The sequence below is a fragment of the Macrotis lagotis genome, chromosome 8 (assembly GCF_037893015.1).
Source record: "Macrotis lagotis isolate mMagLag1 chromosome 8, bilby.v1.9.chrom.fasta, whole genome shotgun sequence".
In the NCBI taxonomy this organism is placed as follows: domain Eukaryota; kingdom Metazoa; phylum Chordata; class Mammalia; order Peramelemorphia; family Peramelidae; genus Macrotis; species Macrotis lagotis.
The window spans coordinates 38439794-38728151 of NC_133665.1; the positions used below are offsets into that span (position 1 = coordinate 38439794).

The 288358-nt window shown below is 35.4% G+C and overlaps 2 protein-coding genes and 1 long non-coding RNA gene across 3 annotated transcripts in view; 2 read left to right on the forward strand and 1 right to left on the reverse strand.

Moving 5' to 3' along the window:
- Positions 1-21270: 21270 nt before the first annotated feature.
- LOC141496428 (guanine nucleotide-binding protein G(q) subunit alpha-like) lies at positions 21271-213595 on the forward strand. The gene is made up of 6 exons (XM_074198972.1): positions 21271-21357; positions 91235-91419; positions 115295-115423; positions 121374-121503; positions 197415-197568; positions 209980-213595. The coding sequence occupies exons 1-6, from the start codon at positions 21271-21273 to the stop codon at positions 210168-210170; spliced, it is 876 nt and encodes a 291-aa protein (XP_074055073.1). The 3' UTR covers positions 210171-213595.
- Positions 94346-108355, reverse strand: LOC141495409 (uncharacterized). Its single transcript, XR_012470768.1, has 3 exons — positions 108075-108355; positions 107843-107930; positions 94346-94607 (listed from the first exon to the last, which is right to left on the reverse strand). It is a non-coding gene; the product is annotated as an uncharacterized LOC141495409 (long non-coding RNA).
- Positions 213596-258027: 44432 nt separating the features above from the next.
- The window catches only part of LOC141495412 (guanine nucleotide-binding protein subunit alpha-14), a 408685-nt gene continuing 378354 nt past the window's right edge, over positions 258028-288358 (forward strand). Inside the window, exon 1 of the mRNA XM_074196702.1 lies at positions 258028-259355. Coding sequence (XP_074052803.1) covers positions 259232-259355 — 124 coding nt within the window. The 5' untranslated portion in view covers positions 258028-259231. The remainder of the gene's footprint in view (positions 259356-288358) is intronic.

The window sequence follows — 288358 nt, forward strand, 5'->3', positions numbered from 1 at the left end:
ACTTTGGGGATTGCTGGCATCTAAAGTGACATACCTGGGCAACTTAGAGGCTTCAACAGAGGTATAATGCCAATCTTGGCATGGATGGTTGCCACTCTTTTTTTCATAAACCAATGAAATTGGTCAAATATCCAAATATCTCTCAGGTATAGTTTACCTTTTAACCAATATATTGTGTTCATTGGTTGTAAGAGTGATATGGTTTTATACTTCAGTTACTTGCTATTATTCCTCTAGGATATTTCCTCATTTTATAAAACAGCTTGATATTGTTGTTTGTGATTTTGCCTTTGATGAGTGGGAGTATTTTTTTGTTGAATTGTTTGGAACGTTTCATTCTTTATTATTTCAGAATGAATTGATAAGAACCAAGAAGGTCTTAAAAAAACAATATTTTTTATTCAGACACATATCATTTTTGAGATGTATAACCAAATGTTTTTGAATAAATACCAAGGACAGTCAAGCATGATGTTTGTATGTGATAAATTAACATTGGAAGAGCCATTGTAAAGTCAACAAAAGGAATTTATAGCAATTTCAACTGAGATTAGTTCATTCATTCTATTAATAGTTTATTCTCAGATTTATACTATGCATAAAGAAGTGTAGCTCCTACTTTTAAGGAGTTTATGATGAAGTGGAAGACAAAAAACACACATCTTAAATTCTTGATCCCCAAAATCAGTAGGGAAAAATTTAAAATTATGCAAATTGATTATGTAGCTACCATGAACCAGATTAGAAGAGGAATGAAAACCATGACTAGGGGAAAGATAGGGGGTCCAGTAAGAGAAAATTCCTAAAGAATATAAGTTCAAGATTATATTTTGAAGACAAAATATAACCCTTCTTATAGGGAAAGGAGAAGGCATCTATGATAAAATGGGAGGAGCAAAGATACAGAAACAGGATTAGAAACATTCCATTCAAGGAAGAGCAGATTGGCTTGACTGGAGCAGAAAGTTTGGGTGGAAAAAGAAAAAAAAATGAGATTGCTGAGACCAAATAAGCCTCCCATAAGTTCATGACCAAGCTATTCAAAATATCATGAACATGAAGTAGCCCCCCTTTTTTTTCCTCTTAGTGAGATGGAGTCAAAATTCTTCCCCATATCTTAGAAGCTTCTTGTCCCTTTCTTGGATTCCTTTCCACTAACTCAATCATTGAGAAATCAAAATAAGTTGTTTAGATAGTCTGGATATGTTAGGTGGACCTTATATGACAGAGGTTATCCTGAAGCCACCAAGATAGTATTTATGCTCACTGTCTACCATCTGACCAAGAGGCATGATTGACTTAAAGTATGTTTCTTGAAATTTCCTTGGCTTGCTGATGAACTGATAATTCGACATACTTTAAGATTACTTAAGTAGTAGTCTACAGATAAAAAGGTCCCTCTCCTGTTCCTAATTACTGAACTAGTCCAATCACTCTCATTTTATTTTTGTTATTAGGTACTTTCTCCTAAATACAAATCATCTTTAAGGCTGTAAATATTAGTATTTCTATTTTAGAGCCAAGTCATAGCTTTTACAAAACAATTTATGACGGACTAAAAGCAAATATTGCTTGGAGTCAAAAAATTCAGAAGATAAGGGTTCAGGTCCTGGTTATAGTGTTTATTGTGTGACTTTGACTAAGTAGTTCTTAGTTCTGGGTCTCAGTTTCCTTATCTGCAAAGTCAGAGCAGGGTGAAAATCTTGGTTATTATTCAGTACTGTCTTTGAATTATTAATTAATTTAATTAACTTAATTTAATTAATCTTTGAATTAATTAGTTGTTTTATTTTTTGCTTTTACCTATACTTCCAATTTCATGAGTGGAGGGGATTCTTAAGTTGCCTGAGATTCCTCTTCTTCCATGAATATATAATGCATGTATACAAATATGTTTAAATACTACATTACATACATATAGTATTTATATAATGAATAAATGTTAAAAAAACTTAATGTATTTAGTATTTAAGCATTTTTCTTATGAAATCACTTTTCACTTTATTCTTTTTATTATTATCTGCACAAATACAATCTTAGTTCTAAATTATTTTTCCAGGGCCATAGAGTTAGATCATTTAGATGAAAGAGTCAGAAAAATGGTGACTCCCTTCCTTCCCTTTTCTTTGCAAGGGCTGTTGCATAGAGCTCACACCCATGCCCCTACAAATGAGGAAAGACCAATTGATCAGAATTCAAGGATAGTTGGAGGAGAAGCTCACATCTTCTATTTGAAACTCAAGTGTTACCTACTCTGTTCCACTAGTAGTTGGATATTCCTAGCACATCAGCTTCCTTTGACAGTCTAATTCCTGCCAAATGCAGCTCTAGGTCACATGCCTCAGAATAAAAATCATTTCCCTTTATTTCCTTCACTACTGCTGCAGCCTCAGTTTTTGGATTATGCTTTCAAGTTGTGTCTTTTAGGTAGATATCTTGTTAATTTTTGTCTAGACATCAGGACAGAGCCATCTAAACCACTTTAAAGAAAACTAAGGAATATCATCTGTCCAAAGCCCGGAAGATTGTCCTCTTTTCTAAAATAACTATCAAAGTAGGAATAAAATCATACTCTTGGTAAAGGTGACAGCTCTGAAATTAAGGCAATTTCATTTTGTTACTGTGGCTACAACAGATTTCCTTTTGCACAAACTTATGGTACTGTGTATAATGTAGAAAATTCTACCATCCCATCTACCTTTGTGCTTTTGTCCTTAGGATCTGGTTTTGTTCTTAATTTCATTGCCTCCAAACTGGCCCCCCCCCAAAAATAGAACTATTATTTTATTATTTATTGGTCCATTTTCCATAATAACCAAGGAGTAGGATATTGGAATACAGCCATGTTCATTTCCATGCTCCATCACCAGAGAGAGAGAGAGAGAGAGAGAGAGAGAGAGAGAGAGAGAGAGAGGAGGTATTGTTGGGTTTCCTAGGCAGTTCAACTCAAAATCTCAACTCAAAAATGTTCTATCCTTAAAAAAGATCTTTTGGGGAGTAGGGGAATGATGGAGGGGGTTGGGGTATTGGGAAGTGTGAAGTAAGAAAGAAGATAGGATTTTAATTCATTTGGATTCAGGGCTCCCTGGAGTTTGACTTAGAGAAGCAGCACTGTATCTATCCTTAGGGTCTAGAGAGATTGAGAATCTCCCAGTTCTTGGTAGTTGTTGCTTGTTGCATTTATTTCCCAAATCTTAGTCCCTGAAATGAGAGCTTTTGCCTGGGGCTGACACTTTGGCTCTCTCACAGCTATTTTTTCTCAGAGTCACAACATTTTTGTCACATCTCCTTGTTTATTAGAAGGGCTGACTGATGAATTGTTTCTAAATCCCACCAATTATAAGGTAATTTCTTATCACCTCTCCCCTTGGTGATAATCAATTCTTCAGGCTTCTTTAATGTACTCTGGAGGCACTTCTGGGCACTAAATAAATTACTGAGCTCTTCATTATACATTGAAGAAAAATGTAAATTCACACACAAACTAACCAATCTGGGACTGTCAAATTCAGTTGGCTTGACTTTTTGAAATCCAGCTTCAAATTGGAGCCCTCTGTATAGAAAATAGATAATAATGTTTGTCCTTCCTTTTCTAAGAAGACATCAGGAAGGTGATGCTATAACAAGCACATGAATTGGATATTTTTTGGGGGGGTGGGGGCTGTGCTAAGTCACCAGTTGCACTTTTCTCCTTCAGAGCAGGATGATTGGAGATGGCCCTGGATGTGAGACAATCAGGGTTAAGTGACTTAGTAAGTGTCAAAGGCTGGATTCAGACTCTAGTCCTCCTGATTTCAAGGTCAGTGCTCTATCCACTGTGCCATCTAGATGAACCCAAGCAATCCATTCAGAATGACTGACAAGGTGAGGACAGAAAAAGTGTTGATCTTCAACTGATTTGCTCATAAACTGTTGGTACTCATTCTTTCTCAAGTGATGGTTTATATAAGTCTCTGGGTACATGTTATATCTCTAGAAGAAACTATAAGCTTCTCAAGGGCCAATACTATTTTTTATTTTATTTTTGTCTTCCTAATGACTAACGCAATCATTTGACCATAATAATGTAGTATGCTGCTATGGAGAGAGTGCTAGATTTGAAGTCAAGAAGACCTGGTTTCAAATTATGACTTTTTAAAAATACATTTTCTGTGTGAACTTGGGGAAATGCTCTTTGTGTCTCGGTTGCTCATCTTTAAAAATAGTGTGACCTCTGAGGCCTTTTCAGCTCTAAAGCAATGATATTCTGAATTTTTAAAAAATTAAATTATTTATTTATTTATTTTTGTTTTATTATCATCAAGCATCTATTAAGCATTTGCTATATGTCTGTATATGTCTATATATGTCTATATGTCTATATGCTATATGATCAAGCTCTGGTCCTGGAGTAAGGAGAACCTGTGTTCAAATTTGACCTCAGACCTTTAGTAACTGTGTAAACCCTGAGCAAATAGCTTAACGCTATTTGCCTCAATTTCAATATCTATAAAATGAGCTGAAATTAAAAAAAAAATGACAAATCACTTCAGCATCTTTGTCAAGAAAACCACAAATAGGGTCACAGAGATTTATACATGACTGAAACAACAGCATATGGTAGTTAACTATGTTCAGCATCTGTAATAACAAGAATGAAAAATAAAACAGGCCTTACCCTCAAGAGGCTCAATCTTAATAAGGAAGACAACAAATAACTAAGTACAAGATATAATATCAAGTAAGAGATTTGGAATTTCCTTTTGCATAAATTGTATTTTGGGTTGAGTCTCTAAATAAACTGGTCAAGTCTCAATCATTACCTGGGTCTGGGCTGGGTGGTGGGGAGGGAGGGAGTGGGGAGACAATGGGGGAGAGGAGTAGGTCATTTATCCTTTTATATACTTAATTTTTTCCCTATGGGAAGTTACTTTGTATAACTCAGTGACAAAAAAATATTTACTTAGGAGTGAACTTTCCACTTTGTTTCCAGTAAGCTAAACTTTCTTTCACAGACATCTTAGGGAAAATAACTCATAAAAGGCTCTCAATAATGACTGAATATGGAATCCTCAAGATGTCAACTGTATGTTTCAATCTAAACTGTATTAAACAAATTGACCTTAAACAAGAGTGATCAGAATGTTGTCAAAGAAGGGGAAAACATTTTTTTGAATCTCTATCAAAGTTACAATCCTTTATTGTAGTGTATAAAAGTAATAATTCACTGAAGACACTCCTGTTGTTCATAGCAATGAACAAATGTGACTCCTCACATGATTTGGGTTTATAACAAGTTTGTTAAACTGCTTTTGTTTCTTTTAAAGAAAAATTTGATGCATCATCTCCAAAGGTGCAGTCTACAAAGAGGCCAAGGATTTTCACATTTTTCTGTTCAAAAATGCATTGAACACTCTATCAGATACTGGCTCTCAAATACTATTTAAATTCCTAGTAACATAAAAGGGGAAGGAGACTTTACTCTCCATTTTAAAATTAAATTATATCTTTAAAATCAGAGAATCAGAAGCTTAAAAGAGATCACACCAATCCCTTTCCTTTCTCTATACTGAACCTTAAATATTTAAAATTTGTAATCATCTATCTTTTTCAGAAGACTTTCTAGACCAGAAAGTTGGCCAATTACTTTTGGTAATTCTTCTGCTAATGACTAGGATATTCTGACTTGCGTTGATTAATTAGTCGGTCAATGTATCAATAAATAACAATATAAATACAATGAATTGAAGACAATATAAGCAACTAAAAAAGCTAGTATTTCTTTTCTTCTAGTATCAGCATTAAAAGAAGGTTAGTGCCTAAGGATAGGGAGTTAGAAGTACTGTTTTACTTTGGTCATACATATCTGGATTTTTATGATTTTTAGTTCTAGATACCAATTTTTGACTGCCATGAATAGCTAAAATATTATTGTATATAGACTTTTCTCCTTATCTCTTTGAGGTATAGGGTTCATAGCCATATACTTATGTCAAAAGATATATAAGCACTTTGTTAACTTTCTGGATATAGTTCAAAATTGCTTTGCAGAATGGCCAGACCTATTCATAGCTCTTCCAACAGTGTCTGTTTTCCCATAATCCCTCTAATATTTGTCATCTTCCTTTTTTATCTTTGACAGTCTAATAGATGTGAGGTGGGACTTCAGAGTTATTTGCATTTCTCTCTTTCAACTGTTTCTCTATTGAAGAATGACTGCTTTAGTTTTATAATTTAAACAATTTCTTCATATCTCTAGAATTAAAACTTTACTAGGAAAACTTTTTTTTTTTGGCAAGGCAATGAGGTTAAGTGGCCTGTCCAAGGCCACACAGCTAGGTAATAAGTGTCTGAGCTCGGATTTGAGCTCAGGTACAACTGACTCCAGGGCTGGTGCTCTATCCACTGTGCCACCTAGCCGCCCCCAAGAAAACTTATTGCAAAGATTTATTTTCCTAGTTAACCTTTTCCCTTTTTAACTTTAATCACATTAGATTTGTTTGTGCAAGAACTTCTAAATCTTAAATCCCCACATCAGTTCACTTTATCTTGAGTGATTCTTTCTAACATGTTTTTTGGGTCATAGATTCTTCCCCCTTGCATAGCTCCAAAAGTTAATTTCTTCTTAGCTACCCTTTCAAGTACTTTAATGGCTGTCATTTGAAAAAGAGATCCTCAAACTTGTCATGTTTGACCTAAAAAGACATAATGAGGAGCGATCAGAGGCAGATTTAGACATAATTAGAATGAATGTTCTAATAGAGCTATCCAAAATGGTCATGAGCTATTTCAAAAGGCTCTCTCTCTCTCTCTCTCTCTCTCTCTCTCTCTCTCTCTCTCTCTCTCTCTCTCTCTCTCTCTCTCTCTCCTGTCTTCCATTTTTTCTCTGCTTCTCCCACTCTCCCCTTCTGCCCTTCTCCCCTTTCCCTTTCTCTCCTTTGTCTCCAGGTTGTTAAGCAAAGGCTGGAGATAGTCACTTGTTGGGTATGTTGTGGAGGAAAAAATTATGGACTAAGCTAGATTATAAAAATTTAAAGGCAGAAATTAAAAAAACAAAATAAAAAAATCCCTGTTCGCAAGAAATGCACAGTCTATTGGAAAGGGAGAGGAAGAGAGATAAATAGATAAACAAACAGTTCTGTCCAAGCAAGACATATATTGGAGATGTGATATATTAAATATAGTGTATATATATATATATATATTATCATGATTAAATTGGAGATAATCAAAAGAAGAAAGACATTTGCATCAAGGGAGAAACTCAAAAGGTGTCTTCTAGAAGGAAGGTGAAGATTTTGCTGAGATTTGAAGGAGCTAAGACCAGGAGATGGAAATGGAGATGGGGAAAAGACAGAATTCCAGGCATGGGAGAAGGGCAGTGAGAATGCATGGGAGTTGGGAAATGAGATGTCCTTGTTTGAGGAAAAAGCAAGGAGGCCTGTTTCACTGGATCTTAGATTAGGAAGGAATGAGTAAGAAGTAAGTAGACTGGAAAGAGGAGGAAGTTTCCAGGTGATAAAAGGCTTTGAATACCAAATAGAATTTTATATTTAAATAGCAGCCATACAACAGTTAAAGAACATGCAGTTGCCTCTATTGTCAATGCATTGTCAATACATTCTTTGATAGGACTGTGTAGTGCATTTAAAAAAAAATTAAAGTTCATGATACATATCAATGGCTTACTATAATGACAACTAAATTAAATTATGGAGATCCAATGTGAAGTGTGCATTTCAAGTCAGAAAATATGGAACTAGTGTTGACGCTTGATTGATAAATATAATATAAAAAGGTCAAGATGAGGAAGAAGAGCTAGTTATATAAGGTAAATATCCTGTATAAATTTCTTTTTCTGCAGTTAGATACATTCTTCCTTTCCTCGGTTGAAATGGGTAACTACTGATCATGAACACCAGTAATAGAGTCTCATATTCAACTGAAGTCTGGTTTCATTATTTAAAAGTCTGTAATGAGATCGTGATATTCTTAGATTAAAACCATGAAATGTTCTGAGCTGCAAAAAAATGATTACCTCTCTGCCTTGAATCACTTTCTCTCCTTTGCCATATAGTGACCACCTCACCCCCAAATAAATCTTGAGGAAGAAAACTGTTATAGCTCTGTATACTTAACGTATTCAGCCTTAGTAGAGGTGAATATAATCCTCTAATTTGAAAGTTAAATTGAAGTGAAGCAGTTCCCCTCCAAATGTAATAATAATAACAGCTGGCATTTACATACTGTTTAAAGGTTTGCAAAGTTCTTTACATTATCTCATTTGAGCCTTACCACAATCCTGTAGAAACTATGCAAGTTACCACATTACAGATTTTATTATTCCCGTTTTGCAGAGGAAGAAACTGTAGGTATCATGGGTTCCATATCTGTTTAAGTGTTTGGGATGGGTTTTGGACCTGGAGCTTCCTGATTACAGATTTAATCCTCTGACCACCATGCCAAGCTGCCTATATCATGCACAGAATTGGTTAGAAATTGAATTAATTATGCGTTGTCAGTAGTCTAGTTGAATGTAAATTTTAAGTACCCTTTGAAAATAGTTTCTTTTCAAAGATTCTTTGCTAGGTCACATTGCTTAGGATATTGGTACAAGGATTTCCATTACTGAGACAATGAAGAATAGTGTTTAAGGCACTAAATTGACATCTTTAACAATAACCATGACAAAGCAAGAATAAGAATAGCCCACTCTAGGAAATGGAGTATGAGAGACAAACTGAATTTTGGAAGATTGAAGACTCTTTCAATAGTCAGCAAAGGATTTTTTTCTAGAGACTTTAGATCTGGCAGAATTTTAGGGATTTTAATCACTATTTTAAAATATTACTGAGGAAGTTTACTACTAATAATTTATTTTTAGATCATGCTAAATATCCTTGAGAGGGGGGATTAAAAATGGTCAATCAGAAACCTTCAAGTCAATAAATTATTTGGCTGGTGTATATAGGATAAGATTAGACAAAAGAATTTCTTCTAAATATTCTATTTAATTTCTAATAGCTTTTTTTTTAAAAAATCTATTTAAATTTATTTTCTACACCATTTTGCTATGCTAGATAAAGCAGTGGAGTTTGATTCTTAAGGACCTGGGTTCACAATGTGTCTCAAATACTTATTAGTTGTATGACACTGAGCTTGGCAAGTCAAATCTACCTCTCACTCAGTTTCCTCATCTACTGAATATGTAAAATCATTCTGTATATGCTTCTATTTGTTAATTCTTTTTTCTGGATATTGAAAGCATCTTCCTTTATAGGTCCTTTTTGATTGTTTATAAAGTCAAAATGATTTAGTGACTCAAAGTTGTTCAATAACAATATTACTGTTACTGTTCTATTGTGGTGAACATAAAAGTTATATATAATTGTATATATACATATATAAATAGGTTATTAGTTTCATGTTCAATCATACTTTTTATACTATGTTATGGAAATGTTTCTTTTACTTAATAAAATAAATTAGAAACAGAAAAAGTCATTGCCTATTCAAGGAATTCTATGGATGTTATGCCTATGTGAGACTTACTCATAAATGACTAGCAGAATAATTGAAAGGGCTGGGTTGACTTCTCTGCTGTCAGCTTCATGTTTGTGGGCTATCATTCATGTTGGGAAACATATCAACTGATGACTGCAAAGGTGGTTCATTGTCTCTCTGTCTCTGTCACACACACCTGTATATTTTCATGTATATAAATGCATACCTATGTAATTTCTTTTTAATGGAATGAAAACAACATTGGGATGAGGACAATCAGCAAACAATAGATGAGCTCTTTATATATTTCATGTTTTAGTTATATAATCAACAAACTAACTGCTTCTTGTGTGGCATTTTAAAAAACTTCATCCTTTAGCATCTGGCTTGGACCCAATAGTCCTATTCATTATATCAAATGATACACACTAAATTATCAGTAAGTTAATGTAAGACACCACATGATTCCTGCCCCTATGGAACTCATGACAATATGCATGGCAATATAAACATACAAGATATGTGTATTATGTGTATATGTGCAGATGTATACAAATTGAAGATAATATGAGAGGGGGAAGTTCTAGAACTGAAGAGGGAAGGAGATGAAAGGTGCAAAAGGTACAATTTGAGCTTAGTCTTGCAGGGATCCTGGGAAGCCAGGAAGTGAAGGAGAGGAGGGAGAACATTCCAGGCATGGGAAACAGTCATTGCATAAGTGGGAAGTAGAGGTTAGAATGACTGAACCAAAATATGTGGGGGAAGTAGAGAATGAGAGGTTGCAAAGAGTCAGGTTGTGAAAGGTTTTAAATGTAAAACAGAATTTACATTTGATCTTGTAGGTAAGAGGTAGACACTGGAGTTTATTGAATTTAACAAAATAGATTGGTTATATAGGGTATAGGCAAGTTAGGAGCTGCAGATGAATACAAAGTTACAAGCCTGGGTTTTCTGGGAGACTGTGGTGCCTTCAACAAGTTGGAAAGATCGGAAATATGATGAAATCTATTTTGGAAATACTGAATTTGAGATGACTGTGCAATCCAATAGATATTATATGACAGAGTTGGATATAAAGACCTGACAATCATCTTTGTGGAAAGGATAATAGAACCTATGGCTTTTGATGAGCTCACCAACTGAGATAGTATATAGAGAGAAGACAGCATAGAAATGAATTTTGGGTGATAAACATAGTGGGAATGACATTTTAAGATCTAGCAAAGGAAACTGGGGAGCAGTCAGACAGGTAGGAGGAGAACCAAGAGAAAACAATGTACAAAAACCTAGAAAGGAAAGTATACCCAAGACAAGGTGTTCAACAGAGCAAAGACAAATGTTGGGGAGGGAAAGCCATTAGATATAGTAATTAAAAGAGCATTGATGTCTGGAGAGAGCATTTCACTTGAATTGTGAGGTCAAAAGCTAGATGGTAGAGGGTTTAGATTCCAGAATGGATTAAGTGGAGGTATTATTGTAAATGTCTTTCTCAAGAAGTTTAGCTGAGAAAGAGTAGAGATATATAGATATGTTAGTAGAAAGAAGGAATGGAGCCAGTAGATGTGGAGAATATTGAATATTGGAGTATGGGGATGATAACAGGGACAGTCTATTAGAGAAGACAGGATGGAACAGGATCAAAGGTGCATGTAGAGGGTTGGTCTTGAAAAGCATAAGTGCCACATCTTCATTGTAAGTCAGAGTTGAAGGACGAGATAATAAGGGAAATTGCCTGAATTATGTGAGATTATGATTAAGAAAGGAGAAGAAAAAGGTCTCAGCAAATGGCTTCTTTACTTTTTCTTTGCTTTTTTTTTAATGAAAATGAGGTCCTTGGCTGATAAAGTATAAGGACGGGGTCATGGGAAGCTTGAAAAGAGATGAAAAGTTTTGAAATAGCCATTGGAGTGACTGGATAATCATTAATTAGGGAGATGTAGAAGTGTTGCTTTATAGCAGTGAGGTCTTTGTTGAAATTATGCAACATAAACTTGAAGGGGTCCCAGCGAGCATGGAATTGTGATTTTCTCTAGTTCTATTCAGTAGCATATGAATAAGAACTAGGGAGACATATGGAAGGAGTCAGAGTTTGACAACAGGACAAAGATAAGAATATAAATGATAATTTAAAGTTGAATTGATTCACCAAGAAGTGGAGATGAGGAAGGAAGAATAGTGTCACCATCACCTGTCTAGGAGTAATGATGACACTATTAGAGATAGAGCAATTAGAATTCACAGTGAGGACAAAGAATTGTTTGGAAGGGGTCAATAGGTAGAGGGAGAGAAGAAAATATAAAAGATGCTGAAAGTCAACTCTACCCCCAACCTTTCTGTTAGTTTTCTAATCAGGACTTCTTACACTTGTGCCAAATTAATTTGTTGGAGGAAGGGTTCTGACACCCAGAGGATGGTCTGTCTAAAGTTCTTTTGAATTTAGAGGAGTGCCCCATATCTAAGAGAGTACTGTTTTTGCATCTTTGGCATAGTTGATGATCACCACTATTCCAATTCCAAGAAGGCCTGTGGGGGCAAGCAAAAGGTATTCATGGGGCTTCTGGTAAATGGCCCCAGGAAAGGAGTAATACAGTAATAGGACTGTGATGGTGGTAATGACCCATGCCAAGAAATTTAACAGTGAATCTACTTTATCTTGAAATTTTCTCTGAGATGCACATTTATTTATTTATCCATCCATATACTTTTTTGTAAATGATTTTATTTCCCCTCCAATTATGTGTAAAAACAATTTTAACTTTCATTTTTTTTTTAAATTGAGTTCCAGTTTTTCTTTTTCCCTTCCTCACCTCCTCCCTTCCTGAGTTGGTAAGCATTTTTATGTAGACTATACATGTTCAAACATGCAAAAATTTTTACCATATTAGTCATATTGTGAAAGAAGATATAGACCTAAAGGAAAAGAAAACATGAAAAAATTAAGTGGAAAAAATAGCATGCTTCAATCTGCTTTCAAACTCCATCAGTTTTTTGTTCTGGAGGTGGATAGCATTTTTCATTATGAGTCTTTAATCAAAATTGCTTTGAATTATTGTACTGCTGAGAATAGCTAAGTCATTCTCAGTTGATCATCCTTCAGTATTACTGCTCCTGTGAACAGTGTGCTTCTGGTTCTGTTAACTTCACTTTGCATTTGTTCATTTCAGTTTTCCTGAATTTTTCTGAAATCAGCCTGCTTATCATTTCTTATAACACATTAGTATTCCATTACAATCATGAAACACAACTTGTTCAGCTAATTCTCAATTGATGGACATCCCCTCAAATCCCAATTCTTTTCCACTACAGAAAGAAATACTATAAATATTTTGTCCATATAGATCTTTCCCCCTCAACTCCTTCCTTTTTATCTCTTTGGGATGTAAACCTAGTACTGGTATTGCTAGGGAAAAGGGTATGCATGATTTTATAACCCTTTGGGCATAATTTCAAATTGCTCTCTAGAGCGGTTGGATTGATTCATAACTCCAATAGTGCATTAGTGTTCATGTATTAAATACAAGCAAAAAAACAACCCTTGGTTTCATGGAAGAAGACAGTATATAAAAGGGAGTTGAAAAGTGTTATCAAGGTGGGGGAACAGGGAGGAGAGAAGATATCTCCAAGGGGGGAGGGGTGGTGAGGTCCAGAGAGGAAGAAACACAGCCAAGATGGGAAGGAAGCATGACCAGCCTAGCCTAAAGGAAGTTCTTGGGTGTGAAGGCAAAGAATCTTTTTCCTTTTTTTTTTTTTTTTGCAAGGCAATGGGGGTTAAGTGGCTTGCCTAAGGCCACACAACTAGGTAATTATTAAGTGTCTGAGGCTGGATTTGAACTCAGGTACTACTGATTCCAGGGCCAGTGCTCTGTCCACAATGCAACCCAGCTGCCCTTAAGGCAAAGAATCTTGATAGTACAGTCTAGAGAGAGAGAGAGGCATACATGCTTGGCTCGGTATTTCAAATTTTCAAAATTATGCAATTGACTATTCCAACAGTTTTAGTAATGGAAAAGATGCTTAGGGTTGCCATGACCATGGAGCATCTAGTTATCAAGCTCCTAAAAAAGGAAAAGATGACTTTAAAAAATGCAAAAAAATAGTATGAGAAAAGCTGAGAATTCAATAAGAGGTCCACTGAGACCTTTTGATTGAATTCAACCTTATTCTTAAAAAGTTCAGCTATGTGGAGTGGAGAAACTCCAACCAGTCTTTGTATTTTCAGGATTCTTTATTCAGCACTGAATTTAACTTGGTTCACTCAAGCAGTAAATTGAGATAGTTACTACTGTTTTGGGTATCTAAAGCTATACAACAGTTTTGAGGTTAGGAAGAAGAGGAGGAGAACTAGCAGTAGCAGTTTAAGATTTGTTGTTCAATTATTTCAGTCATGTCCTATTCTGTGTCACCATTTTGGCTTTTTTGGCAAAGTCACTGTAGTGATTTGCTATTTCCTTCTCCAGTTCCAGCTACAAATGAGGAAACTAAAGCAAGGATACACCACTGGTAAATAGGTCTTAGGCCAGTTTTGGACATGGAAAAATAAGACTTATGGATTCCAGACCCAGTGCTTTATCCACTGAACTGCCTATCTGCTCCAGGTTAAGATTTAGGAAGACTTAATAGTGTTTCTGAAAGAACCTTTCTTAGGAATGAAGAGGGAAGAAGAGATGACAAAATCAGACTTTAGTATTTTGTGGAATACATGGTTATATTTCTATGTCTATTATCTCTGATGGTTTAGAGCCTAACCTCTTTATGCCTCTTCACCTTGTATGACTTTTCTATGATTCCCCATAATCTTCCATAGATGATATAATGAGTATACTGGAAGTCTTCTTCTTGTTCTTTTAATATTTATTCCATTTTTTAAAAGTTTATTTTTTATTTATTATCTGTATTATGTCAATCATTATGCTTCTGCACTCAGGACGTCTGTGTGTGTCTGTGTGTGTGTGTGTGTGTGTGTGTGTGTGTGTGTGTGAGAGAGAGAGAGAGAGAGAGAGAGAGAGAGAGAGAGAGAGAGAATTCTCTGACCTTGAATAACTTATATTTTCTTGGTTGAATTATCTTTAGGACAGCAATGTAGGACAGGCTGTTTGTCTCTTCTCTCATTCTTATTGCATACATCATTTCCAAGTCATATATGTACTTGCTAATGTTTTTTTTTCACTCCTTCAGTGAAGTTGGGTTGGTTGTATGCTTTCAACCTTGTATAAGATCACCATAAAGTCCTCTATTGTACTTTCAGTTATTACTTTGAATCTTAGAAGTTGATGGTATTCCATAGTTTGTAATCATACAGAACTACCAAGAGAATATTGGTGTTAAAGAAATGAACTGTTCTTGCTGCAAACAGTTTGGGACCTTCAAAAGTGCTACATAACTTCTAAATACAATCCAGCCCAATCTTCTCCAACCTTTCAGTTCTGAATCTAGTCCATTGTCTAACTTTGGCAGCTGTCTAATATGTTTATTAATTTTAACTGGCTGTTAGTAGGACCATTTGAAATTTTTATTCTTGTTTTTTTACTATGAAAGATTAGATAAATCTCTTTTCCACTATTTTGTCTTTTACTAAGATTATAGCCGAGGTTCTGGAATTGATATTTTGGAATGTACAAGATCACAAAAATAAAGAATAAATTGTCTTTTGTCAAAGAATTCTTATTTTATAGTCAACCAATAAATATTAATTTATTTAGCAATTACTATATGAAAAACATGGTGCTAAATTTGGTGAATGAGACAAAGTAAGAGATAAGTTAGACCTGCTGTTGAGGATTCTAATGTAGTTAGGGAAAAATGCATAATCACAAAAAATACAATAATTGATAAAAATTGGATAGTAATAAAATACCAAAGAATGTGACTATTTAACACACTGGAGACCACAGAAGGATTGACTTAGTATAGCAAGGCTTATTGAAGGAAAGGGGGAAGCTTCCATGGAACCCTGAACAATAGGACTCATAAGTAGCTATCTATCCTAGAAAATGATTTTAGGGAATAATAACCCAATATGACTAGAAAAAGTGATTTGTGTTAGGATATAATAGGACATTTACACAGCATATCCCAGAACAGCAGAGACAATTGTAAGAGTTGTTACTATCATGCATTAAGATTTACAAAGTACTTAAATATATATAAAATTTCTTTTGTTCCTTTAAGTCAGGGAAAGAGATACTCCAATCCATGGCCATAGTGTTCTGGCACTGCCAGGACGACCCCAGCAGGACTTGAAATTCAATAAATCTAGAGGCTTTATAGGGGTGAATTAATTAAATATCTGACCAAATATAACCCTTGAATGATGTTAGAAATATCCAAATGGCCCTTGGCAGAAAAAAGGTTCCCTTCTCTTATAAGTGATACAAATATAATTATCCCCACTTCTCAGAGGGGTAAATTTTCCCATGTCAAAAAATTAGCATATATCAGTGGCAGGATTCAACACCAGGTGTCTATACAAAGCCTAGCGCACATTTTACTGTGCCATACTGTCTTTTTTTAAATAAGTATTTTGAATTGTTTTTTTTTCCATTACCAAAGAAAATGGCTAGAAACTTAAATGAGAGAAGTAACATTAAATGTTCTCCACAAATTGTTTATCTGTCCTCTCTCCTCAAAAACTGATTTTCTGTTTCTCAGCTAAAATCAGAGTGACTAATTTCATTTTTAACAAATCCAATATTACAATAAAATATTAATAAATGTTGGCAAATCAAGGCAAGATGGAGATGATTGCAAATAAAGACATAGACATATGATCTGAGCCAGATAATACAATTTGTTTCCTTCAACATCTAGCAATTATGGTTTTTTTAGTATTATTTGAGTAAGGTCATTTTGGAGGATATTAATGAGCAAGTTACTTCTCTATTAAAACTAAATTTCTACTAATCATTTTGTGTAACATAGGAGTAAGTAGGTCTTGGTTGTGATATAGAAAGGTCTGTTTATTTGCCAATCTTGTGCATGTGTTGTGCTTAAATTGAATGATATTATTGCATAAAAACTGGCACCTACACTGATCATCAGTTGATCAAGCAGATAAATTGACTGTGGATTATTTTAAAATTCTTCTTTTGTACTTTGTGTTCATTACAGCTATCTTAGTGCTATGTCTATGCATGAAATTATTTGAATTATGTGATCAAAAAATTATAGAATTTAGACCTAGAGATCTTATTAGGTAAGAGCTAAGCCTCTTTATTCTGTACTTCCTAGGGCCATGCTTCCACACAAAGATCATCTTGTCCATTGTCCCCTCTGGTTCTGAGAAGTGTAATCCAATCTACACCTTCATTGCCTCTGAAGAGGAAGTGTCAGTTCACTGGTCTATGATTCCACTTAACCTCCCAGTGATTTTCCAGACCAAACTTCCTTCCCTGGCTTCTAGTTCTGCATATTTGTCTTCCTTATTAGATTGTATTTATTAGATTTTAAGCACTTAGTAGATGCTTAATAATACCATTATTAAAATTTAAATTATGCTTTTAAAAGGTAAGGTTGTCTCAGATGCTTTTATTTTCAGTTGATTTAATAGAAAAGGGGTGTTCAGAGTAGTATGCTCAGTTGATAACCATTTTAACAATGAAGGGAAGCAAAGAAAAGCAGAACACTGCCACAATAAATATTACAAGATTAAACTTCTTGGAGGCTGAAGTTTATTTTATTTTGCTATTAAAGTATTTTGTCACATCAAGTATAATAAATTTATAGTATTAAAAAATTCAAGGAAGCATGAGGTTGTCATATTGGCCATCTTTGAATGAGAAGAGATCAGGAGAAAATGATTTGACAAGTTGGGTTCAAACACCATTTCTCCAGGAGCTACCCTCCTTTAGTTTAAGAAAGTAACTATGATTGTATCCAACTTTGACTGATAGAAAAACTCTAAACATTAAAAGTAAAGTTGTTTTAATAACAGCATGCAAGCATCAATACCAGCATTTCTGGGTTCCCACCATTTAATGGTATAGATGTTCAGGCATAACTTGGGGGGATGGGGGTGTGCAACAAATAGAGTGCTGGGTCTGATCTCAGACTTACTATTTGTGTGACCCTGGGAAAAATCACTAACCTGTTTGCCTCAGTTCTCTCATCTTGTAATTGAGCTGGAGAAGGAAATGACCAAACACTCCAGCAATTTTCCCGAGAACAACCCTAAGAGGATCATAAGGAGTCAGACACAACTGAAACACCTGAACTTGCATTTATTTATGTTCATGTTAGAATATAAAATGCTTCAATTAATCAATCAACATGCATTGATCATACACAAGTCTAATATTCCCAGGCACCAGGATATATATGCAATAAATCCAGCAACTTCTACTTTCAAGCAGATTGTCCCATTTACTTTTTTTTTGCTATCTTTTTTTGGGGTTTTTTTTTTTCAAGGCAGTGGGGTTAAGTGGCTTGCCCAAGGCCACACAGCTAGGTATTTTGCCTTCTATCTTCAACATTTAGAGCAGGGGTGGGGAACTTTTTTTTCTGCCAATAGCCATTTGGATATTTATAACATCATTTTCCTACCATATGGAATTATCAACTTAAAAATTAGCATTTTAAACATTTATTAATTCACCCCCCCCCAAAAAAAATCCTAGGTTTATTGAATTTCACATCCTCCCTGTGATTGCTATGGCACCAATCCAGATGAATTCCCAAGGACTAAACTTTTCCCCACACCTGATCTAGACCAAGGTTTTTCATAGAGTATATTTTTTTTTCATAGAGTATATTTTTAACAAATATTTGAACTGAAATGAACAAGCTATATGTATGATCCTCAGGATGCCATTTTTACTTACATAAAATATGGTTAATAATAATAATAATAGAATTTATATAATCCCTTGAAGGTTTGCAAAGCACTTTACATGTATCTTATTTTATAAAAAATAATGATCAAGAGATTAATAAAAAAATTTAATTATTCTTTCCATGGTCTTCCTAATTCAAAGAATGGATTAAATCATTATTCTTCAGAGAACAATACAATAATGACAAAGCATTAGTACATCTTCCTCTTAAGAATTCAGTGTGGTTCAACATTATTTCCTTTACAGTGTAGAAAGTGACTTTTTTTTTTGCCAAGTCATATAGCAGAATGCTGAAGTTGATAGGAACGAAACCCTTTTAACGTCCAGTTGTTTCCATTCGTGTTACTATCATGCCTCACCCATCAATGTGTATTAAATCATTTATATCACTCTCAAGTCAATTTTCTATGTTACTGTGATATGGTATTTAAAACTTGCCTTGCCTTTAAAAAAATATTGTTATACAAATCTGTCTTATTCTATAAACCAAGCCAAAGCTGAACATGTCCTGTATTGAACTCTTTTTCTTGAACTTTGAAATCTTGTCATAATACAAAGTTTTGTAAAGTCCCAATGTTTTGTTGCTATGATACAAAGAATCAACCATAGCTTCCCTTATAAAAGAAAAGATGTTGAATGCTAAGCCAAAATAGGTGATAGTGAAAGATGGAGCATGGGAAGGACATAAATAAAATATTCTAAATATGTAGCTATTTTTTATTAAACAAATTTTATATAATCTTATTCCTTTAATTGTGGCCTAACTGGGGAAAAGCTTATTTATTTTTCATTTTAAAAATTCTACTGACTGTTCAGTAGACTACTGACTGTTCAAAGCAAGAAAAAAAATAGTTGTAGGTACAGAAGCTGCTACTTGAATCGATGGAATTATTTGGCAAGGACCATTAAGTATGTGTTTTCTAGAATCTTAGTTCAGAAAAGCACCTCGAGGATCATCAAGTCCAATCAACCCACATTGCAGATGATGAAACTAAGATTCATAGGGGTTCAACTCTACATTTAAAATTTGTGTGAATGGGGACATGTGGTGGAGTTGATGGCTACTGAGGTCCTTTTAGCTCTCAAATTCTTTGGTACTGTAAAATAGTAGGAGCAATCTGTGGACTAATACATAAATTATTTTAAAATGACCTTTTAAAATATAGTTTTGGGGGGTTGCCATCATTTTTATTAGCCTTTGGATGATTGGCACAAAGGATTTCTGGGTTCACTACAAACAACTGAGTTACTTTCCCTTTGATTGCTAATTAAAATATCAAAATAATGTGACAGCTTATCCCAAAACAGCTAAATAACATTTGATAAGGAAGTAGAACAGTTAATGATGTTGGAGGATTTGAATTCAGTGGAAGGAACAGACTCTAGGCTTTAAAAAAATCATCCTAAGGAATACAGCACTTGATAAAGAATTGCTGTAAGCTTTCCTTTATCTGAAATTATGTTAACACTTATGCTACCATTATGCTTATTCAAACCTTAGGGGACCCTTTGATAGACTTATAGAATCAGAGAATGGAAGATCTATAGCAAATCTTAGAGTTCAATCCTTCAATCCAGTTTAGTGCTCCTTGTTTTTCTGGAGTCTTCTAAGACCTGTTAAGAATGGGACTGTTCACATGCACACTCAATAGGGTATAGACATCTAGAAGAAAAAGGAGAAAAGGGGGACAAGGGGAGGGAGGGGGATATGGGTGATAGAGGAAAGGGTAGATCATGGGAGGGAATAGTCAGATATAACATTTTCTTTTTTACATTTTGCAGGTGGTGGGATTGGGTGGCCTGTCTGAGACCACAGGGCTGGGTGATTGCTGCATCTCTGGGGTGGGATGTAGGCTTGGGACCTGTTGGCCCCAGGGCTGGTGCTCTGTCTGCTGTACAACTTGGCTGCCCCACAGCACAGTTTTGAAGAGAGACAGACAGACAGAGAGAGAGAGAGAGAGAGAGAGAGAGAGAGAGAGAGAGAGAGAGAGAGAGAGAGAATATAATAGATGGTAGTGGGGAGGAATGGATGGAGGAAATTACAATCAGCAACAGCAAATGTGGAAAAATATGGAAGTAATTTCTATGATGGGCGTATGATAAAGAATGTGATCCACCTGAGTCAGAGCTGATGGTATCAGAACATAGACTGAAACACATTTTTGTTTCTCTTTCTTTCACATTATTTCTCATGAGGTTTTATATTTTTGTGGGAGAGGGGGTATTATGTTTACTCTTAAACAATAATATTTTAGTAATGTGTAAATAAATTAAAGAAAACTTTAAAAATTGAAAACAAAAAGAATGGGACTTTTCCTATGTAAATCTGTGAAGTGAGCTATATTTTTCTAGGTTGGAGTCAGGAGGAAACACATCACCACTAAGCAGGGAAATTTCTAATTTCTAATTAGAGTAAGTGGCTGCCTAGAGTTTGATTTGGGCACTAGATTCCACCCACCTGCAAAAAAATTACACTATTAGTGAAAAATATTGAATTCTAAAATATACTTCTAGGGAAATAAGGCAGAGCTTCTGAACAAAAGTTGTTGAATTCCATCACAGATTTGTCCTTGTAGTAGGAAAAATTCTACTTTATAAGGGTGGCAAACATAGGATACATAAGACGTCTCGGGTTGGGAAGAGTGAAAATACAGTCATACCAGAATTTTTTCCTTCTTCCTTCCCTGTCTGATCTCCCCCTCCCCCTTAACTAATAGCTTTCTTAACAGGTAAGGACATAATAGAAATGGTCATCGCAGGGAAGTCCTTGCTGGGGTGCCCATACAAAACAGCAATATCTTTTCCTATTCCCCTCAAAGCTTATTTGGTTTAGCTTTGTCCACTGGTCAGAAAAGTATTGAATAGAATTGTGACCAGTCTTACTTACAAGTAATACTTGTCACTCATGTCTCATTTTCTTCTGTTCACAAATAATTGTGATGTAGTTCAACTCTCCGACATGGTTCTACTGTGTTTTACTAGTTATGGTATCAACAACCTGCTGGCCATTATGTTAGACATGCTACCAACAAAATCCTTGCTTTGGGTAAGGATATTGTATCTAGGACTCTGTTAAAATGCATCAATACATAAACTGTAAGGAATGGTCATTACCAAACACTGTCTTTCTCTGTCTCTTTCCCTCTCATTCCCTCTCTCTATATATAGATATATACATACATATGAATATATAATACATATGTATATTAATATTCATATATTAACTGAAGATAAGCTCAGAAGAAAGTCACTGACATTGGGGGGGAAGACTGGAAAGGTTTCTTACAGAAAGAGGCATTTTAACTGAGATTTGAAGGAAGTCAAGATAGTCAGGAGGTAGAAATGAGAATGGAGAGCATTTCAGGCAAGGCAAGGACAGGAAGTGAAATTCCTAGAGTTGGGAAATGGTATTTTTTGTGTGGGTCCCAAATCATTGAAATAATCAGTCAGTCAACATTTATTATGTTCCAGACATTGTGCTAAGGACAGAATCACAGAATACTAGAAGGGGAAGCATTCCAGGCATGGGTGACAGGAAAATGCTTAGAACTTTGAGAAGGAACCAAGAGTTACTGGTCACAGAGTATATGGAAGTGAATAAGGAAAAGAAAACTAGAAGGGACCAGATTATAAATGACTTAAAAAGAGTCATTGATCACAGAGGATATGGAAAATAAGAAAAATAGAAGGGACCAGATTATAATAGACTTAAAAAGCCAGTCAAAGTATTTTATATTTTATCTGAGAAAATAGTTTCAGTGGAGTATTGGGAGCTAAATTAAGTCTTAGGTTTCATGGAATGGTAGGAATAAGGTACAACTGGGGAGAAGTTAGGCAGCAAAAAGCAATAGAGAGAGGACAAAGTGACTAGACTTAACCCAATTTGAAGAAGCAGTGGCTTTTATTTTTGTGTCTCACCCACTGATGTAGTAGTATCACCTACATTGTCTGGTACAGTCCTTCTAGAGTAAGATCTGTCATGGATCCCTTTGGAAGTCTGGTGAACTCCTCGTGCCCCTTCTAAGAATATTTTTTCTTGCCTATATTAACAACTGAAAAACCCCACTAAATTTCAGTTAGAGATGAATGAAAATCAAGTTGTCCTTCCTTCTCCCCTCCCTCAATTTCAAGTTCAAGAACTCCCTGAAATCTATCCATGGACCCCATAGTCTCTAAAAATAGAGGAAAACTGCAATGCCACTGTTCTAGCAATTGTGGTGTTTTGATTCTGAGTCAGCAGGAGTTTCAAGTAAAGTAACGCACTACAGTTAGATCCTTAGATTGTATCCAGTTTTTATAGGTGAAGAGATATGAGTGTATGTGGTGGATTTCCTTAGAAAATAAACTGAAGACTCAGAGTTGCTCTGCTTCTGGAGGAAAATAGAGATTTCACTAGAAAGAGCTGCCATCCTGCTTCTGGAGCTTTTCCTGTGATGCATGAGCTCTTTGTAAATCAAGGGCTAAAACAGAGTTGACAAGCTCCGTTTAAAGGGGTTAAACATAACTTTGGGGAGTTTGTTTGGAAGTAAAAAGAGCATAGTGCTATGTAAAATTTGTGCATCATTATAAATGTAGAAAAAATATTTTGTTGCACTTTCAGCATTATATTCCTATAAAAATTTTTCAGCATTAGGAGGGAAAATGAAATAACTATTTTAAAAATGTCTCAAGGTCTTTCTTTTTCATTTCTGTGCATTAGGATTCAGCTAAAGCATTCTTTCCTCTAGATTTCCATCTCCGTCTACCCATTTGGAATAGAAGTCCAGGTGTACCAAATATGATAGCTCTCTGGGACCTGCACCTTATAAACAAACACTTAGATAAGAAATGTAACATAGTCACAAATAATATTTCAGAGAAATGTACACCAGGTCCAGTTGTGTCTCCCAGCAGAATTGCACAATTTAGAATTCCATCATCAACAAAGATTAATCTAGTATAACCATTCAGCCATAGGTAAGCATTCATCAACAAGAATCTTAATGTAAAGAGAACAAACAACAAAAAGATAGAATTCAGGGAACTCCCTGTACTTTGATAAAGTACAAGTTTTTCTCATGAACAGTTTCAGTATATCTGATGATTTCCCCCTTGAAGTACCTTCAACACACAAAGGTTCATTAAAATCAATTCAGCATCATCATTCTCCACCCCAGGAAGCTCCACAAAGAGGATGAGGTTTTGGGAAGCCTGTTTCAGATTCCAGGCTTGGGGTGAACCAATTTATCTTTCAACATTTCAATGATTCTCTTCCTGAGACAGGGAGTTTCTTTTGTCAGGATGTCTAGCTGCCTTTTTTTCATGTTAATAGTCTGATTGAAAATGAAACAGATAGACTAGATTACAGCGATTACTGGATGATGTCAGCACCTCTGATTTTTACAAATGATTTCAACCTCCCTCAATATAATTTCCTTTTCCCATCCCCTCAAAAAAAATTTTTAAAAAAGAATTTGATTAAACATTTTTTGACTCCTATTTCTCTTCATTAACCCTGGAGAGGCAGAGGTACTATGATTTCAAGGTAGATAGGTAGATAGGAAAGCAGAGAGCCTAGATAATCTGCAGACTGGATAATAAAACTTTTAATAATGTATAGACTGGAATTTGTTAAAGATAATACAAAACTGTGCAACAGCCAAAAGTTAAATACCTGGAAAAGAAACAAAGGATTGGATAATCTTCAATTTGCATAACTGGCATTTGAATAATTTATAGGACAGAGTTAATAGAGGGTCACCTGTAATTATGTAACTGATAGAGAAAGTAGCTAGGTAATTTTTAAACTACAGAATCATCAGATGCTGAATTAGTTGATTTATTGTTAATTACTCTGCTACCAGATAGGCAATCAAGTATTTATTGGCACCTAAATCAAAATCCCTTCGAAAATAACATCTAAATAATAAATAACTTCCCCTCCAAACTGATTTTATTTGTCAAATTGAAAGACTTTGTGAGTTCATACTTCTTTGAATATTGTGAATGGGGGTGTCATGCAGTAAGAAGACAAAAATAGGATCAATGTCTACAAAATGTTTCACACCTGAAGAAAACAATTTAGTAAGTTTTAGATCTGTCACCTACAATCCATTCAATACTATTTATACTCAATCAATTCTAAATTATCTGTGGATGGTTACCAAGTTTTTGATTTACCTCTGGTCTCAAAAATCTTATTTATAGGTTTTCTCCTCTTTAGTTCCTTACTTATCTTATGAGAATGTCCCTGGATTACCCCAATTTTTACACAGACATCCAAACTAGGAAAAAATTTGAAACTGAAATTCTTAACTATTTCCTCAGTTCCAAGGAAAGTGATGATAGGAGGTAGTTTTAGGTCTTCTCAACATAGATCTGAAATCTATTTATTCTTAATAGGAGGTACTTTGCAGGGAGTCATGACAGGACAGGGAGTGGTGGTCACAGGACAGAGAATTTGGATACTTTCCCAGTTCCTTCAGCAATGTTTCCACCTTGTATCATTATTTAAAAAATAAAGAGAAAAAATAAATTTCCAATTTTATATCTAAGTTCAGGCAGGCCCTACTTTTCACTACTTTGCATCTTGCTACCCTGCTCATTTGAATGCTGACCTACATTTCATTACTTTACTTCCTGATTCTAACCTTCCCCCTCCTTCCCATTCAATGTTGTTTTTGTATTTTGTTTTTAACCCAATAAAGACATGAACAGTCAGGATTTTACATTACCACTGACTGCCTTAAGACAGGCAAGTAACTCTTGGATTTATTGGGTCTAAAAGTGGGGACTATCGAAGTCATAGTAGATGCTAAGGAGAGATGGAAGTGATTTTCAGATTATCTACATCTTTTCCCCCTTCCATTAGTTTGAATAGAGTAAACAACACATCAATTAAATGATATATAATGGGCAACTATGTTGGTACAGTGGCTAGAGCTCCAGTCTTGGAATCAGGAGAACCTGGAGTCAAATCTGGCTTCAGACACTTACCAGCTTTATGACCCTGGGGAACTCACTTAAACCTCATTGTCTTACATTCATCTCCAATCATCCTGATTCATCACCTCCCTGATGCCATGATTTTCTTCAAAAACAAAGGACACAGAACAAAGGGCAGCAATGTCAAAAGTAAATTAAAAATCTTCTTTTATCGTAAATAAAAGTTTTAAATGTGTATTCCCTTACTGAAGCAAGTAAAGACAAGTTCATTTGGTAGCCATTTTATTCCACTTTTGCCATGGGTGAATTCATGCATCCTTCATTAGGAAATGAAAAATCAGCTGCCACCTTTGCCCTTTATTCAATATGATGGGGATTAATACCTTGCTGTGGGTCTGAGCTGTTTGTTTTTTCATGCTTGGTTTAGGATTGGTTATTGTTATTGTTCCTATGGTTGCAATTTCAACATTTTTCTCCAAAGTCATATCTCATTTCAATGCACAGACAAAAATATTCTTCATTAAACATAGGAAGCTATATTGATATGAAAGCATGACAGAGTAATTATGAAATCTGAGACTTAGAGAATTGCAAGGAATCTCAGAGACTCTCTAGTCCCACTCATACTTGAAAAAAAAAGACCCCTCTTACAACATTATTACAAGAGGTTATCTATCCTTTGCTTACAGAATAGTAAAGAGTGATTAAAAACTTAATGTGGTGCTTTCCATAGTTGCTAAGTTCCATTTCCTGGAGGAGAACGATCATTTTATAGATCATATTTAATTGGTTTTAACCATGTAAGTCATTTTTGAAACACCATCTCTATATTTTTGTCTTTCTTTACAATCTTCTCAGACAATTCTTTTTTATTCTTTTTTTTTGCCTTTGATCTCAAATCTCATACTTTTAGTTTAAATTTTCTCTTACTTCTCTTCTAAATCCCACCTTGTATATTCAATCACCTTTTTATCTTTTGTCATAACCTTAAAATAAGAACTGACCCTTCTCACAACTAGGTTCATTCAACCAAAGTTTAAGGTCTAGTATCTTCCAGGTATTGTTCTAGGTTCCCAGTAGCAGATATTGTCCTGGGGTAGAAGGAATAGTTAACACCTTCTATGTAGTGTCAATGATTTTATTCCATAGACCAGAATAATAACATACTAGGTTAGAAGGGCTTTTCTGTCTATGAATTGCTCATTTTCCATTTGGGTAAAAGATTGTAAATCTCTATACTCCATGAAATTGCACATCTTTTCAGTAAAGAAATCAGTACCCTAGGTTAAAAGGAACATCAGATTAATGATAATAGCCCACAGTCATATAATTCTTAGCAGTTTATGAAGTTCGTATCTCAGACCTGTGAGACCAGTAGTGCAAGTATTATTATCCCTTCATTTTAGATGAGAAAAGCAAGATTCAAACTGATTGAGTGACTCATCCAAAGCCACAGAATCAGGACAGAACCTAAACCTGAAGTCATACTTTCTGAGTCCATGTCAATCTCCATTGTACCATGTCGATTCTCTAAGAAAGTCTTGTATTACTCATTAAAAATTAAGTACAGTCATTTAGGCCAAGCAATCTTATTCCTCACAAAGTGACATAATTTATTTGCACTTTTCTCTCTTTTTAATTTTTCTTGCTCGCTTTGTGGTAAATATTGGATTAGAATTCATATTATATTTCCTAGGAAGCCAGAATGTATCTCATCATCTTAGAGGACATTTTGTTTTTTGTCGTTGATAATTAGACCTTTGAAGAATATCTTAAGGCCCTGTAAAAATGCACATTTATGGGATTAGAGTGGGGGGGGGCTTAAATATTCCTCACCTCCTTAAGTTACAGAAGTCATGCAGAAAATTATACATGAATGAATAGACTAGCCCAGGGCAAGGGCATTTTAGCATTTGTTTCTGTCTTTAAAATGAAAGAATAAGTTTGAACTAGCCAAATCTGCAGCAATTAAAGATGGATAAATTTCCAAGCACATATAAAAACTGACATAAATCCCTTTTTTTTTGAAGTTTGAGGTTTTAGGTTCTAACTGATGAATTTTTGCTGTCAACTTTTATTTTTAATATTTCCTGTCTAGGAGATTATAGAACACTTGGACCCCCCTGCCTAAGTGACTTTAAAAATCCATTTAAATATTCTTTATCATCATTGGAAACTTTCCTAGAAACCGGACATGATAGGTACAGGTAATTATTCCTTTCTAGTAAGATAGTGTTTTGGATTTTTAAATGGGAATTTTGCAAAGAGTGAAAATTTATTGGACTTTGATATTCTGCATTCTTACATGTTTATTTCTGTTTCTTTGTTATCATGAATATTAAAATATTTAAGACAATCAGTTTTTCTTGGTTTATTTTTTTTGTTTGTTAGGTTTTTGCAAGGCAGCCAGGTAATTATTGAGTGTCTGAGGTCGGATTTGAACTCAGGTACTCCTGACTCCAGGGCCAGTGCTCTATCCACTGCTCCACCTAGCTGCTCTGACAATTAGTTTTTCTGTTCCTCAATTGTGGCCAGTACAGAGACCATTACAATTACCATTGTCAGAGAAGAGCTCAGACAGATTGTTCTCCAGACTAGATGACAGTCCTTCACCTCTACCTCCTAGGACCTCAAACTTCCTTCAAGTCTCAATTCAGATGCCTCTTTCTACAGGAAGTCTATCCTGGTCCTTACAATTTTCATTAATCTCTTCATTCTCAAATTATATAGAACTATCTCTTTGAAAGAATAGAATGAAACTTCTTGAAGGTAGACACTCTTTCTATTCTTTCTTTTTTTTGTCTTTGTACCTTGAAAAGGTAGGCACTTAATAAGTATTATTTTACATATAAAGATATTGAGGTTCACAAGAATAATCATAGTTAATACTTCTTTAATGCTTAACATACATTACTTCATCTGATCCTCCAAAAGCACCATGATGCAAATATTATTGATTTTATTGTCCCAGAGATCCAAACAAGACTGACTATAGTAAGTGTTGGAAGACTATATGTCTCCTGACTCCAAATACAGAATTTACTACTATCTGGTGCTTTCTGAAATCCATCAATCAACAAGAATTTATTCTTTTTCTATCCTGTTCCAGTCATTGTTGTAAGTACTAGGGATTACAAAACCATATATGGAATAGTTCGTGTTCTCCAGGAGTTAATATTCTTTAAGAGGGGAAGAGACTATATATATGAGTATATGAAATGAATACAAGGTATTTGAAATGAATACAAGGTGTATGAAATGAATACAAGGTAACAGCTGGGGGGCATTGGAGAAAGTCCACATTTCATTTTTTTAAACTTTTAAGGAAACTAGAGAATCTAAACGACATTTAAAGAGGAAATTTATTCCGAATAATTCATGAGAAAAATGGACACACATAACACTTTGTCTTTTCAAAATCAAGAGAATGGAAGATTGAGTATTATTCTGGGGGGAGAAACAGTAAGAAGGTAAGTTTGGTAGAACTGTATGAAGGGAAGTAATAATAAAGTTGAAATAGCAGAATGGAGTTAGATTATAAAGTTCTTTAAATGCTAAACAAAAGACTTGTATCTTACCTAGAGGAAATAGAGAACTATTGGAATATGTTAAATGGGATTTAATTTTTACTTTACATTATCTCTTTAGCATCTGTAATTGAGGATGTATGGAGAAGAGAGAAACTAGAGACTTGGTGGTAAATAAAGTGCTCATTGCAAAATATCCAGGCAAAAGGTGATGTTGATCTTATTTAGTGTAGTGACTTTGCAAATGAAGAGGAAAGGGAAAGATAAACAAGGTTTGGGAAGTAGAATATAAAAAAGAATTTAGGATATGTCAGGAAGGAGAATAAGGAGATAAAGATTCCTGAGGTTTCAAACCAGGGAGATTAGAAGAAAAGCAACACCTTTGATAGAAATTGGTTAGTTAAGTGGGAAGATAATATTTCCTGTCCAGTTTCTGAGTTTTGAAGTATGGAATTATTGTGGAAATGCTTATGCCTATAGGACCTCCAACTTGAAAAGTTGAATAGACATGTGCTATTGTGGAACTGAAGTCCAGGAGGGAAAACAGGGCTAGATTTGTAATGTGACCCATGTAGAGAAAATAGTCAAATATATGGGAGGGTCACAGAAAGGGTATATAGAAAGAAAAGAAAGGGAGACCCCAGGCAGAGTCTCTGAAAGAGCCTAGAAGTACATCCACCATTTGGGGCCAAGAAAAGAATAATGATCAGCAAAATAAACTTAGGAGGGCAGGATCAAAACAAGCAGATTGTAGAGAGTATACAGTCAGTAAATACAATCAACAATGTTAAATGGCACAGAGATAGGTCATGAAGGATAAAGATTTAATAAAAGGCTTTGGGGTTTGGCACAACCAAGTAAAAATAAGTGAAGGAAAGAGGTCAGTAAGGATGAGCTGGGATGTCTATTGGCACACAGTTAATAGAAGCAAGATTCAGACTCAGGTTACCTGATTCCAAATTCAATGTTCTTTTCTCACAGAATTCATATTAAGATTCATAAATTCATCTATAGTTAAAACGTTCATAATTATTGATTGGTCATATTTTTGTATTTTTTTCAGTTTCATGCAAAGATAGTTTTCAGCATTCATCTTTTTGTGAGTTTTTGAGTTCTATATTTTTCTGCCTTCCTCCCTTCCCTCACCCCTCCCTATGGCATATATTTTATACAATATGTTATCAATAGGTTATGGTATATTTCCATATTAATCATATTATGAAAAAAGAATCAGAACTAAAGGGAAAAACCATGAGAAAAAAAGTTTTTAAAAATGAAAATAGAATGCTTTGGTCTGCATTCCAATTCCATAGTTTTTTCCTATATGTGGATGGTATTTTCTATCACAAGTCTTTTAGAATTGTCCTTGATCACTGAACTGCTGGGAGGAGCTAAGTCCATCATCTTAATCATCTTACAGTGTTGTTGCTATTATGTACAGTGTTCTCCTGGATCTGCTCACTTCACTTGGCATCAATTCATACAAGTTTTTTCAAGCTTTTCTTACGTCTTTTCAGTGGGCATATTATTGGACAAAGAACTGTGTGCCCAACTGAGGAAGATACAATATTTAGATGAGACATATTCCCTACTTTCACAAAGCTGATTTATAGTCTAGGATTTATAGTCTAACATACATAAGTTACTATAAGAAATTCTTATACATGTTAAATGTGTCTAAGAGAATCAGAGTGTGATGTGAGTTCTTATGAGAAAAACCTCATAAATTATCTTTTGCTTGTTCAGTCATTTCAGTCATATCTGACTTTTCAGAACATCTTTTAGAATTTTTTTGGTAAAGATACTGGAGTAGTTTGTCATTTCCTTCTCCAGCTCATTTGACAGATGAGAGACTGAGGCAAATAAGGTTATGTATCTTAACTCAGCTAGTTATACAGCTAGAAAATGCCTGAAGTAAAATTTGAACCCAAGTCTTTCTGACTCCATGACTGGCATTCTGTCCACTCTGCCACCTAACTGCCCTACCTTTTGCTTATTGATCATCAGACTTTCTCAGTTCTCTATTGAAAGCACTTGATCTGTATCTGAAAGCACTTGATCTGTATTTTGCATATCTGTATACCCACTGTAGAGAGGAAATAATTTGTAGTCTATTTCCCCCAAATAAAAACACATAATTTGAAAATTCTTTAGCAGTTTTGGTGAATTGCAAGAGAAAACTGTAATGATAGCCAAAAAAGCTAAGCAATATTAGTTCACAAGTTATCTTAATATCAGATCTCTGATTTCATCTGTAGATATCAGTACAGTCCCAGCTAAAATCCCATTTCAGGAAGCCTTTCTCAATCCCCTTTATCCTAGTTCCTTCCCTCTGAAATCTTCTCCATTTATCTGGTATATAATCTGTTTAAGTATAGTTATTTGTATGCTGTCTTCCTCCATCCACCTGTGAGTTCCTTGGAGCAGTATCTTTTTGCCTTACTTTGAATTCCCGATACTTGTCTGGCACATAGTAGGTACTTAATAAATGACTGGTATTTTTAATTTTATTTTACTCTAGAAGGCAGAACTAGGAGAGATGAACCAACATCGAGAAGAAGAAAATTTGTTTGATTACTTTTTTTGAAAATCTTTTTCTTTAAAAATCTATTTAAACTGATGGGTTTTGTATTAGAGAGTTTCAAAAGGAGCAAAATAATCACTTATCTAGGGATGCAGTAGAAAGCAAGTCCTGTATGAGTATAGATAGGAGTAAATTGTCCCTGGGGTCCTTTCCAACTCTGATATTCTTTGATTCTGTCTTTGTCTCCAACTTTTTAAATGAAAATACAATCTATTATGCAGCTAGTATGAGAATTAATAACGAAATTTACACAGAACACTTTTAAGCTCTTCAAACAAAGATATATAATTATTTTTTTTAAAAAGCACGAGTTATAGTGTGATAGTTGCCTTGTTAGTCATCAATAATCAAAGCCCCAGTGTGCAAAAACATTGTATTACAGGCATTTTCAAAATAAATGGTCACCTGCTCTCAAGAAGTTTGCAATTAAGTTGGGGGAGACAGTACATACACTTGAAATTACTGGAGTACTTTCAGAATATCAAATCAGAAAATACAAATTGTTACAGCACAAATTGACTCAGTTAAGAGGGAATGACATTTAAAAGAGAATGACAAGGGTCAATGAACAAAAAAGATAGTGTGGGGTCCTGATTCTTGCCCTAAGGGAAGAGGAAATCAAGCTTGTACTTTTTTTTTTAAATCTTGGCTAGGAATAAAGCAGTGCTTTAAATGTCCTTTCTGATCTTGTTTGTGTAGAGCATTAAGTCCAATAATGGAGCATCTCATAAGGGGAAGGGCAGAGCTGGGTTATATATCGCTATGGAGATTCTGCCTCAATATCCTTTCGCTGGTCTTCCTTCCCTCATCATATCACTACTGCTGGAGTCCATGTTTCTTTGGGCAGAAGATGAAAGCAGAGCAGGGACTTTCCTATGCTGCTATAGTAGTCAAGTGAAATTGTGGGAATAACTAAATTAATGAATAGTTGAAAGAATTTAGAGCAATGTTTTGTATCTGCAGCTTATCAGGAAGCTAGATGTGCACTTAGCCTTACTATGGGGAGTAGAATCAGGTACATTTTTACTTACAATATTTTTTTGCTGCTAATTATCATGATTATTACTTAATCCATTTCCATTGTTTAATAAGACATGATTTCTCAAGAAAAAAATCCCCGCTCAACCCTTTTTCCCCCATTCATTCCCAATATGAGTGATAAAGGGCTGAGTCAGATTCTCAGAGACTCAGTTTCTCTATAAATGAAAGCAACAATATTTCTTACCTCACAGGATTGTTTGAGGAAAACTATTTGCAAATCTTAAAACCTGACAGAAATGTGTCAGAACAATTACTAGAAGTGATACTTCCATAGAAGATCTACTCAGCACCCTGGCAACACAGGAATTTTACTACTCTTTCTGGGTGAAAGTAAAATGATTTTTGCTACCTATTTAGCAACAACAACAACAACAATAATAATAAAATAATAAATGTTAATAAATTTATTGTTGTTCAGTCATTTCGGTCGGGTCCAACTTTATAAGATCCTATTTGGGTTTGTTTGGTTTTTGGTTTTTTTTTTTTTAACAAAGATACTGGAGATGTTTGCCATTTCTTTCTCTAGCTCATTATACAGAAGAGGAAACTGAGGAAAACAGGGTTAAGTGACTTGCCTAGGGTCACACAGCTATAATAAGTGTGAAGGGCCAGATTTGAACTCAGGAAGATGATTCCTTATTCCAAGTCCCATACTCTATCACCTGTGCCACCTAATTGCCCAATATTAATAAATAGCAAACATTTCTGTAACCTTATTGGCTATATTAAGTATTATATTAAGTACTTCATAATTATTATTTCATTTGATCTTCACAGTACCCTGGGAGGTAGATGTTATTAATTAACCCTTCTCCCACCCTATTACAGATGAGTAAACTAAGCTATACAAAGGATCACACAGAATTTCAATCAGTTCCTCCCCCTTGAACCTCTTTTTTTGGAAAAGCATCAGTTTTTGACTGTCTGCCTCCTGGTCATCTACATTGCAGATCATCTTCAGTAAAATCTTGCTTTTTGTATCTTATTGGCATTGGCATCTACCCTGTTTATTTAAGCACTTAGTTGATGAAAAACAGAACCTTCTTTATTCTAGCCCAGAGCTAGAAGAGAGTCTTTTGAGCCAAAATAATTACCGCTCTGGAAATACCAGCTTGACTTTAGGCTGGAACTTTGTTTCAGGCTGAGAAATGATAGATTAGGGAGTCATGAGGTTCTTATAGTAAGCTGGATGGGTATGTGAGCATGAGGTGGAGACTCTGGAAACATAAATGGAATAAGCTTCTCTCTACCTGTTCATCATTCCATTCCATAGTGTTTGGAGGTAGATAGAAAAATCTTAGCCACCTCACAGTTCCATGAAGAAAAATGCCTTGTAAGCCTTAAGCTACAGGATGAACCTTGTTTTTAATGGGACAATCTTGAGTCAAGTATCTCATAGTTTTTGATAAAAAACGTCAGAACCCCACAATTTCAAAAAAATGACCACAGGTACTAAACAGTGAAGACCATACAAGTACTCATCATGGGAAGGATTAGAGTCTTGTACTAGTTTCCTTACCCACACTCATATACCCAAATAACACTGTCAAAAGCATCTTCTTTGACAAGAAACTCTGTGTGTGTGTGTGTGTGTGTGTGTGTGTGTGTGTGTGTGTGTGTGTGTGTATCATTCCTCTAAACCAAAGTGTGTAAGGTATTCTGTCCTGAAGTAGGGTGATGATGATGTAAAAGAAGATGCTCATGCCTCAAAATCTGGAAATCTAGGTTGGTTAATATATATCTTGTCAAAGATTATGTAAGCTAGGCAACCTGTTTGTATTTTTTTACTTCCTTAATTATAGCAGAGGATGATTACTCCTGAGGTCTACATAGAAAGGAGAACAATGCCTCATTGTGGAAATGGTTGGATTTAACAAAAGTCAGGCAAAAATATTTTTGATACATACTTTTCTTCCTATTAAATGCATGTACATTTATTTTTTTGACAACCCTGTGATTTCATCCATATAGGGTATTTTTGATAAGGTAACGTCCTTTGCCCATTCAGATCTGTAATTCCTCTGCAATTTGTAATCTTAGAGTGAAGTTAAGTGACTTACTCAGGTAATATACTTACCAGTGGGACTTGAACCCAGGGCTTCTTGACTCCCAGGTTAGCTCTCTATACACAATGTGATATTTATGTGAAAATGTAAAGTTTATATCCTAGGATATATAGTATACTTTGTGATATGCACTAAAAGTGTAAGAAAAAATAAAACATTGACTTTGGAGTCAGCAAGATCTGGTTTCAAAATCTCTCTTTGATCCATAACAGTCCATGGGCAAGTCACCCAATTCATCCATTCAACTAACCAAGACTTTAAGTTATAGGTAACCTCCATGTATATCACATTGGATGGAATAGGGGAGTTTTACATCAGGTATTTCTACACTGATGTGCAGATGAACTGGTCCAGATCCACTTCTCACCGTTACCAAATGTGTGAATATATACTGTATCCAGATAACATTGAATTTACTCTGGATCTTATCCTAATAACATACTGTGTACCCTGTAATCATACTAATATTGATCTAATTGCATTGCATAAGGAAACAGTCATGGACAACCTGCCTATATGTGTAAACTTCCTGACAGCTGGTAGAGATCCCAGAAGAGTCAGAAGCTTTTGTGTATGATAGATGGTGTTGATACCTCAAAATTTATTATTTTAAAAAATATATTGAGGGGAATAAAGAGAGTTTGAAACTCTTTATCTGTAGACATGAATTAGTTAGATTTTTTCCTTGGCCTTAGGGAAAATTTTTTATTTTTAAACATTTTTCAAAGTCTTGGGTTGTTGGTATTGTAATTAAATTCTATTCAATTCAGCATTCTCTACAGTGGGGTATTATTCTATTTTCTTTGAGGGCCTTAGGAGTAATCACTCCCTGCTTTGATTAAGCAAGCAATGTCCTTTGCTGGCTTATAGACTAGGGAGAGAACAGGATGACTCATATGTTCTCCTTCACACTGTGTTGAGTAATATACTCTTTAAGCTTGTGCCTAATAACACATACTGGAGGTTGTGGAGATTGCCAGAGTAGTTCCACTTCTTCAATGGGGCAACTATCCAACTTACTATAGGACTTTCTTAATATTGTACTTTGGAGGAACTCTGGGAAATCTTTGACACATTTTCCCTGTTGTACCCAGAACTGCCTTTCAAGGATGTTCTCCATAACCATACATTGTATATTGAAATTCTTATTTTTTTTTTAGTTGCAGTCTATTTATTTTCAAGTGAAAGATCTTCCATCATGAGAAAGATCATCCATTTCCAATTCTTTTCCAACATAGTCTAAAGAGAGGCCAACAGTTATTTCCACCGTGTCTTATGATATGTGATGTTTTGGCTTTGGCTGAGATGCCAATGCCACAGCCCTCAGATGGGCAAACACTGGACTCCCCAGATAGACTGTTCCTTGTTCCCACAACACTAATTAATTGTCATCTCAGAGGGCAATGAGACCAATTGTTCCGGTATTACCCCAGCCAAGCTAAGTCTGGAAGAGGTAAGAAAGCTGCCAGACTTTCTATACTTTGGCTTAGAATCTGAATCCCAGCAGTCAGCTGAGGAGTTGAGCCAACTTTAGGTTTTAAGTACTGCCTCAAAGATGCCAGCTATGGGAGGCTTGTTAATAGAGTTGCCCTGTTAGACTCTAGCAAAATGTCTTGATGATAATGATGGTCCTTTGGATAGAGAAGCATATAAAGAGAGGATTGGCTAAGGAAGTAGGAATTATCCTTTAAAAGAAGGTCATTTAGTACTTTAATTCTTAGCATATCACAATAATTACATTCTCCTAGTCCTTTCTCAATCTACATTTAATTCTCTAATTCGGAGGGAAAGAGGTAGAATGTGGTGAATTCTGTGTGATAATGCTTTTAGAGGATAGGTACCATAAAATCTGGGAGTGTGATTTATATTGCATTTATCTTCCAAAATGGTTTCACATGTAATCTCATTAAACTTTGGTGACTTAATCTTTCCAAGGCTCAGTTTCTTCATTTGAAAAAAAAAATGGAACAGAGGACCTTCAAGGTTCTTCTAGATGTAAATCTATGAGGCATGCCAATATCATCTCCACTAGCTCAGATAGAGAAACAAAAGGAGATGGAGCTTACATGATTTATAGATCATACAGCCTGTAGCAAAGCTGGCCCTGAAGCTGATAGCTTTTGCTTTTTTTTTAAATATACAGTAGAGAACAGAGGAAGTCCAGAAAGAAATACAGAGAAGTTTTGAAAGGGCAGCACTGAACATTTCATATGGAATTTTTACAAATATATGTTTTGTACAATATATATTACATCATTATTATAATTATTTTATTATTATATTAACCATATGTATGTGTATATCTATGCATGCATTCACAGATACATCTAAAGGTTATAGTTCAGATTCTCTCACATGTAATCTTTTCCTATTCTACTTTACATATGGAAATTCTCATTTTATTTGGTATTTTAAGTTCTGAATTAGAAAAAAGATATGAATGTCTTCTGACTAATAATTCCCTGTGTTATTCATCTAGCCCCATTGTCTAACTTGGACATGGATTTCTATGTAGGACCACAGAGTCTTTTGCTCTGATACAATGGATTAGATTCACAGATATTTGTGATCAGTGGCCTCCAACTCTTAAAGCAAAAGACTAGTATCCCTGAATTTTCTTTTCCTCTTTCTTTTTCTTTTCTTTTTAAATGTTTTTAACTATATTTCAATCTCATTGATTTTCTTTATGATACTTTGTATTTATTTTATGCATTTCAAAACCTTCTGAATTTTACCTGACTGTTTATAGGGTTCATGATACACAAAGGCATAAAAACCCCTGGTTCTGAATCAATCTCTCAACTCATCTACTCTTAAGCAAAACAACAACAAAAAAAAAGTAGGAAAGGGGTAGATGTGGGAGCGTATTGAGTGAAACATTAGTTTAAATATTCACCTTAAACAATAGTTAATAGCTTCAAAGTTTCTCTAGCTTTTTTTCTCTTCTTAAAACTTTAACTACCCACCCTTCCTTTTTGATATCCTATTCTAGCAAATCATAAGCCAACACTCTGCCCACAGGACAAAGTCTTTAAAGAAGTCATTTCCTCTTCCATCTCCTCCTGCTTATTCCCATCGTGTTTTTCGTGGCACAAGCAACAGGAAAGTCCATTGAATAAGCAGCACAGAAAAGGCATTTCGTTGTTTATATTATTACTGAGTGTTCACTTGCTAATAATTAGTGCTTCCGCTTTTTTTGCAGTTTATTTGCCAAAATATATGCAAGCTTTACTTGAACAAATAAGGGATGGAAGTAGGCAAAACTGGCCATACTGCCTTCTGGGCCAGGCAAACCCCCAGAGGTCAATATGGCCTGGGTTTTAGAATTTTGTCTTCAGAGCAAGATAATCCTAGTTAGGAAAAACTAAAACACCAAGATCCCTCCATTTGGACACACTTAGGTAGCATCTCAAGTGTTCCTTTAGCACTGAGAAAAGGATTCTATTATATAAGAGTAGTTTGGTCAATTGGAGGGACAATAACAGCTCAAGAGAAAAGCAAATTCGTTGGTTGAATTGAACAAGACATTTACTTTATCTCACCCCTCATTTTGGAATACTTATTTTTCAGTGTGGGGCAGTGAAGAGAGCACTGACTCTGATGTAAGGAGTTCTAGGTTCAAATTCTACTTGAAATAATAAATGTGTGAATTTTGTTAAATTAGTTCCTAGTAAGTTGAATAAATACATGTTGCCTGACTCACTGACAAACTGAATTTATTACCTCCATGGGCTTTGATATTCTCACCTGTAAAATGAGAGAGTTGGACTAGAGGCTCTTGAAAGTCTCTTCTAGCTATAAATCTGTGATGCTGGGGTAATGGAGACCCCAAGGAAGAACTATCAGGCATTTATTCTTTCAGCTAGCCCCACCTCTGCTGAGTGCTCCATTTCTGATTTTTTGCCTTGCCTCTGATTTCTTCTTATTTTACAGGAGGAGATTTTGATCTTCAGAATGCCTTTGACCCTCCCTCTTCCCGCCTACTTAAAGACCTTGTCACTCCCATTTCCTCCCTCTCTGTCAACATTAATCCCCCTCAAATGCTTCTTTTTCCTCTCTTCCCTTGCAATTTTTTTTTTTCAAGTTCTCCTAAACCAGAGATCATGCCCTGGAAAATGCAACCTTTTCAGCTCTAGAACTCCCACCTCAAGGACCTCACCTCTCTCCTGATTTATAAATGTCTTATTTAGTCTATTATATCTAGGCAGCAGCTAGCCCCTTTTCTTTTTACTTCCATCAGGTACATTTTAGTCCCTTCTGTAATGCTCTAACTTCTTCGTTTCCCCCTTCCAGTCCTGGAGCAATAATCAATATGGTCACTGGAGAAAGTGTGTCCACCTACTTAGCTATGATTCTACTCAGCATCTTGTTCTGCTCAGCATTCCAAACCAGATTTCCCTCTCTGATCTTTTCTCTGCCATATGTGTTATCTCCTCCTATTCAAATAAAAACCACTTGAAGTTATGAAATGACTCTGCTTTTACAATTGTATCCCAGAATTTAATATGGTGTTTGGCACATAGTCCTTAATAAAACTTTTTTCCCATTTGTTCAGATTTCAACCACTCACCTTGTCATTTTTTAGTGCTTTCCAGGGTCACCAAAAAGAAAAAAAAGGATAGAGAAAGAACTGGAGGACATGTTTTATGAAAAGTGATTGAAGTTACTTACAGTTGTTTAGCCTGAATATGCAATTTTATGGATTTTGATGGGAGATTATTCCATTTCTTTCCCCTCCTTATATAAAAGGGGAAAATAGAGTTTTTATTTGATCCCAAAGAGCAGAAATTAGGAACAATGTGTAAAAAGCTCCAGAGGGGTACATTTCAGCTAAAATAAGGAGAAAATTCCTAGTAATTATAACTGTTTCAGAAGGGAATAGGCTATGCTGGAGATAAAGGGTTTCTCAGTACTGAAGGTCTTCAAGAGGAAGCTGTTTCTACACTTATGAAAGGGATTGTAGGTACTTGTTAGAATAAATGATCTCCATGATCTCTTCCAATTCCAAGCATGCAGTTGCATGATTTTTTGCTTTCATCATTTCCAAATTTCTTATTTTTCCCCAGACATGATAGCTATGGGGTTTCAGGAGAAATGCCAATGAAATACTCCACTCAAGTAACTATTATTATTATGTGATTTGTACATTCTTCAATGATGGCTATACTAAGGGGAGAGTAATAGGTTTCTCCATGTTGATTCCTTTTTCCCTCTTCTCCTTATCCCTTTTATACTACTATGCCTGGAAAGTAGAGTTGTGCCCCAAAATGGGGTTACACAAAGATTTCCATTGCTATTGGGCTATGTCTCAAAATTCTAATTGTGCTAAAGTCTCATTGAAAGACTTCAAGATTATATCCTAATGGTGTCTCACAGAGATCTTCTTTATCTTGCATTATATACTTTCAATCTGTGCCAGGAAAACTAAAGTGAATATCACTGTGGCTTACAAATTATTGTTCCATTCAGTTTTGAGCCCTATAATAATGTGGTGAGGTTGAAATTATTTCACTTATAATGGATTTTTAGATTCATGTGAGGACGTGAACCTGACTTAAATGGAACTGCTTATTAAATGTCCCCAAATGAACTTAATGTATTTTCCGGTTTTTCCAGCATGCATTACTACTTTGACCTATTTCCTTTACTCAGGCTAGTTGGATAACATATATATGTATGTATATGTGTATATATATATATGTGTTTGTGTGTGTGTGTGTGTGTGTGTGTGTGTGTGTGTATGAAATTTCCATTGTCAACCTGGAACTTATAATTAAATAGCAAATTGAAGATTATGCCATGAAACATTTTTAAGGTTAGAAAAAAAATAACCTAGTCCCAAATTGGTACTGTGTCATCCAAGTCATCTTTAGGTCCAACAATTCCTTCTGACAGTTCATCCTTATTAATCATCATCATCCCTAATTCCACCAAAAGAACTAAAGCAAATGCAACTCTTCTTTTTCATTTTTAATGGAGAAAAAATAAAGGAAACTAAGAACTCTGGGAAAAAAATAAAAATAAATTGCCCCCCTCAAATCAGTGTGATCTTTATATTCTATATCTCTGTAACTTCCTGCAATAGAACCTTCTTTTGTAGCAGAGTACTCTACAATTAAGAAAAACATACCAACACATTGGCAGTCCCTCACAATCTATACCAACACTACTACATTTCTGCTGAGAAAAGAGAAGTATAGTAATGATGAAGAGGGGTTCATCATCAGTCACTAAGACAGAGTTGGCTCTGGTGACTCCTGGTACTGCATTCTTTTGACCTATGGGAGTAGGTGGAATGGGGAAGAAAGACAGAAAAACAAGAGCCTCTAATGCTCCTTTCACTGCTTTATAATTTGATCTAATCCTTCTTAGAGGAGTAATGTTTTTTAGAGGCATTAGACTTAAAAGCTTATTAACCAAAAAAAACTTTTTTAGATTGGTGAGTTCACTGATACTTGATGCTACTCTACTGCTGATTCTGACAAGTATCCTAGGAGCTCTAAAAATTTCTGTTCCCTTTACATTTGTTGCCTGACATTTTTCAGTCATAACTGATTCTTCATGACCTCATTTGGAATTTTCTTGGCAAATGTACTGTAAGGGTTTCCCTTTCTTTCTCCAGCTCATTTTATAAATGAGGAAACAGAGGTAGACAGGGTTATTATCTGAGGTTGGATTTGAAATCAGCTTTTCCAAACTCCAGGCCCAGTGTTCTATCCCTTATGCTATCTCACTACCTTCATTTGCATTAGCTATATCAAAAAATCAAGACCAGCCTAGGAATTTGGTGTATTTCTGAACACTGAAGCAAAGAGGTATCTACCAGATTGGCAATAAATGTTACCACGATTCTTATAAGGATTGATTTCATTTTCCTGGAAGCACTTGGCCCATTCAGAGTCACTGAAGCATCCTTGACAAAATGGTACCCACACTTAAGTCCATCTGAATGTCAGAGCCAGTTAAGGCCCCTTCATGAAATTTGGGATAGACCAACTGTTAGCTGTCATAAGAGTTCCTTGGCATCAGTTTTCATCTACAGATTCCTAAATCAGATTTCAGGTTAAACTAACATAAGGCTGCTTAGTCTTGCAGCATTTATCCTCTTCCCCAAATATCAGTTCCATTCAATGGCATGGTTAAATTTCTGTTGATGTCAACTGCCCTACTTTCTTAGCCAAGGAATATTGGTTGTAGAATCTGTTACTGACTAGCTCAGACTGGAAACAGGGACTTCACATAATGAATTGAATTCTTCCTTTTCTCACTTCCATGAGAGCAAAGATGTCAGGGTAAATTACTTATATTACCATAAGACTTGGAAGATTTACAGTGCTTAGGTAAAGAGTTGAAGGACAGTGTGAATGCTTCCTTGTCAAGCTTATTGGGGCTTAGATGGAGACGAAAGCTAAATTTTGAGAAATTTCTTTCCATGAAACAATATAATTATTTCTAAATACTTTTACTGTGTGGGAAACACAGTTGTGGAGTTCAAGACTGATGTAAATTTTGTTAGGACAGTACTTCCCTTGGGGTACTCTGATTTTCTAAGAGTAGATTCCCTGATCAACCAGTCATGAGATTATCCTTAGGCTATACCATTCCAGATGGGCAGAGAAGCCATTCTCCTTCTTAACAATTCTTCCAATATTCTATAAAACTTCTTGGAAAATACATCTAAAGGTCTGGTTTGGGCAGTAGAGGGCACTCCCAAGCTTAAAACACCAAATGGAATAACTTAAATTACCAAGAAACCACAGAGATGAATTTCTCAGGGAAAAAACTGGGAGTACAGGGCATGGGAAGGGGGAACTCATTCTAAAGTGTATTTACAATGCAGTTCCTTCTTATGCTGTTATGTACCTCAACTTTTTTCCCCTTCAAAGTGAACTTTCAAAATGTTCCCTGATCTTTAAAGTTTTAACACAGAGTTCAAAGTGTGGTCCTACAATCCATGTACACAAGTAGTAAATAAGTCATTGACCCCTTCCTATCATATAATCACTGAAATAGAAAGGGGTTTCATTTCTAACATTCTTGATTTGACCATTTAACTGCATGTGTGGTTTAACTGCTTGCTATATGGATAGTACTACCCATCCTTGGAGTTGAAAACTAAATGAAAGGTGGGGATACCTTAGTCTTCATTTCAATAAAAATTACAGAGAGGTAACCAAGTTGGAGGTAAGAGGAAAATGAGCATTAGAATAAAACATAATGTTAACTCAGAGAAAGATTCCCCAGAAGGAACATTTGTTCAAAATTGCAGTGATTTTGCCCAATTTATTGTGAGAAAATTGCAGAAAGATGATTGTTCAGTTGCCAATCATTCCTCTGTGGCCATGCTGTTTTAAATAGATGCTGAAAGCCTTTTTTTCCCCTACCATTTGCCCTTGCTAGAAATGTCAATGCAAAAATTGACTTCAGGAGGAAGCTCTGGATAATGTTGTGTTGGGTTTTTTTTTTTACTTAAATGCTTCCTGGGTATATTTTTAATGCTGGTCTCTCACCACAAACCTGTTAAGAAAAGATTTTCTAATATATGTTGTGTGTAAAGAAATTTTTATAGGTCAATAAATTATCCCATGGGGGTTTTGGGGGGGAGGGGGTTAAGAAATATTGAACGTCCCCCCCCCACTTCATTCTCTTGTGCTTAGATTGGCATACTTTAAGTTTGTATGAAAAAAATATTGGTGTAGTTGTGAGTATAAAGTAGGACCAAAAACCTTGAATACATAGATCAGAGTCTGTCATTCTAAAGTATTTAGGCCAGCACGCCACACTAGATCCCTAGCTCTGCTTAGGCTATCAGCAGTCATGGAGGGTTCGAAGGATCACACATCCAGAGTTACAATGAGTCTCAAAGGCCATCAAAACGAACTCTCCCTCCTTTTACAGATGAGGAAACTGAGACTGGGGAGACGAGGGGGGAGTGGGAGTTAAATGATTTTCCAAGGATCATACTTAGCTAAGCCTTATCCAAGGTATGATTTGAATTTAGGTCTTCCTGACTCCAAGCTAACACTACCAGACTCAACAATGACTATATATTGTCATCTCCATGAATATCTCCAACCATTTTACTACTTTTCCACACTGAGCCCTGTTCTACCTTCAGTTCAGAGAGGCACAAAAGAAGAGAGAATGTACTAATTGCTATTAGGGGATGATGTCCTAGAAATCCCTGGACCTCACTTCCTATTACCCCTATCAAGCAACAATACATGCCACTGCCTGGTAGAATCTGTGAATAAGAGGTATGATTAAAATGGATACATTTATTCTTTTGAAAAAGAGGATGGACTCCTAGGATTAAGTAGGACCTGTAGTATACTGATGGAGTCCTAAATGAACTCTGGGGCTTTCAGGTATTTCAGAATTATTATCTAGAATTGCAATAACCTATAATTCAATAAATGCTTATTAAATGCCCATTACATTGAAAATAGAAAGAGGAAATGTGACATTTTCAAAAATGGAAAACCAGTAACACTTTCTAGCCAGCTGCAGAAAAGAATGTCTAGGTTCTTGGTATTGGGGGTGGGTAACAAACTGTAGTTAAACTGCTGCTTCATTTGGAAAGATTTCAGTCTTTGGCTACTTACAAAGGAAAGAAAACAATGGCCTACTCAGCAACTCATAAGAGAAAGAAAGGAAGGGAGGAAGAAAAGAAGGAAGGAAGAGAAAATAGTGAATAAAACATCTAATCACTAGTTTTAGAAACAAGAATACAGAGGAATTAAAGAAGACATTTTTATTACTGTTCTCATTTGAGAGCATAGCTCTGGACCTTACCTGATATATCCTGGGGGCCCGTGCAAATCAACACCAGTTTTATTCTTCCCTTTTAATTACCATATGAGCTTTTGATTTTTCTCTTATCACATATCTTATTGTTCAGTCATTTCAGTTGTATCTTAACTTTGTATGTTTCATGTTTCTTAACTTATCTTTCTTAGCAAAGATATTAGTTGGATTTGCCATTTTCTTCTCCATCTCCTTTTACAGATGAGGAAACTGAGACAAATAGGGTTAAGTGACTTGCCCAGGGTCACAAGTGTCTGAGGCCAGATTTGAACTCAGGAAGATGAGTCTTCCTAACCTTAGACCTATATCTATGCACCACCTAGCCACATATCTAGGTTTCCATTAATTCATAGAAGTAAGCTGAGCAGTATTCTTTTAGATTTGTTTGTGCTTGAAAGATTATGCTCTTTTTAGTTTGAGATTCAAGATAGCCAAACATCTACTGATTAGCATTTCTTTGAATATATAGATCATCTGGCAATTCCTGGCTCTTCTAGAAGGAATTTGAAAGTCATATTTCCTGAGAAATCGGATATGACCTTGGCTGAAAATATTATGTGTGCCTCTTAAGTCTAAGGGTTCAAAGTTAAATTTGGGTTTTATAATTTAAAAATTCCTCCAAAATACCCAAACCAAGGTGATAGTTCCAAGTGATTTTCCCAGTACTTAGTTGAAGCTCAAGAAGAATCAAACTACAGTGATGGCACCTAGAAAATAAACTAACCAAGCAATTCAGAAGAGTCACAATGTTCATAGTAGAATGTCTGAATAGGAGAAAAGTAGTCTAGCAACAGGTGAAAGATGGAAATTTGGATAGATGGTCTTGCTGGAAGTTTTAGGGTTTCCATCATTGGGTCTGGGATTCAGATGCAATATTCTACTCCTTGTGAAGTCTGGGGAAATAATGTAGCTGCCCCCTTGTGCCCTTAGGTCAACCCCCCAATGCAAAAAGTTTTATATCATGAGTATGACTGGGATTGAGAAGAATGAAATACTGATGTAATTTTATTATTAATTAAATATCTATAAAACAAATAGACTTTAGAATTCTAAGCCCCAACAGATGGTTAAATAAAATATTCAACAAAATAAGATTCCGGCATACCAAAACAATTTGGAAAATTGCTTGGAGTTTTGGTCTTTCCTGTAGTCATTAATTTATCAAAATTTAATGAAAATAGATTTCCTTACATTCTGCCAGACTTTTTAGGGTGTGCAGAGCAGGTATGTGTGCAGGAAGAAGGGCAGGGAGCTGTAGAGGATAATGTTCAGTTTTCTGATTTCCTATGACTTTGTTAAAAAAAGTAATCTCTAAGTCATAGGATCAGTTCTTAGATTTGGAAGGTGATTCTGAGATCATCATCTTAACCCTCTAATCTAACAGAGGTAAATGAGTTTTACCAGAAGCAGAGATATTTCTTTCTCTTTATATTTCACATATGCTATTCAGAAACCTCTGGGCTTCCCAGAATTTCTAGATAAAGAATTCCAGGCATCTCAGAAACCATTTTCCAATACTGACAGTTCCTCTTAAAAATTGTGACACAGCATGTTTCCAGGGCTCAGATTTTTATGTAAAAAAATAGAATCATAATAAATATACAATATTAAGGATGATATTTCCTTTTCTAAGGATTTTGCAGGTTGCAGAGCATATACATATCTACCATGTAGGTAGGAAATTGCCTTGGTAAACACTTAAAAGGGGGGAAAAGCTAAGTTTTGCAGTTATATTTGTCCCTCTATTTTCCTATATTTGGCAAAATAGTTTGTAGTTTCAATATGTCTATGCAAATAGTTTATTTCATTGAATAGAATGGAACAAAGACTTTCAGATTGAAATTGAGCCATGATCTGTAGGGATATGTGAGAGAGAGAGAGAGAGAGAGAGAGAGAGAGAGAGAGAGGCAAGATGAGATTCCTTGATGTTACAGAAGTTACATCTGACCTCCCCATTTTAATCCTTTATATTCAGTTATGTCTTCCTGGCTACATTAGTGGTCATCATTTGTTGAATTTGAACCTCTTATTATTTTCTTTAAAGTAAAACCATAGATAGCTACATTTCCTCATTTAGTAAATTTTTATTCCATATATTTGAATAATCAGATTATATTACTAATTATTCAAATTATTATGCAATATTTTGTTGAAATTTACTGGAAATCATCAAGATCAGGCTTTTTTTAGTCTCTTATCAAGCCTTCAGTATCATCAATTCTTATTCTTCCCTTTCTTTTTTTTTAATGTTATCCCTTCTATTTGTTAACAGTTTGCCTTCAGGAATTATCATTCTTGTCAATCTAGTTAAGTTTGGCAGGACTCATCACCATGAGATGTACTTCTAAGTGGTCTGTTTCTTTTTTAGTCACCATGAAATGAATAAAAATAGGAAAGGACCCTCTTTGATGCTGGGATGTCAGAAAAGGGAGTCAAGGCTGCTATAGATTTTTAGAGAATAAGGTTACTCTTTCTTTTTCCTTTGGTTGTATGTGGAAACCTATTGCAATTTCATTCAACTTGGGAAAAAAAATGCTTTATATCAGAGACTCTTAATTTGCATCAGATCTTTAAAAATATGTATATTTTGATTACAGTATCAACATCATTGGTTTACTGTATAATCCCATGTATTTTTATGCATTTAGTCACATAATTCTGAGAATTATATCATGTAATATGTGTTATGTGTACATACATATGTATATGTAAAATAAAAAAGTAATATGGTAGAAGCAATAACTGGGGAACTTAGGAACCTATGGAAAGAGATGGTACCAGAGATGAGCCTTGAAAAATGAGCTTAAGAGTTAGCAACAGATAGTGACAAGGAGGGAAGCATTTCAGGCATTGAGGACAGCCTGTGTAAGACATCCTGGAGGAAGATAGAATGCTATATCCCAGAATAGAAAGTAGGCCAGTTTTACTGGAACAAAGAGTGCATGAGGGAAAGTAATGGTACCTGAGCTGACCCCTGAAAGAAAGATAAGGATTCAGAGAGGTGACAATTAGAAGGGAATTCATTCCAAGGATAGGGGATATCATGAATAGATACCCAGGGGAAGGAGATAGAATGTCAAGTTTGGGAAATTGTCAGTCCAGTTTTAGTGGAACAGAGTACATAAATGGAACTGATGAAACAAGTCTAGAACGGAGTGATCTTTTGTCCTCCCATCATCCTAGTTTTCCTCCTTGGGAAATGCTTAAACATTTCATTCAATTGAAATCTGATCAAAGCAGCATATAATGGGAAATATCACAACCCTTGCCTTGGACAATATGTCCCTCTACTCAGTTTTGAACTTTTTTTTTTGCTTACCATGTAATTGCTGACATTTATAAAACATTTCCAAGTTTACAGACTGTGTTTGTGTGTGTGTGTGTGTGTGTGTGTGTGTGTGTGTGTATTTCTGTTATCTGATGGCACACGGTGGGCCTGTATTGAGCTTCTTATCTTCTAGCATCCTTTCATTATTTTCACATACACTTTTCCTTATCCATATTTCTTCATTTATTTGTGATTTTTTTTCAACTCCAATGAAGAACTTTATTTATGCCTATAAAATTTCATCTTACATATTAGTTCGTTTGTAGTACCTCATTCTGCCTAGTTGAAAACTGTTTAGGTGCTAACTCATTTAGGTAGCTATCTTTCCCACTTTTGTGTCATTTAAGTTATCCATGTCTTTTTACAAGCCACATATAAATGTTAAACAATCACAGAACCAAGGACAAGTCAAGTCTAGAAGCAATCATTAGTAGTGCTTAGAAATACTAGGTGCCAGGAACTGGTAATATAAATAAATACAATTTAAAAAGAAAGACAGTCTTTGACCTCAAGGAGCTTGTATTCTAACAAAAAAAGACACTGAGAAGCAAGGGAACATATGGCAGTAAAATTCAGAGTATTAGGAGTGGAGTTGCAAAAGGAGTGAAAGAGGACTGAATCAGACACTTCCTCAAAAAGGGAAATTACAGTAGGAACTCACCAATGATTTCATAAGGAGGAAGGGAGAAGGGTAAGGACTTTGGCGTCTTTCAGAATTAGAAGGCTAAAGGGATAGGGGGACAGCTCCTAAGGAACCCTGCACCAGAGACCTCCCTCCATAATGATCCATCTGGATGTGTCTATTCAACAGTTTTCAAATCCATCAATTACCCAACACCTGTCCATCTTTTTTCCACAAAAGATAGTATTAGAAAACACTGTCAAATGCTTTTATAAAATCTAGGAATGTTATAAATATAGCATTCAATGGGAAGACTCTCATAGGGGATAAAAGCAAAAAGAAAGTACTGAAAAATGTGTTTCAGGATCAGGGACTAAAGGAAACCCAACTTTTGTGGATACCAAGAAATCTCATAAACATACACCATTTTTCTTCAAAAGAAATCAAATATTTTGTATATATAATATATAAATATTATTTTATTTTAAACACACAAACTAATTTTACAGAAAGATGAGAGATGGATACTGGTGTTCACAATCAGGGACTGTTTTCAGGCAGATAATTACCAGCAAAGGCCTAAATCAGTAACAAGTTAGAAGAAAGGATAAAACTGAGAAAAACACATTATATGTGGTTATAGTGATATTAACTAGTCTAAGATTTTTAACTTGGAAAAATGATGGAAAGTGGAAGAAAAAAGGCATTGATTCTCCTACTGATTTTTTTTTCAAAGCAATGGGGTTAAGTGGCTTGCCCAAGGCCACACAGCTAGGTAATTATTAAGTGTCTGAGATCAGATTTGAACTACTGACTCCAGGTCAGTGGTCTATCCACTGCGCCACCAAGCTGCCCCTCTACTACTGAGTTTTTTAGAGAAATTTATCTGATGTTATAGTGAGAAGGCCAAAAAAGACCTTGAAACTGTTTCAATCAACAAACATTGATCTCCATGCCAACTATAAAGATAAAACAATAAAGAGTTCCACCAATTTGTGTATGTCTGTGTATATGTGTGTATATATATATGTGTGTGTGTGTGTGTGTGTGTGTGTGTGTATATATATGTATATGTATATGTGTATATACATACACACACACACACACACATATATATAATGTTTGGAAAATATTAAAAGGAGGATGGACAACTGTAAAATAATATTTCTTCACAAAATATTATTATGCAGGAAGCAAAGGTAGAAGATTCATTCCATTAAATGACAGATAAATAAAATATTATTATATAAGAAATTTAAAATAAAGGAAATAGGTGCATTCTGTAATGTATACCATGACACATTATTCTGTAAGCAAAAGGGATAAATGGTTTATATATTTTATCATTTTGCCTGATATAGTAGTCAGTACTCAGATAATTACACTCTCCCTCCTTAAAGATAAACTATATTTTCAAGATAACACTTGGTTGTGTGAATTTATTAATTACTTTTACATTTTAAAAATTAATAATTTATATTTTTCTCTTCCTCCCACCTACTCCCATAAAAAACTTGTAAAATTATGCATAGTCAAGCAAAATAAAATTTCACATTTTTTTATGTCCATACTATTTACTCTTAAACAGAACTTGTTTATTTCCATCTTTCTTGTCAAGGAGACAGGGAGGAAGGATGGGAGAGACAAAGACAGAGACACACAGAGAGAGACAGAGACAGAATCAGAGAAAAAGAGAGCTCCTCAAACTCAGAAAGAACTTGAGTAGAGAGGGGGAAGAGGAAAAGTAGAGGAAAGAGAATAAGAACCTGAATTTAAAGGTGTTTGGGAAGCCAACAAATCATTAAAATGTTTGACAATCCTTTCTAGCCATCAGAATGCAGCTAAATTACAAGTATTAGAACTGGCTCTTTGCTTCAGTCTACATGAACCAAAATAGCTATTGCATTAATAATGAGTCCAAATTTGCCCTCTGAGGTGCAATTCTTGTTCATATAAGCAGTATTTGTAAAATTACATCAGATCTGGCCTAGAATATCTTCATAGAAAGTCTTCAGTTAAAACACACACATATATACATACCTACATACACAGCAGCTAGGTAGCACAGTAGAGTATTGAAGTCAGGAAGACCTGAGTTCAAATTCAGCCTCAAAAGATTACTAGCTGTGTGACCTTGAACAAATCATTTAACCTTTTCCTGCCTTAGTTTCCTCTTCTGTAAAGAGAGATTAATAATTGTACATACCTCCCAGAATTATTGTAGTATAAAATGAGGTAATATTTTTATATTTATATAGATATATAAAAGGCATTTTAAAGGTTGCTATTATCATACATATACATATAAACTATTATTATGAAAATTATTATATGTGCTAAATACATGTTACCATAGAGTTTTGAAGAAATAGTTTCTAATTTTTTAGAATCTTTACCAAAATCCTAAGCTACAAAGTTATAATTTTACTTAAAGGATCTTACTATCTGAGAATTTCAGGCTTTAGCTAAGTGAATTAAAAGGCAAACTGCCTCATCTACCAACAGTTAATATCATGTGCCCCAATTAACCTAATAGCCACAGATTTGTTTTAATGGATTTAACTTTAGAGAAAAGGCAAACTATTAAAAAATGTGATTGTCTCTTTATAAAAGCTCTTCTGCTGAATATCTTAAAGACTTTGGAAAACACATCTACCTGTTCCCACCATTTCAACAACTACAAATGCGCAATGGTCATATCATCACTATTGTTCTAATATTATTTATTATTTTGTTTTGAGAAGTTTGGCGTGTTCTTTCCAATAGTACCACTATTGAATTAATGTCTGGGTTCCCAGTTCCAAATATACTTTGACAGACTAATCAATGTTTTTTTTTTTTAATTAAGAACAAAACATACTGCATCACCCTGCCTAGGCTTTTAATTTGATTTAATGGAAAGGATTTAGGGGCGGCTAGGTGGCATAGTGGATAAAGCACTGGCCCTGGAGTCAGGAGTACCTGGGTTCAAATCCAGTCTCAGAGACTTAATTACCTAGCTGTGTGGCCTTGGGCAAGCTACTTAGCCCCATTTGCCTTGAAAAAAACCTAAAAAAAGAAAGGATTTAGCTATTGAGTCAAATTCTCCTACATGTATAATCATGAGAATATAATCTTGATAGAAGTAACCATGTGATTAATGTGAAGCAGTTAGATTATACCTTTTTTGAGAAACCTCATCTGATTTGCTAGACTTACTGGCTAAAGAAGTCTCTTCTTAAAGGGAGTCATCATAAAGTTGAATTGTACTCTAAGAAAATACAGAACTCTCTATATTTTCCAATATGAACCACTAAAAATGGAATTTAGACTTATTTTCAGATTGGAAAGGTATTATCCTTTATCAAGTTCCCTAGTGTGCTATAATTAATGTAAACTGATAGGACCTTGACTTTCAAATCATTTTCCCTCTCTCTCTTTTTCTTTTACATATCTAAGATATACACCTAAATATGGTTAAAGGGAACCCAAGAGGGAAACCTAAGTTCTTCCTTACTTCATTCAAATGCCAAGAGGATATTAAAGAAGTCTAAATATACAGTCTTTGTCTTCAAGGAATCCAGTCTTACTGACGAAACAAAACATAGATTTTAATTAGACAACACTGTAAGATAGATTTAATTAAATGCTAAATTGAGGGGTTTAGACAATAAATGCTGTTTGAGGTTTGGAGAAGGATCAGATCTGTGTGGGTTCTCCCAGTTCAAATCACCTTAGTTTTATTCTCTGTAACAAATTTTATAAATCTTTGTGTCCAGATTTTATAAATCTTTGTGATAGATATCTTCCTAATCAGTAAGAAGTCTGGATATATGATAAAGAATTTCAGGAAAGGACAGCTAGATGGCTCAGTTCAAATTTGGCCTCAAGCACTTACAAGTTACCTGACCTCAGTTGTCATCTGTAAAATGAATTAGAAAAGGAAATGGTATCTTTACCAAGAAAACATCAAAGGGAGTCTTAGAAAGTGGAACACAAATGACACAACTCAGCAACAATAACCATTCAGAAAGATGGACATAGAACAACTCCACTTTTAGGGGAAACAAAGTTTTCTCACTGAACAAACCTGATTCTCAAAGTAAGCCATAAATACCTGTTACCTGAATGACTAATTGAACATCCCATAAATTCTAGTAAGAAATATAGGTAGAAATTAGTGAGAAATATAGGTTTAGTTGACATTAAGCAAATGTAAGATCTGAGTTTAAACTTGCATTCTACCCCTTACTTTCTATGTGACCATAAACAAGACTGGGCTCTCATGCCTTCATTTGTAAAATTAGGGAGTTGAATTAGGTTCCCTTTAAGATTCCTACCACCTCTATAACTGATGTCCTATGACTTTTTTTGCAAGGCAATGGGGTTAAGTGACTTGCCCAAGGTCACACAGCTAGGTAAATATTAAGTGTCTGAAGCTGGATTTGAATTCAGGTCCTCCTGATGCCAAAGCTGGTGCTCTATCCACTGTGCCACCTCCTATGGCTTTCTTATATTTGATGCAAGTAAATAGTGCCAAGATAATTTTTTCATGAGCTTCTAGTCTACTTTGGAAAAATACATGGGTGATATCTTTGTTTACATTATTGTTTTTCCTCCCTTTTCAAACACCTTGTTGCCACAGATTTCTACTCCAAGCATCTGTAGTAAATCAGCTACCAGCTGTACCACATCAATTTATTCCCACCTCAAACTGCACCAACTTATAATAGTATCATTTGATCTTGCTATAGTTTCAGTGTATGAAATGTGTTACTCTGGGAAACATCATGGTTTATAAATCTAGTGGTTGTGTGAATGACTGGCAAGAATTTTGCTGTTGGAGATCTGGAATCATTGGGGGAAAAGTGCTATAATTTAAGAGTTTGATTCAAATTTGTTTTGTTCTCATGTTAAACTATTATGTTATAATCAAACATTTAAGTCATTTTAAGAAGGAAGAATAATTTTAGATTTAATTTGTCAAATTGCTATAATACAAAGAAAAGATAAATAATTGCTGGTGTCAAGATGCTTACCTTCTATTAGAATGGGAAGAGGACAACTTATATACCTGTATTAGTAAATGTTAAGATATATATAAAGTAATGGGGGAAGGGAAGAAAGGGAGGGGATGACACAGGGTTAGTATGAGGGACTATTAATAATGAAAGAGGAGTTCCAGAGGTAAAAAGAAATAGTAGGCTACAGTAGGATAGCAACACTGGAGATATTGATAGTGATTTAGAGCATATGGGGGCCACTGAGTGTCAGTTGGGTTAAATAGCTTCACCTTAGCAACCTGGTAGAGACAATGGGGTAGTAGATTATCATACTCTTTGTAGCAGCAAATGTGCTGCAGATTTCATTATAAATTCTTGAAAAAGATAAGCAGTACTTGAGGTGATTATCAAATTGATCTGGAGCTCCCTTTATTACCTTTATTATATTCCTCATCCCCAGTTATATATTTGTCATCTAATAAAATTAAAATGGAGTGCTTTGCAATAAATTGAGCCAAACCCCCAATTGTGATTGAATACTGCATAGAGCACATGAATGGAAATGAGACATTTCTTTTGACAAACCATTGAGTTCAATTTCATTTTTCTATGACCCATCTAGGAAAACTGAAAAAAGCAACAAACGCGCTCCAACTGTTGTAGGAGTTGAGGGATTCATTTAAATTTCTTAAAAGGATGTCTTTGACCTAAATGTGTTATATCCTCAAAATTACCCAGAAATGAGGCACCTCAGGTCATGGTACCATGTGACACTGAGCCAACTGGGGATTATAGTCACTAGCTAATGAATTTAGGTGACACAAGCTTAGGAGGGCAATCACAAAGAATTAGTTTAAGTCATGTGAGGCACTCTTAGGGGGAACTAAAGTTAGGCAAATCAAATTGTAAAATAAAAAAATTCTCTAAAGTGTGATTGTGTATATTTCATGACATTTTTCCATTCATTTCCATACATATCTTTTCTGGAACGAAGAATACATAGAAAGGGTAGGAACAATATTTCAGTAGTAATTTTACTTGTTACAAAAAAAAGGGTTTCCTCATATGAAATAGACATTTATTCCAGACCTAATAATGCTGAGATCTTTATGCTTAGTGTTTCCAGTCGTTGAGAAGAAAAGGAAGGAAAATAGAATGGACTAGGTAATGTGCTGATTCTTTACAAATATTACTTCATGATAGATGCTATTATCTTTATTTTACACCTGTGGAAACTTAGGCAAACAAAAATTAAGTGACTTTTCCAGGGTCACACAATGAATAAGTGTCTCAGGAAAAATTTTACTTACTAGCTTCCTCAAATCATGGGATTGATTGAATTCTAACAGAGGAAAGCAACACCTTAAACATATTGAAAGTGGATGTCTTCTTGGAACAGTCACTAGTAGTTTTCTATCATACTATATTTAACTGAATTTAAAATGTGATGTGAAATAATAATTTTCTCATTTCTCAGTGGCTGATCATTATATCAGAATTAATTTTCAAACACACAAAAGGGGAGGATTTTATGTTGCCTCAGTGGACATGAAGCTGTGAACTATATATAACTAATATGGGGCAGTTTTCTCATTAGGCAAATGATAGAAGTGGTTTTCCTTCAGCATTTATGATTAATTGCAAATATACTGTGTATTTGCAGAGGAGGGGGAGGAGGACTGAGGATGGGGAAAGCAGAACATTGTTGTCCTCAAATAATTTTTACTGAAGATTGTTCATTGTTTCATCAACTTTCTCTGCATTCATCTTGCTTTGCAACCTCATAGTTTTCTTCAGCTTTTTTACCTCATCTCCTATACACAGTCATTTCCCAACTCTTTTCCATTCTACTTTCTCAGCATTTCTTGCCTAAATCTACTATTTTTTCTTCTCATGAGGCTACTACCTTAGTTCAGACCCTCTTTCCTCTCACCCAGACCCCCTTCAATAACTTTCTAATTTATGTCCCAGGCTCCATATTCTAGGACCTCTAATCCACCCAGATATGCCAAACATCTGCCAAAGTGCTAATCTTAAAGTACAGCTATGACCATGACATTGCCCTGAATTGCCTCTAAGATAATTATTAACTCTACTGCTTGGCATTTAAAGCACTTCATGGTCAGACTCCAACCCATCTTTCTAACTTTTTGAGTATTTACTTTAGGTTCTTTTATACTTTAGCCCAACTGGCTTCCTTGTTCACCTATGTAACATTATATCTCCAATCTCTGTTCACAGAAAAGTACACTCTCTCCTCATCTTTGCTTCTTAGAATACCTTCCTTCAAAGATTTCTTCAATTGTCAATTCTTCTAATCACAACAGGAAAAAGCTTGCATATTTTATATTTGTGTTTTTTGTGTGTATATATTTTTTTTCTGCCTAGAGAATGTACATTTCTTGAGGACAGGGGCTTTTTTATCTTTATTTCCAGGGTTTAGCACAGTGACTTGTATGCAAATAGGAACTTAATATGTACTTAGTGGTTATTTGATGGATTGATTACTAGAACACAAAAAGGAATACAAAAATCTTCAATCCAGAAGGATTATCTAATCTATTTAGATGAGAGCACAATGGAGCAGGTTTTGAAACCAGAAACACTTGTACTTGAGTACAGGGTGGACCCTCTGCTCTAGGCAACTCCCTAAGACAATTGGCATCCTTGGAAAGAAAAGTCTGATCTACATCAGGAGAGTTTGTTTCCTTTATCCCAGTGAGTTATCTCTGCCAGTGAAATCACAAATCCACCTAGACCTGAGTTATCCAACTTTCTGTGACCCTCAGCAAAATCCCTCAGGGCAGCATAAACCAACTCAAAATGTTATTGGAAACTGTTTAATAAAATAAATAAAAATTGATCACAGATAATGTTAATTTCTGTTTTTCTAAATCATTATGTGACCTGTAGGGATCTGTTTCTATTAGTATTTGATACCACCGCTTTAGGCTAACATTTCACAGGTGAGGTTCAGGGAGACTCAGGGAGGCTGTGATTTGCCTTGCCTATAAGAAATGCCTACTAAACATTTCTGCAATTTAATTGACTCAAATTGACCCAGGTCTCACAGGTAATGGTAAGACTAGAACCAGAACCTAATTTTTCTAACTACTGGAAAAAAGAGCTATTATAGTATTTACTGCTAGAAAAGTTAAACCTTTAGGATTTAAACCCAACATATAATTATTTAGCAAAACTTCAAAAATTAGTCCCTGGTTCCCTTTCCAGGGAGCATTTCTATTTTTCCCCCCCTTTTCTTTTCTGTTCTGTAATTATGCTTACATAGGTCTTGAGGGTGTCTTGGTAGATTGACTCCCAGATAATTTATGCTTTTTAGAGTTATTTTGAATAGAACTTTTCTTTCTATTATTTCCTCCTGTATTTTGTTATTGCTGTATAGAAATGCTGTTGTTTTGTAGGTTTATTTTGTTATCTTCTTCTTTCTTATGTTGACTGAGCCAGTGATTGTTATTTATGGAGGGGCAGAAGGGTATACTAGTGAGAGTGCTGAACTTTGAGTCAGGAAAACTATTTGGAAGTTCACTTAGCTGTGTGATTCTATGTAAATTAGTGAAACCCTATCAGCCTCAGTTTCATCATTTGTAAAAGTCAGCTTTTAAGATGATCTTCTTTATAAGGTTCTTGTGAAGTGCAAATGATATAATACATGCAAAGCACTTACTAAACCTTAAAATAATTATAAATTATTGTAGCATAGTTGTTGTAAATGAAACAACTTTTCTCCATCTGTCCCTTGACAATTAGAATTTGCCCCTCAGAATGCAGATCATCAGTATTTTTAGATTACAGAACTTGGGATACAGAAACTCCACATACAGCTCCCCCAACAGAAAAATCTTTGTCCTAGAATGGAATTAGAATCATTGATCTAGATGCAGTCTTCTTCTACCTTTTCTGTCTCATGGGCAGTCTGATGAAGACTATTGGCTTCTTTTCAGAATCATATTTTTAAATGCATAAAATACAATAGCATAGGATTATGCAAGAAGTCATTTATATTAGATTAGTTATTAAAAGGGCAGCTAGGTGCATTGAGTGCCTTGCCTAAAGTCATGAAGACTCATCTTCCAGAGTTCAAATCTGACCTCAGATATTTACTGGCTGTGACCTTGGGAAAGTCACTTAACCCTTTTTGCCTCAGATTCCTGTTTTTTTGAAATGAAAAAAAATGGTAAATTACTGCAATATCTTTGCCAAGAAACCTCCGAATGAAGAGATAGACTGAAAAATAGCTGAATTGGTAAGTCATCTATATCTATCTATCTATCTATCTATCTATCTATCTATCTGTCTGTCTGTCTGTCTGTCTATCTATCTATTAAACAAACTCATGGACCCAGGTTAAGATCTCCTAATTTGGAGCAAAAAAGGGATCTCATTAGCCAACTATCATTTTACAGCTGAGAAAACTGAGGCTCAGGGAGGTTAAATGATTTGCCAAACATCACACAGGTAGTAAATTTCAAAGGTAGGATTTGAATCCATATCCACTGATTCTAGTGGCATCAGGGTAGCCCCCTGGATTCAGTACTGTGCCAGCGGTTAAGAGGATCTGAGTTCATAACTGGATTCAGACACTTACTAGCTATGTGACGCTGAACAATTCAATTAGCTGCTGTTTGCCTTAGTTTCCCTACATGTAAAGTGGGGATAATTGATATCAATACCCATTGCAGATTTTGGAAGGAGCAAATGAGATAATATTTGTAAAGCTTAGTACCAGTACAAATAGTAAAGTACAATTCTTAGTATGGAGTGGATGCTATATAAATGGCTTATTTCTTTCCCTTCCAGAGGGAATGTAACTTAGTCATAAACCCATTCAGAAAGGCCAAGGAACATAGATACTGTTTGTGTTTTGATGGCATAATCTTGAGTTCTCATAGTAGACTGAACTGTGCCACTGTGATGAATCCCAGGGTATGGTGAACTCTCTCAGTTAATGCAGAGCTATTTATACACCTCCAAAGGATGGGGGGTGAGGGTGGAGAACAGGAAAGGCATCATGTGTTGAGTGGGTTGGTGGGAATATCAATTTCTATGCCAAACACTGGTACTTAAATTGATGAACTTCTAGTATGCACGCACCATCAGATGAGCAGACACTATGAGAGAAAATCAACATATTTCTGATTTTTAAGGTGTCATGGCTATAAATGTTTGTGTATCTATAGATACATAGAAAAAAGTTAATAATTTTGATTTTCTCTAATATTTCTGATTAAATTTTCTTATTTTAATTTCTGAAATTTTTTCCAGTTACATTGTGAGAGAGGAGAGGTTTACAAGGCAATGGAGTTAAGTGACTTGCCTAAGGTCACACAGCTAGGTAATTATTAAGTGTCTGAGATTAGATTTGAACTCAGGTCCTCCTGATTCCAGGACTGGTGCTCTATCCACTGTACCACCTAGCTAACCCTCCAATTACATTTAAAGATAGTTTTCAATATCAATTTTTGTAAGATTTTTCTCCTTCCCTTCCCTTTCCTCCCCCATTACCTTGACAGTGAATAATCTGATACAGATTATACAAGTACAAGTATGTTAAACATAGCTGTATACTAGTCATGTTCATGTTATGGAAGAAGAATCAGAACAAAAGGGAAAAAACCACGAAAAGGGAAAAAAATACAAAAATTTAAAAAGTGGAAATATTATATTTGGTCTCCATTCAGACTCCATAGTTCTTTTTATGAATGTGGTGTTTTTTCCATCACAAGTTTTTTAGAATTGTCTTTGATCATTGTACTGCTGAAAAGAGCTAAGTCTCAGAGTTGATCATCCCACAGTGTTGATGTTAACTATGTGCAATGATCTCCTGCTTCTGATCACTTCATTCAGTATCAGTTCATGTAAGTCTGGCCAAGTTTTGAATTCTAGATGCTCTCAGTCTGACTAAAACTTAAACTGAATCCAATTTAGCAAACATTTATTAGTTGATTAGTATGTCCAAAATATTGTGCTATATACTGGGGATAAAAAGACAAAAAATTGCTCCTGCCCGCAAGGAATTTACCTTGTACTGAAAGAATGCAACATGACACAGACAAGCTATGTATTTTTATGTATCAAAAGCTAATGTGAACTTAGGACTGCTTTAAGAAGAAAGAGTCTTTTTATCCTCTGCGTTGGTTAGATTACATCTAAAATTTTGTGTTTAGTTTGTGGATGACAGTGTAAGGAAGATATTATAAGCTGAGAAAGTATTTATCTCTGTTGGTACTAGCACAGTTTTTTTTTTTTTTAAAGCAAGAATTAGCTGATTTCTGACCTGAAGTAGTTTATAATTTATTTGGGAAGGAAAGATATACACCTGTGAAAGGCAACACAATACAAGCAAAAGAATACTGGATTTGAAACCTGACTGATAATTACTACATTGGGGTAGTAATCTTTATGTTGTGTGTCTGTGTGTGTGTCTGTGTGTGTGTGTGTGTGTCTGTGTGTGTGTGCATGTGTGTGTGTACACTGAAACATTCTATGCTGCTGTACACAGATGATATTACTTTATAAGAACTGTTGCTTGACCCAAGGAATGTGGGGCTTTTGCCTATTGCATCACCACTAAGAGGTCCCTCTAAGCTTTGGGTCTATGTATGTACAACAAGTCTGGTCCCAGGGGAGACTGATTACTCCCCCAAAGGGCCAGACATGTTTTCTTTCCTCACACCCTCCTTGTTCTTCCCCCAACCTCTGGGAAATTTTAAATTTAGGTTTTGGTATATGTCTATGGTTTCCCCAAGAAGGGGAAGCAGAAAGGTACTCAGTACAGTATAGGTCAGGTATTGGAGAGCTATTTATTTCCTCTAAACAAAAAAAATGATGAATACAAAAGACAACTGCATATTGAATGAAAAATAAAAATTTAAGGAAGTAATAATAATAATAATAATAATAATAATGATACTGGAGGTACTGTCCAAGAATATTGAGACTTAAGAAGACTGCTATATAGTCATTTACTATTTCACTTTGATATTAGATTATTCAAATAATTCCATCCAAGTCATGGGGAAACAAAACCTCATTAAGTCAGATCACAAATGAACTGTTCCATAAATTTTAGCTTTCTTAAGTTAGTCAACAAGCATTTTTTTTGTTAAAAATGTATTTACTTTTTCTTTAGATATTTTTAAATTGTGAACTTGTCAAACTTTTCAATATACAAAGAAAAGGAAGGAAGATAATATATGAACATGGAATCTTTTGTTATATAGTTTTTAAAGACATAAGATATTAATAAAATTGGTTTTATCTTCCCTTCTGTATTTTGTTTTTCTTCTGTGTCAACAAGTATTTATAGAGTACCTTCTGTATGCCAGATGCTATGCTGTGGGCCAGGGATACAAAGAAATTCTTTTTGGCAAGTTAATCCAGGTGTTGAGCTTATCCTCCAGCTGGTAGTCATGCCTACAAGAAATATTTTAGAGGATGTAGAAAGGGTACTTGCTATTATGTAGCCAGAACTGACTGAGGACCCAAGATCTTCCATCCTCTTGAACTTCAAGGCCTTAGATGGACATGAACGTGACATGTCATGTCTATCTTAGGATCATTCTTTAATCACTTATGCTCAGAGGAGGAAACATAAAGTAGATGTAATCATGTCCTTGTAGGCATCATGTTACAAGGGTGAGGGAGAGGGTGAGCCTTAATGGGAATTCTTTTGAGAGAGAGCATGTTCCCATACAGAGGAGTTAAAGAAAGGGAATAAACCAAAAGCCATTTTGTTTTTTAACTGATTTTGAATCCTACCTCCCTGTCATGGGGTTGGGCTTTAGGGAAAGGAAGAAAGCACCCAGGGCTTGTTACCTCACATCAAAACACCAAGTCCTTTAATGCTGTGCCCCTCATGGAACAGAAATTGTCTTGGCAATGCAGGCACATGTACCATAGTATAGCCTCCACATGGGTTGAACACAAGGGTTCAAGCTTCCTTGTATCATTATCCTGGTTGGGGGTGGTGGAGTGGAGAGAACTAAAGACAAATGCAAGACAGTACATGACTAAGTTACAATTAGTGGGAGGCAATAGGGGCTATAAGAGACCATATAATAGGAAGAGCATTGTGAGCCAGAATGTTCAGAGTAGTTTTCAAAGAATATCTAGTACTTGAGCTGAGCCCAAGAATTCTGAAAAGTATATAGCTGTTAATCTTTTCCTCCTCGAGGCATTCTATCTAGGTGGAGCAATTCACTATCAGTGACCTCCTAAATAAAAGAGGCTAATGAAAAGTTATCCTCCTATTGAGACAATTTCTATTGCCTGGTTGCAGTGCAGATCAAAATGTTATCAGATATGATTCCTTGACTTAAAATTATTCATCTATCCTAGCTGTTCTTGTGGCAGTTCTGAGTTAGTCTTTTTGTATGAAAGAAAATAGTAATATGTTGCAATTTAGGTATGTCTGCTAGAAACAATTTGATATATTCTAAATCCAAGCCATTTCTAGGTTAGAAAGAGAAATAGGCATGGTCCACTCATAAATAGTCTTTTTTAGGGGGAGGGGGTATTTTTTGCAAGGCCATGGGATTAAGTGACTTGCCAAAGGTCACACAACTGGGCAGTTATCGATGTCAGATTTGAACTCAGGTCCTCCTGACTCCAGGACTGGTGTTCTATCCACTGAACTACCTAGCTGCCCCTCATACATAGTCTTAAGACATGGTTCCCTCCAGATGATTTGAGGTAATATTTATAGTCTCTTTGCTCAAGGGAAAGGTTTTATGTTGAAATATAGTTTTGGGCTAACCCTTCACACTAGAAAGCTAACAATTCACCACTCAATTCCTTCTTTGAGCTCTCTTTTCTTGAATTGAAAAAGATCTCCACCCCATATTAACAATCCTTTCTGAATAGGGAAGGGTGGTTCATATTGCCATAAATTCTTGTTGTTTAGATACTTCAGTCTAACCCCCTCAGGTTCCCATTTAGGGTTTTCTTGGCAAAGATGGTAGAGTGGTTTGCCATTTCCTTCTCTAGCCATAGCCTGAGGAATTGGTAAAAGAAGGGACTGCCCAATTATTTAGGAAGTAGAAAGGCAATATTCTTAACTAGACTGAACTATTTTTTATAAAGTTTAGCTTCCACCCTTAATTAACTAAAGAAAGGCCTTTTGTTTTTGACCTATTACCCACCTATAGGGGTGGGAAAGGGAAGCCTCTATAAAGGTCTTTTAGACAGGAGAAATTTTATTTATTTGAACTATAGATCAAACAATAGTTGAACTATAGAAGAGGTTTTTTTAAAATAAAATTCTATACCTGTGTTTCCTTTTTAGCAGCCCCTAGATAGGCTGCTTTTTTTCCCTTTCTTACCAACTTTGATTTTCTATCACCTTAATGCTATTAAATCCTCTATATATTTGTCAAAAGGATTCTAAAATTAAAAGAGAAGCATGTATTCAGAGAACTGTTATTTTCCCTTATATGATCTTGGATTTTTTTCTTCTTTTTTGTGAATTTTGTTTTATTTAGTGACTGGCCAACCACTTCTTTTTATGACATTTCTCTGTCCTCTACGCACTCCTTGTATTCTCCCAGCTTTAATCCTTATGTCAAAAAAAAGAATAATTTTCTCTCGTTTCAAGCAAGGGAATTCAAGCTAATAGATTAAGCCCCTAGACTAGAGAGGGGCTTTTTCAAAGACATCAAGTACAAAGAATTCTAAGATACTTAAATTATATCCAAGTAATGTCTACAAAACTTAGAAAAAGAAAGGAAGTGGTAATCTTATGCTGTCAAGTTTGCTCCTGCAAGTGCTGGAGGGCATTGAACAGGCAAAAGAGAGGTTAGTGAAAGGTTATCTGCCTCTTGCAAAACAGGTTCTATAGGCTGGTTAGGGTGAAGATCAGAATGTTATCAGACAGATGGACTATAGCTCAGCTGACAAAGGAAGTGGTAGCTATATTTAGAGATTACATGAAAATCTTTCAAATAGTTATATAGCTTCAGGACAAGTGAAAGAGGGAATGTACATTTTTCCCCCAGCTAGAAAAATATTTTCCAGAATATTATTCAAAAAGGAATTATTTCTTGAACAACAAGGCTAAATCTTACCTTTTCATTCTATGTTTTGTTAAAATTTATTGGGGGAAGGGAAGTTGATGCCTTATAAAATGGTATGGAAATTTGGTAACTGCATGGCAAATGCAGTTCCATTTGTATAGCTAAGTAAATGTTAACATGATAACCCCTTATTATAGTAATGACTGTATGCCATATTCTGGACAGTATGGGGCCATTTTCAAACCTTATGGAACAGCCCTTTCTTCCTTCTGTGCACAAATATACATATTATAATTTCCATTAGCTGTAGCTCATGTCACCAAGACACCCAGAGTTTAGATTACCCACAGATGCAGGCCAGAAATTAATAAGCATAGAATGAAATAAAAACTGCAAAGGATGTTAGATCAACTATTCTTTGAGGATGTGTTTATGAAGAAGGGGATGAGAAACTACCCTCAAAGAAGGAGAAGTATTACATCTAAAGTTTATAAAGAGGTGTAAAATATGATGCTCAAAAAAAACTAAGAATGATATATTTTAAAAACACAAAGTTACCAATATTGGCAACAGTTCATTTAATTGTTTTTTTTCAGCATCATTTGTCATCACTTTGGAAAGAATATTAAACCTTGAGTCAGGAGAGATCTGAATTCAAATTCTGATGCTGATTCAATATCTATGTGATCATCTTCAAGTCCATTGGATTTCTCTGAGTTTCAGTTTCAGCATCTATAAAATGTAGGTGAAAATATCACTTTTATCATAACACTATGTAAATGTCAATTGTCATCTAAGTTTGATTTCTTTTGAAAATCAGGCAGAATCCATGACAGATTACATAGTTTTACTGTTTGTTTGTTTATAAAACTTTCCTTGATGTAGAATGGTTAGGAGTACCTTATTCTCTCATAAATCTGCCATCATACCCATGTACTTAACACAGAAAAAATAAAGGGTACAATGAAAAAAGTACATGATTCGGGATCTGGGAACCTGTGTTTACAACCTAACTGTTCTGCTTATTAACCAAGTGACCTCAAATTATTTATACACTTCTAAATAAATAAAATATGGGGGATGGACTTAAAGGACCTCTTTGGTTTCAAATGTATAATCCTGTATTTCAGTGGTACTTTTAATAGGGTAATAGGGATGTACCCCTTTTCTTCAGCCTTATATTTAAATGATAAGAACATTTCAATTGACTCCTCTAGTCATCTTATTTTTTTAAATTTATTTAAAGTAATATGGTTAAATGATTTGCCCAAGATCACACAGCTAGGCAATTATTAAATGTCTGAGGCCATATTTGAGCTCAGCTCCCTTTGACTCCGGGACAGGTGCTCTATCTACCACACCACCAGCTGCCTCTTAGCTCTTTCAAGTTCTTTTTAGTAAGTGTATTAGGAACCTGGAGATGAAATAGCCAATTCTCAAGTGGTGATCACTGAAATTCTTTTAAAAGGCCCTATGGAATTATTCTGGGTGTGAGTAGGTGGGAAGAAGGGGTTGCTTTTTCCTCAGAGAATTTGCCTTTCTCAAAAAACTTTTGTTTGGAATCTCTGCAAGGCTTGGGTCAGATTTATCTGTTTTTTTCCAAATCATAAGCTGCAAAATTTTGTAAGTATAGCAATGCTCACAAAAATCACAATATTACCAGTATAATTATCCCTATTTTACAGATGAATAAGCTGAGGCCCAGAGAAGTTCCTTTATTTCTCCAGGCTTCTAGAAATCTAGCATGCTTTCTACTATATAATTTTGTCAACCAGATCAGTTGAATGATTTTGAAAATGAAAACAATTTAGTTTAGAATCAAAGCCTGTATGAACTAGAATCTTGAGGTCTATTGTCGCCATTTGCTTTTGAATTGATTGTAGTGGAAGCAGTAAATTCCTCATGTGGGATAAAGCCATTCAAGGATATCATCTCGTGAATCTCATTTCAAACAAAGTTTTATGAACCATCTTAAGAGTGATACGTCTTTTCATTAGGCCATTTCTGTTCTGATATAATTCAGGAATCTGTCTGCTGAGTGAAAAGCAGCCATTTGTGCTAAAATGACCCAGTAGTCTTGTCCCTAAATTTCCCTGACTTCCAAATATTTTTCCAAGAGTTGAACTCCATTTTAAAAAAAGACAATTTTTATCACATTAAGTCTAAGAAGCAGGGCATAATCATTGCCTAAACATTTGATTGGCTATCAGCAAGGGAGAAGCATTTTGTAGTAGATTAAAAACCTCTGATTCGGGAAGATCCTAGTTCAAGCTCACGCAGCTTGTGTGACCCCTCTGACAGAATTGCTGGAGCTCAGCAGATTGTTAGATTTTCATCTTAGAAATTGGCAAATGCTACAAATCAGGGCTTAATTTATTATTTCATTCATTGTCTAGAAGTTTAAGAGATGAAGATGATATTAATAATGAAAATTAAGCAAAATCATTTATTAACATACACCTGGATCCTAAGTAATTTAACTTCTCAGACTGTTGTAGAAGACAACAGTCCAATCTTGCAAATTGCAAAGAAGCTGTCACCTGCCCTGGTGGAAGGGGGAACTTCCTCTTTGGAGTTCTGTATACCAGTGAATTCACTGGTTCAATCCCTTCATATTCCTGTCATCTGGTAGATGAATAGAACATTTTGTTTAGCTCTCAAGGGCAGAGGAGAACTAATGGCATGAGCTATAGGCATGTACATTTAGCCCCAATGTGCTTTTTTTTTTTAATTTTGTAATGTGCTTTGGGGAAGGAGGGAAATTCCTTTAAGGACACAACTGAAATAAAAAAAAATATTTTTAAGACATGTAGCAAAGAAATTAAAGCTGGTTTCAAATTATTATTTTCAATTTTTAAGGAATGAACTGAAACTAATTCCTTAGAAAACAAAGTTAACACATTCAGCTTTTGTATCAAAATGAAACTTTCATGGTAGGTAGGAAATTGAAGGATTTAAAATCCTATAGGAAAATAAATATGTATTACAAACATTTAATTTTGAAATTTGATAACAAAAGCAGAAAACTTATTTCCAATACAGAAAGGATTCTTTAAATTTGGTAGTGATCTATTGAGGAATTCAAAGGGCAGGATTAAATAGATGATATTCACAACCTAAGTGAGCCAAAACTGTCCTTCCAACCTATGAAGTCTTTCTGTTGATTTAAGGCAGCCTTATTCTTTCTCTATAGTATATTTTCTATCTGTCCTCTTTTCTTCACTTTTTTTGGCATAATCCCACTTCAGGCCTGCATCAGTTTTAAATTCTTGGACAATTGCTTCCTACTTGCCTTCCTTACTTTTTTGTTTTTCCCCCTTCTCCAATCTGTTCTCTACATAACTGTGAATATAATCTTACTTAATTAAGTTGACTTTCCTGCACTAACTGGGCTATTTCTCTATTCAAAAAACTTCAGTAACTCCTTATTAACTTGAAGATGAAATATAGAGTCCTCAGTTGATATTTAAAGATCTCTGTAGTCTGGCACATTTGGACCATTTTTTACATTATTGACTTCTTAAAAAAAAAACACCTCAAGGTTTCAACTCCTATTTTCCTATCTTGGCACAGGTCATCCTAATTATTTGTCATAGATTCCTTACTTACCCAGGAGCCTAAACTTCCTTCAAGGTTCAAATATAGGTGTCATGTCCTATGGAAAGCCTCTTTTGATGTTCTTCTTTGACTTTTTTTGTTATTTCTACTGATAGCTCATCAAAGTTGTGAAATAAATCTTAACACTCTTCTATATGACAACTTTGGAAATTGTTGAAGAAAGTCATTATGCCTCTCTACATTTCCTCTTTTCTAAGTTAGGTTTACTTCCTTCAACAATAGGATTATAGATTTAGAATAACAATGGACTTTCAAAGTCTAACCCCTTTACAATTTTTGAAACTTATACAGATTACATGAGTTGTCCAATGTCCTCCAAGCAGTTGGAGGTTGAATCAGGACTTGAACCCAAGTCCTCCTAGCATTCTAAATTTAGCACTCTTTCACTACATCATGATATTTCATTCTGACTATTTCTTGTTCTGAGTTCCTGTACCATTAATATAACCTCTTATTGTTCTTTTCCATTCTACCTTGGATTGCAGTTGTTAATGTGCTTCTTAATTTTCTCTTCTCCAGTAGTCTATGAATGTCTCAGTAGAAAGAATTAAAGTCACATTCATCTTTGTCTTTTTCACAGCACCTAGCACTCTGCTTTCTACAAGTAGAAAAGGCTAAATATTAGTATTTTTCAAGGGAATTCCCTATCCTCTTTTCTCTCATCTTGGTATATACTTCTCCTATACTTGTTCTCCTCTTTAAGGAATATAATATGAAACAGAAGTATTTCTTTGTACTATCATACTTATGGATTAATGTTTGATTCCCTATTCTTAGCTGTAAAAATAGATAGGTGAAATATTTCTTTATATCTTTAGTCCTTAGCACATTTCCTGTTACATAGTATGTGCTTTAAAAATGTCTTTTGTCCTTCCATTGTTATCTCTTGAAGCATACATATACATATAAATAAATTAATTTTTACTAATGTGACTTTCAAATAATTTTAGTCAATGGCTCTTATAGGAAAAAAGGGGTTCACCAGAGTATTGAACATTATGAACATTATTTAGCATCCAGAACATTTCAACCAGGTGACATATATGTGTATGTATATGCACACATATATACATAGGTATATATGTAGGTATATGCATGCATATATGTTCACAATATATAAATAAACATATAACTATTGTTGTTTGGTTTGTGTATGTATATATATATATATATATACACACATATATAATACATATGTATATGTTAACAGTGAGGGATAAAATTGAATCAGAATACAGAAAGGTAAAAGATAACTCATGAAAGGTTCAGCCAGATGACAGTGAGAAGTCATGACTAAGCTTAGTTCCTCTTCATCACCTCAAAATAGCAATAGACATGCGATGTAAAGCAATAGGACAATAAGAAAAAAGAAAAGAAACTTTATGGGAAAATCACCTTAAAGAAAGGGGAAACAAATGATTGAAGATATAAATAAGCAGAAAAAACTCAATTTCCAGGTCAAAAGATTTTTGGATGTAAAGGAAATTTATTAGGAGAAAAAAAGAATACAATAATAATACAACCAGAAGTAAAACTATATCTTATGTGAGAATTCTTAGTTTCTAGAAAATGAAAGAAAGGAATATCTGTCTGATATAAAGAAACATTAGGTTAAATCTTAGATGAAATTCAATAGGGCTAAATGTAAAGTCTTGCTTGTGGGTACAAAAAATCAACGCTCCAAGTACTAAATGGGGGGGATATAGACAACAGCAATTCTGACAAGAATGTAGGGATTCTAATGGACTGCACACTCATTATGAATCAGCAGTGTGATATGCCAGCCAAAAAGTTCATGTAATTTTAGGTTATATTAGGAAGGGCGTGGCTCCCAGGAATAGGGAGGTGATAATCCCACTGTAATCTACCCTTGTCAGACTTTATTTGGAGTACTGTGTTCAGTTTTGGGCAGTATGTGTAGTCTAAGAAGAACAGTAATAAACTGGAGAACATCCAGAGCAGTGCATCCAGTATGATGAAAGACTTTGAATTCATGTCTTATGAAAAATGACTGAAGGAACTAGCCATGTGTAGCCTGGGAAAAAGAAGATTTAGAAGGACATGGTGCTGTATTCAAGTGTGTCAAGGGTTGCTTTAAGAGGGGCAGATTATACTATTTCTTGTTTGACCTCAGAGGAAAGAACAGGAACATTGACTAGAAGTTGAGAAGAGACCAATGTTAGAAAAAAAACTTCCTGATTATCAGAGCTGTCTAAAAGTTTTGTTGATTGCTTGGACATCTAATGTGTTTCTCATTCTTGGAGGTCTTCATGTAGAAATTGAATTATCTGTTGGGTATATGAAGGTAGAGATTCTTTTGTGAGAAGTTGAGCTAGATGGTCACTCAGGATGGAGGGTAAATGAAATTTAGCAATTATAACTTTGCTTAAAAGTCAACATGATTACCCCTTGCTATACTTGTAACCAAAAGAAGTATACCATTTGAAGATATCACAATAGTCATTGTAACTCCCCTACTCAGAACTGTGACCAGAATAAAAAGGCTACCTATATCAATCTCAAGCTATTAATACTTGCCTCACCCTATCCAAACCCCTTGCAAGTCAAGGATTCCCACTTTTTTTTTCATGGCAGACCTCTGCCTGCCACAAAAACTAGGGTAAAGAACAGGAAAATGTCAAGGTTGTCTAGCCAAACAACTCAGGGTAAATGTACCCCAATTTTAAGTCAGCAGTTTCATTCAGAGAGTGGCTTTTTGTCTCTAACTATACCTCCTAAGTCTAGGTTCTACCTCAAAACTCCAAACCACATTAATCACACAAATCACATTAATTCAGAAAGATGATGAAATCTCAGATATTTGTGTTGAACTCTTCAATCATTCCTAACTTGTATGGTATGTCTGCACTGTGATAAGTTCAATCACTCCATCTCATGCCATTTCTTCCAGTAAAGAAAGATTCTTCTAACTCTTGCCATGAACTACAAACTAGGAAGATGTCAAATAGCTTTGATAAAAGCATGACATTCCACTGCTGCAGGAAGTGTTTATTGGTTCTACTGTATTGTAAAGCAATGTGAAATTATACAACAGAAGTTCAATTATATTCCCGTCTGTTCACTTACAGATTCTGCTAATAGGTTTATGCTCTAAGAGGTCATTGACCAGAAGATAGGACCTATGGTTATAAAAATATTCATGGGGGATTATTCTTAGTGACAAAAAAAATTGGAAACCAATTGTGTCCAACATTTTGAGAACAGCTAAATAAACAGTGGCATATGAAAGCAATAGATTAGTGTTAGAAGAAGTCATAGTGACTTCTATGAATAATGAAAAGGAAGATGGGGAGATTTGTATGATGTAAAGTGAAGAAAGCAAAGCCATAAGAATATATACATTGACTATAATATGAAAATGAAAACAAGATTAATTAACAACAAATATTGTGCTTAGCGCTAGAGGGTTGACTTTGGTAATGTATTATTAAAGCTAAAGAGCATTAACTTCCTTTCTCTTAACAAATAGGGAATAAAAGGTGTACAATTGCTTTCAATCATTTCTTTGTTTTATTTTGTTTAATCGTTTTCAAAGATTGTATTTTGCCTTAAAGTTCATCTGTTTGTTAAAAAACAAAATATACCAGGAATATTTTGCCCAGTTTTGCTGACAAGTTTTCCCCCTCGCATTTATATTCTTTGCTACAAGGTCATGATTTGCTGACGAGGGGAATGGGGCGGGATATTTTAGAAAATGAATATAATGTACCCCCTTCAAAAAAATTAAGAAATTAAAAAAACTCATAATGGCAATATATAAAATTATTCAGGCTACTTGGAACCCTGTCTTTCCTAACCCCCACCCACCCAATTCTGTTAGTTTCCTTTTTTTTTGTTTTTGCAAGGCAAATGGGGTTAAGTGGCTTGCCCAAGGCCACACAGCTAGGTAACTATTAAGTGTCTGAGACTGGATTTGAACCCAGGTACTCCTCACTCCAGGGCTGGTGCTTTATCCACTGCACCACCTAGCTGCCCCAACAAATTTTTTTAACCAACCTGTTGTACAGTCAATTAGCATTCACCAAGAACCTGTTTGTTAGTTTCTAATAGGTAGGTAACCTTATGTGTTCTTTTTCTTTTCTTGAAGAGTTTATAGAAAACAACCCATCAGTTAAGATGTAATTGCATTTCAAAAGAACAAAATCATGTAGCCATGATATTACTCCATTTACAATTTCCTAATGACTTCAGTCATTGTTTGCTTTTGCAGACTGTGTGCTCTCAGAGGTAGCCCCTTACTTTTTTTTTTTTTTTTTTTAGGTTTTTGCAAGGCAGATGGGGTTAAGTGGCTTGCCCAAGGCCACACAGCTAGGTAATTATCAAGTATCTAAGACTGGATTTGAACCCAGGTACTCCTGACTCCAGGGCCTTTGCTTTATTCACTGCACCATCTAGCCACCACCTACCCACCTACTTTCAAAGCCTTCTTAAAAAGAGTACTCTTCAGATTAGATCAAGGCCAAATTCCACTGTCATTTAAAATGAAAGGGAATTAGATTTTTTAAAATGTGCTTACTCTTATTTGAAACACATCTGTTTTGCCTTATCTTATGCTATTATTAGTAGCTAAATTGAGAACAAAAATACTTATTACTTTGCTATTTGCATTATGAGCTATTTTCCCTTTATCATGGATGTAGGTGTATTTTGATTTTTAGCCTGGACCTCTGATTTAAGTGGTAGAAGGAAGTGCCAATGAGGTAACTCCTTTTGCCTTAGATGTACTGGATTGATTCTTTTACATGAACATTTTATTTATTTATTTAATTCAGTATAATTATTGTAATTTCTTGTTGCCATTACCATTTCTTATTTGACTATGGGAAGCATTGTGATACAGTGAAAAGAGGAAAATGAAGGAAATAAGCACTTAGCAATCTATTAACATATATCAAGTGCCTATTTTATGACAGACATCAAAAGTACTGGGAATACAAAAAAGAGGTAAAAGATAGTCCCTGCTTTCTAGGAGCTTATAATCTAATGGAAAGGACAACATGTAAACAAATATCCTCAAAGCAAACTGTATGCAGATAATTAGGAAATTGGGGACTGGAATTAAGAGGGGTTATAGAAAGGTTTCATGTAGACTCTGGAATTTTATTTAGGACTTAAAGGAAGCCAGGAAGGTCAGTAGGAGTGAAGTACTTCCATTCAATGCTTACTATTTGTCAGATATTCCTTCTAGAGTAAATGGACATGGATACAAATTCTACCTCAGGTTGGTCAGTAAAACTTACTGAACATAGTCTCTCAGAGGTTCCTTCTTGCTCTAAATCTATGATCCTATGTATAGTAAAGGAGCTAGTCTATCTTTATATAAAAAAATTTGGAGAAAATATCCTTTTAATTATCCAGAATATTTTCCATCAAAAAAGGGAGGATCAGCAATTTTTAAGATTGTTTTAAAGTACTGTATTACTTTTAAAAGATTTGAAAAAACTATGTTAAAGCTCTTATTTACTTGAAACTCATTGTTGATCATAATTAAAGTGAGAAAGGTAGATAGTACAGTGGATAGGGCATGGAATTTGGAGTCTGGAAGACCTGAGTTTAAATGTGGTATCAAATAGTTATTGTCTCTGTGATTCTGGACAGGTCACTTAATCTCTCTTAGCCTGTTTCCTCACTCACAATCTTAATACTTATTTCTCTAATTTGTTTAGGAATGAAATTAATTAATGCATGTAAAAGCACTTTGCAAACTTTAAAGTGCTCTAAAAAAATTAGCTATTATTATATAGCTAAATAAAATTATCCCTAGCAACAAAATTATACCTAAACTGGATTTTACAATTAAAAATGACATGTTTTGGTGGTAATAATGGTGACAGTTTCACATATGTTTCTTTGGAAGTTTGGGGGTAGTAACTAAGCCATTGGCTCAAAAATGATGAAATAGTGGTCAGTTGCTGCCACACTGAAATTCAGCCCAAATCATGAACATCCAGTTGATTAGAATCTCATCCATTTAAGGTAAGGTACTCTAGGGACACAAAGACAAAATGAAAAAAATTGGCCCTTGCTTCAAGGAGCATGAATTCCAGTGGGGGAAAGGAGGAAAGGATAGTTATAATTCATTAAACATATAAACAAATACAGTCTATCCTCAAATTTTGCTAGGGCAACATTCTCTCAAAAACACTGAGAAACAGATGGTTAGGTTCCTGTGACCACCAAAAACTCAAGTTTTATTTGAGATTGCTCAAAATATACTTCTCTGCCTATAGACTTTTATTATAAAATATTAATTTCAATAATATGTACTTTTCCTAAGATAGTAACTATCTTAGGGAGAGGTCATGTCAGAAAAAGCCCAAGGTTAAAAAAAAAGTGAAAAAGCAATCTGCCATTTCTGATCTTTCTGCTCAGTAATAACCTCAAAGTGAGTCTACAACTCCACTTAGATCTCAAAAATCACACCCAGGTTGACTCAGGGTTGACCAGGTTTCTCTGTTCTGTGCTTTGCCTTGATCCAGACGTGTTAGTTGGGAAGGCAAAGATGCTCATTAGGGAGCCCCATAAGACCTCCATCTTATTTACCCACAAACATAGTCACTTTTCATTTTTTTCAATTCCTTTTTCATTCACTTAAGAGGCTACTTTAGCACTCACTGGAGTGGATTCACAAACACTTTTATGAATACTTCCTCCTTTTTGTAGATATAAACTTGCACATGGTAGCTCTCTTTTTTTTTCTCTATTGCATAGAACTGCAAATGTGCATGGTTGCCAACATGAAAGTGAAAATGAGGTTAACTAAGTTGTGAAAGTTAAATGTGGGATTATTAAGGATTTGTTGTACATTATAATGTGAGGGAGATCAACTGAAGGATAAGGAAAAGGCATTCCAAAGAAAGCAATACATGAGGTAAGCTTTAATAGAAGCCAGGACTTCTAAGAGGAGAGTTTAAGAAGAAGTTCATTCTGGGCATGGAGGATGACAGCATGGTATAAGATACAGCCAAATCCAACATATATTTTTTTAAGCATTTTACTATGTACTAAGTATTATGCTAATCATTGGGGATACAATTAATAAAAAGAAAACTAGTCCCTATCTTCAAGGAGTTTACAATCTAATGGGGGAAGACAACACAATGACAGACTGTCAGTAAAAGCAGAGTGCATCAGGAGGTTTCCATTACAGGAACATCTTGTTCAGTGGAGTTGAACAGGAAGAGCATCAGCTGCAGAATAGACAGAATAGTTCAGTTTCTACCTCCAAAAAGGAAGGCATTAGGAAGAGTTTGGTATTCCCCCCATTCAGCCTTCCAGTCAGAAGAAGAGAGAGGCTAAGGGAGAAGGGGGGATTAATCAAGACTTGAGTAAAGCAGCTTGTTGATGAGATTACAGATAATAAACTTAATCTGTGGAGTTGAAACCAGCCAGAGCAGCAGATTTGGAATAGAGTAAGGAAGATGCCATATTTGGAAAGAAGTGGGGTGGTTTGGCTAGAATGTAAAGTATTGAAGAGAAGTTAATGCAATAAACCTGGAAACCTGTCATAAACCTTCTATCCCTAGGCTGGGATAGAAGAATTTTAGATGCCAAGCTAAAGAACTGGTATTTAACCTAGACAGAGTAGAGAGTTCCAGAAGGTTCACAAAGTTGAGAAAGGGAAGTTGACTTTTAATCAAAATCAACACAAATCAATCCAACAGAACATACTCAGTTCTTTCTTTTGAGTGTTTGATCAATGCTTTCTCTTGCTTAGAATTTTCTTCCTCATCTTCCCCATTTTATACATTCCCACATTTTAGGGGGCTTATCCATTCCATGAAGTTATCCTCAACCAACCTAGTCCACATTGGCTTTTTTCTTCTTCATATCTTCTAAAGTACTAACACTCAGGTCTCATTCTAGTATTCGATCATATGTTGCCTTGCCTTATCAATTTTTTAATGTGCATATTTTTTTCCTTTAAGGAGACTTGGAGATCCTGTTAGCAGGGAGTCTTTCTTTTATTCTTTTGTAGTAAGTATATACATATGAGGAAGATGTGGAGGGATCAGAAAAAACCTTTTCATAGTAGGAAATATTTCCACATGAGCTAAGCCTGAAAGGAAGCTAGGACTTGTTAAAGGAGTGGGTTAAACAGAAGTTCATTCTGGGCATAGGAGAATGACAGCATGGTGGGATCTTCTATCCCCAGTGCTTTAAGCAATATTAGTTTTACATATATATATATATATATATATATATATATATATATATACACTAATAAATATTTTAACTCAGAATTTTAGCACTGGAAAAGACTTCAGCTATCCTGGTCCAACTTCATTTTTTCAAAGACAAACAGCATCAGTGAGTAAAAATTATTTTCCCAGAATTATAGGTCATAGAATCTTAAAATTGGATTGTTACCTAATTGAACCCATAGGGCACACAAAAACAGTGAATGCTAAACTAGGAATCAGAAGACCTGTGTCCCCCATTACTCTACACTATCCTACATCACCATTCTAATCCCAGTTATGTCATGTACTTTTTTTTCTGTTCAACTAGGTAAAATTCAAATGAGATACTAGATTTAAAGTACTTTGCAAATCTTAAAATACTATATAAATGTCAGTTGTTACTGTTATTAGCCTGCAGTCAAGTCTCTGGTCTAGTAATGACTTTATTCTCTGAGCCTTCTGTTGTGCTCCTGCTGAGCTCAAGTGTGTTTATAGAATGTTCTTGTAAATGTTTAACCACCTGGAGGGAAGGGCAGTTATTCTGCATTATTAACACTTTCTTAAGTCTAGGCAATCAACAAAACAATAAATGATGTAATTTAGTGATGATTGATTTATAGTGATTGCCAATTTCTGAGGTACAAATATTCACACTGAAAATTTAATAATGGGCTCTCTCTCATGAACTGGTCCAAGCTGGTCTAGCACTCACTAACTCCCTCCTGTAGATTAATTGAACTAAAGCATTTCTGACAAATCTATCACTCTGATATTTTTTGACAATGTTCATTTTACCTAAATGCTTTTAATCTAGCTCACAGTAATAAGATTGATAGCATGTTCTTCCTATTCCTTCATCCCAGAGCATTCTAACAAATAATTTGTTTTTTCCATATCTGCTTTTATTATTTATATTTATATAAATTGTTTATATTTTAAGACAGGTAGATGGCACCAGTGAATAGAGTGCTAAGCATAGAGTCAGGATAACTTGAGGTCCAATCTAGCCTCATATACTAAGCAGTTATATGATCCCTGGCAACTCACTTAAGCCCTCTCAGCCTCTTTTTCCTCCATTGTAAAAAAAAGAGAATGAAAATAGCATCTACTTCCCAGGGTTGCTATGAAGATAAAACAAGATAATATTTTAAAGCACTTGGCTAACCTTATATGAATACATAATAATATTATTGTTGTTATTATAAACTATATCCCCAGTAGGAAAGATTTCTTTCCAATTCTGGGTTTGATATTTTGTCCTGTGCTACACTCATACTGTATATACATTTTAAAAAGAATTAAAAGTGTATAGTATGTCAAAACTGTTTTTTTCTCTGACAGAAAGGAACTATGCTCTAGATTTAGAAAGAGTCTGCCTTTCAAATGACACATCTGGCCTAATAGTAGCTGTGGAATTTATTTTAGAATCATTACTCTACACTATCCTACGTCACCATGTAACTTTTACCCAGTTCAAAGAGTACTCTCCTTCACTTCTCCCTATGGATAATAGGAAGTAGTTAATTCAGCCTCATGATAGAAAATGTATTATTGATTATCAATCATGTCTCAGTTCAACAATTGGGAAAAGGCACTCTGGAATAACTGTAGTCTTCAAAGGTCTTTTTCTTTCATCCGACAGTCTGGAGGCAAAAGTCCAGATTTTTGAGTTGGCCACTTTTAACATATGACAATTCCTTTGAAAACTGTAAGGTCTTGAAAAATATCTACAAAATAAATATGACTCCAGTGATTCTATTTTGTAATATACAAAACATATGATTTACCTTTATTCAATTATGTGCTTCAGAACTATAATAAAAGTAGGCTTATGAAAAGGCAGGTATGTATGTTTAATGAGACAGCTACCTCTATACTTAAACATTTTGATGGCTCCATGATTCCATTAATGTGAATACTTTTTCCAGTATTGTTCATCACAACCCATTCCATGGTCTCATGTAAATCCTTCCCATGAATTCTATCCAATATGGGAGTCTTCCTCCAAATCACTCAGGTTTACTATTGTGATATTCATACTATCTATTCTATATTTCTCTTTTTACATGATTGCCCCATCCACTGTACCATCTCATGCATCTCTTCGATAATATTTTTTATGTTACTCCTTGTGAACAAGTCATCATTGGCAATTTCTATAATCTCCTATCTACCAAGAGAAAACCACATATTATAAAAAAAGATATTTACTAGGTTACTGACTGTAACATCTAAGTAGAAGTATGATATCATGTTATATGTTTTCTATATGCTGAGTCTGGCATATATTAGACATATATGTCTTTTTAACTTTAACTCTGAAATATCAGAATATGAATTCATGTTTTATGGGACTTTTGTTATTATTATTGTTCCTTTTTTGTTTTTTGAGACTAGGTTTCTTTTTTTTTTTAAACTTCTATTTGGAGTTCCTCTTAAATAACTCAATTCTTGGTCAAAGACCCAATATCAAATTTTTGTCTCTCTCTGTCTATCTATCCATCTATCTATCTTTGGTTTTTGCAAGGTAATGGGGTTAAGTGACTTGCCGGGCACACAGCTAAGTAAGTATTGTGTCTGAGGCTGGATTTGAACTCAGGTCCTCCTGACTTCAGGGCTGGTGCTCTATCCATTGCATCACCTAGCTGCTCCAAGATTAGGTTTCCCTATCTCATGCAGGCTGGAAGTGGAATGGTCATTCATGAATCCAGGTCCCTAGCATATCAATACAGAAACATTAACCTTCTCACTTGTGCCTACTTAGATAGACTGGTAACCTTTTTTTCCCAAGGGTTCACCATATTAGTTCTGGATTTGGTATGGGTACTACTACAGCTCAGAACTCCAAAACTCTAGTGACCAGCCCTCTCATGGTAGCAGCTCTTGTTAGACATGTGTTACCCCCTAGTATATGTGATTTTTAAATAAGGGGATCAGAGTTTATATCTGGGGTTTCTTCCAACTCTAAAAATTTTAGGGTTTTAAAGTAAGAGTAGAACATTACCAAAGTTCACACTTATTACTTTACTGATTACTGATTACTATACTGATCAGACTGATTCATTTAAACTCTTATTGAAGACGTCCGTGAAGCTGGGATCATGTTACCTGCCTTATTGGATTATGTTGAAGAAAATATTTTATAAAGTTTAGGAAAATATAATACTTCAGTGGGTATGTGATCTCATCATTATAGGTACTTTTTTCCAGTGATAAAGATGGAAATCCATTCATACTCTCTCCCATCTCATGGAACTCTCTCTCACCCATGTCCTCATGTAAATTCTCCAGAATAAATCCAACAAAAGAGATGTGGGCTTTCCTCGATGTCTTTTAACACTATAAGACCAATCTAGTATATGAATTTTCAATTTGTCTCTCATTCTCTCTGCATGACTAGCCTGCCTTCTTTAATAGTTCCATAAACACTACTTAAGTAATATAGTTTATGCCTATTCTATACAGAGGTTGTAATAAAATATTTATGTATACAGTGCATTGATCTCCATTGCCATTTGTGTGTACTGATTTTTATTCTTCATTGATGATAGTATTCCATTATTTGTAACTATGTTTGGCCAAAACAGAACCATTTGCTATTTATTTTCACCCTGAGGAATCCAGACCCAAACAATGATCCTTGGGCTGGGACATGATCTTTCTGATATCATGGTCTTCTTCTAGAATAAAGGACAAACAACAGTAACAACTGTGTAGATTCACTGAAAAAGTATTAGTGTTACTAATAACCAACATTTCATAGCATTTAAAAGTTAGATTTTCTATTTTAGGGACCTTTGTTCTTTTAAGACCTTTGAAAATGCTGAACAGTTTTCCAAATACAGTGCAGTCTTCCTTCTTCCTTCTTCCTTCTTCCTTCTATATAATTTTGTACCTAATGCAATATACATTTACTCTGCCTGTCCAAGATATATGTACTAATAAACCTGCTTGATGGGCTTTCCATTTAAGGATTTATCATAGACTAAACAATAGACATTCTTATACTCTTTTTCCCTACATAGATTTGTTCAACTAAATTCTTATAAATGATTATTAATCTCACTTAATTGACTCTGAAATGTTTTGGTGCTTGATGAAGAAAGGACAATATCATTTATAAACAGGAACATCTGGAAGACCGCATCATTTATAGGGAGCACCCATTTCATTTGGATTCTGTGTTGGCTATCTTTCATGACAGTGGGAGGCAGTTTTGGAGAGTATGGCTTCCTGGTTCTACACCATGGTTTTGGGATTTTTTGTAACACTCAGATATTTGTGTACAGTTGTCTCTGTTGTTAACTTGATTGGTTCTTGTTCTTCATTATTGAATAATAAATTTATATCACTACGTTAGAGACAAGTTTCAGTATGTCTGAACCAGGGATTCAGACAATTCTGCTTTACTTATAAGAGCACAGTACTCTCTCTGATAAGAGCACACCATACTGGGCAATTCTGTGTTCATTGTTCCCATGCTGCACAATTAATTCCAAAGTTCTTAAATGTACACTTGGAAGACACCTTGTTAAGGGGAAAATATTTAATTCTACATAGGCTGTTTTTATTATAGACAAACAATAAAGTGTGCGACCTTGTGCTCTCTCCAACCTTGAATGAATTATGTAATTATAAATGCATTCTACTAGACAGCATCATTTTTTTGAAAGCCTGTCTATTCCCTTTTCAAACTGTCTTCCATGATGCCCTTGAGATATATGGATTATTCTGATAAAGGTGTTTTAGAGGTGAGAAAATAGGCATATGTTTTCATTGTTATTAATGTCCCTAACAACTGTGATTTCCCCTTCCTCCAATTGTTTGATTTTTGTTCCCCTCTTCAGTTATCTTAAGAATGATTTCTTCAATACCCTCAAAATTCTGTTGCCTCCAGGATGAATTTCTTCACTATTTACTTGATCTGGTCCAGCTGCTATTCTTTTCTTTTTCTTTAGTGCCTTTTCTATATATTCAGGCAGCACAGCAGGAACTCTGATGAATCTGAATGTAATGGTTCAGCTGTCACTGATGAAGAAAATAGTTTGTTATAGAAATGTTGACAGCTGTTTTTCACTGTTCCCTTGTTTGTTGTCTTCCAGTTTCTACTTTAAAATGCTCTTGGGATGATTTGGCATAATTGAGCATCAATCCAAGCATTCTACAAATTTGTTTTTTTTCCCTCTAACACTTCTTACTCTTTTATAAGTTGAGATTTACTGCTCATAATCTTCTGTAAGGTTTTGCAAATGAATTTATTCTAAACAGATGTTATTTCCCCTTCACTCTCCCTTCTTCTCCCCACTTGGCAAAAAGATCAAGTGTTTGCTAGTTGAGGTAGTTTCTAGGAACTTTTCTCTCTCCTTATGGCAATTATTTTATGTTGATTAAACTTAACCTAGGAAATAGTTTGTGTCAATATCCGTTCCTTTATCTGTTTCTCATTTTTATGTTAATAGCTTGTCTAAATAAGTTATGTTTTTGTTATTTTAATTGTCTATCATTCTTATCCTTATTGTCTTCTAATTTGATTTTTAATGAAATTTTTCCCTAACAAATTGATGGACAAAGGGTGTTAACTTGGAAGTAACTTCCACATCATTCCACATCAGTAATCAATCATTTTTTGTGATAATGTTTAGTGCACACTGTGTCCATTGTCTTCCTGTCTTTAAAAATAAGTATTTGTGAAATATAAGCAGGAGATTACAGAGTAGTCTATAGGCCTTTAGTCTATTGTATATTCTGATCCTAAGACGTATTTTTCCAATATGAGACAGGGAACAAAAAGGAAAAACATTTTACTCTATATAATGTTTGTGTGTGTGTGTGTGTGTGTGTGTGTGTGTGTGTATTTATTGGATTTAGTCCTATGATTTCATCGGTATAGAGAATTATAAGTAGGAAACTCCCTTTACCAATATAGATAAAGAACAAACATGTTATTTGTAGATTTATAAAATTGTCTGGGACAGTAAGAAGAAATAACCACAGGTCATGCAAATCAATATGTACGAGGGGTAGGACTTGAACTGAGGATCTTCCTGATTTTCAAGCCAACTCTAGCTACTATGCCATACTATCTTTCATTAAAATAAAATAATTTATTTTGAAGGACGCTATCATTAGGATATAATTTGCTTCAAGTGAATACATCCTTGAACAGCTCAAGAACAATTGAGAGATTTCTTTCTGTCTCTGTGATCATCTTGGGTTTCAAATCCCTATTTACCATTTTTGTTTTATCCTTTCCAGTCCAAAGGTCATTTTCTTTACAGAGAAAACACTAGCAAGTTTGGAATTGCATAACTTTGTCTTCAGTTATCAACATCAAATCCAAATGGAAAATCTTTATTTCTTATGATCAATATAACATTTAAAAAAAACCAAACCTTTGTTTTCCTTAGCCTTTCTCATCATTCTCAGTTCAATCTGAGTATTAATGACACTCTTCTTAGAGGACTGTGTCATATTAAATATTCCCTCCATGATATACTTAGTATTGCTTCCTCTTTCTCTACTCTTTTAAAAACTGAAGATAATTAGCAAATTCCCCATACACATACACACACACACACACACACACACACACACACACACACACACACACATATCCACACCATCTCTTAAGTAGCCCAGTTTTATTGTGGTCAAAATTGTTTTTCTTTATATCATAATTGGAAGGTTCCCTAACTTTCTATGACTGATTCTACTAGTATGATATTGTTCAAAGAATGATTTTCCTTGCCCATTGTAATTACAGGTAGTATCTGATACAGCAGGTAAAATCACCTTATGCTTCCATTTTCTTAACTGAAAAATGAAGTGGTTGGACTTAGATGGTCTGTAATGTCCTTTCTGCTTCTAGATTTTTGTGAAATTTCTTTACTTCTTTAAGTTCTGCAATAAATATTGATGCTTAAGTTGTAATTAATTATCTTTATGGCCATTTAGCTTATACTCATTCTAAGCAAGGTAATTAAATGTTTCACAAAATATTTCTGGATGGACATACCAACTATTTTGCCTTTCTATGAGATCTTGCAAATCATTTCTTCTATTTTTTGTTGTAATTTCATATGCTTGGATTCATCTTTGATTTTTCCCTTATTTCATTCTCCATCTCCAGTCCATTGATAAATCCTGTCCGTTTTATCAGTCACCCAAAATGCATTTATTATGTTCCTAGTGTGTCATAGAAATTTAGCCATACTAGCAGTTGGGAGCATCAGAAAAGGCTTCAGATAAAAATATTATTTGAGTGGAACCTTAAAGAAACAAGGGATTCTAAGAGAACAGAAAAAGAACAGTTTAGAATGAAGTGTGTTTTAGAGGGAGCAATGGGCAAAAAGGCTCAAAAGTAGATTGACACCAGGGTATAGTTGGTTTTAAATGCCATGTAGAGGAGTTAATAGTTAATGCTTGAACTAATAGGAAACTGCTGAAATTTATTGAGTAGTGACATTCAGATTTGTGCTTTTTAATAAAATCACTTATATTAGAATGGGGAGAAACTCCTTGGAGATGAAAATTCTGCTGCGATTTAAGTGATAAGGCTTGAAACCAGTGTAAGTGACTTTATGAGTAGAGTGAATGGAATGTGACAGAGTTACAAGAGGCATGGAGATAGAAATGACAATATTTGGCAACTGATAGGATAAATAGGATAAGAGAGAATGAGAGGCAGTTTAAACCTAAGAGGTCTAATGGGGTCACCAAAGGAGAGAATGTAAAGAGAAAAGAGACCTAGGATAGAGCTGGATATATACCCACTGCTCTCATAGCTTCCCTTTTGATTGCATTTGTAAGGCCACAGTCCTAGACATACCCCTATCACCACTTACCTAGATTATTGTAATATTCTCCTTACCTATCTCTCTGCCCCAATCTTCCTTCCTCTCCAATACATTCTTTTTTTTTTTTTGAGACTTATCAGGGTAAAATGACTTGCCCACCATCAGTAAGTGTCTAAAGCCCTCCTTACTTAGGGGTTGATGCTTTATCCACTACACCATCTAGCTGCCCCTCTAATACATTCTTCTCATAGGAAAATCTTTCCTATGGTATAGATCTGATCATTACTTTCCTGCTCAAAAATCTCTAGTTTCCATTTACTGTTCGTAGGATAAAATATAAACTCATTGGAATGACTAATCCAAATTATTCTACAATCAAGCATGACTGCATAGTGAAATCAAAAGGGCTTCACTATTAGGTTTATAGAGAAAGGTAAGAGAGGGAAGTGGGAGGTCAAAGATAGCTCCTAGTTTAGCAGTCCAGGTAATAAGGACAATAGTAGTATCACCATTAGAAAAAGAGAATTGAGAGAAGAAGGTGAACTGGGGAGGGGGGGATACCACATTAAACATAATAATTCAAACATTTTCTCTGGTATGAAGGGAGGGTCAAAAATTTTTATATGAATTTTCTAGATTGAGGGGGTACTGCACCCTTATCACCCATGATGTGGAAGGGATAGCTTTATATTGAAATGAGATGTCCAGTAAGTAGCCTAGAATTGAGGAAACCTATAAAACCTAGATATATAGATCTGAATCCAGATTATAATTGAATACATGGAAATATATTTTGAAAAACTAAACAGATTCTGCATGTAATGGAATATTACTGAACTACAAGAATAATGAATATCATTTCTGCACAGTAACTTATTTTTTATTAAAAGACTTGGCTTACTGAGTAGATGGGATATATATACATATATGTGTGTGTGTGTGTGTATATGAAATAAAATTATATGTATGTGAATATATTTATTTAATTATACATATATACAGACACATATCTATTTCTTCTATTTAAAAAAAATTTCCCCAACAATGTGCAAAACCAAGTTTCAACATTTACTTCCAAAACCTTAAGTTTCAAATTCTCTCCCTTCCTCCTACCCCATTTCCCCTATTGAGAAAGCAAGTGCAGATTAAAAATGTGTAGCCATGAAAAATGTTACTACAATAGTCATGTTGTAAAAGTAAACATAACCTTCTCCCTCACAAAGGAAAAAAAGCCTCAAGAAAAACAAGGTGAAGAGGAAAAAGTATGTTTCAGACTATTCAGACACCATCAGCTCTGTCTTTGGGCAGGATAGAATTCCTTATCATAAGTCCATCAGAAAAACTGCTTCAGTTATTTTTTTCACAATTGCTATTGCTAACTACATTTCCCTCCATCCTATTCCCCCTCACCTCCATTTATCCTATTCTCTCCTTTCATCCTGTCTCTTTTCAAATGCATATTGCATTTGACTACCTTTTCCCAGGATCTTTCCTCTCTTCTATAAACAAAATACCCTTCCCCTCCACCTATCCCCTTTCTCCTATTTTCCTCTAGGATTAAGATAGATTTCTAAACCCAGTTGAGTGTGTATGTTATTCACTCTCTGAGCCATTTCCAATGAAAGTGAGGTTCATTCACTCCCCCTTGCCTCCCCTCCCCCCTCTTTTATTCCACTGCAAAAGCTCTTTCTTGCCTCTTTTATATGAAATAACTTAACCCATTTTACCTCTCCTTTCCCTTTCTCCTGGTACATTCTTTTCTCTCCCCCATTAACTCCATTTTTAATATAGTAATCTTTCCAATTCAACTCCTTCCTGTGTCTTGTCTATATATGTTCCTTCTAATTCACCTAATAAAGAAGAAGGTTCATATGAGTTACCAGGAATATAAAGCATGGGAAACATGTTCAACATCATTAAGTTCCTCATGATTTGCCCTTCTCATTTACCTTCTCTGTGTTTCACCTGAGTCCAGTACTCGAAGATAAAACTTTGCTTAGCTCTGGTTGTTTCATCAGGAAAGACTGAAAGTCTCCTATTTCACTGAATGTCCATCTTTTTTCCCTGAAAGAAGATATTCAGTTTTGCTAGAGAATTGATTCTTAATTGTAATTCAAGCTCTTTTACCTTCCAGAATATCATAGCCCAAACCCTATAAGCATTTAGTGTAGCAGCTACTGTCTTGTGTTATCCTAACTGTTAACTCCATGATATTTGAATTATTTCTTTCTGGCTGCTTGTAATATTTTCTCCTTGACTTGGGAGTTCTGATATTTGGCTATAATATTCCTGACAGTTTTCAATTTGGGCTCTCTTTTAGGAGGTGATCAGTGGATTCTTTCCATTTCAATTTTATTCTCTACTTCAAATATGTTGGGGCTATTTACATGGATAATTTCTTGGAAAAGATTTCTAGGCTCAGATAGTCTAATAATCTTTAAATTATCTCTCTAGGATCTGTTTTTCCATGTCAGTTATTTTCCCAATGAGATATTTCACATTTTCTTCTAGTTTTTTCTTCTTTTATTTTTTTGTTTTATTTTTTCTTGATTTCTCACAAATCATCATTTCCTTCACTGCATTCTACATTTGAAGGAATTATTTTCTTCAGAGAGCTTTTGTATCTCTTTTTCCATTTGGCCAGTTCTACTTTTTAAGACATTCTTTTCCTCATTGGCCTTTTGAATTCTTTCCATTTGACCCAAAATGATTTTTTTTAGATATTTTCTTCAGTATTTTTGTTATTTCTTCACCATGCTGCTGACTTGGTTTTCTTGGTTTTCCTGCATGACTCTCATTTCTCTTCCCAATTTTTCCTCTACCTCCCTTACTTGATGTTCAAAAAAATTTTTGAGCTCTTCCATAGCCTGAGACCAATTCACATTTTTCTTGGAGTCTTTGGATGCAAAAGCTTTGATTTTGTTATGTTCTGTGTAAATATATGTATTTTGATCCTCCATAAAATATAGTCAATGATTAGATTTTTTTTCTTCTGTTGTTTGTTCATTTCCCCAGCCTGTGACTTGATTTTAACTTTTTATTAATGTGGGGATCTGCTTCCAGGGTGAAGGATGCACTGTCCCAAGCTTTTGAAGGTTTTTGAAGTTATTTTCAGGGACACCCCCCAAGGACCTGCATGGTCTCAATTCTTCCTAGGTCTTAAAAGAAACTACTGCTTTCCTGGCCCATGCTCTAGTCTGTGGTTGACCACAAGCACACTTTTCTGTCCTGAAACTGTAGGGAGGGTCTCTGCTCTGCTATAGATCATAAATTCTATTATGTTTCTCCTCTTTTTTCTGAGATGAGGCCCTAGATTGGGACACAGATCTGAATATGGGTGAAGTAATAGAATCCTGCCTCAGGGGTAGCAAAGAGACCTCTGCAATCTCCACTGAGCTCCTTACTGTCTGTGGGAGGAATGATCTAGAAGCAGCTGCTGGTGGTTCTACAGACCTGCTCCTGGGTCTGCACTGAGGCCTGCCCCTGACTGGGTTCTGCACTCACTCTGGTGTGGCAAAATTTTCCTGCTGACCTTCCAAGTTCTTCTTAGCAATCCCTGGGCTGAGAGGTCTGGAAACTGCCCTGTTCCACAGACCCAAGTACCTTGTGATCTGTTCCTGGATGACTGGAGCTGGTTTTCTCTGGTGCAGCCCAGGCTGTGCTGTGAATCCTTTCTAATCCTGATATGAGTCCCTTCCCACAGGTCTTCCAAGTTGTCTTGGGCTGGAAAATTGTTTCACTCAGTGTATTTGTGGGTTCTATCTCTCTAGAGTTTGGTGAGTCATTATTTAAAGGTATTTATTGATTTCATCTGTCTATCAAAGGGGTCTATGATACAAAAAAAGTCTAAGTATTCCTGACTTAGGAGATAATAGGAGAGAATATCCAGGAAATGGAAAGTGCTCACCAGGATCATAAGCTGCAGAGAGATCAATAAGTTTATTAAGAAGATGCTAAAAAGGTGTGTGTTATAATTTAGAAATTTAGAGATTTTTTTAACTGTTGATTAAATAACTTCACAGAGTGATGAAATAGAAAAATATTGCAAGAGGCTAAGAACTCAATGGATGGGGTAAAAATGGAGGCAGCAAGTGTAATCAGCTTTCCCCTCCTAGGAATTTGTTAGTAAAAGGGAGTATGGATATAGGATATAGAATCAGAGGATACTCCTCTGAAGGAATATCAGAGGCAGGGTGACAGCTAGGTGGCACAGTGGATAGAGCATCAGCCTTGGAGTTAGGAGGACCTGAGTTCAAATTCAATCTCAGACACTCAATAATTACCTAGCTCTGCGACCTTGGGCAAGTCACTTAACCCTCTTGACTTAAAAAAAATTTTAAAAATATATCAGAGGCAAAAATAAATTCTTTAAGGATGTGAGATATTGGAACTTCATGAAATCAGTTGGGTAAAGAGAAAATGAACCATTTTCTGGGAAAATACAAAATAGGAACCATTAGTAAAAATGTTCACCTTGGAAAGGTGACAGATAATCTCATCCTTTGATGTTTGGAGCAGAGAAAATGAGAATATTCTCAAGAGATGGCCTAAATTTTCTCAGTAAAATAGGAGGTGAAGTCTTCTGCTCTGGCAAAGGGGTTTGGGAGTGAATTGCATATTTGAGGAGGTCTGGAGCAGACTCTGCAGGGTTTTGAAAGAATGGTAATCAGGGAAAAAGATGAATTATTGTGCCCAATGAGACTCCAGTTGAGACTAAGTACCATAAATTTGTAGGACTTGACACAATTGTGTGACTTTCTTTAGCAGTGCTCAACAACTCATGAGTAGGCATGGGGAAGGCAATTGGGGAAAGTCATCTGTAGCTGGCAAGCTGAGGATTGATCTCCTAATACTACCTAACATTTATATAGTTTGAGGAATTTTATATGTATTATCTCATTTGATCCTCACAATCACAGGTAGCTTGTACTATTATTAATCCCACTTATATAGGTGAGTAGTCTGAGACTGAATGATGTTAAATGACTTGCTATACAGATAGTTAAGAGTTGGATCTAGCATTTGCACTAAGGTCTTCCTGGACAAGTCCATCTAGTTGCTCAAATGGAATGGTGATAGCTTTCAGTATAATCTTCATCCACTTTGGTCCTAAACCATGCAATGAGAGAGCTAAGAAAGTGCTGGAAGTTCAGAAAAGTACAACTCAGCCAAGATCATATTGATATAGAATTTGTCTTTGTGTGTGTGTGTGTGTGTGTGTGTGTGTGACTGGTGGGGGTGGGAGGGGCGAGAGAGAGACAGACAGGAGAGAGAGAAAGAGAGAGAGTTGGGGTGAGTGAAGGTAGAGTTGACATTCAAGCTCACATCTTCCTAACTCTAAACCTTCTAGTCTAAGTGGGATACAACCTTAGAAATTATATCTAAAGGAGGTCACAAAGCTTAAGAAGGATTGGGAAAGGTTTTTTGGAGAAGGTGATACTTTAGCTGTCTGAATGAAGATAGCAGATAGATGAGGAAGGAAAGTTTTCCAAGTGTGGTGGACAGCAAGTGAAAAGGTTTGGAGGCAGGAAATTGAAGTGTTGTCTATGAGAGACTGGAAGGATGCCGGTGTCATTGGTTTATAGAATGTGTGGGGAGGCATAAGATAGAAGAAGACTGGAAAGGTAGGAAGGGACCAGGCTATGGGAAGTTTTAAAATACAAACCTAGGATTTTATATTTGACTGGGAGGCAATAGGGAACCACTAGAGTTTATTTTAAAAGGGGTCAATAGCATGGTCAGATTTATGCTTTAGGAAGATCAGGGCAGCTACATGAAGGATGAACTAAGTGGGTGGGGAAAGGTTAGGTAGAGACACTAGCCATCAAACTATTTTGCAAAAGTGCAGATAAGAGGTGATTGAAGCTCTTCATCAGGGTGATGGCCATGACACAGGAAAGAAGAGAGAATATTTAAGAAATGGTAGAATTTAGCTACTATATGTATCAAATGTTTGATTTGTTTTAAAAAAAACAGATTTCTTTAATGCTTTCTTTTCAAAATATTGAAGCTATTAGGGTTGTATTTATATGTTTATATGGGTTTTTAAAAATATTTTTCAATGATATAAAATCTTGATTAACAAGCGTGATCGATCCAGTTAGATTTTCCCCCCCCAGGCAACTGAGAATTAACTAGAAAATATTTCTTTTTTTTTTAGCCCTTTCAAAAATATTTTAAAATGTATCTATTTAAATACTCTGTTGCTTTAATATAGTATCATGAACATAACTGAATTTTTGTTTGTTGATTAAACACTTAACTCTTTCCATTCACATCCATTGCCACTTTGTCTCAGGCCCTCATCACCTCTCACTTGGGACTATTTTAATAGTCTATTAATTGGTCTTCCACCTTAAAATCTCTTTTCAGTCTGTCCTCCAAACATATAATGAAATAACTTTCCTAAGGCACAGATCTGACAATGTCGTTCTCCTGCTTAAAAATCTTCAAGATTGGGGCAGCTAGATAGTACAGTGGATAGAGCACTGGCCCTGGAGTCAGGAGTACCTGAGTTCAAATCCCACCTCAGACCACTTAATAATTACCGAGCTGTATGGCCTTGGGCAAGCCACTTAACCCCATTTGCCTTGCCAAAAACCTAAAAAAAAAATCTTCAAGATTCAACTCAAATCCCACTTTCTGTAAAATCCCTTTCCTTACTTCACTTCTTCCCAGAGTGACCCCTCTCCCCAAGCAGGTATACTTTTGTTGTATTTTTTTGGGTGCACATTGTTTCCCCTGTTCACATATGAGCTTCTCAAGAGGCTTTACTTTGTTCTGACTTTTCTTTGTATCTCCAGCCTTTCCTTCAGTGTCTGGCACAAAAATGGTTCTTATTGAATGCTCATTAACTGTTCAACTAGTTCTAGGGCAACATACAGAGTGTCTCTAAAGTCAGAGTCATTTGAATCTAGTTAAGTAGTTAAAGTTTAAAACTGAACTATAAGAATTCCTCAGTATAGCATTTAAGGTCTTCCACAATCCATCTCTAATTGACCTTTCCATCCATATCATAAGTTAGTCCCCTTCATACTATTCAAAATGCACTAATTATTCCCTTTCCTTGGGGTGCTAGGCAGTTGCATAAACCATCCTTTTATTCCTGGAATGTATGCTTTCCTCACTTTAACCTTGACTCAATCATGAAGGCTTCCTTGATCTCCTCCACCCAGGATGTTCATGTTCTCTCCCTGCTGAAATTATTGCTGTTTTATTATTTCATATTTTTATATGATCTTAGATTTAGAGCTAGAAAGGGGTCATCTAGTTCAACCACACTCATTTGACAAATAAGGAAACCAAGTCTCAGAGAAGTTAAAGGACTTACCCAAGTTCTCCCAAGTAGTATGTGACAGAGAACCATAATTCAAAACCAATGCTTTTCCACTAAACCATGTAACTCATTTCATTCTCCCAAAAGAATTTAAACCTATTGAAGAAAAATGTTTCATTTTTTTCTTCTATTTCTAGCAAGAAGATTAATCCTTTGACATGGGAGTCTCTTAAATGTTCATTCAATTGAATTACTACTACAACTACTACTACTATTACAAGTACTGCAGAACTACTATTGCTATTACTATTACTACTACTATTACTCTTGCCATTATGAGTACAATTACTAATGTTATTGGCTAACATTTATGCAGTACTTCCTATGTGCCAGATACTATGGTAAATACTTTACAGTTTACCTCATTTAATCCTCCCATCTATCCTGTGAGAAAAGTTTCAATATTATCCCCATTTCACTGCTGAGGAAACTGAGTTGAACTGTTGAATTAAATTGATGATCTTGTAATATTTCAGCATAGATTCTCTGAATTTCATTGTTTATTACAGAATATTGCAGGTACAGGATATTTGTTTCAGTATGTACTGACCTTAGGATATAGCTAAAAGTTGTTGGAAATATTACTCTAAAAAAAGAAATCTCAATATGTGATTTAACAAGTTGATTTTTTCCCTATCTTTTGAAATTAGAACATGGCAGGAGGAAGGCAGGGAATGCTAGTTAATTTAATGTATGGTTAGTTGATCCAAGTAGAAATTTATTAACATGAATAAATAATAAAGTCTCTACTTCTCATTCTCTACTTGCTCCCCCCTCCCATTCCTTTAATAATATTAACTACACCAAGTTTGGGATACTTAGATGACAAGTAGTTAGCATTTTCATGAAGGTTTGAACATAACTTGGTCTTCAACTAGGATTACTCTCAGGGAAAAACTGGAAACTGGGTTATATTTATATTTTAAAACCTAACATTTCAAAAAGAAGATCTAAATAAAGAAATTTAAAAATTTTCTCCATTTTATGAAGGAAGATGTAGCCAATAAGTAAAATATAATTGCAAATCAAAGATGATTTTTTTTTAGTTGACTAAAAGATTGAAGTTGCTTTCTTTTTTTGGAAACAGGCCCACGCACAGTTAGTTCGAGAAGTTGATGTGGAGAAGGTGTCTGCTTTTGAGAATCCATACGTAGATGCTATAAAGAGTTTATGGAATGATCCTGGAATCCAAGAGTGTTATGATAGAAGACGAGAATATCAATTATCTGATTCAACCAAATAGTGAGTATATGCCATGAGGATATCTTGGCTATTTCTCTCTACTTCATTTAGATGTTTGCTGGGATAACATTTCCCTTTGCTGTAGCATGGAACTTCTACTGTTACACATTCCATTCAATTCAAACTTCAAAATCGAATCTGTGAACATAAAATTTTATTCAAATATAGTCTGGGCTACATTATGAAGAAGCTCATTGCAAGGAGAAATTCTTTCATCCATTTAATTTGTATTAATATAATGCCTGGCACACAGTAGGCAACTTATTGATTGATTCCAATAAAACCTGAGGAATAGAAGAATATAATGGCATCCTCCTTTCTTCCCAAATACACATTCCATTATGATGTTGAAATAGCATAATAATAATAATAATAATAATAATAATAATTTTCAGTAGAGATTTGTTGTCTTGTTCATATGCTACAAAACACCTACATGCATTCAAAAACAGCAAACCAAAAACAAACTTGATTATATAGCATCCTGAAAAATATTTCAGACTACCCTATCTCTCACTGTCACAGATAGAAACTACTGCTTTTTTTTTGATGGCAGCATCATGTTGATTGGCAGGTTTTCTTTTGCATGAGCATTGTGTGCAAGTCTAATTATACCTGTATTCCTGAATTATTTTGTGAGCTGTCAAAGAAAATAGTATGCACTGAGAATGATTTGCTTCCTAGAGAGTTCTATTTGTTACCTCTTCTGTGTCTGTTTAGCAGAAAGGGAAGTGAAGACTTGGTAATTATGTCTGGCTAATGTGCCGAATGTAAACAACAGTTCAGTCAGGCCTCAAAATGGATTCCCCCTCCCTAACCCCTAACTTAGCCAGATTTGGGTCTTTGTTAATCATGTAAAGCAATTTTTTTTGAATTTTCATTTGATTTGGGTCTATACAAACAAAGGCACAAGTGGAAAATATTCTGTGGAATCTCAAATTAGTAGTTTTGGTACAAGCTGTGCAGTGTACTCAGAAATATGTCCCTGGATACACATGGTAGAGTTCCCTACTTACATATTTGGTTCTCTTTTAATTTAATTCTTAATATCTATATAGGTCATCTGGTAATCTACAACAGTATCTTTTGACTAAAGTATTTCTTATAATGCAATGTGAAAGCTTGATTTGAAAAATCTTGGAATATGAAATGGAATACTCATAAGAGCTTATCATGTTCTGACCTAGTGTTTAGCCCACATGTCTTTTGTGATGAAAATATTTTATATCCTCCCTAGAATGCCTATGTTGCTCATTTCATTCACTTCATAGCCTTTCTCCATTTTTACCCTGATATTGTCCTCCATTTTCCTTTTCTCCTGACATCTTTGCAATAATTTCGCCTCTACCATTATTTGTTTAAACTTCCATTTCCTCATACTCTTGTTGCCTGTTCCCTTTAGCCTTTCTCTGCTTTCTCATAACTTCATCATGTTCTATTACATTCCCTAATCATGATACTGGACTCATATTCATCATGATTTCTTCTCTACCTCTCACCCCACCACTATCCTCACTTCATATAATCTTGGTCCTACTTGCTGCTCAACCTTCTAACATGACTTTCCACTTTCCACTCTGTTGTGATGGGGCCTGTTATGGGATCCTTTATTCCCTTCTCTTCTAGCCCTCATCTTTTCTCTCCTACCCATTTACCCTTCTTGCTTGTGTTTTGTTTCTTCCCTGTCTTTCTTACTCTCCACTTTGCTTGTTCATCTCTAACCTTCTTCTCCTTTGGAAGTTTTTGTTTCTGGGAATCAGATGACTACACCAAAAATGAGGTAAGTGCTCACTAGGTTTAGGGACTTCTTCCTAAGGAAACTACAGTCATACACTAGAGATTGTATGTTTTAGGGTTGGCACTTTTTAGATGGTTCTCATTGAGAACCTGGTAGCCACCACCACAGTCTACTAGTGGTGGACTCTCAATTATCTCAGGGATGCCCTGGTAGTGTGTCCAAGGAATTGATTGAAAATTATGGGCTCTTGACCCTCCCTGTAAGGAGAGGAAAGGTCTATCAGGTAATAACCTTCTGATACTGTGAAAGCCACCATCTGGAAATCATGCCAATGCAGGATAAAGGAAGATAGCTATAGCATTGCTGGGTATAGTGTGTAGAGAGCCCCAGCTATGGAATCAGGAAAGTCTTGATGCAATTCCAGTTGCTGACACACACTGGCTAGATGCCCACAAACAAATCATTTAACTTCTCAGTGACCCCGGCAATTCCTTAAGACTAAGTCTCTAAAATGATACACATGAATTCTTGCTTTGTATCAATGAAAGGATTTTTTATACCAATGGTTTCCTACATGGATTAAATGACTAGTACAAATCCCAACCTCAAAAAAAAAAAAATGCTACCTGCACTTCCTCTCCTCCCTTCTCCTAGATGTGTCCAGAATTTACCAGTGTAAGTAGTAATTTCTGATAAGGAAATCTCCATCAATAAAGATCAACTATTATGAAATTGTAGCTGCTGGTTGTTTCTTGAGTTCAATAACTGCCCTGTGATGAGTCACGACTCAGACTTGGGAATACAGGTTTTGGAAAGAAGATAGAGATTTATTAAAAGAAGTTACAACACATAAGAAAGGTGATAGAAAAGTTAAGAAGTGTTTAAAGAAAAGGCCACATGGGTTGTTGATTGTATTGGTCAAGCTAGTTGACCAGGATTTTCAAGCAGGAGTCTGGAAGTTCAGAGAGGGAGCACCTTCCTTGATCTGTTTAAATTCTCCCAGAGTCCTTGGGAGGACTGGTTACCTGGGAGTGACCCAATTCCCACATTGGAGATTTTGCTTTGTGGGGAGGGATCTCTTTTGGGTGGTGCTGGTTGTTTCCAGAGTCTGAGCTTCCTGGCCAGCCCACCAGAAGACAATGCAATTCAAATCAGGTTGAAGGTCAGGCCCTTGGGTGTGGCCTAAATTAGATAATAAAGGAAGAAGGAAGATTACCTTAACAAAGCAAACAAAAGATTTACAAAGCTTGTCTCCATCTGAGCTCATCACCCCCTATGCCCACTTTTCTGGGTATTAAAATTAGACTGCTAGGCAGTACTGTAATTAGAATACTATACCTTTAGTGAATTCTTGACTCCCTCAGAAAGATCCATTTCATATCTGGTCTTAACATTTACTAGCTTGTGTGACTCTGAGCACTTAAATCTCAGCCTGCCTCAGTTTCCTTATCTGTAATACAATAATAATAGTAATAATAATGCCTGCTAGTTCAGCTATCTCACAAGTTGTTGTGAGGACCAAATATGATAGGATTAGTAAAGCATTTTACAAACTTTAAATTGCCATGCAAATGCTAACTATATCATTATTATCTTTATCATTTTTTGAAATAATCTCAGAGCACTGACAGAGCATTGACTAGAGAGCACTAAATGACTAAATATCAGCTAGGACTTGAACCCAAGTCTTAGGCCAGCTCTGTCTTCTATACTACATTGCCTTTTCTGGACATTACAGAATTAAATTGGACATAAATTTTTCCTACTGCTGATTCCTGTCCTAGACCTTCTTCCACTATATAAATTCTAATCGTGAGATATTTTATTTCTTCCTTTTCAGTGTTTTCTCAAAAGAGAAAAGTAGAAGGCATATTGTCTTCTCTAGCATACGGCTTGAGTCTGTGGTTTCTTGGATTCTTTCTTATATAGCCATGTTCCATGTGTTTCTGAAATGCTTTCACAGCAGATGCTGGAATAGCTGGCTTGGATAATGAGAACCAGGCTACAGGTCATGTTTCTTACAGATCATTCATTGCAAATACCAAGCAAATGATCATATGAAAATGAGTTTCTTTGCATTAAAAAACTACTATTATGTTTTTTATTCCTTTTATAAAAATGCAATCTTTTTATATATTACTCCTTCCAATTTTACTTTACTTGGGGTTTCTTATATATTTCTTAAAACTAAAAAAAAAAAATTAAAATGTAGTTACTAATTGGGAACTAATTTCATGCAAAGTCCTCCTGCAGTCAGGGTCAATTTCTCTGAAGTATCATTCAGCATCCCTCAGGTTGGCAACCATGTTCAACTAAGTGTAATAGAATCAAATTAGGGTCTAGTCACTGTGACATTCGATTTCTTTATAATTTCTTTATCATCTGAATTAGCCAATAAGATGGCTGGAAAATTAAAGTAGAATGAATTGATTAGTATAAATGTTGAATAAGATAATTAAACTATCATTCTGATTTTTTTTCATCTCAAGAAAGCCAGAGTTAAACCTCTCTTAGCTGGTCATTCCTTGGATCATAAGTACCTCCAGTGAACATAAAATACTCAATTAACACAAAAGGAATATATACATAGACAATTCATTTCTAAAACTATTGACAAGCTATATGATTTCAGAATGATGTATATGACCCTCTTGAAGAATCTGTTTAACTTCCAAGGTTTGGTGGAATTTTAAAAATTAAAGTATAAATCTTTATCTGCTTAGGTCTTTATTATTACCCTGAACATGTACTTGAAAATCATTGTACCCTATTTGTCAAAGTTGTCTGTCAGAGGGCTTTTTGTGTGCATAGGGTTTAAAGAAAAATTTTAATATAGTTTATAATCAGGGGATGAGGGAGGAATCAGTAAGCTTGTAGTTAGGAATTCTAAAGCTGTATCCAAATTTGTTGAAGTCTCAGTTAATCATATTAATATTGGAGATATTAAAGTCTACAGATATTCAAGAAACTTCATTTGACTTATATTTTCAACTTTCTTTCCTGAAAAGCCTTTTCTGGGGTGATTTGTAAGAAGAAAAGTAAACTGACTTGAACTTCTTCTATTCTTGCTTTGATTTTCCACTTTCTAATAATAAAGGTGTGAAATGGTCTAAGAGTAGGTGAAAGAAAATTGACTAATTAAATAAGTGGTGCCATATAAATTGGAGAATAGTATTAACCTTTGGTTGTTCTTGGAAAATACACACACACACACACACACAGACAATTGAAATTCTGGAAAATTTCTTGGAAACTTAGAAACCCTCATTTAGTTTCTCAATATTAGCATGAAGAAAGTCTAAAGATTTTTATTAATAAGAGTTCAAAAGAGGCAGCAGTTGGTTTAAATTTTGTTGGGGTTCATCATCTGCTTTAATATTCTGAAGAATCTTTTCTAATGAGTTCACTGTCTACATCAACAGAAGTAAGTATGTGACATTAGCCAGGAGACACTCATGTCAGGCATCTTGTCGGGAACATTTGTATTTAGAAACCTCATGGTATAGACATTTTTTTCTTTTAGTTTTTTTTGGGGGGCAAGGCAATGGGGTTAAGTGGCTTGCCCAAGGCCACACAGCTGGGTAATTATTCAGTGTCTGAGGTCAGATTTGAACTCAGGTACTCCTGACTCCTAGACCAGTGCTCTATCCACTGCACAACCTAGCTATCCCCTGTAGTCATTTTTTTAATCCCCACTATATAAATAAACACTGTGTTGTTGTTTGCCTTAAGATAACAAATGATCCAGATTCTCTCTTTTTTTTGCTTAAGTACTTAGAATTCTGTATATGATAGAAGTGGCTTGCCCAAGGCCACACAGCTAGGTAATTATTCAGTGTCTGAGGTCAGATTTGAACTCAGGTACTCCTGACTCCTAGACCAGTGCTCTATCCACTGCACAACCTAACTGTCCCCTGTAGTCATTTTTTTAATCCCCACTATATAAATAAACACTGTGTTGTTGTTTGCCTTAAGATAACAAATGATCCAGATTCTCTCTTTTTTTTGCTTAAGTACTTAGAATTCTGTATATGATAGAAGAAAGTCTAGGACAGGAATCAGCAAGTTTCCTGCTGTTCCTTAGCTGCATCTCAGACCCTTGCAAATTCCATATGGTTATGAATCAGCCTATCCTAAACCTATGACAGTAGAGATTGTGGATAGTGAAATACAGTTTCAACATCAAATATAACAAGACATTGTAGCCATGATGAAATTCAAAAACAGTGATTCCAGATGTGAATATACAGTGGATAGTATAGTACACCCTAACTTAGGATCAAATCAAACCATTTGTCATATTCAGATGACATGGAGAAGATTGACTAAACATTTCTCACTTGATTTGAGCCTTATTTGATTTATTTTTACTCTTTCAAAGTTTATCAGGATGCCCTTTTAGCCAAAACACTGAAGTGCCATCATAAAACATACTGATCTCAAGGTCCATTGTATGGGATCATCTTTTGATTAAAGTAACTTTATAATGTAGTTCTTTATAAGATAAGTTAGTAGCTCAGTTAATCTGCAAGCTTTATTAATCACTTAATATGCTCCAGACATTATACTAAGCCCTAGAAATACAAAGAAATATAAAAACATTGTTCTATTCTTCAAGGACCTTACATTCTAATGGAAGAGATGACAAGGGAATTGTACATTATAAGATATATACATTTATAAGCTTCTAAAAGCACTAAGATTTTTGGGGGTACCCTGTATGTATTGTGTAAGGATAGACAGAAGACATTATCATTGCAAGAGACTAGAAAAGGCTTCCTGCAGACAGTGGGATTTGAGTTGACTCTTGGAGGAAATTAAGAGATGAGGAGCAGGAGCATTTTATTTATACTGGATAACCATAGGAAAAAAATAAAGAATCAGGAAATAAGAATTCCACAAATGAGGAAGAGTATGAAGACCTTTTCAGTGGCCTCATTTGTATATACTTTGTGTGGAATAAGGTATAATAAAATTGGAAAGGTGGAAAGGGATTAAGTTGTAAACAACTTTAAATGCCAAAAAAGAGGGTTTTATATTTCATACAGGAGGTGATAAGGAACTCATGGAGTTTATGAGGATAGCAGTCATATGATTAAACCTGAGCTTTAGGAAAATCACTCTGACCACTCAGTGGAGAATGGATTGGAGGAGGGAGAGACTTGAGGTTGGGAGACTAGTTAGATGACTATTTAAATAATCCTGCTAAGAGATGGTGAGGGTCTGTTGCTCATAGCTCTGTGAATGCATATGGACTAGCTTTTGTATAGAAAAATCAAACAGCTTTGTAATTAGAGCTATCCAAAAGTAGAATGAGGCAGTTAAGTAATAAAGTGTATAGAGTGCTGGGCCTGAAATCAGGAAAACATTTCTTCATGAGTCCAGATTGGCCTCAGATTCAAGCTATGTGACCCTGAGCAGGTCACTTCACTCTTTTTACCTCAGTTTCCTCATCTGTAAAATGAGCTAGAGAAGGAAATGGCAAACCACTCTAGCATCTTGCTAAGAAAACCCCAAATGGGGTCATGAAGAGTTGGACATGACTTGAAAAGACTGAACAACAACAGAGTGAATTAGTAATACTTATCTAAACCCAAAATAGCCAGGATTAATATATCTCTCTGTCATTGTATAAAGAAAACACTAACACTATTGCTTTTTTAATTTGGATAAAATTTTGACTATTTTTATCCATTCTTTGACTAGCCATACAAATCATTTTCTAAGAATGATTCTAGATTTGTACTTATAAATCAAAAGTTTCAAATTGTATATTTGTTTTCCATGGAGAATCCAGATGAGTAACAGATGTGGTGTACTTATGTACTTATTTTTTTAAATTTTTTTTAATTTTTGCAAGGTAGTGGGGTTAAGTGACTTGCCCAAGGTCACACAGCTAGGTAATTATTAAGTGTCTGAGTTTAGATTTGAACTCAGGTCCTCCTAACTCCAGAGCTGGTGCTCTAACCACTGCACCACCTAACTGCTCTTGATATAGTGTATTTATTCTTTCATTCTGGTCTAGTTGAAAAAAGTTTTTATCCTTAAATATGCTTTATAATCTTTTACCAGTTACTATAGGAGAACAAAATGGTAAAAATATAAAACAATTTGTTCTTATGTTGTCAGAAAAGAATAATCATAGCTAACTTTGATAGGACCAGATTGAACCTCTTACTTTACTGATGTAGGAAACGCCCCCTACCAGTGTAGGATGGCATCTTCTCAACAACTTCTACTCTTAAATTCCTAAAGTATTAACAAATTAAATGATTTGTCAGTAGTCTCATGGTCACTATTTGTCAGTGGTAGAATTTGAATGAATTGGGTCTTCCCTGTTTCCCAACCCGGCTCTCAATTCACTACCTCATGCTGCCTCTCGACAACTCACCTTGATATATAGCATTTAATGTTTACAAAACACTTCTCTTCATAACATTTGTGAAGTAGAGAATAGAGATATTTTTAAACCCACATTACAACTGATAAAAGTGAGATTGAGCATGTTGCTTATTCAAAATCACATAGCAAGTGCATAAGCTAAGAATTAAACCCAATCTCCTATCTTCAAGACCAGTGCCTCATCCACTATCCTGGCTTCCCTGGGGGAAAAAAGATAATGGGGAAACACTTGGATTTGCTTTCATTCAATTGAATTGCCATATGCTTACAACTTGGCAGTAGGCTTGTGCCTCCATTCTTGGAGCATTATACTGTAAGGAGACAGCACACTGTGGCCAGCAAATTAATGCATGATTCTAATGCAGAGGTGACAGTTGCCAGAGGTCTTCTAGGGAGAATATTCTTGGCAGATTTTTTTGGTATGTGTCTGTGTTTTTTTGAACAGTCATATCATCTCCTATTTCCAATCATGACTTTTAAAGTGGTTTCAGTATAATCAGCAAATTATTTAATGATGACAGTTATTTCTTATCAGTATAACTACTTCTTTATTTTCTGAATCTGGCACTTGCAAATACTTGTTGAAACTATTTTCTCCTGATGCTTCTCTTTGAAATATATATTTGGAGTTGGTAGAGATTGAGAATAGACAAAATAAAAGAAATTGGGGGAGATCCAGAGTACTCTCACGAGTAAATTCTGTTGTATAATTTTTATAACTCTCTAATTTTTTAAATTATAGTATTTCATTAGATATTTTTTAAAGAAAGTAGTCAATGAACTTCCCGTTTTTGCCCATTAGTCTTCCCTTTTTTTTTCCAGGAATGCTCACCCTTTGAGTCTCCTCCTATCCTGTCTTTCCTTTAAATTTATTAATGGTATAATGGGAAAAAACCCTGAAAAGGAGAAGTCAAAATACTTGGGTTTGAGTCTGAGTAAAACATAAAGCTTCTGGTGCATTTAGGTGGCACAGTGAATAGAGTAATGGCCCTGGAGTCAAGAGGACCTGAGTTCAAATTTGGCCTCAGACACTTAATAATTGCCTAGCTATGTGACCTTGGGCAAGTCACTCATATGTCACTAAAGTCATTTAAAAGTCACTGAAGTTGAATCTGACTTCTACACTTGCCACTTATTAGCCACTTGGGCAATTCACGTAAACCTGATTGCCTCACATCCAGGGCCATCTCCAGTCATCCTGATTTATAACTGGTCATTGGACCTATTGGAGGATAAAGTGAGGCTGGTGACTTAGCATAGGATCCCCCTCATTCTAATTCAGTGCATTTATTTGTCATGGCATTACCTCCATGATGTTGTGCTTACCTTCAAAAATGAAGGACAAATATTATATGGGAATACTAAGAAAGACCAAAAAAAAAATCTTACTTTCAAGGAACACATATGTGGGGAGACAATATGCAAATCAGTATATATAAACAAGGTATATACAATTAATTTTAAGATAATCAACAGAGGGAAGGCATTAGAATTTAGGGGAATCATAGTAGTCTTTTTTGTGGAAAGTGGAGTTTTAGCTGAGACTTCATGGAAACTGGGAATCTAGGAAGTTGAAATAAGGAGGTAGAGAATTCCAGGCTTGGGGAATGTATGAGGTATATTGTGTGAGAAAAAGCCTCATGTCACAGGATCACAAGTAAACATTTGGGGATGACTAGGGTGTAGCAAAAATGGAAAAGTAAGAAGAGGCCAGATTTTTGATGGACTTAGAATGTCAAATGGAGGATTTCATACTTGATCCTAAAGATGAGAGCCACTGGAGTTTAATAAGTAGAGGAGTGACATGGTCAAATTTGAGCATTAAAAATATTGATTTTGACTGTAGTGGGGAAAAACTTGAGTCAGGGAGAGCAATAAAAACACTATTAGAATAGCAGGAATGGATGATGGCCAATACCAGGTTTGTGTCAGTGTCAGCAGAGGGAAGAGAGTTCAAGAGATGTTAGGAAGGTAGGATCAATAGAACTTTGCAGTAGAAGAGATTGCATTTGGGGATGGTGAGAGAGAGTGAGGATGCCTGAGAGAGAGCATAGATGCCTGAGCAGAGAGTGATGCCTTCACTAGAAGAGGAGAGTCTATGTTAGGAAAGTTAATGAGTTTAATTTTAATATGTTAAGATTGAGATTTTTATGGAACATCCAGTCTGACATGTCTCAATAGGCAAATGGAGATACAAATCTAAAAATCAGCAGAGAGGTTAGAGCTGGATAGGAGATTTGAGAATAATTAACATAAAGATGATAATTTAATCCATAGTAATTGATCAGATCTATTATAGGAGAGAGAAGAAGCATTTACATAAAATCTACTGTCTCACACACTTTATGCTAAACAGTTTTTTTGCAAATATCTTATTTGAACTTTCCAAAGAATATGCGATATAGATGCCATTATTATCCCCACTTATATTTGGGAAACTTAGGCAAACAAGTTAAACAACTTTTTTAAGGTCACATAGGCAATATCTAAGACAAAATTTGAATTTAGGTCTTGACTCTGGGCTTAGTACTTTATCCTCTGCCTTTGGCAAGAAGGAAAAGAGAAGAGGTCCAAAGATTGAATCCTGTTAGTGGGCATGATCAAAATAAAAATCCAGGAAAGGTAATGAAGGAGTGATTAGACAGGTAGGGTAAAGGTTATCAGGTGAAACAGGGTAAAAGCAGTGTCACAAAAAAACTATAGAGAAGACAGTATCAAGAAGAAGTTGATCAGGAGTATAAAAGCCTACAGAGAAGTCAAGGATGAAGATTTTTAAAAGGTCTTTAGATTTGCCAATTAAGAGATTATTAATAATTTTGGATAAAGCAGTTCCATTTGAATGATAATTTGGAAGCCAAACTTAAATCGTGAAGAGAGTGAAAGGAAAGGAAATGGAGGCAGCTAATATAGACTTTCTCAAGGCTTCTCAAACAGTTTAACAGAAAAAAGGAAGAGAGATCTAGGATGATAGTAGAGATGGATAGAGCAAGTGTAGGTTTTTTTTTAAAGGATGGAGGGGATATGGGTATGGTCAGCCCGTAGATGAGGAAAGATTTAAGAGAAGTAAGAGTAATTATGGTAGAGGGGGAAATTTGCTGGAGAAAATGGGATAGAATGACATCCTTTTGCATGAAGAGAGATTAACCTTGATAAAGAGTAGGGTTACTTCTTCATATGAGATGATTCTGGAGCAGGAGATGATAGCAGAAAGAATCTTGATGATAAGGGATTAGATGGAAGGTAGAAGAGGGACCTCTTAGAAAATGTCCTACATTTTTTTCAGTGAAGTATAATGGAAGCTTTTTCAATGAGAGGGTGAGAAGTGAGCCATGGGAGGTGTGAGGGGGGATAATAAAAAGGTTTGGAACCTACAATATCTGACTTTTCATTGTGTGCTTGGTAGGATCTTCCACAGGGTCTGCTACATGGTGGGTCTTCAATAAATAAATATGTAGGGTCCCCCCCCCCCAACTTTTAAAATACCCAATGAAATTGTTATGACAGTGATTGAGCCTAGAGTCAGGAAGACCTGACTTTTCTAACCTCAAACACCTACTAGCTGATCCTTGGGCAAGTCATTTAACCCTGCTTACTTCAGGATTCTTCATCTGTAAAATGAGCTGGTGAAGAAAATGGCAAACTATTCCAATATCTTTGCTAAAAAAATTCTAAATGGGATCACAAAAATTTGGACATGATTGAAATGACTAAATAACAATAGTGTCTATGAATATACTGAGCACCCATAATACAGGATGTGGAGCAAAATTCAGAGAATTCTTATTTGATTACAACTCTGAGTGGTAAAATATTTGCTTATATGAGTATTCTCATTTTTATGTACTCTTTCTATTAGATGTTAAGTCTCGATCAGTAGCTATTCTCTACAATTTTATTTAGTTCCTTAAAATTGAAAAGACAAGTTCCTTAGACAACTGTTCATTTTTAAAATTTGAACTAAGTTGGCTGGCCTCTGCCCTGAACCCTTGGTCTCTATGACACAGCATCCATCTGGTTCTCTTGTCTCTCTTCCTCCTTGCTGTGTGTCTTAATTGCTGATTTCATTTCCTTTTTGAACTCCCTAACCATAGGACAGCCTTAAACTATGCTCTCTTTATAGTCACTCTATAGGGAGTGGTACTTTTGATCCATTCAATTGTCCAGCTTCGATTTACATCTCCAGTTTTGACTTTGCACTTGTTCAATATGCTTAGACTCACTCAAATATATATATTTTTTTGCCTCAAAGGCTTACATTCTACTGGAAGGAAATAAAGCATGTAAGCAAATATATAAAAAAGTAGGTAAAAAGTAATTGGATGTGATATTAACAATTGAAGATAATTTTCTAAAGGATCTCATTTAGGAGGTGATACTTGAGTTGAACTTTAAAGACCATTAGGAATTGTTTGTGGTTGTTTTGTTCATTGTTTTCTTCTGTGTCTGACCCATTGTGACCCCATTTGGTGTTTTCTTGGCAAAAACTATTGGATTGGTTTGTTATTTCCTAATCCAGTTCATTTTTCAGATGAAGAAATGAGACAGAGTTAAATGTCTTGCCAGAGTCACATAACTAGTGTCTAAGGTCACATTCGAATTCAGGAAGATAAGTCTGCCTGACTAAGCACAGCACTTTTTCCACTGAACCCCATTAGGGATTCTAAGAGAAAGAAATGAGGAAGTTCATTTCAGGCCTAGGGAAAACAACCTGTATAATTTTTCTTTTAATTTTTTTACAATAAAAATCAAAAACAAATTTTGTGGATAGGTACTCTTCTTGGAGTCAGTTTTAGAGTCACAATTTACTAAGTCACAATTAATTGAATCTTTGTCAACACACAGCTCCTAATTTATGACATTCATAAGATATAGATGTGATCATATCACTCCTTGTTCAAAAACCTCTGGTGCCTTCCTATTACATTCACTGCTTACCATTTAAAGCTCTTTGTAATCATACTCTAACCTGCCCTTCTAGCTTTTGAACCCATTACTACAGTGGCCCAGTTACTGTTACAGCACTCATACATGTTCTTTCTTCATACCTTTATACAGGATTTCCTCATTCTTAGAGTGCTTTCCCTCCTTACCTTGGCAGTCTAGAATCCTACCTTCAGGTACCACCTTCTGCCTAAGACCTTTTCTCATCCCTCAGCTATGTATACCTACTCTGCTCCCATTTATCATGTATTTATTTTGCATTTATGTGTATCTGTTATTTCCTCATATAACATTTCCTCATAATAAAAGCATATTGATTAATTAAATAACCAAATTTGATCCTCACAACAGACCTGAAAGGTAGATTCTACTATTTTCCCATTTTATATTTGAGAAAGTTGACGTAAAGGACTAGCCCAAGGTCTTAGTCATTTTTGAAATCAGGTCTTCCTGACTTAAGATTCAACGCTATTCACTGTACCTCCTAGCTACATAAGCAAAAGAATTATAGCCTATTACATCCTCTTTTTTACCTCCCACTTTTTATATTTAAAACAATATTTTTTAATAAGTGAAAAATATTTATTATGAAAGTTAAATTCTACCATCACTGGGTTATTTAGTATTAATGGAAAGAATTGAAAAATTGTTTCGGTTCCACAAAATGTATTTTCTCCTTATATGAGATAAACATATTCGTATTGATTTTCCTTTTTTTGACTAACCTGCTAGATAAAAGCAAGTACTATGTTGCCTCTCAGCAAACAGGGATCAATCACATCAAACAAGAATGAAGGATTTGGAAACCATCAACAAACAGGCTTAGATATGTAAGGCATGAGGCAGGCAGGGGACAGACCTCTTTATACATACCTCTTCCTTTTCTAGTGGCTGTTTTATTCCACTGAATGACTTGCCTACAAAATATGTAAATAGATTTTTGAAACAGTTATCTTCCCGCGTTTCCAATTGACCCCTTTTGGTCCCTCAGTCAGTTTATGTAAAGATAGTTTCTCAAAAATCACTGCATTTCTGCTCTCTCTCCTTGGCTTCCCTGCTTTTGATAATGACTCCTAAAGCCTCATAGAGTGATCTAGCTTTTTAATTCCCTTAAGGATATTCCTACCACAATGAGGCCTCCTCTTAATTTTTTTTAATGTGAAACAAACCTAGTTTCTGTAACCTTCTTTTCAGTAATGAAGGTGTGAAAAGCTTGACAGAATCCTTAACTATCTCATATCTTCATCTTTATACTATTCTAGTGATGTTAATATAAAAGTGGATGCTATATTGGAGGTAATACCCCTCCAGGAGGTCCAGGTGCTACAGAATTTCTCCATATGTTGGATTATGTTCTTTCTGTGGCCTCAGAATCTGTTCTATTTATCTTTTTTATGATGAGTAAGTTTTTTATCTAATGTTATTAAAGATTTCTTTTTCCTCATGCCACCTACAGATGCTTTTCCCTTTTTGGTTTCATGACTGAAGTTTATATGCCTAATTTCTTAAATAGATTTTTTAAAATCCCAGCTGTAATACAATGTATTTTACTTACCAATATTAGTCTTACATTTCTATTTCTTTCGCTCTTTAAAAAAATTTCTTTTAAGAAATCTAGGTTTTTTCTTGTTTATCTTTCTAACCTACCAATTCTGAATCGGATACAGCCTTTGTGGTTTAAACTGTCAAGTTCTATAATATCAGGACAAACAGACTTTAAGAAAGTCTTTGTTTCCAAAGCATTTGGAATTTTAGTAGATTCTCAATAAAGCCCCATTATTGCTTCTCTGTTTCCAGTCTTTTTCAGTCATGTTCAACTCTGCTTGACCCCATTTGAGGTTTTCTTGGCAGAAATACTGCCAAGATTCACAATCAGTCAATAAATAGTTATTAATCACTTATTTTGTAAGGACAGTTAGGTGTTCCAGTGGATAGAGCTTTAGGACTGAAGTCAGAAAGATTTGAGTTGAAGACTGGAGTGGTTTGCCTTTTCCTTCTTCAGTTCATTTTACAAATGAGGAAATTGAGACAAATCTGGTTAAGTCACTTGACCAGGGTCAATAAGTATGGTGCCCGAAGCCCAATTTGAATACAGGAAGTTGAGTATTTCTGACTGCCAACCCAGTACTCTATCCACTGCACTACTTTAGTTACCTCTGTTGCTCAGAAAAATAAAAGTAAATTTGAAAATCTATGGACTGATTATATTGGACCTCCTAAGTTTATTCCTTTTCACTGGGAAAATACTAAGGTGATATTTTCTCCTTTTAAAGATATCATTCAGAAATTGATTTGCAGATTAGAATTCTTCTGCATCATTTTCTGTAGTAACAGAGAGAATTTGACTCTGTTCCCTGAAAAATACTGGTTAATATGTTCATGTGAACTAGATTCAAAGAAAATCAGGAAACAACCTACATGAAACTTGATAACAGGACTTCTCTTTTCAGTTTACTTTTCCACCTATTAGATATCATTGTAGATGAAATGTTCTAGTTACTAAAGCCCAAGTAATACCCCCTTTTCACACCAGCTATGTACCTTTGGGGCAGAGCTAGGTGGCACCATAGTGCATAAAGTACTGGACGTGGAGTCTGGAAGAATTCCTGAATTCAAATTTGACCCTAGATAAGTACTTATTAGCTGTGTGACCCTGGGCAACTCACTTAACCTTGTTTGCCTCAGTTTTCTCATCTGTAAAATGAACATGAGAAGGAAATGAAAAAGTACTCCCATAATCTTTGCCAAGAAAACCCCAATGGGGTCACAAAAAAATCAGACACAAGAGAAAACAGAATATCAACAAAGTATAACTTTGAGCAAAGCACTTTAAAATGGCAATAATGCCTCTAGTACAGAATCATTGTGAGGATTAATTAAAATTATCTGTATCAAAGTACTTAGCACACTCAAAAGCATCATATAATGTTATTACTATTATTATGTTTTCTTTTGGAATCAGTAAAATCGTTTTCTTCAACTTTAGTGGATATGGTTTGCAATGCTGTAGATCACAATCAGTCAATAAATATTTATTAATCATTTACTTTGTAAGGACAGTTAGGTGGTCCAGTGAGTGGATAGGGCTTTGGGACTGAAGTCAGTAAGACTTGAGTCCAAATCCAAATCCAGTCACTTATTAATTCTCTGGCCTGGGCAAATCATGTAATCTCTATTTGTCTCAGTTTCCTCATATATGAAAAGGGGACAATAACACTCCTATGGATCAAGTGAAATGATAATTATTAAGTGCTAAGCACATAGTATATGCTGTATAAATATTAATAGTTTTCATCATCATCATTGTATGACAGGCATTGAAGTAAGCAAATCTATCCATACCTTCTCATCTTGAGTCAGTGTTGCTCATGTCTTCCCATAAGTCCTTTACTTTGCATCTACTTCATATGCTAGTGACCTTCCTCTGACTCTGTTGTAAGGATATTAATGGACAACACAGGGTGTCTTTTGTTTACATCTGTTACATGATGAACTTGGCCATCCGTCTCTCTGACTCTACCCTGTTATTATATAACATTTACATAATTTTTCTTGATAGTATTTTAGTACTTACTCTCACAGTCAAGGCAAAACAACAGCATGAAAGACCATTGCATAAAGACAGGTAGATAACAGGTCTACATTGCCGTTTTACACTGTTGTTTACACAGATTGTTACTTAACACTGTGAAAAGGGAGATCTATGAATTCTAATTCTAACATGCCATTCTAGAATCATAAAATCTTTAAATTGGAAAGGCCTCAGAGGTTGTCTCATCCTATCCTTTAACAATAAACAACTATCATACTTCCTTCAACTTTTTAAAAATAAAGAATTGTGACTTTTTAAAGCAGTATTGGGTGATATTTTATGCTGAAGAGATTTTTTTTTTTACTAAGTTTCAAGGCTTCTTTATTCTGACATTGATCATAAGGATAACAGTTATCTTAGTAATATAAGTCTCACATATACTAAGTTAGCCATCATTTCCTGACTTCAAGAGAGAGCTTCTGCCAGCCATTTGTTACACATACATCGCCTTGGTAATGTACCTTGTGCCTGTCACCATAGCAACCCCCTGAGAATGACCTCAGCAGCCACAGGAATCATTTTTACAAAACAAATTATAGCTATAATTAACTTTGTGAATTTACTCTATGATATAAATTTGTTCAAACCTGTGTGATTTTTTTAAAGGTTAAATGAATGGAATAATCTATGCTATCTTTCTTCCTTCTCCCCCATGACAGCCTGTCTTTATTTTGTTCATTGCTTACAAAACAATGAACAAGTACAATAAGGTTAAGAGATTGTAACTCCTGTACATTTCATCTGAATATGACAAATGAAACAGATACACTTGCTCTTTCTTGTATCTCCAGTGGAGTAGGATCTGTTGTGTACATGAGCTGCAAACAATTTATTGTTGGGAATTTGGATTTGGATTTGTCCCTAAATGAAATGAGAGCATAATTTTGCTATGAATTGTCATTAAAAGACAAGTCAGTTCTTTTTGAAAACTTGAATAAATGATGTAAGTAAAATAGAAAAAAAAGAACATGAACTATATACATTTTATCTCTCTCCTAGAGAGACAGTAATAAAGTTCATTCTACACATAGGAGTTCTCTGTTTCTCTAAAAAAAAGTACAAAGATGGAGTGAAGAAAGTTCAATGGAGAGGTTCTTGCTTATGAAGAACTGTTAATGCTTACCCTACTGTGACAAGTCAATCAGCTAACTTTTAAGTACTTGCCTCACAGGGCATTTAGGTGACACAGGAGTTAGCGTGCTTAGTTAAAAGATGCCTCAGACATTTACTAGCTTTGTGAGCCTAGGCAAGCTACTTAACCCTGTTTGTCTCAGTTTTCTCATCTTTAAAATGACATGGAGAGGAGAAATAAGAAACCGCTTAAGCATCTTTGTCAAGAAAACCCCAAATGGGTTCACAGAATCAACAACAAACAAATATACTAGAGCACTGTGTTAAGCACTAATGGACACATTGTAAAATAGGAAAATTTCAACTTGTATTAAGCTTGGGAAAGAATCAGCTCTTGGTTATCTGTTGATATTATTATTCAGTTTGTGAATTACCAAAAAACCAAATTGTAATCCTAAATAAACTATAATATCCTTGAATGAATTTTTAAAAAAGACATTAAGTGCTTACTATGTACTTTGAACTATGTTAGGTGTTGAAAATGGAAATACTAATGTGAGACTGTCCTCTCAGAAGCTAACATTTTAATGGTAGAAAGCAATATATATGGTAAAATGGTAGGCAGAACAAAACTCCTTTCTCTTTGATCACAGGAATTATGAGAGAAGCTGATCGTGGATGGATTGTCATTCCCCTTAGAGTGACAATAGTTTTTTTTTTAATATAAAGTCATAACATCCTTCAAAGAATCTCTGACTCAAATATTTAGATGATCAGCAATTTTGTCAGTAGAGGGAACTCTTGATATAAGAACTATTTCACCAAGATAAATGCTCATCTATAACTAAGTTGATTAGTTCTAGGGAATCAAATGGGTTTGCCCAGATTCACATGACTAATAAATGTCAGAGATTTGACAAATAGCTTTCACACTACAAGGTCACATTGTCTAAACTAAATCACTGTACTGCTATATGAATTTAATAACCTCTATAAGAATTAAATATACAGTTGGTAATATAGCCAAGATACTAAATCTTTAATGAAGTAAATGTAAATTAATTAACAAATGATAAAAATTAAATATATTTTATTTTGGTTTAGTATTTTAGTGCCTTGTTTAAGCCTTTGGAAAGTATTGATTTTTACTGTTCCCAGATCAAGATATTGTCTGTGTGTGTGTGTGTGTGTGTGTGTGTGTGTGTGTGTGTGTGCATGTGTGTGTTGTGTGTGGCAGTAAGATGAGGTAAAATACATGAATGGGCCTAAATTCCTGTCTAGATAGAGTGGGTTAGGTGAGTGTGGTAACTCCCTCATCAATCAGGACAATTCAACCCCAGAGTGAATTTGTAAACCACTCTGGCATATTTCTGGGTTGTTTTCACCACCACAAAGAAATCTTGTGATGAGGTAATGTGAAAGGAACCCTTTGGATTTTAGCAGTGTAGACTGTTATGTAACTAGAGTTTGGAGATGTTTTTGTTTGGCATGTTGGACTGGAATCTAATTTTAAATAGTAAATTTCTTTCCTTCCCTATGTACATTTAGTTGTACTATATCTGAAAACACTTAGTGTGACCATCATCCTGTTGAGGCAAAAATATGTGTGAGACTTTCTAAGGGCTTATAGAAGGCACTAAAATATCAAACCAAAATAAAATATATTTAATTTGATTATTTATTAATTATTTCATTTAGGTTTACTTCATCAAAGATTTATCATCTTGGCTATTTTTACCAACTGTTTATTTAATTCTTAAAAGGGTTATTAAGTTCATTTAGCACCACAGTGATTTGGTTTAGATAAGTGAATGGTGACTTTGAAGTCTGAAAGATATTTGTCCCATCTCTGACATTTATTAGTTATATGATTCTAGGCAAACCATTTTGACTCCTTAGAACTAAACAGTTTACTTATAAATGGACATTTATCTTGATGAAATAGTTCTTATATTGAGTTCCCTCTACTGGCAAAATTGCTGATCCTTTGAGTATAAAGTCAGAAATTCTTTGAAGGATGTTATGACCATAATCACACATTTGTTTAGGATATTCTCAAAATACCATAGCACTATTAGAAGACCAGGAGAGTTGAACTTTATCAAATTTGAATGTTTTTCAGTATTTCATAGGTCAAACTGTCACCTACCTCTCCCACCTTTCTGAGAGAGGGAAGAAAAAAATTTGGTTTCTTCTAAGTTGATCTTTTATATTTTGAAGCCTTTCAGACTATTGATGACCTATATCATGACTTTAGATTTATAGATAGGCATTACTATTTATTTTAAGTCAGAAACTAAACTTAGGTACCATGTATATATAGAATCCATCTAAGTTTGTTCCTTAGGAATGTGTCTTCTCTTACTGAATTGAGAGTGAGATTGATCAAGATTCCTAGACTTAGGTATGATAAAATGATTTCCCACTTCAGGTGTTTTTCCCTATATAAGTCTCATGCACAGCTGTCTAGTTGTTAGGAGTATCAAAGGGTACTATATGAATCCACAAAAGTCTTTGTGAAACTGAGTCAGTGCACTGAATGTGTGTAGAGTGAAGTGAAGCACAAGAACAATTTACAGTGTCCAAAAGAATATCAGGAAAAGCAACATTAAATATATTAGAACCCTCATTAATGCAATAATCAATTTTTATTTCAAAGGACTCAGCAAAACTTGCTTCCTTTCTTTAAGCAATACTCTACCTGCAGAATGAGCTATATACATTGTCATATAACAATATGTCATATTTAACTGTACTTTTTTGTTACAAGAATGAATTTCATTGAGAGCAGGGAGAGGAAGACAGAGTGTTGAGGAGTGACAAAGGTTTTTTTTTTTCAAATCAATAAAACATTTGTTTTTAAAAAGAAAGAAAATAATGTCAATTTTTATCTTAACACAAAAAAAATCCTGGCTTTCAAAAAACTTAACATCAGGGCGGCTACATCGGGGTGGCTAGGTGGCACAGTGGATAAAGCACTGGCCCTGGAGTCAGGAGTACCTGGGTTCAAATAAGGTCTCAGACACTTAATAATTACCCAGCTGTGTGGCCTTAGGCAAGCCACTTAACCCCATTTGCCTTGCAAAAACCTAAAAAACAAAACAAACAAACAAAAAAACCTTAACATTCCATATGTTAGAGTAATTCCCAAAGTAATGAGTTAAGAGGGTAACCATGGGTCATCCAATCAAGCAAATAGATTCCAGCGAAAGCTTTACAGCATTATTTCAAAGTTATTTATCCAAGGGTAATTTGGAAGTTATTTTTTCATGTAACATATAACTGAATATATGGAGCTCTGAGTTCAAAATGGATATTCATCTAATGCTTTTTGAAGTAAAATCAACAAATGATAAACTAGAAAACTTTTCTGAAATAATTGCTGTGCTTCATATTTTTATGTTCAGTTTTTAAGTGTGGCATGTGAGGAAAACTCCAGCTACTCAGACATAGGAATCAAAAGATAAGCTTCTTGAGGTCAGGAACTGTCTTTTACTTCTTTCTCCATTCCCGGTGTACCAAGCTTAGTAAAGTGCCCAGATGCTATTTGGTACTTAATAAATGTTTGATGATTGATTGATTTTTTTTTTTTAGCTTAAAGGGAACCTGTTTCATTCATTTTGGATAATCCTAAAAGTCAAATACTGTTTTTTGGTTATATCTATCAACACATAAAGACCACATTCTGAGACAGAGTTCAGTGTTCCAATCCCAAAGCATTTCTTTCCCCCATCTTCTGCACTCTCTCCTCTCCCATATCCTACTACCTCCCAATTTGGAATTTCCACTTGCTTTCATATTTTTTAAAGATATTATGTGGTTATTTCTTAAAAGTCAGGGAAGTATATAAACTATTATATTATGTAACAGTTACATGAAGTTAGAGCAAAAAAATAATAATTAGCTGCCTGGATAAAGTAATTGAATGGTTCCTTAGAAGAATCAGGATTAGAGAATGGACCTGTGATTTCATCGATTTAGGGAAATTTGGATCCATCCCCTTGATGATTCTTTACCACAATAAGGTACCTTCTCTATAATTTATCCTTTTAAAAAAATGCTGTTGCTAAACAGTATATTTCATTTTCTTTCTCCTTTATAATCAGAGAAACACCTGTATTAGTGGCTAAAGTTGATCATGGAGCAAAATACCATAGTTCAAGTCCTACCCTGATACATACTAGTTGTTCGACCCTGGTTGAGTCACTTAATCTCTTAAGTATTCTAAGCAACTCCTTGGGGTTATAAGTTGTAGAGAAGTCTGAGTTAGTAGAGGGGGCTTTCATATCTTAGATTTCTCTGTGTGAATGAAATCCGAGGTCATCTTATTCCTTTATTATTAGAAATTCATTCAATCCTTTAAAAGACGGGTTGGTCAGAAAGTTAGTGAAATGTTTTAATAGAAAACTTTTGAAATTTCTAAGCCTCGTGGGCAAAAAAAAAGACATGGTTCTGTTTCTAGGATTGTTTTTAAATACAATATTGCTGTCACTTTAGTTGAGCAAGTTGCTTAATTTCTCTGGGCATTTATTTCTCATCCATAAAATGAGAGTATTGGATTTAGGGATTGCCAGGGCCCTGTTTTCAACTGTAAGACTTAAGACCTTCTAATGAGGATGATCTTTAAGGTCTCTTCCAATCCTAAGATTCTTTGATTTGATGGATTCTTAATACTTTGTGATTTAATAGTAGAAAACTGAAGAGTATTTATGGACTTCTCTCCACTACTTATCCCCAAACATGCAATCTGATAGATATAAAAACTATGCGAAAATGACATTTCTGAATAGAGAATAAAAATTCTTTTTATGACAGTTCAACTTCCATAGTATGTTTATTGATATTATTTATGTATTTTATTTACATAACTTGAAAGGATTTGTGATTTTTTTTTTCTAAATTTCAAATCGCTGGAATTTATTTGTTTTTACCATTCTGTGTTTGGTTTAAGGCTTATTTGTGATTTCCTAAGTGAGATAAGTATTTTAAAATTATGAATCTTAAAATTTTCGAGCCCCCATCCAGAATCCCTGGGAGGAAAATAGTGTAGTCAAGAAGAATAAGAAAATCTAAAGACGTCATTCTATTCTCCCCAGGAGCTGAGGAAATTACATTAATTTTAGAGTGACTTGGGAACCATGCAGAATAGTCATTTCCAATTCATGTTTTGTACCTCCTTCAAATACCTCCAGTTATAACAACTCTATAAACACTCCCAAATACAATTAATTTTCAGTCATTTTTAACAAATGTATGTAATAGTTCACTATGGAGTATATAGAAGAAGTACGGAGGTATCACGGAATCAAATGAATTCCAGTATATGATGTATCTTGCTCTCAAACAGGAAATTATTGATTTTTACAGTGCCCTAGCATATTAACTGTTACCCTAAGAAGCTCATATTAGCAATGTACTTTCTTAAGTATCTGATTTTATATTTTGAGTGACTTTGACACTGGACAATACTGAATTAAGGATTTGTAAACTTTTTTGAGAAGCTAAGGTTTATCTAAAGGAAATTACTCCAAAACCCTGCAAATAGACTACCTTACATTTATTCAATTCTATCATCTTTGACAATCAGTGATGAAAATAACATTTACAGATGAAATTCACACATAATCCAAAAAACACTTTAGCTTTATCCTCTTCTGCATCCCAACCTCCTACCAGAGCTGCTAACAAGTAGAGAAGTGGGGTGATTTCATTTTAATTTCCTGTTTTGCCCCCTCCTTGAATCAAATCTGGATTTGTCCTAATGAGTAATGAAATAGTCCAAAGGTGACAAGATGAAGAAGACGACTTAGGAAACCTGGGTAATTACAAATTCTGTGTGTGTGTGTGTGTGTGTGTGTGTGTGTGTGTGTGTGTGTTTATGTGTGCATACACACACACATATATGTATATATATATATATATATATATATATATATATATATATATATATAAAACCTCCTAGTAGCTGAAAATTTAGTCTTACCTTTCTACCTATCAAATATCCCTTCTTTCTTCTAATTTCTCTCTTCTTTCTTTCTTTTCTCTCATCCTTGTCTTTTCCCATCCTTTTCCTTAATGGAATTTGGTATTATGGTGTCACTGATATTACTATTGTTTCTTCCCATCTGTAGCTATCTTAACGACTTGGACCGTGTAGCAGATCCTGCCTATTTGCCTACTCAACAAGATGTCCTTAGAGTTCGAGTCCCCACCACAGGGATCATTGAATACCCCTTTGACTTACAAAGCGTCATTTTCAGGTAGTAATCTAGTCCTGAAACTCATTTTCTAATTCTTTGTCATGTGCACTTTTTGTGAATTTTGCAAATACTGAAAGCTTGTATAGATTTAAGGAAAGCATAATAAGGAAAATGATTAGCTTTGCATTATTTTAACCTATCCTTTAATTATCATGATGACTCTAATGATTTTAATAATTCTCCTTTTTATTTTATTTTATGAGCCTGTCAGTAGAGAAACTGTTGGCTTTCCTCAATCTCTATTACCAAATGCAAGATTTTTGACATAGACATTTTGATTGAATGAACCTCCTTCAGGAAGTGTAATTAAATCCAATTGCACAAATACTGGTTGTACTTCTAAATAAGTTTAGAATCAAATTAAGTGTAGAGGAATGTGTATTTTATTGGAAGTGCATACAATGTATTTGATGCTCTTAAGAGGTTGTCAATAGCAGAAATTGTATATTACAAATATTTTCATATTGATTTTCAATCATTTAACTTCTCTCAAATGCAGAAATTTCAATTACTACTACAAATAGCATGAAGGTTTTTTTAAACATTTATTTATAAAATTGAGTGCTTAAGAATATTCATAACACTTGCTGGCATGTAGGGACCTCATGTTGCAGAGCAAATGAGAACTGAGTTTATATGGCTCCCCTCCCCCATCACTGCTTCTTGCCTAATTACAATTTATCAATAATATTATGTTTTTTCAAAAACAAGGGAAAAATAAACTATCCATATATATCTGTTTAATATTTTCTTCCATGATCATTTGGTTTTACTCTTAATTAGAAACAAACTGTCATATTTCCATAAATGAAGAGATGTAACTTATGGTACTTTACTACCTTGAATATATGTCTAAACAAGAACATAAAGTTCATTGGGGATGAATAGTCTGCCAGTGTGTCTGAAAGGAAAATATAGACTCATTAAACCCAGTCAGGTTTTCTATCATCAACTTTACCATGGTAGAATAACTCTTTCTAAACTAATTTTCATTCTGTTCCAGTTGCTAGAAGAGGCATGCCAGTCAAACTATGACAAAAGTGAATAAATAGCTCCTTAGTTTTGAAGATACAGCAGTTTAGAGATGTTTTAAGATCTAGGTTTTCATTCTAAGTCAAAATCACAAGAGATTTTAAGAAAACAAGATTAAAAGCAGGGAGCAGTTTCATGGAGATTTTGAACTTTAAAACATACACAAATAAATGATTGAGCATCATTAATCTATCTTATCTTACATTTTACATTTTGCCAATTCATCAATCAATACACTTTAGTCACATGTTTTAACTCTAGAAAACATTATATGTAAGAAGGACAATCAAATGCCACCATCAACAGAGTTGGATTTTTTGTTTTAGTGTTTTTTGAAGGATTGATCTAGAAATAAATTATGTGGGATGAAGATTCTATTTCAGTTCAGATGCACTGAATAGTTATTTTCTGTTAGTTTGAGATCAGGGAGAAGTCAGTATTTTAACATAGTTCTATAAAAATGTCTTCCTTGATGACCACTATTATTATCTTTATTTTCATTTTCCTCCTCTTATGTGCTCTTCTTTACTCTCTTTGGAATAACATTTATGGAGTTCTTTACACGTTTCAAAGCTCTTTCCTTTCAACGAGGTTTTGAGATAAGTAGTATAAATGCTATTAAAATTAGAAGAAACTGAGATCTAGCATATGGATACTAAGTGATAAGAACTGTTACTTAAAAGCAGGTCTGTTTCTAGTCCAGTTATCTTTCTTCTGTACCCTGCTCCTAGAGTCAAAATCTATGAAAGCACTCTTTAGGTCTTTTATTTATATACATTTCTGTAAACCAGAAGTCATTATACTGAGCTATATTTTATTGAGAAAACTTTAAGAATAGTTTTGGTTATGCATTCACATTCACATTTGAATCTGGCATCCATCATAACAAAAATAAACATCTGGCCTATACCATAGTTGTAATAGCCTCTTCCTTATGTTCAAATAGTCAACTCCACAGAGTTTTCTGCTCCCTGACTGACTACTTATGATAATGTGGGATTCAATCTGGACTTCACAAATTAAGATTGTGGCTCATTTGTTGACTACAATTCTTTTTGTTAAGGCTTTTTGCAAGGCAATAGGGTTAAGTGGCTTGGCCAAGGCTACACAGCTAGGTAATTATTAAGTGTCTGAGGGAAGATTTGAACTGAGGGACTCCTGACTCCAGGGCTGGTGCTCTATCCACTGCGCCATCTAGCCACCCCTACAATTCTTGCTACATGACTTCCTCACATATTTGTTTTCATGATAGTCTGCCTCCAATAATTTATTATCATTGACTTTCTATCATTTGCACATCATTCTTTCCATTAAATGCTAGGTATATACTACTATTCACATCTTGTGCTAGATCAACATTGCAGTATGTAAATCATCATCATTGCAGTCAATTCTGTAGAATTTAACATTTTTTGCTTTGGTCTTTATGATCATATAACCATTGATTAATATTTCCAAATATGACTGTAGGCCAATTTGCATAATCTGGTTCATTTTATTCAACTTATTATTTTACAGAATTTGGTGATTGAGGTACATATATTGTAATAACTTTCTCAAGAGTTAACATTATCAGTTTAGAAATCCCATAAAGCTCCTGCAGATTTTCTTGGAATTCTAAGAGATGACTTACCTGTTAATATAGAAAAGAAGAAAAAAGAGAGAGAAATCATAGGTAGGTAAATAGATTATAGACACACAGATAGATAGATAGATAGATAGATAGATAGATAGATAGATAGATAGATAGATGATAGATAGATATGCTCGAGGTATTTACCATCAATTATTATTTCATTTTCAGGTCAAAGCAATGGACTCCTGTCTTTAAGGTGGCCATATGTAATGTTAGGGAAACTGTATCTTCTTACTGAATCCTTCATGAAATTTTATTTGACCCACTTCTATATACAGTTTTCTTGCTTTTAGTTGTATCTGGTATTTGTCTCAAAAAGTTAAATCCTCTGAATTTTTTCTGCTCTCTCATGGTACATTTAATCCCCCCCAGCAGAAATTAGTTTCCTCTTGTAGTTCTTGCAGACAGAATGTTGAGCGATGTTTTGGTCTTCACCTTTTTTTTTATTGAAATTTCCAAATAGTGTATTTATGATCAATGATTGAAAAAGAGGAGGCTGAAAAACATACATTGTGTGAACAGGTGTTTGTTCTTTTTCTAAATCTTTCTTATTATATGGAGTACTATGATTCTTTGACTCATATTTGTTGGCTTAGTCCAAGGGAATTTAATGCATTGACAGAGAATTATTTCTATTTAATCTTCAGTTACTATATAGCATATTAAGTTAACTATTATGATTGTTTCCAAATAGTTTTAGTATTGGTCCTACATCAGAAACTCTATTGCTCAGCCTCCTGATATTAAGGTATGTTAGATGATGGCCAGGTTGTCACAGCAGGAGACACTTTCACCCCTTTGCCTTTTCCTCTGCCACAGCCTAGGCTCTTCTACAAGAAGTGAGAAGACATAGAAGCATCAGCAGAAATTCAGCAGTCAATTGTAATCAATCAAACTGAATGCTTCATTGGTAGTAGGACCAGTGATATCATCTTCCTAGTTAAAAGACAGTAATTATTTCATTAATTAGTTGGCATTCTCATAAAATAGATCAGATATATTATAAGAAAAGAAACAAAAATTCAGTATTTATCTTTAGGAATTTTAGCATGTGGCAAGCCCAGGACTAAAACTTGAAAATTTCTGACATTAACTTTGGAATTCTAATTGGAAGAATCTATAATATATGACTTGGCAGTAAAAGTGGACTTTGTAAAAATTCAATTTTATTTTATTTTTAGCTCCAAATTTTCTCTCTCACCCCTCCCCTACCCATTGAGAAGGCAAGGGAAAAATCATTACAGATATGTTTAGTCATGAAAAACATTAAAATGAGGAAATTTTTCAAAAAAGTAATCATTTGCAAGAAAATGTAAATGTTTCTAAGTTTGTATACTTTATTTCTTAAGGAAAAGTTACAAATGTACCATACACTTTTTGATTTGTAGCCTTTTCAGTCTAGAGAAAAGACAAGATGTCAAGTTGTATCATATGTGATGATACAACTATCTTTCGAATATTTGTTCTCAGAAGGTGCTTATGACATACATACAAGCTATTTCTGATTGTGTGTATGGCCAAAGATACAGATTACTAAAGTTTTACTCTTATTTCAAGTACGGGTCATAATTTATTCTTTTTACTTCAGGAGTATGTTAGTCATTTAAAGGCATAATCATTGATGCCTATGAGTTTTATTGAATTCAAAAAACAATGATCCTCTCTTTGTATTGTCTGTAATTAAATTAAATAATACAGCTAATTAAGGCAGCTAGATGGCACAGTGGATAGAGCACTGACTCTGGAGTGAGGAGGATCTGAGGTCAAATTTGGTCTCAGACACTTAATGATTGCCTAGCTTTGTGACCTTAGACAAGTCACCTCACCCCATCTTCTTAAATAAATAAAATTTAAAAAATAATACAATTAATTCATTTTCTGGCATTCAATTGACAAAAATCACTATTATTGAGCAGGGTTGGGGTTTTTTTTTGCTTTGAAAGTATGGTGATAATCAATGTTCATAAATATTTGAGCATGTCCTTGAGGCCATGCTAAGGACAAGTATTTTTTATCATCAAAGAAATATTAAATTTTCTCTTCTTCTAGTTCTAGAACTAGGTATATTTTATTTTCTTGGATTTAAGTCTTTTCAAACTGGTTATCTATGTAATAATTTACCATGATTCCAGAGGACCAATTTTGAAGAAATTTTTTACACTTTTTTTTAGGTTTTTTGCAAGGCAAATGGGGTTAAATGGCTTGCCCAAGGCCACACAGCTAGGTAATCATTAAGTGTCTGAGACCGGATTTGCACCCAGGTACTCCTGATTCCAAGGTCGGTGCTTTATCCACTATGCCACCTAGCCACCCCCCTTTTTTTTTAGGTTTTTAAAGTGGTTTTACACTTCTTAATGGAGATTCAATCCAAATGAGACACATTTTTGATATAACTTCTATGGGAATTTGTTTTGATTTACTATACTTATTTTCCACATGGGATTTTTTGCATTTTTGTTTTGTGTTTTCCAGTTGAGGAGTCCTGGGAAGGGAGACAACAGATTTTTGGCAACTGGGAAATATAATTTAAAAAAAAGAATAAGGGGAATCTAGGTGGCATAGTGCACAGTGTATATAGAGAACCAACCCTGGAGTCAGGAGGACTTGAGTTTAAATCCAGCACCAGAAACTTAATAACTACCTAGCCCTACTTAGGGGAAAGTCACTTAACCCCATTGAATTGCCCCCCCCCAAAATGATAATAAAACCTAGTGAGCCTTTGATTGATATATAATAATTTTCTTTTAACTAGAATATTTTACTTGGATTTATGAGCAGATGTATTTCCAGTTTTAAATTTAACCTCTAAATAATCACTGCACTTCAACAAGTACTTAATAACTACTATGGCACAGTGAATAGAGAACTGACTCTGGAGTCGGGAGGATTTGAGTTCAAATCCATTAGTAATACAAGTAGTAATATTAATACAATAGCAATACAATAGTACTACCAGAGTAATAACTTCCTAGCTGCAAGTCACTTAACCCATTACCTCACAAAAAGAAACGATAATAAAACTAGTGATCCTTTGTATGATATATGTAATAATTTTCTTTTAACTAATTACTCAAAACATTCCTCTCTTCAAACTTGCCACAAAACTGACATTCAATCATTGATTACTTTTTGAATTTAATATCATATTCTGAACAAAACATTGTTTCTCTTTTAGAATTATATCCCACCATTTCTGTTAGTGAACAAAACTCACAAAGTAAATGTATATTGATTTTTCTTAAATTTTCCTTACCTGAAATTGATCTATTTTCAACCTTACAGAATGGTGGATGTTGGGGGTCAGAGATCAGAAAGAAGAAAATGGATACACTGCTTTGAAAATGTCACCTCTATTATGTTCCTAGTAGCCCTTAGTGAATATGATCAAGTTCTTGTGGAGTCAGACAATGAGGTAAGTGAACATTGGAAAATGCAATTGATTATTTTCTTGGTGTGGGCTATAAGTGATGGTGGTGGTAGTCTGTATGTGAAAAGGAGAGGAAGAAAGAGAGAGAGGACAAAAGAGACAGATATGTTCTCCTGGTATTTTGATAGCTGACTCTGGGATCTATTTAATATACAACAAAAAGCTCAGCATATGTCCAGTTTAGATACCTGTGTTTACTAAGATTTTTGAGAAAGTGTGTGTGTGTGTGTGTGTGTGTGTGTGTGTGTGTGTGTGTGTGTGTGTGTGTTTATATACAGAAATCAATAGTCTATTTTACTTGGAAGTATTTTACTTGGAAGTTTCCAATTTTAACTTTAGCCTCTTAGAATCACAGCACTTCAACAAGTATTTAATACCCACCATGTGCCAGGGACAGTGGCAAATGACATTAAAACTCATGGGGAGGGGTGGCTAGGTGGTGAAGTGGATAAAGCACCGGCCCTGGAGTCAGGAGTACCTGGGTTCAAATCCGGTCTCAGACATTAAAATAATTACCTAGCTGTGTGGTCTTGGGCAAGCCACTTAACCCCGTTTGCCTTGCAAAATCCTTAAAAAAAAATAACTCATATGGAGGTCAATATGATAATTTTGTATACATCTCTCTTGAAAAATAAATCTGAGGAGCTTATGACAAAGGTTATTAACAATGAGATACAATTGACTTGAGTTTTTTGTTTGATTGTTTGCTTTTGCTAATGATGGACATGTAGTCCTAAAAAGTCCTTGAAGCAAGATTTTAACATGTGAATGCCTCTGTAGCCAAATTTTAGATCAGCCAAATAGGGAATATCATGAGCTGCCTTGTGGACTGGGTTCTCTCTGTAAATCATTCAGGAATTCTCTAGTACATTGCATTGTTAAATTTATGCTAAATTTTTAGGGATTTGTTCTCATATTTTGAATGTTTGAGCAAAAAGATAAAAACAAGTGATATACCACTATGAAGAATTATTTCCCAACTGTAGTTTAAATTGTATCATTCCTGTTTTCTCTGTATATGAAAAGATATTAGTTAAAAGTTGTTTATGTATGTATGACCGGGGTAAGTAACTTAATCACTTAAGTCTGAGATCTTGGTTAGTGGCATCTTTGTTTTTTTGTCATGTTACCTAAATTGTGAATATGTCTTGATAACTCAAGTTCTAGCCATCATGTATGTATGCATGTGTGTGCATGTGTGTATGTTTGCATCTGTGTAAAAGACCCTAGTTACAAATGCAACATGGACTGGATTTAAAAGTTTCCTCTTTTGTGAACATAATTTCGGCACAATTCTTTTTAACTTATGCTTTGCAAGCTAATCAGGATTTCCAGGGGTGAATTTATGTGCAGGATATTAAAAGATAATATCTAGTAGAACAGTTGGTTTGATCCAAAAGGAATTCTTATTGGGAAATAGAGGAAGCTCTTTGCCCAAAGGGTTAGAATCTGTTCAAATAATTTAATCTAATGTGCAAGAAATCAAGGAAATAGAGGAAAATGATACTCATCATTCTAAGCATAGTTCTATAGCTCCATTACCCATTTTGTAAAAGAGCATTTGTCTCTTATATAGACTTTGAATTACCTTTTTTAAAGGTTAGAATGTGTGCAAAAATTAGTGTTGATTGAGATTGAATCCTGATATACTTTCAGTGTTTATTCTTAAACAAAATATGTTTACAAGTCATGCAAGAGCTGTTGGACTCTCAGTTCATTTTAATTTTGTTTTTTTTTAATTGAAACTGACAAACATCCTGTCTACAGTATACATGTAATTCAGCAAACTTTGCCTTCTACATATAGTATTAATAAAGGTTATATAAAATCCCCTATATAGGCCTAAATCCTGAACATATTTGAAGTAGAACGTAAGGTATTGACTATATGCTTAATGTAAGATATCCTTTGTCTAAATTTCCTCTAACTTTTGGATTTCAAAAGTTTTACCGTGGTTCTTATGATAAGTATCTGGTCTTTTAGATCAAGGAAATACTTCTTTCTAAGAATGTGGTTTGTTTAGTTGTCCAACTGCCAACTCTTGGGATAATTCTCCTCCCTCCTACTAAAAGACTACTCCTTAGCAATAAAGAAAAGCAGCTGAGCAAAACCAACTCTGCATCTGATAGCTTGTACTGTAAACCACCACCTGTCTACCAAAAAGAATGAAATGTGCTTTGTTATCAGTCCTCTGAAACCAAGAAAGATTGGTCATTCTATTTGATCTGAATTCTGCTGTCTTTTAGTGTCATTTATAATATGGTGAACAAAGATTTTTTTTCCTTGATTTTACTTTCTTTGGCCACATGATTTCACATAAAGCTTACCATGCTCCTTTATTTATCCTTTCTTATATAGTACAATAATATTACATTGTATTAATATACCACAGTTTATTCAGCTTTTCATTTCTTACTTGGTAAGTGTACCCACTTTGTTTCCAGATTTTTGCTACTTCAAAAAGACTGTTCTCAATATTTTGCTACATTATTGGGGAAAATATTAAAAAAAAAGAAAAGAAAGGTTCAATATGTAAAAAAAAATTTTAAATTAGTACATATGGAACATTTCTTTCTATCTTTCACCTCTTTGAGGCAAATGTCCCAGTTACTAAAAAGATTACTGGATCAAATTGTATAAAATATTTAGTAACTTTTTTTAAAAAGTGTATCATTCTAAATTATTTTCCAAGACATTTGGACCAATTTGACAGCAATCTCAACAGCATATTAATGAGTTCTTCTAACTTTGACTATTTCCATCCATCTTTGCCAACTTTCTGGATTTAATATTAAATTTCAAGGTTGTTTTAATTTGAATTTATTTTTGTCATACAACTTCTCTATGCCTAGTACTCTGCCCATATGAGGTGCCCATACGCAAAGTCAAAAAGCAAACAGGAAGAATAAACTAACTTTGATAACTATTGTCAGATTTTAAATTAGGTATTTTCTCATATCAATTTTTTAAAGTTGGAATGTTTTATATGTATCTAGTATTTTTTTTTAACTGTTTGTACATTTCATACAGGGTGAAAGTAGGATTGACAAGTTGGCAGTGGAGTGAATAGCAAGGATAAGAGATGGGAAAGATTCTTGAATGACTTTGAGATTACAAATCTGAAGTTATGATCAAATGAAATAATATTTCTAAAGTGATTAGTACTGTACATAGAATATTCATCTCACAAACCTAAATGTCTGAGAAGATGATGATATTTTTCACAGAAATAGGGATTTTGGAAGAATTTTTGTGGTAAAAATATATTCCTTTTAAACATGAATTTGATATACCTTAAGGATTTCCAAGAGATATTTCATGGTTAATTGACATTATATGAGTGAAATTCAAAAGAGAGGTTCTAACCAGATATATAGATTTAGGCATCCTCTGAGCAGAAATGATAGTTCAAATTGTGAAAACTCATAGGAGGAACAAGAGTGCTTGGAACAGAGCTCTGTTGGTTACCCACACTAAGATAGCAAAAGATGAATGATGGCCTAACAAAGGAGCCTATAAAAAGGATCAATTTGACAAGTAAGAGAATCAGAATTGTGCAAGAAATCAAGGAAATAGAGGAAAATGATACCCATCATTCTAAGCATAGTTCCATAGCTCCATTACCCATTATTAATGTGAGAAAATTATCATAAACCTATTTTTATTTGGACATTTTTACTAAATTACACTTATTAGTAAAATTCTACCTTTCACCACTCTCTCCTCCCCAAATCATTTGAGTATTCTCACAGCTAAAGAGATCTATTTTTCCCGTGTATTGGAAGGATAAAAATGAAAATAAATTCCTGAAACATTATCCTTAGGTTTGAAATCTCATGTTTATCATGTTAATCTAAAGCAGATTTCTTTCTTCTTTACCTTGAATATACCTTCAAATATGACCTGAGATTCTAATGGATTCATTCTTATCCTGGGAAGATGAACAGAGTGAAGATGAAGAGAGATGAAAAGGGAGAGGAAAGGAGGCTTTAGGTTGGGTCTCTGCTTTTGATTTTTTTAAGAAAAAATTAATTCTTTGATTATCTGGTACTTTATACCATAACTTTTGTATTGCTTTGCTTTTTCTGTTCTCATTCATCAGCACTAGAGATTGGTGGATTCTGGAGACTGGGGGGATATAAATTTCTGTCTTTGCACATTTTAAAACAAAATCCTCACTTGATCTGTGTCTCCTCTAGTTTTCATCCATCCCATATCTCTCCTCTCTTTTGTAGTTGTAACTCAATGAAAAAGGTCTTCTGTAAAATAGGTACCTCCACTTTCTTCTCACTCTTAACTTTCAGCAGTATGGTTTCTGACCTCATCATTCAGTCAAAATTACTCTCTCAAAGTTATTTATAATCTCTTAATTGCTAAATCTAAAGACCTTTCTCAGCCTTCTTCCCTCTTAACTTCTCTGCAGCCTTAGAAACTATTGACTTCTTCTCCATAGTTAAGTTTTCATAGCACTATCCCAGCTTTCCTTCTACCTATTTAACTGTTCTTTTTCAGTGATCTCATCAGCTCCCACTGATTCAATTATAATCTCTATGCTAATGATTCTTTTTTTTAAGGTTTTTGCAAGGCAAATGGGGTTAAGTGGCTTGCCCAAGGCCACACAGCTAGGTAATTATTAAGTGTCTGAGGTCAGATTTGAACTCGGGTACTCCTGACTCAGGGCCCATGCTTTATCCACTGCACCACCTAGCTGCCCCTATGCTAATGATTCTTAAGTCTACTTATCCAGCTGTAACTTTTATATACATACATATATACACTTTAGATATCTTAAATTCAGTATGTCCAAAATTGAACACTATATCTTTCCTAAGAAATCCTCTGCTCTCTTGTTACTTTTTAGGGTATGACCATCAGTCAAAGTACCCTGGCTTGCAATCTCAAGTGTCATTCTTGACTTCTAGCTCACACTCCCCATATCCAATTTCTTGCCAATTGTCATCAATTTTATTTTCACAAAATCATTGGCACATGCCCCCTTTCTTTCTGACACACTTCCCCTGGTTAGAGGCTTTCATCACCTCACTTAATGATTCTGCCTCTTTAAACTAAACCCAATTCATGCACAAGTCAAGATATCACTTCAATATATTGCTCTTATTCAAATGCAGGACAAACAAAAATAATTGCTATTACTGCAATAGCCCTTTAGTTAGTCTCTCTACCATGAATCTCTCCTCATTGTAGTCCATCTACTCAGTTGTCAACTTGATCTTTCTAGAGCACAGGTTTGATCATATCACCTTTCCTAAGCAATAAATTCCAGTGACTCCTTCTCACTTTCAGAATCAAATATATATATTTTTTCTGATTGGCATTCAAAACTCCCTACAAATTGACCTCCACCTTTTGTTTCCAGTCTTTTTTATATACCTTTCAGCCCCACCCCCAACTCCCAAATATTTTCTGGTCCAGTGCATAAGTTCTTTTGATCTTTCTTTCTTTCTTTCTTTCTTTCTTTCTTTCTTTCTTTCTCATTTCTTTCTTCCTTTCTTCCTTTCTTTCCTTTTTCTTTTCTTTCTTTCTTCTTTCTTTTTTATCCATATGCACATGTATATTTTTAAGTTACAAAATTTCCTTCTACCCTCTCTTCCCACCCCTCTCTCCTCAGCAGCCAACAGTAAGGTTAGCATTGTACATATATATTTTTGATAAACATGTTTATAGATTAGTTATTTTCAGTAGGAGGAATTGAGATTAAGAGAAAGAAATACATAAGAGATCATTTTTTTTATAAAGTGTTAACAGATTCTGAAGGGTTATGGGTTTTTTTGTTTTGATTTGGTTTTTCTTCCTCTAGATGAGGATAACGTTGTCCATAGCTGGTCTAAAATGCTTGTCCTAGCTCTCTGAACTACTGGGAGGAGCTACTTCCATCAAGGTTGATCATCTCACAGTGTTGTTGTTAATGTGTACATTGTTCTCTTGTTTGTGCCCCCTTTGCTCTACATCAGATCCTTTAAGTCATTTCATGCCTCTCTAAAATCCAACCATTTATGATTTCTTATAGAACAATAATATTCCATAGTGTTCATGTACTTGTTTAGTCATTACCCAATTGATGGGCATCCCTTGATGTTTCTTGAACAAGATATTTCATTTCTTAATTCTGGGCATTTTTTGGGGGGGGGTGTCTTCCATCCATTGAATAATCTCTCCATATTTCCACCTCCTGACTTGGCTTGGTTTTATTTAAGTTTCATCTAAAATCCTACTTTTCATAAGAAGATCTTCATGAACCCCCTTAATTATAGTACCTTCTCATAGTTGATTATGTGCAGTTAATTCTGTTATATAACTTGTTTGTACATGAAAACAGTTGTTTTCATGATTTCTCAACAGTTTGACTATGGGCTTTTAAAGAACAGATACTGTTTTTGCCTTTCTTTATATGCCCTGTACTTAATACAGAAATAGTAGGCACTTAATAAATGTTTATTGACTGACATCCTAATGATGCACTGAAATGATAAGGTGTATACCTCTGACCTTCCTGTTGATAACTAGAAACCTTTTGTACTTTAATTCATGCTGATTCCAAGGACAGTCACTTGTAGGTAATCAGCTATTGTACCAGAAGTAAATTCATAGGCCCATCTACTTCAGGTATTTCAGCAATCAGCCATTCACATAAAAACAGTTAAGCTTATCAGAACATTTTTGATCAAGTATTTTTTTTAATTCTTCACTGATTCATTCAGCTGTTTGAACTCTACCACATGGGTTCACTGGATAGCCTGGTCACTTCTAATTGAATTTATGTAAAAATACATAAATTAAAGAATCTCAATACCTTTGGGTAAGATTTGGACAATAATATTACCTATGTGTTTTTTAATGGGAATCTCTAAAAAATCACAATAGGTAAATATTTGTGAATTTGGGGTGGGAAGTGTTACAGATTTTTAAAGGATTTGAATGAACTTTATAAGAACTCAAGAATAAAGGAGGAAGCAGATGTTGACTCTTCCCAAGTTGTGGTGCTAACAAGAAAAGGAAGGAGAAAATAAGTGTAAAAGCTCACATTTATATAGAGCACTGTGAAGTTTACAAATCACAGTCCCGTAGAATAAATAACATAATAATTATTACTTCCATTTTCCAGATGAGTAAACCAAGGCTTTGAGATAGGTTAAAGGGACTGCCTTTACATAGCAAATAGGTGGCAGTTTTTATTAAAAAACCAGCTGGGCAGCTAGGTGGCACAATGGATAGAACACTGGCCCTGGAATCAGGGGGGTCTGAGTTCAAATGCAGCCTCAGACTAATTACCTATGTGACCTTGGGCAAGTCACAGCCACATTGCCTTAAATTAAAAAAAAAACAGGCTGCCTACTAGAAAAGAGACTTAAAAATCTCACTTTTGTTTACTGTTTTATTCTCTTTCTAATTACTTTGATATATAATATCTCATTTTACTTTTAATACCTTGTACATCAGCAAGAATAGATTTTATGTTACATATTACAGACCAGGAAACTGAGACCCAAAGAGGTTCAGTGACTTGTCCAAATCACATACTTAGACAATGATAAAACTAGTACTAGAACTTGCCTCCCTACTCTGGCATTCTATCATTGAGTTCTCATTTCCTCCCAAAATAGAAAATACTAAGAGCAGTAGCAGGGAAGGCTGTAAGGTTTATTTTCAGCCTGTGATTCTTAGTTCTCAGTATTTTTTTATACTTTATGAAAAATTTTGAGAACCCCAAAGGTCTTTTGTTTATGTTATATACTACATTCAAAATTAAAATTGATACATATTTTATTCATTCATTAAAAATCTCAATAAAAGTCCAATACCTAGTAACATAAATAACATATTTTAATAAAAAAATAAACTATATTTTCTGAAACAAAAAAGTTAATGAGAAGAGTGATTGCATTGCTTTATGATATTTTCACAAAATGCTGTAATGTCTGGCTTAATTAAAAAACTACTGGATTGTCATAGCTGCTTTAGTATTTGATCTAGCATGATGTTTTGTTGAAGTAGATAAAGAAAATCTGTCTTCATATAGATAATAATTGTCATTTTAATAGGTAAATAACTTGTTAGTATCTTTGTAAAAATGTTTTTTACATTTAATTTTCATTGATAATGCTCTGCTTTTTTGCATTTAGTCTTTTCTTCTCATTTATTCATTCCTTTGTTGTATATCTCCTTTCCTGCTATTTTTTGCCATCTTTTCTGTATTCTTTTATAAAGCTATTTATTAATTTTGTTTCTCTAATCATTCTAAACTTTCAAATTCCTATTTATTTAGCATATTTCAGTGGAGCATCTTGAATCCCCAAGAACAAACTTTTGGATTGGAAAGACCTGTATTTGAATCTTGCCTCTGATAAACTCTTTATGATCATGGGCAAATTATTTAACCTCTCAGTGTACCAGGTAACTTACTAGTGATCCTTACAGAATAGGTGACATTCTGCTTTATTGAAGGGTGCTCTCTCCTGAATAATTCCCTATGCTTATGAAATCCCACATCCAATCCAATCCAAAAGAAAAAAATTATTTGAAGAAAAGATGAATTATAACCAGTTATTTAGAGAAACTTTCCTTATAGAAAAAATAATATTCATTGTCATTTCGGTTGCTTTTATTTCATTGGATTCTCTTCACCCTGTGCAGCAAAGCATGGTTTGAGTAAACCACTACCTGTTCTTATGGATGCCTTTGTTGTTTTTGCAGTTCAATCTACTGTCCCCTATCTATTTTGGAGAAGCCCACTGTTAAGTCTCTGAGTTTCCCTGAACCTTAAGAAAACTTAAAATCTAAGTCAATCCAAAAGTCCACTAACCAATCAAACATGCCTATTTTATCAATGTGGAATAAATCAAAAGACCTCTCCCCTCAATTCCCTTATGCCTCTGTGGGAGAGGGGAGGAGGTTGGATTAATGACATACCCCTTTTTAGAGAGACTCATGCCTGCGAGGCAGTGTAGCCTAATAAATAGAGCACTTGACCTAAGATCAGGAAGAACTGAGTTCAATAACTGCTTTAGATACTGAACATCTCAATAATAATGAGTAAGTATGTCATTCACCTTCTCTGTGCTTCAATTTCCAGCTTTATAAAATGAAGGGGTTATACTCAGTAACCACTATGATATGATATTCATAAGCTCCACTGAGTGTGAATTTAGTCTCCATAAAAATCAAGTGCATCTTGCTGTCTGTGTCAATATCTATATATTTTAAATGCATCATCCAAAGTGATTCATTTCATTATTGAAAGTGCTGCTGATTTCCTATCATTTTATAAAACTTTTCAAGACTTGTAAGGAGGAAGCTATCCATTAATCAATAATGAATTCTGTCAAAAATCCACTTTATTTTCTGAAGAAAACTTAGTGTAACCTCTCTATTAGCTAATGTGCTTTATATTTATTTATTTTTTTACAAAGCAGTGGGGTTAAGTAGCTTGCCCAAGTCCACATAGCTAGGTAATTATTAAGTGTCTGAGGTCAGATTTGAACTCAGGTACTCCTGACTCCAGGGCCGGTGCTCTATCCACTGTACCACCTCAGTGTGCTTTATAGTAGAAGATAGTTTTGTGTTTGGAGCTTCATTATATCAAGGTTTTTACTTTGTATTTCCAGGCCCTTTATCCTCATTCATCTTCCTTGTTAAACCCTAATGAGGCTTTCTCTGATAGTCTTTTCTATTTTAAAAGAAGATATAGGGTTTCAAATATTTCTTGTGCTATATTTTATCATAGACTACAAATCATTGCTAGTTGGCCTAACTCATGAATCACTGTTCTACATGAAGGATGTGTTCCTAAATGAACTGGAGAGCACACATGGACCAATGGTATTTCTCAGTGAAACTCTGTTTGCTCTGCAAATTAAGACAAGAAAACTGATCTTGGACTCTGACTATTGGCACACAAATTTTCACAAGAGATAAGATGGAGACAATAATATTAACTAGCTGTGTATTTGCCCCTTTAATTTAGAAATTCCATAAGGAGACAAAATCATAGTTTTTACACATTCTAAATTAGAAGATACTTTTTAGATACCATTCAATTCCTCATTTTACAGATAAGTGACCATAAGACTGGGGGAGTTTAGTTATAAGTGCTTTATACAAGGTCATTTAAGAGGACCAGTTGATAGGAAACTCAGAATTTGAACACATGTTACCAGACTCTAAATTCAATGAGTTTTCTAGAAGCACTGAAAATGATCTTAATTTATTGATACATTATTAAGAAATTTGTTTTGCAAAAGCAAATAGAATAACATTCCTTTCTCTGTGCTTTTTGAAGGATGGTCCACAATTTACAGAGTCAGGTATCCTCCATAGGGCATTATGTCACAACTTTTATATGTTAGCTCTGAAACTTCTTCATGTAAGCTTTAGAGAATGATTTGTCACATCATGGTAATTCAGTCACATGGCTCAAATTAAGTAAATAATTTCAGAAACCAAGTTATTTCTTTGAGTATCTTCTATAAAATAAGGAAGCTATACTGACATCTTCAAACTGATTTTAGATTTAATTTAATCTTTTTTTCCCCTACTATTCTTCTCTTCAGTAGCAAAGTAGATCTGTGATCTCATTCATATGAATTCTTCTTCCAAAAATATAGTGAGTTCCATACAACCTTTTCATTATAGGCAAGCTTTATCCATGTTTTCCCCAAAAAAGACTCCATAGAGGATATATATCCACCATACAGGTTATCAAAGAAACATAGTTGTTTGTTTTGGGGGTTTTAAAGCTGGAAAAGATCCTAGAGGATACCATGATCAGCCCCCATGATTTCGAGAAAAGCAAGTTCAGATCCACATAATTCACTCATGTAGGAAATAGCAGATCTTACTCCAGAGATTTTTCTACATTCTCTAAGTCCTTTAATATACCCAGTGCAGCACTCAAATCATTACTCTGTTATCACTCAGTTACTCATGATAAGTCTCATCTATATTTCATAATGATGTGGAAGAGATTCTGGATTCTTCAAAACTCTTTTGATGGATTACAAGTTTTAGTGGGATCTTTGAATCTTCAGTTATGGTGTAGGGAAGACTGCTGCCTGAGGACAAGCAGAGCTAAATAGGAAGAGGTTCGGTCAGAAAGCTGGCCAGAAGTGATGCATTCTTTGGCCATAAGAATCCATGAAACACATTATTTTCTAACAAAAATAAATCATCCCAGTGGGCATGAACAGATGCCAGCTGCTGGCAGAACACAATCTCCATGTAAAACCCACAGGAGAGGATACAGGAATGTGGTGGGAAAGTAGCCTCTTTTTTCTATGCTTCTAGGGGACAGGCAGTCAATGGAAGGGAGAGAACAGAGAACAATATCTTTTCAAATCTTTACAGGCCCTTTAAAATTACATTCCATCTGTCAGCAAAGAACCACCCCCTCAAAGGAGTTGGAACATTGGGGATAGATGCACAAAGCACAGTTCTTCTTCCAATATTGTTCTGTGAACTCAATTACCCAATATGACACAGTGTGCCAACCTTTACCAAATAGAGTTAAGAGCTAGTGTCCATAGGGTCCAAATAAGAGTATTGTCCTTAAATGACATCCCTCTTCTGTGAAAACATCCCAAATAAAATAGTCTGCATACCTGGGGTTCTAATGTAAGATCTGTGTACTTCTAGACATAACTAATTGATATTGAAGCATCAGGAAGAGAAGATAATCTTGAAAGAACTAACTGAATATGAAGCACAAGGATAGTGTCAGATTCAGTGAAGGTGAAAAGGAATTGGGGGAGGAAAACATGTGTCCAGATTTTTTAAACAGACAGAAGTAGGGTGGGGCACCTGGGGACAAATACCAAAAGGATTTGTTGTCCACAAATATGTGAGAACTACTCATTTGTAGCAGTTGTCTCTGAAAGCACAAATTTTAAATTTAGAGCTTATTAGAATTTGAAAAAAAAACACAAGACTTAAAAAACTTTTTTTAAAAAGGTAATAACATGATACTTTAGCAAGATTTTCATGATGTTATCACTCCTATATTGGCCCTAACTTTTCCCATGAATATATATGGCTTGTCATATTATTGAAATGGTGGCATAAACAAAAATTAAAATGCCTGTTCAATATAGAATTATAGATTTAAAAAAATACTGGGTCTCTCTTTCTCAAGTACACTGGAAGTGGGGAGACAATTTGCTGACCCTTATTTGTAGGATTCTCTAAGAGTTATACTTCATACCTGACCCATTTTTCCCCTCCTTCAGCAACCTGGTAGATGACCTCCCTATTTCTGGGGTTTCATCACATTGATGGTGGACTTAGTTTGGAAAATCTGATCCACTCAGCCCACTGAAGCTTAGAACTCTTGAACTCAAGAAATCCACTAAACTTAGCCTGTCTCATAGCAGAGATTCCATACCAAGCCAATTTATATATATTTACTGGAAATTGGCATCATTTCATTGTATTAGAATATAAACTTCTGAAGGGCAGGAGCTGTTTCACTTTTGTCTTTGTATAGTCATTGTTCAAATTCTTTCACAAACCTCTATGCTTTTGTTCCCTTAGTTATAAAATGAAAATGATATAATAGCAACCTCATAAGTTTTTTTGCAAAGCTGAAATTAGTTATTTTTTTAAAAAGGTTTTGAAAACTAGAAAGGGCTATATAAATGTCAGTCATATAATGGTGTTCATATACTGTTAAACTGGTCAGATTTCAGCTGAATGACTAACTTAGTCGCAACTAACCCTAATATTTTCGGAGTAGCTTCCTTTAATTTTCTGGAGAGCTTAGGACTTTGCCTCCCCACATCCCAACTGAATCAGAGCCATATCAGCCTTCTGTTCCCTCCAGCCTGACCTTTTCCATCTTTTCCTAAATTGCAGATAGCTAGAAAAGATCCTTCTCCATTTGGGTGTATTTGGCAACACCTCTCTCTAACTTTAGAGAGCCAGTATGGTGCACTGGGGAGAACAGTGGTTTTGGGAGTCATGAAAACATAAGTTCAAATATCAACTCAGATGCCTACAAGCTTTATGACCTGGGCAAGTCATTTAACTACTCTGTGCCTCAGTTCCTCTATCAATGGTCTCTCATATCCTTTCTAGCTCTAAATCTATGCTCTCCTACATAAATGTGGGGCTCATTTGTGGGCTGTTGTCATCTATTCCAGGGCAATATCCAAGCCAAATTGTCTTGAAAAAAGTTATTTGAATCATGGAAACTCTGAAAACCTTCAAAGGACATTGGAGGAGAGAGTGAGAAATGAAAACTGTTGGCCTAGAACATAGAGTACAGAAACTGACATATTCTAGTTGAGGTCCTGCTAAGTTCTTTTAAAATAATTATTGATATCCCTTGTTTTTACATCACTTTAATTTCTAAATGTATCCCTCCCTACCTTATAACAAAGAATAAAAAAGATGAGCAAAAACATTTCAGCAAAAATAATCAATACATCAACTAATTTCAATAGTATATGCAATGTTCCATGCCAGTGTTCCTTGCCACTTATGCAAAGAAGGGAAGGGGAGATACATTTTTTTCTTCTCTTTTCCAAAACTAAGCTTGGTTATTATAAATTCTTATCATTGAGCTTTTGGTTTTTTTATAACATTGGTTATATTGATTTCCTGATTTTTCTTAGTTCATTTTGAATCAATTCATAAATGTCTTCTTTTACTCTTCTAGATTCTTCATATTTATAGTTTTGAAGGTACAGTAATATTTCATTAGCTTTGTGGTACATTTTTGTCCATTCTCCAATCAGTGTGACCTCCTGAGTCCTTGATCCTGTACATAACATATCTTTCTTATGGCTAGGTTGCTTCAAATAAGAAATTGCAATATCTTACTTCATACAATCACAGAATCTTCAAAACTCAGGGTTTTTGAACTGGAAAATATCTTAAAAATCATTTCATTCTGTCTCATTATTTTGTGGTTGACAAATTAAGAATATGGAAATCATAGAATTTAAGAGTTGGAAGTAACCTCACCAAACATTTATTTCAGTCCACAGCAGAAAAAGAATCCCCACCACAGCATACTCAATAAGTTTGATGATTTAAAAAAAAATAAAAGTAAACAATAGTCTGTGAATTATGAATGTAGCCTATTGTCAGCTAATAAAGAAAACTAAGGAATGGGAGTAAAACTGTAAGTCTTCCAACAATGCAACTTCTCAATTCCAAGCCCAGAACTGAAAAGGGGTAAAGGGCATGAACAATGTCCTCAGCTGTCTAAAAATACTCATAGATTAACATTTTGTCAGTGTAGCAAAATTCCAAATGTTATGACTATTTTAAATTAGTATTTTAGATCAAAAAAGAGAGAGAACTTAGTTCCACAGGTGTTATCTTTTCTCCTCCAATAACCAAATTACACACTTCGTGAAAACTCTGAAAAACAGTTCACATTACTATTAGTGGACAAAGTAAATATGATTATTCTAACTCCATGGCTATGTTAACTGAAATAAAATGTAGGTAAGAGTAAATATAGAGAGCTTCAAATGCCAGGATGAAGGAGTATGTATTTTACTCTTGAAGTAGTAGGGGACCCCCTGAAGACCTTTGATCAAAGGGGTGTCATGGTCAGAACTGTATGTTAGGAACATTGTTCTAAGAAGCTATGTGGAGAGAGGACAGATTCAAGAAGGTATTCAGCTGAGCTATTCCAAATTCCCCTCCAAACAACCTTAACATAACAAACAAAACAAATACTGGAGTAGAAGAACAACAAAAGGAGAGGGTGAAACAATTTTACAGTCCAAGATAACATGGAACATTGAAAGGAAAAGTCTTTCTTGATGGGATGAAAATGGAGGATGCCGACTTCAAGCCAGCAACTGGAATGCACTCTAGCAAACTGCAGTATGTACCCCACAATTCAAGTGTCAATATCTTAGTAAACCAGCATCAGAATGTGCTGCAAACAAGCAACAGACTTCAAGGGGTTGAATTCTCAACATGAAAATGGTGAGGGATCAGACAACTGGTCAGAGGGAGATTACTGGGACTCTTCGTTTGCACTGAGGATTTAAGTTAGAGGTCTGGGCATAGTCTCAGAGTGAGGAAGTCACAGCACAGAACAGGGACCCTGGTAACAGGATGGAAAAGAGGGCTTGAATTTGCTCACAAACCATAGCTATGCTTCTCCTTAAATCCTGCCAGATTGGAAGAACTGAAAATTCATAGACTGCCTGCCCCCCCCCCCTGAACTAGATCTGAAAATAGCTGTACAAAAGAAAAATGAAGCTTGAGAGAGTGCCCCTTCCACCCTAGGAGGAAAGTCCAACTTGGACATAAAATAAAAAGTCAAGGATTAGGCTGGAAAAATGAGCAAACAACAGCAACAGAAAAAGAACTAGATCATAGAAAGTTACTATGGTGACAAGGAAGAGCAAAACACAAACTCTAAAGACAATAATGTCAAAATATAGGCATGCAAATATTAAAAAAAAAAGTGAAATCATATCAGATCCCAAAAGATTTACTGGAAGAGCTCAAAAAGGATTTTAGAAATCAAATAAAAGAGGTCTAGGAAAAATTGGGAAAAGAAATGAAAGTGATGCAAGGGAAGTAGAAAAAAGTTAACTTGGTAAAGGAAGCACAAAAAAGGAAAATGATGTTCAGAAATTCACAGAAGAAAACAAGTCCTTAAGAAATAGAACTGAGGAGGCGGCTAGGTGGCATAGTAGATAAAGCACCGGCCTTGGAGTCAGGAGTACCTGGGTTCAAATCCAGTCTCAGACACTTAATAGTTACCTAGCTTGCCTTGGGCAAGCCACTTAACTCCATTTGCCTTGCAAAAACCTAAAAAAAAAAAAAAATAGAACTGAACAAATGGAAAAGGAAGTATAAAAGATTACTGAAGAAAATAATTTATTAAGAAGTATAATTACTTACTGAAGAAAATAAATTCTTAAAAATTAGAAATAGGCAAATATGCTAATAATTCCATGAGGCATCACAAAACAATAATATGGGAGCTGCTAGGTGGTGCAGCGGCAGGGCAACTAGGTGACACAGTGGATAAGAGCACCGGCCCTGGAGTCAGGAACACCTGATTTCAAATCTGGCCTCAGACAATTATTACCTAGCTGTGTGACCTTGGACAAGTCACTTAAGCCCATTGCCTGGCTAAAAAAAAAATAATAACAAAATCCAAGAATGAAAAAATAGAAGAAAATATGAAATAGCTCATTGGAAAAACAACTGACCTGGAAGATACATCCAGGAGAGATAATTTAAAAATACTTGACTATCTGATAGCCCAGATTTAAACAAAGAACCTAGATATCATCTTTCAGGAAATTATCAAGGACAGCTGCCCTGATATCCTAGAACCAGAATGTAAAATAGAAACTGAAAGATAGCTCAAAAGGAAAATTCTCAGGAACATCACAGCTAAATTCTAGTCTTCTCATGTTAGTGAGAGAATATTGCAAGCAACCAGAAAGAAACAATTCAAATACTGTGGAGTCACAGTCAGTATAACACAGGACTTCGCAGCTTCTACATTAAGGCATCAGATGGTTTGGTATATGATATTCTGGAAGGCAAAAGATCTTGGATTATAACAAAGATTCACCTACCCAACAAAACTGAGACTTCAGTGGGAAAACAATTAAAATTCTATGAAATAGAGGACTTTAAAGCATTCTTAATGAAAAGACCTTCAGAAGCAAATAGAAAAATTGACATTTAAATACAAGATTCAAGCATAAAAATGTTAACAGAAAAAGGGATTCAATAAGTTTAAATAGTTTAAATTCCTAGATGGAAAGATGATACCTGTAACTCCTAAGGATATTTTCATTATTAGATAAGTTTAGATTAAATAGAAATTGAAAGAATTAGAGGGAGTATACATGGAGGGAATAGGTAGGAGTTGAACATTATGGGATTATTATCTTTAAAAAATAAAGGGTGGGGAGGAGGAATGCATTCTTTGAAGAGGAAAGAGAGAGAGGTAGAATGGGATAAATATCCCATATAAAAGAGGCACAAAAGAGTTTTTCAGTGGAAGGGAAAAATGAGAAATAGAATAGAGTACTTCAGTATTAATGCCATTGGAATTGGCTCAAAGAGTGAAAAATGTAACACTCCTTTGGGTATAGGAATCTATCTTAACCTATAGGGAAGAAGAAGGAGAAAAGGATAATGCAAGGGTAAGAGTCTGATAGAAGGGATAGCAAATTGGGGGAAGATAGTGGTCAGAAGCAAAACACTTTTGAATAGGGATGATGAAAGAAAGAAAGGCTAAGCAGGACAAAAATAGGATGGAGGGAAATGCACAGTTAATAATAACAACTGTGAATATGAATGGAATGAATTCACATATAAAATGGAAATGTGTAGCAGAGCGGATTAAGAAACAGAATCTTACAATATGCTATTTACAAGAAACACACTTAAAGCAGAGAGATACACAAAGAGTAAAAATAAGAGCTTGTAGCAAAATAAAAAAGGTAGCAATTGTGATTTTAGACAAAAACAAAGAAAATACATTTGATTAAAAGAGATAAGCAAAGAAGATATATATATATATGTGTGTATATATATATATATGTATATATATATATATATATATATATATATATATATCCTTTTTTTTTTTTTTAGGTTTTTGCAAGGCAATGGGGTTAAGTGGCTTGCCCAAGGCCACACAGTTAGGTAATTATTAAGTGTCTGAGGCTGGATTTGAACTCAGGTACTCCTGACTCCAGGGCCAGTGCTTTATTCACTGCACCACCTAGCCACCCCCAAAATATATATTCTTAAAGGTATAATAGACAATGAAGTAATAGCAGTACTTCAAATATATGATCAAATGGTATAATATTCAGATTCTTAAAAAGTTAAATGAGTGATAGGAGTAAATAGATGGTAAGATTTTACTACTGGAAGACCTCAACTAAAGTTTACCCTCAAAAAAGGTAAATCTAAACAAAAAGTCAATAAGAAAGAAGTTAAGAAGACAAATATAATTTAGAAAAGTTGAGTTATGATAGATTTCTAACTAGAGAATGTTAAATGGCAATAGAAAAGAATGTATCTTTTTCTCAAAAGTATATAGCACCTAGACCAAAAATAGTCCATGTAATTAGGACATTAAAGACCCCATAAACAAATGCAGAAAAGAAGAAATATTAAATGCATTATTAAGATTATAAGGAGACTAAAATGATACTCAATAAAGGGCCAAGGGTTAAAAATTAATTGGAAACAAAACAATTTTATTCTAAAGGTTAAGGACAAAGAACAAATCAATAATTTCATTAAAGTGGATGACAACAGTGAGATGATATACTAAATTTATGAGATGTAGCCAAATCAGTACTTTGGGGAAAAATTATATCTCTAAATGTTAGCATCAATAAAATAAAGAGCAGATCAATTGGCATTCATTAAAAAATAGAAAAAGAACAAATTAAAATTCTACAATTAAACACCAAATTGGAAATTCTGATAATCAAAAGAGATTGGTAAAAATTGAAAGAAAACCATTAAACTACTAATAAAACAAAGAATTGATTTGACAAATAAATAATAAAATAGATAAATCATTGGTTAATTTCATTTTTAAAATACCAGTATTTAAAACAAAAAGGTAAATTAATTTCCAATGAAAAGAAATTAAAACAATTATTAGTAGCCATTTTCCCCAATTATATGCCAGTAAATCTGGCAATCTAAGTGAACTATATGAACATTTATGGAAAAAATTTGATCTGTGTCTTCTTTCACAACATAATTAATATGAAAATGATGATCCTTGTCCTTCATTCTCAAAGAAGACCATGAACTCAGGGAGGTGATGTCATGACAAGCACATGAATTGGACATGAGAGGGTGTGCTGTGCTAAGTCATCAGAATTACTTTCTCCTCCAAAGTCATCTGGGTCAGTGGCTAGATATGAATCAGGATGACTGGAGATGGCCCTGGATTTGAGGCAATCAGGATTAAGTGACTTGCCCAAGGTCACACAGCTAGGAAGTGGCAAGTGGCAACTCCCATCCTCTTAACTTCAAAGTCAATGTTATCTACACAGCACCCAACTAGAAAATATATTTTACTTGACTGCACTTGTAAAACCTATATCAAATTGCTTGCTGTCTCAAATTTTGCTTGCCAAACTCAAAACTTTGAAATGAACATTAAAAATGTTTTCACATGTAATTGGAAAGAAATTAAAAAAAAAACAAAGAAACTACATAGAGAATGAGGAGATGAAAGAAAAGAACTTGGAAGACCAATTAGGAGTTTGCTGTGGTAGACCAAGAAGAAAGTTTTGGAAGTAGAAAAGTGACTTTGAAAAAAGAAGGGAGAGACATTGTTCCAATCTTCCTTTCTCCAACATTTTGATACCTTGGCAAACCTTCAAAACTGAGACTTAAACTATTCAGGGCAAGGGTTTAAATACATTAACTTAACTAAAATATAAGAATCTTCATTGCTGGTGCTATCCTATATGAAAAGGAAAGGGGGAGAGAGAGAGAGAGAGAGAGAGAGAGAGAGAGAGAGAGAGAGAGAGAGAGAGAGAGAGAGAGAGAGATGGGATAATATAGTTAGAAGTTTCAGAGGAAAGAATATTGAACTATAAAAGCTACAGTATCCAACTGATTCATCCATGCTTGTAGACTAACTAATCATTGGTTTAACTAACCATAATAATGCAACTGAAGGAGTACATCTAAATAAGGAAGACAGATTCACTGAGGCAAACAAACTAGTCTTTCAACACTGGTTTGCTTCTCTCAAAAAAAAAAAACTGAACGTTGGGAAAGAAAAGCTTAAAGTAAAATGAAATTTTAACCAATGCATAATCAAAGGACAATAAACTGGGCCCTGAGCTGGAAATATTCTTGGACTGGTCAGCTGGAATTCTTTTCTAAGGACAATTACTTTTTGCCTTTCTGAATGAAAGATTTGCTTTTTAATGCATTTCATCAAAATTTAAAACTTTATCTTTAGTTTAGTTGTTATCCAAAGAAGTTGATGAACATTTTGGTACAATTTGCCTACTACATGCACATATAAATACATGTAAATATATATATTATATATATATACATATATATATACATATGTATACCTATATATATATATATATATATATATATATAGTAAAGTTATATAGAGGTATTTATATAGTAAAGGTATAGATTATAAGATTTTTTAAAAATCATTTTTATTTATTTAAGGCAATGTGGTTAAGTGACTTACCCAAAGTCACACAGCTAGGAAATTATCAAGTATCTGAGATCAGATTGGAATTTAGGTCCTTCTGACTCTAGGGCTGGCGCTCTATCCACTGCACCACCTAGCTGCCCCAAGAAATGTTTTCCCCCCATTATCAGCCTTCAGGTAGGTAAAGGAACATGGAAACTAAATAAATGATCTCTAAGAAACCATTCTGTATCCTAGGAGTTTATGAACCTATATTGCTAGTAAACTGTCAATCAATAACCTATTTTAACAATCAGGAGTTCAAAGAAGTGAATATATGTGTTTAGAATGAGTGATCAAGATAAAAGAAGTTACTTGTCAAAAGAGACATACTCTGGTTTGATTTTTAAGAACTTGATATCCTGACTCAAATCAAAGAATAAATCTTAAAATATTGGTGAAAGTGGTTTGAGGTCTTGACCTGTGGTTTCACTGATGTAAGGAACTCCCGGTGGGGAAATTCTATCCAACAAATATGGCAGTTCTTCTAAGTCTCAGTCTTAGAGAATTGTCTAAGGCATTGAGAAGTTAAGGAAGTCACATAGGATCACAGTGACTACAGCATGTTAACCAGGTCTTCTTGACACCAAAGTCAGTTTTTTTTTTCTGTTAGACTATGCTGCTTTTCTGTGAAAGAAGTATTATTCTAATTTTTACTTCTAAAATAATAGCTAATCAACTCATCAGGTCTATTTATACTGCTAGAAATAATGTTGAAGCCTATGCCTCTTAGACTAAAAACACTAGTCATAGATACAGCCAGTCTTTTGGTTGAATTTTATTTTTAGGGGAAGATGTATTAGAGTCAGTTTGGGAAAGGCCTGGAAATTCCCTCCAGTGATTCAATTAAATCACAAAATTTTGCAAAGGAATATTTAAAAGAATTACATATATACATGTATATATGTTTGTGTATGTATATGAATGGGTTAGTTTTTCCAAACATTTCCAAAAAAAAAAGTATAGTGTGTTATCCACAGGAAGTCAACATTCTCTGTAGAATCTCTAAGAAATAACATGGTTTAACAAAGGGTCAGCCTTAGAATTAGGTAGAGCTGAATTCAGTCTTGAATCCCAGCTTTATGAACATGACTTAATCTCTCATTGCTCCAGACCACTTTCTAACTTCAAGTTGCCAGTCTGTATTAGTGGAGGGAATTTCCCCTTTGTATTTGCTATATTAATAAAATAAGAGTTCCAGAACAAAAAAAAAAGGTGGATGTATGGAAGGAAACCCGGAGGACTTAACCATTTCATTTCCAGGATACCCACTTGGGGTACTCATTATACCTACTTAAATTTATTCTGTATTACTCATTCTATCTAGGATAGCTTTTTACTTTATTCCCCAGTCATCTTCTTTGGAGCTACCTTGGTACCTTGCTCATACCTCCTTCCACTTATCAATTCATTGTTGTTATTGTTTAGTCATTTTTAGTCTTGTCTGACACTTCATGACCTCATTTGAGGTTTTCTTGGCAAAGATCCTGAAGTGGTTTGCCATGTTTCTCCAGTTCATTTTATATTTGAAGAAACTGTGACAAACAAGGTTAAGTGACTTGCCCATGATCATACATCTCGTAAGTGTCTGATGCCATATCTGAGCTCAGATCTTCCTGACTCTAGGTCCAGTATGCTATTCTCTATGCCTCCTAACTGCCTTCCAATTCTGGTATCCCAGTAAAATCAACATTGCCATTGTAAGTGGAAAGTATATGGCAATTTCTCTTCTCTGATTCCATTCAGTATCACCATAACTTCTAAACTAAAAAAGTCCTTCCTCAGCTATCATTCTATCCCACTATTAAAATATAAGCTCTTCAAGGGCTGAGACTATGTTTGCTTCTGTATTTGTATTCTTATTATTTTCTATCCCTAGCGGTTGAGATGTAATCATGACTTAATAAATGTTTAATAATTAACCTATTCATTTACATATTAATTCATTCAGAGTTAATGGAGGAATAGTAGGATGGAGAAGTCTGAGTTCTAATCCCACCTGTAAAACTAACTAGCTGTGTGACCATGATTTTACTTGTGCTTTCTCATCTCTAAAATCAGGCTGTTAAATTAGATCAGCAGTTTTTAAAATGTGGTCTATGGACTCCTGTGGGAACCATGGCTTTTTAAGGTAGAGCCTGAGAGGTCAAAATTATTTTCATAATAATACTAAGATGTCTTTTGCCTATTCAAAGACTCTTCCATTTTCCAACTGTATATCTGTATGAAGCCAGATTTTCTTCATATACGTAAGCCAAAAGAGCATATCTCAACAGATTGAATGCAGAAGCAGATAGGAAAATCCATCTGTTTTCTATTAAACCACACATTAAAAAGGTTTGCAAAAACATGTAAAACATTATTACTCTTCTAATTTTTTTGGAAAACAATTATTTTTCATGAAATATTATTCATGTGAATATATAAGTTTATTAATGTTATTTTAAAATAAATTAATATGTTAATGATCAATTTAAATTTCTAACATGGTATATATTGATAGCTATAACCTATAGAAACACTTGAGTCTTCAATAATTTTTAAGAGTGTAAAGGGTATAAACTTTTTGAGACCAATTGAGTAGAGTATTCTCTGTAAGTAATAACATTTGGAGATGACCATCAATAGAGAATATTACTACTTTATGAACTTTTATGTAGGTCATCTATTCCATTTTTGAATATCTTAGGGGAGTTTATGTTATTACTCAAGTAATTAAAGTTATTAAACTAAGTTGTGTATTAAGTTGTGGCTAACAATCTTATTTTTACTTTAAACATGGTACCTGTCATGATACTTTATTTGAGAAGGGTGTTTACAATTATATTTTGTTTTTCTGAGCCCAAGACTTCACCCCTCAAATCAATAAATAGGTGTAGTAGAGTCTTAGACTTTTCAGTAGTCTTGTTTACCCAGATCAGAGCCAACACAGGTCAGTGATTAGACTAAACTTGGGACAAAGCAGGGTATTCTATGCCTTTGAACAAGAGGGCACAGAGTCTGAATTGGGACATTGAGCAAATGGAAGTCCCAAGCCAGGTTAAGTCAGTACCACAGTTCTTTGTTTTGATAAACAAAATTCTAACAGAGTGCATAATTTGGAACAAATTATTTTACTTCTCTCAATTTTATAAAGTGAAGGAGTTGAACTAAATAATAACTAAATAATCTCCAAGTTTTTATATAGACACAGGCATATACCAGATTTGTATATGTATGTGGGCACATATATAGATAAAATAAGTTTTGTGGACTCTCTCTCTCTCTCTCTCTCTGTCTCTCTGTCTCACTCACTCTCTCTATCTATCTCTCCATATATATATAAATATATATATATACATATATATATATATTCCTATGCCTACACGTGCATCTGTGTGTGTATATATATATATATATCTAATATATATGCATCTGATATATATATGTATATATATACATATGTATATACATCTGATAGATCAGCAAGTGTTCATTTATTTCTCAAACTGATAACCTAAGATAGAAACTATGGGAAATTATATATCATAGATATGAAAGATTCTACTTGTTCTGCAAAAGTTCTGCACCATAAAAAAAATAACCTGAACTCTGTGACCAACTTTAAGCAGTTCTTTCATACATTAGTACATTAGATACTCTCTCTCTCTCTCTCTCTCTCTCTCTCTCCCTTTCCTTCTCTTCATTCTCCTCCTCTTCTTCTTTTTTCTCTCCTCTTCCATTCTTCTCTTCTTCTTTCCCTTCCTCTCTTCCCTCTAGGATATTAGTGCACAAATTCACACACATACTGGCAAGAGTATATCAGATGCTCAATAATTTTTTCTTGAATGTTATTCCATCAAATGAGAACAAATTTTAAATCAATATAAACTTTGCATATTCTCAATCATACCCATCCCCTTTCTCTACCTGCCTTTTTTCTCTTCCCTCACTTATTCCTTTCACTTCCTCTGTGAATAAAACATATCCAGTATGACTGAAAGTGAGTATAGAAATCCTCCCTTCTGCTCATTTTCATGGTGGATACCTTTAACAAATATCTGTCACTCCTGGTCTGAGACAGTGATCACTACCTCACAAAAGTCAATGGTCTTGCATTAACTGAGTTAGACTCAGAATCATATTCTCTCTCTACTTGAAAGCATGGCTAGCTCTCTTCTAGGTCTCTATTCTACTTTGTCCTATATGGTATTAATTGGCTTTTACCTTGAATGCTCATTTGCTCCCTCTGAAAATAAATCTGACACAAAACACCTCTCTTCCTGATTAAATGGTATATATGTTTTCTTCTCTCCTTTATGCTTTGCCCCTGACAAATTTTGTTAGATGTTTCCCTGTTTGGGATGATGTTAAAGGAAAGTGCCTTTTGATATCACTCCCTCCTCAATTTTTTTTTAAAATTAATAATGAAACAACTATCATTTTTATCATGTTTTTATTTATTAGATTTCTAAAATGCATGAAACTCTAAAAACTCCCTGGGCACATGTACAATGTGTTTATAAAATCATATATGATAAAACAAAGAAACTTTACAAAAGTAGCCCATAGCCTAGAGGAACAATATAATTCAATTCCTTACAATCTGGGAAGGGACTACCAAAGAGATTTCTCTGCGACCTGTCAGACCAAAAGAAAATAAAAAAATTTGGTAAGTGAAACACAGGTTAGAACTACAGGTATTCATTTATTCAGAGAGGCAGGATGGGAATAAAGCTAAAGGCTTCCAAATCTACCACTTTCTCATCTCAGCCAAATCAGGAAGTCTCCATGACCACACCCACAAGCCAAGGGCAGTCATTGCCCTCACTCCATTTAAAAGGACAAAGCTTCTGGAAGATAGAATGAGACAGACACAATACTGACACTGACTATGATCCTTGGATTTTGTCTCTTTAGAGAAACTTAGACTCCCAGCTAGACCTGATCTTTGTTTATGTGAATGGTTCTTCAGCTATGAATGGTTCTTCAGCTTTTCTCTGTGATGGACTACTTTGTAAGTTTGATGAAAATTGTGGATCCCTCCTCAGAATGTTTTTAAATAATGGAAGGAAATGCTAGATTCTATTTAGAAATATAATTTTTTTTCTTATTCAAGTTCACACATTTCTACAATCTATCCATGACTCCAGCATAAAAACCCCCATCATATGTTCTCTTGACTTCAGAGCTTACCCTCTTTCTTCAGGGAGAGCTTACAATCCTACTCCTACTGTCCCTCACCTCCATCTCAGATTGATTTTAGACAACTCCACCTCAGATTGCCTTTGAACATTATGTTTGGCTCATTAAATATGTTGCCTGCAGTAGTCAGTGACAGAAGCCCTGACTGGATCAGAAGGAGCCCATGGAAGAGTCTTTAAAGTCTTTAAGGATTTGACTTTGCTGCGAGAATAATTTGTTACTTTGTGAAAATCAGACTTCTGACTTAGGCATTGGGTGGCTCTCCAGAGTTAGTACAGCTTTTGTGTATCTTGGGCTATGTTTGTGTTTGTCCTTTGGTCTTGTACAGTGCTGCTACAGCATTTCAGTGATTCACAAACCTGGCATTTCAAGACCCTCTGGACTGAGGGATGATAGTTAATCTCAGTGATATTATATCATTTACACCTGGAATCCTGCCCAGCATGTTGGATTGGTCTGAATTGTCCCATAGCACCTGAGCCAGCACTCATCATTTGCCAAATTAAGAGATATGTTTCTTTGAGAAGAGGAGATGAAATTCCTAGGGTACCCAATAAGACCAAAGAGGAATCTGTAAGCATGGAACACTGAGTACTATCTTGGGACATATCTCCCCACCCTCTGCAAAGAGCCTATTTCATTCAATTCTGTAAACATTTATTTAGCATCTACTACTTCTCAGGCATTGTGCTAAGTCAAAGTGGGGAAGAAAACACCAAAGAAAACTCAAAAGTTGGGGAGAGGACTAATTGGAATAGTGCATGATATTGCCTGGAGTAGAAACCAACCAGACCTACAGATGGAAAGTGGAAAGTTCCAGAAAAATCCTGAACTCTCTATAAAGAAAGGTATTGGGGAGAGTTTGTTACTATACCCTTGGATCAGAGAGGAAAGACAACTGAGAGAGCAGAGAAGGTATTACATATCAAACTGCCTACTTCCATTTCTCAGATTTTAAAGGTACTTCCAACCACTTTATATTTAGATATTCTGCCCCTGAAAGTAGGTATACCTCTTGCTCTTTTGTTGAAGCACCTAAGGCTTTCTGGTAGATGCCAGAAGCAGAAAGAATATTTAATAAACTAACTTGATTCACTTTAACCTTGGTGTTGATAACCAGATTCATTGAAACTCTTCATTGTATACAGGGCTAGAATTAAAGTCATTGGTCTTAGTTTCAAAATCTTGGATCTGACATTTGTTATTTCTAGTACAGGTTGCTTAATTTATCCAGGTCTCAGTTATCTTATTAGAATGAGGAGTTTGGACTCAATGACTTCTAAGTTCCCTTATAGTTCTGAATTTTAAGTCTCTGATCAATGACACAATCAGTATCACTATGAGGGCCCTCCATACATACTTCCATGTACCTGCCAAATATGTAAAATTTTCCTTCAAGAACTATAAAATCTGGAGGAAAGAGTTACTTATGGTAAAAGATACATTTGTGGATTTCATTTTAACTGAATGTAGTAATCTTACCCCCATTATCATAATCATCAATATATCAACTTTAAACACCTAAAGTATCTTCAGACCACCAGGCAGATCAATCAGTGCCAAATTCCTTGGATGTGATTTTTTCTTTAGGTTTGAATTCACTTAACATCTTGTTCATCCCTACTCCTTCTTTTCCTATGACAACTTCATGGCCCAAAGAAACTTATCAGAGATCTCAGACACTACTATCTGGGACTTGGTGGCAGCAGCATGTTTTCTGAATCATCAGCTATATAAAGTCTGTGATGGAGGAAATTACCTAAAGACCCACTTGGGTAACCAGCAGGCTTAATGCCACCAGTGCCAAGCCCTCTTTTGCTAGGTTTCTTGTAGATCTGTTTCAAGTAGATCTGTCCTTTTCCTTGCCATTTTAGGGGTGTTATAAACCCACAGCAAAACAGTTCTCTTCTTTGGACTAGGCTTCTCACTACAGGCTTAGGACATCTATCTCTTCCTGGAATGAGATACTAAGTCTTAATCTTCATTTCACTTACATTCTTGGTCCCACTGGTAAAAATGTAACTTCTTTTGACATATCACCTATCTTATTTCCCTCTCCCTCTGAGCCCATGGATGATTGGGCTGTCTTCCTGAAGACTACAGAATAACATTAAACCTCAGACCACTTGTCCAAGCAGGTTATAGATAAGATATCTGGGTAGGTTAGGATTTATGAATTATCACTTCTTCCTTGTTCTCATGTTCAAATACTGTAGTTCGGGCAATCACTGACCAGATGAGGTGATTGAATTCTGTTAAGGACAATCCTTAGAATACCCTGTCAGAGAAAAGAGTGGTATAGACCAAAGGTCAGCCTCCATCATACTGTTAATCACTGCCTTACTAGCACTGCCATAACTAGACTTGTACCTCTAAAAGATTAATTTTTTTAAAGGAGGTTAAGGGCTCACTTGTATAAGAATGTGATAGCAGCTCTTTGTTATAACAAAGAACTGGAAACTAACAACAAATTGTGATATAAAACTGTAATGGAATATTACTATTTCATAAGAAATTACAAAAGCAACAGCTTCAGAGAAATTTCAGAAGACTTATATGAATTGTTAACAGAGTGAAATATGATAATGATGACACTGTGGTGAAAGACTTAAGAACTATGTTCAGGGCTGGAGCTAGGTGACTCAGTGGATAGAGCACCAGACCTGGAGTCAGGAAGACCTGAGTTCAAATGAGGTCTCAGACACTTAATAATAATAATTGTCTGGCTATGTGACCTTGGGCAAGTCACTCTTAACCCCATTGCTGTAAATTAAAAAAAGAAGGAAAAAATAAAGGTAATTGAAAGTATACACAAAAAAACACATTTTAAAAAGCCAGAAGAAAATATAGACAAGTAGGACAGCTTGAAAGTTAGATTTAATTTATTATCTATTTAAAAGGAAAAGCAAGTTATATGTAATATTTAATAATCACAATCATTTTGCTTGTTGGTTAAATTTTAAATTTTTGTTAAACTTAAAGAAAAAAGTGATACCCAAAGGAACCTAGGAATTCTGAGAAACAGAGTTAAGAAGGCTGGGGACAAAGAATGCAAAGACTTGGAGTCAGGGATGTTAGTCCTGGCTATGAGGAAGGCCAGTTCTGCTGGATTGAAATATGCAAGGAGAATAATGTACAACTAGGTGGGAAAGGTAAGTTGTGGCCAGGTTGTGAAAGACTTGGAGTTTCTATTTGATTCTAGAGATATTAAGAAGCCACAGCAGTACTCCCTCCCCAAAGTGACTTCCCAGATTGCTAGCACATATCACTCCTTGCAGGGATAAGGGAGTGAGAAGAGGAAAATCTAGCTTGCAAATACCCAGGATAAGCTTCCCATTTCATATGGACTTTGTGTCCTAGAAACAATATAGATAGATAGATAGATAGATAGATAGATAGATAGATAGATAGATAGATGAGATAAAGATATTTGTGAGTCCAGAGTTCAGTATAATCAGTCAGTCAATAAACATTTATTAATATACTGAATGCTTTTTAAATGAATAAATGGATAAGCCAATCAGCTGATTAATGTAGTCAACAGATGGCAGGTGCCTTCTATAAATCAGGCTCTGTGCTAGCTGTTGGGGATATAAATACAAGAATGAAACAACCCCTGCTTTCAAGGATCTCACATTCTAATGGAGGAGAAGTACATTTTTAAGTTTTTCCAAAATAAATACAAAGTAATTAAATGCAGATTAATTTGAGATGGAGGGCTCTAGCTATATGGATATCACATAAATGGGATAATCAGTAAAGGCTTGATGGGGAAGGTGATGCATGAGTTGATCTTGAAAGATGAGAGAGGAAAGGTGAAAAGTATATTTGAGTGTACAAAAGATGGAATGCCATGTGTGAGGAAGAGATATAAGGATGGTTTGGCTCAGTAGTAGAATGTGGGAAGGGAATTAATATCCAAAGGAGGTTGTGAAGGACTAAAGTGTTAATAATTTTTTCCTTCATTTTTGAAGAAGACCACATCAGGGAGTTGATGTCATGACAAACATGAATTGAATTTGAGGGAGGGTGGTGCTGTATTAAGTCACCAACCTCACTTTCTCCTTCTTGTTCATCTGGGTCCAGTAGGCAGATATGAATCAGGATGATTGGAGATGACCCTAGATACAAGGCAGTTAGGGTTAAGTGACTTGCCTAAAGTCATACAGCTTGTGAGAGTCAAGTGTCTGAAGCTTGATTCAAACTCCTGTTCTCCTGACTCCAAGGCCAGTGCTCTATCCTCTGCATCACCTAGCTGCCCCTTGTGAAGGACTTGAAAAGTTTACAGAAAAGTATAATTTTATCCTAGAGACATAGGGAATCACTAGAGTTTAGTGAGGATGGGAGTGATATGGTCAAATCTTTGCTTAAGAAAAAATCACTTTGAGAATTGAAATGGGGTAAGACCTGAAACAGGAAAACCAAATTAAGATATTTATTTGAGTTATCTAAGTGAGAATTGTCTAAGTTGTCTAAATCTTTAAGTTCCAATCAAGGTTTCTCCACTACAATCATTTGGATGGAGGGCATCTGGAAAGGGACAAATTCCTCCTTTCTGTCCTCTCCTCTATTCATTTTAAAAGAGGACAGATGCTTCCTCTCTGTTGAGTTTTTTTGTGTACAATACTGGTTCCAACTACTTGATTTTATTTTCATTACTGTATTTAGCAACATTAATCTTATTTTCTGCCTTTTTAAGGGTTTGAAGGAAGATGGCATTTGTGTAAATAGAGAGAAGGGATCATATGGGAGAGATAGTGTGGAGGTAGAAATAGCAAGATCTGGCAACTGATTTTTCTATGTAGGTTAAGGACTAGCGAGCATTCAAAGATTACAACTAAGGTTATGAACCTGAGAGACTGGAAGAATCAAAGAATAAAAACTTAAAGTTTCATTTTAACTAGTATACACTGTTATTCAAGCTCATATCCTCTAAGAAAAAGAAGTGTACTTCTTAAAAAACTAAAAATAAGGGGCAGCTAGGTGGCACAATGGATAGAGTACTAGCCCTGGAGTCAGGAGGACCTACATTCAAATTTGGTCTCACACATAGTTGTGTGACTTTGGGACAAGTTGCTTAACCCCCATTGCCTTGCAAAAACCAAAAAACAAAACAAAACAAAACCTTAAAAGTTAATTTTAAATGCATTCTGTTGAATTAACTTGAAAGCATAATTCCTTTATGCTGATCTAGAATTCTTAATGTTGAATATCCAGATGCTGAATATAAATTCTGAAACTAGTCAGAATTTTTTGAAATCATTCATCTAGCCACTTCACTGCTCATTTTATTGGTCAACTGAACAATTTCCTTACATGGATGTATAATTCCCTTTAAGATTCTGATTCTTGTCAAGAAACAAGTGGGTAATTGAATTTTTGGCCTTATATTACTTTTTGTGAACATCATGAATGCTTGAGCATTTCCACTGAGATAATAATGCTCAGTTACCACAGAACAGATGAAAAAGGCAAAATCGATGAGTTCCAAACTAGACTCCTCCACTACAATCATTTAGGAGAGAGGGCATTTGGAAAGAGGCAAATTCTTCTTTTCTGTCCTCTCTTCTATTCATTTTAAAAGAGTACCAAAGCTTCTTCTCTATCGTTTTGTGGACATTACAGGATCCAATTATTTGATTATATTATTCATTATTGTATTAGCAACAATAATCTTATTTTTGGCCTTTGTTGCTTAGTTGCAGCAATGAAGGGTGTATTTTATTTTATGAGGGACTGTTTTGCTTCCTGTTTCTTGGGGTAACACTATACCTTGCCTTGTCAGTAGGAAAACCCAAGGACAAGTGACTCCACAGGACTCTAGATAGAGTTCTCAGAAATCAACTGCCTCAGTGTTTGAGTGGAAATTGTATGAAATGGCAAGGTTGAAAATGAAGGTGAATGGTTGAATGGCAATATGGCAGAAATAGAAAGATTAATATACTTGGCATTAGGAGGACTGGATGTGAATCCAGCCTCAGATACTTACTAGCTTAATAATCAGAGCTTCAATATCCTTTTCTGCAGAATGGGAATAATAGCATATGTGTTAGATCATAGAGTTTATAAACCTTAAATAATTATAGTAAGATTAGATTAGATTAAGATTATACAAATATTATATTAAGTACTATTATTATTGTGATGGTGATAATGATGATATTAACTTACAAGAAACCCTTTTAAAATATCTCTTTTGTTGTTCCTATGAAAGTCGTGGAGAAGTATGAACTTTTTCTGTTTTATTTTTTAACATTTTATCTTTTTTTTTATATTGATGCTGTTTCCCAAAACTCCCTCCCCAAAAAAATCTCCTTGGGAACGAAGGAGATCGATTTCCCAAAGTAAACCAACATATTGACTATATCTTAACATTTATCACATATGCCTGCTCTTCTCTGACAGTGCCACCATCATGATGCAATCCCTCATCACATCATAATTAGATTATCGAAGTAGTCTGCTGGTTGGTCACTCTGCCACCAATTTCTCCCCAAAGTGATCTTCCTGGCTTATTTTATGCCTCATATTGCACCTCTCAAAGCAGAAAGAAGTATATGTTGCTAGGCTTATAGAATTAAAACTGATTATTACAATAAGCTAAATTATTATTATTCTGTATTATCATTTAGTTTTTAATCATTTAAACCCTAGTAGATTCAAAAATGATAGCAGTATGATTAGTTGATAATCCCTCAGTAATGTACCTCGTGAACACACACACAGTGTATTTGTTGGCCAATATTCTGATTCAAGATTCCATTAATAGTGCAGAATAAAGTACTAACATTATCACCTAAAAGGAGTCTTTGGAGTTGTCACAAGAACCTTTTTAAATTAAGAATTTCAAATTAAGGATATTTTAATCCTAGAGAAGGAGTGAACTTTCCCTGAGAAAATTCGAGTCTTTATGCTGTCTCAAAGGAAAGATAAAAACCATGCAAAATTCACTTCACTAACCATGGAGATAAACAAGAAGTTGGGAGGAGGGTGTCTTGTTTGCTTGTTTGTTTTGGTCCAGACCTGTGAATTTATCAGGATGGAGGACTCTCAGTATGGAAACTCCTTCCACTGTTGTAGTTAATATAAAATATGTAACTTCAGTTCTGATGGATGGGTCATTTGGGGGGTAGAAATAGAGAAATTCTACTAAAGGACATTGAGAGTTAAAAAAAAAATCCTAGCACTTGAGGAGCATGTTAGCATGAAGAAATTCCAACCTTTTAATAATGTATGTCATGAAGTTTCAGGAATTAACTTTATAGAGGTTATAGAAACAAAAATTTCAAATAGAAGAGACCTTAGAGATTTTCTAGCCTGACTATTCACTAATAGAAGTGAAGACATAGGTCTATTAAACTGCCATGGATACTCTTCAGACCTCTGTCTACTCTTACATCTCCAGTTGTATTTTAGATATATCTTAAACTAGATGTCCTGTAGATATTATAAACAAAACAAATCCAAATTGAACTCATTATTTCCTTTCTAAAATTATCTCTTCCCAATTTCCCTGTCATTGTTAAGTGTAAAGCCAGCCTAATCACCCTGACTTGTGACTCTAGCTTATTCTTCCTTATCCAGTTTGCTGACAGTGTCTGTCAATTTTACCTTAACATTTCTCATATTTGCCTTCTTATTTCTGCTGACAGTGTCACCATCCTTGTGCAAATCTGTCACCACCTCAAGACTGGACTACTGCAGTAGCCTACTTGTTGGTCACTCTGTCACAAATGTATTCTCTCTTCAATCCATCCTCTACTCAGCTGCCAGTGTGATCTTTCTAAGAAGTCTGACCATATCATCCCTAATTAGTAAACTCCAGTGACTTCCTGTTATCCCCAGGATCAAAAATAAAATCCTCTGCATGGCCCTTCATAACATTTAGGGTTTTCTTTCTAGTTTTCTTATCCCTTACACCTCTCTAAGCACTCTACAATCCAATAACATTGGCATCTTAGCTGTTCCTTAAACTAGTAACTCCTCCCAATTTCAGAAATTTTCATTGTCTATTATCCATGGCTGGAGTGTTCTCTTCCTTCATCTCCACCTTGTAGCTTCCTTGGCTATAGTCAAGTTCCTGCTAAAATCTCACTTACAAAAAGTTTTTTCTGATTTCCCCTTAATTCTAGTGCCTTCTCCTTTTTGATTAATTCAATTTATCCTGCATATTTCTTGTATGTACAAAATTATTGTATATGTTGTTTGAAGCAATAGACTGAACTTTTCAAGAGGAGGGACTGTTCTTTGCTTTCCTTTGAATCCTGAGATCTTAACCCAATGTCTATCACATAATAGGCATTTAAGAAATATTTACTAACATAGTTAATGTTCTTTTTAGTAAGATTAATGAAGATTTAACTTGGAGCCCTTTTTTATGTATTAGGTAATTATTTGTTTTTCCAATGACATATAATGGTAGGTTTTACCTATCAATTCTTAATCTAGAGATATAATGATGATATCTTTGAAAAATTTCTCCTAAATTCAAATTCAGTAAAATTTTAAAATGCTAGTTTTTTTTCCCACATGGCACTAAGGATGGATTCCTAGTCTTTTTTCCATCAAAAGTAAAGGTCCAAGGCTACCTTCTTTACTTTTACTGATTAGTACTAGATATATAATGACTATGCAAAAATCTAGATAATTAGATGAGATCTTTTTTAAACTTGTCTTTCTGCAGAAGGGGGACTAAAGAGTTGATACTGGAAGAGTCATTCTTCTGTCTAAACTGATACTGCTAAGTGGGTCAAGTCCAATCCACCTTATGAACATACCCTCTAGCTTGTACATCAAAATAATTCTGATAAGTCAGACTGATAGAAGATACATATCAATCAAACTGATACATACTACATCTGGAATTCCAGACCATTTTCAGTCTTTATACTCCTTCAGTAAATTTCCCTATCACTTCTGTTTAATATGAAAGGAATATACATTTTAGAATTTAGTAGTTTAGACTTTATTAGGAAACAGAAGAAATTAAAAGAATAATTAAATTCAATAACCTAAAATATCATTGTTTATCAATAATCACTTGATAAGCTTCTCATACTCTCTGGTAGTATTTTTACCCCATAATATCCAATTATGGGAATTATGAAGTGAACCTGAATGCTTAAGAACTACATCCCAATTTAAGGTCTATGTTCTGTCCTCATTTGAACCAAGGTATTAAAGAATTCTTTATCAAAACAAAGGACAGTCTTTCAGTACTTTGGTATTTTGTAATGGGAAATTCTCACATTTTTCTGATCTCCTGATGTCCTTAGGGTCCATACCAAATATTTTCACATTTAATCATCTCTCATCTTGTATTAATCTCTAATTGGTCTGTGGTGTAGTACAAAATGCATTAAACTAGGAATCTGGAGAGATCTGGATTTGAAACCTAGTTTTAATATTAAGTGTGTAACCATAATCCAACACCTAACCTCTCTGAGGTCTAATTTCAGCATCTCTAAAATGGAGATAGTAATGCTAATTTAAAAAAAAAAACTGACTTCACAATGGTATTGTAAAGATCAAATTATATAATCTGATATAATGTTTACTCTTAAAAAGCAGAGGCTATTTTCAGTCTTTGTGTTCATCATCTTAGCGACTAGTATAGTCCCTGGTGCATAGTAGGTGCTTTATCAACAATTATTGATTTGAATAGTCACAGAAAAGTACTTTTTAAAGCTTTATATAAATGCCAAGATTGTTGTATTATTGATATTTTTATTATTGTATCATCACTTAAATGAAATTGACCTGATCAAGGTCATGTTACAATGAAGTTAGGAGATCATTCATAGGGTATGATTTTAGAAACCTTAGAAAGCTCTCCCTCAAAAAACTTTTCTTCCCTTGCTCACTGTGTACCTAAAATTCTGCCATTAGAATTTAATTACTTTATCTTTAGGATTTTCCCCCATCTTTAAAATCAAGTGCCCCTTGAAGAGGTGTGTCATGCTTCTGTCATAGCACATGCAGAGCAGCCACGTATTCCTTATGGTCAGTGAGTAAGTCGACAACAACAACATGATCTACAAACAGTGTTAATGATCTGGTTCCAAATCCAGATCCCTTACTTATTACTTGTACGACCTTCTAAGAATTACTTAACCTCTTCGGACCTTTCCCCTAGAAAATGAAGGAGCTGAGCTTTAAGAGAGGTGAAGGGATCTCTAAGTTCCCTTCTCACCTTGGATCCTCTTTACAAATTTTAATAGGGAGACATATATGCATATACGAAGGAGTGGAACAGGAAGAATTATAAAGGAGAGGCTAGGGCCATAAGAAAAACACTGCTGCTTCTTATTGTTGGCTGTGGTCTGATCAAGAGCTCGAGGAAGGCAAGGATGTTTGATTTTTGTTGTAAACCCTTCTGCTTCTTTCAGAATGGTGGGGCATCTTGGCAATGCCCTGAACAGACTGGTGTAACGTATCAGGCAGAGAAATAAGAAATAACTGCCAGAATCATTCTTTATCTCTGTAACTCATATTAAAACAAGAGCAAAGGGCTGTTGCAAATTTTTTTACACTGCCCCCCCACCCCCAAGAAGTTTCCTGGAGACAGAGGTGAAAGAGCCAGCTATAACTGTTTCCCATGTGTCATTTGAAGGCTTGATTGTAGCTTCTTAACTGTGCCCACAGAGCATCTGTACAACTGCACCTCACTACAGAATCTTCCTCATTACTGCTGGGGACATGTGTACGTAGTCTTGTCAGGTCATATACAATTGTTTTATTTTACTTTTTTCTTCATTCTCAATAAAACTCAAAAAAAAAAAAGAAACAACAGAAGCAACCAGCTGTCTGATCAAATGTGTGTGATTTCTTGGTAGAAAGCAGCCCCCTGCAGGTTGCTACACAAGGGAGAAAAGTGTTTGTTTTTTCTTCTTTGTAAATACAGTACTTCTCTTCCTGTTGTTAAAGGCTTTTCGTGGGTTGCCAATGGCAATTCACTTCTCCTTGTATACCTTTTATAGGCTTATGAGTTACATATAAGCTATTAAACTTATTTAGCACAGTGTGAACCATCAGATGTTAAAGCAGGCAGAGATCTTGGATATCATTTAATCTGCCTTTTCAAATGTGGAAATTGAGGGACAGGAATGTCAAGTAATTTATAAAGTGACATAGTTACTTAGCTTATTAAGCAAGAAAGTTCTTTAGTAGTTTGGCTTGTCCAGTCTTCATGAAATCACTTCTTATTTTATATACAAGTATATATACAGACACAAAGTAGTGTGTACATCCTGTAGGATTTTTTTGGTATTTTTTTAAGCACTTAAGCTTCTACTTCTTTTATCCTAACCCAGCAAACCATGTACTTAATAACCCTACTCATAAAACTATAATTGATTCTCATCTTTCTAAGATGATGTATTTCTAACTCTTCCTGAAATCAGGGAGAACAGACTGTAAGCTTTTGAAATCCCTTCCAATGCTTTGATTTTGTGATAAGGAGAAGCAGTCTTGGGTAGTTTCATGAACTTTACAGGCTTCTCTTTTATGGTGAATAATCTCAATCAAATGTCCACTAGGTGGTACTAGAGCTTCAATCAAAGCATTTCATGCTACTAAATCTTTATAAATATGAAGAACATGTTTCAGAAAAAAATATTTGCAGTATCTCTCTCTCTCTCTCTCTCTCTCTTTCTCTCTCTCTCACACGCACGCACACACACACACACACACACACACACACACACACACCCCAAACTCCGAATTTTAGAATGGGAAGGAACCTTAAAGATGAGCCAATCAAATCTTTTGCATTCCCTCTTCTCCATTTCTAAATGAGGAAATTAAAGACAACATAAGTTAAATGACTTGGTAGATGTCATACAACTAGATAGTAGCAGAGTCAGAACTATAATCATCCCAATCTTAGGCTTGTGATCTTTCCACAAGCCTCCTTAATACTGAACACTCCTAGTTGCCTTATATTAAGATAGAAAATGGCATTTAAACTCAGATCTTAGTAAATTCCTAAGACCAGATATCTACCTAGAATGCAACACTGTCTCTCACAGCATAGTATATAACCTTGATAAAAGCATGCTGATTAATGTTTAACAACTGACTGTTTGGGAGAGAAAAAATATGCACCATGACATTTTAGAATCTAAACAATAAATGAAATAATAACTTGGGCCCTAATTTATAGTGTTTACTATTTCTCAGGATGTTCACACTTAAGAATTCAATCTAATAATATTTGTACTTAGTTTTTGAAGAAGACCATGATATCAGGGATGTGATGCCTTGACTAGAAGGTGAATTGGATTTGAGTGACACAGTGCTGTGCTAAGTCACAACCAAGCCATCTGGGTCCAGTGGCCAGATATGAATGAGGATGATTGAGGTGGCCCTAGATGCAGGGCAATCAGGGTTAAGTAACTTGCTCAAGGTCACACAGCTATTAAGTTTCATGTTGGATTCAAACGCCTGTCCTCCTGATTCCAAGGCCAGTGCTCTATCCATCTACCTAGCTGCTCAATCTACCAGCATACTCCTAATTAGGGTATGTTATGTTATTAGATATTTTATCATATCATATCATGACATGTAGTATAGATTATTATATAAAATAGTATAATATATACTTTGATATAGGAAGAAAAAAAAGGAAGAGAAAAGAAAGGTTAAAAAAGGAAAAATGGGTAATATGTCATAGTTGGAAGGTTATTACCAAATCTTTCAATATAACTGTTATATGTCCACTTCCTCAACTATATTGTGTTTAAAAGCCCTTAACTTATTTTCTCTCAGAGTATTGTGAAGTTGTAGGTTGGCAGGTGTTCATTAGATTAAGAACTCTAGTTTTTATAATTTTTTCCATTTTTATTTGGTAAGATAGTCCTGACAATTCACAAGTGTATCCTCAAATGTTCTATATAACATACTACCTCCTGTCTGTGTTCCTTTGATCAAATAAACCCTCATGTCTAGAATTCAGTTTCTCTTTCTACTCTCCCCTTGTCCCTATAGACTCCCTATTCAAAGAACTACTCAGGTTCCACTTCTTGCACAAGGATCTTTTAATCCTATTATCTCATCTCTTCTCTCTCTCTCTCTCTCTCTCTCTCTCTCTCTCTCTCTCTCTCTCTCTCTCTCAATGATTTTGTATCATTTTGTTTTTATTCTTACTTGCCTGTGCACTTGTGAGTATTGCATATGTTGTCTTGAACCACCATCCCCAAAGAAATATAAATTCCTAGAAAATGAGGATGATTTGTGGTTTTACATCCCTAGCACCTACTACAGCATTTTATGATTTATTTAATTGAATTGAAGAAAATGAAATGGTTGGGTTTTGTTTAAGGGTTTTTTTTTCAATTTCAGCAGTACATTACATGAAATGTAAAAAAAGACAAACTTCTTTTTATATACAGGCTATATTAATAGCCTATTTACATAGGCTCCCTATAGACAATAAGTCACAATCCAGACAACTTGATCATTTACAGATTTTTCAGACAGTGTCTTACCTGTCTTTTCCCTGAGCAAATTGAATTGCTTATCCTCCTCCTGTGTGCTTTGTTTCTCACTATCTGTCTGTTTATATTATCAACCCAGCAGACAAGGACATTGTCTTACTCTGTGTTCTGTACAGTTCAATAAGTGTTGATGATCTTGTTCAGAACAACCACTTACGTTTATCCAGATAATGAATGTGAAAGAAGTGTGCACATTTGAACTAACAGAATATTCTAACCTTTAAAAGCTGAGCAGCAAACGTGCTGTTTTCCTTTTTCCATTCCTTTCTTCTGTTTGTTACATCTACAGTTAATTTAAGTCATCCCAGGAATGGATACTAACTTCGATAAAATCGGCCAACTAGCATTCATTACTATGTAGACACTGTGCCAAGTTCTGGGGATGCAAAGAAAGACCTGAACTACAAACTACAGCAACAATCTCTGTTCTCAAAGAGCTCAAAGTCCAATGAGGGAGACTGCATAGCAACAACTATGTACAAACAGGATATCTGCAGGATAAATTGGGTGTAGTCCTAGAATAGAAGAAAGGCAGTAAGACAGAGGAAAACTAATAAGTAAAGCTGTTTGTTTTTTTTTTGCAGAGTGTGAGACTTAAAGGAAGTCAGAGAAGCTAAGAAGGAGGCAGAGATATTGCATGTTGAGAAAATGTGTAGAATCTAGAGATGGATGCAAGATTTGATTTAGAAAAAAATGATATTTCTTTTAGTGTTTCCACACTGTGCCTGCCTCCTGCTGTTTTCCAATTATTAATGGAACAACCACATACAATATAAGATAATCTAATATCTATACAAAATGTTAAAGGCTTAGGATGCTCTAGATTTTTTAGAACCTGGAAATTTGTTAATTACATAATTGGGGATGGAATTGTAGGATTAAAGGTCTAAATTGGAAAGAACTTTGAGGTCATCTATCTGACCAACCTCATTTTACAAATGAGGAAGCTGAGCCTCAGATACAGAAAGTGCCTTGCCACACAACTCTTCAGCAGCAAAATGCAGTCTAGTCTCTGCATCTCCTGATTAAATGACTTTTTTGTAATTTCTGTGCGGTTATTCTTTATTTCAATTTGTCTGAACTCCTTAATGATTTATTAAGGATATTAGACATAAAACAAACAATTTCTCCCTTTCTTAATAGCAATTTATCTCAGAGAAGACAACTTATATCTGTAGAACTAAATACTTACAAAGCCAATATGAAGAATTGTGAGAGAGAACATCTCAAACTCATGGTATTAGGAAATATTTCTCTTGGGAGGTCACATTTGAAATGAGATTTAAAGAGACTCAGAAACTCTGATGGGCTAAAACTGAAGAGAAAGCTTTGCAGGTATGGAGAACATTATTCAGAGATAGAACACATTATATCAAGGATGGGTAGCAGCAGGAAGAACAGGGTGACTGTAGTATAGAATGAACTAAGGGAATTATTGTACAATAAACCAAGAAGGACAAATTGGAGTCAGACAGTAAAAAAAACTTTAAATGCCAAATAAGTTGTTTGGCAAGGTGAAACCAGGTTGATAATATAGTCAGTCCTTCATTTAAGGAATAACAATTTGGCAGTGCATGGAAGACTGATGGAAAAGGGAGAAAGGGGAACCAGGGTGGTGGACTAATGTGTCTCTGGTGATGCTCTAGATGAGAGGTGGTGAAAGTCTAAATGAAGGTCATAGCCATGTGTGTGGAAAGAAAGGGACAGTGGATAGGAGAGATACTATGAAGGCTGACTGATTGGCTATGGGGATAAGATTCCTATAAAGGTTGTGGCATTTATGCTGGTTCAGCAAAGCTATTGCAATTCCCATAAAATATTGTATCCTATATACCATTCATCTCTGGAAGTTGAAACATTTAATATTTTATAGGCAGGCTGGAAGTATGCCAGGAAGCATTTCTGGGAAGACATTGTATGAATATACAAATAGTTTCAAGCCTTAGACACACTGTTAGGAGTCACTTTCTTGAACCGATATCAGGAGTACAGTTTTGAAGCCTCATCAAGTAGGTATTATTTAAATAGTACTTAAGTAAATATTTAAATTAAAATATGCAGTAGGATCATAGATTTAGAACTGGAAGATCGTTGAATCTAATAAACCCATCATTTTACAGATGAAGAAGCTGAAACTGAATGAGGTTAAGGAACTTACCCAAAGTCATACAGCTGGCAAAAGTCTGAGGGGAGATTTGAATTCAGCTCTACCTGATTTCAGGCTTCATATTCTATTTATTATACTCCCTGGGAGCCTCACTATCCCATCTGTAGGTCTTGATGAATAGGGAAATACAGATCTGAGCACAGGTTATATTTTCTTTCTCTAACCGAACTTGCTCTCCAAGGAACCCTGCTATGCATCTGTTTTAGTAGCAGCCATGCTAGTGAACCTATGGATCTCTCAGGATCTTGTTTTATACCCATTCTAAAAGAGGAAGAAACGTTAGTTTAAATTCTTAAGGACTTTTTCATGTTGACACAGCTAGTATTTTGTTTTAGACTACTGTGTTTCAAGTTATTTCAAGCTTACTAATAAAAGATGAAGGTTAAAAGAAATCACTTCTAAAGTACAAATGATCCCCTACACACACACACACACACACACACACACACACACACACACACACACACACACACATACAAACTGCTAGGTAGAATAGAATACTGGTCTTGGAGTCAGAAAGACCAAAGTTCAAATTTTATCTCAGATTCTTACTAGGTATGTGATCAAGTCATAACTTATGTCTACATAAAAACTGAAGAAGGAATGACCAACCACTCTAGTATCTTTGCCAAAAAATCTACTAAAAATGCTCAGAGGCATGACTTTGGAAGATGAACTTCTCAGGTTAGAAGGGCCTGGTGTGCTATAATCCATGGAATCCTGAGGACTCATACACAACTCAACAAAAAGTTGTCTGTGTATGTATTGTGTATAGTATATATAGTTTTGTGTGTATGCTGTATATGTGTGCACATTTGTATATGTGTGTGAGTGATTTACTTCACAGGAAGGATAATTTAGATTGGAAATAAAAAGAAAGTTCCAGAGAACATAAAGCCAAATAGCAATGTTTGGATTAGCCTAGAGATAAGATGATAAAATAATAATGACTCTCACTTACATAGTATTTTCAAATTCATAGTCCTTCATTTTGGTCCTCATAGTAAGTCTGGGAGTGTGCACTAAAAAATTTATTGTTCCCATTTTAAGGACAAAGAAATTGAGGCCCAGAGATGTGAGGTGGTAATACCAGAAGTAAAGAGTCAGGCTTCAAACCCAGATATCTCAGCATTCCAGATTCTGCCCTCTTTCCTTTTCTTTGCACTGACTTGCTTGAAGGATCACAAAAATTATGTCTTCAATCACTGTACCACAGAATCTACAAATGAGAATTTCTAGAACTTTAACTGGTCTAATTTCCATATTCTTTCCCAAACATGTGAATGTATTGAAGCAAAAAAAAATTATAAAGTTCAACACATTTATGTTTGCATTCATCAGGATTCAATTTTACTTAAGGCTTCAGGTTTGAAGTCACTAGTTTCAAGAAGATTTAAAGCAATTGAGATTTGCATGAAATATATAGCTTTATGTGCCAGCACCAGCTGGGTTGAATTCTGCACATAACTAAATTTTAATATACATTTTCAAAAAACTCAAGTAATGAGTTCATCTAATCTGGTTAAGAATTTAATTTTTCACATTTTTATGGTCATACCTGAAAAAATCCTTCTAAGTTACAGGCATATATCAGGCATATGCTGAAGCACATAACAATAATACTAAATTTATTACCAGTTATCAAATGTTTGCCCTTTTGCCCACTAATTGTGTTTAGAAATGTTGCTGGTAATTTCAATGGCTTCACAGTGGTAGAAGAAAAGGGCCTACCTATAGTTCTGGAGAGATCTAGATTCCTTTAAATTCCATTTCAGCCCTTAGTAGCTGTGTCAACATGAAAAAGTCCTTAAGAATCTAAACTAAATTTTCTTCCTCTTTTAGAATGGGTATAAAAAGTGGATTCCAGAATTCCTTTAAAGTACCCTGTTATTTTTTTAAAGTTTATAATAATAATAATACTTTTATGATTATCTGGTATATTTAAATTCATAGTTCTGAGATCCCACAAATAATTTCTGTACTGAATTGAACCATGTGAATTTAAAGCAAAGACATTTAATTAAAAGAGAATGATATAGCAAATTATAAGGAATTGAATAAAATATTAAATAGTTATGATGCCCAGTCCCAAATTGTTGCTTTTTCCAAACAACCGCCCCAAGAGGGCTAATCAGTTCCTTCAGTCTCTCAACCAATCAATTCCTCAATCTTTCCAATAAATAGGACCATATCAGTTCATTCCTGAAATAGCATTAGATTTTGTTTAATTGTTTAATTACCCCATTCATTTTACACACATTCATCTATAAAACCAATATATATATATATATATATATATATATATATATATATATATATGAAATATGAATTCCTTAAAGCTCTTAATTTGATATAGTCTTAGGTCCACATTCTACCAGTCTTCCAAAGAATAATGATTATTGGACTGTATTATGGCTATAGAGAATAAGTTCAGTAACAACTTTTAATTCTGTTTGCTGAATACAGTCTTGGACTATGTAAGAGTCTCCTTAACATTGATCAATGCAGGAATGAGGTGAAGTAGAACACTACATTTGGATTCAGGATACTTGGATTCTAAGCCTGGCTCTAGCATTTCCTGGCTTTGCATGATAACGGCCCAGTGATGTAATTATTAGGAAAGCTCTTTGTAATCCCAAAGAGATAAATCAATGTGAATTATTGTTATTCATTTCCTTTCAACATAATCTTATTCAAATGCTTCTTTCATAATGCCTTTTCCTTGCTCAGTAACTTTCACTCACTTCCTGTTTCCTACCAAATCAATATAAACTGCTCTTTGCAAGGCATAATAAGGCATAATCGGGATCCATTCTACTTATTTTGTTCTCAGTATTCCTGATATACACTGCTGTCACTCTTCCCCATATATACCTTTCTCATTTCTGCCTTCAAACTCTTATTCAGTGCTCCTTACCTATTTATTAAGTAGCCAACACAGTATATTAAATATATGTAGTCAGTGATTGGCAAATGTTTGATTAATGAATGAATGTGCATTGAGTAAAAAGAAAATCTTTTTGAATGAATCCTCTCAACCCATATAAATTCTGTCCAGCTCAAGTCATAACTCATAGAACACAGAACATTAGTGTTTGAATAGACCAATGGGACAGTCTACCCTGTCATCTTTTTTATGAGAAAACTCAGAAATGTATAATATGTTACCCGAGGTCATGCATCTAGTAAATGGCAGAACTGGGACTAAACATAGCAACCAATTGCTCTTTCCTCTACATCATGATAGGTATATTTGTAACTCCCTGATCATTCCAGTCATCTGCTCTATAAACTATCATATTTAAAGGTTGCACCATGTGATTTTTGTACTAGTCTGTTTTGTATTATTAAATTGCTTCAATTATGTTGGAACTTTCATGTTAGAAAGGAACTTTGAAATTATCTGCTCAACTTTCTCATTTTGCATATTAAAAAAAACCAAACTAAACTCCAGAATCATGAAGTGATCCATCCCTATATTATTTCTCATGTGCTAGCTGCAGGACTAAACAAACACATGTTGATCACCAACATCAATCCATAGTATTCTATTATCATCAAACTGTCCATTTTTATTTCTTCGAATATCTACTGTTTGTAAGTACCTACTTTGTGGTAGATATGACTTGAGAGAAGTACATCTGACAGTGAGTGGGGTGGGGGGTGGGGTTATTGGACTGAAAATGCAAATAGGAAGATGGCAGCCAAGAAAGAAATGCAATCTAAAGCTGCATGGAGTGGCTTAATGCCCAAGACTAGGTAAGAATCTTGCTAGAATCAGTCCTAGTCTGACTATATCTGAAGTTTTTTATTCACTTCTGTACATCACATTATAGGAAAGGCCGTAGTCAGCTAGAGAGAATCCAAAGAACAGCAGTGAGGATGGTGATGGTTATTGAGATCACGTGGGTCAATTAAAGAACTAGTCATGGTTAGCCCAGTCAGAAAATATATGATAGCTTTCTCCATATATTTGAAGTTCTATCCATTGAAAAGTGGTTAGACTCACTCTACTTTTCCTCAAATCAAAAACCAGGAATTATAGATAATGACTATAAAACATAAATTTCCACTTGATGTAAAGAATAATTTCCTGATAATTAGAGCTTTTATGAGGTTAAATCAGCGCTCTCTGAAGGCTGTGGATTTCCTCATGATGGAAGTCTTTGAAGCAAAGACTGAATGATCACTTGTTAATATGTTATAATGGTGTCTGGGGTCCCTTCCAAGTATGACATTCTGTGATTCTGTGGAAGAAACAAAAGTATGTATACTGCAGTCCCCAAGTAGCCTGACTGCAGGATTGGAAAGAAAATATATTAGCTAGTACTTACTTATATGTTCCAGGTCCCAAGTTATCCCCTGGCATGATCTAAAAATGTAACCAAAACAAAGACTTCAAAAGGCAATACAGCTATCATTGCTAAATGAAAGGTACAAACAAAATAATTACTCTGAATTCAGGGAGGGAGACAGATTACCACAAACTGGAATAATATTTTGTGATGATGATGATGATGATGATGATAAAAATAATAACAGCATACATTTGCATAGCTCTTTATATTTTATAAAGTGCTTTTTTAATACAAACCTGGAGATAGGTGGTACAAATATAATTATTCTAATTTTATGAATGAGGAAACAGAGGCTTGAAGCAGTGGAGACTTGGTCAAAGTCACATGGTGAATAAGAGCTGGAGTGAGTGTTAAGTGTTACTCCTATTCCCACCTCCACCTCAGTAGATGAACTTAGCCCATTAACAATGGGTCTGCAAAAAAAATAATTCCTGAATTAGGATCTACAGAAAAAATCAAGTCTTTGCTTTTAGAATAATTATTAATATTGACAATTACATTTAGACTTGACCCTCAAAGGCAACTTTGGGCTTTTAAGGATATAGGTAAATAATTATGGGTGCAATTCAGTATCATGATATTGCATAGTATGAGAATAAGCTTTGAAATTTTGTCTGTGTCGTCTCAAATTAGGAGAATATTGCAGCTGCTCAAAATCAGTAGAGTTAATTTTATAGTGAGAAGTACCACACACTTTTTTGATGAATTAATTTATACTTCTTTTGAAGGGGTGTATTATCCAGTGATTTGGTTCTTACTCTTATTAGACAACAAGATTTTTAGTAATAGATGAACACAATTAGGCAGCAAATTAATCTTTCAGGTATCTTCTGTCTGGCTTGTAAAAAGTAGTTTTACTCATTGATTCTTTTTAAAAATCCATACATCTAGAGGGGACATTTAACAAAGCAGTGGACCTGGAGTGAGAAAAACCAGAATTCAAATCCAGTTCCTAATATTTATTGCCTCTATGTTCCAGGGCAAGTCACTTAAGCACTTGGTCTCAGTTTCCTCTGTAAACTGGGAATACTGCTCATACCTACCTACCAGGGTTGTTGCGAAGATCAATTGAGACAATATTTTTAAAGCACTTTGCAAATCTTATTACCCCAAGTAGGGTAGCTTATCAGAGTGAAAACTCAGAAGAATGAGTTCAATCCCACCTCTGTTACTTACTGGCTATGGAACCCTAGGCAAGTCTCTTCACTTCTCTATATTCCAGGCCACTTTTTTAAGATTGAAAGTTTCAGAGACGGTATTGGTCTGTCTTGCTAGAGGGAATTTCCTCCTTTGAGAATTCACTATACCAATGAAATCAAAGTGCTAATCCCTATCCCTAGTTCATCCAAATTATGTTAGCCAATTGAGAACGATTTTTTAAAATTGTTTCTAAAACAGCAAATCAAAGTTTGTCTGATTTATATCTTGGTTTGATTTATTGTCAGGATACCCTATGGAAAACTAATTTTCCTTCCTTCAAAAGTAAACTCTATATTCTTATCATTTCAGAACCAATGTTAGCATGTATTAGCATGAAGCATTGAGAATGGCTATCTGTATTTTGGAAAGGTACAGAATAGCTACATGGTACAGTGGAAAGAGAGCCAGACCTAGAATCAAGAGAAGCTGAGTTCAAATCTGGCCTCAGATTTTTACTGGTTGGGAGATGCTGGGCAAGTCACTTAACCCTCTTTTCCTCAGTTTATTCTTTTGTAAAATAAATGGGAAAAGGAAATGGCAAACAAATATCTTTGTCATGAAAATTTGGATTAGAATGAAACAAATGGGACCATATGACTGATAGAGCTGAACTACAACCTTGTGTATATCACTCCAACACTCTTTAGTTTCTTCATGTATTAAATAATAATGTTGGGCAGATGATATCCAAGGTTTGTTCTCGCTGTAAAAGTCCACTCTTCTTTTTTTTTTTAAGTTCTTTATTTTTTATTTTTATTTAATATTTATTCTCATTTTGTACAATTAATGTTATTTTTACATTAGTAAAATATTCTTGTTTAAGAGTAAACGAGATACCCCCTCCCCCCATAAATATAGACTTGCTTCAGCAATAAAGTAAAGGGGAGAGAAAAAAAATTAAAATAAAAAAAATAGTAATAATTGTAGGTATGGCCAGGTGGCGCAATGGACGGAGCACCAGCCCTGGAGCCAGGAGCACCTGAGTCCACATCCGGCCCAGTACACCCAACAATCACCCAGCCGTGTGATATGCAAGACACCCAAACCCCACTGCCCTGCAAAAAAAAAAAAGAAAAGAAAAAAAGACGCAAAATAAAATAAAATAGTAATAATGGTAGGGGTGGCTGAGGGTAGCCCTTGAGCCAGGAGCACCCGGGTCCAAATCTGGCTTCAGACACCCAAGGATCACCCTGCTATGCGGCTCCAGGCAGGCCACCCAGCCCCATTTGCCCTGCACCCCCCAAAAAATAATAATAATAAAAAATGTTCTTGAGTCTTTGTTCCAACACCAACAACTCTGTCATGGGTGGATCACGTTCTTTATGATAAGTCCATCACAAAAGTTACTTCCATATTTTTCCACCATTGCCATTGCTGATTGCAACTCCCTCCTTTGGTATTTCTCCACTACCATAAACTATATTTTCTCTTTCCTTTCACTCTGACTCTGCTGTAGGGTAGCTGAGTGGCGCAGCAGACAGATCCCTGGCCCTGGAGCCAAGAGGTCCCAAGTCCCCCTACCACCCCTTAGGCCCAGCATCCACCTGGTCCTGTGGTCCCGAACAGGCCATCCAATCCCAGCCCCTTGCAATAAGTAAAAAAGAAAATGTGTTATATCTGACCACTCTCCCCCCCATGGTCTATCCTCTCCTCCATCACTCACATCACCCCCCCTTCCCCCGTTGCCCCCTCTCCTTCTTACTCCAAATGCCTATACCCCATTGAGTATATATACTGTTTCCTCTCCTAACCACCTCTGATGAGAGCGAAGTTTCCCTCATTTCCCCTTGCCTTCCCCCCTTCCATATCATTGCAATAGCTCATTATAATAAAGAAAAATCTTATTATATGAAATATCTTGGCCTATTCCTCCTCTCCTTTTTCTTTCTCCCATTACATTTCCCTTTTTGTTCTATTGACTCCATCTTTACACCATATTTTATCTTCGAATTCAGCTTTCTCCTGTGCTTCAACTATAAAAGCTCCCTCTACCTGCTCTATTAACTGAGAAGGTGCATATGAGTATTATCAGTGTCATTTTTCTATGTAGGAATACATGCAGTTCATCATCATTAAGTCCCTCATATTTTCCCCTTCCCCAATCTCTATGCTTCCCCCTAGTCCTGTATCTGAAGATCAAACCTTCTGTTCAGCTCTGGCCATTCCAAAAGGAACTTTTGAAACTCCCCTGGTTCACTGAAAGTCCACCTTTTTCCCTGGAAGAGGACATTCAGCCTTGCTGGGTAGTTCATTCTTGGCTCTTTTGCCTTCCGGTATATTATATTCCAAGCCCTACAAGCTTCCAATGTAGTTGCTGCTAAGTCCTGTGTGATCCTGACTGTAGCTCCACAATATTTGAACTGTGTCCTTCTGGCTGCTTGTAATATTTTCTCTTTGACTTGGGAGTTCTGGAACTTGGCTATGATATTCCTAGGGGTTGTTTTTTGGGGATCTCTTTCTCGGGGGGATCGGTGGATTCTCTCCATTTCTATTTTGCCCTCTGCTTCTAGAATATCAGGGCAATTTTCCTGTAGTAATTCTTTGAAAATGATGTCAAGGCTCTTTTCCTGATCATGACTTTCAGGTATTCCAATAATTTTTAAATTATCTTTCCTAAGTCTGTTTTCCATATCAGTTGTTTTTTCAGTGAGATATTTCACATTTTCTTCTAATTTTTCATTTTTTTGGTTTTGAAGTATTGATTCCTGATTTCTTTTAAATTCATCAATCTCCCTGAATTCTATTCTTTGTCTGAAGGATTTGTTCTCCTCAGAGAGTTTTCTTATCTCTTTTTCCATCTGGCCCATTCTGCTTTTTAAAGCATTCTTCTCCTCCATAACTTTTTGAAGTGTTTTACCCATTTGACCTAAGCTGGTTTTTAGCATGCTATTTTCTTCAGCATTTTTTTGGATTTCCTTGACTAAGCTGCTGACTTCATTTTCATGTTTTTTCTGCATCTCTCTCCTTTCTTTTCCCAGTTTTTCTTCCAACTCCCTCATTTGATTTTCAAAGTCTTTTTTGAGTTCTGTCATAGCCTGATCCCAATTTCTGTTTTTCTTGGAGTGTTTAGATGTAGGAGCTTGTGCTTCCTTATCTTCAGACTGAGTATTTTGATCCTTCTTGGGCTCATTTACAAAATATTTCTCAATTGTGTTCCTCTTTTTTCTCTGCTTGTTCATTTTTCCCAGCCTGCGCCTGCTTTGGGGTGCTTCCTGAGCTTTTGGGACACTCCCACAAGGGTCTCAGTGTGTGAGGCTCTCTCCTCCCTCCTGGTCTGTGAATGACCATATACACCCCCCTGTGCCACGGGGCTGACGTGGGGGGTCCCTGATGTTCTATGGGGAGACCTCAATTGCGATCAGGATCTGAATGTGGTCAGAGCCCCAGAGTCCAGTTCCAGGGGCAGAGGTCTGTAGTGTCTCTCTTCACTCCCCTCCCTAGGTTCAATGGGCTCATGCCCTGGGGGGCTCCTGCTTACCTGCTCCACCTGCTTCTGTTCCTGGATCTGGGCTGTGGAAAGACCAAGTTGCTCACTGTGTGCCCTGAGGACTGGGCAAAATGTGCTTGCTCTGGCAGAGGACCCCCGCTGTTCCCCCACTTTGTGCACGGTACTCCTCGGGCGTGGATCAGGAAACTGCCCACAGCTCTCAGCGCCCTGGGGCTGCCTCCGGGAGGCTGAAGTTCTTTCACTCTAGTGGGCCACCCCTCTGGCGGGCCGCCCCTCCGGCCCAGGGGAGCAGAGCCTTTCTGCTCTTTTCCAGGTTACCTTGAGTAGGAGAACTGCCTCATTGGGTCCCACTGTGGGTTCTGTCTCTGGAAAGTTTAGTTAGAGTCCTTAGTTTATGAGTTTTATCAGAGAGCTCCTAAGACTGGATCCTTTCTTGTCGCCATCTTGGCTCCACCCCCAAAAGGCCACTCGTCTAAAATGGAGTATAGCAACTACTTAAGTTGTGATATTTTTTAATCTCATTTTTCTGGAATTATCATGATTGCCTTGATTTTACAATACAGATTATTCACATAGACTTGGACACTCTGATATCATCATTCAACCTTGATGATTTGGATGAAGTCACAAAGTTATTACCAATGATGTCTTAATTGTCATATCAAATGGCCTTTTCACAATCCTCATCCTTCTTGATCTCTTTGCAACCTTTAATACCACTGGTCTCCTCCTTCTAGATTCTTTCTCCTGTAAAGGTTTTCAGGACATTATCATTTCCTGTTTTTCCTCCTGTTTGATTGTTCCTCCTTAATCTTCTTTGGTTGATCTTTATTGAGGTCTCCCCGCCCCACACTAACCCCCAATGTCCCCTAAGTATCTATCCTAGGTCTCCTTCTTTTCTCCTTCTATATTATATCACTTAGCTGTCTCATCTATCATATCTTCACAGAATTATCAAATATATTCTAGCCCTAATATTTCTATTGAACTTCAGTCTCCTTAAACCAACTCTTTTGTAGTCATCTCAAATTAGATATCTCCAACTCAACATGTACAAAAAAGAATTCAGTATTCTTCTGAGCAGCTAGGTGGCACAGGTGGCACCAGCCCTGGAGTTGGGAGGATCTGATTCAAATGTGACCTCAGACACTTAATGATTGCCTAGTTGTGTGACCTTGGGCAAGTCACTTAACCTCATTGCCTTAAATAAATAAAATTTAAAAAATATTCTTCTTCCCATTTCCTCCTCAACTCCTTTCCTATTCTTGCTGAGGACATTACTATTCTAGTTGCCCAGGCTTCTAACCCTGATGTCATTCTCAACTCTTCACTTGGGTTTACCTTACTTGTTCAATTTGTAACCAGTTGTTGTTCCTACTTCAGAGCAGATTGTGTATACATCTCCTCTCTACCCTGTTATGGGTACTCAGCACCTCATGACCTATCATAATAACTTTTTGATTGCTTCCCAGGATCAAGTCTTTCATTACTTCAATCCATCATCCACTCAGCTACCAAAATAATATTCCTAAAGCACAGGTCAGTGCTGTCCAAAACATCCCCAATTCACTAAGCTTCAGTGACTTCCAGCTACCTCTAGGAGCAAATGTGAAGTCCTGTTTGCTGTTTAAAGCCCTTCACAATCTGATCCCTTCCTATATTTTCAATCTTCTCCCATAATACCTATGAACATATACATTTTGTTCCAACCACACTTACTTAATGTTTCTCAAATATGGCACTCCATTTTCCAACTACAAGTCTGTGTAGGAGAACTTCAATGGAAGTCCAAACACACTAGTGGGAGAAAGAATTAGCAAGGAAGAGGGAAGTTCCTTCAGCCATCTTTACTATAACACAGAGCTTTAACAGGTATTTATAAGTATATATTGTGGTCTGGTGTCCATGATAAGCTAGTTAATAAGCTCATGGAGCTTGTGTTAACTGGTATAATATGACACCAACATACTATTATGCAATACTTGCATGGAGATTGTAATGCATGGACTTTGTGTAGTCTAAGGGAGACAAGAGTCATCTTTGAAAGAGATGGAGAATTAAGAAAGAATCATAAAACAGAGGCAGATCCTCAATCTTTCACTTATGTGAGTGATGTTAGTCACACTTCATCTCTTGAGGATGGTGGAGGGGAGGTGTTGTTTTATTTTCTGTCTATATGAAGGGATTCTAATACATGATCTCTAAGGACATTTGTAATTCTACAAATCCTATCTGTCCTAGTTATATTAGCAATACAACAGTAACTGCAGTCACCCTTTAGTTCTCATAAGCTGCTTGAGTCCAGTAGTGATCCCATTTCTAGCATGCACACATGAAAAAGGCTTCAAAGAGTAAGACGTTTTTTGAAGACTTTTTCTTTCCTTTTACCAGAGTGATTTACTGACAGCAAGTGAAAAACATGCTCTTTCATTCATAGCTCATAGATTATAGATCTAAAGGTACACTGAAGGGACCTCAGAGACCACCTATTCTATAGCTCAAACCCCTTATTTCTCTCTACTGTTTGTCCATGGTCATTAACCCATGTCATTTTGTCATTCAACCCAAAGAATATTTGTGATTTGGCATGCAGGGTTGATGAAATTGGCTCTACAGCAACATTGTACATTGATATCATCATAATTCAGGCCAGTGGCATATTTCATTCCAAATTCATTTTTTTACATTTCCTTTGGCAGTGTAGCAGTTCCTGTTGGAATTCATATAATAACTTCAGCAACCTGTTTTCTCAGAGGTCACTGTTCCTTGGCTCCCTTTTCTGGTTGCCATGACAACAGCCTGTCAACCTGAAACTGCAGGAAGTGAAAGGTCTTTCTTATTTATTACCGGAGAGAATGAAATCCTGCTGACTCAGATGAAGATTGTTACCCTTGGTTACTAGGGGTGGTAGCCTTGCTTTTAATGAGGTCAGCAGCCTTTTTCTTCTTTTCTCTGGGTTACAACCTGTTTTCCTCTTACCTGTTCCACTGTTATTAACACCTCCTGGAAAACACACCCATCTGTCTTTGATGGTCACCTGTAGGTTTCAGAATGTTAAAAAACAAACAAACATAAAAAACATAGCTTGCTTGTTCTCTGAACTGTGTTACATTGTTTACTCCTTTACTCTCACCTTTTAGAACAGTTTCTGGCAGTTGGGTTCAATTAGGGAAGTTCCTAAGGCAATATGGAATATTTCCACTCTCTTGAAAACACCTCCAAATACAATGGATTAAAAATATCATCAGGTTCAAGTGTATAAGGTTAGACAATCTCTACAAAAAAAATAATAAAGCTAGACAAAATTTTCATGATGCCAAGCCACCTGGCAGTGATTTCTAGTTGTAGTGGGATATTTCCCACCCCCATACTAAAAGTTGATGTCTAATGGATCTCTGACTCTATATCTTTCCAGGTGGGGACTTGCATCTACTCCATAGGGTGAAATATATACATACATATATGTGTATATATATATATATATATATATATATTACATATATTTTATATATATATATGGAATACGAGAAGCAATCAGACTTATACAAATTATCCAAACCTGAAGAAATCCATTAGAAATGAAATTTGACATTTATTAAAGTGTTATAATACTACCTTCGTTTCCTTTATGTTTATACTTAACTTTCCCTATGCTTATATTCTTGCTTATTGATTGATTTCTCTACCTAATTCTGTTTCACAATAATGTACTTTGGGTAACATTCAATAAGTGCATATTAGTAGTATAGTCATGTTTAAGCTATATGAGGAACTAGAAGTAATAGTATTATTTAGTAAATGCTAAATAGATACATTATAGTTTGTTATTAGATAACTAGTTGATAATAGTAATAATAATAGCTAACTTTTATATCATCTGTAATATGTGCCAATCCCTGTGATTTACAATAATTATCTCACTTGATCCTCTTAACAACCTTGGGAGGTAGGTACTATTATTATCTCCATTTTATACATGAGGACACTAAGGCAAACAGATTAAGTGATTTGCTCAGGGTCACCTAGTTAGTAAACATTTGAGGCTAGATTTGAACTCAGGTCTTCCTCACTTCAGACCCAGCCCACTATCCACTGTACTACTAAAGGAACAACTCATTTAAGCTATAGGACCTTGGGTAAGTTACTTAAACTCACTGTGCCTCAGTATACTTATTTATAAAATGTTGGAACTGATAACTTCTGAAACCCCTTTTAGCTGAAAATCTCTAGTCTACAGTCCTGTGATGAAGTTCTGCCTTTAGAAACAGCAGAATCAAAAAGAGTACATTAAATTTTCCTACTTGGTTCAGTATAAGTTGCTAAACTTGTATGCAAGTGTATAAATGCTGAACAAACAGCCAAGAACTTCTAATAAATTATTTCTATTTTCTTCACAAATTTAAAATTCATGGAAAAATAAACAGGGGGAAAAATAGAATGCATTAAGTTTTGTTTTAGATTGGTTCCTTGAATTCCTTGAGAATGCTGTTATTTCTTTTGGGTTCTAGACATATTTTTTATTTAGCATTTACTGCTTCCTAAATACTATTCCAGACCCAGAAGTTCAAAGACAAAAAGAAAATAATGCCTTCACATTTTACTGAATAATAATTCCTGAAATTTATTGTTGATTTTTTTACATTATCACTTCTTATAATCCTCATATCCACACTATAAGAAAAGTATTCTTTACAAAGTTAGACCCATTTAAAAAATAAACTTATCGAAGTAGTTAGTGGCAGAGATGGGATTTGAATCCAGTGCTTCCTTCCATATTCTTAAGTTTTTAGCATTTGATCCACTATAAAATTTACAAGATAATGTCAACATCATTTTTGTCAGCTATTAATTTTTATAGGAATCTATTTTCTCTATTTTAATTTAGAGGGAACAAGAGAGAAGACGGGGAGAATGTACTATAGAGAGCTTTAACAGTGGTCCCCAGTGTTCACACAATGATTCATAGGTAATCCCAAGAATATCTTGATAGGTAAACCCAAAATGAGACTTGAAGTTGGGATTGGGATTGGTCACTTCCCCTGAGCCAGCCTAGGCTGGAAGTCCACCTACTCTCTCGTCAACCTCATCACTTCTTCTTAATGGGAGGCAATTACACCCAACATTTACTTTGCTGCTTACACAAGGCTTCATGCTCTACAAAGTACTGTCATTTGTCCTTAAGTGCTACTGAAGTTAATTGGGGTGGCAAGAACATTTCCTTTTCATTGAACAGCAGTGATTCTTTTGATCTCTGCCAGCATTACTTCTAGCCTAGTCCAATCAGGTTTTACTAATATAATTTTATTACCTAAATTTGAACTTTTCGCTGCCCTGGAACTGCTACATATGGCCTTACAAAGGTACAAGATTAAAGAAGATAGAGGAAGATAGAGGAAAGTAGGCAAAACAATGGACTCCAAAGTACAATGCAAGTGTGATAAAAGATTCTCAAATGTGGAGTGAGCAATCATCATAGTTGAATATACTTTTTTTCCTATTGAATGGGTTCCACAAGATTTTATGGTTGGGGGCCATAATTTATAAATACACATTTTAAAAGACCATTTTGAGTTGTAAAATATCACCTCAAAATTTTCCTGAAGTAGTTTCAAAACCCTCCAGTTGTTATCTGCTTTTAAAAAATTATAAAATAGATTGAAGTCCTCCATTTCAACTCTACTTTCTCTATCCCTCAGAATCCAGTTCCCACATGTTGTTCTGTGAGTGAACCTACAAGATTTGGTCTAACAAGAAAGTTCAGCCCCATACACCAAATCATCCTCATATCACTTCCCCATCAAAGTTTACCAGTCCTACTTGGTTCCTTGATAAGCAACCCACAAACTGACTTCCAAATACTGTGTTCTTGACTGCTAATGGCAATATACCTATCTGCATTTAAAGACTTGGGGAGCTCTATTCTAGAACTATGGTTAGTGGGGATTTTGTTTAAAGTGTTTCTTTAGGAATAAAGCCGGGGAAGCTAGGTGGTTCAGTGGATAGAGCACCAGCCCTGGAGTCAGAAGGACCTGACTCAAATCCAACCTTAGACACTTAATAATATCTAGCTGCATGACTTTGGGCAAGTCACTTAACCCCGTTGGCCCTGCAAGAAAGTAATAAACCTTGCTTTATCCTATCCCTCTCCCCAACTTACATGGACATCAATTACTGATGATGAAGTTTTATGAATCTAGCAAGATTCAAGGGGAGACTTTTTTTTGACAAAGTGGGATACCCTCAACATACAACAAATTTCCTATAACATTCCCATAAGATCTAAGAATTGTGCTCCTCCTTCATTTTTCTGACTTGCTTGATGACACACCCTAAATACGACATTCTGAAGAGGAGCAAACCTTAGACAATTCTTTATGTCACTTGAATTTATGCTTAGAGTGAGTGATTCAGTTTGTCTTGGAATTATATCTTCTTCCTTAGATCAACACTTCTTAACCTTTTTTAATATCATGAAGCAGTTTGGCAATTTGACATAACCTATGGACCACTTATAAAAATATTTTAAATACATAAAGTAAAATATGTAAGTGTAAGATTACAAAGGAAATAAATTGTAGTATTTTAAATTTATTAACTGACACAGATTAAGGACTCTTGCCTTAGACTGTGAGCCCAGATGGAATCTTCTATTATTTAACTCAAAGTATTTAATAACATCTAGAGTACATAGCTGGATTCAATGAGTGTTTATTGCCTTACTTGCTAACAATAATTTGTAGTGGCATATCACAGGTTTTATACCTAAAGATATAATGATTTGTAAACTCCCACAACCAAATTTCTTCTCAGGACTATTAGCAAATAACAAAATAACCTCTGTTTCTCCTCTGTCTGTCTTTCTGTCTCCATCTGCCTGTCTGCCTGTGTGCATCTCTCTCTCTCTCTCTCTCTCTCTCTCTCTCTCTCTCTCTCTCTCCCTCTGTCGTCTGTCTTGCTTGTCTCTCTGTCTCTGTCCATCTCTCTCCTCAGATCACCTTCTGTTGGATGTATAATTAGCAGTGAAATACCCAAGAGGCAGTCAGCTTGGGACAGAGAGGAAATCATGGGATCTTGGTTCCTCTGTATATAACTCTCTGAACTCTCTGTAATAGTTAACTGTAGATTCATTAAGAAACCAAAATAAAGAAGAATTCAATTTAAAGACTTAAAGAAACTGTGTTAACATCTGTCTTCAAATTTAAATAGAATGGGGGCAGCTAGGTGGCACAGTGAATAGAACTCTGACTCCTAGAGTCAAGGACCTGAGTTATAATCCAGCCTTATATATACTTAGTAGCTGTGTGACTCTGGGCAAGTCACTTAATTTTAAGTGCTGCCCCCAAATAAATAAATAAATTTAGTTTAATTAATTGGCACAAAAACCATGCTTCCCTTTCACAGTGTGCTGAATTAAGTCATTCAGAGGGAAACTTTTTATACATATGAAACATCTGGGTATATTCATGCACAGCAATGTCACTGAAAATTAAATGGAGAGAAGATCTGGCTTCATAAATACTTCACCTCTCCTGGGCAATGAGAACAAAAGGAAACTGATGATTTTTTAAGGAAAATGGAAAAAGAATCTTAATGGTCTTGCACCTACCTGAGAACTGAGAGCAATAAAGGTAAGAGCCTGAAAGTTAAGGAGAAAAAAATGTTTTGATCTGGTTACAATCCAAATAATGAGAAACATTTCATTATAACTTCAAAAAGTTAAAATATATTCATATTTTCATTCTTGAGTTAGGAGGCCATTATACTATCCAGCATAGAAAATAACCTGTAACAAAAATGAATTTTGCTTATTTCCAACATGACAGCTATAAGGTTGAGAGTTAGAGGTAGTTGAAGTTCTCAACCAAAATAAAGGTCAAGATTATTTGGATCATATTTATACATGCTAGTTCTCTTTCCAGTTAAAGTGGATGATAGAGTGCCCCATTTTAAAAGCACATAAAAAGGATCATTTCCTTTGAATACCTTGTTTAAAAAGAAGAAAATTTAGAAAAAATAGCATTTTTCCAAATAAAACATATAAGGGACCGCTAGGTGGCGCAGTTGATAGAGCACCCACCTCTAGCCTCAGACACTTAATAATTGACTAGCTGTGTGACCTTGGGCAAGTCACTTAATTCTTTTTTTTCTTTTAGGTTTTTGCTAGGCAATGGGGTTAAATGGCTTGCCCAAGGCCACACAGCTAGGTCATTATTAACTGTCTTAGACAGGATTTGAACCCAGGTACTCCTGACTCCAGGGCCGGTGCTTTATCCACTGCACCACCTAGCCGCCCCAAGTCACTTAATTCCATTGTCTCAAATAAACAAAATTTTAAAAAATATATAAAACAAGAGAAGCTAGCAGACTGAAATAACAACTCAAAGAAATATCACTAATCTGATTTCAAACATGCCCTTGATAAAGTCATATGAAAAACATCTACAGTTTAATTTTTTTTTTTTTAGTTTTTGCAAGGCAATGGGGTTAAGTGGCTTGCCCAAGGCCACACAGCTAGGTAATTATTAAGTGTCTGAGGCCGGATTTGAACTCAGGTACTCCTGACTCCAGGGCCAGTGCTCTATCCACTGTGCCACCTAGCCATTCCTATGGTTTAATTTAATAAAAAGAATTATCATTTATATAGTGCTTATTATGTTAGGAACTGTTCTAAGTGCTTTAAAAATACTTTCTCGTTTGATCCATGCAACAATTCTGCCCATTTTTCTGCCCATTTGACAACTGAAGAAACTAAAGCAAATAAGAGTTTAGATGATTTGCCCCCCCATAGCAAGTGTGTGTGTGTGTGTGTGTGTGTGTGAGACTAGATTTGGACTTAGGTCCTCGTGACTCCAGGCTCAGTCCTCTATTCACTATATCACCTAGCAGTCCAGTTGGTGGAAAGAAAGATGACAAAAAATGTGGATTAAAAAAATGAGTCTCCTTCCAACTATATTCATTTTTTTAAACATTTATGACTTAGAATTCAGAACCTCAAATTCCATTCTCTACTAAGAATTGCCCTAACTTAATCAGATTTATGTTAGCATAAGAATATTGAAAAGGGATCAGATTTGAAAAGGATTTAAATGTCAGAAAATTTTATATTTAATCTTGCCTAGAGATAATAGTGGACTATTGGGGGTTTATCGAATAGCAGATCAGACAGGAAGGTAGAGTGTCCCATTGTGTAGCAGATGAAACCAAGATTCTGATTGGACAAATCCATAATGATCATATTTCCTCCACTAGGAATAGTGAGCAGCATCTTCCTTTCATAGAAGAACAAACTGAAAGAAATATGCAGTTGCATCCTGAGAACAACAGAGATTATCCCTGAGTACTCCTCTGATATTGGGTGGGGTGCCCAAGCATCTAAGTTTTCAATGTTGAAAGGAGCTAGCTAATTGGGTGGAGTGTCTTCTGGTAAATATGTCTAATTCAGTGTTTTTTCATTATAAAGTAATACAGAGTTTAATTCAAGTTATATCTCAGTAGTCAGTTGTTATCTCTGGAAATCTCCAATGGGACCTATTGGTATTTTCCTCTATATTATGGAAAAGAAACTAATCCAGAGGAGTAGAAGGATTATTTTTGGCTGCATGCCTAACTTGTAAATTCCTCTTCATTGGTTCTTTTGAGGGGATTTCTGTATGTTAATGACTTAAATCAGCAGTAAACTGCTAATTCAGTGTTACTGAGGAAAGTAGTTTTATAAGCAAACAGTTTGATTTTTGTACGTTTCATTGAATGGCAACAGATGCAAACCCAGTCAAGTTTTGCCTTTTATCTAGACACATTTCCAGAGGACTCCTCAGGGTCCTACATTTGATAGCCTTCCACTATATAATGTGTAGTTTTAGTTGTTGTCCATGCTCTAATGGAACTTAAAACAATGTTGGTTTTCTTTCCAAAAACCTGCTATTCTTCCTGACTTCCTTATTTCTATGAATAGAAACATCATGCTTACAAGTCACCCAACTTTCAATCTATCCTCAATTTCACCTCCCCCATCTACTCAGTTGCCAAGTCCTTTTAGTCTCTGTAATAATGATGTCCTGATAATGAATCCTATGAAGTAGTTGCACTATTTAAATTCACACTAATCAAAGTTGTAATTTTTATCAAAATAAGGCAATTGATTGCAGATCAAAATTTTCAATGAAAATTCAAATAATGCATCCACTTCATGGGATTATTTGTACTCATTTGGGACCCTCCCTTTTTCATTACACTTATACATTAGGATATTTATTTTACTAAGTGTCATTTAATAATGACAACTTTCCCCAATCACCTATCCTGAGACAGTTTCAAGCAATAATCATTGAAAGAGGAACCATTCTGATCCTTCATAAAAATTGATCTAGAAGTATAGAGAAATTGTGTTCCAATTCTTTTTACTGACTTTGATTCCTGGGTTTGTTTTTCGTTATTTGCTTATTGTTTTGTTTTGTTTTCGAGGAGGTTAAGGGTGAACTTTGAGAAATTACGTCTTCTGAATTCTAAGAGTAAACAAAATAGCTTATTACCCTATGCTTTATAGGGTAAGTTAGGCATGTCCTCTTGATTAAGGTCCCTTTGGTAGACTCTTCACAAATATCCTTCTGAAGAAAAAAGCTGTATTCTAATTGCTGTCATTACTACTTCTTTTCTCCCACATAGTCCTCTTCTATTTACTCAAATAGCCACTTTTGTAGTTGAGACTTTAATCATATCCTGCCTAGACTATCACGATGGTTCTAATTGGTCCTCCTGTCTCAAGTCTCTCCTTTCTCCAGTCTAACCTCCATTCAATTGCCAAAATATTTTCCTGAAGCATAGGTTGAGCAGCTAAGTTGCAAAGTGGTTAGAGTGCCAGATATGGAGGCAGAAAAATTCATCTTCCCAGGTTCAAATGTGATCTCAGATTACTACCTATGTAAATCTTATCCTTAGCAAGCCACTTCAACCTCATTGACTCAGTTTCCTCATCTACAAAATGAGCTGGAAAAGGTTCCAATATCTTTGCCATAAAGCTTTGTTACATAAAGCTGTTCCTGGTCTCTTCCTACCTTTTGAGTCTTCTGGTAGAAAAGGTACCCTTTTCCTACCTTAATATGATCTCTATCTGGCTTAAAATCACTTTGATTTTCTTCATATACATTCAACTCTTATCTTCTTATCTTTCTACCATTTCTTCTTCTGTATGCAGAATTCTCTCCCTCCCCACCTCTGATTCTTAATTTCCCCCACATTTTTTTTGCCTATTTTGTTACTATCTTTGAATCCCAGGCCCTTAGTAAACTAGCAACTTAGTAAATGCTTCATAAATGCATCAGGATTCAAGAAAGCCCAAATCAAACAGTCAAATCAAGAACATGGTTCCAGAGTTTATTCAGAGCATGAAAATCCAGGAATTGAGGATGAAGTAGGAAACCTATTATAAGAATAGAGATTCAAGTAAGAAATCAATACTGAATTAGGAGGAAAAATATGGATAATAATATTGGCAAAGAAACAGACTTTTTTTCTACCTCAAACTGTTTCTCACAAAATTTTTACTTTTTTATTAGTGGCTACATAAGTATGGTCATGGACTGCATCTTCCCTCTCACTCTCTCCCTCTTCTAACTCAGATTCACCAGAAAAATCATGGATTTTGATATATCGTAACTTCCTTTACTATGTACCAAAGGAAGAAATGATTGACTCAAAGAGATTTTAAATATAAGGAGTATCCATCAGCATGATATTTAGCCTGGAAGAAATATAAACTGCATCAGCATAAGGGATGTTATCTGACCCATAAATATTCTGTAGAAGAGAAAACAGTTAAGATGAAAGCAACCTTGGGGCAATGGTTGACAGAAAATTAGATGTGAGTTTGCAATGTGATATAGTAATTTAAAAAAGGCCGGTATAATATAGGACTATGAGACATCACATCATAGAGCAGGGAGGTGATGATCTTTTTTTCCCCCAAGATTCTTTTAACATTATCCTGAAAAAAAACCACATTCTTAATTGTGGCCATCAGGTGTTTAGAGAAACACTAGAATAAAATGATTTAGGTCTTTGAAAGATTGATGTAAGAAATATGAAAGGGATTCATGTGGAACCTGATTATACAGCAAGTGAATGGCAGTGGTCCTGATATGAAAAGAAAGATTTGTTTATTCTGATTAAGGGGTTTACTTTGGATAACATAAGTGAAATGAAGTGTAGAAAGTGTTGAGTTTATATTTGTTGTTCAGTAAACTGTACATGATGGCTGAATTAGAATAAAAATGGTAAAGAAAACTGGAACAGGAAGCAAAAGGAGGAAAGGACAAAGATGGGGCAGCAACAAGGAAAGGTGCCTATTGTTCCCTGTACTGTGTGGAGCAGACAAAAAGCATACCCAATGTGAATGGTAGAGGCAGATGGCCAGAACAGACTGCATCCAGGAGGCATGGGACCAGAGGAGGAAAAATCAGCTTGGGGTGCTAGGCTCGTAATGATTATTGATCTTAATTCTATCTGGCCAAGTTGCATGTTGAGGAACCAGTGCACTCAGTGATACTGCTAAGAGTGATTTATATGCTACTCCTAATGTGATATGGTGGTAGTCATTGAGACTAGTACTATCTACTTTGAGAAATATATTGTGTAAGGAGAAACCACCTTAGAAATAGGTGCCAGGAATGATCCTGCTTTATTTAATGATTTTTGATAATTTACCTTCTTAATTAGATTAAATACATTTTAATGTGATCTATTCATGGTCTAATGAAAGAAAGTGAAACAACATTGGGGGATCATGAATAGTGGATGTAGACCTAAGTGTATCTTGCACATGGAGTAGCTTCTCATGATTTTGAGGGTGACCAGAGAGTTCACATATGTAAGCTCCAGAGGATTTTCTTGATAAAATAGAAAGAGGCTATACTTAAAGTTCCATGAGATGGTCTCAGCTCTACCACTTGCCACCAATATAGGGGGAAATCACATAAATCCTGGATCTGAATTTTCTCTCCAATAAAATTAAAATGTTCTCAGTAAACACTGAGTTCTTTCTAGCTCTATTTCTATGATCCTAATAGGGACAGAATAGTTTTTGAAAATAAAAGGATCTCTGTTGACTTGATTAAATTAAAGCACCAGGGGCAGCTAGGTGGTACAGTAGCCCTGGAGTCAGGAGGACCTGAGTGCAAATCCAGCTTCACACACTTAATAATTACCTAGCTGTGTGGTCTTGGGCAAGCCACTTAACCTCATTTGCCTTGCAAAAAAACCTTAAAAAAAAAAACCTAAATTAAAGCACCAGAAAAAAACTACTCAATTTCCATTAGCATTTCTGCAAAGAGAATCTCAGCATTTAGTATCTTGACATAGAGTTCTATCTGCCCTTTGGGAAGAAAGAAATAAGCATTTATTAAAAGTCTACTATTTGCCAAGCCATGCGCTCACAACAGTCCTGAGAGGTAGGTCTTCAGATGAGGAAATTGAGGCAGACAGACATTAACTGATTTGCCAGGAGTTCTGCCTAGCTAGGAGTTATCAGTGGCTGGAATTTAATCAGTCTTCCTTACTCCAAATCCAGCATTCTTTTTATTGTTCCACCTAGTTGCCTCAACTACAATCTTTCTTTTATCTGCCCCCTCAGTTTTCCCCTTTCTATTTCCTACAGTCTCTCTTTCTATACATTTCCCTTTCCTGATAGCACATCCCAGCTTAAAAACTGTTTCAAACTTCTTTCACATTAAAGAAGCTTCAACTCATGAGCTGGGGAAAGATCAAGAACATTCCCACCTCTTCACCAATCTGACTTGGAGGTGTAAACCAAATGTGTTCCATTTTATTTCTTCAGCAAACATCCTGGGTAAGAATTGTACATATATTCAAATGCAGAAATTATAATACACAAGCCTTCTGGAGTCATCTTCATGCCAAAAGAGTATGCCACATTTGATTTCAAATTATTTCTGACTACCAACTATGAAAAGCTTTAAGGTAACATTATTCAGCCTATAGCCCACTGAACTTGATACTGCTGTCATTGCTGTACCCGTTGACCAATCTGAATACTGGAATAGAAATGGTTAGGAGGCAAAGTTAAATACCATAATCCATTGACTCCATTACTGTGTTCTCTCTCTCTCTCTCTCTCTCTCTCTCTCTCTCTCTCTCTCTCTCTCTCTCTGTGTGTGTGTGTGTGTGTGTGTTGGGATTAGTGCCAGGGGGAGAGAGAAGTGACACAGCTTTAGATCAAAAGTTTCCTTCAGTAATTTCTCTTCCTTTTCCTCTTTCTGCTGCCATAAACACAAGCATTCCCTAATGTTCTGTTCTTGGCTGTCTTTTCTCTCTTCACCTCATTTCTTCAGGTGACTCTATGTGTCTTGTCCCAGTCTCTGTCTTGAGTTTCCAATTCCCACCTTGTATTACCTCTCAAGACTCTAGGACACTAAGACTATAAGTTGTAGAAAAGGTACCAGCCCTTATTAGTACAGGAAATTTCCTTACCTAGAAGTTTCCTTTATCAGTGAAATCACAGAAACAATCCTTTATTTCTATTCCTATATTACACTAGAGTCTGAATATAGAAAAGTACCAAAAATACTGATTCTGGAGTCAGAACACCTGGTTTCAAATCTCACCTCTCTATGACCCTGAGCAAATCACTTAATTTCCCTTGACTTCCCATTTTCCTCAGCTGTAAAATGAAAGACTTAAATTAGATGGTCTCTAAACTCCATTTCACCTCTAATTCTATGAAACTATGGCTAAACTCAAACTTATCTTTTTTCTGGTCTTCCTAGCATCCCTGTTTTCATAAATGGTACCCTTCAATTTGCCCATTCTCTTCATCATCTTTCAATCTTTCCTCTTATTTCCCCTTCCTCCCCCAGATTTTTAACAGTTGTCAAATTCTGGCAATTCTCACTGTAATATCTCTCACCTCTATTTCCATTCATTCATCCCCACTGTTAGCATCATAGTGCAGGTCCTTATTGTTTCTAACCTGGACTATTGCAATAGTTCTTTAATTCATCTTATTACCACCCACTTTGTCCTGCTACAATCCTTTCTAAGCAAGGCTGCCAAATTTATCTTTCTAGTGCATAACTCTAAATCATTTCACTCCAGGGCCTGAAAAACCTTCAATGGTTCCCCATTGCCTACTGAATCAAGTCCAAACTTCTCTCTCTGACATTTAAACTCAACACAGTCTTAATCTAGTCTGTTTTATCAAACCTTATTTTATACTTCCCTTCATGTACAACACATTTCATATTCAATTCACTTAACTACTATGCACTAAATAATTTCCCTTCTTCTCAATGTGTTCTTTACTTTGATTACTCTCTGCAGAGTTGTTCAGGCCTCTTTGTCTGGAAAGTTCTCTACCAACCCAATCCTCATCTTTGAAATTCTAAGCACCTTTAAAAAGTCTAGCAGAAATGATATCTCTTCCATAAAATCTCTGATCTCTAAACTGATAGTGGTCTCTCTCTCATTTTTTTACAAGGCAATGGTAATTGCCTAGGTAATTATTAAGTGCTTGAGGTCAGATTTGAACTCTACTCTTGACTCCATGGCCAGTGTTCTATGCACTGCACCACCTAGCCACCCCTATAGTGATCTTTCTCATTTGAATTCATAGCACCTAGTTTATGATTATCTTATAGATTTATACTGTTTATTTATACTGTTTTTTAATTTGAATTATAGTTATTTTTGTAAAGCTCTTATACTATATTATATTAGATTCTTATATTAGATTCTTAGCTCCTTAAGGTCCGAAACTCAGTTTTCAGTTTCCCTCTATATATAACACAGTATTTTGCATATAGTAGAGATTTAATAATGGATGGATGGAGGGTGGATAAATGGAAGGATGGATGGAGGGATGAATGGTATTAAAGTGAGATAAAGTGATGTTTGTAAAAAAATATTCTCTGAGTGAGTGGACCTTCAAAAACCATGATTCTTTGCCAGCTTCATATAATTAAAAAATTGTATCCTCTGAAGTAGACTTGGAGAAACTGAGAGGAAAATCTGGTAGAACGAAAAGAGTATTATACCTGTTTTTGAGTACCTGGCCTGCTGCTTACTGTGTGACCTTAAGATTATTTAATCACTTTGAAAAAATATTTTTCTCAACTGGAATTCAAGGATGGGAATTCAACTCGATGGCCACTGTAGTTCCTTCTAACTCATTATAACTCTGATTCTGCATTTTGTCTCTGGACCAGGAATATGAAACAAAGAACCAACCAGGATAGCATCTAAGAAACTACCATCCATAGGACTTTTGAAAAACAGTCTATACTTGCCAAAAAAAATTTCTGCAGAGTATTCTTAGATAACATACATGTCAATTTTTTTTCTTATTCCCTTTTCTCTCTCTGAGCAACAGGAACTTGGCACAAAAATGTGTTTTGCATTATTGTAATGTTTACATCAAATAGAACACATAAGGATGGGATCCTGAGGAGGATATAAAGTCAAACAAACTGTTTTATCCTGAATAATTAGGGAAGGAAAAAAATACAAATGTCCAAGCTTGCAAATTTGTTTCCCATAAGGTTTTAAAATTGTTTGTCTCTGAGGCTATTACATTTAATTACCCCATAGTCATTTGAAAATAAAATAACTTCTTAAAATACATCCTAAGAATTCTTGTCAATAATAGATTTTCAAATGGTTTGAGGGCTTGGTAAATTGTAAATGATAATAGATTTTGAATGAGATTTGCCTTGGCTACTGGGCATTAAATAGGAAGGGAAGGTCATCCCATCTTGATCTTTTTTTTAAATAAGTAGTTGAGACTCAATTAGGTCCAACTGGGAGACTTACGAAGCTTGCCATAGCAATTTAAAAAGTGAAGGGGAATGTCTAAAATAACATCATATTGAATTAACTCAACTGGGATTCTCCTCCCCCAATAAGTACCTTAGAATTCTTTGGTTCAGTCCCAGAGGTAAACAATCCCAATAAAAATGCACTTTCTGAGATGAGAAGTTGTATCTCTTTTTCTACTTTGCAAATGTGGGGTTCTCTAGGTTTGGAATACTGCATATACTATCAGAGTAGATTAACATGTTGCTTAACTTTGATGATTTCCTTTTTTCTCTTTGTTTCTCTGACCTTTGATTCTCTGGAAAGAGGAGATGGAAGGGACATATTTAGAAATCAACATGATCCCACTTAGACTATAAGCTTCTTGGAAGCAGAGAGCTCTAGAAATACCGTAGATGTCCAATAAATTCATGCTAATTGATTGATTTTTTAATAAGAAAGACATTCTTTTAAAAACGTAAAATGTATATTACTATTCACTTTGTAAGATAAAGTAGTTTTATCTGGTAGGTATCAAAACGAACTCTATAGGCTGAAGATGTTACCATTTATCTAACTCAGATCCCTGTTGAAAAACATTGTAAAATGACACTCTGAATGTTTTCTTCTCTTGAGCAATCTTGCTGTTACAAAGCACTTTCCAGACATACTCATTAATCCTCTCCACTGACTTGTTATCTGTCCTTTGCTTGTCTGCGTATAACTAATGGTTTCATCTAGCTTTTCAGCAGAGAGTTCAGTGAAGTCTCCTGCTATTAATATTACATCATCAACAACTGTCCACTTCTTAGTGAGACAGTGGAGGGTGGAGCCTTGAGCTAGGAGTCAAGACATCCAGTCTGGACTCAAACACTTACTGACCCTTTAACAATGGGCATCCTTTAACCCTTCTGGGTCTTAGGATCCCTGTTTTTTTTAAGAAACTGGAAATAATAGGCCACTCCCTGCCCTTCACAGAGCATGAAACTATAGTGAGGGTATGAAGGAAGGGAATGTAAGCAAAAGCTCTTTGAAAAATCGAAAAGATTAGATAAATATGAAACATTTTTTATGAATCTGAATGGAGAATCAATTTGTGGAATTTACAGGCTCATCATCCACTTCATTTTCTTTTTTCTCCACTTATTGGCCAAAAAAACCTCAAGAGCACTTATGGTCTCCAAGATTTAGTACCTATTGATAGATACATGGTTAATACTGGTAAAAAGGAACTAATTCTGAATTGGAGAATTCTGAATGATTACCAGTCAGTCAACAAGTGTTTAAGTGGCAGGTACCATGGTAAACACTGGAGACAAAGAAAAACTGCCAATTCTGTAGGCTTCCTATGAGAAAGTGATGAATCCTAATGTTAGGAACTTAGTGATTCATTTATTATCTTCAATGTTGTTTTTCTGTTTTTTTAACTTGAGTCTGATTTGCATTCTGAGGATATGCAGAATTTATAGAGCCATAGTTTGCCAAAGAGAAAACTTCCTGACAGTCAGCTGTGGCCTTAAATAAAGCAAGCATGTTAACACAGACATTTTAATAAGTCAATTCACCTAAGCAAACACACTAATTTAACAACTTAAATTGATGTAGTCCTTTAAGATTTACAAAGTGCTTTCATGCCAGCAACTTTGTGAAATAGAAGTATTATCATTCCTTTTTTTGCAAATGAGATTAAATGAAAAGGGCCAGTTTAAATCAGAAAGATTATGGGATCTTGGACATAGTTCTTAAATTCTCTATGATGCAGGGTTCTTATGGTTAGTTGTTTTTCAATATTTCTTACTCTTCACGACTCTTTTTAGGGTTTTCTTGGCAAAGATACAGGAGAGGTTTGCCATTTCCTTCTCTAGCTCATTTTATAGAAGAGGAAATTGATACAAATTGGGTTAAATGACTTGCCCAGTATCACAGTTAGTAAATGACTGAGGCCAGATTTGAACTCATCTTCCTGACTTCAGACCCAGCTCTCCATCCACTTTGTCATCTAGTTGCCCTGTTCCTCAAGCAAACTGGAGAGTAAAACTGTAAGTTGCAGAGTAGGTGTTGATATTATTGGTTTAAGGGACTTAGCCCACTAGAAGATTCCTACCCTAGTGAAATCAAATGTACAGATCAGAAATTTTACAGGTGAAGAACCTGAGGCTCAGGGGGATAAAATTACTCATCCATGAACATTTCATTTATTGAAGTGTCAGAGTTAGGATTTGAACTCTTGTCCTCTAAGTAGCTTTGAGGGTTCCTCCCCAGTGTGGCATTCTCTACATTGAAAATAAAGGTATATTTTGACATATATTTATTGCATTTGAACATATGCAATTGCATTTATTTGAGAAATAACTATGTAACTGCAGACTTTCTATCACTGGTATGTCAGAAAGAAGCAATGAGGTATGGTAGTGAGGACATTGAACCTGAAGTCAGGAAAATCGGTTCAGATTCCACCAAAGTAAATTTGGGCAAGTCACTGATACTCTCTGACTTTGTTTCCTAATCTGTAAAATAAGAGGATTAGACTTGTTGGCCTCCAAGGTCTCTAAATCTTTTCATCTCTCCTCCAATTTAAATCTGCCATTTGAAGAATAAAAATACCCATTTGGGTGGAAAAGATGAGGAATAATGTCAAGTCCCCAGATACCACATTGTCAGTGACTATGTACTTTTTAAATATGAGGTTTTGGTTTACCCTTAAATTGTTGGATATATTACTTTGTAAAGCCTTAAGCTAGATCCAAATCCTGGAGGGAAACCTGACTTCCCTTTAGAGATTTTGCTTGTGGTTACTGGTTCACAGACTTATTTTTTAATTTAGAATTGATTTTGCAGATAAAGCCAAAGAGGCAGTGTTCTTTCATTTCAATAATTGCAATAGGTTGTGCATCACCTTATTTTTTCCAAGCAGTTGCTTATCATGCTGACCTACTATTTCAATAAGTCATTATAAATTAATATAACTAAAATTAATTATTATTCAGTGTATTTTCAGTTTTATTCAGATCAATAAAATTCATCATTATTATCTGTATGATAATTCCAATGAAATTATTATTATCATCATCATCATCAAATTTACAGTTATATGTTCCTCCAATACTCCAGTCAGGATGGACTACATATCTCTTTAGATTGTTGCATATTTTTAAGTTTTTCATTCTACTAAGATTTATGTCAGGAGGAAATGCCTCTCATTCCCAATAGAATGTGATAATGATAGTGATTCAGAGGAAAAGATGATTTTCTCCAGAACTTTCATGGCACTCTCATCCTGAAATTCTTCATCATATTTTTTCCATCCTATTTCACCATCTTTTCATCCCGGTTTTACCCTTAGTACTGTATCTCTTGAAGAAGATTCTTAACTTGGATGACACTGAAACAGGATTAGTTGGAACTCCAAAATGTGGCATGCCAAAGAGCAAAGAATCAAATGGTCATATGGGGAATTAATTTATTTTTACTTGATGATACAATAAAGGAAAAACTCTGAATTCCTTCTTGGGGATCTTTGCAATAATTTTACCAATATAATTATATCTTATCTGTGTTTTTTTAAAAAAATTGATTAACTCCTCTTACCAATGGCAATCAAGCTACAGCACTATCAATTTATATTGAGGAGGAAGTGGTGGTCTCTGTGCTTATTAGGCCATAACTGGGCAGGACTTTCACCCATGGTTGGTTGTATACACAACTGTGTTTCTTGTTGTCAGTAAAGCAATTACATATCCCTCATCTGGATTTCATTTTCTTCAACTGCAACCAATTAAACAGTAAGTGTTTACTGAGTACCTTTTTGTGTGAGCATTTCACAATTTTGGGCACCGTAGGGGACAAAAACACATAAGACAACAACATAAGACCTCTCTGTCAATATTTGGGGAGAGCTAATTAATAGTGCAAGGCATATTATTTCAGCCAAATGAATGACACAGCCCCTAAGTGCTCAAAGAATTTAAAGAAGTAGATAGTCCCCATCAACTGGATTGTCATTCACCTTGTAGTTGCTTAAATGATGACTGATTTATTGATTGATTGATCAAAGACATTTTTTGCATAGAAGGTCTAATATAAGAACTCTTACTTGCTCATTTGTTTGGCTTTTGATGACACAGAATGAATGTAGATAGCAATTTTTTCTATATGGCTAGAAACTCTGAGGGTCTTCCCTTGCCAGATCAAATTTTTTTTAATGAAGGCAAACTCTGGGCATCCCTTGCTTTCATTCTTACCTAGCCTTTAATTACTGAATTAGCATTGCCTCAAAGTGAAATTTTTGAGAGATTTTAAATTAAAAAGACAAAGGTCTTCCAGTGCATCCTGGACCATTGTCAGTTGTCCTGACCTATGCCTTTCCACTGGAGGATGAGAGTGAGGCTGATGACTTTGCACAGCTCTGCCTCACTTTAATCCAATTCATTTGCAAGTCAACACATCATCTTCCTTATGGTATTGGTCCTCTTCAAGAACTAAGGAGAAACAACAACAGAATATAAGCTCCTTGAGAACAAGAACTATGTCACATTGTGTTATTGAAATTGTAGCCCTACTACCTTAACACGTGTTGAATTGAATTATTGAGGACAGCCTTGAGTTGGACATTAAAAAATAGAATTTAAAAATGAGGAATGGAAGACAAGAACAATTTAGAGGGAGAAATATGTTAAATGGAGACACGATCATAGAAATATACATTTAGAACTAAAAGGTTCTCAGAAGTCATCTACTCCAACTTCTGTATTCTGAAGAGAAGGAAACCGGGAATAAGAGATGTCAAGAGAGTGATGAGGCCAGTCTGATTAGAACAAAGGGTTTGTGTAGAGAAGGAGTTGGAGGTTAGATTATAAAGGTAAGATTGGAGGAGGTGGGGAAATTATGAAGGACTTTGCATGTCAAACAAAGTAATCTGAACTATAATCCCTCAACAATAGAGAACTAGTGAAGGTTTTGAACAAACATGACATGACAAATATATTTTAGAAAAATGAATTTGGGTATTTTAAAAGACATGTTAGTTTATTGTCTTTTACATCCTTGACAAAAGATAAACTTTATCTTGATTCTGGATTGTAGAAGTGGAAAAGCCAAAAAATCCAGTTCCCTCATTTTGTTAAAAAAAATGGATGAATGACTTGTCACTGGGATCATAAAACTACTATGAGAAGCAGAATTTGAATATATTCTGGGTAAGGACCAGCTTGAGACCAGGAGAGCGATTACAATACCTCTCCCCAGATCATACCACCTTGAAAGCACCAAAAGCTTCCAAATCCCAGAGTTAGTTATGAAAATAGCAGTATGAAAATGCCTGAAGCTTGAGGATGTATAGCTCCCACAAACCAGCCAGTGACAGAGTCCAACTTTAACATGAAATTTGAAATCAAGAAATAGGAAAATAAACAAACAACAACAACAAAGAACCTGAAAATAAACAGTTGCCAGGAAAAATCAAAGCACAAATTCAAAAGACAACAAAGTTAAAACACTTATGAGTAAATCCTTAAAGAAAAAATGTGATTTGGACACATGCCCAACAAGAATTCCTGGGGAAAAAAAACTATTTCAAAATCAAAGATGGAGAGGAAAATTTAGGTAAGGAAATAGAGCAAAGGAAGAAAATTATGGGAAAAAAATACAATTGGCAGCTTACTAATGAAAGTGGCACCTAAATACCAAAGAAAATAGCACTTAAAAAACAGAATTGGCCAAATGGAAAAAGAGGTACAAAAAAAAATCACTGAAGAAACTAATTTTTTAAAAAATCAGACCGAGGCAAATGGAAACTGACCCACTGAAACATGAATAATCTGTATACAAAAACAAAAGAATGGAAAAATAGAAGAAAATGTGAAATATCTCTTCAATAAAATGACTAACATGGAAAATAGATTAAGGAGAGATGATTTAAGAATTATTGAACTACCTAAAAGTCTTGATTAAGGAAAGACCCTTAACATCATTTTTCAAATGTTAATGTTAAGAAATCTGTTGTGTTGTCTATTCCAGAAGCATTTTATGGTATTTACTATAGGCTCCAGAATTGCTGGTTGTGGTTCTAGTCCTTTTTCTAGGTCAGTGGGATGTTTAGTTATATATGAAGGCATGAAAACTACCAAAACATTAGATGTAAAAAAAAATTTATAGTAATAGAATTTCCAACTGTTAGAAATCACCAAGTAATGTAAACATTTGTAAACTGTAAATTTGTGATACTTTAGTAACCAGGTGTTAATGTGGGTATGTGCAGACGGAGATTTAGTTTTTGTAGACTAACTTTTGCTGTTCAAGGTATATAGATAATAATTATAAGCAACATTGTACATTATATCCATCATTCAAAGAAATGTGAGTCTATAACAATGAAATGTTTTTTATGTATCAGGTGTTTTTTAATGAAACATTTTTCATGTCCCTCATTTATTTAGTTGTTTAAAAATTATAGGGGAAAATGAGAGCATTTTTGTGAACAATCTACTTGAAGCATAAAGGCTGACAGCCAAGTGTTCTGTTTTGTCTTCATCTTGCTTGGCACAATTTACAGAACAAAAATGAAAACATGTTAAGTGCCTAATAATCATGTTTGCTGAACCTAGTTTCCTGGAGGTTTCTTGGAACAAGGATTGGAAGGTTATGCAAGCAGAACTATTTTGTCTCCATTAGCACTGTCACACATATTGGGTAAAGATTATTCTATATTAATAAGACACACAAATTGACAATGTTCCAAGCCTAAGAACACTACTAGACTTACTGATCATGCACAGATCATTCATTCATTTCATTCATTCAATTGAATTTATAAGAATTTGGGGAAAAAAATTCTTTAATGAAAAACAAAGGTCTTGATCCCAAAATTGATCAGAAGCTTCATCAGTAAAGATCCAGAGTCGGGGAGCTGTAAACTCATCCAACCTTTCTGGAGACCAATTTGGAATTATGCCCATAAGGGCAGTAAAAGGCAATAAAAATGTGCATACCCTTTGATCCAGCAATACCACTACTAGGTCTATACCCTGAAGAGATCATGAAAAAAGGGTAAAAATATTACTTGAACAAAAATATTCGTAGCAGCTCTGTTCGTGGTGGCAAAGAATTGGAAATTGAGTGAATGTCCATCCATTGGGGGGATAAATTGCTGAACAAATTTTGGTATATGTACATTATGGAACACTATCTTTCTATTATAAACCAGGAGGGATGGAAATTCAGAGAAGCCTGGAAGGATTTGCATGAACTGATGCTGAGCAAGATGAGCAGAACCAGAAGAACATTGTACACATAACAGCAACATGGGGTTGATGTTTAATCTTAAAGGACTTGCTCATTTTATCAGTGCAACTATCAGGGACAATTTTAGAGTATCTGTGATAGAGAATACCATCTGTATCCAAAGAAATAATTGTGGAGTTTCAACAAAGACCAAAAACTATTACCTTTACTTTCAAAAAAATTATCTTATTATGTAATTTTCCTATCTCTTATATTTTATTTTTTCCTTAAGGATATGTTTTTTCTCTCAACACATTCAATTTTAATCAATGTATAGCATGGAAATAATGTAAAGACTATCAGACTGCCTTCTGTGGGGAGTAGGGGAAGGGAAGCAAGATTAGGAAAAAAATTATAAAATTCAAAAAAAATTAAAATAAGATTTCCTCGCTAAAAAAAATCCAGGGTCATAGCTCTAATCAGTCAGTAAATACTATTTATTTATTTATTCTTAGTAAACATTATTACTGGTACTGTATATCAGGTACTATGCTAAGTGTTTAGGATACAAAGAAAAGTAGATGATGATCCTTGCTCTCAAGGACCTCACAAACAAATGGGGAAAACGACATGAAAATAACTGCACAAATAAATTTATATGTGAAGGATAAAATGAAAATCATCAACAAAGGAAAAGCACTAGAATTAAGAGGGATCAGGAAAGATTTCCTGTAGAAAAACTGAGGTGTAGGAAGATCAAGTGACCTGTGTAAGGTCATTCTGTTAATGAGAATCAGAAGTAGTATCTAGATTCTCATCCTTCCATTTCATGGGCAGTAATCTGTATACTATACCATTACTATGTATATATACATTTCCATTTAATTGTTTATCTAGGTGGCACAGTTGGGGACAGAATGTTGGGCCTAGAACAAGAAAGACTTATTTTCGTGAATTCAAATCTGTCATCAGTTACTTACTATCTGTATGACCCTGGGCAAGTTACTTAACTGATTGATTCAGTTTCCTCATCTGTAAAATGAGCTGAGAAGAAAATAGCAAACCACTCCAATATCTTTGCAAAAATAAACAAAAGAAGATATGTGGTCACAAAGAATCTGACACAACTGAAAATGATAGAGCAACTACAGCATAAATTCAATTATGTGTATATAAAGATATATGTAAATATCTATAACAAAAGAAATATATATGACATATATATACAAAATATATGCATACATGTATTTGTATTCTCCTGTAAATATGTATTTTGAGAAAAATGCATTAATAAATATTTATAGCATTATCAATATGAAATCACTTTGGGGCAAAAATATTAAACCAGCTGGTGTTTTAGCAGTGCATAAACAATTAAGCTTAACTTCAAAACACAAGATTCCAGGAAACTCAAAATGAATCCTGTTTTCTAGTTGTTGTTTTTTTTAAATCGGGTCTCATGCTTTGATTTAGTACAGATAATTTTTAGTGGTGTTATGTGACTGTGAACTAGCCACATATGTATTTCTGGGCTTTGATTAGTTTTTGTTACAACCATAAAGTTTCTTTTAGTATGTCTTTCTATTGCTATTATTATTTCCTTCTGCATCATCAGCTTATGAGTTTGCATAAAGAAAACAGCCAAGACTTCGAATGAATCACTTGCAAACAAATTCAGTTGGAAGCTATAAAAGCTCTATGCTGCATAAATTAGATTCAGAAGATAGATTGGCTGGCCTTGCAGAATGAATAAAACCAGTAGATTTGGTAACCACATCATTCACTTTTTGTTTCTCTGATTTTATTCCAGAACCGAATGGAGGAAAGCAAAGCATTATTTAGGACAATTATCACATATCCCTGGTTCCAGAATTCTTCAGTTATTCTGTTCCTAAACAAGAAAGATCTTCTAGAGGAGAAAATTATGTATTCTCATCTAGTTGACTATTTCCCAGAATATGATGGTAAGCTCTCTCTCTCTCTCTCTCTCTCTCTCTCTCTCTCTCTCTCTCTCTCTCTCTCTCTCTCCCTCTCTCCATCTTTCTCTCTTCATTTTGGAAAAAAAGTGGAATTCTAGCTGTTAATATTTTTTCCAAGTTGGTTTTCCCAGTTATTACATTACAATGCAATGGCCTTTGGAAATCTGCACATCACAATGGAGAGATTACGCATTAATATTTTCCCTTTTGGCTGCTTTTAATGATATTAGAAATTACTCTATAAATAAACAGAAGTTCTAGAAAAATGGATATCATTAAGCAATACCAAATCATCTAAAGGGATAAGAAAAGAGGGAAAAAAATCTAATGGGAAACCTAATTTTGATGATTTTCTTAGTGGGATTTCATCAATGACATGTTAAGTCTTTTCAGTCATGTCCAACCCCAAATAACTTCATTTGGAATTTCTTGGTGAAATACTGGTAGTATTTTGTATAAGTAGCAGTTAAATAGCTAGTAACTGTCTGAATCCAGATTTGAACTCACAATGTTAAGCTGTCCTAATTCTAGGTCCATCACTGCCATGATAAACACACCTTTACCTCCAGTTGACAAGAGGCTTCAAGGCTCGTCCTTCCTCCCTCCCTCCCTCCCTCCCTCCCTCCCTTCCTTCCTTCCTTCCTTCCCTTCCTTCCTTCCTTCCTTCCTTCCCTTCCTTCCTCCTTTCCTTCTTCCCTCCTTCCTTCCTTCTTTCCCTTCCCCCTCCTTCCTCCCTCCCTTCCCTTCCTTCCTTCCTTGCTTCCTCCCTCCCTCCCTCCTTCCCTTCTTTCTTTCCTCCCTCCATTCCTTCCTTCCCTCCTTCCTCTTCCTTCCCTCCTTCCTTCCTTCCTTTCTTCTTTGATGTAACAAGCATTATCATATAGCATACACATACACACACACACACACACACACACACATAGCGACAGTTAGGTGGCAGAGTGAATAGAATAGCAGAGTGAATAGAATAGCAGACCTAGAGTTAGAAAGATCTGAGTTCAAACTTGCCTACCAATACTTACCAACTGTCTAATCCTGGGTAATTCATTTAACCCTGTTTCCCTCAGTTTCCTCATCTATAAAATGAACTCAGGAAGGAAATGGTAAACTGCTCTAGTCTTTGCCAAGAAAACCTCAAAGGGGTCACAAAGAATCAGACACAATTGAAACAACTGAACAACAATGACAATAGAATATATACATATACACACACACATAATATTTGAAATGACTATTGCCCTCAGAGTGACAGTTACTTTTCACAATCTCAATTTTGTTTTAGGCTTTTGCAAGGCGAATGGGATTAAGTGGCTTGCCCAAGGCCACACAGCTAGGTAATTATTAAGTGTCTGAGATTGGATTTGAACCCAAGTACTCCTGACTCCAAGGCCGGTGCTTTATCCACTATGCCACCTAGCCACCCCTACAATCTCAATTTTTAAAAATAATATTAGTTAGTTTTATAACTATTTATAAATGAATAAGCACCCTTAAAAATTTAAACTTGAATCTCTCCACAGACTATTAAATATGTTATTTATATTACAAATATGTAAGCTTGCCAGAGGCTTGTAAATTTAAATATGTAAAAAATTATAGAATATTAGAAGTCCTCTTAGAGGCTGAGTAGATTTTCCTCATTTTTAGCAGAGGAATTGAGCATTCAAATCAAAATACATTCATCAAGCCTTTATTGTGTAACAAGTACTGTAGTGTTCCTGGGCATCTACCAGGAAAATTAAGTTGTCTTCAAGAGAATCACAACACTAACTTAGGTCTTCAGACCCCTAGTCAAGTATTTTTTCCACATAAAAGATTGCATTTCCCAGGTCTTGAGATTGCTTCTTCCTTAAGTAAGAAATGGAGCTCATATTTCCTGTGGATATACTTTCCTTTATGTTTTGCTGTTCTTATAAAAGCAAGCTCTTCCCTAAGTATAATAGTCTTTCTCTTTTATTACTTTTAATTTATGGGTAGCCTTGAGCCATAAATTCCTGAGAATGTATCTGGACAGTGAAAATTATGGAAGGGAGGAGCTCCATGGTATGGTAAAGGTGCTTCTGCAGAACAAAAGACCAATTTTTTAAAAGTTGAAACTTCAGAGAAAGAGAAATTGTCATCTTGTGTTTGCCTACAGTTTTTTGAATTTCTCATGAAGTTCATTCAGCTGAAGAAATCACAGGTCTGCTTCACCACCACCACCACCAACAACACCTCCCCCCCGCCCCCCCCAAATGTGAAAAACAATGTGTTTGTAGGTCCTGTGGGAGAAAAGATGACTAAGGCACATTTTTTCCCACAATTGTGATGCCTATGATAATTTCATTATAGGGGACATATAAACAAACAAATATATACAGAGTAATAAATGTAAAAAAGAGACATGATATACTTGTGGGAGTTCACAAGCAAATACACACACACAAGTTCATTATAAAAGAAAAGGTTTTAATTATTTTTTGAAGCGAACCTAAACATTACTAGTTAGGGGAGAACATAATAATCCTTATAAGATGAACAAAAATTAAGGAAAAACTAAGCCCATTTCACTGCTGTTTTTAAAATAAACATAAAAAATAATATAAGTGAAATTGTAAGTTTTTACAGTTAAAAAGTCAAAATTGTAATGAAAGCTTATCTTACAAATATGTGGAATTACCATTCACAAATTACAGTACTATCTGCAGGATGTAGGGCTTGATTTGATGCCTATGATAATTTCATTATTTCAGATGTCATCAGATATCACATTTTATACCCATCAACAGGTAGCAACACCAAGAAATCTTAAATTAGTTTTATTCTAAACCCCTGGTTCTGTTACTATTTGAGATTAGAAAATAATTCTTTCCCACAAAACTTGAGTTCTAGTTCATCAATTTTGTAAGTACTACCTTTGAACTTATTAGTAAAAAAAGAAAAGAAAAAAACAGTACAAACTTGTGGATTCTTAAAGGGTTTCAAAATTGTAACCATAGGTTCTTAAAAACAGATTACAGTATGCCATCTGAGGACCCACATATCTAGGTGCTACTATGAATGGACTACTGATCTGCAGTGGAGAAGACCTGAGTTTGAATCCTGCCCAGTCATTTAATTGTATAAGCCTGGGAAAGTCACTTAACTTTTGTCTTCTTTAGTTGTCCCATATATAAAATGGAGACAATAATAACATCTACCTCCCATGGTGGTTGTGAGGATCAAATAAGATAGTATTAGCAAATCACCTTGCAGATCTTAAAGTCATATTTAAATGCTCTCTGATGCTGCTACTGCCACTACTACTTCTACTACTACTATTGTTATTGTCATCATTATTATTAGACCCATTACTCTCAGTTGATTGATGGATGATACTTGCCCATGGTAATCCAGTGTCTTCTTTGTCTGGGTCGATTTCCTTTTATTGTTTGGTTATTTCACCAATATCTAAGTCTTCATTACTCCATTTGGGAATTTTCTTAATGGAAATACTGGAGTGGTCTGTCATTTTCTTCTCCAGCTTATTTTACAGATGAGAAAACTGATATATAAGAAGTCAATTCTGGTTAACTCATGAGCTTAGCATTTCAGGCAGCCTAGGGAGTGGAGTGTAAATTTAAGCAAAAATTCACTCTCCAATGCCTGTTTTCTTATCTGGTCCCCAGGTTCTTTCTCTGCAAAGTGAGGGAGTTAGACTAAATGACCCTGATTTAGATTTTCTGTTCTTTGCTCCTGTCAATCAGTAAACATTTATCAGGTGCCAGGCACCTACTGTATGGGAATACAGTGCAGCTAGGTGTCACAGTGGATAAAACACTGGCCTTGAATTAGGAGGATGGAAGCTTTAATATGGCCTCAAAGAATTGCCACATATTAGCTGTGTGACCTTGGGAAAGTCACTTAACCCTGATTGCCTCACATCCAGTTATGTCTCCAGTCATCCTGATTCATATTTGACCACTGAACCCAGGTGGTTCTGAAGGATAAAGTGAGGCTGGTAACTTAGCACAGGATTCCCCTCACTCAAATTCAAGTCATGTGCTTGTCATGGCATCATCTCCCTGATGTCATGGTCTTATTTGAAAATGAAGGAGAAACATAATTTTCCTCATCTGGAGATGAGAGAGCTAGTAGTATTTGAATGATCCCAAAGATTCCTTCTAGCCCCATCTTCCCATGATTCAGTTACATGTCCTGTCCAGGGATTGGCTATTACCCAATCCCAACCTTCTTACAGTGTTTTTCATAGCTCTCCTCCACCTCTGAACCCATAGATGATCTCTATGCTAGAGGCAGCAAGGGGTAGGGCAGGGAATTAGAGATGAGATGACAGATAGTTAAAAACATAGAATTTAGTGTTGAAGGGAATCTTCCAGGTCATCTAGCCCAACTTTCTCACTATATAGATGAAGAATTGAGGCCCAGAGAAGTAAAGTAATTAAGGTGACAAGATAATAAGCAAGCAGAACCCCAATTTGAACTCTAGTACTGTGACCCCCAAATCCAGTCCATTTTCCACTACCAGTATAGATGGCACCTCATAGTTTATTTCTGGGTAATTATAAGTAGAAATTGTTTCAAGCTACATGATTTCTGAAGAAAAATTCATCATTTAGATCTAAAATTTGAAATTTGGTTTACATACTATTGCAAAGAAAGGGGGAAAGAAATTATTCTATCCCTATGCCTACCCCTATTGTGATATTACAAAAAAATTATTAAATAGGATACAGTGTGATATATTAAAAAAAAACTTGCCCAGCAGCATCCAGGGGATGATCTCAGGGCTCCAGTTGGTCATCCAATGCTCTCTGCCATGATCCCTGCAGGCAGTGGCAGAGCTGTTGTACCCAGGGACTGCTGTGAAACAACCCATGCTGCCTCCCCCAGCAGCATGCCTGTGATTAGACAATGCCAACCATGGAGAAAACATTTGTGAAAACAGATACTCAGTGTCCCCTTCCTTCTGGATGTTGTTATGGTAGGGTCGCTTCACATTCTGGCTTAGCTGCAAAACATTTTGAAGATGTAGGAGACTTGTGATTTCACAGCATCTATGAACAATGTCCTAGCTACATTTTCTGCAAATTACAGTCTCAGAAAGTGCATCAAGAAATTAAGTAGCTTGTTCAGAGTCATATAGCTAGTATTTGCCAGGAGTATTTCTTGAACCTAGGTCTTCCTGATTATAGGATCAGCTTTTTAGACATCGTGCATAATATCTTCCAATCTGTTTTCTAATTCCATTCTTAGTTTCTGACATATTATTCCACCCACCCCAAAACTCACATCCCACATGTGGAAACATGCATACAAACACGAAGTTAAATAAAATCAACATGGGAGTTAGCATATGTCACCTTCAACATCATAGTTTCTCTGTCAAGGATGATTCATCCTTGGTTCTTTGGAACCAAAATTGGACATCAAACTAATCAGAATTCTGAAAAAAAATAAGAAACACTGACATTTTAGAATGAGAAGCCTTTGGTTTGAATCTACTTGCCACATTGTGTTACACCAAGTGGGCCATTTTACTTCTTTGACCTTCAATCCCAATCAGGAAAATGAAGAGGTTGAACTATATGATATTTGAAATACCTTGAGTCTAAATCCTATCATCTTTAATATCCAATGGTGTTATATTAGTGTCCTTTGTTATAAGAAATGAAAACTATTTCAATAAAATTTTTGATCTTCAGAAGTTTCAACTTAAAGATAAAGTACATAAAACAAGAAAATCAGAATATCATGCGACATTTGAGTTATCTAGTCACTTATCAGGTAGCTTTGTCTGTACACAACATTATAAAGAACTAGGAAGGAAGGAAGAATAAAGAGGGTATGAGTCACTCAAATAGGTGTCATAAAGAATATGCACTCAAACTCTTACATATCATTTATATCCTCAGTCAGAGCCCATTTATTCTCATTTTAGACACAGTATGAATAGTCTTGGTTATCTGGTTCTCTAGTTTTCATTAGATTAGAAACAGACAATTAGGAAAGGGTAATAAGCCTTAGTGAAAGCAGCACACAGCTCAAAAATAGCATTGTAGTCTGGTAATGTCTCTAATTCATCAGGAAATGCTTAAATTCTGTATACCATACACTCAGTTTGAGAAACTGGGGAAGTAATTATGAAATAATTACAACTTGATCTGGAAATGCACTTTGTGGGATGGCTTATTTGTGGAGAATATTTATAGAAGTAAGGCATCAGTCTGTAAAACCAATAAATGAAAGTGAAGCTGACATGTTCTATGTACATTTAGGATATTCAGTTTTAGGAATTAAAAGCAAAATTCCATACCTCAGTGGGTTCATGAGCTCATCAGTAGGGGTATACCCTACAATAGTGTTCATCTCAATGTCTTTACCTTCAAATTCTATGCTATTCATGTCGTGTCTTCTCATGAATCCTCCATAGAAGAGTTATCTGACATCTATCTCTGTGGCACTTCTGCATTGGTCCCCCTCTGTCATTCTCACTCTTGCAGTATGACTAATCTACCTTCTTTTCTGTTTAAAAAAATTCTCAGATGAGCTCTTTTATGCCATTTTTTAAAATAAATAAATGCCTGTTGGAATTATGATGCCTATTTGCAATCATACTGTATTTCTCTATTGCCCTTGGCATCACCCACAATTTCAATTCTTTTGGGACTATCTTAATCCATGAGTCATAGCTATACAACACTACTGATGGAATATTAGTGTCATAAATACAGGATTTTGTGTCAAGGAGCAACTCAGGTTAATAGAAGAGAATTCTATTGCCCTTGAATTTATTTCCTAAATACAATCCAGCCTGGTTTCTCTTTATTCCCCTTCCCCATTTAATTATGATGGCTAGTTCATTGCCCTTCTCTAGCATTGGTCCATAATATATATACACATACATACACATGTACTTTGATGGACTAATACATTCTTTTTTCAAATGTATGTGATATTCTCGACAAGAAACCTTCTATTGTTTTCCTGTGTGATTTGTTAACCTGGTCACTTTTGAATGCTTATATGAAGAGGTTTCTAGTGCTTTATTCTCATCACATTGTCAGTTGCAAGCAGAAATTTCTGGAAGTCTTCATCCAGATTTGGAGCTAGAAAGGATCTTAAAATAATCTAGTTCAATTTTCACATTTTACAAAAGAGAAACCCCTTTTCCTCTTAGATTTTAGGGAGTAACTCTTCTATGACGGGTGAAGTACTTTAGTGAGATGTGTTTTATAACTCTATTCATAGGATTATTAAATAAAGTTACTGCACCTGTCAAAAGTTCTTATATAGGGGCGGCTAGGTGGTGCAGTGGATAAAGCACTGGCCCTGGAGTCAGGAGTACCTGGTTCAGACACTTAATAATTACCTAGCTGTGTGGCCTTGGGCAAGCCACTTAACCCCATTGCCTTACAAAAAACCTAAAAAAAGTTCTTATATAAATCTTGACATGTACTTGAGAGGATACAAGACACTATGCATGATCCCTATTTCCTCTATGTCTTCATCATCCCTATGACTACAGAAATGTTTTCTGTTGTTAGAAAATCATCCTTCAAAAGGATAACTGGTTGCTCCTCCTCTTCTTCCTCCTCTTCCTCACCACTGCCACCATCATCTTCCCCTTCCTCCTCTAGCTGCTGCTCCTCCCTCTTTCCCTTGGAGTGGACCATCCTGGTGCCTCTTCTGTGGAATGCTGACTGAGGAGACCCCCAAGACTCACAGTTGCAAATGAAAAGCTGAAGGAAAGAGTCAAGACCTAAAGAATAGCCACATTAATTTGAAGGTGGAAGGGCAAAATGGTTTGGTGATGCAATTTAATATTAAGAAGCATATACCACCTTGTAAACCAATAAAAGCTTATTGTGAGCTAAAATGTTTGTCAGTGAGGTAGTTCAGATTCTGACTGGGTGGAGAACCATTAATGAAAGAGACCCACCTGCAAGGTTGGAAATGGAGGATAAAGATACAGTTGATTTATTCCAACAGCAAACAGTAGGCATTTCCTAAAAAAAGAGTGCAATTATACTCTAGAGCTGTGCTTCTGAGAAAAACAATACATTCACAATTAGAAAAACCAAGATTTGGTTCATCTACATCCTAAGTACTACAGTAAAGTTTTCTCTCTTCTTTGATTCCCCTTCCCACAATCCTCTATTTTACATAAAGTAACTGGTGTTTTTCTTTAACTAAATGGCCAATAATATGTTTTGTTCATCATCAAAGTGAGATGAAAAGGGAAAAAACCAAATTGCTTGTGAAAATGCCCCTTTTTTCCATTAGTGGCATGCTCATTCAACTTTTATCTTTATATTCCAGTAAATTATTTTGCTCTCACTGTTTGAAAACAAAAAAAGTCCACAAAAATCCTTGCTTGATTTGATAATTTCAATGTTTTTCTTTTATCATTATAAAACCAAGGATGATTTTATAATTTTTTTTAAATATAGCTGTTACTTATAAGGTAATCGCTGTCTCTCAATAGAGAGAAATTTCTTGTTTAAATTTTTTTAAAAGAATTACTGCTATCTCATATATTTTATTTTTTTATTTTATTTTTACCTTTTTATATGCAAAAACAAGTTTCAACATTCTCTTCAAAACCTTGAGTTCCAAATCTTTTCATATATTTTAAATATTTCTATGCCCTTGATAGATGGACAATTCATTCTTATAGATTTTATAAGATTCTAAAGAAAGCAAACATATGACTTGTTAGTTGATTATTTCTTCCTATTTAACATTTTTGGTAGTAATAGCTTTCACAATTTTTTCTAATTTCTGATCTCTTAAAAAGTAATACTGTTAGGGTGGCTAGGTGGCGCAGTGGATAGAGCACAGGCCCTGGAGTCAGCAGTACCTAAGTTCAAATCTGGCCTCAGACACTTAATAATTGCCTAGCTGTGTGGCCTTGGGCGAGCCACTTGAACCCCATTTGCCTTGCAAAAAAAATAATACTTTTGTGTTTTCAAAAATGTATTTCCTTCAATATCAATTTCTTCTGTGTGTACTTGAAATGGCCAGCTGATTTTCTTAACTTTATCTTTTGAATGCCATTTTCATTGCATCACATAGCACTATAAGCCACTGAAGTATTTTGTCTAAATGTGGTACACCCAAAATAATCAATGATTAGAACACATCAATATTGAAAAAATAGCAAATTGTTTCATTTACCATTGCCTAGTTTCATATATAAGTGCTTAGCTCAAGTTTCTCTAGTTGGTTCTCATAGCAAGCTTTCTTCAAACTAATTCACCTTCTGCTGCCCCTCAATGTTCAGTTTGTGAAGCAATATTGCTCATAATATTCCACTGTTTTGTTTTATTTTGCTTTGCTTTCCAAGTGAGTACAAAATCAAAATCGGTATTGCTACTGTTTTCCATGGCTCTCTGATTGACAAGATCAGATGTATGCTGAAAAAAGACAATGTCTAAGCTATTGCTATCTTTGCCTCCTCTGCTCCGTTTCCTGCTACTATGCTACCATTACTACAGATAGATAGATAGAAGACACCATCATTGTTTCCTGCAGCCAAATAAATCACTACCTCATGGCTAATTTATTGATCATTATTCTATCCACACTTAGGCAAGCTGGCCCTTAGAAGGCAGACCAACTCTAATGCTAAGATTATTCTTAACACCATGAATCTACAAGAGTGTGTAGTTCACAAGTGTAGCCTTCAGGGCCCAGGGTCACATTGCATCAGAGTAGGATGTTTGTAGAGTGTAATTGAGTAGAAATTAGAGATGAATAAATGGGAGAGTAGGGATAAGAACCTGCAATACCTATCACAGCTCTTTGTTACATAATGGATGTTTAATAAATATAGAATTAAATAAGTAATTCATTTGTTGCATTGCAGATGATTTGAAAGTATATATTATCTGAAACAGATTCTCAACATTTTTTGTGTGATAGACACTACTTTTCTAGCTGATGAAGCCTTTGGACCCTTTTACAGAATAATATTTTTAAAAATAGATATGGGAGTACAAAGAAAGCCAATGATTCTGAAATGATTATCAATATAATTGGAGAGATAGACTAACAGACAAATGTGAATTCCAGGTTAAAAAAAAATCTAAAAGTTTTAAGAAACTGAACAGTGAGTAAACTTTAAAACCTCTGCTATCTTCATATCCTAGTATTGAATGTGATAAATAAAAATCCTATTCTTATGAATATGTTTTGCTTTAAAGTCCTGATTATCACAGTAATTTTTTTTACTTTTTTTTTTTGTTTTACAAGGCAGTGGGGTTAAGTGACTTGCCCAAGGTCACACAGCCAGGTGAAATTTTTTTTTAATGCTATGTTCTTGTAAACAGTAGTAACCTCCAAAGTGGTCCTGAAAAGGAAAATTGTTAGATAAATAGTAAATTCAACCTGACTTTAAAAAAGAATGGTATCTATTAAGATGGTATATGCAAAATGTTGGTGGCTTGGAAAATTTTAGTGGACTTCCCATTAAGGTTTTGTATTTACATCTCAGATCAATTAGAAACTCTTCAATCTTCTATTTGTAACCTCTTATCAACTGACTTCTTGGGGTCCCGCAGTGCTAGTGATGCCTTCCCTCTCTAATTATTTCCCATATACTCTATACATATATTGTTTATACAGTTATTATCATTGAATCTCACCCTTTAGATCATAGCTCCTTCAGGGAAGAAATTATATTTGCCTTTCTTTGTGATTAGCACAGTGCCTGTCATACAGTATTTTAAAAATGCGTGTTAATTTTACTTTTCCAATACCTATTTGAATTTTTCTTTCATTTTTTGACTGTTATTCTTTACCTCTCAGTCAAATCACCCTACTAAATAGCTTGTGAGCACATCTTATTCATTCTCATCTCTGACTTTGCTCATAGACTCCCCTCAACCTAAAGGACACTCCAAATCAACAACACTAGTTCATGTCATTATTTAAAGACCTGGTACTGCTTTGAAGAAGTGTTCTATGATTAAATTTTCTTCAAGTGTAGGTAGGTCTGTCTCCTGGAAGGAAATTAATAAATAAAAAGAATCTCTGAAATTCCAAGTGTGATTCATAGCAAATCACTTAAATTCTCTAGGCATCCTTTTCCTTAGCTTTAAAAGAAGCATTCTCTGTCTCTCCCTCTGTTGCTCTTTTTATCTCTGTCTCTGTCTCTCTCTATGTCTCTCTCTCTGTCTCTCTCTATGTCCCTCTCTCTCTCTCTCTCTCTCTCTCTCTCTCTCTCTCTCTCTCTCTCTCTCTCTCTACCCCCTTCTGTCACTCTATCTCTCTAAATCTCACACTCCATCCCTATCCATTTTCCTTTTCTTCCTAAGCATGATAAACATGAATTTTTTTGTTGATATCTTTTTTTATATAACTTGAATTTCCCAGTATATTATTCTCCCTTCTCTTTTACTTTTTAACAAAAAATGAGGGAAAAATTCATCAAAACTAACCATTATATTCAAAGAATCTGTTATTATCTGTATTAAAAAAAGGAAGGAAGGTCACCTTCTTATAGTTCTTCTTTAAGCCCTAGCTTGATCACCAAATTTAGTTTCACTTCCTTTGCTGATTTTGTTCTTTCCATTCATATAGTTAATCATTAGGTACATTGTTTTCTTGTTTACTCTGCATCTGTTCTGCATCAGTTTGCTCTGCATCAGTTCATGTAAGACTAGACATGAATATCTAGACTAATTTTATTCATTATTTCTTACAGCACAGTCATATTTTCTAATATTCAGATATTATAATTTGGTCATCCTTTTGTTTTGTTTTGTTTTGTTTTTAGGTTTTTTGCAAGGCAAATGGGGTTAAGTGGCTTGCCCAAGGCCACACAGCTAGGTAATTATTAAGTGTCTGCGACCGGATTTGAGCCCAGGTACTCCTGACTCCAGGGCTGGTGCTTTATCCACTACACCACCTAGCCTCCCCTTTGGTCATCCTTTTAAAAACATCTATTGTTCCAGATTATTGAATGTCACAGGTTTTAATAAGCACTTTTGAGTGACTGAATACATTTCAGCTGAAGACATGGATATGAATATCAAATATAGATCCACAACAAGTATGGGTCAAATCAGGTTGGGAGATGGTGAGCCATGGACAGAAAGTGCATCCTTCCAGAGGAGACACATACCTTCCTCCCTGGGGGAAGACACAGTTTCCCTCCCATGGAAGCAACCTGGATCAAAATATCATTGCATCTTCAGCTATATCCACAGATAAACTATATGATATCCACTACCCCTATCTTCCAACTTCCCTGTCTTCACTGCTCTACAGTTTTAATTTCAGGTGAAAAAAAAAATCCTAGTTAAGACTCTATTTCAGATGGTACCACATCTTTCAGAAGTCTTGTAGAGAAGTAATGAGAAATGTTACTCAGATAACACTAATCTCTCCCTTTTTCCTTTGACTCACCAGGACCCCAGAGAGATGCACAAGCAGCACGAGAGTTCATCTTGAAGATGTTTGTAGATCTGAACCCAGACAGTGACAAAATTATCTACTCCCACTTCACATGCGCCACAGACACCGAAAACATCCGTTTTGTCTTTGCCGCTGTCAAGGACACCATCCTACAGTTAAATTTGAAGGAGTACAACTTGGTCTAGGTGTGCCTCATAGACGTATCTAGACGTGCCTCTTTCCCTTTCCTTTCTAAACCTTGAGGCCAATTGATGAATACAAGAGGGACTGTATTATCTGTGAAAAACAGTTTGCATAATACTAATTTATTGCTGTCCTGGACTCTGTGCAAGTGTCCACAGAGTTTGTAGTAAATATTATGATTTTATTTAAACTATGAGAAGGAAAAACAAAAGACGCTGAAGTACATTTCCAGCACATTTCCTCTCTCTTTTTTTTTAGGCAAAACCTTGTGACTTTTAAATTCTCAATAATGCACTCACAAAGGATAGGGGTTTGGGTTTTCTTTTTTATTTTATTTTATTTTTTTGATAATGAGTATAAAGAGTTTATTCCCTCCCTTTCCTTGCCTGTTTCTCTCTCTCTCTCTTGATTTTTCTGAGGTTACAATAGCCTTCTTCCCCCAGTTGTATTCCTCAGTAAGCAGTTTTTTTCCTTGAGTGATATAGACAGGAAACATGTCATTAAACTTAAGCCATCATTCATGAACATAATTTTAACAGTATGTACTTTTTTCTGAAGGATCAGAAGTATTACTACTGTGGTTTTTAAACTATTGACCTGGGTATAAAATCCATATGATTTTTGATACTGTCTTTTCTCACTTTGGGCCTGAACAATCCTCAAATGGTAAAGTGTCATTTCTTTGGGATTTTACCTTCAGCCATATTTTGGTGATTCAGAGAAATGCACAGAAGACAGTAATGTAATAGCAAAGACAAAAAAAAAGGAACACTCCTGTTGACTTGCTGTGTGCCATTTTTCTTTTTGATTTTTTAAAAAATTGCAGATGCCAAACAAATATGCCAACAGACACTACATTCCCCAGTGATTGTAGCTTGGAATCTTTTTAGGGTGGTTGTTTTTCTTTTTTCTTCCTAATTCAAACTTTTTTTCTTTTTTTGTTTGTTTTGAGTGTGTTTGCTTTACACTTTTAAGATGCTTTCTTTTGGGAAAAAAAATTGTGTTGCCAAAAACTGGCTTTTTTATAAAAAATAAAATAAAAATAGAAATTCTAATATCATAAAATATAAAATATGACCAAGATAGAAAAGCTAAAATGAACTGGTTGAGAAAGAACCAGCTAAGACAACCGCCAGATAACAAATAACTATAGATTCAGCTCTCATGGTCCACCGTTTTCTTTGCCCTTATGGAAGTTTTCCATTTTTGACACCCATTACAGCTCTGCTTGAGTATGCTGTGAGGTGCACCATGAACTCTACTTATGTTCTCTTTACTTGAAGACAGTCTTACTCTGCTCAATTACTCCCTCCAAGGTAGAGTCAGGCAGCTGAGAACATACATTTATAGTATTATAATGGCACCTTTTAGTTGTAAGATTGGAAGCCACTGACTACTTATCCAATTCAGAAACCTTATTTAAGTGGTGACTAGTTCCAAGGATTTAGGGAAGATGAATGGGTTTAACCCTAAAGTAGCCTCTCAGTGTTCTATAAAGATTTATTTATGTAATTGAATCTGTTAAGAAGGAACTTTGGAACTCTAAATGTGCAATTTTTTTTAAAACAAAAGGAAAAAAAATCACATATATCAGTGAGCCTCTATAAAGCAGCTTGACTTGAAATGTGATTTAAAATGATAAATCATGAATCTAGTAAAGCTTCCAAAAAGTCAGAAGCCATGATGCTAGTCTGATTTGCTGGGATTACATTTGGATCTAGGAGAAATATTCCTGGACCTCACTGTTTGGGGGATCAGAGAGGAGAGGGGGAAAAATTAATGATATATTAGTTGAGTACCAAAGTTAATAAACATTTATAGAATGTGTTCATTCTGAACTCTCCCAACCCCAGGAAACAAAAGTTACTTATTTTTTTGCTCCCTCAAAAAACATCTGTAATTTAAAATTTTAAACAAAAACTGGTTGTAGGTATAGTGCAATTATGAATGCTATAATCATTGTACATACATCTCTATATATATGGCAGCATCCATACTGGCTTTGTAATCATTAATTTTTTGGCAGATTGAATGTGCTATATTGATATGTATCTATATAATTGTATTGTCTGTCTTATAGCTAATTCACATTTTGAATAATGTTATTTTATTTACTTTTTTAAGAGAGGAGAATGTAAAGTTGTCAGTTTATTTCTGACTAGGGATTTTTTTTTCCATTTAGAAAACAAACAAAACAAAAAAAAACTTTCTATCATACAGAGCGGTACTAGCATTGTGCTGTCCAAGATCATTTGCACATTGATGAGCAGAGGTTTTATCTGTTTTAAGACCCAAAGGCCATTTCACAGCAAAATGCCTCAGTAATATTGGAGCTGTTACAGACATGGACACCAACTTGGTAGGATTTTTGCCCATTGATCCCAGATTGAAAGATTAACTTTTCTCCAAATCAGTTCTTAATTGGCCAATGCACAGTTTAGTTTAGTGTTGCCTCCCTAATGGCCTTTATTAGAAGAGTGGTTTTTAAAAACCTTGTGATCTATTGAGGAAATTTCTGAATGACCATACATCACTTCTTCCTTGAAAATGTGGTGATGAATTTGGTGCAATTTTATCACACACACACTAATCTCTGGAGGCTCATGGATACTTTCAGTGGGAAAAATCCAACCTCATCACAAGTATTAGTTGTAGGGACTTAAAATAGTCTATTTAATAAAGTTCTCCTAGATGTAGACAGTTATACAGACTCCCAAAGTTCTACAAACATGAGCAAAGTTTGTTGCATTGGTCATTATTGTTAGGATGGAACTTGCTATGCACAACTGAGGCTGTGTCTTCACTGTTAATCATAGGGTGCATGACAATATCCCTTCTCTTATTGAGGGAATAAATTGATCACCCTGATTACAGTGATTAATGTAAACCGAACTGTATCCACACTAGTTAAAGGAGTTGAAAGGATCTTCCTTTCTTTTGCTTTATTTTTGAAGGGACTTGGGGGGAGGGAGGGGATTCTTTTCAGTTTTGTATAAAAAAAAAAGTTTACTTATGCTCGGTAGTTCTATTGTGATTGCGAGAGTCTAAGAGTGTGCCACTGGAATATTTCTGTTGATGCTGTAGGTAAATGGGACCTGTGGCAAATGTTGAGATGACTTGGGAATGTTTTAGGGGGAAAAAACCGTATTTTTTTCTTCCGCATACCAAGGCAAGCCACCATTTCATGACTCATTCAACACAACATCACAGTGTACCAGTTTACAAAGCATTTCCCCCCTCTTTGAGTGACACAGCAGTTCCCACCCACAGCGAATTACTCATTATTTGCAAATTGGTGGTTTCTACTATGCCTTACAGAGCTTATGTCCAGAAGTTTGTGCCTCAATTCAGAAACTGAGGGGAAACATACACACTTACATACACACACACACACACACACACACACACACACACACACACACAGACATGCAAACAACCACAAAAAAGAATAAGCCCCACAACTGTTGACTTTTTACTTTACAGTAACAAAGAACTCTTGTTGAATGTCATGAATAGAGTGAAAATATTTTTTAAAATCCTTCTTTGGAACCTGTATATTCTAGATATTCACTAGCACAAGGAATCTGTATTACATACATATATGTTTTAAGAAAAACCTTAACTTTTTCATGCCTTTACTGGACAAATTGGCTGGCACCGACCTGACCTATTGAGAAGATAATGCAGCTCACGGGCAATTTACTTTTTATAATACAGACGATCTTGATTGTCAAGGTGTATGAACTGTAACTTTAAAAAAAATCTTACTGCCACATGATTGTAAATTTTAGTTGTTTTAAGTTTGGAAGTGGGGCAGGGATTTTTATGCTGGATCTCAGTCAGAACTGACTGCACGACTTGCAAAAACTTTAAATGGGGAGAAAGGGCTGAATTCTATGATACTGCAAGACTCCCAGCTATTGGTTGCAAATGACCTTCAAGTTACTTATCCTAATTACCTTCTGTTTTCAATTCTTCACAAAAAGAATAAAAAAATTTAAAAAAAATTTAAAAACCCTAGCATAATGTTAACACACATACAAAATAAAGTCTACCCAAATACTGTAATGTATATTGCTGCTGTTCTTGAAACTAAGGATTACCAACCACTTTACTGATAAATAACAATCACCATAATGAATAAAACTAATGAGGTATATATAGCATATGTTAAATTGGCCCTCCAAAGATCTGTCTTTGGTTTGAATCACATATGATTTCTAAAAAAAATAGTTATAATGTATGTCTATCTGTCAGTCTATATTGTTGGCACATGTAGTGATAAATAGCTCTGTCCTGGTTGTCTTTGAAATTTCATTTTGGTACCATCAAAATAGGAAAAGAAAATGAAGCTTAGTTCTATGTGGTTAGTAAACAATCCTTTGGACATTCAGACACTTGCCGTTTAGTACCTATGTGGCATATTGTCTAAACTTCCCTTTGTTTTGTTTTATCACAAACTGCTCTACTGGTCCTCCCTAACTACTACTGTTCAGTAGAAAACACTTGTCTTACTAGTTTCTCAGGATTGTATGTTCAAAGGAGTAGCTCTGTCCTCACCCCATATAATATATTCACTCCTCCAAATGATTCAGTTATAAACAAAAAATAAAGGAAATGACACGTATCAGTAATTCAAACTTCTATTTGGATAATTGGTGTCTTTCCTGGTTAAAGGGAATTCCATAACTTTCATGTAACCCTTTGCTAGGGTGGGGAGGGTGGGAGAAGACAGGTTGTTGGGGGGATGGAGAGAAATAAGAGGTCAAGAGACAGGTATTCTCAGTAAAATGTTATAGAGACTGGGGGAAAAGAGGAGAGGGTGAGAGCTATTATATAAAAACTATCCAGATGAATAGAACCATAAGAATGTTTTTACTGGATTCCCCCCCCAAAGGATGGTTGAAAATACAACCTGTTGCTGGACTCCTCACCTGCTATTGTGGTGGAAGCCCTTACTAGAAACATGTATATTTAGGGAGTTTTGTCAGAAACATTTTTAACTTGCAGTATTTAAGAGAATCATACTTGCTGTTCTTAAAATGTCATTCAAATGCATGTATTGTCTATTGTTCGGGGATGGGGAAATAGTTTTGGAAAAACTAATGTTGTATAATAATACCCCAAATGATCTTGCTGGTTAAAAATACAGTATTTTTGGCCATACTTTTTGTACTACAGTATTCTTCATTCCTCGAATTTTGCTTCTTTCAAAGTTTCCCAGCTTACTTGTCCTCCTAGAATGCTTTTTTATGATGATGAGTATTGGAATAAATATTTTTATTCCTTAAAATGCTGTTTCATACTACACATGCCTTTTCCTAATTATCTAATTTTTTTAAAAAAAATCCAGATCTGTGCTTCAATTGATATGAGAAATCCCCTCTGCTAACTAATACAGGCTGGCATCTGCTCTGTGCTGTGGCATAACGAATAGAAAGCTGGTCTGGGACCCTGAAAAGCTTGAGTTCATAGTACTGTCTCTGACACATACTAGTTTTGTTACCAGTCAAGTCACTAAACTTCTAAGAAAAAATACAACCCTCAAAAAGTGTACTTCTCTAAGTGAATGCTCTCTTTCTTTGATAACAAAAAGATAGCCATTTTCTCACAGCTAATAATCTGATTCTAAAAATCTGTTTTTTTTCTCCATTGAACTAATTGTTCAAGTAGTATTAAAAATAACTATTTGCCTTCAGAGTGAAGTAATCAGAATGAGGCAGCTTTGAAAGATAATTTCCCTCTGATTAGATGGGTTGACAATTAGATAAAAAAATCTGTGGATACACAAATTCTCTGACAATGCAGTGAGTATAACAATGTCAGCATTCCCAAATCTCAACTGACTTTGGGGAAAATAAGACTTCATTGTGGTTGACCTACGAAAGGTGATTGCTTAGTAATTTCAACTTTTGGGGTCAGCAGAAATTGAGTTCTTATATCTGTAGGGATTGTGTGGTTCTGGGGTAATGATGGTAAGAGCTATCTCAAGAAATCTTGGATACTCATGATAAGTTAAACAAAAGCCAAGGATGAAATTGAACTGGCCTGGATTTTGGGAGGTATGAAATCTTTATATCAAAATATTGGCCATTCAACCCATAGAATTTAGCTTAATAGGAACCCTCAATGTTGTGGACACTTGCTTTGAAAAGTGGGAGAAGAGGTGAGGCAGAAAGTCCTATCTCCTTTATATCCACTGTGATTTTCATACATGTCTTTGAATTCTGAATACAGGACCCACTTAGTCCACTGGAAACCTTTTTTTTGCTTCATTTAATATTTTAAAAAACTCACTAGCACTTTCCATCTAACATCTTTCAAACTAACTACATGACCAAGAAGTAGATAGGTCAATCCACCTTTTCTGGTGCCATAATTCTTTGATGTTGGTAACAATGATGCTGCTGCCTTTTATATTATTCTTTGCAGGAGCATCCTCATTAGTAATATTGTACAGCCAACTTGCACCTCCAGGGCATCTCTCACTATTCTTTGCATGATATATACTTGTTATTTTGATTAATGCAAGATCTTATGCTCCTGCTAGCAACTTTGGGAGAAAATCAGAATTAAAATGAGAACATTTAAGGAGGGGGAAAAGCCATAATTGGGTTTGGATTTGTGAGCTTAAAAGATTATGAACCGGGGGCGGCTAGGTGGTGTAGTGGATAAAGCACCTGCCTTGGAGTCAGCAGTACCTTGGTTCAAATCCGGTCTCAGACACTTAGTAATTACCTAGCTGTGGCCTTGGGCAAGCCACTTAACCCTGTCTGCCTTGCAAAAACTAAAAAAAAAAGATTATGAACAATTAGAAAAATATATACATGGGATATTAGTCAAATTGCTGTTGTTGTTATTGTTGGATCTCACTAAATACATTAAGTTTGAAGGTATGAGTATTAAGTAGAATTTGCCTGGTCTTCTGTACAGACCGAGAGTGATCAACTCCAGAACTGTTTAGAAAACAATATTGTTAATCAACCCCTCCATGTTCAAGACATCCTCCTCTTTGTGCCATATATTAGAAGTAGATGTGGCTAATAACTACATACTCATTTGAGGAAACTCAGTGAGAAGACTGGAAGAAAAAGAATTATTTAAAACAAATTCTATGAAAATTATTTCAGTGAAGTTACTGTAAGATGATATCCTGACACATAAAATATGTACATACACTAAGAGACAAGTCTCCCATTTGGTCTCCTAGGGAGTCTGCAATCCAATCTTTTCTACACTGATTTTTCCCACCTGTTTTTTGATCATTTCCAGAAGGGTCTGTCTCTGAGAGATCAGGTATAATCCAGAGGTCAATACAATAAGGTTTGAGGGTCAAATTCAGTCTTCCACCTGTTTTTCCCCTACAGCCTATAAGTAAAGAATGGTTTTTACTTTTTTTTTAATTGGCAGGATCTGAATACAAATTTCCCTGATTTCAACTCCAATGCTCTACCAAACACTGTACCATTTAATTACCTTACAGATGAGCATATGATCAAATTACTGTATAAATTCAGGGTTTGATAAACTACATCCCAAGGGTTAAATCCAGCTGTTTGTATGGCCACAAACTAAGAATGGTGTTCTACTGGGCCTGCCTTCAGGAAGATAAAGTTCAGATCTTGCCTAAGATGTTAGTTGTGCCCCCCCGATGTAAATCACTTAAATGAGGAGTTTGCACACTGGCCTGGAAGGACCTTTATAAATTTAAATCTATATCATTGTGATCTGTGTGCACCTTCATGTATCTCAAAACCTCCACACTTTTGCATCCTATATGAATCTTGTCTGTCTTTCATAAATCCTTCACTGAGATCCCTCTTTAGAGTGCTTGAGAATTTGTGGTTCTGTTACCATCTCTAAGATATAAGTTTAATAGCCTGTTCCTCCTTTGTTGCTCTTTTTTGATATATGAACAGTCTACTATTCCAGTTAAAAATACCCCTCCTTTTGTTTTTTACAAGGTTTTGAGAAATGTGCTGTGACCTATATATGCCTATCTTGCATTCAGTTGTTCATTGTGTTGATTCTTCTGAGAGCATAGTATTCATATATTATCACCTGAAGAATAGTGGAAATTTCCTAATGGTGATCTATCCTGATTCCTTCCTTCCTCCTTTAATTCTAGTTTATCTTTAGAGCATTTCCATGTTTGTAGACAGGCTGCCTATTCCACTGCTTATCCTCATCTGAGTGATGTAGTGTTTACCTGCTCTGCTTTAGACCAATCTATTTTGCTTTGTTATGGATTTCTCTAAGGATGGTTCAGAGCTTTTGCCATCTGTGAATCTTAGGTCAATGCCATCTATGAAAAGTACAATTTATAGAATTAGTAGAGTTGCCACAAAAAAATTTCATTCATTAGGGGGATGGAGGTGAGGTCTCAAGGCTCTTCTGTCCAAAGAGGGAGTAGATTCTTTCCATTTTGAAAAGGCTGCAAAATGTGAGCCTGAATAGCTACTATCCAGTTCATCAGAAATAATGCTATAAGATTGACCAGCTGTTGACTCTTTTGTTCTACTATGAAATAGATAGTTGGACACACTTAAATGATCTGGAGTTTCATTGATGTGACTAGTCCCACCAAAAATGAATAAGGATAGCTTTAATGGAGAGGGGGAGACAGTACACCAGTACATCATGCCTAATTTTCAAGTTATCTAAGCTTCTTACTTTCATTATATTCAGTCACCTTTTGAGGTCATCTCACACCATTCATTACCTCCACTAAAATTGGGCAGAGAAGAGGGAAATTCAAATTATTTCATTTTGCCTTATATAATACTCTTTGGGGTTTTTTTAGATTTTGCAAGGCGATGGGGTTAAGTGGCTTGCCCAACACCACACAGCTAGGTAATTATAAAGCGTCTGAGGTCGGATTTGAACCCAGGTACTCCTGACTCCAAGGCTGGTGTTCTATCCACTGCGCCACCTAGTCGCCCCTCTTATATAATACTCTTGAAGATTTGCTAAAGGGTTTGAAGATAGTAACATAAAAATATATAGGGGTTTTTATTTTTTAGAGTTTTTTCTTACATCATTATGACTGATTTGTCAACATAGGGTATTCTTTCCCTCACTCAGCCAGTTAACAGCTTTAATTATATGATTGATATGGAAACTGAGGAAATTAAGACAAAAATTAAATAACCCCTACTTAATAGAAACCTACAATCTAGTAAAGTAATACAGCATGAAATTCTAGTACATAAACGAAAGTACAGACATTCATTTATAAGAGAACCTGCATTTTCTATATTGGCATTGAGAAGTTGAATACATGATAATTTGGGGGAGAATATAGTAGTAGTATGGAGGAATAAGAAAGGCTTCATGTAAACATTGATATTTGAACTTACCCTTGAAGGAAGCTAGGAATTATAAGAGGTGGAAGTGAGGAAAGACTATATTCTAGTCTTGGGGAAGAACTAAGATAAAAGTCCAGAGATAGAAATAGAATACGTGTGTGATAAACTATAAGACCAGTTTATGTGGACTATGGTGTGCATGAAAGGAAATAATGTGTCATGAGATTGGTTGTAAAAACATGATTAACAGTGGAGTTTATATTTGATCCCAGAGCTGTTAGGGACCCAATGGAATTTATTAAATAGAATGACATCAGGTTGGCTTACATTTTATTTTAAAATTTTTTTATATTTTTTCAATTATATTTAAAAATAGTTTTCAATATTTTTTCTAGTTTTCTCCCGCCCATTCTTCCCTCTTCCTACCCTAGGATGGCAAGCAATTTGATATGGGTTATATATGTCCAGTTATGTTAATATACTTCCATAAAAGTAAGAAGGGGGAAGCTATAAGAAGGAAAAAGCAAAAAATAATGTGAAAATAGTGTATTTTGGTCTGCATTCAGATTCTATAGTTTTTTTCCTCTGGATGTGGCTGCCATTTTCCATTACAAGTCTTTCAGGACTAACCTTGATCCCTGAACTACTGAGAGGAGCTAAGTCATCCTTGTTGATCATCACACGGTGTTGCTATTAATGCATACAATGTTATGCTGATTTTGCCCACTTCACTCAGCATCAGTTCATGCAAATATTTCCCAGATTTTCTGAAGTTCACCATTTCATGATTTCTTAAATAATAATAGTACTCTATGACACATACACATTTTTTTCATCCATTCCCCAATTGTTGGGCATCCCCTCAATTTCCAGTTCTTTGCCATAACAAAAGCTGCTATAAATATTTTTGTACAGATGAATCTTTTCCCCTTTTTTATGATCTCTTTGGGATATAGGCCTAGAAGTGGTATTGCTGTATTAAAGGGTTTACACAGTTTTATTGGTTGCAAATTGCTCTCCATAATGTTTGGATCAGCTCACAAATCCACCAACAGTTGCTTTCACTTTAGAAATTCACTTTGTCTACTTTGTGGAAGTTGGATTGGAGAGGGGGAAAATATGAGCCCAGGGGGCCAATTAGGATGCTTTTTCAATGTTCCAGGTGAAAAGAGATAAGGGCCTGAAGTTTGGTGGTGACTGTGAGAGGTGAGGAGGAGACATAAGGAAGAGATTTAGTGAATGACTTTCACTATGAGGGGTGAGCAAAAGTGAGAAATTAAGAATGATTAGAAAAATGTTGAGCCTTCCACAGAAGAAAAGTATGGAAGAGGAGTGGGATTGAGAGGAACGTTCTATTGTAGACATTATGTTTGAGATGTCTATGGGGCATCTACTTTTATTAATCAATAGGAGTTGGTCATGAAGGGCTGCCCCCCTGGAGATTAAAATAAGGCTGGATATACAAAATGTCCCAAAAGCTTTGTACTGTCTTAAACTTTGTATAAAACTGCACCAAGACTATGGGGACACCCAGTATAGCATAATTAAGACAGAGATAATATAGAAATGATAACGAAAGCTTTATGAGCTAAAAATGTCACTGAGGATGGATAGAGAAGAGAAGACTGCCCCAACCACAGGGCGTAATGCTAATGATCAAAGGAAATGGAGAAAGAAGTTTCATACATATAGGAGGAAAATCAAGAGAGAATAGTATCACAAAAGCCCAGAAAAAAGAGGGGTCAACAGTGTTAGATACTTCCAAGAAGTCAAGAAGGATGAGAATGGAGAAAAAGACCAAATAGATATGGAAAGTAAGTAACTTTTAAAACAATTAATTTGTGACAGAAGTCAAATTGCAAAGGGCTAAAAAAAGACTGAAGAAAAAGGAAATAGAGGTATTTTTATAGGTATTTTTTCAAGGTGTTTGGCCAAGAAAGGATAGCAAGCTAATAGACCAACCAATTTATTTTTAAGGTTGGGGGAGACTTGAGAACATTTTTAGGCAGCTGGGAAGGAATGCATAAATATGGAGAGATCAAAGATAGAGAAGAATAAGGGAGTGATTGTAAGGATAATTTTTGGAGAAGAAAAGATTAAATCAAGACTGCATATACAGGGGTTGGCCTTGGCAATAAGGGTCACATCTTCATGAGAGTCTGGAATAAAGTTGGGCAAAATGGGGAATGATTTCAAGTGGTTGTAAAATATCAAAAGGGAAGAGGGTGTAGCCATGGAAAATGGTTACCATTTTCTTAGTAAAGCATGAGGCTTATGAGCATATGTGGAGCTCTGGTATGGAAAGATTAAGGAGAAAAGAAACAATTTGGAAAAATAATTGTATGGAGAGGGATGAAGAATCAATTAGGAAGAGTAAAGTGATTGCCTTTTTTCATTGAGGTGACCTATTGAGATGACACAATATATATATATTTATTTTTAAAAATGTTCATGATTTGAGCATAGAATGCAGATGGTGAGAATCATCAAGAATTGGAATGAGGGAAAAAATGAGCAGCCACAGCCCAGGAGAGCCATGGATTTGAGAGTAAAGTATAGATACCAAAGAGCAGCTAGGTAATAATGTAAGATGCTGGACCTGGAGTTTGGAAGACTCATCTTCTTGAGTTTAAATCCACCCTCAGACATTTATTAGCTATTTGATCCTAGGAAAGTCACTTAACTTTGTCTTGGTTTCCTCATCTATAGAACAGGTTAGAGAAGGAAATGACAAATCACTCCATTAGCTTTGCCAAGAAAACTGCCAATGGAGTCGGACTCAAGTGAAAACAACTGAACAACAAGTGGATGCCAAAACTTGGTAAATAATACAAATTGGAGAGCTTCCAGTTAAAGTTATTTGATCAGCATCAGAGACCTAGTAAAGTATCAGAAGCACTCAATGCACTATACAAGGATGCCTTTATATGGACTAATTCTCCCATTCAATTATTCTCTTACATAAAAGGTCATGCCTAAGATTCAGCTAATTCTGTCCATTGAAATTAAATGGTAATATATTTGAGAAATACCATAAGCAATAACCAGGAAAATTTCTAAAATATAGGTACGACAAGACTTGGTAGTAGAGTAGACTTCTGCCTCCAGTACTTCAAAATAAATATGGCAGTGTAGTCCAATGGAAAGAATACTGATTCTGGAGGCAGAAGACCTAAGTTAAACTTCTGAACTGCCACTTGTTACCTTAATGATCTTGGGAAAAATCACATCATCTCTTGAGTCTTGGTTTCCCCACTTGTAAAATACAAAGATTGATCAGAGGGCAATTCTACACTAAATACTGGAAATCTAGTGTTTGTCTTCCCTTTTTTTGTGGCCTTTAAAAGACCAGAGGCAAGAGCCCCTCCGTCTTGTTCTCTCTGTTGTCCTCTGTTGTGGGAATGGAACTGTGTTTTATACAGCCTCAGGATTCTTGGATTATTCTTGAAGATCAGTGGGCCAGGATCCAAGAATGTACAAAAGATATTCATTAGAATGATATAATATCTATCAATTTTTAAACTACTAATAATCACCTTACATCTGATTTCTCTCTCCTTTTATTGGGAAAACAAGAAAGAACAAGAAAAAAGCAAGAAAGACAGAAAAAGGATGTAAGTGAGAAAGGAGGGAGCAAGGGGGAAGAGATGAGAGGAAAGAAGGAGAGAGAGAGAGAGAGAAGGAAGTACAGAAGAAAGCCAAGAAAGAAGGAAAAAAGAGGAGAAAGTACTTGTGAAAATATATACAAATATACAAAGGTCAAAAAAAACAAATTTTCATATTAAACATGTCCAAAATATGTTTCATTCACATAGTTTATCACCTCCATCAGGATGTGAGTACTCTAATTCACTATCTTTACTCTGGAATTATGATACAATTTATAAAGGATCCTTTGGTCCTTTGAACTCTCTGTGCATACCATGATGGTTCCTTCAGGAATGTCCAAGGCCAGTGGTCAGAGAGGAAAAGCCCAAATATTAAATTGATATTCTGCTCAATTGCCAGCAATCTGATGCACCTGCCAAGAGAAGCTTTGTGATGGAAATAATCAAATTCTTGAAAATGGAGACATTGGGACCCTGACTACTCTCTATTAAGAAATATTTTCTAATTATATAAACAAAATGTTCATTACTTCCTTTGAAGAGCACCCTGTTCCTGTGTCTATATTGGGGGGGGGCAGTAGACATCATGGACATCATGGGTTTAAATTTCTGACACTCCACCATTATTAGTTTAGAAATCTGTAAACTAAACTTAAAGCCAGCTAGGAGACACATTGCATAGAGCACTGGACCTGAATCAGCAAGGCTCTTCTTCCTGAGTTCAAATTAGGTGTCAGATACATAGCAGCTTTGTGACTCTAGACAAGTCACTTAACCCTATTTACCTCATTTTCCTCATCTATAAAATGAGCTGAAGAAGGAAAGAAAAAAATCATTTTAGTCACAAAATAATGGATATGAATGAACAACAACAAACTAATCTTCATAAGTAAGTTCATCTTCCTCTTTTTTGCCACCTTTAAAATATTAGAGTTGTCACTATATTGGCACTCCAACTTCTTTTATAGAGGGAGAGGATTAGGCTGATTGAAGTGACAATAGGAATATTCCCTTTGGCATCATGCCTCCTTTCCTGTCCTCATGGACCTGGAGTCAGGAGGGACAAAAGCTTTTTCAACAAAAGATCTTTCCTTTCATGCCTGGATCAGAAAACCAGAAGCTCTGTTAGAAAGATGAAATCCTACTAAAAAGAAACTGTTTGTGATGGATTCTAGTCATAGGGATTTGTGTCCTAGAATTTTAGCTCTTCAAACTGTATGGATGAAACTAGACAATTAGAATGCAAATTCAATGGTATTTTATGTTCAGTCCTGTGGATATGTGCCATCAATCTGTCAGAATCTTTGAGCTGGTATCTTTTTGGTGAATACAGAGAAAAAGGCTCTGGAGTAACATGCTCAGATGGTTACAAAGTCTGAAAAACAGGATCACTAAATCCCTGAACATGTGCCTAGCATCTAATCCAGTATCAGCTACAAAAGAGTATTTAAAAATGGTCTTATTTCACTGAAGTCCTGAGAATATATATGTATGCTGATAAATAACTAATTCTTCATGGATAGAAAGAATATTGACATTGAAGCTCACCCACAGTAAATTTTACTTTCAAGTTCTTAGTAATATAATTAAGCAGAGGGGATAATAAAATCTATTATCATTGGTTATTTCCTTTGCCATAGTGGCTAGAGAGTTAGCCTCACAACTAGGTAGCCTCTAGTGCTGCCTCTGACACATTCTGGTTATGTGACCTTAGGCAAGTCATTTAACCTCTGGTGGAGAAATATTAAGTATTAAGCCTGGTAGAAGGAGTTTTCTCATCTGGGAATATCCTGTACCAATGAAATCATAGATCTGGTCCCTATCTCTAACCATATATATAAATCTATCAGTCTACCTAAGGAAAGTGTAAACCATCACACAGTAAATTAGGAAAATAGGCATGATGATTTGGGCTAGTGCTTTGCATCAGGATGAAAGATAAGTAGATACTCTCTCTCTATTAGGATATAGGGAATGTAGATGGAATTATGCAAGATCTGAATAGTGAATATTAAATTAAGTTACTCCTTAATCAAATATTCACAATGAGTTATTTTTATTGTCAATTTTCTATGAATTCCCAGGAAATACAATACAAAGCCACATTCCAAAGCCCAACACCATAAATTTTTGGATTGTCTGCCAATCTCTAGATTATCCATATAACTCTTCACCATTAATGCAAGTAACCCAGAGCAAATTTATGCAGTTGATGATAGCCATAGAGGTCTGTCCTGTGGAATTTTAATCCTCCAGAGATCTTAGCCAGATCCCTCCCTTTGGTTTTTGTAATACATTTGAAGTTGAATTGGTTTCCTCCTGCCTTTAGCAAATGACAATCTAGAATATAACTACCAAGACCAAGGAGATGATATATAAGTGTCAGACACCTTTGAACTAGAACTTTGAAGACTGAAGTGGAGAAAAGTTCCTTGTGAATTTGGGTCAGTTCTTGAAAGGTAGGAGAGCACAGTTCCGAGGGGATGGGGTGATGGGCCTCCTATTGCCTATTGCCATTCAGCAAATCCAAACAGAGTTGGGTTCAGATCCCAAACCTAGAGTGGTGAAGATGGGCACCATGAGGGATCCAGTGTGGTAACAAGACCTATTCTAGAGAAGTTGTCAGGAGCTCCAGAGATAGTTTTCTTTTCTTTGTGAAAGGCAGGGCTATCCTGGAATGGGTTCACCTAGAGAGAGGGACCCTTGCCCTGAAAAGTGTCTCAATTTTCCATCAATTCTTGGGAATGTAGAAATAGCAGAGAAGAATAATCCTGAGTGGCAGTCTGACATTGATTTAGTGTTAAAGCTATTGCCAATTGTATCATACTGATAAGTAGCTCAGAATTCAAAGTCAGAAGAGGAAAGACTATACTGATGATTAGAAAGACAGGTTAAGATGTATCTGATTGTCAAATTCTGTTATCACATGGCACATGCTAGTGTTTACCCATCATAGATGATGTGCCATGTTACTTTGCTGATACAGGAGGAATCAAAACCATTTAAGGCCAAGAGACTCCTGCAGCAGTCAGACATCTCCTACTCCTGTTTCCCATAAATCAGGTCATAAAGTAGAATTATTCTGGTAAAGATAAGTGAGAAGGATGCCTTGCACAGCACACCATAATTGTATAACTCACACCTCCAATCATTTGGTTGATTGGTATGGTCTTCTTCAATACCCAAGGACTATTAATAGTGAAATAATTTCCTTAGAAGCTGCCTTAAATTCATAAAGAAGAAAGAAATGGACAGAAAATCACTTTAAAAATCCAAAAAATATTGTTATTACCATTGGAAATCTATTTAATTTCTGTTTGAAACCCTTCTTTAATTTCACTCAGTGACTATTTAGCATCTGATATTTCCTCTTCAGGAATAACTACTTTTCAAATTTAAATAAATTGTGCCCTATAAGTAGGTCTTGAGAGGCAGATGGTATATATAGTGGGTTGAATATTGGTGTTCCATTCAAGAAGATCTGGGATGGGATGGAGCCAAGATGGCGACAAGAGCAGATTGTGTCTTAGGCGCTCTCTCATAAATCTTCAAAACTAAGGACTTTAAATTTTAGAGAGACAGAACCCACAGAGGGACCCAGGGAGGCAGTTCTCCTACTCAGGGTAACCTGGAAAAGAGCAGAAAGGCTCTGCTCCCCAAGGTTGGAGGGGCAGCCCGCCAGAGGGGTAACCTGCCAGAGCGAAAGAACTTCAGCTGCCCGGAGGCAGCCCCAGGGCACTGAGAGCCACAGCTCATAGCACCTGGGGGGGTGTTGCCTGAGCTACTCCCTGGGAGCACCGGGCACAAATTGGGGGAACAGCTGGGGACCTCTGCCAGGGTGAGCACATGAAGTCCAGCCCTCAGGGCAAACAGCAAGCAGCACTTCATTCCAGATCCAGGAAACATAAGCAGGCAGAGCTGGTAAGCAGGAGCCCCCAGGGCATGAGCCCATTGAGCTGAGGGAGGGGAGTGAAGAGAGACTGCCAAGCTCTGTCCTCTGCCCCTGGAACAGAACTCTGAGGTTCTGACCACATTCAGATCCTGATCACAGTCTAGGCCCCCCAGTAGAACAGCAGGGCCAATCCACCTCAGCCCCATGGCAGAGGGGGGCACTTATGGTCATTCACAGACCAGGAGGGAGGACAGAGCCTCACACACTTAGACCCTTGTGGGAGTGTCCCAAGAGCTCAGGAAGCACCCCCAAAACAGGCATAGGATGGGAAAATGAGCAAGCAGAGAAAAAAGAGGAACACCATTGAGAAATGCATTATCTATGATTTCAAGAAGGATCAATATACTCAGTCTGAAGATGAGGAAACACAAGCTCCTGCATCTAAAGACTCCAAAAAAAAACCCAGAAATTGGGATCAGGCTATGACAGAGCTCAATAAAGACTCTGAAAATCAAATGAGTGGATTAGAAGAAAAACTAGGAAGAGAAATGAGAGAGATGCAGGAAAAACATGAAAATGAAGTCAGCAGCCTAGTCAAGGAAATCCAAAAAAAAAAATGCTGAAGAAAATAGCATGCTAAAAACCAGCTTAGGTCAAATGGATGAAACAGTTCAAAAAGTTATTGAGGAGAAAAATGCTTTAAAAAGCAAAATTGGCCAGATGGAAAAAGAGATAAGAAAATTCTCTGAGGAAAATAAATCCTTCAGACAAAGAATAGAACTTAGGGAAACTGATGAATTTATGAGAAATCAGGACTCATTACTTCAGAACCCAAAATATGAAAAATTAGAAGAAAATGTGTGAAACATCTCATTGAAAAAACAACTGATATGGAAAACAGATTTAGGAAAGATAATTTAAAAATTATTGGAATACCTGAAAGTCATGATCAGGGAAAGAGCCTTGACATCATTTTCAAAGAATTTCTACAGGAAAATTGCCGTGATATCCTAGAAGCAGAGGGCAAAATAGAAATGGAGAGAATCCACCAATCCTCCCAAGAAAGATATCCCAAAAAACCAACCCCTAGGATTATTATAGCCAAGTTCTAGAACTCCCAAGTCAAAGAGAAAATATTACAAGCAGCCAGAAGGACATAGTTCAAATATCATGGAGCTGCAGTCAGGATCACCCAAGACTTAGCAGCAACTACATTGGAAGTCCATAGGGCTTGGAATATAATATACCGGAAGGAAAAGAGCTTAAAATGCAACCAAGAATCAACTACCCAGCAAGGCTGAATGTCCTCTTTCAGGGAAAAAGATGGACTTTCAATGAACCAGGGGAATTTTAAATGTTCCTGTTGGAATGACCAGAGCTGAACAGAAGGTTTGATCTTCAGATATAGCACCCTGGTGAAGCATAGAGATTGGAGGAGAGGGTAAAATATGAGGGACTTAATGATGATGAACTGAATGTATTCCTACATAGAAAAATGACACTGATAATACTCATATAAATCTTCTCAGTTAATAGAACAGCTAGAAGGAGTTTTATAGTTGAAGCACAGGAGAAAGCTGAATTTGAAAATAAAATATGGTGTAAAAATGGAGTCAATAGAAAAAAGGGAAATGTAATGGGAGAAAGAACAAGGAGAGGGGGAATAGGCCAAGATATCTCATATAATAAGTTTTTTCTTTATTACAATGAGCTATTAAAATGATATGGAAGGGGGGAAGACAAGGGGGAATGAGGATATCTTTGCTCTCATCAGAGGTGGTTAGGAGAGGAAACAGCATATATATTCAATGGGGTATAGACATCTGGAGTAAGAAGGAGTGGGGGACAGGGGGAAGGGGGTGTGTGAGTGATGGAGGAGAGGACAGACCATGGGGGGAGAGTGGTCAGATATAACACATTTTCTTTTTTACTTCTTGCAAGGGGCTGGGATTGGAAGGCCTGCCCAGGACCATAGGGCCAGGTGGATTCTGGGCCTAAGGGGTGGTATGGGGGCTCAGGGCCTCTTGGCCCCAGGGCCAGGGATCTCTCTGCTGTGCCACTCAGCTACCCTACAGCAGAGTCAGAATGAAAGGAGAAAGAAAATATAGTACATGGTAGTGGAGAAATATGAAAGGAAGGAGTTGCGATCGGCAATGGCAGCGGTGGAAAAATATGGAAGTAATTTTTGTGATGGACTTATCATAAAGAATGTGATCCACCCACGACAGAGTTGTTTGTGTTGGAACAAAGACTGAAGCACATTATTATTATTATTATTTTGGGGGGGGGTGCAGGGTAAATGGGGCTAGGTGGCCTGCCTGGGGCTGCATAGCAGGGTGATTGTTGGGTGTCTAAGGCCGGATTTGGACCCAGGTGCTCCTGGCTCAAGGGCCAATGCTCTGTCTGCCACCCAGCCGCCCCTACTATTATTACTATTTTATTTTATTTTGGGTCTTTTTTTTTTTTTGGTTTTTGCAGGGCAGTGGGGTTGGGGTGGCTTGCATGTCACATGGCTGGGTGATTGTTGGGTGTATGGGGCTGGATATGGGCTCAGGTTCTCTGGCTCCAGGGCTGGTGCTCCATCCATTATGCCACCTGGCCTAACCTACAATTATTACTATTATTTTTTTTATTTAAATTTTTTTTCTCTCTCCCCTTTACTTTATTACTCAAGAGAGTGTATATTTTTTTGGGGGAGGGCGTATTTTGTTTACTCTTAAACAAGAATATTTTATTAATGTATAAAAAACATTATTTGTAAAAAAAAATGTGCATACCCTTTGATCCAGCATACCACTCCTCGGTCTGTATCCTGAAGAGATGATGAAAAAAGTGTAAAAACATCACTTGTATTAAAATATTCATAGCAGCCCTGTTTGTGGTGGCAAAGAATTGGAAATCAAGTAAATGTCCTTCAATTGAGGAATGGCTTAGCAAACTTTGGTATATGTATGGAATACTCTTGTTCTATTAGAAACCAGGAGGGATGGGAATTCAGGGAAGCCTGGAGGGATTTGCATGAACTGATGCTGAGTGAGATGAGCAGAACCAGAAAAACACTGTACACCCTAACAGCAACATGGGGGTGATGTTCAACCTTAATGGACTCGCTCATTCCAACAGTGCAACAATCAGGGACAATTTGGGGCTGTCTGCAATGGAGAATACCATCTGTATCCAGAGAAAGAAGTGGGAAGTTTGAACAAAGACCAAGGACTATTACCTTAAACTTAGGGGGGAAAAACCCTGATATCTTATTGTCTGATCTTGCTATCACATATACTTTATGTTTCTTGCTTAAGGATATCATATCTCTCTCATCACACTCAATTTGGATCACTGTTTACCATGGAAACAATGTAAAGACTGACAAACTGCCTTCTGTGGGGGGTGGGGGTGGGAGAGGGAAGTAAGATTAGGGGAAAAATTGTAAAACTCAAAATAAATAAAATCTTTAATTAAAAAAATAGAAGACCTGGGATCCAATTCTGCCTATTATACATACTGGCTAAATGATCATGGGCAAATCATTTAAGCTCTCACTACCTCAGGAATTTAAGACTAAATATTATAGACAAATTGCAAGTCTGTATAATAAACAGATGAAATCACAGTGTAAGATCCAAACTAGGTCTTAGTATTATTTCTACTTCAGCTTTATTGAGGTCTGCTTTGGGCTGATTGGGAGCTAAGAATAAGGTCTGAGGAAGGATGACTGCTAAAAGAAAAAGATGTCTACTGTTACTTATTTGTAAAGAAAAGAAGGGGCATATTAAAAAGAGATAAATCTGTGATATTCAGATATCTCAAATGCAAAGGAATATTAGCAAGAGAATATGGGGGAGAAAATACTTAGGGTAAAATTAAAATTGAAGACAGGTTCATAAAATTTATATCACACTAAAGGCATCTTACCAATACAAATATTTTTGTTATTTTAATGTTTAAATGTGCTTAAATTATATTTAACTATTTAATCACTTTATTAAATTTCTGAAGGGTTGTGAGATCTTCAATAAACAGGTTTCTAAATAGGGGTTATCAGTGTAAATAGTCTTTTTTTGATTGACCCAAGCAGAAATAAAATTCTATTCAAACCCAGATCCTTATATTTAAAACCAAATCTTTCAGTTACCAAATTACATGAAAGATCTGTGCCATTTAGGAGAGATATTCCCTGGGCCCAGCTCTATAATTAAAGATCATAGGACTGAAGATCAAGAGACCAATGGGACCTTAGAAGTTGAATCTAACACCCTAATTTTATTGAAAAAATTTGAGGTACAGAAAAGTTAAGGGAATTTCAAAGGAGCTGAAGTAGCATCAAACCCAAATATTCCTGACTCTAAAACTGATGGTATTGATACAACTAATAGAGCATTCATTGGTCATGGAGTTAGGAGAGGGTAAATATTTTTTTTCTTTTTTAAAAATGTGTTATTTTATTTTATCCAATTACTTGCAAAGATAGTTTTCAAGATTCATCTGTCTGTAAGTTTTTTGAGTTCTACCTTTTCCTAACCCCTTCTCTTCCCTTCCCCTTCTTCCCATGGCATTGAGTAATCTGATAAAGGTTGTGCATGTACAATTGTGTTCAACACATTTACATATTATACGTATTGTTAGGGAGGAATTAGAACTTAAGGGGGGGAACATGAGAAAGACAGAAAAAATATAAAACAAGCTTTGAAAAGTGAATATAGCCTGCTTTATTCTGCATTCAAACTCCATAGGTTTTTCCTCTCGATGTGGATGGCATTTTCTATCACAGAACTTTTGGGTTTGTCCTTGATCACTGAACTGCTGAGAGGAACTTCATCCATCATAATTAATCATCTTACAATGTTTCTTTTAATGAGGATAATGTCCTCCTAGTCTGCTCACTTCATTTGGCATCAGTTCATGCAAATTTATCCAGGCTTTTCTGAAGTCTATCCACCAATGATTTCTTACAGGACTCCATAGTACACCATAAAAATCATATATCATAATTCAATCATTCTCCAATCATTGAGCATGTCCTCAATTTCCATTTTTGATGTTGTTGAATCAAAGGGTATGTACAGTTTTAATGCCCTTTGAATGTGGTTCCAAATTGCTCTCCAGAATGGAGAGGTTGGATCAGTTTACAACTCCACCAACAATGTATTAGTTTCCCAATTTTCCCACATGCTCTCCAACATGATCAATTTCTTTTTTTTGTCATTTTAGTCAATCTGATAGATGTGAGGTGATATCTCAAGGTTATTTTAATTTCCACTTCTCTAATCAGTTAAAAATTTAGAATATTTTTATGATTATAGATAAGTTGAATTTCCTCACCTGAAAACTGCCTATTCATATCCTTTGACCATTTATCAGTTGAAGAATAATATATATCCATAAATTTTACTCAGTTCTCTATATATTTTAGAAAAGAGTCCTATAACAGAAACACTAGATGTTAAAATTGTTTCCTAGCTTTCTTCAATCTTTCTAATCTTAGTTGCATTGATTTTATTTGTGCAAAACCTTTTTATTTTAATGTAATCAAAATTATCCATTTTGCAATTCAGAATGTTTTCTATCTCATTTGGTCATAAACTGGGAGGAGATATTTTTAAGGCAAAGGCAATAATTGTATTTTATAAAGCACACTGTGCTTAATAAATGTTAAATAAAAAATAATGTTAATCATATATGTGACCATTTGCCAGTAAGTCTAGAATTTAAAAAGGGAAAAAGAAAGATAAATTAAATCGGCTAAAGCCAAATGAAATATGGCAAAGGATATGAATCCAGTTTCTTGTTCTGAATAAAATAAACAAAAATTCCAAAGAATTTTTGAATAAGTTCTGTTCCTCTCATTAGCTTGTGGTTGTTCAGTTGCTTTCAGTCATGAAGTCAGGCATGACTGAAAGTGAATAAACAACAAACGTTATTTGATTCTTTTTGAGCACCATGTCATCAATCCTTTGCTTGAATATTATGGAGACATAAGAAAAGTGGATGGAATCTTTTCTGAGTGAGATCTCCCAGTCTATTTGGGGGATTCACACATAAAACAATTGAAACAATGTGGAATATAAAATTGTGTTTCTTTTAATCAGTTTTATAAGAATTAAGGAAAGGGAAAATGTGCTATATAGCCTGGAAAAATCTGAGATGATTTTGTGGAAGGGAATTTAAGTTGGGGCTTAAGGGAAGAAGATTGTGGAAAATCAAACTTAAAAGAAACTTTAGCAATAGTTCTAGTCCAATTCATACCTGACCATGAACCCTTTTTACCACATTGCTTATAGGCAGTCCTCCAGAATCTGACCAAGATCTGGAAGGAGGGAACCCACTATACTTCTCCCCACCCAAAGTTGACACATTATTCTTTTAGAGAGCTATAATTGTCAGTAATGTGATCCTTGAATGAAGCTTGAATTTATTACTATCCATTTTATTAGTTCTGCTGTCATGTACCAACTTGGACAAGTTTAAGGAGAATTGATAACAGAGGGGCAACTTTCAGAAGCCAGAGTCTTCGGGTTCCAGGGGAATGTGGTTACAAACCTGAGAGGAAATGGCAATATAGATGCTTAGACTATCTAGAGAGACAAGTTTGGATATATCATGTTGTTGCCAATTTGTCATCAGAAAATCACATACTGGTTCTTTTCCTCAATATTGCTGGAGTGCTAAGATGGCTCCAGCACTGACATGAAAGGAAAGTGTGTCCATAAGACCAAGAAATCTCACAACACCCTGACATCATCATAAATCCTGTTTCTTATCAAACCAGGCCAAGGGATGAAACTGGAAAAAGCAATGAGATATGTGAGCAAACACTTCCCTCACTATAATAACATAATGTGCAAGCCATGTCATTTTATATATATATGAGAACATGTTATTCTTTGATTAGGAAGGACAACTACTACTACCACTCTGAGCAGCTACCTGCCCTTCTTGAACTCTATTTCAATATTTTACCCCTCCTTCCCTTCTATATTGTAATTAATGAAATAAGCTTGAATTTCAATTAATCAGAGATTAATTTGTAGAATACCTAGGTCCATGATTTTTTCCTCCTCCTGTCTTCCTTTCTTTTTTTCTTTACTGTCCAGGAGCAGTAAAATGGCAATACATATACCAAAGATTAAGACTAGAGGAGCAAGGAAACTACAGTACTTTGATATGCTTAGTATTATACCAAGAAACTGTGTGGGATAAAAAATCCACTTAAAAAAATATAAAGACTACTCTGAGCAAAAAGTAAAGTTTATTTTGGCTTTTCTCTAGAAAAGGGCATACTCCAAGTCTCACAAAGGTAGTGAAGATCAAGTTGCTGTCCTGAGGTGATAGTCAAGCAAGATTATATGGCCTAGCATGATTCTCCCCTACCTAGCTCCCTCTCTTCCAACCTGATTGGTTAAGGTTTTCAGAGTTACAATCTTTATGTGAAAAATCTACCCAGCAACAAAGAGAAGAATAAACAGTTTTCATAAAATATTACCTCACCATCCATATGGCAAGGGTATCAGAAGATTTCTAATGACCTTCTGTTAAATGAATTAATGTCTGAGTATGCAAGACCTTCTAAGGTACTCTACTAGCCCTTATCAAATAAGAAAAGACAGGCTTACTGTTCTCACAGTCCATTATCAAACAGGTGGCTAACTAAGACTACAAGGTCTCTTCTCTGGAAGTATTCCACTATTACCCTCCCTAACAGAATCAATGCAAGGTCTTTCTGGAAGCAATCCACTGATTCCCTAGCAGAATTGGGAGGGTGTCTGACTAGGAATGCAAGGCTTCTCTCACTCTCCTAAGAATAGTCTAAGGGTAATTGTCTTTGTTTTAATGATTTTTAACTCTGAGAGGACTTCACTAAGAATATTAACTCCTAGGGGTGGCTAGGTGGCACAATGGATAGAGCACCAGCCCTGGAGTCAGGAGTACCTGAGTTCAAATCCAGCCTCAGACACTTAATAATTACCTAGCTGTGTGGTCTTGGGCAAGCCACTTAACTCCATTTGCCTTACAAAGAAAACCTAAAAAAAAGAATTTTAACTCTTAAGAGGGAATATTCCACTCAGAACTTAATAAATAAGTATTGAAAATTATTGGCTTTTAATTACCCACCTTCTACCATTATTGTTTTATATGCTATACTATACTGAAATCTGATTTAAACTTTTTCTTCCCATTTAAAAAAGTTTTGACTTTTCCACCACTCTTATATCCCTTTATACTCCTTCCTCTGAAAACTCCCTTTATAACAAAAAAGTCCATTAACCAAAACTGCACAAAAAAGCTAACAATTCTGACAGTGTGTGCAACATTCTACAGTCACAGGTCCCTACCTGTCTACCAAGAGGAAAGATGTATATTTTCTTTTCTTTTTCCTGAAACCAAGTTATTCAATGCAATACAATTTAGTTGAGTTCCTTTTTTAGTGTTTATTCTCTTTGTTCTGTTGTCTTTACTTTGTATAAGCATACAAGGCTTCCCTAGTTTCTTGATTTTCCCAAATGCAGAAGTTACATATGTTTCAGAAGCACAAGCAGATTTGTGGTGCAGAAGACAGTGGCATGACAGTATCCTAGCCATCTTCAGAAAGTGACTCCCAAAGTCTGTTCATTTTTATCCATAAAAATATAGGAGAAACCATCAAGTAAACTGAAAACCAAATGTTAGATGGTCAGTAAGCATGTATTAAATACTTATTCTTTGTTGGGTATTATGTTTAGTACTGGAGAGATGAAGAAAGGCAAATGTCTCCACTTTCAAGGAATTCACAGTCTAATGGAGGAGGCAACATGATAACAATTATGTATAAAACAAGATTTATTTGGGATAAATTGGAAATAATGACTAGAGGAAAAGTACTAACCTGAAGAGAGATTGATCAGGAAAGGTTTCTTCTAGAAAGTGAGTGCCCATCAAATTACAGGGAATTTGAGTGTAACATGTATTTAGTGATTGTAATGCGATTCAGTTGCATTGTGGGAAATGACAGAAGCAACTGAGGCAAACATTGGCATCATTAATCTCTACTTTTCAAACTCTCTGCAGTCTGACAATCTTCCCTGACTGTCCCTGTTGTTTGTATGCTCTCCCTCCTCCAATATTGTCAAACATTTTGATCTCTTCCCCCTTTTTACCCTACTTTGCATTATATGCATGTGTCATAGCACCAAGCTATGAAACTCCTTAAGTTCCTTAAAACCAGGACCTACTGGGGCAGTTAGATGGCAAGTGGATAGAGCATACCTAGGAGTGGGGGGTACTCAAGTTCAACTCTAGCCTCAGATATTTGCTGACTGTTTGATCCTGAGCAAGTCAGGTACCTGAGTGGAGAATCCTAAGAAGTTCTGAAATGCAAATATGAAAAGGGGATGCATTCCTTGAACAGAAGGGGGAGATATTATATTAAATTCAGGAACAATCAGGTTTAGCTAAAATTTACTGCATGAAAGATAATAGGAAACATGTCTAAACTAAACTCAGATTGCAAAAGGGTTTAAATGAATAGACTCTTCTTATATTTGTGCTCCTAGCACCTGGCTGTTTCCTTTTGAAATGGCTGCAATTCAATGGGAAATGAAAACATAATAGAAGGAAGGAAAGAAGAAAGTAATGAAGGGAGGGAGAGAAGACAGGAGGGAAAAAGAAAGAAAGAGAGAGAAAAAGGGAATAAAGGAAGGAAGGAAAAGAAGGAATAAGCATTTTTATAATGCCTACTATGTTCCAGAACTATTGAGCAGTTTTCAAATATTTTCATTTAACCCTCACAATGGTTCTATGAGGTAGGTAATTGTTATTACAGTTGAAGAAACTGAGGTGAATGGAGATTAAGTGGATCACACAGGATCACACAGCTAGTATCTCAAGATCATATTTGAACTCTGATCTTATTGATGCCATTCAGTACTCTGTCCCACTGTACCAGCCAGACAGAGTTGTTTAAACAAAAGAAGTTGTATCCCAGAGTAGGGAAGAGCCTTGTCAAATTCTGATCTGAAATTTAAGCTTGCGGCATGAGTAGAGGGGAGCAACTGAATTTCTAGGAGAACTGAGGTAATCATACATTGACTGTAGGATTACATCTATAAGCAATATAGATACTGAAAGATAGGAATTAAGGGGAAAATCCAGGATGAATGTAAAATGACCAAATAGTGCCATAAACTAATACATTTCATTGTCATGGACTTTTCAAAATGGTGGCCTCAGAAGCCAGGGGAATACTAATAAATGCTGAACATCCTGGGGCAGCAGCATCTATACCCAAGATAACATTAAATTTAATCTGCATTATAAACACTTTCTTAAGTCTAGTATATAGAAAGTCAACAAGACAACAAATCAGGATCTTATTCATAGCAATGCTGGAGCTAGCTCCAGTACACTACGGGTTGAAGTTTGGTTCACCATTAGCCTAGACACAATATTTCATCAGGGTGTGGACCTTCCTTTTTACAGCCCAAAGAGAGAGTTGACAGCAGCAAACACATGGGTTGGGATGAAAAGTAACTGTACCAACAATTCAGACAGTCTCTCTCTTTTTTAAAGAAAGATTTTATTTATTTTGAGTTTTACAATTTGTTCCCTAATCTTGCTTCCCTCCACCCACCCCCCACAGAAGGCAATCTGTTAATCTTTATATTGTTTCCATGGTATACATTGATCTCAGTCAAATATGATGAGAGAGATATCATATCCTTAAGGAAGAAAAACAAAGTATAAGAGATAGCAAAATGACATAAAAAGATAATGGGATATATATATATATATGTATATAATATAGAGATATATATTATCTATATATATATATTATATATATATATATTTATATATATTTATATTTATATATATATATATAAATTAAAGGCAATAGTCTTTGGTCTTTGTTCAAACTCCACAGTTCTTTCTCTAGATACAAATGGCATTCTCCATTCTCTATAGCCCGAAATTGTCCCTGATTGTTGCACTGCTGGAATGAGCGAGTCCATTAAGGTTGATCATTGCCCCCATGTTGCTGTTAGGGTGTACAATGTTTTTCTGGTCCTGCTCATCTTGCTCAACATCAGTTCATGCAAATCCTTCCAGGCTCTCTTGAATTCCCATATAGAACAACAGTGTTCCATCACATACATAACCAGTTTGTTAAGCCATTCCCCAATTGAAGAACATTCACTTAATTTCCAATTCTTTGCCACCACAAACAGGGCTTCTATGAATATTTTTGTACAGGTGATGTTTTTACGCTTTTTCATAATCTCTTCAGAGTATAGACCCAGTAGTGGTATTGCTGGATCAAAGGGTATGCAGATTTTTGTTGCCCTTTAGACATGATTCCAAATTGCTCTCCAGAAAAGTTGAATGTGTTCACTGCTCTGCCAATAATGTATTAGTGTCCCAGATTTCCCACATTCCTTCTAACATTGATTACCGTCCTTTCTGGTCACATTGGCCAGTCTGAGAGGTATGAGGTGGTACCTCAGAGATGCTTTAATTTGAATTTCTCTAATAATGAGTGATTTAGAGCAATTTTTCATATGACTATAGATCACTTTGTTTTCCTCATCTGTAAATTGCTTTTGTATATCCTTTGACCGTTCTTTTTTGAAAATTTGACTCAGTTCAATGAATATTTTAGAAATGAGTCCTTTGTCAGAAATACTATTTCTTTTGATTTTAGTTACAGTGGTTTTATCTGTGCAAAAGCTTTTTTTTTAGGCTTTTGCAAGGCAATGGGGTTAAGTGGCTTGCCCAAGGCCACACAGCTAGGTAATTATTAAGTGTCTGAGGTCAGATTTGAACTCAGGTACTCCTGACTCCAGGGCTAGTGTTCTATCCACTGTGCCACCTAGCCACCCCGCAAAAACTTTTTAATTTAATGTAATCAAAATTATCTAGTTTGTTTTTAATGATATTCTCCATCTCTTCCTTTATCATAAACTGCTTCCCTTTCCATAGATCTGACAAGTAAACTATTCTTAATCTTCTAGTTTGCTTGTTATATTGTCTTTTTTATGTCTGTTTCCATTTTGATCTTATCTTGGTATAGGGTGTGAGGTGTTGGTGTAATCCAAGTTTCTTCCAATACTAACTTCCAATTTTCCCAACTGTTTTTTTAGGAGAGAGAGTTTTTATCCCAATAGATGAATTCTTTGGGTTTATCAAACAGCAGATTACTATAATTATTTCCTGCTATTGCACTATTCTGTTCCACTGATCCCAGACAGTTTCTCTTAACAGCTAATTACTGTGGTAGCAAAAAGCTTTTTTGGAGGTGGCAAAACTTAAATAAACAGTCAATTCTTCTAATATTTCTTCAGCCCCTGACTTGGACTAGATGAAGAGGAGAGGGCCAGATGTTTCTTTGGGATGAGAGCCCAAGTGAGATGATTTTGAAATTTTTTTTTCCCCCTAGAAGTTTAATGGAGCCAAGAAATCTTCTCTTGGGAAATACTTTATGGTTAGTCAGTTTAAGTAACTAAAATGATAGCCAGTGGGTGGGGGGAAGGATAAATGTGAGTCAAAACTTCAGGTAACCTGAGTCTTGGATAATTTAGGACTTTAGAGAGCAGGAATGGAGTCCACGAATGAATCTTCAACAGATGGAGGTTCTCTAGAGGTCAAAGTTTCTCATAAGAAGAAGCTGGAAATCATGAAATCTCATAGGGAATGAAATGAAGTGGACAACAACCTATAAGAAGCACATACTTTAATTATGAGGATATTTGAAAAGTGGTCAAATGCAAAAAAAATTTTTAAATCAAATTAAAAAAGGACTTACAATAAAAGCTTCTGCTCTTGCCTTCAGATAAATCTATCTGGTCTTTCTAAGTCTTCATTTTCTGTTATTTGTTAGTGACTCTAAATCAATTCACCCTTTACCTCCCTGTGTGTTTGGTTTCTATTGGGATTTACCACTTGACTACTGACATCAGTGATCCTGTATCCCAGACTTTTCTCATTTGTCTTTTACCCTGAATGCCACAAATACTACTTTTATTGCTCTTTGAGAACCTGATTCGGATCTATCTGTGATTCTAAAAGACTCAATATACAGGTACTCTATATTTAATAAAAGCTTACAAAATTATATAAAATAAAATTGTAAATGTTATGTAAACAATTAATGTAAACTCTGTGGCAGTGATATATGACCCACACATGTACCTCTACAATTCCAAACTCTTTTGACTTGGAAGTTGCAAACCCATCATGTTATCATTTATGGACTTTTTAACAAGTATTTATTAAGTGCCTATTATATTTAATGTATTCTGCCAGATACTGAGGGAAAAACAATGAAAAATAAAGTACAATAGGATCCCTACCCTGAAGGAGCTTACCATCAGCCCTTTAGTCCAAACATGCCTCAATTTCTCTTTCAGAAGTAATTATGGGGGGGTGGCTAGGTGGCATAGTGGATGAAGCACCAGCCCTGGAGTCAGGAGTACCTGGGTTCAAATCTAGTCTCAGACACTTAATAATTACCTAGCTGTGTGGCCTTGGGCAAGCCACTTAACCCCGTTTGCCTTGCAAAAAAAAAACCTAAAAAAAAAGAAGTAATTATGAATCTACTATTACTATTCAAATCGTGCCTGAATTTACTTATACATATATGACTAGGTAGTCCAGAGATTGAGTTCAAATTTTCTATCAGGCATTAGCTGGGTAATTTAACAAGTCATTTAACATGTCTAAGACTCAGTTTCCTCAGCTGTAAAATGGGAATAATAACAGCACCAATGCATAGGAATCTGTAGATCAAATGAAATAATGAATGTAAAATGCTTTGAAAACCTTAAAGCATCATATTAGATGCTAATATTGTATTTTCTTTTGTACTATAAGAAAGAGTGTTATATATTAGATATAATTATAAATAAGATTTGGGTTTACTTCTGATCCTGATACTTATGAGCTATATGATCCAGGACTAATCAATTTAGGCTTCTCTGCGTCCTAATTGAGCATTTATAGAACCTATTTCCCAGGGTTCTAGGGAGGAAAGTATTTTATGCACTGCAAAGTACTTTATAAATGAAAACTATTACTGTGTTCACATCCTGACTCTTCCAAGGTCTTGGGCAAGTTTCTCTGGGATTTGGTTTCCTTTTCTCTAATTTGAGGAGACTGGAAAAGATGGCTTCCAAGGCCCCTCCATTATTGTCAGTTTTAAGATCCCTTGATCATACTTTTTGGTATAATGAGTTTCATTTATTTTCTTCAAATTCATTCTTTCTTTTTTTTGTCTTTAAGCACTTTATTTTTTGTTTGCTATAATTACATTTATTTGCATAATCTCATAATTGTTTAATAGGTTCTCTAAATGTGAATTGAGTGTTTCCTTTTTTCTTCTTTTCATTTTAAATATTTTTATTTCTTTGTTCCAACTACATGCAACAGTCATTTTCATCAATTATTATTATTATTATTATTATTTAGGTTTTTGCAAGGCAAAGTGGCTTGCCCAAGGCCACACAGCTAGGTAATTATTAAGTGTCTAAGGCTGGATTTGAACTCAGGTACTCCTGACTCCAGGACCAGTGCTCTATCCACTGCACCACCTAGCCACCCCCTTCATCAATTATTTTTGTAAGGTTTTGAGTTTTACATATTTCTCCCTCTCTCCCTTCCTCCAACCCCACAGAAAGCAATCTGTTGTAGGCTTTACATGTGTGACTATGCTAAAGATAGATCCATATCAATCATTCAGCTCATTCTGTTTCTGGAATTTGTTGGTGTTCATCTAAGGCAAAAGGGGGAAAGACATTCAGAAGGTTAATGCTCTGGTTTGCATGAATATGGAGAAGTAAGTTAAAAACTAAGATCACTTAGACATAATTCTCAGTTTGTATTAGTGATCTTAGTTAAAGGTGTTGTTTTGTCCTTCATATCACAAGAACCAATGATATAATAGGGTGATGTATTGACTTGTGCATGAATTGGATCTAAGTGAGTCAGTGGCCAGACAAAAGTTAAAACAGCTGGTGGATGACTTGGGATGCATTGGATGACCTTGGCACCTTCACTGTTTTACCAAGCTCCCAAACACCTTCATAGTTGTTGTTAACAAATTGTTCTCATCCACATATCCTCTCAGAAGAAGTTTTCACATGCTTGGGGTAGATGTCCTCTTAACTCACAGATGACTTTGAGGGTAACTTTATCAGTTACCCTCAACCATCTGCTCAGATGGTTTTACCAGGCTGTAGCCACTGTACATACTACAGCTTCTTGGAGCCACATGTGAAAGATGGTTGAAAGGTGGACTCCAAAGATGGATGGGCAATCCTGTAAAGGGCTTGGAAAGCTCTTTTAGCAAATATGTTCATCCTCCCTGAACCCTCTCTACACCCTGTTTGGTTAAAGGTATTGCAAGCTACAGTGAAACACTGGTTTATGCAACATTTTCTCTATTCAGGCAGAATACACATGTGGAAAAACAGACACTTGGAAGACTGTTCAAGATCTCCTGGTTAGGCTCTCTAGACTTTTTCAGATTAAAGAGCAATTGGCCTGTTTTTTTTGTTTTTTTTTTTTTTTGCCCTGGATGGGCAAAGCTGTAGCCTTTCATTAATCTCCAGAGACATGTAAGACCAGAAGCTAGATGCCAGGAGAGGTCATTAAATTCATCTATAGTACTCTCAAAGATGTCTTATTGAGAAAATTGCTGGAAAAATGATAAGGGAAAACTGGTATAAAATGAATAATTACTCTAGAAACATGGAGGCTAAGAGCCAAGGAGTTGCCAATGGTTCCAGGATATAAATATCAAATATTTCCACCTGCTCCCTCAAGTCTCTGGAGACACAGACAATGCTTAAGTTGTTTTTTTCTTTATTCAATCAATCAGTCAGCAATATTTACACTGTACCATGTCTATAAAAAGAGACAAAAGATAGGAGCTTACAATTTAATAGGGGAGATAACAAGCAGACAAATACATATACACACAACGAGAGAGAGACAGAGAGAGAGAGAGAGAGAGAGAGAGAGAGAGAGAGAGAGAGATCTAGAATAAATGGGAAATAATTAACAGAGGGAGAGTATTGGAATTAAGAAGTGCTGAGGAAGACTTCCTAGAAAGTGGATTTTTGGGGTGACTTAAAGGAAGCCAGGGAGATCAGTAGTCAGAATGGAGGAAGGAGAGAGTTGCAGGCATGGGGGAGAGTGAAAGAAAATGTCTAGACTCAAGAGATGGAGTATTTTGTTTATGGAACTGAAACGAGTCAAGTGTCACTGATAGAAAAATATGTGTTGGGGAATAAGGAGGGAGAACACTAGAAAGTAGAAGGGGATTAGGTTGTGAAGGGTTTTGAATGCCAAATAAAACATTTCATATTTGATACTATAATAACTACCAGGTCTCTTTCTCATACATACATGGCCTTTGAAAAACAGACTTTGACCTATTAACCTTATCTCACAATATTTTAATGATCTCCCAAGTGTCTACTTTTTATGCAGATTTATCCAATCATACCTATGATTCCACTGAACAGTGGAGGGTGAATATTACAAGTTATCTAAAACATGTAGATATGGAGAAAAATAAGTCAGTAATTACCTGAAAAAAAGTTAAGCCCTTTTCAATACATCTCATGTATCAGAGGCAGTTCGTGAATCTAGGTCATTCAGTAGAATATATATTTTCTTAAGGTAAGGATTTCTTTTTAAATTTTTTTTATGTCAGTGGGGTGACATGACTTGCCCAAGGTCACACAGCTAGACCATTATTAAATTTCTGAGACTGGATTTGAACTCAGGTCCTCCTGATTGCAAGGCCCATGCTCTATCCATTATGCCACCTAGCTGTCACCAAGGCAAGGACTTCTAAAGGAAGCCTTTTCTATCTCCTCTTAATTCTAGTGCCTGCCATCTGTTAATGTTTTCTATTTATCACAACTTGTTTGTATGTAGTTGTTTAGTTGTTGTTTTTCACATTAGACTGTGAGCTCCTTAAGAACAAGAATTTTCTTTTGCTTCTTTTTAATATCACTTTGCTTACCACAATGGCTGGAATATATATTAGGTGTTTAATAAATACTTAGACTTAATAGACTGACTGACATAGCAGGTGCTTAATGAATATTCATTGACTTTAATTGAAATAAATTGACAACTTCAAAACTAGCCTTTTATCCATGATACCATATTTACTCTGAATCAAAATCCAATTTAATCAGATGAAACTGAATTGGTGAAAGACAAAGGTGGAATATTTTAGTTTTCAATTTATTGATCACAATTAATCCTAGATCAATCTTGGTATCTCCCAAATGGCTTATGTATACACAAAAGAAATAGATGCTGGTAGCAGGGAGTTAGATAGTGGGCTTAATTATTGTCCTGTTTTTAACCTATTAAAAAAGGGAAGAAAACTTTAAATCTTTTGGTAATTATTTTCCTTCCTTTACAAGTGCATTGTAGCTGAAGTACATAGAAGAATAGATTAAATATAAAACAGCTGTACATTGCCAAGTTTACATAACTGGAAAAACTGCAGCTGAAATCAGTCTAGTGAAGTATAGTTGGAAAATCATCAAATTAAGGGGAAATAGGTAGGAGCTAGGAAGAAATTCTTATATTCCCTATATCGTCCTTTTATCTCCTTTAAGATAGCGATATTTAGAGAGAGGTAGACAGAGGAAGAGAGAAGGAAGATGGACAGGGAGATAAACAGAGAGATGGAGAAGAAAAGAGATAAAGAATTCATCTTTATGTCCATTGCGAGGAAACTTCTCTGTTAATTTTCATAGGACCTAGTTTTTGGACCAACAGAAGGAAAAAGAGAGGCTAAGTATTTTACAGAGACAAAAGCATAGATCATCGCCAGCTGGAGAAGGTTTTGCAAAGTCATTTAGTTAGAAGTCTCCTGCCAGAAAGCTATGAAATCATACAGAAGACATCACTCTGTACAATTTAATTCACTGACAAAGACTGTGGATTCCTAATATGAGTAAGGGATAAACAAACATGGGTCATTTTATCCTTTCTGTCTGGAGAAGCTGTCCAGTAATGCTGCTTCTCTCAAAGAGAGGAAGCTTCAGAGTTCCCCCTGGTGATTATTTGGTGATTTAGAGTAATGCAATTGGGTCATGATATTGGAAAGCAGTTACAGTCTAGCCCCATCCTTCATCTGCCTTTAGGGAGGTCAGAGACTAAGGTTATTTGAGGCCAATTCTCTACATAGAAAACTGTCTAAGGAACAGAAGTGTATTAGGCTATATCTCATTTTAAGCTCTAATCATTTAAAAAACACACATTCAACAAAAAATGACAGGAAAATGTTTTCTTCAGCCATATCCAACTCTTTGTCCCTATTTGGGATTTTCTTGGCAGTTATTGGAGTGATGTGTCATTTTCTTCTACAGTTCATTGTACAGATGGGGAAACTGAGGCAAACAGGGTTACATGAGTTGCCCAAGGTCACATAGTATCTGAGACCAAATTTGAACTCAGGAAGATGTCTTCCTGACTCTGGGCCTAGCATTCTATGCACTATGGCACCACCTAGCTGCCTTTCTGTGTTATCTATTTCCTAATTTACTCAAAGGATCCTGAGACCTATCACTGGATTGCCTTTATTTGAAGGGTACTTTTTGAAAGCAAGCAAGAATTCTGGGTTTGACTGGTTTTGTTTAATTTCATTTGACATAGATGAGCACACTAAAAGAATTCAATTTGCTCCATGTGAAATCATTAAGTACCAAACTTTTTCATTAATCTTTTCAGTTGGCAAAAGGTGCCAATTGATCACATCAGTGAACACAAATTGTCCTCAGCTTATGTTTGGTGATGTCCATTTTTAGGAAAGCTTGTTAAAGAGGTCATAGTTTCTCCATATTCTGACAAGGTCAGAATGTCTATGGACATTGTCTTAGGACACTGATGAGCTGAGTTCAAATCTAGCCTCAGACACTTATTAGCAGATTCTCTTCAGAGAAGGAAAGTGGAAAAAAACAAAACAGGGCAGCTAAGTGGTGTAGTAGAAGCAGTCCCGCAGTCAAGAAGCCCTGAGTTCAAATGTGACCCCAGATACTTGCTAGCTATTGTCACCCTAGGCAAGTCTCTTAACCCTGATTGCCTCATCAAAAAAAAATTATGCGAAGTTCAAGTCTTTATCATCTGAACTGAGATGCTATCCTGTTAGATCTGTTACCTTCATGCCAATTCTCTGGCAAAAGCACTATACAGTTCAAGAGTCAACTCAATGTTTGAGAAAGGTTTTATCTCCCTTGGGAAGCTCCAATAATTTGGAGCTTTCTTCTTTCCAATCATGAACTTGCTGATCTAATAGGAAAAATCACTGACCCAAGTTAACTCAAAGTATTTACTCAAAGACTGAGATTTTTAACTTTGCCACACTATTTTGAAAGGGCAGCTTTTGAATCACAATCCTGACCTTGAAATAAAAATAAAAATTTGATTTCATTAAGTAGCACCCTTAGACAGTGAGTGAATCTGAATTCTTTTCAGGGTCATTAGACCTGTCAGACTTGTTTGGAACAGTCAGTTTCTCTGGGTCCATTCCTTTCAAGGCATGTAGCTACTACTACAGGTTACCTGAGAGGGAACAAACTCAGGAAAGACTGGAAATGTCAAAGAAAATAGAGAAGACAGCTGGAGTGAAACTTTATCACTCTTTAAAACAACACTACACAGACAGAAACTTAAAGCAACCATTTTGAAGAGAAATTGTTTGGTCTGATTAAATAATATTTGGTATGGCTCACTTTGCCCTTTGGGTCCTGAAATACATCATCAGAACAGTAAGCCTTGTCTTGTGTTCCCTGTTTTTGGTAGAGACACCTAAACAGTTTTAAAAACATCATTCTCTATAAAAAATGTCTCTCAGGAATAAAAGAGATATCTATACTTTAAAAAGATAGTTCCATGATGAAAGAGGTCAGCTTGGAAATTAAAATCAGGAGGACAGTTTATTGAGATAGAGACAACTATATTGATTAAGTATTACAGACATTATGGAAAATTTACAGAAAGACATTACACAAGAATATCAGTGGATAGGAAAACACAGAAGGAATATCTGACACTTAGATCACAGATCAATGAAAATATTGAAATATCAATAAGTATTCTTTCTTGTTATTTAAATCTCTTCATAGTGAAGGACTAGGGCCCCAATCCTTACTTCAACATTTCCTGCTCATGTGGTCTTGGGCAAGTTGTTTAAACTCCAGTGGTCTCTATCTTCATCAGTTAGTCAGTTAACTAGCTTTTATTATGCACATACTACTGGGGCTAGACCAAATGACCTCTACAGTTTTCTGGTTCATTAGAGTGAAGAGTAGTAAAACCAGATCTTCTTATAATATGTGATTTTTGCCCAGGTCCTTCTTTTAGTCTTCCATAGATTATCTGTCTAATGCACCTGAAGTCTTGCTATTTTCATATCTGGTGACTACTGAGGCAACACTCAGTATGCTAATTCCATGCATACTCTATGACTCTCCTACTGTCCATTTTTTTGTCATATACAGTTAAGTTTTTGTTGGCTAGCTGCTCAGGATGTGTTAGGTTCCTGCCAGCTAGCCTATCCTTACCAGGCAAACATTGAAGGGGCAGGAGAAAAAGATGGAAAGGATGGAAAAGATGGAAAGGATGGAAAGGATGGAAAGGATGGAAAGGATGGAAAGGATGACAAGATCTCCTAGATCTCCAAGTACTCCATTTATTAAACCAAATACAAGTGCTTAAATATCCTCCCCAGTCCCTAGTCCACTCCCACTCCCCTGCTCCACTCCCACTCCCGTGGCACTCTACAATCAACCAGTAAATAATGCTCTGATGCTAGAGGACACCAGGTGATGAAGTTTTCCAGTACTCCCACACACAACAGTCTCTTACAATATACATCTTTGAGGATTCCTCTTGTTATCATTCTCATGATACTATGAAAAGAGTATTAATCTTGGATTCACAGGACCTGAGTGTAAATCTCACCTTTTACTACTTTAGTCCATCCTCCACTTAGTCACTATTTTCTGAGCACATTACACTATACTCAATAAACACCAATGGCTCCTTATTGCCTAAAAAAGATTTTTTTGTAGGTTTTTGCAAGGCAATGGGGTTAAATGACTTGCCCAAGGTTACACAGCTAGATAATTTGTTAAATGTCTGAGGCCTGATTTGAACTCAGATCCTCCTGACTCCAGGGCAGTAATCTATCCACTGCACCACCTAGCTAATTTGCCTATAAGATTCATTTGGCATTCAAAGTACTTCATACTTTAGCTTTTCTTCTGTCCCCCCCCCCCCCACACACACACCTTTCCAGTCTTCTTATATCTTATACTTTCCCTTCCTCCACTCTTTGATCTAGTGACACTGGTATCATGGCTGTTCCGTGAACAAGATATTCTTTCTCTTGCTTCTGGGTATTTTCTCTGGTGTTCCCTATGTTGAGAATAGTCACCTTCCTCATTTATACCTCCTAGTTTCCTTAGCTTCCTTCAAGTTCTAACTAAAATCCCACTTTCTATAGGAAGATTTTTCCCAATCCATCTTAATTCTAGTACCTTCCCTCTGTTATTTCCTTTTTATCCTGTAAACAGAATCCATTAGATTTTATCTAGAGAGCAAGAACCATCTTTTTCCCCCCTTTGAATCTTCAAAGCTTAGCACAGTATGTGACACGCATGTAGTAAATAAATTTTATTCAATCAATATAATTAATTATATATTTAACCTACATATTTATATATAATTATACACACAAATTATATTCAAGTTATACATATCTATGTATAATTAACTTAATTATGACTTAAATTCTTAACTGATATATACACATAAAGGTATATAAAATGTACACAAAAGAAAGACAAGATAAATTTTGTATTAGTACAAGAAAAGGTTTCATATTGAGTTTTGAAAGAGGCTGTTTTGGTGGGGAAAGTAATGAGTCAAGGATAAAAGCAAAGAATTAAGGATAAATTTTCTGAGATGGAAAGGGGAGGAAACAGGGCAGGGGACTAGCCTGTATGAATTCATAGAGATGAAAAATGAAGTGTTGCATATAGGAAACCCAAAGAAACTCAGAATGTATAATTGCATTCTGTATTATGCATTAAGAGTGCATAAAAGGAAGCAATACTTAGTGCAACTGAAAAGGTAAGTTGTAAAAGATTTTAAATTCCAAGGAGTACACATTGTATTCTAGAAGTAATAGTTCATTTAATAAGGGTATAATATGGTCAGATCTATGCTTTGGAAAATAACACTATCAGTTTTTGTGGCATATGCATCAGGAAAGAGAGAGACTTGAGGCAGAAAGATCAATTATAGTTGTCCAGATGTAACTTGTTAAGTCCTGAACCAGGGTGATGGTTCTGTGAATGAACAAGTAGAAATATAGTTCTAAGGTATATGTTGCAGGTAGAATTGACAAAATTTGGCAGTTAACTGGATATATGAGATGAGGGAGAATAAGGAGTCAAGAATGAATGAATGAATGAGTGAATGAGTGAATGAGTGAATGAAAGCATTTTTCACTTGGATAAAATAAAATGCTTCCAAGACTGAAAACCTAAGTAAGGCCAGGAAGGATTTCATCAAGAATAGGGAGATTCAGAAGAGAAGAATTTTGGGAAATATAATTAACATTAGGCATCTGATTTTGATTTAAAAAAATGACTTTATTATAAGACTATCTTTACCTAGAGACAATATAAGTAGTTGCCAACCTGGTGTGCTTTGAATGGTGCTGAAAAAGCCTCCTGTACAAAAAGATTTACCCCAAAACTATCACTTCATCCTGTTGCTAACATCATTCCTTTGGCTTAAGCTACTTTTTTCCCCTTTTAAAATGCAAATATTTCTTGGAGTAATATTATTACAAATCCTTATCTTGGAATAATAATAACCACTATCAGTTATTAATATCTAGAACACCTACGGAAAGAGGCTTTAAGAGGGATTCCAGTCACTGGGGTCAAGGTTGATTTAAATTTTATCATGTCCTTCAGGGTCTCTTTAATGCTTCCTACAGTCATCGACTTCTGGTTGCCATTTAAAGCATGAGAACCTACAATCAACAAAATTAGATTCATAATTGTGGATTCTCAGGCTTATCTGTTGGATCACCCTGTGCAGTCATAGTCAAGGGGAACAAAAATTGGAATAGATTTCTTGCCCCTCCTAGTGAGGAGCAATTGTATCTATACTTTCACTATCTCATCTTTGTAATACAATAGTTAAATAACAAAACCAACTGCTTCTTACATCATTCTTCTCTTTAAAACATTCAATTCTAGATACAAACCCGATATGCCTGGCTATGATTGGTAGCTAAGACAAATTAATCTATATTAAGAGAGACAGAGTGACCATCCACATCCAGAGAAAAAAACTATGAAGTCTGAATACAGAGCAAAGCATAAACTATGTTTACTTTTTAAAACTTCCTTTATGCTTTTTCTTTTTTTCTTATGAGGTTTTTCCTCCCTTAGTTCTAATTCCCTTTTCACAACATGGTTAAGATGGAATACATAAAATATGATTGTGCATGTACAACTTTGACCAGACTGTTTTATACCATGGGGAAGGAGGAGGGTAGAAAACTTGTGGCGTTCACAAACTTCAAATGGATGAAAGTTGTGAACTACCTTTGCATGTAATTGAAAAAATTAAATTAAAAAAGAAGAGAGTATTAAGAAGAAAAAAAAGTCACAATATGGCTATAGTACTCAGTGCTGTGGTCAGACTATCTATCTGTCTATCTATCTATCTATCTATCTATCTATCTATCTATATATATATCTATATATATATACATATGGAATATTGTGGTCAATTCTAACCACCTCATCTCAGGAAAGGTATTAATAAACTGGTGAGAATTCCAAGGACAATCAAGATGGTGAAGGCCATTTGAATTTATAACATGTGAAGGCTGATTGAAAGAATTAGGGATAGCTAACAATAGAGAAGACAAGAATAGGGTAGGGAACTGGGAACATTATAACTGTCTTTAAACATCTGAAGAGTTTTCTTATGGAAGAACTGGACTTATTCTTCTTGATTCCAGAGAACAAAAGGGTGGATGTTAGAAAGAGGAAAATGAAAGTTTGATGTTAGTATTAGTTATTAGGAGTAAGAGTGACCCCAAATTGGAAAGGCAATCCTATGAAGTTGTGGTTACCTCCTTACTAGGAGTCTGTAAGGAAAGATTGAGTAATGATTCCTCTAGTAGGATGTAGAAGAGATTCTTTTGACTTTAGATTCCTACTAGCTGTGTGACTGGGAATAAGTCATTCAATCTCTCTCAAATCACTCAGAGAGTAAAGCTTTTATTAGAGTAAGGTCTTAAGAAATTTTTTGTTTAAAAGCTATGAATCAGATCATATGGTTACTGAGATTTCTTTCAACCTAAAGACCTGGGGGTTTCTATAATATTAAAACTGTTTTATACAAATGCAAGGCATTACTTTGTTGTAACATATTACTACTTTATTGTAACATTAAAAAGATAGTCACTGTTACATGAACTAATTTCCTTAAGGATTAATTTTGGTTTTATAAAGGGGCTTAGTTCGTATACTCTACTTACATGAAGATGGATTCAACTGCTGGGTTTGGGATGAATTTACTGGGTGACCTTGAATGTCCTTTTTCTAAGCATTAGTTTCTTCTCTTCAAAATGAGGAAGATGGATTTGATGGTGTCTAAGATCCCAGCATTAACAATCAATAAGTCTGAATTGAATACTCCAATGGGATTATTTTAGGGTAGTATGAGAGTCTTGGGTTCATAGGAAGAGTAGGACTGGGGAAAGGAATATGTGAAGTAAGGTAGGAGAAAGTCAAAGTCAAAAAGTTAATTTAAAGTTGTACTCTAGAACAGAAGTTTCTTAACCTTGGATCTTTAGCCTCAGGGTATTTTTTCAAACTTTTGATAGCAGTATGTCTATATAATTGGTTATATAATATTATTTATTTTATGCATTTAAAATATTATTCTGATCCACAGATTTTACCAGAGGGCTAAAGGTTAAGAAAACCCTCATCTAGGACATCTCTTGTATTCTCAGAAAATGTAGAGGATACACCCTAATTCTTCTCACATTACATGAGCCCCTGCTCATGGGATCTAGATTTCAAATACATTAAGGGGTTAAATAGGCATTTGTGGGTTGACCTAGAGACCTAACCATAATTTATTTATGCATTGTTTTATGGGAAAATGCAATTAGAGTTTCCAAACTGACTTAAAAATGAACTTTTAGGATATAACTACCCAGTAAATGGAAAAAAAATTACTTAACTCCCATCATTAAAAAAAAAGATTTCTTGTCTCAGTTTGAGAATTGATTGCTTCAAATTCCTAACATGTTTTATCACGGAAAGGAAAGGGACTGGACTGTGTTTTCCCTGGTATAAGGAACTCCAAGGTAAGGAAAACATATAAAATAAATAGCAGAATAGTGCTAGGCATAGGACCTGGAACACAGTAGGCACTTATTAAATCATTATTCCCCAGCAGGTTGGTACCTTCACTGCAACTTATACCTAAGAGAATCACCTAGATCATTGAGAGCTTAAGTAGCTTACTCAAGATCACACAGGAGAGAGAAAATAGGACTGGATTTGGTAATTATGCAAACTGCTGACTTTGGAAAGAGTAGTTTTAAATGAGTGAAGAGTATGCAAGCCAGATGACAAAGGTTGATTGAGTAAGTGGAGGCAGCTTTTTCTGGGAGTTTGATAGAGAAAAGGAGAAGACATATAGGACCATATATGGCTTGGGAGAGAGAGACTTAGGCATCTTTGAGGATAGTAAGAGAGAGGTAGAAACAGAGACACAGAGACAGAGAGAGAAATAGAGAGAGACAAAGAGAAAGATATGGAAAGACATAAAGATTATGATTGAGAAGCTGTAAGAGGATAGGAGCAAGGATAATGTAGGGGATTTGGACATTGACAAGAAAGAGGACTTCATTGCAAGGGTCTGGGAGAAAAGAACTGGGGATGATGTCAAGGGGTGAAGATAAAGATCATAAGATGAAAAGAATGGGAGAAGAGGCATTTCAAGTTGAATGGTCTCAATTTTCTCACTAAATAGTGAAGTCCTCAACTGTGACTTTTCTAATTCTTGCTTGTTTCATTAAAGTTTATTCCATTATCTAAAAGACCTAATAGATCCCACTGACAAATCTACAATGAGATAGTCCAAGATATAAAGCTTTTTCCAGAGATATAATAAAAGCTAATAGCTAGCATTTATATATAACACCTTCAATATGCTAGGCACTGTATCAAGTGTTTTATAACTATTAACTCATTTGATCCTTACAACTCTGGTAGGTAGATGCTTTTTATTAGGTAAATACAATAACTCATCTAAAGTCATGTATCTAAGTATTTGAGATGGGATTTGAACTCAGATCTTCCTGACTCCAGGCCCAGTAATCTAATCACTACACCACCTAAGCTGTCATATAGAATATGTAGACTGATTTGATGTTCCCTAATGCTTTCATTTCACACTTTCCTTTTATCAGGACAAATCTACCTTCTATAAACATCAACTGGACTAGATTAGACCTGTGACTAATTCTGCCAGTGACACTCCATACCATTCTCAGCCTCCTTTTTCTATCCCAAACTCTCACAGATTATAAATTGGTATTTTTGAGTCATCTCCAATCCAAATAGAGAATATAGTATTTTGGGTGTTAAGTTAAGCAAACAAACAACAAGCATTTATCAATCTACATGCTATGTGCCAAGTATTGAGTCAGGAGTTGATACAAAGACAAAATGAAATAACCTTTGATTCAAGGAGTTTACATTATCCTAGGGTACACAACATATACATGTATATATGAATAAATAAATAAATGTTTAAAAAATAAATAAATGTTAAAAAAACATAGCAACAAAGGATCCAAAAAGACTTCAGGTAGGACATTTGAGCTGCTTTTTTTTTTTTTTAAGGAAAGGAAGCCTAGGGAGTCTTAGAGATAGATGAGAGTAGGTAGTACATTTTAGATATCATGGATAACCTAATCAAAGGTATAGAGATAAGAGATGGAGTATCATTGTGTGAAGAATAGCTAAGCAAGTCTGTCTGAAGAGGGTGAGAAGGGATTTAATGAATAATAATGCTGGAAAGGTAAGTTACAGTAAAATTGTGTAGGGTTTCAAAAGACAAATGAAATTTCATTTGATCCTTTAAGTGGGAGTCACTAGAGGATAGGGAAGCGATTATGAGATTTAGGAATTAAGTATGATTATGTTTTCAAAAGTAAAAAACAATTTAATTTTTAAGTTACTTTTTCCAAAATGTATTTTTTGCTTTCATTAGCAATAGATTCCCCCTTAATTTTCTTCTCTCCAGTGAAGCATCCCTTGTAGCAAAGAGAGAAAGAAGTTCCAAAAATCCAACTCTAATTGCTTTTGCCAATTAATAGTGTCCCAAAGAAGGGAAGGAGGGAATTTTCAATTCTTCATCTGGGTCAAAATTAGTCATAATAATTATTCAGCATTTAATTTAATTTTTTTCTTTCCATTTACATTGTTGTAATCATTGCAATATCATTTTCCTTATTCCTCTTACTTTGTCTCAGTTCATAAATAAGTCCTCCCCTACTTTGTCCTGTTCTTCATAGTCATTGTTATGGTAAAGAATATTACTTTATATTCATGTACAATACTTTGGCATTTCCTCAACTGATAGGTAATAATTTTGTTAACGATTAGTTTTAATATGATCTATAAGTATGATTAAAATGTTCACTTCTCCAACTAGACCTGTAAATTTTCTCCTTAGGGAATGAGCAGTTGACTTGTGCTTTCTTTTTGAAGATAGTATCAGCATTTGGTTGTATCTTGTTCAATTTCTTTCAGTGTGTTCAAATTTTTTTTAAAGAATTTTGCACATAGAACTGATCCAACCATTCTGAAGAGCAATTTGGAACCATGCCCAAAAGGCAACTAAATCTACTGCAGTACCTAGATCTGTATCACTAAGAGATTCAAAAAAAAGTAAGGGACCTACATGTACAAAAATATTTATAGTAGCTCTTTTTGTTGTGGTAAAGAGGTGGAAATTGAGGGGATACCCATCATCTTGGGAATGACTGAAAAAAAGTGTGTCATATGATTATAATGGAATGCTATTGTGTTATAAGAAATGGTGAGCAGATTTAAGAAAAAATCAGGGAAGACTTCCATGAACTGATGCAAAATGAAGAGAGCAGAACCAAAAAAATTGTACATAATAACAGCAACATTGTTCAATAATCAGGAAGATTTAGCTGTTCCCACCAATACAATAACCCCATGACAATTCCTAAAGTCTCATGATGGAAAATACTAAATACATCCAAAGAAAGAACTATGGAATTTGAATGCAGATTGAAGCACACTACTTGCCTTTTTTTCACTTTTTTCCCCCTTTTATTTGGTTTCTTCTTTCTCAACATGATTACTTTGGAAAATGTTTAATATGATTGCACAGTTATAAGCTATATTAAATTGCTTGATATCTGGGGGAAGAAGGAAAAAAAGGGAGGGAGAAAAGCTTGGAACTCAAAATCTTATTAAAAATAAGTACTGAAAATGAAAAAAAGAGAATTAAACCTGTAAATTAAGGAAAGAATTTTGTACATATTTTCAGAAACTGTTCTAGAATTTTAACATGGTATAGCTGACAAAGAATCTAAAGATATGGAGAAGGAAAAGTTATCTTGGAAATCTTGCAAAAACAATTCATTTTCTCTCTCTGAACCTGTCTCCTTTGAAAGACCATGAGTGTGTGTGATTTCTAAAATCCCTTACAGCTCTAAAATCTATTATAAAATCCAGAGATTCTTAATCTTTTCTTTGTAACACAGATGTCTTTGTATCTTGGTGAAGACAATGTTTTTAAATACCTAAAATTAAAATAATTAGGATTATAAAAGAATCCCATTACATTGAAACAATTATCAAAGCATTTTTAAAATGCTCCCTCATCCCAAGTTAAGAACCCCTCATTTAATACAAAGTAATGTTAAAGGTGAACAAACTGCATGACTTTCTCTGAGGTTAGCTGACTAGTAATTTCTCTCTGATTGTGGGATGGATCCATAAACTCCAAAATCTCCTTTTAAGGAAAATGCATAGATCAGAATATCTCCTTATTTTTGACTTGATTTTGTCTCTTTGGGGACCTTTCTAAGTTTTCCACCATTTTCTAGGTAACTTACTTGCCAAGGTGCCATTCCAATTATTTTTATTTAGGGTACATTCTGAATGTACTTCCCCCACCCCTTTATCAGTTTTCTTTAGTGTGCTTTCTTCCCCCCACCATGAGATTGTAAGCTTGGGGGGAACTGGTTTTTTAATATATTTATATTAGCACAGTGAATGACACATAGAAGATACTTAATACATTTTTATTGACTGGCAGATTATATAGTTTGCTAGTTAGTTCTGGAGAAAGGCACTACAACCCAGTTACCCTGATTTCCCAGGCTATTGCTCTTTCCACGTCTTTTTGAAATAATAAATGCTTGTTAAAGTGAATTGAAATTCTACCACTTATTTTGGGTCCCCCCCCACCTATATTTTGGCAGCAGATAGCATAGGTGTCTGAAAACTCTTATGTATTTTCTGAGCAGAATTCAAATTTTTTCCTTGGTAATTTTTTTAATCCTATAGAATATAAAGCAACGATCAATTTGACAGTTCTCAAAGTCTATAGCACAAATGCAAAATGAAGCTGTGAAAAGTGAAAACGTGTGGCTAGCACACTCCGACAATCTAAAATTGATTCAAGTTTTAGTCTGACAACGTTCCTGTAGGGGTCACTCTTATCACCAGCTTATTTCTTCTATTGTGGGGGGGGGGGGGGGGGGAGAGGGAAGAAATAAGCCGCAAACGTTTAAGAATGCATGCACATAATAAGTTTTTAATGCATGACTAGTTTACATTCTTTGGACTGTAAAATAAACAGTACAACCCTGCAGCAAAATAGCTCTACCTTGCCAAGTTCTTTATGCTCTATAAAAAAGACACGCAACTCATTTCACTGAACATGCTGCCCAATTATCAATGATTAAAAGATATGATTCTCCTTCGCAATTTACATTTGCCTGTTCCTAATTAGGCACCACAAGCTAATTGTCTGCCGCTATAAAATGTTCACAGTGTAAATGTTGACTCAAAGACTTGAAGTAATAGAAAATTTAGTTACCGAAGACATCAATCTCTTTACTTTTTTTTTCCTACTCTTTCCCCTTTCGATATACTTGTTCTTGATGTTTCAGGCTCGTGCATAACTAAAACAAGGGGGGAAATGCTTTCCGCCTTTTAGATTTAACTTTTTTGTTTGCTGGCTGTTTGCTCTCCAGCCAGTGATTTTTATCAGTTTAGGTGATTCCAGGTGTGGCGATTCCATCTCTTCTGCAGATAAGGGGCACATCTAGAATTTAAGAGCTTTAGTCAGTTAACCAAGGGCACGAAAAGCTTGAGTCAAACTTTGATTACTAATACAATGTGTCCGAGGCAATCCTTGAACACAGGTCTTCAGGTTTCCGAGGTCAGCCATCTGCACTGGAGTACTTGGAATTTCTTATTTGAATATATAAGTTTTGGATGTGTGTGCATAAAAATATATACACACTATACAAGTGTCTATTTTTGCATATGTGTGCATTTATATATTCATATCATATCTATATATCTATATGCATTTGTATATATTTATATGTATGTACAAGTGTAATTTTGAATAGGTGTGTGCCTATATATATATATATTTCTATCTATACACATATAGACATATTTGAATAAATCTATACACGGAAACATTTCTGGTCATAAATATTCATAGAAGTACGTGAAAACAGCTTTATATTAAAGCCATATTAAAAAACTCATGTTGACAGATTTTTAAAGGGGTCTGTGTCAAACACTGTTTTGAATTAAGGAAAAGTCAGGTGTTGCTCAGATGCAGAGACTCTAGGGTTTTTTCTATGCTAAAATATGCAAACAATCCATCAGCTTTCATTTCCTCTCCCCCCCACGCCCCTTTCCCCCCAAATCCGGTGGGTGTGGGAAGGAGCCAGAGATGATATATACAGGCGCCTTCTCTTTACTACTTGAGAGGCGTCTAGCCTAGGGAACTCTATAAATGGGAGGTTTTTAAACCCTCTTCCGAAATCGCAGTAAATTCTCTAAACAAGACATTTGGGAGCCGGAGAGCAGTCTGTCAAGCCTGGGACAATTAGCTGGGGGATCGGAAGAGGTCTGAGACGCCTCGACCTCCAGTGAGGGCAGGCTCTTTGGCTCTGTTCCTCCCGCGTTCACCTTTGGGCAACCTTCTTCTGGGTGCTTGAGGAGTTGTGCAAACTCCCTCAGCTGTCAGAACCCGGATTTGCTGAGGAAGGGAGCGCGGCCACTCTGGGCTTTGCCGCCACTCCCCAGAAGGGCCGGTTCCAGGGAAGTCGGGAGCAGAACAGGTGCTGAAGGGTCGGACGCGTCCCTAGAGCTTTCCCAGCCCCCCTGGGACCCACTCCGTCGCCCACAGACGCCATTCGTCGGGGGTCCCAGCTCCAGTGTTCCTGGACGCTCCGCCTTCCTCTCCTCGGCCACGAACAGCAGGATCCAGAACCCTTTCCCCTTGGACCTTGCCTGCTAGAAGGGGGTGGCGTCCCCTTCGGCTTTGGGGTGCTCGAATCTCTCTGGCTAGTCCCCCTGAAGCGGTTGCCTCCTTCTCTACCACCCGGTCACCTCTGGCCAGTACTTTCGGGAGCTCTCGGGGCAGCTCCACCCCAACTTTGCGCCTGAGTTGCGCCCTCCCCTCCCGAGCTCGGGCCCCTTTCTAGGAGGGCCACCTCCTCCAGCTGGCGCATACAGGTCGCTCTGGTCTCGGAAAAACCGAAAATTAAGGAATCTGGACTCGGGACGTGAGCAGATAGGCGCTCCACATACTCTGGCTACCCTGGACTTAGGGTGTCCTTCCTTTGGCTGCTGAGGAACTCTCCCTCCTGACCCCCCCCCCCCCGGAAGAATTGTGAACCAGAAAGAAACTCCTTGGAACCCTTTAGCTCTTGAGAAACGTTTTAGAGGAAAAAGAGAGCTGCCCTCTTCCCCAGCTGACCCCTTCCTCCTCTGTTAATCCCGCCATCAGATTGGGGTTGGAAAAGCTGCGGAGGAGAAGCCGCTTTGAGGGAGAGACTCTGGAGAGGGTCCTGAGTCTGGTCTCAAGGCCTCGGGCGACCCATCCCTAGAGGGCTCTGTGAAACCATGGCCGGCTGCTGCTGCCTGTCCGCCGAGGAGAAAGAGTCGCAGCGCATCAGCGCCGAAATCGAGAGGCAGCTGCGCAGGGACAAGAAGGATGCGCGCCGGGAGCTCAAGCTGCTGCTGCTGGGTGAGTGCGCAGTGGGGAGCGGCACGGCCCTCCTGACCTCACCACACACACAAAGCCCTCTCCCCGACCACACCTACCCGGAGGATGCGCTGCTGTACATATCAGCGCCACAACGGGGCTAATTTCTAGGAATCTAATGACTCCTGGTCTCTTGTTTTGGTATCTTTTTTCATTCCTTCCGTAAAGTTTGGTCGGGCCGTTTGCAACTCTGAAGGTTTAAGTTCCCCTGCTCGCTATTCCCTTGACCCTGTAACGGCGACAGTCCACCCTTCCATAAAACTAGGTCAGGGACTTAACTACGTTATTAACCCGCTGCTTTCTTTCTTTCCCTTTTTCCTTCCTCCTAAAGGAAAGGATAAATCTCCGTTCTCCTCACTACTAGAGTGGATCACAGAGGAACCCTTTAGGTGAAGAATGTTTGTTGGGGAGCGGGATACAGTGCCAATACTCACTTCATTTCGCTTTATGCCCTGAGAATGGTTTATTCCGACCTCCTCACTGTGCTTTCTGCCCGACACTCAACTTTCCATCTCATTTCCAGTTTTCCATCCCCTGTGAAGCTAAGTTCTGTCTGTTGCTATTTCAGAAATACTCTGGGATTGTTCCCAAGCTATATGCAAAGTTCTGGAACTTTGCTGTCAGAAAAACCTCCAGCTTGCAATGTCTGGCAAACGTGTGCTGGTGTGTATGTGTGTGTTATCTGTGTTATATAGCATGATTTAGGAGGAAAAGTGGGGTTCAGTGGAGATTAATTTTAAGGTTTGTCCTGTGCTGTTCATAGCAAATGATTATTGCTAACTGCTTAAGCACCCATGCTGGGTTTTTCCCCCCAAACAAGGCTATGATTTATTTAATTTTAATATGTGTTTCATTTTAATGCGATTTTATTTTTGTAGCAGAGATGTTTGTGAATAGAATTCTGAGCTTGGAGTGAAAGTTATATTTGGGCTCTAACACGACTTCTTACTTTAGCCATGTGAAGCTGGGCAAATTATTTCATCTTGTGCCGCAAAACAACTAACTCTCTTTAAAAAAGGGGGTTTAAAATAAAAGATAATAATCTTTTGTCTTTTGGGGGGGAGGAGGAGTGTGGAGGGAGGCTCCTCCAAACTTTTTTTTTACAAGGCAATGGGTTTAAGTGGCTTGCCCAAGGCCACACAGCTAGGTAATTATTAAGTGTCTGAGACCGGATTTGAACCCAGGTACCCCTGACTCCAAGGCCCGTGCTTTATCCACTGTGCCACCTAGCTGCCCCTAGTCTTTTGTCTTTTGTTCAAACTCCACAATTCTTTCTCTGGATACAGATGGTATTCTCTATCACAGATACCCTAAAATTGTGCCTGATTGTTGCACTGATGGAACAGCAAGTCGATCGAGGTTGACCATCACCCTCATGTTGCTGCTAGGGTGTACAATGTTCTTCTGGTTCTGTTCATCTCGCTCAGCATCAGTTCATGCAAATTCTTCCAGGCTTCCCTGAATTCCCATCCAGGGGACTAACTTCTTCTGGAAGCCTGAGGCAGGGTTGCAGTTGCAGGTTTGGCATATGGTAATCTCTAGGGCCCAACCCTATTCAGAGGAGGAGCTCATTAGAAGGAAACAAGCATTTATTAATCATCTACTATGTTCCAGTCACTATACTAAGTACTTTAACACATATTATTTCATTTGATCTTTATAGGATGTAGGCACTATTATTATTATTTTTTCCATTTCTAGTTGAGGAAACTGAGACAAATAGTTAAATGACTTGCCCAAGGTCAGGTCCTACAGCTAGTAAGTGTTTGAGGTCAAATTTCAACCCAGGGTCCAGGTCCAGTGAACTATCCACTGCATCACTGATGTGCCTCTGGGAACTGGTCTCTGTGTATTAGTCTCAAGTTATTTTTTAAAAGATTTAAGATAGAGACTGAGAGAAAAAAATACATACTCAAAACCCCCTCCTCTCTATAGAATTATATGCCTTGTATCCAAAACTTTCAGTATTTTACATTATCTACTGAATGGGCATAGAACCATATAAAATTGGTGCAAGAGAAGTTCTTGCTAGATCTCATCTTTACTGAGGACTTGGAGGTATTATAAGAGGAGGGAATTCTTAATCCCTTTGACTGTTTATTGAAGCCAATGAATCCCTTCTCAGAATGTTTTTAAATACATGAAATAAAATACCCAGAATTACAAGGAAAACCAAAAATAATAACAAATTGAAAAATAATAAAAATGAAAAATAAATAATGATAAAAATAAAGATATATATTTTCCCATCTAAGTTCATGGACCCCTTCCCTCCCCTCAGAAATTTATCTTTGAACTCAGGTTCAGAATTCCTGCTATACATGGAAACAATGTAAAGAATATCAGACAGCCCTCTGCTATCTCTTATACTTTATTTTTATTCCTTAAGGATATGATTTCTCTCTCATCACATTCACCTTAGATCAGTGTATACCATGGAAACAACGTAAAGACTAGCAGAATGGCCTTCTGTGGGGGGTGGAGGGAGGGAAGCAAGATTAGGGGGAAAATTGTAAAATTCCAAATAAATAAATAACTTAAAAAAAAATCTTTTTAATCTGTCAATGCTAGATGAGGGTCAGAGAACTCCAGTGGTTTAAACTCTGATAACTACTGCAATAAAATTGAACTTCACAATCCAATGTGTTTTATGCATTTAATAACATGATTCTGAGAAGAGATCCATAGACATCACCAAACTGTCCAGAAAATTACTTTCTATTATATTAATAACCCATTATTAATTAGACTTTATTTCTTCATTCAGGGACCAGCCCTTGTAGGTCCCTCAGTCAGTGCCTGAAGGTCTTGGCTAATAAAAAAAGTTATCCCTAATCTTTGGGGTACAATGTACCCCAAATAAATATACCTCAATCTTGGGCAGGACTCCACCCAACTAGGAGGCCTTACTTCTCTTGGAAATGTAAACAGAATCTCATCTAGGTAAGTTATTGCCCTGAGGAAATAAATCCATGTCCAAAGAACAGTGTCCATTAGAGTTTAGGGTGACCAAACTAATGAAAGAGAAAACTGATCAGAGTGGTCTTCATGGAGATGGAGTTCTTTGACAGACTGCTGAAGGCTGATAAGTCTTCTGATCAATTCTTTTAACCCATCTCCTCATTTAAATATACACTTAATCAGATTGATATTCATCTCTCAAGGATACCATTTTCAAAGTATAGCAAGGCTTCCATTGTCATTATGGCTTTGTCTTTGGTTATAGAGAGAAATCACTAATCATCAATTTATTGATTATTTGATGACAATATTAATAAATTGATGATTAATTATCTAGAAACTGTGTCTCAGGTTTTTTTCATTCATCACACTGCCAAAAGGGCAAAATGGTACATGACAGAAACAATCAAGGACCTCTTCTTTTAACCAATAAATGAAAGACAATCTCTGTATTCCAGATCCAGTGGTATTAATAGGTAAGCTATAGTATTCAAAGGTGACCAGTAGCAATTCAGCTCAGCTAACATGTGTTAAACTCAGACTTTGTACAAGACAACTATCACATTTTTCCCCAAAATTTTCTTTTCTTGGGATTAAATATTCCAGATCTTTAAAGTCCCTCTACCCAACCCAGATCTTTATTTTTAGACAAACTATCTTGCTATGCCTCCTTCATCTTGTAAAGTTGTTTTTTTTTTAACTCAAAGTACATTCATTCATCCCATGTCCAAATTCTAGTTAATAATGAAATCTGACTTTCCTATTAACATTTTTTCCTGAAAACTTTTCTCAAAGGACTCTCACAATGACTTACTAATCAGTACATCCAATGATCTTTGTAGTTCTTTCTTGTTTGAACTCTCTAGAAACTATTTAACTGTCAGTTGTTATAAAGTGAATTTTTCTGAAAGTTCTCTCTTCCTTGACCATCTCTTTCATTCCCATAGCTTCAACTCTCCCCTGTATGGAGATGACTCCCTTGACTTTTCTTTGGAGTTCCAGAACTGAATTTTCAACTGTTTACAGAAGATATTTTTGTTTATTTTATTTTTATTTTTGCAAGGCAATGGGGTTAAGTGACTTGCCCAAGGTCACACAGCTAGCTAATTACTAAGGGTCTGAGGCTGGATTTGAACACAGGTCCTCCTGACTCCATGGTCGGTGCTCTATCTACTGCCCTATAGAAGATAGGTTCATTAGCTCCATCAGTATCCAGACTGGATCTTTCTTCCTTATGATGACAGTTTCTGAAAATGATACTATCATTTTCTCCTTATCTCATGTTCGAATCTTTGATCTTTTCCTTTATTTTCCACACTTAGTCTCATCAATTCAATTTTTGCAATATTTTACCCACCTGCTTATTAGAGTATATTCTCACCATTCTGCTATAGACTCTACTTACCTGCTATATAAGAAGTTTTTGCAACAAGTCTTATTGTCTCTACTAAATCCCCCTTTCAGTCATTCTTGTACCCCACTGCCAGACTCTGTTTTCTTAAACACATATTTGGTCATGTCACTCTTCCAAAACCTTCAGTGCTTTACCAGCAGTTAAACTTATTCAAGATTCTTGGTGATTTGTTGAGAGCCCTGTCATTCTAACTTTTTTTCTTACAGTTTTCTACTATATATATATATATATAGTAGAATATATATATATTCTCTCAGTCAAACTGGATAACTTGCTTTTCCCTAGAAATTCCCCATTATTTCCTGTATCATGTATTTTTTCTGTTCTCTGTACCTGAAATGCCCTCCATTTACATCTTATATTTTGAATTCCTATATATTTTTAAAGTTCAGTTCAGACTCCTGGAAGCTTTCTCTTACATAGGGAACTTAAAAACCTGTGTTGCATTAAAAATAAGATTTAGCATTATAATTTCTATTAATGTGTTATTTTACTCAACTAAACAATAAGCACAGTGATAAAAGATTTGGGGTGGAGAGAAAGATTGTGAGACAAGTATTGATTGAGAAAGGAGAGAGAATATTCTGGGTGTCAGTAGACAATGGCTACCATGATCTGGATTGGGTGACAAATTTAGATTCCATGAACTTCAGAAGAGTAAAGATTGATCTATGATGGTGGTAGGTGTAGCAACAGGAAGCAAGGAGTATTTTGACTCCAGCAATACAACTAAGGAGTCTGGGAGATGAATGAATGACTAGTTAGTATTATAAAGAGAGGTGGGGGGCGGCTAGGTGGCGTTGTGGATAAAGCACCGGCCTTGGAGTAAGGAGTACTTGGGTTCAAATCCGGTCTCAGACACTTAATAATTAGCTAGCCGTGTGGCCTTGGGCAAGCCACTTAACCCCATTTGCCTTGCAAAAACCTAAAAAAAAAAAGAGAGAGAGAGAGAGAGGCCAGGAATGAGGCATCATAAAGAGTGAAGTAGTCAAATCTTAGTGAGTACCAAAAAGATGAGAAAGGAACAGGTCAAAAATAAGAGGAGAGTTTGTAAATTATTGAGTACACATTTTAAAAGTCACATTGGAATGAGTGGTCATATGTGGAGGAGGATATGGCAGAGACAGAATTGAATTGGATGTCAATGAAAGACCCCAAACTTGCTTGCGTTTTCTTTCTACATATACCTTACACATATCTGGTGGTAGGGAACAGGAGACATTAGAGAAGAGCTGAACTTAATTCTCCAGTGCAGAAAATATCTTTGCAGCTGATTTAGATGATGTAAATGTAACCATAAGCTTTGACAGCAATTTTAAATATGCTAGGAAAGGAACATTATTCCCTTTATACAGTGACTTCCTTTCTGGTTTCTGATATTAGTACCCAGCATCTAAAGGGGAGTAGGGAAAGAAGGATTATACTTTATATTTGTGAACTTTTCTCTTACTCCTCTTCCAATTTTATACAGGCTAAAATGAGCATCCTTCTCCTAGGCTACTAATTGTGTCTGGAATTTATAATCTTACGGATTATATCTATTGTAAATCTGTTGTTTGTCTCAGTTGGCCTCTTGCTACCACAAAAATTGAAAAATTGATGACATTAATTCTTTTATCATATCTCCCATATTAATTGTTTTATTTTCTTCCTACTTCTTTCTCCACTTTTACTTTTATCCTACCCTTGGAACAGATGGTCCAGTTTGTGATTTAAGAAATTAAGAAAGGAAAAGTCTCTCTCAACCAAAAATTCTTTTTTATTTTTTCAATTCTTCAGCGACATTTCTTTCCTATTTTTTTAGGTTTTTGCAAGGCAAATGGGGTTAAGTGGCTTGTTTAAGGCCACACGGCTAGGTAATTATTAAGTGTCTGAGGTTGGATTTGAACTCAAGTACTCCTGACTCCAGGGCCGGTGCTCTATCCACTTCATCACCTAACCACCCCACTTTCCTATTCTTTAATATCAGACTTCTAAAGAAAACTTTGTGCTTGCTGCCTCCCTCCACTGGAGGCATCTTTCCTTATCATTCTGTTGAAATTGTATTTATACCATCAGCCGTGGTATTTATTGATGAATGCTCAAATTAACATTGTGGAAAAATGTAGACAACACATTTATATGTTTAATCTTCATTAATAACACTTTCTCCATTACTATTTTAAATCTAGACAATCAACTAAGCAACAAACCAAATCTTAATTTGTAGGGTTTTTTGATTTCTAGGTGTAATTGCTCACACTAAAAATTTAACAATCTCCAGTTTGAACTGGCTCCAGCATACCACTATCTAGCAACAACTTCCTTATTATCAAATATAAAAGGCAATTTTATTGCCCATTCACCAGCTGTACCTGGATATACTCAGCTCTCATCAGAATATTCATTTGGCAGCTTTTGGATTCAGAATGTTAAGTAGTACAATCCATAATTTTATTATCTAATGTACATGATTTGGAACTGCTCCAGGACCTCAAGAACAAATTTTTAAAATAAATTTTACATTTTTTATTATGAACTTTGCAGCATCTGTGAAAAGCAAACGAAAAAGAGGTCCGATTTATGAAACCATGAATCTCCAGCAGGAACCAGTGTTTTTAAAAAAGTATATTTCAAGGAGCGGCTAGGTGGCGAAGTGGACAGAGCACCGGCCCTGGAGTCAGGAGTACCTAGGTTCAGATCCGGTCTCAGACACTTAATAATTACCTAGCCCTGTGGCCTTGGGCAAGCCACTTAACCCCATTTGCCTTGCAAAAAAAAACCCTAAAAAAAAAGTATATTTCAAATTAATCATAGTAGTTCCCTATTTGGTTCTGTCTTCTTCTGAACTTCCTTTTACTTTCTTCTGTGAATTCTTAACAAATGATGCATTAAAGGAAACAGAAGGAAGGGCCAAAAAAAAGTACAAAGAAGATAGCTTTGATATCTGCAGATTGATTTTTGAATTTGAATAAAAGAAAATCAATCTACATGTAATAGAGATCTGCATTATTTTGTATAATTATCTTTTTCTATGTTATCACATATATAAAAATGTTCATTGAGGGGGTTAAGTTTCCAATAAAAGTAAATTTTAAAATTACTTTCCCCTTCTTTTATTCCTTTCTAAAAAAAATCTCTAAACTCTTATCACCCCACCCCTGAATAAAGCTCTTTTATAATAAATTGATTGTCAAGCAAACAACTGAATATCAGTTTTCAAATCAAAATTAATTTTATTTTAGATATCTCAGAAAAGGGAGTAGGGGGGAAAACTTCATTCCTCCTTGCTATTGCTTATATGATGGAGGAAGAGGCAGAGATAACCAGTAAATGGTCATTTAGGATAGGCTCTTTAATTGGAAACTATTTTGTATTGGCTTGCCAACTTTAATAAATCTGAATTTCTCTAACCTTTGTAAACTAAAAAAATTAGATGTGGTTAAGATTGATATTGCCCTATTGCTTCAGAGTTGTCAAAATGTCTTATTGTCAGTCATGTTAAGCATGAGTAATGTGAGTAATTTTCCAGGAGGTTATAAATTTAACTAATCTAGAGAGAAGACCTAGAATACTGGTGTCTTAACTTTTCAGGCCAGTGCTCTTCCCAGAAATTCATTCACATTCTTTTAAAAATTACAGCAAGAGGAGTGTTTACTTAGGATAATTGAAGCTAGGTAGTAAAGACTATTTTGCTGTAATGGATTTATGAAGAATAATTGCTAGCGATCATTTTCTCAAGAGGGGAGAGTTGGAGATGAAAAGGAAATGCTGAAGGGACTCCCTCACAGCAAGTGAAAAATATTTCAAATCTAGTAGGGAGGAAGAAAAGCAAAGATCTTGTGGATATAGCATCCTCTTCCCTTCCCTTTTCACCTCCCCCCTCCTTTTGTCTCCCTGGATTTAGCTCTTATCACTGATAAATTCCAGATGACAATATGACTGATCAGGATCTTAAGTGTCTTGGCATTTTTAAGTTACCAGCTAACTTTTTGACAAAAGATGCATCAGCAGGGGCGGCTAGGTGATGCAGTAGATAAAGCACTGGCCCTGGAGTCAGGCGTACCTGGGTTCAAATCCAGGCTCAGACACTTAATAATTACCTAGCTGTGTGGCCTTGGGCAAGCCACTTAACCCCATTTACCTTGCAAAATCCTAAAAAAAAAAAAAAAAAAAAAAAAAAAAGATGCATCAGCAAACTGGAACACAACCCCTGAGAGTCAAGGAGATACTTCCAAATGTCAGCTAAATATAGCCTAGTAAAAGAGTGTAGCTTGTTATTGTATAGTTATCTGAAGAATAAAACAGTTGAATTACCAATACATAGCTTTTTTTAAGAATCTAGTCTGTGATAACTTGATCTACTTATACCTTGGCCAGCAAATTCTAAGGTAAAAGAATAATTTTTTGGTGTTGAGTGTTTTGGATGTTCAAAGGGACTTTCATTTTTAGGTGATGGGGATGTTTTGAAGTAGGAAGAAATAGAAGAATTGCTACTTCTGAAGAAGATAAAACCAATTTTCACTTAATGTTCTCTCTGTGTCTGTGTGTGTGTGTGTGTGTGTGTGTGTGTGTGTGTGTCACTGTGTATATGTGTGTGTCTCTATCTTTTTCTATCTCTCTTTAAACAAAACTTACCTTAGTACCATTCTCAATGGTACATTTTTACCCTTACCTTTTTTACTTCTTCCTTTCTTGTTTTTTTTTTTTTCTTTCTTTTTCCTCCTCAGGTTCTTAAAACTAAAATGTTGAATATCTTCTTGGTTTCCTTTGTAATGCTCTTTCAGCTGTTACACATAAATAATGGGAATAAGAGGTAGCCTTATCAGATAGGAACACAATGACTTAGAAGAATTAAAGCTACCCCCCACCCTCTAAAGAAGAAAAGCTGGAAATAACATACTGAACAAGCTCTGGAAAGGAGCTAGCAAACACTTCTTGTGATAAAGATTTGGGAGTTTTTAGGACTGCAAAGTCATCTTGTAAGCTTGGGTCAACTGTGTGAGTATAGAAGGGAGAAAAAAAACTAATATAATATAATATTTGACTGCAGTTTATGGTAGGGGTTCTTAAGTTTTCTGGTTCTCTTGGATCCCTTTGACAGTTTGGTGAAGTTTTTTTCCCAGAATAATGGAAAATACAAAACCTATTTTCAAAATAATGTTTCTAATTGTCTAAAATGAAATGCATAACATTACAGAAATAACCAATTATATTGAAATGTAGTTAGTGATTTTTTTTTAAGTTTATAAGTATCAGGTAGTCCTGGTCTAGATTCAGGTAAGTAATGTCTTTTATACTTAGTGGTCTTACCACATCTGGAAACAGATTTAGTTCTTGGTGTCCCATTTTACGTGGGATATTGACAGTCTGAACCATGACATGCAAAGAATGAGTGACAGAACTGTAGATATGTTGGCCTAGCCCCTTGAAGACTTTAGGGGTAGAGTGAGGCAATTACTTGAACTCAATTGTTTGAAAAATATTTTTTTCTCCAAGTTGAAACATTAAAAAGAATGGGGAACAAACTTGTTCTGCTAGGTTTTGAAGGGCATAGCTGGGACTAATGGGTGGAAGCTATAGAGAGGCAGGCAGATTTTTTTGTTTAATATAAGGAAAATTTTTCTTTATCTAATGGAGCTGTCTAAAATATACAAATGTGAGTCTCAAGTAATTGTCTTTAAAGCAGAAGCAATGACCACACAAGAGGATATTATAGATTGGAGTCATGATTTGGCTAAAGCTTAGGCTAGGTGATCCCTTCTGTCTCAATAGTTCTCTGGTTTTTTACCAAATACAAAAGGATAGTTAATTTTACAAAAAAGAAAAAATATACTTTTAAATTAAGGAAAGAGAAGCAAAATGAATTACTGTTAGAAAAGTTGCTTATCAAATAAGGAGAGTCATTTTGCATGTGGTTTGAATTTTATTTCTTTAAATGACTACATTTTTCTCTTTCACTTTTAAGTTAAATAATTTGGAAGTAGTCCTTAATCATTGATAAGTTTGAATTGAAAAAAAACATATTTGAGTAGAAAGAATGGTTGACTTTCTCTGATTCTCTGGTCAGTATATTCTTGTTAGGACTAAAGTATCAGCTGAACTGTGATGTGAAAGGCATAAAGAAAGAAAACTAAATAGGAACAAAAATAAATCTGAGGAGGAAATGATTGTCATATATAATTCAAAATAAAAATATCAGAAGGGTAATTAAAATACTCAAGGAGAAAAGGAAAAAGAAATAGGTTACCCATCAATAATACACATGCATACACTCACACATACATAATCCTTTCTTTAGAGACATGAGAAGAAAAAAGATTTTTGCTTTTTTGGTGTTAATAAATTAATTTCATTTGATAATTACTAGGTACTATGATAGGTAATTGGGATAGAAATGTTTTAAAAAACATATAATCCCTGCCTTCAAGGAGCTTGAGAGAATGAAAAGGCAAATTCCATATAAAATGCATGAAAAAATGTTGAAAATTCATTATGCTTTTTTTGAAGATATATCCAATTTTTGGTTTTGAGAAATCTGTATCTTGGTATTATGGATAGAATTCTGGGCTTATTGAAGTAAGGTAGGATTCATTTCTTTGTATTTGTGACTCTGGGCAAGTCACTTTATCTCAATGTATATCATGTAGGTCCCTAGGACTTATCCCTTTAATCGTGGACAAAACTGTTGAGATCTGCTTTGGTGGACAGAGTTTTACTACCAGAAAACACAGACTTTCAAGTTTTAAGGAAAAAGATGCCCAACAGACTCTGTAATGGTTAATCAGTATGGGCAGATGTCTTGTACCTGGTTGTTCAGTCGTGTTCAACTCTTTGTGACTCCATTTGCGATTTTCCTGGTAAAATATTGGAGTGTTTGCCATTTCCTTCTCCAGCTCATTTTACAGATGAAGAACTGAGGAAAACAGGGTGAAATTACTTATTAAGTGTCTGAAACTAGAATTAAACTTAGGAAGATGAATCTTCCTGACTCCTGGGCTAGCACTCTATCCTCAGTGCCCCCTTGTTGCCCTAGATAAACATGTTTATTAAAATGTAGTGGGGGTTGATGGAAACAATAAATCCAGCCCCACTTAGACAAGGATCCCTTTATTGAATGAGAATACATTTAGATTGAACCAATCAACCTGAGATATGAACCAGGTATGAACATGTCCTGGACTCCCTCCTTAGACTTCTTAATGTTAAAGATATTCAACCTAGTAGGGATTATATGAATTAAAAAAGTCTGTTCAAAATAAGTTAACTTGTCTTTTATAAAAAATCCAAATGAACTTTAAAGAATATATGAAGAAAGATACTATCTACATCCAAAGAAAGAATTAATAAATAAAAAACTGATAAATAAAAAAACATATATTTAGAATAAGTTTACATATATTTACATATATATGTAAATCCATATCTATTTGTATTTAATGATAGCCATGGGGAAGGAAAAAATAGAATGTTTACATGATAATTTTGTTGTATGAAAGGTATAGCAACTTGTGTAGATTAGATTTGCAGTTTAATGTACAATCATCTTTTTATTGTACTATATTATGGAAATGCTTATTTTATTCCATATATTAAAAACAAAATGAAAAAATTTTAAAAGGAGGAAAAAAGATATGATTGGGTATCTGACTTCATAGAGATTATTGTTGAAGCCATTTGTTCAGTGGAATGAGCTTACCGAAGAGATTAGGAACAGATTTTTGAGCAATACTTATATCTAATAGTAGCCATCTTTGGAGGAGAGAGGGAGAGAGAAAAAAGAAATTTACCTGATAATTTTATTATATATTTAAAAGAAATAGCAAGTTGTATATAATATATTTGTAGTTTTATGTGCATTAATCTTTCTTAAATATTATGTTATAGAAATGCTTGTTTTATTCCATAAATTAAAAATAAAATAAATTTTTAAAGAACGAAAAAAGGTCTTTTTTTTTCTTATTAGCAGATGCTATATATCTTCACCTCAACTCTCAAAGAGGGATTAACTAGAAAAAACAAATTCTGGTACAAAACTGTACCTCTGCCTAAATGTTAGGAATTCCTAATTGGAGGCATTGAGCAATTGTAGCTGTACTAACTTTTCTTTTACTATGAATTCCCTAAAGGACCATTGGAGGATCCTATAGAGACTTGATGGGCCATTGAATTGCTCTTAAATTTCTAATGGGCTGGTTATTTAATATAGCTAGTTATTTAATATAGCAGGTTGTTCAGAGACAAAATGTGAAGGGAAGGACAGTGAGAATTTTTGCTAATCACCTGTATCTTGCCTCCCTTATGATTCAATAGTATTACAAATGAAGAGGAAGAAAATCATTCATTAGGTCCTTACTATGCCAATAACACTGGCATGTTAAGTGAGAGACCTAATCCTGCCCCTCCTTTTTTAACAATAAAGAAGCTAGTGAATGTGAATGTGTGCTCAACACTAATAAGTCTGCTTCCATTCTGTGTCCTCTCTTTTCCTCCCCCCAGACTCTATTTACAGAATTTTGTTCTGTGGTTTTAATTCCCCATTTTATGATCCATTTTCTAAAGTCGATATTTGTTTTGAATAAAATCAATCTGAGTCTTAACCTATCCACTTTCTTAAAACCTTCTATCCTTGTTCCTGTTTTTTCACGGTGATTCCTTGTTTGATTTTTATTATTTTTCCACCCCAAACTTTTTCTGCTTTTATTATGTTTGCATTTAAACATCTAATGTTTCATTCAGGAAAAAGTACTCAATTCCTCTCTGTGTTGGCATAGTCTTTCCCCCTTACATTCTGATTATGTGAAATTGTAAGTTCTAGCTCCTTACCTTACCTTTCTCCCTAGTGTATTCCTTTTTTTTTCATTTTACTTTCTTCACATACATTCATCAAAATCATATAATTAGGGGCAGCTAGGTGGCTCAGTGATAGAATACTAGCCTTGAAGTCAGGAGGACCTGGGTTCAAATTCTATCTCAGACAGTTAATAATTACCTAGCTGTATCAACTTGGGCAAATCACTTAATCCCATTGCTTTAAATAATAAAAAAAAATCCTATGATTAGCTATCTCTAGGGTGGGGGGAGGAAAAAAAGAAAAAATACATAATAATTTGGTTGTAAATTTGAAAGGAATAAGAAGTTGTGCTTAGTAGAATTTCAGTACAATTCTTGTACAATTGTCTTTTATTGTACTATATTATAGAAATGCTTGTTTTTATCCCATAAATTAAAATTAAAATAACAAATGAAACAATTCATACGCTCAATATTATTTAAATTCTTTGATACTTGAGAACATAAAGGCTTTTAGGAGACAAGTTTCTTCTCCTTTAGACTATAAATAGTTCATCATAAAATCCCTTCCAGTTGCTCCAGTGTCTTTACTTCATAGTTTTTGGTCTGTATAATTTTAAGGTGAGAAGATCTCAGGAATCTTTTAAGGCCAACAAATCATAAGATCAGGGGTTTAGAGTGAAACAAAAAAACCAGGAAAGTCAGAGTTTAAGAGTAATTAATAAGCAATTTATTAATTAGTTTAGCTCATAATAGTCATTGATTTCTCTAGGTAATCCTAGACAAAACTATAGAGATCACTGAATGCTTAAATATCTTTGGAAAAAAGTGTTCCCCCACAATTGAAAATCAACTCTTACAGGTGAACAATTAATGAGAGTTTGGACTTTCAAATGTGGAGATGGGCTGAGAGCTCTCTACCCTGCCTGTGGAGAACATAACTTTATCATGAGATGCAGCCTGCAATTTGGACAAAGGAATCCATCTCTACCTAGACTAGACTGTTTGGTTTTCTCTTTCAAGAGTTGGGTTACCCTAGACTCCAATGGAAAGGATGCAAGGGTATAGACTTAATGCTTTGGGGCTGGAATTCAACTAGATTTGATTCTATTTCTCAATCTAAATACCTCCTAGCTCGGTGGGGTCCTGCCCAAGATTAATGAGCATGTTCCCAAAGATTTTGGACAATCTCACCTATCAGCAATGTCCTTCAGATGACTGACTGACAGGGATTGATCCCAGGATGAGGAAATAAAGAGAAAAAAACTTAATATCCTAATTTAATAATTGGTTGTTAAATAATCACATCACTCCAGAGTTAGTATCTAAGAGATCACTAAGCAAAATTCTTTCATTTTACAGATGAGGAAACTGAGGTTCAGAGAACTTAAATGATTCACCCTATCACATAGTTAATGAGTTTCTGAGGCAGGATTCAAATTCAAATCTTCCCAATTGAAAATCCAGTGATTTAGAACTAATAGACTATGTTAAATTGTTAATAAATGAAGCATCTAAGGCTCATGGATAAAACTAAATGACTTTAAATCTCATGAGACCAACTGGTCCAATGTCCTCATTTTACAAAAGAAAAACCTAGAACTAGCAAGACTAAGCAAATTATCAAAGGCCACAAAATTCACAAAGCTTCAAACTGAGGTTCTCTTACTACAAATTCAGTGATATTTCCACTGCCTCTTTCTTTCTTTCTTCCTTTTTCTTTTTTTTTTTAGGTTTTTGCAAGGCAGTGGGGTTAACCAAAGTCACACAGGTAGGTAATTATTGAGTGACTGAGGTCAAATTTGAATTTAGGTCCTCCTGACTCCAGGGCCAGTGCTCTATCCACTGCGCCACCTAGCGCCCCTCTCATTTCAATAATAATGAGCATTGAGCATGATATATGCTGAAGCCACTGGGGAAAAGAAGGGGTGGGTCAGGAAAATGGCATAACCCCTATTCTCAAGAACCTGACAATGAACAGATCAAATTCTCAGTGAAACATTGCAGTCTCTGGCCTAAAACAATGGGTTACTTGCTTGAGGCTCAGTGCTCTCTCTGTTACATGAGCCTGTCTCCACTTACCTAAAATTAATTCTTTATGAAATGTCTATGTTCTTCATAAGTTGAGTGAAACTAAAGATAGTTTTGGTTAGTGACTTAAGTAGCCATCATTAGACATACAATACATATTTCTGTAAACACCCATTCAAGTCAGTTCACTGACTTAAGTGGGGGAAGGGGGAAGAGAGAAAGGGGGATAGGTTACAGTAATTTTTGTTCTTCCCAGGGAACAGACCTAGAGGCAATAGGTGAAAGTTGCAAAGAAATTTGGCCAATGTCTTTCCCTCATCTTTTTTCCTCTCTTCTCTCTCTCTCTCTCTCTCTTTCTCTCTCTCTCTCTCTCTCTCTCTCTCTCTCTCTCTCTCTCTCTCTCTCTCTCCCCCCCTCCCTCCCTCTCTGTATGTTTCCGTCTCTCTGTCTTCCTCCCTCTCTCCATCTGTGTGTGTGCAGTTTTTCACTTATACTAAATATGTTCTGGCTAGGATTTGGGGTATAGCTTTGATATAGTATTCTCTTAGTTCATATCTAGAATTAGGATGAAAAGAGGTACCTCTAACTCACTGAAGTTTACTTTGCCCTAATACTGCAAGAATATGCAACAAGATACAGTTGCACTTAGCTTCTCTGTAAATGGTACCACCTTGTCTTCATCTGGAAATGTCAGTAGGTCATTAGGGTTTAGTGACTTGTATGGTCTTAGGCACCCACCCTATCTGAGAGGCCCAGAATCTATATTGCTGGAACTTTTTATGACCCTAAATGACCAGGAAATTTTGTTAGTAAAGCTAGGGTCAATCTTGTCTCTGTCCTTGACCTACCTCAGCTTGATTGGGAGAGGTAGGAAGGGAAAGATAGAAGCTGAGACCAGTTCAACTTTGGGGACAGTTTTGTTTTCTTTTAGGTTAAGCCTTCCCATGATGTGAGTGGGAGGGAAGAAGTACTGATCTATCACACTGAAACTGTAGAATAAATTCCCTCTTCACTTACAAGTTGAACTAGATGGCCTCTGAAGTTCCTTCCAATAATACAATTATATACCCCTTTTATTGTCTGAGCATGTAACATGCAGTTTCTTCAGGATAAAACTGGCAATAGGGGGCAGCTAGGTGGCGCAGTAGATGGAGCACTGGCCCTGGAGTCAGGAGGACCTGAGTTCAAATGTAGCCTCAGATACTTAATAGCTGCCTAATTGTGTGACCTTGGGCAAGTCACTTAACCCCATTGCCTTAAATTTAAAAAAAATTTTAAAACTGGCAACATTTTGTTCAAAAATATATTTTTGAAGGTCTGTTTAAATGTAATTTTGACTCTCCTGTCAAATTTTTTTTTTCTTAAAAGTTTATAAATTGGTCATAACAGATCATGGACTAACTTCAAAAGGTTTTCAGAGACTTGTCTGAGTTATATTAAAATAGCATAGGATGATGTGTAATGAAAGTCGGTGCTTAGTCAGACCAAAAGACTTCATTTACCATTTCTTTGAGTATTAATTTTCAGTTCTTCATCTACATATTTGCATCTTCAGAAGTAACATAAGTAGCAAATAGGGATGAGATTGGGCACTCTATATTATCTTTTAGTATTTACATAAATGAATTCAATCCCATAAACTAATTTTTTTAAAGAACCAAGTTTAAAAATGGCAAATGAATAAGAGACTATTATGAAAGAGAAGTACTAAAATTATGTCAAACATAGAAGGATGTACTTTACATAGGAGAAAAAAATTTCTGTCTCCCCAGACTAATGATTTACACTTATTAAAATCATAATTTAACTCAAATCTATTCTGCTATAAAGTGTCTTTCTCTGAGAGATTATTTCTTGTCATTACTTCCTCCCCCTCTACATTCTCATGCTCTTACTAAATGTTAATTATTAAGTCTGATATTTTTGGCAACTGCCATAATTTGTCATTTGATGCTCATTTTCTGATTTTGTCTCTTTCCCCCTCTTTTTCCAAACTAGACTCATCCAGACAGTATCCATTCTTCTTCCTGATGGTATCTTCTAAGTTGGATAATTTAATACAAAGAGAGCAGTAAATCTGGCCCTATCTATAAACAGAGCTTTAAAGAATTGGACTGAGGGATTTGAGCATTATAATACTAGCCAAGAGGAAATGTTTCTTTGTAAAAGTATTATTTTAGACAATAAAAAAATGGAACCCTATTCAAGTTACTTGGAGTTGTTTTGTTGTTTTTTAATCTTTAGAAATTTGCAAAACAATTGTGACATACCTTGTGTTTTTCCTTCTCCTGTGTTTGTGTCACTCCTCTCTAATGCCAAATGAAGAAGTTCTCTATTTTAAAAGTTTTATAATATATCCTGTCTTTTGTATTGAGGGGTTCTCAGCATAATATGCATTTATATATGCATATATATATTACCTTGAGCTCTGAGAAAATTGTTAACAGTAATAAAACATCAAAGATGCTTTTATACAGTAGAAACTGTATCTTCTCCAGCAAGTGACTTCTGACCTTTGGGAAAGGTTAACATCAAGAATTTATCATAAAATTGGGGGCACTATCTAGTGGATAGAGCACTGGCCCTGGAATCAGGAGGACCTGAGTTCAAATCAGGATCAGACACTTAATAATTACCTAGCTGTGTGACCTTTGGCAAGTCACCTAGTCCCATTGCCTTGCAAAAACTAAAAAAAAATAAATCATAAAATTACAGTTTTAATTCAAAAAAGACCTTATAAGTTATCTAGTCCAACCCATTTATTTAACAAATGAAGATACTGAGGCCTAGAGGATTGAAGTACCTGATGTGCTTAAGGCAGATCATAACACAATCCTAGAGAATTCTTCGAGACCAGACAAATTGTGACTTAGAGTCAGACTACTAATGAATATAGGAAGAAGAATTCAAATATATCTAAATGATTATGACTCCAGTGTCTTGTTCACAAGGCTGCCTCTTTTGGGGGGTTCTATCTTGGTATATAAATAGATGGTTCTTCTCTGTCCATCAGAATTACTAAATTAAACAGACAATTATGAATTGACCTAACATTTTCTGGGGGGGGGGTGCATATTGAAAGATTCTTAATGATAATGAAATAAACTGATTGATTTTTATCAGTAAGAAAATCCAAACCCAAGTCTAGCTTTGAGTATATTACTTAATTTCTGGATAGTGTTAACTGTTAAGAGGGGTTGAAAAGTTGATTGGCAAAGTGCATCTATAAGAATCCACTTTCTTTTGTCTTTCCATTTACAATGGAATCAATGCTAGGTAGTCCTGCATTTCTCTCTCTACCCCAAGTAGCAGGTTGTGGGTTTTTTTTTTTTGGTTTGTTTTTCTTCTTGTACCCACCATAACCTAAGGGGGAGGAAAAGCTATTTTTGGTTGTACTTGGTATTCACTACAAGTCCTTATTTCCCTCCCTAGGTTTTAGCATTCCTGACACTTCTCAAGAGCTATACCATTTTAAAAAGAAATCTTCACTTACCTGCCCTTTCATCTTCTATACATATCTTTAAATTCCTTAGTTGAGTTCTCTCTGCAAAGGAGGCTGTCACTTCAGACAGCTCTCTTTTTTCCGTTTTTCATCATGATGTCATTTTTGAGATCATCTTATATTACTTGAGCCAATTTCTTATAGAGAATTCTTTAAATACTTTGCAAGTCATTCTTCCAAAATTGAGTAGATATATCATATTTTGCTGGGTGGTCCATCCTTATCCATTATGTGCTTGAAGATAGGTTCGTTACTGTTTTATGAAATTCAATTTCCCTACCTGTAAAATGAGAGCATTAGATAAGATGGTCAATTTTTAGTTACTTTTACACTCTAAAATGAAGCACGATACAACAAAAAACCTGTTGGTTTTGGATTCAGAGGTTTTGCATTCAAATTCTGATACTACTACTTTCAACCTAGGTGAACTTGAGCAAATTACATAACCTCTGTAGGCTTCATTCTTCATTTTTTAAATGTGAGGATTGTATTAGCTATGTTAGAATAGAGTCGAGAATAGCATTTCCTCTCAATTACTGCTACTTTATAAAAGATGAAATCATCATTAAGTTAATCAGTTTCTTAGCTATCCTGCTTTTATCAGATGTCTATCTGCTTAAAGTCCTCCCTCACTTCCCCCTATGCCTGCTATGTGATTTGCTTTTAGAATTTAATGTCAGACCAGCAGTAAGGCTTTGTACCAAAGATTATATGTATTCAGGTCAAGTGGCATAAAATGTGTCCTCAATTGAGAAGATTGATTGTCATTCCATGGTAAGGATAGAGATTCTGGGGCGCCAATATGTAGTCAGTGATGAGGAGACAGACTATTGAGTTACATCATAGAATCAACTTTAGAGCTGGAAGGAAACCTAGTTGTCATTGGAACCACACCCCTTTTTATTGTAAGGAAACTGAGGTTTAGAGAGGTTAAATGACATACTCAGAGTCTCATAGTTAGTAGTAATTGAAGTAGGATTCAAATTCAGTCTTCTAGAACCCTTCTTTTTCTGATCAGGTAGAAAGAGCTCATGTTAGCCCCTTGTAACTATTGTTTGTTTTGTGTCAAATTCCATTGTTTCTATGTTGCAGAAGAATTGCAAATGCTGTCCACACTTGTTAAATTTTGTACATTATTTCATTTGGTTAAAAAAATACCCTAACACATGCTCTGGGAAGACTGTACATCTTCTGTTTATTTACAAGATGTTGATATATGAATGACTTCCTACCTCTTGATAAACGATTGCCAATCCTAAGGACTTCCCTGACCAATACTAAATGTTCTTTTTCCTGGTGACATCTTTGTATGTTACTGATTCTATGGAGTCCAAAAAGTTGCTTCATCGACAGAATATTTTCACTTATTTGGAAAGAAACTTGACCTTCTTAACATCGTCTTGAGGTTTAAGCAATCAATTTCTTCTCCACATCACATTCTTTTACTTTTTCCATTCTCTTAATAGTTTGGTTTCTACTCTGCTTCCTCTCCCCCTCCCCTTCAAGCATTTCTTCAATTCTTTCAACAAACACTTATAGACTCCTTGATAAGCCAAAGAATAAAGAGAGCTATTCCAGCAGCCCTTTCATCTTTTCCTTTAACGGGAGAACAGCCGTTATGTTGTGTACAAATAGTTGTTAATTGACTGCTAGGTAGTCTAGAAGATAGGGTGCTGGGCATGGAATCAGGAAGATTTATATTCCTTAGAACAAATTTGGCCTCATACACTTATTAGTTGTGTGATCCTGGGCAAGTCATTCAATACCTTCCTCATCTGTAAAATGAGCTGGAGAAGGAAATGACAAACCCCACTCCAGTATCTCTGCCAAGAAAAAAAAAAAATAAAGTGGAGTCATGGAGAATTGGAATGTACAGCTGAAACAACTGAACATATTAATTGATTCTAGCAAAAACATAGACTCACCATCACCTAATATAGGTCACTAAGATTATTTATCTTATTTTCCACACTTGAAAAAATTGAAAGCTTCAGTGCTATTCTTTTTATTAAGTTATGGCAGACCCATATGGTCACTATGAGTTCTTTAAGGAAGACTTTTCTCATAATGAATTTTTTGTCCTTTCTTATCTCTTCAAGTTTATTTGGTATTCACCTAGCAGATTCTTGCCAATATCTTTAGTGTTGCAATATTTTCTTTTTTATTTGGATTTTTTCTTTCCAGGGAAACATGCATTTTTTGAGTACCTGTAAACATATAATACCCTCATCTGAGACACCATGCTTCATTCTGCAAAATTACCTTGTTTCAATTGTATTTTGATAAATCAAGTACCTGTCATTCCATCTGTTCTGTTTATATTCTCTTCAGTAATATGAAGTATCTAAGAAGATGGTCTCCAAGAGATATTCAACATTTTTATGTCCCTTTGGTCAGCCTGGTGATGAATGCCTGACGATTTAACTAGACATGTAATCTGTCAAAGGACAATTAATCCATCTCCACTAGGCCTCTGCCCAAAATCATTCCAACATGTTGGGTTCTATGAGACCTTATATTAGACTAGAATCTGCCTTTCCCAGGTCTCTGCCTTGCCATGATAAAGCATTAAATATATGAATAATATATTCTTTTCAAAATATTGACAATTGCCAATAATTCTAAAATTAACTCTCTAGTCCTTTTGCACATATTTATTTATGATGGTTGCTTCACTGCCTCTTAGTCTCCCCTATGGAGGATGTCAGTTGTTCATTCCAATTCTCCATGATTCCACTTTATTTTTTTTTCTTGGCAGAGATACTGGAGTGGTTTGTCATTTCCTTCTCCAGCTCATTTTACAGATGAGGAAGGTATTGAGTGACTTGCCCAGGATCACACAGCTAAAAATCTTTATAGACAGATTTATTCACATTTATATATGGATTTTAACTAGTCACCTATCTCATGTTAAAGCATTGTTTTTGGGGATTAAACAGATCAGGTTAAAGGAGTATTCCGAACTGGGAGTACCATCAGAGCAGTGATTATTTTTTGCCTTTCTTTATATCCATAGCTTTTAACAGCTTACATAGTAGGCACTAAATAAATTTTTGTTGATTTACTCTTCAGAGATCTACCCATATTTTCATGGGATCTGTCTTCTCATAAAGACCACTTGTTTACAAAACTATTTATTTTTCTTGTGTGGATTCAAACAATTGAGTATGACTTAGGTGGTGCTAGATTTTAGCTAATATTCTACAAATTTAATGTCCGATATTAGCCTGAGGACCTGTTTATTAATTCAGTGTAAACCTAAGCAATGAAAAATAAATATGTAGAGTAGTGTTATGGGAATGGGACCAGTGGGGTGGTGGTGGTAAGAGAACAAATCTCTCTTTCCTGATCTTTTCTGCTTCTTGTGAGTGGTAGCATGCTTTCCTAGTCACTGCCTTAACTCTTCCCCTCAGATATGATTTTATGTCTTGTCACTCCCTAAGCTCTGCAACTGATTGCCCCCTCCACCCGCAAAAGGTTTTCTTTTCAAAGTTGCTAGGAGAAAATGGTGAGAAGAGAAAAATCACCTCTCAAACTAATCACAGGCTTTTCCTCTCTCCTATTCTAAGCAAAAACTGCTGATTCAATACCCAGAAAGATCAATGTTCATGGGTTTTTTTTTTCCCTTTGCTCTTGAAGGGCACAAAATAATTGATAATTCCCCTTTCCTTCTCTGTAGCCCTCAGCTAGAATTTTTATACTTCAAAATATATACTTGATATATATTTCCCCTCACTATTCTCTTCCCTTTATTTCCCTTCTTTCCTTTTTCCCTTCCTTCCTTCCTCCATCAATTAGACTTTCTTTTCTCTCCCCTTTCCCCAAAATATTCTAATCATACTGGTTTCTCTGCTGAATTTGAGTAATGAAACACATTACAGAAGTAAATGATTGATCACATTTTCTTTGAGAAAATTACTTTAAAGCAAAAAGGAAATGAGAGTCAAACTTGTAAGATCTGGGGAAACAGGTACATATTATTTCTTTCCCAGGAAGAGAGGTTTGGAAAGAAGATGCTGTTTTCTCAACATTTGAATGGTCCCAGCAATTCAGATTTTCTTCCAGGTAATGCCTATGCAGTCCAGTCACGTAGAATTTTGTCTTGATGTTCCAGCATGTGATCCTTATAGTTGCTGATCTGGGCACATCCCATGACAACATCTTTCCTCACACTGTTTGGTGAGATGTTTTCCTGTTAATATCTCCCTTTTGGCTTGTTTGGTTTTTATGATCCTTGCTCTTGATTCCACTTCTATTTCTTTCCCATTAAGAATGAGTGGCAGACTTGGCAGTTAAATCTGGATCAGTCTAGGTATAAGACTAACTCTTTGAGGGGTAGAGAGGGGATACATTGTGGGATTTTCATTCTGACCAGCAGACATTCATTTCCAGTGTCCAAATTTTCTTAAAAATCCTAAGGCGTTATATAAATAATGTAAGAACATGCTGTAGTGGAAAGAACATGAACTTGAAGACTGATAAGGGATTGAATCATGTTTCTGAAATTTACTTGCTACATGACTATGGATGAATCATTTTGCCTCTCTTTCCTTAGTACTACAATAATACTACCTCACAGGACTGTTGTGAGAAAAGTATTTAGTAAGCCTTAAAACAACTTAAAAATGTGAATTATGACTAGTTTTTTGATAGACCTTGTCAGGCAATCAATAAACATTAAACTCCTAGGAATACAAATATAAAAAAGAAAGACAATCCCCGCCCTCAGGGATTTTACAATCTAATGAGAAAATGTAATGCCTCCCTCCAAAAAAACAACTGCAGCCTGAAGAGAGAAGGGAAATACTGGTTTTTGGGGCATGAGGAGAAAACTAAATGGGAAATGAGGCCCTAGGGGCTCTAGGGACAAAAGGTACTAATGAAGTATGAACACCAGGATTATAGTATGATCTTGAAATATGATGAGGATCCTGGGGTATGATGGAAAAAAAAAACCCTTCATTCTTTAATGTATATAGGAGTAGGTGAGGACCTTCAAGCTTATAATTAAGTCCCTTGTGGCTAATGAACTTGGTAGCTTGGGAGATAGAATGCTGGAGTTAGAGTCAAGAAGATCTGAATTCAATTCTGCCTCAGTTACTTGCTAGCTGCAAGTCATTTAATTTATGTTTGCCTCAGCGTACTGTTTGGTAACAATGAAAATAATAATAGGACCCACCCATAAGAGGATTGTGAGGAAAAATGGGATATTTGTAAAGTGTTTTGCAAACTTTAAAGGCTTATATAAGTGCTAGATATAATGTTGGTGTTCAGTCTGCTGTTGAACTTGGACATGATGCCACTCATATCAAAGCCAAATGGGTTAGCCTTCACTTCATTTTTTTATCCTGATTTTAATGGCCAGACAGTTAACTAGATCTGAATTTGAATCATCCATCAAGATATTTAAAAGCCCAGTTCTGTCATGTTTTAATCTGGTAGTGATTTTTTGGCTTTGTATAGGTTTTGAAATGACTTATCTTTTAGTTTAAAACAAACACAGAAATAATTAATTGAAGACCATCTACTAAGTCAGTCTGTGTTGATGGATAGTGCACTCAGGCAGATGAAATCAAAGATCTTTGAAGTGTTGAAGTTGTAGTGAGGTTGAGTGATTAATTGGAAAGAGACTTATCCTATTAATCCACAGACAAGCATAACTTCCATAAGAGTTGGAATGAAAATAGGGACTCCATGGCTCTGTCCTACAAACTATCTTCCTATGAGGGGGTTAATTTCTTTCCCTGGGAGGTAAGATTCCTGACTTTCTCCCTCTACCAGAACTTTCTTTTTTTTTAGGTTGTTTTTGCAAGGCAAACAGGGTTAAGTGACTTGCCCAAGGCCACACAGCTAGGTAATTATTAAGTGTCTGAGACCAGATTTGAACCCAGGTACTCCTGACTCCAGGGCCAGTGCTTTATCCACTATGCCACCTAGCCACCCCCAGAACTTTCTTTAGTTTGCTACCCCTCCCCCAAAAGTGCCAGGGTCATGACAGTCCCTTTCTGGAATGGGGTCTATTGGATCCCTGCAGCTATAGTAAAAGCAGAGGTGGAGAACAGAAGTGATTTTATCTAAATTAGCTTCTTTTTAACCTTAGGAATTATTTTTTTTATTCTTGTCAAAAAGAAAAAAAATTATTGCATTTTATCATCTATGATTATCTTATTGCTTTCTAACCCTGAGCCTGAATCACTGGACTTTCCTAAGGTAGGCCTGGCCCAGTACAGTGCTCCTTCTTGAAATTACAGGGACAGGACAGGGGACAGAAAGATGAATCTGTATATTTTCTATTCTCCAATATCACTTTCATACCGTCCCTCAGAAGCCATCTCTCAGCAATTATCTCTCCTCATCCTATCCAGATCCTTGTTACTATTTTTCTATAGGCTTCCAAGTCATGATCCTTCTTCACCAATAAACTAATCATTGAATGACCATGAAATCTCAGTCAAACTGAAACCTGGGAAAGACCCTAGCTTTAAAAAGATCAAGGTCTCTCACTGTATTTTTGGCCACTGGACCCATAGGCCCTAGAAGGGAAAGTGAGGTTGGTAACATGGTACAACCTCCCCTCTCCCTCTCCCCTCTGCAACTTAAATCCAATTCACTTGCATGTCATCTCCCTGATGTCATGGTCTTTTTAAAACATGAAGGACAAACAATAATGTAAGCATGCAGGTCCCATTCTTTTTTTCCACCTCAACCCCTGCCCATTCCAAGACCACCTGTGATCTTGACCAATACATTTTTAACATCATCAACTATTGTGATTTTTGTCCTTATTCTACCTCAATCATTGATCAATTCAATCAATAAGCATTTATTAAGCACCTGCTTTATGCCAGATACTATCCTAGTTGCTAAGGGTACAAAGAATGAAACAATTCCTATCAAAAAGGATCTTGTATTCCAATAGAAATAGACAAGCACACATATAAGTATATACAGAATAAATATAAGAAAGTTAATGATAAGATCTGGCAGTTACCTATATATACAAGAGAGAGAGAGAAAGAGAAATCTAGGGTAATAGTGCTATTATAAACCTAAAAGATTGGAAGAATGTTGACAGAAATAGGAAAGCTTATAAGAGGGGAGAATTTTCAGGGAGGAAAAAATAATAAAAGAAATGTATTTTGGACAGTTTGAGTTTAAGTTGCCTTATTTGGGAGAACACTAGGACTGGGGTGATTCATCTGCATAGAATTAATCAAATCATACACAGTTGTAATTAGTGAGACATCCCCACACACACACCTAATGCTAGTTTGGTGGATAGAGAAAATCTGACCTCAGACCCTTACTAGCTATGTGACATGGGGCAAATTGTTTGCCTCAGTTTCCTTATCTATAAAATGAGCTGGAAAAGGAAATGGCATACTACTTCAGGATCTTTACCAAGAAAACCCCAAATTAGGTTCTCCACTAACAGTAACAAATAATTAATTATAAAGGTCCTCTTCTTCTCTTCTTCACCTACAGCTAAATTTGCCTCAAGTGTTGAAATCCTTATTATGGTTTTGATCTGTAATTTCTTATACTAATATGTATGTAGTTTAACCAAATAACTTAATTTAAATTTGGAAAATTCAGTTAAAATAACTTTAAGATGCTCCATTGTTTTCAAAATATAGTGAAAACATTTTGCTTTTTAAATTATAGAATACTGAATTTTTCATTCATCAAAATATTTCATGAGAACCATGTTCAGAATAAATTTCATTGTTAACAGTATTGATTGAATCATAAATTGTGAAAATTGGGTTTTTACAATACCTTTTAATTTTATTTCTTATAATAATCTCAAATCAGAAGTAAAAGTATTGAATTCATCACTTGTGAATAATTTATTTACCTTTTATTATCCTTAGTAGAAAAGGAAATATTTTTGTTGGACTATATTGTAACAGTAGACAGGTGCATCTAGTTGCTGTTTGTCTTGGGGGGTAAATGGCTGAACTTTGTGTGTCTCATGCTCCCTTAATTTTGCAATTCTGAATTTTCTTGTAATCAATCTGTTAATATAAGCATCAATCTCGCAGTATCAGGATCATTTGAACAGTGAACCAACTTAAATATGGATTTACGAAAATAAGTATTGTGTGCCTTATTGTGGCTAAATGTCCATTAGTCATTAACCAAAGCTAGCTTTAGTTCCACTGTTCTTATGAAGATCATAGACATTTCATAAAGAATAACCTTTAGCTCAGTGGAAATAGGCTTATGTAACAGAAAGAATACTGAGCTTCAAGCAAGTGACTTAGATTGTAGAACAGCGACTGCCATGTTTCACTTTAAATTTGATATATATATATGTGCATGTATTTGATATATATACATATGTGTATGTGTATATGTACACATATACATATATATGCATGTGTGTGTGTGTGTGTGTGTGTGTGTGTGTGTGTGTGTGTGTATGTAATGGATATGCGAGCTTCCTGAAAGCAGGGATTATGCCATTTCCCTGCCCAACCCCTTCTTTTCCTCAGCGGCTCCAACATACTTCATACTTACTGTTCATTATTATTGAAGTGAGGCATTGAATTTGGAGTAACAGAACCTCAGTTTGAACAGAAATTTTGTGATATGTGGCTCCAGATTAGTCTTTTTAGGTTTCAGTTTTTTTCATTTGTAAAATGAGAATGTTGGACCAGATGATCTCATGAGGTACTTTCTAATTCCAAATTCTGAGATTCAAAGTCATTTAGTATTATCCATGAACCTCAGTTGTTTCATTTATTAAACAATTTAGCATGGTATATTAACTCTAAATCACTGGATTTCTAGATGAGAAGACTTGAGTTTGAATCCAGCCTCAGACACTCATTAACTCTGAATCTCAGTTTTCTCATCAGAAAAATGAGGAAATTGGATTTGATGGTCTTTAAATTTTTTTTCCATGATCCTCCTAATTTATTAGCATTAAAAGACTGTGATTTTCTTACCTTAAAATAATGTAGACCTAAAAATATTTTAAATACTATTTTGTCTCATAGCTAGCTTCATCTCATGAGTCACATCTTCATGTTTAACATGCAGAATGTGTATCTGACAAAGAGGGGATTTCTTAATTAAGATTTGCAAAGACAGTGTAGTTTCAAGACCATTTGTAATGCAAAGAATTTAAGGTATCAAACTCTTGTGATCATTTTTTAAAATCATTTCACATTTCCTTTAAGTAAATTGCTAATATGCCAGCAAAAAAAATGAACTCTTAAGAAATTCAATTTAGGAATAGAATTTATTTCTCAGATTGCAATTAGTTAAATCAATACAATAAAATGTCCATAATACTACAGTTATCAACTTTTATATGCTTTTTATAGTTGTTACATTAGAACTGGTTCCATTAGTGTCCATCTTCTCTATCTTCTCTCTCATTTTTCTAGTTTCATCTCCAGTACTTTGCATGTAGAAAGCACTTAATAAATTCTTTTTCATTTATTTATTTTTCTCATAGATCAAACTTTCTCCATGCTCTTCTAATCCTGAATGATTCATGTTTTGGTCTTTCTGTACAACTTCTGTACTCAGCAAAACCAAACCAAACTTTGGTAGAAATAACCAAAAAGAGTTCCTTCATGGGAATATCTGTAGTGTTATGGTTTTTTCTTATTGACAGTGAAATGTAGCAAGGAAAGTTTGCTTGTCTGTAACCTGTAAAAAGGCTAATTTGTTCTCATTCTCCTCTCTCTCTCAACCTTTTTCCCCCCATCTTCTTTCTCCTCTGTCTCTGTCTCTCCCCCCCCCTCTCTTCTTCTTCTTCTTCTTCTTCTTCTTCTTCTTCTTCTTCTTCTTCTTCTTCTTCTTCTTCTTCTTCTTCTTCTTCTTCTTCTTCTTCTTCTCTCTCTCTCTCTCTCTCTCTCTCTCCCCCTCCTCTCTTTCTCTCTGTCTCTTTCTCTGTGTCCCTCTGTCTGTCTCTGTCTGTCTGCCTGTCTGTCTGTCTATCTCTCTCTCTCTTTCCCTCCCTCTCTCTTTCCCTCCCTCCCCTTTTCCCTTTTCTAATAGATGTACAAGTGAATTGATTTGCCTTTGGTGACAAAAGTATTACAGAATAGCCCCCTGCTGTCTCTCTTTGTCTTCAAGGAGGCAAACCATCACGTTTCCCCCATTTCTACTGAATATCCCACTGTCAGGCTTTGGTCCATGTACTGCGTTTTAATTCGAGCTCAGCAGGATGGCAGGCAGCTTTTTTCAATTCTTCTGCAAACCCACAAGTTCATATTTTGTCTTCATCACCCTTGATCACCTAGTCAGTAGTGCCAGTTGCTAGAGATGTTTTAACACACCAGAAAA

Bases quoted from the DNA above. Each gene is read 5' to 3' on its own strand.
- LOC141496428 (XM_074198972.1), top strand. From the start codon at position 21,271: ATGGTTCTACTGTGTTTTACTAGTTATGGTATCAACAACCTGCTGGCC. The intron at 115,424-121,373 runs GTAGTAATCTAG...TCAACCTTACAG, and splicing joins TTACAAAGCGTCATTTTCAG to AATGGTGGATGTTGGGGGTC. The intron at 121,504-197,414 runs GTAAGTGAACAT...ATTTTATTCCAG, and splicing joins TTGTGGAGTCAGACAATGAG to AACCGAATGGAGGAAAGCAA.